General features: G+C 42.4%; 5 protein-coding genes and 2 long non-coding RNA genes across 11 annotated transcripts; 3 read left to right on the top strand and 4 right to left on the bottom strand.

Annotated features, from left to right (window-relative positions):
- Positions 1–2,539: 2,539 nt before the first annotated feature.
- On the bottom strand, positions 2,540–19,805 carry shisa2 (shisa family member 2). The gene is made up of 2 exons (XM_033022786.1): positions 18,636–19,805; positions 2,540–3,571 (listed from the first exon to the last, which is right to left on the bottom strand). Exons 1-2 carry the CDS (start codon positions 18,955–18,957, stop codon positions 3,009–3,011), a joined length of 885 nt encoding a protein of 294 aa, XP_032878677.1. The 5' UTR covers positions 18,958–19,805; the 3' UTR covers positions 2,540–3,008.
- Positions 19,806–25,766: 5,961 nt separating this feature from the next.
- Positions 25,767–29,498, bottom strand: LOC116974390. Its single transcript, XR_004412353.1, has 3 exons — positions 29,385–29,498; positions 26,321–26,406; positions 25,767–26,069 (listed from the first exon to the last, which is right to left on the bottom strand). It is a non-coding gene; the product is annotated as an uncharacterized LOC116974390 (long non-coding RNA).
- A 13,254-nt stretch (positions 29,499–42,752) lies between these two features.
- On the bottom strand, positions 42,753–89,690 carry nup58 (nucleoporin 58). 5 transcript variants are annotated; one of them, XM_033022775.1, is made up of 16 exons: positions 89,345–89,690; positions 84,685–84,836; positions 82,209–82,244; positions 81,721–81,858; positions 80,899–81,033; positions 77,965–78,075; positions 76,742–76,772; positions 71,702–71,767; positions 71,431–71,605; positions 67,035–67,114; positions 62,959–63,077; positions 62,442–62,524; positions 60,160–60,358; positions 56,648–56,746; positions 50,557–50,652; positions 42,753–43,910 (listed from the first exon to the last, which is right to left on the bottom strand). In XM_033022775.1, the coding sequence occupies exons 1-16, from the start codon at positions 89,413–89,415 to the stop codon at positions 43,732–43,734; spliced, it is 1,770 nt and encodes a 589-aa protein (XP_032878666.1). In that variant the 5' UTR covers positions 89,416–89,690; the 3' UTR covers positions 42,753–43,731. The 5 variants fall into 5 exon arrangements, with proteins under 5 accessions (XP_032878666.1, XP_032878667.1, XP_032878669.1 ...); XM_033022776.1 differs by having other exon boundaries at positions 81,721–81,855; XM_033022778.1 differs by lacking the exon at positions 50,557–50,652.
- Positions 89,691–90,854: 1,164 nt separating this feature from the next.
- mtmr6 (myotubularin related protein 6) lies at positions 90,855–125,742 on the top strand. The gene is made up of 14 exons (XM_033022774.1): positions 90,855–91,012; positions 99,955–100,077; positions 101,730–101,892; positions 102,714–102,871; positions 107,080–107,208; positions 109,190–109,324; positions 109,425–109,557; positions 110,746–110,855; positions 113,749–113,874; positions 116,404–116,453; positions 118,912–119,112; positions 120,296–120,430; positions 120,775–120,901; positions 121,432–125,742. The coding sequence occupies exons 1-14, from the start codon at positions 90,989–90,991 to the stop codon at positions 121,690–121,692; spliced, it is 1,875 nt and encodes a 624-aa protein (XP_032878665.1). The 5' UTR covers positions 90,855–90,988; the 3' UTR covers positions 121,693–125,742.
- Positions 125,743–142,654: 16,912 nt separating this feature from the next.
- amer2 (APC membrane recruitment protein 2) lies at positions 142,655–146,988 on the top strand. The gene has a single exon (XM_033022773.1). It carries the CDS (start codon positions 142,723–142,725, stop codon positions 144,682–144,684), a length of 1,962 nt encoding a protein of 653 aa, XP_032878664.1. The 5' UTR covers positions 142,655–142,722; the 3' UTR covers positions 144,685–146,988.
- A 22,352-nt stretch (positions 146,989–169,340) lies between these two features.
- LOC116974386 lies at positions 169,341–174,598 on the bottom strand. The gene is made up of 3 exons (XR_004412352.1): positions 174,387–174,598; positions 170,871–171,187; positions 169,341–169,612 (listed from the first exon to the last, which is right to left on the bottom strand). It is a non-coding gene; the product is annotated as an uncharacterized LOC116974386 (long non-coding RNA).
- On the top strand, positions 174,591–284,784 carry spata13 (spermatogenesis associated 13). Its single transcript, XM_033022771.1, is given in 16 exon segments — positions 174,591–174,674; positions 203,165–203,200; positions 229,057–230,841; positions 241,462–241,833; positions 242,877–243,021; positions 259,545–259,681; positions 262,347–262,526; positions 263,450–263,641; positions 264,958–265,137; positions 273,381–273,462; positions 273,465–273,612; positions 273,989–274,118; positions 278,519–278,744; positions 278,747–278,887; positions 281,307–281,381; positions 282,984–284,784. Coding segments are annotated over 16 exon segments (4,035 nt in total). The 5' UTR covers positions 174,591–174,650; the 3' UTR covers positions 283,166–284,784.
- The last annotated feature ends 3,574 nt before the right edge of the window (positions 284,785–288,358 follow it).

Below are 288,358 nucleotides of genomic sequence, written 5' to 3'. Positions count from 1 at the left end.
TTTACACAGGGGGTGATGGGTGTATGGAATGCATTGCCAGGGATGGTGGTGGAGGCCAATACAATAGTGACATTTAAGACACTTTTAGAAAGGCACATGGATAAGCAGGGCATATTTGGGATATGGATTATGTGCAGGCGGCTAAGAATCAGAGGTACGGTGGCGTAGCGGTAGAGTCCCGGGTTCGATCCTGACTACTGGTGCTGTCTGTACGGAGTTTGTATGTTCTCTCCATGACCATGTAGGTTTTCCCTGGGTGCTTTGGGTTCCTCCCACACTCCAAGGACCTACAGGTTTGCAGGTTAATTGGCTTCGGTAAAGATTGTAAATTGTCCCCAGTGTGTAAGATAGCGCTAGTGTATGGAAAGCACTCGATGGGCCAAAGGGCCTGTTCCTGTGCTGTGCTCTTCTATGTTCTATACATCCTGCTCTATTAAATAACACCGTGGGATCTATCACTTTTCCTCATCGGAAAGACGGCGTCTAGAACAATCTTGCTTCGTGGAGTTTTGATTTGGAATGTGCTCAAGTCTTTGGAGGGATAGTAGAACTTACAGCATTTTGAATCAAAAAGATGAGAGTGCGATGTACTGAGCAACAGTTTATGCAAAGTCAGTACTAAATGGATGATATTTGTATTTTGTGGCAGTCTGGTATAAATGACTGTGTTAAAGTCTGTTTTACTCATTTGGCGTGGTAAACTGTTGTACGATATATTCCTTCATAGAAACTCTACCTTTATAACAAAGTGGAAACACGGTGCAATTTGTATATCATTTTATAACAAAGTTTCAAATTTCTAATTGAATATTTTGTTGAGGATTTTGGATAATGTTTAGGTGACAAAGTGACCGAATTCCTCATCAATAATTATTGGTGAGGAATTTGAAGAATGATGATGGCACTTTCCACTATCCCTGGCTAGATTGCAGTTATTACAATTAGCCATGTAAATACTGCAATGTTGTTCATTGTTGTAACCAAAGACCTTGCAAGCCTTGATGCTAATGACAAACTACCCAGTAAACATTCATGGCCAAGTTTGTGGCATCTGGTGGTTAGGCGAGGGGGCAAAGATTTAATAGGAACCCTAAGTGTAACTTTTTCATACAGAGGGTAGTGGGTGTATGGAACAAGCTGTTGGAGGAGTTAATTGAGGCAGGTACAATCGCAATGTTTAAGAAACATTTGGACAGGTACATGGATAGGACAGGTTTAGAGTGATAATGGGGCAAAAGTAGGCAGGTGGGACTAGTGTAGCTGGGGAATGTTGGTCGGTGTGGGCATGTTGTGCCTGTTTCCACAATGCATGACTATCTCACCATTCATTAAATCTGTTCTGCTTTTATTTTGGAATCATCCATGATTCTGCTCGGCAAATTTGCCGTACCATGAATATATTTTCAATCTCAACGTTCATAGCTTTTCCAATTTTGAGTAGCGGTTTATTGAGGACCGTTTGTGTAGGATATTCCAGATGCTAATTGCATGGTTTGATAAGACACAGCTCTTTACATTGAGTGGTCATAACCAATGAGTGTGGTCCTTTGCCTAATATAGTGGCCAACAGAATAATATTTAATGCACCAGACACAATCCAAAACCTACCCAGTGATCACCAAAGGCTTGGATAGAGAAGATGTTTCTACTAGTGTGTGAGTCTAGGACCAGAGGGCACAGCCTCAGAATAAAAGGGTGTAGCTTTAGAATGGAGATGAAGGAATTTCTTTAGTTCGAAGGTGGTGAATCTGTGGAATTCATTGCCACAGACAGCCATGGAGGCCGTCATTGGGTATTTTTTAAAGCAATCAACAGATTCTTGATTAGTAAGGGCGGTTAAGGTTATGTGGAGAAGGCAGGAGAATGGGGTCGAGAGGGAAAAATAGGTCAGCTATGGTCAGATGGCAGAGCAGGCTCGATGAGCTGAATGGCCTAAATCTGCTTTTATGTCTTGTGATCTTATGAAAGGAGTGACATTGACTACCATGTCTATCAAGGAGGCAATGTTGACAGTGAACATCCACTGTCACTGTTGTTAAACTGGAAAGAATGCAGAAAAGATTCATGAGGATGTTGCCAGGATTTGAGATCCTGAGCTATAGGGAGAGGTTGGGCAGGTCAGGACTGTATTTCTTGGAGAGTAGGAGGATGAGAGGTGATCTTATAGACGTGGATAAGATCATCAGGGGAATAGTTCATAAGTTATGGGAGCAGAATTGAAATCTCCGCCATTCAATCATGACTGATTTATCCTTCCTTGTCAACCCCATTCTCCTGCCTTATCCCCAGAACCCCTGAATAAATATGGTGGATGTACAGAGTCTTTCACCCAAACTAGGGGAATCAAGAACCAGAGGGACATAGTTTAGGGTGAGAGGGGAAAGATTTATTAAGAATCTGAGGGGACAACTTTTTCACACAGTGGGTATACGGTGGGTATACGGCGTGAGCTGCCAGAGGAGGTAGTTGAGACAGATACTATAACAACGTTTAATAGACATTTGGGCAGGTACATGTATAGGAAAGAGGGATAATGGCTAAATGCGGGCAGGTGGGACTAGTGTGGATGGGGCACCTTCGGTGGCATGGACAAGATGGGCCAAAGGGCCTGTTTCCATGCCGTACGACTCCAGTGGTACATAATTCAGTGCCGGACGTTACGTACTTCCAACAATCATGACTGAGCAAGCAACCATCCGTTGCTCCAAGGATCGTTGGATGTGGCCGACCAATGATGGTCTAACGACCGGCTACTCCCAGCAGGATGAAGATGGCTGCCTTAAGCACCCAAACGCAACAAGTGATCGTCAACAGTGGAGAAAATTCTGAAACACTGAATTTCTCACACACACATCTTAAAGGATAAAAATTCCTCTGAGGAAAATTTGATAAACTAATCGCTTACAAAATGTCTCAACCCGTGTTTTGTTTCTCACGATCCAAGTAGATAGCCTCCACGTTGCAGTGATATGTAGAGATATATATTAAAAAAATACATTGGTGTCTTCCTATACAGTTACTGTTGTGTACACCATCTGTTCGGTATTAGCGCTGGCCTGGGGGAAGGAGGTTTGCATTTGCCTGTAACCATTCTGCAGTCCTTCCATGTAAGGAGGAGTGGGCGTCATAGCCAAGGAGTCGTGTTGAACAGCAAACCCCAAGTACTGAGGGTGCAGGAACTGTGCCTGGTGCTGCAGGATTGGCGGAGCCTGCTGGCAACTCACCACGGAGAAACTGGGCGGCACGTTGAGGTAAATGTTGTTCATGGCCCCCTCAGCAGGTAGGCAGCAGTTGCCCTGTGTTCTGACGGGGGGGCCTCGGGCCCCGGAGTTGGCACTGGAGCTGGAGCTGGCCGCAGTGCTGGACTGCCGCGAGGAGGACCCCCGGGGGTTGCCCGAGCTGGAGATCATGGGGATGGACTCCATCAGCCGGCTCGCTGCTGGCGTTCGGTTCTGCTGCTGCTCCTGTTTGGGTTTGAGGCACTTGCAGCAGCAGGCTGCCACAAACGAGCCTATGATGATAAAGGCCACGAAGACGGAGCCCACGATAAGGAAAGGCACATAGATCGGCACTGGGGAGAGAGCAGAAGACACGCATAAACGTTATTACTGAGCGTCTCATGTACCGATTGACACTTTATTATAGAAACATAGAAACAGAAAATAGGTGCAGGAGTAGGCCATTCGGCCCTTCGAGCCTGCACCGCCATTCAATATGATCATGGCTGATCATCCAACTCAGTATCCTGTACCTGCCTTCTCTCCATACCCCCTGATACCTTTAGCCACAAGGGCCACATCTAACTCCCTCTTAAACATAGCCAGTGAACTGGCCTCAACTACCTTCTGTGGCAGAGAATTCCACAGATTCACCACTCTCTATGTAAAAAATGATTTTCTCATCTCGGTCCTAAAAGACTTCCCTCTTATCCTTAAACTGTGACCCCTAGTTCTGGACTTCCCCCTCTCCTCCCTCTGTACCCCCCTCCCCTCCCCTCCCTGTCTACCCCCCCACCCCCCCCCTCTCTAGCCATGCCTGCGCAGTTGGGGGTTATGTGTGATTGGATAGGGCGGGGGATGAGGTAAAAGGAGCAAATGAATAATATTTATATAATATCAAGGGGGGTGGGGGTTATTGTGTGTGGGGGGTGGTTAGTGTGTGTGTGAGACGCCGAAGGCCGCCCCCCCCTCCCCCGCAACCGCGCGTTGAGGGGACGGGACCCAACGGGTCCCCCTTGGTCTAGTGTCTACCTAAACGGCCTCCACTCATCCCTCATCCGCCCTGCTCTCCCACGACTACCTCCTAGCCCACTGCTCTCACCCTCCCTCAGTCCATCACAAGTCCACTCCCCATTCATTCCCCTTCCCCGTGCCTCAATGACGATGAGCTAACAGAGCGCAAAATAGATCAGACCCGCGGGCCCCGGGACTCTCAAACCACAGGGGGTATCTACGATGAAAGACAAGGAATAGACCGGAACGAGGTAGATCGTAACCCCAGTTAGTTTGCGTGCTTATTTATCTATTTATTTACCCGCTTCCGCCGCATCGCCAGCCATGACTACTCAACTACACCTGGCGACCTCAGCCACTCCTTATCACGTGATATGTCACTGAAATTCTTTGTTTTGCAAACCATACATAAGGTATGCAAAGAGTCACAACCTATAGGGTGCTGACAGAGTTACAAAATACTCATTAATGTCCCGATGGTCCCTCTTTTCTCTGGGGCCGTGGAGGGCCATTGAGGAGTGAGGGAGGACACTGAGGAGGGTCGTAGGAGAACTGAAGAGCTTTGTTAACATAGAACAGTACAGCACAAGAACAGGCCCTTCGGCCCACAACGTGCATGCCCAATATGATGCTAAGACCAAAACATCTGCATGCACATGATCTTTCTCCCACCATTAGTGTGGCACGGTGGCAGAGTTGCTGCCTTACTGCTCCAGAAACCCAGGCATGATCCGGACAACGGGCACTGTCTGTACGTAGCTGGTACGTTTTCCGTGACCATGTGTTTTTTTTCTCTGGGTGCTCCAGTCGGTGTCCTCCCACACTCCAAAGAACTACAGGTTTGTAAGTTTATTGGCTTTGATTAAAAACTATGAATTGTCCCTAGTGTGTAGGACTGTGCTAGTGTATAGGGTGATCGCTGATCGTTGCGGACTCTGTGTGCCGAAGGGCCTGTTTCCACACTGTGTCTCTAAACTAAACATTCCATGCATATGCATGTGCCGATCCAAAAGTCTCAAATGCCACTATCAATGTTGAAGGTATAACGCTGAAGCAATAAAATAAATGGTGCAATAAAATGCTCAAATCTCAAAAGTACTTTTATTATATCTAATCTGCAAAAATAATCATAGAACAGTGCAGCACACGAGCTGGCCCTTCAGCCCACAATGTCTGTACTGAACACAATACCAAGACCAACACTTATCTGCCTGCACATAATCCATATCCCTCCATTCTCTGCATATCCATGTGCCTATCCAAAAGTCTCAAACACCACTATTGTATCTACCTCCACATCCACAACCGGACACACATTACACTCTCTGTGGAAAACATTTGCCCGAAACATCTCTTTTAAACATTTCCTCTCTCAACTTATAGCGATGCCCTCTAGTAATTGATTTTTTTATCGTGGGAAAAAGTTCTGACTGTCTGGTCTATCTATTCCGCTCATAATATTATATACTTCAATCAGGTCTCCCTGCAACCTCCAGCGTTCCAGAGAAAACAATCCAAGTCTGTCCAACCTCTCCCTGTAACTTATGCCCCTTAGTCCAGGCAGTTTTCTGGGAAACCATCTCTGCACTCTTTCCAAAGCCTCCTCATTCTTCCTGTAATGGCTTTGCATGCTATCCAATCATACCAGATAATACTACACAGATTAAAATCAAGTCAAACTCAAGTACAATAGGAAGAGCAAAGGGGAAGATACAGAGTGCAGAATATAGTTCTCAGCATCGTAGGTCATCAGTTCCAGAGATAAAGTCCAATGTCTGCAATGGGGGGGGGTCTGTGTGAAGTTTGCACGTTGTCCCTGTGACCGTGTGGGTTTCCACCCACATCCCAAAGTCGTACGGGTTGTAGGTTTCTTCGCCTCTGTAAATTGCCCCTAACGTGTAGGGAGTGGATGAGAAATTGGTATAACATCGAACTAGTGTGAAAGGGAAATTGATGGTTGACATGGACTGTGGGCTAAAGGGCCTTGTGCCATGCTGTATCTTTTTTTAGTTTAGTTTAGAGATACTGAGTGGAAACAGGCCTATTGGCCCACCGAGTGCACCCTGACCAACAATCACCCAAACACTAGCTCTAGCCTACATACTAGGGACAATTTACAGAAGCCAATTAACCTACAAATCTGCATGCCTTTTGGACTAACTTTACTGAACGTTTTTCCTTCCAATATTTAATATGTAAAAGAATATGTGTGTGTTTATGATTGTGCTTATAGTTTGTTTGGTTGTTTGTTTGTCTTTTTGCACAAAGTCCGCGAGCATTGCCACTTTTCATTTCACTGCGCATCTCGTATGTGTATGTGACAAATAAACTTGACTTGACTTGACTTGAATGTGGGAGGAAACTGGAGCACCCGGAGAAAACCCACGTGGTCACAGTGAGAAGGTGCAAACTCCATAAAGACAGCATCCGTAGTCAGGATGGAAGCTGAGTTTCTGGTGCTGTATGGCAACAACTCCAACTCTGCATCACTGTGCTGCCCTTAATGCCTAAACTAAACCGTTCTGGTCTTGAACAATTTCTGTTCAGAGGAGAAGGTTGAACCAAATGAAGACTTGTGCCTCATGAACTGTAATGATCAGTGTGCATTTCATTCCGAGGACAATAATTTCTCTGTACACCCTCCTCTAAGGTGAAACAGAAAACAAGAAACTAAATAGCACAGAGCATTCCCCTTAAAAAGTTAATGTGCACGTTATGTGCCAAATGCACGATAAAAATTAATGGTCTGTAATATTGCAAGGGACATTGCAAAGGCCATTCAGAAGCCTGATGACAGAGGGGAATAAGCTGTTCCTGAGTTTTGAGGTGCGTGCATTTAAACTTCTATATCTACTGCCAAACGGAATCAGGAGAAATACTACACGAGAAGAAACTAAACGCGCATTTTATATTGTGCCTTCAACATAAAATATGTATCATAGTTTAAGGAACCCTCCCAAAAGAAAGTCATAGGAAACAGGCCATTCGGCCCAACCAGTCCAAGCTGACCACGATGTCTGTCAGAGCTAGTCACGTTTGTGCACATTGGCAGATCAAAAATAACCAGACATTGAATTATAAAAGAAAATGAGAGTGTAAATGTCCTAAATCGTTAGAATAGTTTAGTTTAGAGATACAGCGTGGAAACAGGCTCTCTTGCCACTGCTTTATCTTTTCACTGACGAGTTAGCGCTCAATAAAAAGCTTTTCACTGTACCTTGGTACATGTGACAATAATAGATTAACTTAAACTAAGCAATAAAGATTTGATAGAAACCTGAGGGGCAATGTTTTCCACACAGAGTGTGGTGTGTATATGGATCGAACTGCCAGAGGAGGTGGTTAGGCAGGTACAAATAATAACATTTAAAAGACATTTGGACAGGTACATGGATAGGAAATGTTTATAGGGATATGGCTAAATGCGAGCGGGTGGGACTAGTGTAGATGGGGCATCTTGGTCGGTGTGGGAAAGTTAGGCTGAAGGGTCTGGTTCTGTGCTATATGACTCCACAAAACGAACCAAAGAAAGAGCTGGAAATATGGATACAAATGTTTATGAAGATTGTGAAACATCACGATGTGACATCTAGGCACAACGACGCTCTCTACAACAAGTTAGGAAACTGGGTCCATCAACTCAAACACAGAGAGGGCCTGAACTTCAGTCAGTATGAAGAAGGATCCCTACCCGAAACTTCACCTATCCATGTTCTCCAGAGATGCTGCCCAACTTGCCCACACTGATTAACATGTCCCATCTACACTAGTCCCACCTGCCCGAGTTTGGCCCCTATCCCACCAAACCTGTCCTATCTATGCACCTGTCTAATTGTTTCTTAAACATTGCAATAGTCCTTGGCAGCACGTTCCATACACCCACCACCCTTTGTGTGAAAAAGTACCTCTCAGGTTCCTATTAAATCTTTCCTTCCCCTCACCCGCGTCTACCTGATCTATTCCTCTCATGATTGTGTACACTCCAAGGAATAGAGTCCCAGCCTGATCAATCTCCCCCTATAGCTCAGGCCCTCGTGTCCTGGCAACATCCTCGTAAATCTTCTCTGCACCCTTGACAACATCTTTCCTGTAACATAGTGCCCAGGACAGAACACAATACTCTAAATGTGGCCTCACCAACATATTATACAACTGCAACATTATATACTCAGTCAATTTATTGATAATATGGGAGACTTCAGCTATTGAAGTGATTTAAAGTTTTGCCATTTTCAGAATAAGGCCGCGTTCTCTGCAGTAGATCGACACCTGGGCACTGGGCACCTGGGTTGGTAAATAGTTTCAGTGGCACACAACGTGCACTCTCTGTGATGCGATAACTCACATAAACCTTTAGCTCAGGGCTATGTTGGACGGTAGTGTAGCAACAGAGGGTTGCATACGATGCACTAGGCTCCCACATGTAACGCCCGGCATGAAGGGCCGTGCCAGTGCTGTTCTAAGTGTAGGAAGGAACTGCAGATGCTGGTTTATACTGAAGATAGACACAAAATTCTGGAGTAACTCGGCATCTCTGGAGAAAAAGGGCTGAGGAAGTTTCCGACCTGAAGCGGCACCTATTCCTTTTCTCCAGGAATGTTGACTGTACTGTTCTATATTTAGGACTATTCCTTGCAGCGCAGGAGGATGAGGGGTGATCTTATAGAAGTGTGCAAAATCACGAGAGGAATAGATTGGGTAAATGCAGAGTTTTTTACAGCTTTAACATCGGGAGAAGAATGGAAAACAGGGGAGAGACAATGACTCTGCCTTCCATCCCAGTGAGGAGGAGATTCACTGTGATGGATGTTTGTGTTAATTGTGTGTCTTGGTTATTCTTGTTGTTGTATGACTGCAGAAACCAAATTTTGTTTGAACTTCATTTGAGGTTCAAATGACAATAAATGGTATTGTATTGTATTTTGCCCAGTCTGGGGGCAGAGAACCAAAGGACAGGTTTAAGGTAAGGGGGGGGGGGGGGGTGAGATGGATGTATGGACGTGCTGCCGGACGAGATAGTCGAGGCAGGTACTATTGAAATGTTTAAGTAACATTTAGACAGGTACATGGTTAGGACAGGTTTACAGGAATATGGGCCAAATGCAGGCAGGTAGGACCAGTGTAGATGGGGCACGGTGGCCGGCGTGGGCAAGTTGAACCTATTTCCACGCTGTACGACTCTGTGACTCCAAATATGTTGGTTGGTTTGTTGTTGACACGAGTACCAAAATCTCTGTGATGCATGCTATCCAATCAAGTCATACTATACATGAGCACAAACAAGCCATATCAAGTACAAGAGTTAGTACAAAGAGAAAAATAGCTGAGTGCAGAATGTAGTCTTACAGCATCAGAGTTCCAGTGGCAGAGAAAATAAAGTTAAGAAGATAGTGCAAGGGCCGAGATGAGGAAGGTTGGGAGATGGGGATTACGCCCTCGATTTCACCGTTCAGTAGTCCGATAACAGCGGGGAATAAGCTGTTCATGAATCTGGCGGTACCCGCTTTCATATCTTCTGCCCGATAGGAGAGGGGTGAAGAGGGAATGACTGGGATTTTTTTTTTATTTTTTTTATTTTTTTTTTTAAGAGATACAGTGTGGAAACAGACCCTTCGGCCCATCGAGTCCACGCTGACCAACGATCCCCGTACACTAGCACTGTGGACAATTTACAAACTTTACCGAAGCCAATTAACCTACAAACCCGCACGTCTTTGGAGTATGGGAGGAAACAGGAGCACCCATGTGGTCACACGGAGAACGTACAAACTCTGTACAGACAGCATCCTTAGTCAGGATCGAACCCGGGTCTCTGTGCTGTAAGGCAGCAACTCTACTGCTGCGCCTCCATGCCGTACTTGATTACAACAAGGCTGATTGAGAACAAGGCTTGGTTCTCTGCAGAAGTTCTACAGCTGGATACACTGCTGTTGGTGAATAGTTTCGGTGGACAGACAATGCTGGGTATGTGATAAATCACACAAACCCTCAGCTCAGGGCTATGTTAGGCTGCAGTGCGGAGACAAGTGCTTGTATACCATACACTAGGCTGACGCATGTAATGAACCATTGGCGTGGCTAATTGCAGGTTACAGTTTTTAACAAGACAAACTAGCTGCGTGATAAAACTCATGATTGATTATAAATACATAGTCTGGTAGAACTCCCCCTAGCAACAGGGAATGATAGGTTAGAAAGAGGCATGGCCCAACCTTATGAGAAAACATTGTCAAAACCGATCGAATCTATGTCAGCGACTTGGAAGAACATGTTGATGAGTTGGTTAGTAGGTCTGCCTATGACAAAAATTGTTGGAGCTACAAGTAGTGAGGAAAGCTGTCAAAGGATATAGATCTGTTACAGATATGGGCAGAGAAATGGCTGATGGAGTTTAATCCGGGCAAGTGTGAGGTGTTGCAATGTAGCAGGTTGAAGACAGGGGTTAAAGGTATACACTTAAAGGCAAGACTCTTAACAGCATTGATGTACAGAAGGATCTTGGGGGTTCAAGTCTATAGCTCCCTGAAAGTGGCAACACAAGCACATAGAGTTGTAAATATAACATGTGGTATGCTTGCCTTCATCAGAGGACAGCGAGAGGACATAGGTTTAAGGTGAGGGGACGAAGACTTAATAGGAACCCGAGGGGTCACTTTTTTTACACAAAGGGTGGTGGATATATGGAATGAGGTGGAAGTAGTTGAGGCAAGTACCATCACAACGTTTAAGAAACATTTACAGTACATAGATAGGACAGTTTTAGAGGGATATGGGCCAAACACTAGTGTAGATGGGACATGTTGGGTGGCTTTGGCAAGTTGGGCCGAAGAGATTACTTCCACGCTGTATGACTCTATAACTTGAGTGTAAGAGTCAGGAAGTCATGTTGCTGCTTTCAAAGAAATGTTGGTCAGGCTGTCTGGAGTATAGTGTGCAGTTATGGTTGCACTGTCGCAGGATGGAGGCTTTGGAGAGCTTGCAGAAGAGATTTCCCAGCATGCTGCCTGGAATAGTGGGTATTAGCTGAGTGGAGAGGTTGGACATTAGTTTTCTTGGAGCGTTAAGAGGCGGAGGTGGAGTTGAAAGTCAGTGGGTGAAAATGTCAAGCACTAGAGAACATAGCTTTAAGATGGGAGGGGAAAGGTTTAAAGATGATGTGTGCGGCAAGATTTGGGTGCCTGGAACGGTGGTAGAGGCAGATACGATAGTGATGTTTAAGTCTTTTAGACAGGCACATGGATATGCAGGGAATGGAGGGATATGGGCCATGTGCAGGCAGGTTAACTTAGCATCATGTACAGTTCAGTACAGACATTGTTTAGTTTATTTTAGTTTGGGTTATTATTGTCATGTGTACAGTGAAAAGCTTCTTGTTACATGCTATCCAGTCAGTAAAAAGTCTATACATGATCCCAATCAATCCGTCCACAGTGTACAGATACATGATAAAGGGAATAATGTTTAGAAAGGCCTGTTCATGTGCTGTACTGTTCTATGAATTAGATAGTCTTTGGTTAGAATCAATAATTATCAATAGGTTTGACATTACAACGCAAATGCTATCGGACGAGTCTAACGTGCATTTCCCATTGGGGAGAAGAGTAATAGAATAGTTGATTATAATAATTGCCACAGATGTGATTGAGATTACTCAGCATATTCATGCAAACCTATTGCTCTGATAGCAACCAGTTAGGAGAACAAGGACAAAGCAAAAACATTTGCCAGTGCTTCTGCTGTCTTGCCCAGTAATCCATTATCTAGATCTTTACATTAGACTTTAGAGAGACAGTGCAGAAACAGGCCCTACGGCACACCAAGTCCGCGCCAACCACGATCACCCCGTACACCAGCACTATCATACACACTCGGGACAATTTAACCATTTTACCAAAGCCAATTAACCTACAAACCAGTACGTCTTTGGAGAGTGGGAGGAAGCCGGAGCACCCAGAGAAAACCCATTCGGACACAGGGACAATGTACAAACTCCGTACAGACAGCACCCGTAGTCAGGATCGAACAAACCCAGGTCTCTGCAACTCTACCGCTGCGCCACCATGCTGAATTCTGTGATAAAATGTCATTTGTTACCTCCCTGCTGAATAACGTCACAGCTAATATTATGGATAAATAATTGTAAGATGCAACACTCCCAATACTTCACCCTGTACCCACACTGCAGTCTGGTGACACATCTCGGGAAATGTTCACAGACCACAATTATTTGAAGCACAACATGGAGAAGAATATCCAATTACTGCTCTAGATGATAGCAAGGTTGAGTTAGATAGGATTCAAAGAAATACAAGGAGTTCTCACACTAAACAATGAACACTGGGGCAACTTGTCACTGTCATCTGATACTGTATTGATTTTGGAGATACAGGTGAGGTGCCAGAAGACTGGAGGGTGGCTAATGTTTATTTAAGAAGGACTGCAAGGAAAAGTCACAGAGTCTCGAGTAGGAGAATCAAGAACCAGAGGTCATATGTTTAAGGTGAGAGGGGAAGGATTTAATAGGAATGCGAATGGTAACTTTTTCCACACAGAAGTTTGGTGGGTAAATGGAACGAGCTGCCAGAAGAGGTAGTTGAGACAGATACTATCACAAAGTTTAAAAGACATTTGGACAAGTACATGAATAGGAAATGTTTAGTGGGATATTGGCCAAAGGTGGGCAGGTGGGATGAGTGAAGATGGGACATCTTGGTCGGCATGGCCAAGTTGGGCCGAAGGGCTGGTTTCCATGCTGTATGACTCTATAACGTGGCACTGCAGATGCTGGTTTAGAAAAAAAAGACACAAAGTGATGGAGCAACTCAGCGGGTCAGGCGGCATCTCTGGAGAACACGGGTAGGCGATGTTTCGGGTAGGGACCCTTCTTCAGGCCGATTTCAAATTTCTTTTGTTTGCTGGCATGTCCAAAGAGATTCCCCAAGCATTGAATGTAAAGTAACAGTAGGAGTTATGGACCAATGCACACACATCCATAAGATTAGCATGTAACACACAGCAATAACTAGATTAAACTCTGAATGGCCCGTCTTCCTAATCTGTTAGTATGCCGGTAGTACTATTCATGCAAGTTTCCATACAGCCAGCACTAGTTCCAGTGCACACAAGGGTGGGAGTGACCTTAAAGTCCAATCTTCAAAATGCATTGTAAATAACTCTGCATTATACATTTACACTGTCATTGCATTGAAATATTTGGAGCAGCTGATAGCTTGTTCCAGGCACTTCCCACCCTCCTTGCAAAAATGTTCCAGGCACTCCCTCCCTCTGTGTAAAATGTGCTCCATGGACCCATCACCTGTGTAAAATGTGTAAGAAGGAACTTCAGACCTTTCTGTCCTGGGCCTCCTCCACTGACAGAGTGAGGCCACAAACAAATTGGAGGAACAACACCTCACATTTCACTTGGGCAGCTCAACCCAGTGTTGTGAATCTTGATCTTTTTTCTAATTTCAAATAACCCTTGCATTCCCTCTTTCTGTCCCTCCCCCACCCTAGTCATCCTGCAAGTTCCACTGTTCGCATCCATATATCCCTTCATTATCACCATTTCCACAGCCAACAATGGACCATTGTGGGCTCCACCTTCCCTCCTCCTACCTTTCTCTTCACTGTCAGCTCTGATTTGTTCTGAACCTTTTCATACCTTTTGTTTCCCTCCCCCCAACTCTCAGTCTGAAGAAGGGTTTCGACCCGAAACGTCACCTATTTGTTTTCTCCATAGAAGCTGCATGACCCGCTGAGTTACTCCAGCATTTTGTGTCTACCTTTGGTGTAAAATGTGTTCCATGCACTCCCACCCCTTGGTCTTCCTTCCTGTGGTGGTAAAAGAATAGTCCCTTTTCATGGCCCTCTGTTCAGCTTGGAGTTCTTTTCCCAGTCGATATGGAGAGTTGGCACAGGGGCAACATCTTGACCTGAACATGACAAAGCCCTATCTATACCTTTTATACCACAAATACCGTTTCATGCCACCATGGCTGGGCTTGGAAGCAGTCTTCAGAAAGTAAAGTAAGACTGTACAAACATAATTTATCCTTTAACCAGTCCTTTAACCAGCACCTTTATGAAAGTATTCTTAATTTCTTTAAAAGGAATAAACCTTTGAAATAAAAATTTTGGAGATGAAACTCAGTGTATAGATTCTAAAAGTGGACAAACAGACTGCTGGAAGAACTCAGGATTATAAAAGATGTTAGCACGTTCTCCCCTGTGACTGCGTGGGTTTCCTCCGGGCGCTCCAGTTTCCCCCTGCACTCCTAAGGGTTTGTAGGTTAATTGGCTTCTGAAAATTGCCCCACTATGTAGGGAGTGGACGAGAATGAGGGATAACATAGAACTAGTGCCGAGGAAGGAACTGCAGATGCTGGTTTATACCGAACATAGACACAAAATGCTGCAGGAACTCAGTGGGTTAGGCAGCATCTCTGGAGAAAGTAGGTGATGTTTTGGTTCAGAACCCTTCTTCAGAACTAGTGTGAATGGGTGATCGATGGTCGGCGTGGACTCTGTGGGCTGAATAGCCCACTTCCACGCTGTATCTCTAAACTAAATAAAGGACTCTAATCGTTTTATGGCGGTTGACTCCAAAGTTTAAGTGTTATTATTGTTATTAATAAAGTTTGTGATATGATTATTTAATGTCTTCTGGTCTCATTCCCTCATGTCCTCACTGGTAAGAGTGTTCCTAATGTTTTCACAAGACCTCTCTTCTATGACCCCAACAGCTGTTGTAAAAATATTCAGCAATGTTTGAACACCAACATCACTACATTGAAAAGCTCCTCCTTCACTGTAAACCGAGTAAAACGCTAAGGCTTGTGGAGTGTGAGATGGATGGAGCACTTGGCCATGTATTAGGGCAGCACACAGTGGCACAGCTGGCCTCAAGAGGGTCAGAGACCCAAGTTTGATCCTGACATCGGATGCTGTCCGTGTGGAGTTTGTACACTCTCCCTGTGACCGTGTGGGTTTCCTCCCACATCCCAATGACGTGCGGGTTTGTAGGTGTATTGGCCTCAGTAAATTTCCCCTAGTGTGTAGGGAGTGGATGAGAAAGTGGGATGAAATAGATCTAGTGCGTGAATCGATGATTGGCGTGGACGCAGTGGGCCAAAGGACCTGTTTCCATGATGCATCTATCAATCGATCAAAAACCAGATGGGCAACCAACTAGTGATAGGGGGACTTTATCACATGTAGAAATTTCATTGGGCTAGCTATAAAGAATAAACATGTTATTGGGACAAGCCCTTGGTATTAAACTGAACCCAGTTTAAGGCAGGGATTGGAGACACAAAGAACTGCAGATGCTGGAATCTTGAACAGATCACAGTGCTGGGGGTACTCTGTAGGAAGGAACTGCAGATGCTGGTTTAAATCGAAGATAGACACGAAAGGCTGGAGACCCTTCTTGAGACTCTGAGACTTAAGAAGTATGAAGTAGACTTCAGAGTCTGAAGAAGAGTCTTGGCCCGAAACGTTAGCCATTCCTTCTCTCCAGATATGCTGCCTGTCCCGCTGAGTTCCTCCAGCACATAGACACAAAATGCTGGTGTAACTCAGCGGATCAGGCAGTATCTGTGGAGGGAATGAACGTTGCCTGTTCATTCCCTCCACATATGCTGCCTGACCCGCTGTGTTCCTCCAGCACTTAGTGTTAAGGCAGGTGATGCCGTTTATCGTTTTAAGGTGGGAAATAATTCAGAGCAATATCACACAAGTAAACAAATCCCCAGTGAGTTAAACTGACCCAGCTGTTTCGCTGCGCTGGGACTGGAAGCTTCGGGAAAGTTATTTATTTTGCCGGGTTTATTTGTTGTGCTTTTGTCTGGATGTTTTTTTGAGGCCTTGCAAACTTTCACTCACTTGTGTGGTCTTTGAATTTTATTGCAATGCACCATTAAATACTTCTCAAAAACACTAAATTATCTTTGTAATTGCCACTTTTAGCATGAGTGGACAACGCTTATTTTTCGATAATAACAACAATTTCAAACCTAGACCGTGCATTCTATGTGGTGAGGTTTGGAAATAAACAGCCCAAGATTGTGCGCTGGAATCTGTCTCTTCTAAACGCCGTGTTTTGTTTTTTTTAAAAGAGACCAATTAGTTGCAACTAAATGATGGAGAAATAGCTGGGAACTGCCGATCGCCGTAAAAGGCGATACGGTTTGCATTCACATTTTTTTCTGTGCAACGTAACGGACCTCATGTGGTCAGTTCCTGACATGTCCTGCTCCCGCTTTCAACGAGTGAGGGAGGGCTGGCTCCGCACGGTCGTTCCCAATGCACCGCCCCGCCCTGCCCTGCACGCCGCTGCCACGATAGACGGACGGCTCTCCCGGGCTGTTATGTTGCACAAGTGCTCCAGTTAAAGTCTATGTCGACACACTCTGTCTGAAGCTTCTCCAATGCATGGGTCTCCCTGGTCTTAAAGACTAAAGCCCACAAGAGCATACTTTCTGAACGCAAGCAGGGACCCTGTTCTGGGGGAAAAGTCGTCTGGACGAGAAAGTCGTCTGGTTTTATCCTTCCACGTTATAAATTCATCGAGTCAAAGAGTGATACAGTGTGGAAACATTGGGGTTGGACAGGCTAGATGCAGGAAGATTGTTCCCGATGTTGGGGAAGTCCAGGACAAGGGGTCACAGCTTAAGGATAAGGGGAAATCCTTTAGGACCGAGATGAGAAGAAACTTTTTCACACAGAGTGGTGAATCTCTGGAACTCTCTGCCACAGAGGGTAGTTGAGGCCAGTTCATTGGCTATATTTAAGAGGGAGTTAGATGTGGCCCTTGTGGCTAAAGGGATCAGGGGGTATGGAGAGAAGGCAGGTACGGGATACTGAGTTGGATGATCAGCCATGATCATATTGAATGGCGGTGCAGGCTCGAAGGGCCGAATGGCCTACTCCTGCACCTATTTTCTATGTATCTATGTATCTATGAAACAGGCCCTTCGGCCCAACTTGCCCACACCGGCCAACATGTCCCAACTACACTAGTCCCACCTGCCTGATGTGCTGAGTTCTTCCAACATTTATCTTAGTACCAAAGGCACTGTGTTCCCTGGTTCCACCGCCCTCAGCCACACACACACACACAACAGCCACCACTCCCTTAAGGAAGGTAACATGCTGGATCAGATTTTGCCAGAGCGCTAAAGAGGAGGCAGAATTGGAGAGCTGGGACATTTGTCCCACTGACTTTTCGTTCGCTCGTGTGTCAGACAATGTTCTGCCATCGCTTTGCCTCAGCCAGTGCCACATATGTGCCTCTGTGGAGATCGTCCGCAGTGCATGCCTCTCCGCCGCAGGTCAGTCAGTCAGTCAGTCGGTGGGCCATTGTATGTACCTCTCCACAGTCCCACTGACTGGTCAAACGTTTAATTGGCGTTTAGAGAGGTATTTTAGATATGGAGGGATATGGATCATGTGTAGGTTGAGAAGATTAGTTGAACTTGTTATCATGGTGGACACAGACATTGTGGGCCGAAGGACCTGTTCCAGTTCTATGTCCGACATGGATCTTATGAAATGCTGGAGTAATTCGGCAGCAACTCTAGCGAAAATGAACAGTTGACGCTTCGGGTCGAGACATTTTTTCTTCAGACTGAAGGGTCTCGACTGGAAACGTCACCTTATTCATTTTCTCTAGAGATGCTGCCTGATCCGCTGAGTTACTCCAACATTTTATGTCTATCGTGGGTGTAAACCAGCATTTGCAGTTCACTTCATACACATTATAACATGCTTACTTGCTGCAACTTTACAGGCACGTTGATTGACGCAACTATAAATATACAATAATACATTCCTGGTAAGTAATACTAGGTAACTGGGACAATAGCGCAAACCCGAGGTACTGATCTAGCAAGTTGCACACCACGGGAATTCGGTCTAAACTAATCTCCACGCTGCTTGCTGTTCGCGATCACAGGCCACCTGATCAGCTGCTGCCAATATTACCTTCAATTGCTTCTTCCTCTTGTGTTTGCCCTTTTGGTTTTACCTGCATTAGCGATGTGACCCGCTGCTTTCTCGCAAGTAACGTAATACAAAGAGGGCACAGAATGAACTGCAGGTGCTGGAACCTTCAGCAAAACACAAAGTGCTGGAGGAACTCGGCGGGTCAGGCAGCGAGTGGAGGGGGAATTGGGCAGCCTGAAGAATACGCTGTCCATTTAAGTAAACTCAGCGGTCAGGCAGCATCTGAAGATGGGTGGTTTGGCCAGCGGGACAGGTAGCATCGGTGGAGATTGGACAGTCAGAAGACAGATTCGCCTGTCTATTTCCTGCACAGATACTGCCTGACCCGCCGAGTTCCTCCAGCACCGTTATGTGTTGTTTATTGCTAATGCAAACTGGCGAACATTGGCTTCTTACCTGCGGAGGAGTTGCCGCCGTCTCTGCCCTCGCCGCCGCCCGGGCCATCGTTGCTGCCGGCCGGCTGGTCGTTGTCACAGTGGCCTTGGTCTAACCTGGCGTCGGCGCTGGCGCAACAGTAGCGCAGCGAGCAGGAGCCGCAGCAGATGGTAGCCGTGCCCGAGTCAAAGCGCTCAGGACACTGGAAGCCGCCGTGCCAGGTCCCTTGGGTGTCCATCCAACCGTGGCAGTACTCACCGCTGGCAGCGGCGGGGGCCGGGGGTAGAAGCAGAGTCCCGAGCACCAGCAATAAACCTCTCGCCCAAAGCCCGCACCTCCCCATGTTCAGCCCGGACAACACACGGGGCAGCAAATGCAGAAACGCAGACTAGAGGCTCCAAACCCACACAGATATCTGCATCAAAAAGTTCTGAAGTCGGTGGGGAGAGGCGACATCTGAATCAGCAACAAGACTTTGAAATCGCAAGCCCGACAACAGGTAGACAAGAGACACGAGGAACTGCAGATGCTGGGATCTTCAGCAAAACACAAACTGCTGGAGGAAGTCAGTGTGCCAAGCAGCATCGCTGGAGAACGTGGACAGGCGACGTTTAGGGTCGGGGCCCTTCTTCAGATAGATAGATAGACTTCATCCCCATCACCGTGCACTAGGGCAGCGCAGAGTTGGATTTTGCAAAGAAATTCAATAGTTTCTCCTCTTTAGGGGGCAAGAACGTGAATTGTTCCCCCTTGCTAACATTTCCACGGTTCTTCTCTGACCAGTGCAAGAACAAGCAGTAGACTGTGCTACCTATTCAGTGGTCATTCAATCCAGTTCACCGGCGCTGGCTGGCTCCCATTCTCTGACTCAGTCCTCAGTCTTGTAATCCCGTCCGATGTTACCAGTGCATTCCCGCACAGGGTCCGTGAAATGCATCGATGCTGGCGCTGGCTGAGCGTTGTGATTCACAAAGGATTGGCCGGTGCACCGGACTGCAGCAAATCCTTGCTTCTTTCCCGTCCATGTGTCTTGACTGGCGGTTCGCAGCTGCTGGTATCGATGAGGGAGGTTTCAGTTCCTCAACGCCCCCTTTACGCTGCAGCAGCAGTTGTTGTTGTTCCTCATTGTAGCCGGCCCCTTCTCCAGCCCCCTTTACTTGCCTGCTGCTGCAGTGCCACCCCTTGTCCAGCTCCCTTTACTTTGTTGTTGTCTCTCCTCCCCTTCTTCCCTTCACTCGTTCAGTGGCGGTGAGTCCCTGCTGAACCCTCCGCCCTAACCAGTGAGTCCGTTACACCAGAGGCTAGGCAGGGTGGATGGTTTACCCAGCAGGTTTACCCTCATAACACAAAGGAGAAACACGTGCGAAGTTCAACACTCTCAGGTAGGGCCACCAACTTTTTGCTCCGGCTTCGTAACACAGCCCTGCTGGCCGGACATCGTGTTGCAGAGCAGATTTATTTCAGAGATACAGCATACAAGCCCTTCGGCCCAAGTTTGCAAGAATTTGCATTGGTCTAATAATTGTGCGATTCATTCATTTCCAACGTTCATACAAGACACAGGAGCAGAATTAGGCCATTTGGCCCATCGAGTCTACTCCGCCGTTCAAGCATGGCTGATCTATTTTTCCCTCAACCCTATTCTCCTGCCTTCTCCCCATAACCTTTGACACCCTTATTAATCAGAAACCCATCGATCTCCACTTTAAAAATACCCAATAGACAATAGGTGCAGGAGTAGGCCATTTGGCCCTTCGAGCCAGCACCACCATTCAATGTGATCATGGCTGATCATCCCCAATCAATATCCCGTTCCTGCTTTCTCCCCATATCCCCTGACTCCACTATTTTTAAGAGCCCTATCTAGCTCTCTCTTGAAAGCATCCAGGGAACCTGCCTCCACCGCCCTCCGAGGCAGAGAATTCCACAGACTCACAACTCTCTGTGAGGAAAAAGTGCTTCCTCGTCTCCGTTCTAAATGGCTTACCCCTTATTCTTAATTGTATTGCGTTGTATTCAATTTATTGTCATTATCTCATATTGGAGACAACAAAATAAATTTTCCTTACAGTCCAGTATCATAAAAATAAATAATAAATAAATAAAACATATTAAAATAAAAACAATGAAAAAACATTCAACTGTGGTCCCTGGTTCTGGAGTCCCCCAACATCGGGGACATGTTTCCTGCCTCTAGCATGTCCAAACCCTTAATAATCTTGTTTCAATAAGATCCCCACCCATCCTTCTAAACTCCAGAGTGTACAAGCCCAGCCGCTCCATTCTCTCAGCATATGACAGTCCCACACAATTAACCTTGTAAACCTACGCTGCACTCCCTCAATAGCAAGAATGTCCTTCCTCAAATTAGGGGACCAAAACTGCACACAATACTCCAGTTGTGGTCTCACTGGGGCCCTATACAACTGCAGAAGGACCTCTTTGCTCCTATACTCAACTCCTCTTGTTATAAAGGCCAACTTGCCATTTGCATTCTTCACTGCCTGCTGTACCCAGGTGTTTGGCGCTGTGAGGCAGCAGCTCTACACCACGGTGTGCTGCCCGATTTTTCATTGAAGGACCTAAAACAATCCCATCCCCCAAACAGTATGGCCTGAGGGAGCCTAAAGAAGTGTCCCGACTGAAAACATCACCCATTCTTGTCCTCCAGAGATGCTGTCTGACCCGCTGAGTTACTCCAGCACCTTATGTCCTTTTTTTGTTAAACCAGCATCTGCGGTTCCTTGAGTCTCCAAGGTCAGAGGGTCACAGGTTCAACAACATAAACATGCATCTCGTCACAGAGAACAAACAGGCTGGAAAGAATGCAGAGAAGATTTAGAAGGATGGTGCCAAAACCTGAGGGTCTGAGCTGTAGGGGGAGGCTGAGCAGGCGAGGTCTTTTATCTTTTTCAAAAAAAATAAACTTTATTCCAAATAAAAAATACATACAAAGCAAAAACTTTGCAAAATCTCCTCATACATTTTATATACATATTAAATAGTGGCATACTCACTAATATAAACAAAAACCATTGCCATTCATGTGCCCCCCCCCCCTGGGCTGATATCCCTTTGCTTGTTTGAGGGGTGTTCCCACCCGACTCTGCCCCTCAATGTCCAGTGGTAGAAGGACACTAGTTAATACAGGAGCTGAAAGAGCTGGATAGGGGAAGAGGATGGTTAGAGTTTTTTTTTGGGGGGGGGGGGGGCGTTTGCTGTAGGTAGAAACAGATAAGGAGAGTAAAAAGGGCCACAAATGTAGTCGGGGTGGAAGTGGAGATGAGGAGGGTGGAACTAGACACAGATGTTCCGAGGTACAGCGAAAACCTTTTGTTGCGTGCTAACGAGTGTGTGGAAAGACAATACACGATTACAATCGAGCCGTCCACAGTGTACAGATACATGATAAAGGAAATAACGTGAATAGCGTTTAAGATAAGGTCCAGTAAATTCCGATTAAAATATGTAGGTAGAAACTGCAGATGCTGGTTTACACCAGAGATAGACGCAAAAAAACTGGAGTAACTCAGCGGGTCCAGCAGCATCTCTGGAGAAAAGGAATAGGTGATATTTTGTTTTGAGACCCTCCTACAGACTGAGAGTCAGGGAAATGAGAGATATAGGTACATATATAACAAATGAATGAAAGATATACAAAACCAAACAATGATTTAGGGAAGGTGGGGCTTACAATGGCCCATTGTTGGCTGTGGGGTAGGAGATAACGAGTTATACAGACAGTGAAACGCAACGAGGACGACAGCGAAATTGGTACGACAACTAGTGTGAGGGAGGGACGGAGAGAGAGGGGATGCAAGGGTTACAACTTTAGAGAAATCAATATTCATACCACTGGGTTGTATTGCCCAAGTGAAATATGAGGTGCTGTTCCTCCAATTTGCAGACTTCATCTCTGACAGTGGAGGAGGCCCAGGACAGAAAGGTCAGTGGGAATGGGAGTTAAAGTGTTTGGCAACTGGGAGATCGTGTAGGCCTAGGCAGACTGAGGAAAGGTGTTCAGCGAAACAATCGCCTAGCCAATCAAACATAGATGGGATTTACAGCAGTCAGAGGTTATGGGGAGAAGGCAGGAGAATGGGGTTCGGAGGGAGAGATAGATCAGCCATGATTGAATGGCGGAGTGGACTTGATGAGCCAAATGGCCCAATTCTACTCCTATCCCTATGACCTTATAGTCCAAGGGTCTCCATATGTGAGTTTCTAGCTTGAATTTAGCTCCTCTGCATGTTCCAGACACATACTGCAGCTCCCCCTGGATTTACATGCTAATTGCCTAATAAACACAGCAGAAGACCACATAATTATAACAACAAACATAGCTAATTAACATTACAAATTGCCAATTCAGCAGCATCCAATCTTTCATTTAAACCATCTAGTTTCATCGCTGTTTGCAGCAGATATGTTTTTAAAGAGGTCTAACCCTAAATTTAATTTTTTAATTTTTGCAGAAATATTGATTGATGGATACATTGCCTAGGACACAAGGGATAAGTGCCCATCTCCTCTTTGACGGCATCTTTTATATTCACCCAAGAGATTTTGCGGCAGGGTCTCAGTTTAACGAGTCAGTGAAAGGCAGTAGCCTCGTGCAGTCCACGACTCCCTCACTGCAGACCCAGCCTGTGATTACGTGTGCAAGAAGAGAGACACACAATGCTGGAGTAACTCAGCGGTTCAGACAGCATCTCTGGAGAAAGGGAATAGGTGATGTTTCGGGTCGAAACCCTTCATCAGACAGAGTCGGGGAGGGGGAAACTGGGGGTAAGGGAAGGTACAAAACCAAGTGCACAAGATGCGGGAATGGGATTTAAATCTAGAACCCTATAATTTATAAATAAGGGCGCTACTAAAGTGGTTGCAGCTGACATGATAACCTGTGCAATTTAAGCAAGATTACACCTCTGCTATTCTGCTGGCATTTTGAATGAACATATGGAGGAGATTATACGTGCCTATTCCACTGAGATGGTGCAGTGAAAAAAAGACATCACATTCACTCCTGCACCTGTCATTCTAACTAACCTACTGGGAACCGAATCCAGCTGAGCTGAGGTGGGCCAGACAAACTACAAAAAAAGAAATTGATAATTAAAATAATAATACTCGCTGAACAGACAAATGCATTTTTGTTAAGAAAATATACTTTATTCCTAGACCATAAGACATAGGAACAGAATTAGACTATTCGGCCAATCAAGTCCGCTCTGCCATTTGATCATCGTTGATCTATTTTACCCTCTCAACCCCATTCTCCTGCCTTTCCCCCATACCTTTTGACCCTTATTTTTAGTCAGAGGGTGGTGAATCTGTGGAATTCTTTGCCACAGAAGGCAAAGAAGAGACCAAGTCAGTGGATATTTTTAAGGCAGAGATAGATAGATTATTGATTAGTACAGGTGTCAGAGGCTATGGGGAGAAAGCAGGGGAATGGGCTTAAAAGGGAGAGATAGATCAGCCATGATGAAATGGTGGAGTAGACTTGATGGGCCGAATGACCTAATTCTACTTCTATTCCTTATGACCTTATCACCATCTCATATGGGTGATCTAGGAGATCACCCCATAGCCTCTTGAACACCAAATAATTCAGTCCCGACCTGCCCAACCTCTCCCTAGTGCTCAGGTTCTCAAGCCCTGGTAACATCCTCGTAAATCTTCTCTACATTCTTTCCAATTTTAACATCAATAGCAAGTGAGAGTTCTCAGTCACTGTTGCCCATTGCTGACTTCTATCCCACTCAGGTAGGTGTATAGAAAGGAACTCCAGATGCTGGTTTATACTGAAGATAGACACAAAGTGCTAGAGTAACTCAGCAAGTCAAGCAACATCTTTGGAGAAAAAGGAACCCTTCTTCAGACTTCAGATTCAGTGATAGGTGGAATTCATTGTCACAGAAGGCCATGGAGGCCGTCAATGGAGTGATGGATTCTTGATTAGCACGGGTGTCAGATCTACCGTGAAACTGTCACAAAGCCTCTCAGCAAGGACAGATAGATAGATAGATAGATCCTTTATTTGTCATTCAGACCTTTCGGCCTGAACGAAATGTCGTTGCCTGCAGCCATACATATAATAATAAACAACAAAACACACAATAAACATAAATTAACATCCACCACAGTGAGTTCACCAGGCACCTCCTCACTGTGATGGAGGCAAAAATCTTAGGGTTACTGTCTCTTCCCTCCTCATTCTCCCTCTGCGCTGAGGCGATACCCCACCGGGCGATGGTAAGTCAAGTCCCGCGGCTCACCGAGCTCCGCGAACGGGCCGGTTCAAGCTCCGCGGCCCGGGGTGGTCCAGCGGACACAGCTGTTGCCGCGGGAGCTCCGGAAAACAGGCACCAGCCTGTGACCTGCGAGCTCCCGACAGAGAGGTACGTAGGATGAAATTTGCAGCATGTACTCATAATGTCACCAGAACGTGCACCTAAGCTAGCAATGACATGGCAACCTGATGGAAGAAGGAAAAGAGGCCGACCAAAACTCACATGGAGGCAAACATTCCAAAAGGATATGGAAGCCCGGGACACAAGCCTAACGAGGGTGGAAGACGGCGCACATAACCATACAGAATGGCGAAAGCTTGCTGCCCAATGTTGAGTAACAGTGTGGGAGGAACTAAGTCTAGGCAAAGTCAGGTGTGAAGGGGAGAAGGCAGGAGAATGGGGTTGAGAGGGAGAGATAGATCAACCATGATTGAATGGCGGATTAGACTTGATGGGCCGAATGGCCCAATGCTGCTCCTACAACTTATGAATTTCTGAATACAGGTGAGAGAGGCTTGACTGGCAGATGGGTGGGTAAAGGCCAGAGATGAAAAGGAGACAAAAGGTTGTGAGATTAGGAAATAACATGCGTGAATTGTGCAAGTAAAACATAATACTTTTTAATCCAGTAATTCCCACGTTTCGGTCTGTACTTAATTTCAATTCAATCAACTGTTGCCTTCGAACTGATTAACTTATGATTTGCCGTACTTTTTCTTGCACTCCTTTCTTCTAGCTTTCTTTCCCCCCACCCCTGCAATCAGTCTGAAGAAGGGTCCTGACCCGAATCATCACCTATCCATGTCCTCCACAGATGCTGACTGACCCGCTGATTTACTCCAGCATTTTGTGTCTTTCCTTGGTAAACCAGCATCTGCAGTTCCTCGTTTCTAACCTATTTGTTTTGATTATTTTGTTGGATGTTGTAACTAGTTCATTAGCAAATGAACAGCAATTAATCGTTCATTGGATCTTATGCACGCACACCAATTCTTTAATGACCACATAGATAATTCATAGAAGTAAATGATGGAGCACAAAACCCACAGTTTGTTGGAGAAGGCTCTGCCAGCATGGAAAAGGAAAATCCTAACTGAGATTGAGATTGACATGTTAAAGCGGTGATCTGTAGCTGGGGCCTGATGTCAGCTTGTTTTTCCTGAAAAGACAGAGGGAACTTGACATCATAACTGTTGAATTTCAACAAAATGCAAGAACAAATTTCAACAACTACCCCTCACCAACAAGATTTCCTGAATGATTATGGCTTCCACACTCCCTGGACGCTAGCTTCTTGCTTACTTACGGAACGTGTTTGACCTCCACAGTTACTGGGGCACAACCCTTGTTGCTTTTTTGCCTGCATCAATACCTTAAAGATGAGAGCCCATAAGCTGAGAAAACACATACCTTGAGTCATTTGATACCAGCCACAAAGTTTTCCATCCGGTGTTGCCCTGATCACGTTGTGAAAAAAGCTTTTAATGATTGTGAAGCTGTGGCAATCCAACAAATTAAGAAATTAATTAGTCGTAATTAAATATAATAAGAAGCAACTAAATATGCTAGTTTATACCAACGCTAGATGCAAAGTGCTGGAGTAACTCAGCCAGCAACTCTGGAGTAAATAGATAGGTGATGTTATTGGTCAGGACCCTTCTTCAGAGATCCATGTTCTCCAGAGATGCTACCTGACCCACTGAATTACTCCAGCACTTTGTGTCTATCTCTAGTAGCAATTAAACTTTAATTAGTAGATAGGGCTTAATGACCACTAAACCCTATTTGAGGTGGCTACTAAATGACCGTAAATGATATCAGTGAGTAATCAGCGCTGCTAATGAATAATTAGTTTGTGCACTAAGCATTAAAAAAAAGTTCCTTAATAAAGAAATGATTTAATTATATAAACAAAGATTAGTTGGGTTATTGTTGTAGTGATATTCTATATTGCCTTTTAGAGCAGACATTTCAATAACTAGTTCATTCTCCATCTAGTTTAGATTAGTCTAGTTACTTTTCTCTATGTCCTATCAATGGTTTTCACACTTGGTAACCAGAATCATGCACAACAAAGTTTAGTGTGGTCTGATCAATGCTATTACTCTGTGTTTATAGTTATGATTATTGTTTTATATTTCTACTTCCCAGATAGACATCAATATCCTCAAATTAATACCATAATACCACGACATAAGAGCAGAATTAGGCCAATCAGCCCATCGTCTAATCTGCCATTCAATCATTGCTTATTAAATTGCATTCATTTTCTTAATTAATACTTCCAAATAATATACATTTTAGATATTAATAATAAACATTTTCATATTCAAGATCACCATCATTTAAACTCACTACTGGTTTAACTTTCCAGATAAAATTTGTTTCAGCAATTCATTAAATGGTACCTAACCCCGCCCAGTCTGTAATATTAATATTTTAAATTGGTCTATTTAGTGTATGTTTATTTTTTTCCAGAAATTCGTTCATTTTTAAGGTGTTTGATCAATCATGCCTTCAGTATTGCAATCACGGTTTGCTCGCTGATGTTTCACACCCTGTTTTTTTCCCCGTAAAAGAACAATTTTACTTCTTTGGAGCTATTCGTAAGTAATTCAATTAATTGACAGTTGTTGTATTAATGGCTCATTCACATTGAATAATAATCTAAAAGGTGTTAGAGTTCAAAGATCTGAATTCCCTGCTCGTCACCTCCATCTTTATCATCTCCTTCACACCAGACGTTTGACAGACCAACATGTCAGAGATCAATGGCTCATAGATCTCATCTGGAAGAACTCACAAAACTGTCTACCATGCAAGATCTGTTCAGCCATGGACTGATCCCTGCTGAATGAATTACTGACGCCCTGTCTCATTGCCAATGAACTGAAGCCTGTATTCCCACAGCCATTTGATCTTTTCTCCAGTGTCAGCAAATTAACATCATCAACGTGGCTGCTTTAATTAATTGTGCTCTACCAGGAAAACTATTCTGAGGCAGGAGTGCGGAATATAGTGGTAATGATTGAATGCAAAGTAAAATAATCATAAAAGTCAACTTATGCCCTTCCAATCAGCTTTGTGTCTGACCTCCCATCCACCTCATTGGCCCTTAATCAGACTTTTTACAACGACCATGCTATATCATGCACTAAATGCTGTATTTTTATCCTTTATCTGTGTACTGTTTAACAACTTGGGACTTGAATCATGAAAAATTGTGCCTAAACATGGCGACTCTTCTATACTGTCTCTGTGTATTATTCCCATTCACTTGTACTTAACTAAGATTGTGCTGATGTACAATAATACTTTTACTGAACTGTATGCAAAAAGGAATTTCACTGTATCTCAGTACACGTGACATTCAACAAAGTACCATTGAACCTGTAGACAGCTTGATTGTATTCATACATACTCTTTTTATTGACTGGATAGCACACAAACAAAAACTTTTCACTGTACCTTAGACTTCAGAGATACAGTGTGGAAACAGGTCCTTCAGCCAACCATCAATCATCCCGTACACTAGCACTAGCCTACACACTAGGGACAATTTACAATTTACAGAAGTCAATTAGCCTACAAACCTGCACGTCTTTGGAGTGTGGGAGGGTACCCGACCATCTGGACAAAACACACATAGCCACAGGGAGAACATACAAACTCTGTACAGACAGCACCTGTAGTCAGGATCGAACACAGGTCTCTGGCGCTGTAAGACAGCAACTCTACCGCTGCGCCACCATGCCGCTTTCAGTAAACGTGACAATAATAAACTAAGCTAACACGTTTTTGCTTCAGCTAAACCAATTTTGGATGGTGGTAGATTTTGAGAAATCGTGCTGATAAGACGTGAATTTTCTACTGTGTGATAGGAAATCTAAATCCATGCTATACCTGCAACGTGTTTTCCTGTATATCCTAATTCAACTTAACCTACTTCAATGAGGTAAACAATTAAGAGATTGACACTAAACTTAAAATTATTGTTCAAGAATATTTACTATTCCTTTGGTACAGATGCCCAGGTGAGTACAGGCATAAAACACAGAGAGCAGTGACATGTTTCAAAATATTTAGTGTTCTGCACCTGGTAACTTGCTTTGACGAGTTACGGGTGGGAAGGATTAAGGAGTAGATTGCTCGGGTATTCTAAAGGGGCATCACATACATGCACACAGAAAGCTCAAATGTCTGTTTCATTCTGAAAACATCAGGCATTATCTCGATTCTGTAAACTTGGAAAATGTCTTAGTCTTGGAAATGGTGCTTAATTTAAAACATACTAAAATCAGATAGTCAGAGTCACAGAGCAATGCAACACGGCAACAGGCATTTGGGCCCCATCTTGTCCATGGCAACCAAGTTGGCATATTGGCACATTTGCCTGCATTTGGCTTAATAGCCCTCCAACGTTTTCCTCCACCTGGAACATCAAGGAAAAGAAAGATAACGGAAATATGCTTACTTTGATTTGCTGGAGGGATTAACAAAATTTTTTTTTTTAAACTGGAGCTCAAAAGCCGTTGTTTCTCGTGGCAAATTTCTACAGTTGAAAGCACACGACCTTATCTGAAAGAGTAATAATTTGGATAAATTAATTTCACTAGTGAGCTGATTGTTTTAATCATTAATTGAACCCACATAACTACTTGCTATTATTAACACTTTTATTATTTTGGTTCCTGAATACATATTTTTGAGTACCAGTTCTCATAATTTCTGTAATTAACCAGATTCACAAGTGAGCAGATTGTTTTAATAATTGATTGAACCGGCATAACTATTTGACACTATTGATAAATTATTTTGGTTTCTGAACACATATTCTTTTGGGCCTCTTCCGTAATTGAGTACCAGTTTCATCAGTGACCTGATTGTTTTAGTCGTTAATTGAATCTGCATAACTATTTGACATTATTAACCCATTATTTAACTCTGAACGCATATATATATATATATATATATTTGAGTACCAGTTCTCAACATTAGTTTAGCTTAAGGTAGACAAAAATGCTGGAGAAACTCAGTGGGTGAGGCAGCATCTATGGAGCGAAGGAATAGGTGATGTTTCGGGTTGAGACCCTTCTTCAGACTGATGTGGGGGTGGAGGGGGGGGCGGGAAGAAGAAAGGAAGAGGCGGAGACAGTAGGCTGTGGGAGAGCTGGGAAGGGGAGGGGAAGGAGGGAGAAAGCAAGGACTACCTGAAATTAGAGGTCATTGTTCATACCGCTGGGATGTAAACTACCCAAGCAAAATATGAGGTGCTGCTCCTCCAATTTGCGGTGGGACTCACTCTGGCCATGGAGGAGCCCCAGGACAGAAAGGTCGGATTCGGAATGGGAGGGGGAGTTGAAGTGCTGAGCCACAGGGAGATCAGGTTGGTTAAATGCGAACCGTGCGGAGGTATTGGGCGAAGCGATGGCCAAGCCTACGCTTGGTCTCACCGATGTAGTGCAGTTGACACCTAGAGCAGCGGATGCAATAGATAAGGTTGGAGGAGGTGCAGGTGAACCTCTGCCTCACCTGGAAAGACTGCTTGGGTCCTTGGATGGAGTCAAGGGGGGAGGTAAAGCCACAAGTGTAGCATTTCCTGCGGTTGCAAGGGAAAGTACCAGGGGAGGGGTTGGTTTGGGTGGGAAGGGACGAATTGACCAGGTAGTTACGGAGGAGGCGGTCTCTGCGGAAAGCCGAAAGGGAAGGCGATGGTAAGAAGTGGCCAGTGGTGGGATCCCGTTGGAGGTGGCGAAAATGTCGGAGGATTATCTGTTGTATGTGACGGCTGCTAGGGTGGAAGGTGAGGGCAAGGGGGACTCTGTCCTTGTTACGAGTGGGGAGATGGGGAGTGAGAGCAGAGTCACGGGGTATAGAGACCCTCGTGAGAGCCTCATCTATAATCGAAGAGGGGAACCCCTAAAGAATGAGGACATCTCCGATGCCCTGGTTTGGAACACTTCATCCTGAGTGCAGATGCGGCGTAGACGGAGGAATTGGGAGTCAGTGAGTTTGTAGTAGATGTCGGTCAGTAGTCAGTTACCTGCGATGGAGATAGTGAGGTCTAGAAACGGTAGGGAGATGTTGGAAATTGTCCAGGTGTATTTGAGTGCCGGATGGAAGTTAGTGATGAAATGGATGATGTCAGTGAGTTCTGCATGGGCGCAGGAAGTAGCACCGATGCAGTCATCATTGTAGCGGAGGTAAAGTTCGGGGCTAGGGCCACGGTATGCCACGAAGAAGGATTATTCGACGTACCCTACAAAGAGGCAGGCATAGCTGGGGTCTATGCGCGTGCCTATAGCTACTCCTTGGATTTGAAGGAAATGGGAGGAGTCAAAGGAAAAGTTGTTGAGGGTAAGGACCAGCTCTGCTAGGTAGAGGAGAGTATCAGTAGACGGGGATTGGTTGGTTCTGCGGTCAAGGAAGAAACGGAGGGCTTGAAGACCCTCCTGGTGGGGGATGGAGGTGTTGAGTGACTGGACATCCATGGTGAAGATGAGGGAGTGGGGGCCTGGAAAACGGAAGTCATGGAGGAGACGAAGAGCGTGTGAGGTATCTTAGACATAGGTAGGGGTGATAGGATGGAGTCGAGGTATGTGGGAATAAGTTCGGTGAGACAAGAACAAACAGAAACAATGGGTCTGCCAGGACAGTCAGGTTTGTGGATTTTGGAGAGAAGGTAAAATCGGGCCATGCGGAGCTGGGAAACGATGAGGTTGGAGGCTTGGGAGGGCAGGGAGCCGGAAGTGATGAAGCCAGTGATGGTGCTTGAGATAATGGCCTGGTGCTCGTCATGGTCCAAGGATCATGGTCCAAGGATAAGTAGGAGGAGGTGTCTGACCTCAGAGCGATAGAGATCAGCGCGCCAGACTACCACGGCAGGTTTGATCACCCAGTCTGGGTTGTTGCAGAGTGAGTGGAGGGCTGTACGTTCGGGGGGGTTAGAATGAGTAAGGGGAGTGAAGAAGTTGAGGTAGTTGATGTCCCGCCGGCAGTTTAAAATAATGGATGACTCCCATAGCTATCTGGACTACTCTTCTTCCCACCCTGCTTCCTGTAAGGACTCCATCCCCTACTCCTAATTCCTCCGTCTACGCCGCATCTGCACCCAGGATGAGGTGTTCCAAACCAGGGCATCGGAGATGTCCTTATTCTTTAGGGAACGGGGGTTCCCCTCTTCGACTATAGATGAGGTTCTCACCAAGGTCTCTTCTATATCCCGTAACTCTGCTCTCACTCCCCATCCCCCCACTCGTAACAAGGACAGAGTCCCCCTAGTCCTCACCTTCCACCCTACCAGCCGTCACATACAACAGATAATCCTGACATTTTCACCACCTCCAACGGGATCCCACCACTGGCCACATCTTCCTATCTCCTCCCCTTTCGGCTTTCCGCAAAGACCGCTCCCTCCATAATTCCCTGGCCAATTTGTCCCTTCCCATCCAAACCAACCCCTCCCCTGGTAATTTCCCTTGCAACCGCAGGAAATGCTACACTTGTCGTTTTACCTTCCCCCTCGACTCCATCCAAGGACCCAAAGAGTCTTTCCAGGTGAGGCAGAGGTTCACCTGCACCTCCTCCAACCTCATCTATTGCATCCGCTGCTCTAGGTGTCAACTGCTCTACATCGGTGAGACCAAGCGCACGCTTGGCGATCACTTCGCCCAACACCTCCGCACAGTTCGCATTAACTAACCTGATCTCCTGGTGGCTCAGCACTTCAACTCTCCATCCCATTCCGAATCCGACCTTTCTGTCCTGGGGCTCCTCCATGGCCAGAGTGAGTCCCACCGCAAATTGGAGGAGCAGCACCTCATATTTTGCTTGGGTAATTTACACCCCAGCTGTATGAACATTGACTTTTCTAATTTCAGGTAGTCCTTGCTTTCTCCCTCCTTCCCTTCCCCTTCCCAGCTCTCTCACAGCCCACTGTCTCCGCTTTTCCTTTCTTCTTCCCGCCCCCCCCTCCCCCACATCAGTCTGAAGAAGTGTCACGACCCGAAATGACACCTATTCCATCGCTCCATAGATGCTGCCTCACCCACTGAGTTTCTACATATTTTTGTCTACCGTCGATTTTTCCAGCATCTGCACTTCTTTCTTAAACATTAGTTTAGTTTAGAGATACAGCACGGAAACAGGCCCCTAGGCCCACAGAGTCCGCGCTGACCAGCGACTCCCGCACACTAATGCAACCCTATACACACTAGAGACAATTTACACTTAACCAATTAACCAACAAACCAGTACGTCTTTGGATTAGAAATGACAGGAAGTTCAGAACAAGAAATTCAGGGAATGACTTAATAATTGATTAGCCAAATAATGTCAATTTTTAAAGAGAATTCTCCACTTGAAAGATTGAAAATCTTTTATATATATGTGGCCATTTTTCAGGGTTTGATTCAGTTGGTTGTTTTGATTGAATGAGGGACCCAGCCTGTGGGGGGCGCCAAGAGAACAAAGAGGCACCATTGGGGACTACATTGAACACTTGTAACTTTGTTGGTGCCCTATACGTGGCAACTCATTGCATACTTTGTGTATGGTTTGTAAAACAAAGAATTTCATTGTGACATGTCACATGTGAAAAGAAAGTATCATTAATTCATTCTGAGTTTATAAATTGCTAATCTGAGCGAAGGTAGACACAGAGTACCGGAGTGACTCAGCAGGTCAGGCAGCATCTCTGGAGAAAAAGGATGGGTGAGGTTTCGCGTTGGGACCCTTCCTCAGATTGCTATTCTGAGCGATGTGCCAAGATGCCAGCACATGTTGCCGGCTTAGCCGACTACAGTCCCATGGGTTGACTGGATTGTTGGTAAATCTATCCTGTGGATAATGTAATAAACTAGAGGGCCATCTTCCGGGGTCTGTGATTAAAGTGAATCTTTAAAAAACAATCTGATTGAATGTATTGAAGAGAGCTCGCATAGTCATATAGCACGGAAACAGGCCCTTCGGCCCAACTTGCTCAACAAGCCTCATCTATTCCCACATGCTTGTGTTTACCCATATCCCTCTAAATCTTTCCTATCCATGTACCTGCCCAAATGTCTTTTCAATTTTGTTATAGTACCTGCCTTAACTACTTCCTCTGGCAGCTTATTCCATATACCCACCACCATGGGCACTTCGGGCCACTGAGTCCACGACAACCATCAATCACCTGTACTCCAGTTCTATGTCCTACATACTGGGGGCAATTTACAGTACGCAATTAACCTATAAACCTGCACATCTTTGGGACGTGGGGGGAAACCGGAGCACCCGGAGAAAACCCAGTCATAGGGCGGCATGGTGGCGCAGAGGTAGAGTTGCTGCCTTACAGCGCCAGAGACCTGGGTTCGATCCTGACTATGGCTGCTGTGTGTACGGAGTTTGTACGTTCTCCTCGTGCCTGCGTGGGTTTTCACCGAGATCTTCAGTTTCTTCCCACACTCCAAAGACGTACAGGTATGTAGGTTAATTGGCTTGGTGTATGTGTAAAATTGTCCCTAGTGTGTTGGATGGGGATCGCTGGTTAGTGTGGACCCGGTGGGCCGAAGGGCTTGTTTCCGCACTGTATCTCTAAACTAAAACTCTAAACACAGGGAAAAGGTACAAACTCCGCACAGATAGCACCCGAGGTCCAGATAGAACCCAGGTCTCTAGCGCTGTGAGGCTGCAACTCTAGCGCTGTGAGGCTGCAACTCTACCGCTGTGAGGCTGCAACTCTACCGCTGTGTGGCTGCAACTCTAGCGCTGTGAGGCTGCAACTCTAGCGCTGTGAGGCTGCAACTCTAGCGCTGTGAGGCTGCAACTCTACCGCTGTGTGGCTGCAACTCTAGCGCTGTGAGGCTGCAACTCTAGCGCTGTGAGGCTGCAACTCTAGCGCTGTGAGGCTGCAACTCTAGCGCTGTGAGGCTGCAACTCTACCGCTGTGAGGCTGCAACTCTACCGCTGTGAGGCTGCAACTCTACCGCTGTGTGGCTGCAACTCTAGCGCTGTGAGGCTGCAACTCTACCGCTGTGAGGCTGCAACTCTACCGCTGTGAGGCTGCAACTCTACTGCTGTGAGGCTGCAACTCTACCGCTGTGAGGCTGCAACTCTAGCGCTGTGAGGCTGCAACTCTACCGCTGTGAGGCTGCAACTCTACTGCTGAGCAAATGTGCCACCTATTATCTGTGCAGGCTTATCTGCACCTTTGTAAAAGTTGTACTTCTGTTTTCTATTAAATACATTTCTCTCACCTTAAACGTATGTCCTATCATTCGATTCCCCTACTCTGTGTAAAGAACTCTGTTATTCACCCTTTCTATTCCTCTCATGATCTTGTACACCTCAAAAAGATCACCCACAGCTTATTGGGCTCCAAGGAATACAGTCGCAGCCTGCCCAGCATCTCCCAATAGCTCAGGCTGTCAAGTCTTGGCAACATCCTCATAAATCTTCTCTGCACTCTCCCTTTTATTTGGATAACATTCCTCCCTCAGTCTTGATCACCTATAAAAAATAAACATACATCTAATTGCCAGATTTAGTTTGTTTGCTGACATAAGCCAGGGATCATGTTGAAACTTACCAAATACTGAAAGGCCTACATAGAGTGGATGCGGAGAGGACATTTCTAGTAGTGGGAGAGTCTAGGATCTGAGGGCACAGCCTCAGAATTAAAGGACGTACCTTTAGAATGGAGATAAGGAGGAATTTCTTCAGCCAGAGGGTGATAAATCTGCGGAATTGATTGCCACGGACGGTTATGGAGGCCAAGTTATTGGCTATTTTTAAAGTGGAGATTGATACATTTTTGATTAGTAAGGGTGTCAAACGTTATGAGAAGGCAGGAGAGTGTGGTTGAGAGGGAAAGGTAGATCAGCCATGAATGAATGGCGGAGTAGATTCGATGGGCCAATTGGCATAATTCTGCTCCCGTATCTTATGATCTTATGGGTACTATGCAATTTAACTCTACTCCATTACGAACATTGGACTTTGTTCCTGGAACTATTGTGCTACAATGCAGAGAACTATATTCTGCATTCTGTATCTTGCCCTTTTCTCTACCAATTGCACTTAAGTTTGGCTCGTTTTTTAATGTGATCTGTTTGGATAGCATATAAAACAAAACTCTTCACTTCACCTCGGTACACATGACAATAATAAACTTAAAACTAAAAATCCCCAAAATAGGATTTATGAATAATACTTTTAAAAAAATGGAAAGTTGGAGAGAGAAAAATGTTCAACCTGTTTCAGGGAACAATAAAAGCACGCTGGATCAAAAAGCCTGCAGTGTATCACAAAGACTGATGATTTTATCATTCTAGATAATAGGTGGCACAGTGGTAGAGCAGCTGCCTCACAACACTAGAGACCTGGGTTCTATCCTGAACCTGGTTGCAGCCTGAGTGGAGTTTGTACATTCTCCCTGTGACCATGTGGGTTTTCTCTGGACCCTCCGGTTTCCTCCCACATCCCAAAGACATGCGGGTTTATACGTTAATTGGCTTCTGCAAATTGCTCCTGGTATAGTATAGGTTGTCGATGGTTGGTGTTAGCTCGGTGGGCTGAAGGGCCTGTATTCAGTGTATTTCTAAACCAAGCTAGAAGTTGTTTCTTGTTTAGTCATGCAGCATGGAAACAGGCCCTTCAGCCCACTGAGTCCATGCCGACCACTCATCACAATTCTCATCCATTTAATGTTCAGCATCTACAATAGCGTTATATTTCTTAAAGTCCATTTTCAAATAGTGAAACTCACCTTTGTAAAAAGCAACAGATCGAACAGAAATCTGTGGTTCAAGTCCATTTGAGCAGTGCTGAACGTTGTCTCTTTCCATCTTCTCCCAAACATAACAGTCAATAGTAAAACACAGAGGTGCTGGACTAACACAGTAGGTCAGGCACATCTCTGGAGGGGAGGATATAGATAGGTGACGTTTCGGGTCGGGACCCTTCTTCAGTTAATAGGGTGCGGCGCTGACATTTGTTGGATAAACCAAAGTGCCTCATAGTCAATTAATGAGTTTTCAAGTGCCAGCAAAGTTTTAATGTAGGAAAACAGCAGCAAACGTGCGCAAAGCAAGGTCACGCAAATTGTAATAAGGTGAGTGATCAATTAAACTATTTCACTCATGTTGATTGAGATATAAATGCTGGTCAGAGCACCTGGTCTATTCTGAATTGTGCTGTGGGATATTTTACATCAGTCAAGCAGCACAGTAATGCTGCGGTAGAGATGCTGCCCGACAGCGCCAGAGACTCGCCTGACCACGAGTGCTGTTTGTACGAAGTTTGCACGTTCTTGATGTGACCGCGTGGGTTTCCTCCCACATCCCAAAGATGTGCAGGTTTGTAGGTTAATTGGCTTCAGTAAAATTGTACTTAGTGTGTAGGATTGTGCTAGTGTATGAGGTGATCGCTAATCAGCGCAGTATCAATGGGCCGAAGGGCCTGTTTCTACATTGTATCTCTAATGTCTAAAGACACTCACTCCAAGAGAGCTACTACATCAAAATGTTAATTTGTAGATGGCACCTCAATAACACAAGCTTCCTTAGTACCACACTGAAATTCAGCCAAGATTTAATGCCAGAGTCCAGATCTTGGAATTTTGGACGCTTTTACTTCACAACTTCCTAAATTCACAGTATATTTTAGAAGGAAATACATAGAACAGTACAGCACTGGAACAGGCATTTAGGCCCACGTCTTCTTCAGACTGAAGAAGGGTCACAACCCGAAAAGTCACCTATCCTTTTTCTCTGGTGATGCTGCCTGGCCCGCTGAGTTACTTCAACACTTTGTATCTTGCTTTGGCATAATCCAGCATCTGCAGTTCTTTGCTTCTATGTCACCTATCCACGTGGAGTGCTGGTGTAACTCAGTAGGTCAGGCAGCATCGCCAGAGAAAAAGGATAGGTGATCTTTTGGGTCGGGACCCTTTCTCAGTATGAAGTCACCCGACCCGAAACGTTACCGATTCCTTCTTCTCGGGAGATGCTGCATGACATGCTGAGTTACTCCAGCACTTTGTGTTTATTTATGCATAAATGACACTTCAGGTCGGGGCCTTTCTTCAGACTGCATGCTAGGAGTTCTGTAATTGAAATGTTGGCCTCCGCTTGAATAACATTTTATTCTCACCAATTCCAATCAAAAATTGGCCCCAAATTTCAACACCTGTGATCATTTGTAATTATTGCTGTAAGGATGCGAGTCCTCGTAGGAAAGGAGGTGCTAATGCTTTTCCCATCTACTCCAAGCAACACGAGTGCATCTGCAAATGACAAGCTTGCCCTCTAATGGACACTGAGACAAACTAAAGTGGAGTTTGGACATGGATTTTTTTTTAAACTATTGTCCTGCCACTACCATTGCCAAGTAGCCTGGGAGCCACAGGATATTAGTATCCCACAGGTATCATCTTCAATGGTGGAGCATTTATTTTAAAGATACAGCAAGGAAATAGGCTCTTCGGCCCAATGAGTCATTGCCGATCATTGATCAACTAGTTCTATGTAGAACTGAACTAGTTCACACTAGTTCCATGTAGAAACAAGGAACTGCATATGTTGGGCTACAGAAAGAGACACAAAGTGCTGGAGTAATTCAGCAGATCAGGCTGCATCTCTGGAGAACATGGATAGGTGATGTTTTGGGTCGGGACAAAAGAAAGGTCCCGACCCGAAACGTCGCCTCTTCATGTTCTCCTGAGGTGCTGCTTGACCCGCTGAGTTACTCTATCACACTAGTTGTATGTTATCTCACTTTCTCATCCACTCCCAACAAACTGGGGACAATTTACAGAGAGCCAATTAACATACAATCCCGCACATCTTTAGGACGTGAGTGGAAACCAGAGCATCCGGAGGAAACTCACAAGGTCACAAGGAGAGAATGCAAACTCCTAACAGCCAACACCTGAGGTCAGGAGCAAACCCAGGTCTCTGGCGCTGTGAGACAGCAGGTCTACCAGCTGCGCCACCACGTCACCCTGTACTGCCTATAGAATCATTACATCACTAAAAAACCACCAGCTTCCGAGGAGCGATCGAATTAGACCTACTCCCTGCCTAGTTACCCGTAACAATGGATTTTATTTTATCTAATTTATCTAATGTATCTCATTTTGTTTTTTAAACAAGGATTGAGCCAGTGAATTTGAGATTACTCTCTAACTGAAAAAATATTCTGGATTCTGAGACCTGAAAGGCTGATTCTGGATGATCACCCATGATTACATTGAATGGTGGTGCTGGCTCGAAGGGCCGAATGGCCTACTTGTTCCTTGTTCTGTAGTCCCGTCTCCTTAAATCCATGTCTCCAATACTCAACCCTTCTATCAATGGGAAGTTTGCCCCCGAAGTCCTGGCAATATCTTCATAAATCTTCTCTGAACTCTTTCCAGCCTCCCTTCCATTTTCTCATCTGCACTTCATGCTGCTTCAGCAAGGCCACCAGCATAATCAAGGACAAGTCTCACCCTTCGATCCATTAAGTCCATGCTGACCATTGATCACCCATATACTAGTTCTATGTTATCACAGTTCCACACCCTATACACTAGGGGCAATTGACGGAAGCCTATTAAACAAAAAATCTGTACATCTTCAGGAGGTGGGAGGAAGCCAGAGCATCTGGAGAAAACCCACACGGTCACAGGGAGAACGTACAAAGTCCACACAGACAGCACCCGTAGTCGGGATCAGATCTGGGTCTCCGGTGCTGAGGCAGCAGCTTTACCGCTGCACCACTGTGCCTCCCTAGATGAAGAATGCTTTCTCCAACGCAAGTCATCATTGGAATTTTTCACTTCAGAGGGCGATGGATGTTGAGACATTAAAGGTATTTATGGGCTGAGGCAGTTAAGTTGTTGGACTACAGAGTTATGGGGAAGGGGCAGTAAATCGAGTTGAGGGTGAAGATCAGATCAGCGGGAATGTTATTGAATGGTGGGGCAGGCCCAGTGCAGTGTGACCTACCCCTGCTCTTATTTCTTATGTTATTCCAGAGCCACAAATCTAGATAAAACATACACCATTCTATTTAAGAGCAAATAAAGTACTGACCATTATTATCTAATCTTACAGAATGCAGTGATTAGTTTAGTTATACAGCATGGGACACAGGCCCTTTGGCCCACTGAGTCCGTCCCAACCAGTGATCCCCTACACACTAGGGACAGTTTTATCAATTTTACAGGAGCCAATTAACCCACAAACCTGCACGCTTTTTGAATGTGGGAGGAAACCAGAGCACTCAGAGAAAACCCATGCAGGTCACAGGAAGAATGTACAAACTATGTACAGACAGCACCGGTACACAGGATTGAACCCGTGTCCCTGGCACTGTAAGGCAGCAACTCTACCGCTGTGCCACTGTACCGTCCCTAGTGTTAAGTAATGGACGGCTGCAGGTATGGTATTGCTGTTTCAAAAGAGAGAAAAAGATAGATCAGGTAATGCGGGCGAGTTAGTCGAGCAATGAAAACCAATTACTACGAATAAATTCTGAGGAACAACATTATTCTCCAATTAGAAAGGCATTAAAGTTTAATCGGGAAAATTGGGCATAAATTTGTTAAAGGAAGTTCATACCTGTTTAACAATTGATGAGGTAAGAAGTTTGGTGAGATTAGTTCATTTGATATCATCGACATAGATTTTAAAATGAGTCTAACATTGATAAGAAAATAAAAACCATGGAATCAAAGGGATCCAATGATGGTTTAAACAGAAAACAAAGGACAATGGTGCTTCAACAAGAAGGCAGGTGCAAGCAGTTAAATTCTGGGGAATTTAATTACAGGTTTCTGGCTTTTCATGGCATTTGTCCATCAGTTGGACTTGAATGTTAGGGGCAAGGTGAAGTGCAAATTATATCAAATTGGCTGGGCAGATAATGGAGATCTACAAATCAATAAACGGAGCAGTTGGACCAAAAATAAAAGATAATGACAAATAGAGTTCAATCCAGAGAAGTTTGAGGGAATTCATTTAGAAAAGGCAAACAAGAGAATATCATTCATTTGGTCTGTTCCTTTTAATACCTCTAGTTTCCCTCTCCCCTGACTCAGTCTGAAGAAGGGACTTGACCCGAAATGTCACCCATTCCTTCTCGCCAGAGATGCTGCCTGCCCCACTGAGTTACTCCAGCTTTGTGTGTCCATCTCCAGTGTAAACCAGCATCTGCAGTTCCTTGCTACACAATATACCTGGCAGCTATAGGGAAATATAGAGGAACAAAGAGCATATGTCCTTAAGGAGCAGGGCAGGTGGATGAAGTGATTAAGAAGGTTTGGGGAATATTTGCTTGTATTGATTGCACAGATTATAAGAACAGGAAAGGTCATGCCTGATAGTATAAAACACCAGACAATGGATACGTGAGAATTCAGGCCATCACAGTAAGGGGTACGATTAGACGAGAGATACAGCACGGAAACAGGGCCTTCGGCCCATCGAGTCCGTGCTGAGCAACGCTTATGCTGTACACTAACACTATCCTACTTAGAGTTGAGAATTTCAGTACGAGGGATGTTTTTAACTAGGCAGGTTGTTTTCTCTTGGACAAGGGAAGAACACATTTAATTGAGATACAGTGCCCTTCATAATGTTGGGACAAAGACCCATCATCTATTTATTTGCCTCTGTACTCCACAATTTGAGATTTGTAATAGAGAAAAAAAAAAATCACATGTGGTTAAAGTGCACACTGTCAGATTTTATTAAAGGCCATTTTTTATACATTTAGGTTTCACCATTACAGCAGTGTTTATACATAGTCCCCCCATTTCAGGGGACCATCATGTTTGGGACACAGCAATGTCATGTAAATGAAAGTAGTCACGTTTAATATTTTGTTGTGTAGTGTCAAGCGCCATAATTGAAATAATTTTGATGTGTCATATAAGACACATTTTTGTTTCTTCAGGGAAGAAAGATATTTAAATACATTTTTGGTCTCCTAATTTGAGGAAGGACATTCTTGCTATTGAGGGAGTGCAGCGTACGTTCATCAGGTTGATTCCCGGGATGGCGAGACTGGCATCTGATGAAAGAATGGATCGACTGGGCTTATATTCACTGGAATTTAGAAGGATGAGAGGGCATCTTATAGAAACATATAAACTTCTTAAGGGATTGGACAGGCTAGATGCAGGAAAAATTTCCCACATTTTGGAGGAGTCCAGAACTAGGGGTCACACTTTATGGATAGGACTGAGATGAGGAAAAACATTTTCACCCAGAGAGTTGTGAATCTGTGGAATTCTACTGCCTCAGAAGGCAGTGGAGGCCAATTCACTGGATGTTTGCAAGAGAGAGTTAGAGAAAAGCTCTCAGGGCTAATGGAATCAAGGGAAATGGGGAGAAAGCAGGAATGGGGTATTGATTTTGGATGATCAGCCATGATCATATTGAATGGCAGTGCTGGCTCGAAGGGCACACTACTCCTGCACATATTTTCTATGTCTATGTCACAATGGGAATAAATGTCCTGGAGTTTTGATAGACTACATAACCTAGTCACTTTTTTCTTTAAAACTTGTACAAGTTGTGTAGAAAGGAACTGTAGATGCTATTTACAGGAGATTGAGCACCTCAGTGGGTCAGGCAGCATCTCTGGAGAAAAAGGATGGGTGATGTTTCGGGTCGGGACATCTGAAAAAGGGTCCCGACCCAAAACGTCACCATCCTTTTTCTCCAGAGATGCTGCCTGACCCGCAGCATTTTGTGTCGATCTTCTGCACAAGTCCATTGTTATATTAGTTATGAATGTGTGTCTAAGAAACAGAACCAGTGTCGTAAATCATAGATGTAGGTCTCATTAGAAACATACAGAATAACAAAGCTTGTGGAAGTTGCTTTATTTTAACAAAATTAACAATTTTCTCCAAATACAATTGCATTTTCTTCTAATTCAAGACTTCACAACAAAGTTCAAATACATTTGTTATATACGTTTCCATTTCACTTGTTTTGAAACAAACAGACGTAAATAACTTGGTGGTCACGAAGAAAACAATTCAGAAAACAAATCTGGCCTTGAAAAATCATTGTAAGTAAATTCCAAATTAAGCCTGCACACAGCAGCATCTCATGCACAAAAACACGGTGAGATTGAGGACAACAGTGACATTCGCTAACAATCCCATCCAACTCAACATCTCTCACTTCCTCCCTCACCAATAAAGGCATCAGAGCGGAGTTTCCTCCAACCTTACAAAAATAGACATTAACTATATATTAAAGGAAAGTCACCACCACCAAATCTCTCAACCATGATACCTTCACAACGCAAAGGTATGACTGCCTAACTCTCTTACTACAAAGACACGTATTGGGCAGTACCTACTGTATAAAAAGTGCAATGTTTAAAGGCTATGATCGCTGTGAATTTCCATATTTAAAACACGCATGTTACCGACTTAACACAAATAATTTCCATTTCTCAGTGAGGCAGTCGTCTGCAAAGCTCATGGTTCAAATTCACTTACATAGCAGCTGATCTTCAATAGGTATGTGACCAATTACTAACATAGAAAACACCTGATACACTCCTCGTTTAAGCTTTGTATATATGAAATTAGCTAGGTACACAATCCATCTTGTGTTACTTTCAAAAATATAATCTTCACTGTGAAAACTCATTGATATCAGACTCCTTCTGGAAAATGAGGAATTTCTGATTAAAGCTCGCCTGGTCAAATATAAACATTCTATTTGGTGGTAGATTTCTATCTACAACTGTTAAAAAACATATTTGGGACACAGAACCATGAGTCATGCCTAATTTAAGAAATATGTGGCCCTGCCCAAAATAATAATTCTCTATCTTTTGCCCCGCTTGTTGCCGGCTGGTGGTTTCTTCAGTTGTAGGAGCTGTCCCCCTACAAGATTGCTGCTAAGACCTGATGTTGAAGGATTGGACACACCAAAGGTCAGACCAGCAGACGCTGTGATCCCAGGGTTATTGAAGTTAAATCCAGTTGTAGTTGAGCTGCCAAAACCTTGCACATGAAAATAAAAAAAACAAAAACTACACATAAAAAAACTTTCTTGCATCTGTTTTCCCAAACTGCAGGCATATAAGAAGCAAAAATAACACCCCCGTGTTGAATGCACTCTTGTTATAGAACAAACTGGTGAGGCGTTTCAAAAATGAAATAAAAGCAGTCGGATGTGCTTTCTCCCCATATTACACAAAAGAATTTAAGAGTCTAAATGCCCAAAATATTTTTTGAACAGCAATTACAGTTCATAAGTTGTGTCATTTTCAAAACTATCAGTGCCATATTGAACAGTCTTTCGTGCAAGATTTCAAATTAGACAGCACGGCAATTTTCGCACCGAGATTCATTCCAAATATTAAGAGTGCATTTCTAATCATTTACTCGCCTCTTAAGAGTTCAAAATTAATCTGAAGAATAGTAAAATGCATTCATTATTTAATTAACTCAAAATAAACGGTTTGAATACATTTGTTAAAACCAAGAAGGAAGGAACTTTGTGTGATTGTAACCATTAAATTTTGAAAGCAATTCCTATTGACGTAAATTACATTTCCAGCACCCTCAGATTATGCATAACTATCATTAGTGGGTGGCTTTGTTTCAAGAGGATGGTAGAATATTATTTTCAAGTATTTATAAGTACTATAGGTGGGCGATGATAATGCTGGGGAAGGAAGTTAACCAAGAGAAAAGTAATTGTGCACAAAATCATGAGAGGAATAGAACGGGTATACACACAGTCTTTTGCCCAGAGTTGGGGAATCAGGAACCAGAGGTTCAAGGTGATGGGGGAGGGGGAAGATTTAATAGGAACTGGAAGAGTCATTTCTTCACACAAAGAATGGTGGGTGTATGGAACGAGCTGCCGGAAGAGGCAATTAAAGCAGGTACAATCTCAATGTTCAAGAAACATTTAGACAAGTTTAGGACAAGTTTAAGAGGGATATGGGCCAAATGCAGGCAGGTGGGACTAGTGTACATGGGACATGTTGGCAAGTTGGGCCAAATGGCCTGCTTCCATGCTGTAAGACTATGGCTCTAAATCACACACAACTGCAAGAAAATAAACAACAGTTTACATAATCAGAAACACCAAGTCTCTTATGCGCACAATTAATTTCCTTAAATGAAAATAACTGAAATTTAAAAAAACAGGAAAGTAATATTAAAACCAGTAAATAATCATTGTGATATTTGTAAAAGAAAATGGTTCTCACACACATATAGTGGTATCACTAATTAGCCATGACACTCGGGTTAAAGCATTTGACCCATCTGTGTTTTATTCTTACAAAATAAACACAGCTCCATGTGGATTTTCAATTTTCATCACTCAAACTGACTAGATAAACTTCCCCCAAGTAAGACCAATGATAGGCAATAGCAGGTGACCAGAAAACAAAGAAAACTATGACAAAAATCCTAATTAAAAAACAAAACTAATAACATGTTAAAATCACAGCATTAGTTGTAACTGGTTGGCTTTGTATAAGCTCATGTAACTGTTAAGTCCACAAAGATCAAATTGGATAACTTTGAGCGGCACACAGTGGTGCAGCTGCTGTCGACAGAGACCCGGGTTCGATCCTGACCTCACATGATGTCCGTGTGGAGTTTGCACGTGCTCCTTGTGACCTCAAAAATGTGTGGGTTTTTAGGTTGATTGCCCCTGTAAATTGCCCCTAATGTGTGGAGTGGATGTGAAAGTAGGATAACATAGAACTAGTGTGAACAGGTGATGGTCGGCATGGACTCGGTGGGCCAAAGGGCCTGTTTCCATGCTGCATCTCTAAACTAAACATCTTTGCTCTTAACCATAAAGAAAACGACAAATGTTATTTGCATTGCCAGCCATAAAAAGTATTCTTTCAAAACAATAAATGCTATTCATTGAGATACGATTCCTTAACAGTGAAGCTCTAAGATAAATGGATCAGCTAATTTTGCCAAGAACACCGGAATTTCTGTATCAACACTAAATCGTTTGGGTGTCTAAAGAGATATTTCCAATGACAAAAATGATTATGCTGCACATTTAGTATCTTCTGACTAAATTTAAAAGTAAAATCAATATCATTTAACAAAGCTGATTTGACAGCTATTTCTAAAAAATAAAAAAAATGAACTTTTTAGTTTTAAGGTATTTGTGTGTCAGGAGCATAATCCAGATTTAATGCACCGAATAGAGATTAGAGATTCCAGAAAGATGTTATACGAAATCCTAACATATTTGCTCTAGAATAGGTAAAATGCATATTGAAAACTAAAAAAGTTCTGGTAAAATAGGAAGAAATGCATCTTGGTGCATTATACATAATTCTATTCTTCCTGACCTGCTACTGCTTCAAGTGGAGTCAATTAGCTTAGCCATCAGTTACAACTACCACATATATTTATTCTATTAATACACACAATTTAGTTACTTTGTGATGCTTCATTGTTATGCATCATTTATTTACCTCATGATCAACTACAAACAGGTACAAGTGCTGTTTTTAAGCCAAGAGAAACAAAACATTGTTATAAAATATTTCTGGTTTTAGATGGGAGCAGACAGGAAGAAAATAAAAAGGTGAATAATTTTAAAACATGGAATTTAAAGAATCTTTTGTATTTTGATAGAAGTATATAAAATTATCAAATGCATAGAAAGGGTAAACAGTCCCCCAAGATGGAAAACAAATAAATACTAGAGGGTACAGCTTTAAGGAGAGAGGGGCAAAGTTTAAAGGAAATATTCAGTGCAAGTTAAAAAAACAAACAGGCTGGTGCGTGCCTGCAACCCACGTTGTGGTGGATGCAGATACAATGGTGGCATTTTGGATAGGCACATGGATATGCAGGGAATGGATTATGTGCAGATAGATAAGAAATGGTCTTGACATTATGTTCAGTAAAAAACATTGTAGGCTGAAGGAACTGTTCTTGTGAGTATTGTTGCATGTTCTACGATTATTTTTGCAGTTACATTATAGAATGGCAGTAAAGGTACTTTTGAAATTTGAGTTTTATTGCTTCAATAGTTGTCATTTGTTTCAGAGTTGTTGTACGAATTGAAAACTATATAGAAAAACCACCTCAGGGTGGTGATTTCTTTCTGCATAATGCTCTAATGGAAATTAAGTGATTTTTCACCCCAAAAAAAATAAATTAGAGCAACATATGACTTTTGTGTGTGAGGGACTCTTCCTCATAGCTATTTAATATTGAAAAGTCATGGAAGATAGGTTGTTTCCAGAATAGTGCACAACAATTTTGCACAATCTTCTGTGTCCACCAGTCACTCAGTTTCACCAATTGAGCCTTCCAGATTTTCAACCATAAAAAATAACAAGACACATTTTTCTATTAAACTGAGGGTTTCCATTGAAGAACAACTACTAACCTGCTAAGCTTCAACAGGAGCCCAGATACAATATGACAAGTTCAGCTATAAATTAGATGTATCATGAGGGATAACATCTGAGAGCTTCAAATTTTCAACATAATGAGAAGTCCCAGACTATAACACTAGTACGGATGTGGTTAAAATAATGTTCTCATAGATATTCTATCATTACATATCATTTATTCCTATGAATAGCAATGCCTAAATGATTCTTTAAATCTTTCCAATATCACCACGGACCAACAACACCAGACACCTGATTCAATGCTGTTTAGTTTAGTTTGGAGATACAGGGTGGAAACAGAACCTTCGGCCCACCGAGTCCGCACCGACCAGTGATCCCCCCGTACACTAACACCATTCTTCACACACTAGGGATAATTTACAATTTGTCCCCAAAGTCAATTAACCTACAAATCTGTACATCTTTGGAGTGTGGGAGGAAGCTGGAGCACCCAGGGAAAATCCGCACAGGTCACGGGGAGAATGTAAAAACTCCGTACAGACAGCACCTGTAGTCAGGATCGAACCCAGGTCTCTGGAGCTGTAAGGTGGCTACCGCTGTGTCATCGTACTACCCCTAAAAATATTTTCTAATGTTCTGTTTAAAATGCCAACTGAGGAGACGAAGTGGATAATATTCTCCTTAGATTTTCAGAATTTATCAGTCAAGTGTTTGGCTGAAGGGCCCGTTTCTGTGTGCATCACTCTACTAAACTAAATAACTTTGCTCGATGCACCCTTTATGAAAATAGTGAGTGTATGGAATGAGCTGCCAGAGGAGGTAGTTGAGACTGCTACTATCGCAATATCTAAGAAACATTTAGACAGGTACATGGATAGAGGGATATGGGCCAAACGCAGGCAGGTGGGACTAGTATAGATGGGGCATGTTGGGCGGTGTGGGCAAGTTGGGCCGAGGGGCCTGTGTCCACGTTGTATGCCTCTAGCTCTCAACCACAAAGAAAATACCGTGTTATTTGTATTCCTACTCCATAAAGTACTTTTTCAACACAAATATGATTCAGTGAGATAAAGTGAACTATGATTCCTATACCGTGAAGCACAATGGTAAATGGTTCCATTAATTTTGGACGCCCATATGAATTTCATTCTCACTTAAGTGAGAGTAGATAGGAATTGCAACAAAGAAACAGGGTCTTTGGTTAACATTTCCTGTTTCAGCTCGGAATCCTTCTTCAGATTGAAAGATAGAGGTGTGAGGAAACTGGGGGGTGAGAAAGGCCAGAACAAATCAAGGCCAGCAACAGATGACCTCAGGAAGGGTGGAGTACATAATAGCCCATTGATGGCTGGGGAAGATGTGTTGATGAGAGGGATACAAGGATACAAAAAGTGAAACTAGTAGGGTAGGGGTGGGAATGCAGGAGTTACTTGAAATTAGAGAAATCAATGTTCATACCGCTGGATTGTAAACTGGCCAAGTCAAATATGAGGTGCTGTTCTTACAATTTGCACGTGGCCTCACTGACAGTGGAGGAGGTACAGGACAGGAAGGTCAGTATTGGAATGGGAGTTAAAATGTTCGACAACCGGGATATCACGTAGGCCAAGGCAGATGGAGCGCAACTGTTACATATGTACTATATCCTCACTTGTATATGTTAATTTGTAAATTTCTACATATATCATTTACCTAAATCCAGAAATTGAACGTATAGATTGGAAAAAGCCAATGGTTAAGGATTCGAAACCACACCAGAGAACCATGAGATAGTTCAGATAACCAGAACTCCAGCATCTCCACCATTGGCAAGATTATGATTACTAATCCAATATAAATACCCTGCCAAATGGACAAAGCCAAGCATTTTCTAGGAGCCATAAATCTTGCATCCTGCATCTGACAGAATCTCAGATTTTGCATTGGCATCTTTATGATATAAACTGTGCCTAGATCTTTCAGATGATACTATTCTACTGAAGAGAAGATGTGTGTATTTATCATCAATGCAATGCAACATCAATAGCAATCAAAATGCAGAGTACAATTGCAGATGAACAACGTTAAAGGATGATCTTTGGTATGTATTTTTCACTTTTTTCATTAGTACATCTAGAGTACGAGTATATCTTTGCAGTGCACTCTTGATCAGTTGGCCAGGTGGGCTGAGCAATGGTTGATGGAATTTAATACAGAGAAACGCGAGGTTGCATTTTGGGAAGTCCAACATGGGCAGGACCTACACTGTGATATGGTAGGACTCTGGAGAGTGTTGTAGAGCAGAGGGATCTAGGAGTGCAGGTGCATAGTTCTTTGAAAGTAGCTTTACAAATATATAAGGTGGTCAAAAATTATTTCCGCACATTGGCCCTCATCAGTCAGGGTATTGAGTATAGGTCATGTTGCAATTGTATAAGACATTGGTGAGGCCAAATTTAGAGTACTGTGTTCGGTTTTGGGCACCATGTTATAGGAAAGGTGTTGTCAAGCTGGGAAGGGTTAAAAGAAGATTCACGAGGATGTTGCCAAGACTAGAGGGCCTGAGCTATATGCCCCTGTCCCACTTAGGAATCCTGAACAGAAACCTCTGGAGACTTTGTGCCCCACCCAAGGTTTCCGTGCAGTCTCCCTACCTGCTTCCACTACCTGCAACCTCCAGCAACCACCTGCAACCTCCGGGAACCGCACGGAAACCTTGGGTGGGGCGCAAAGTCTCCAGAGGTTTCCGTTCAGGTTTCCTAAGTGGGACAGGGGCAATAGGGAGAGGTTGAGCAGGCTAGGACTCTATTACTTGGAGTGCAAGAGGATGAGAAGTGATCTGATAAAGGTGTACAAGATTATGAGAGGAATAGATTGGGTAAACGCAGAGTCTCATGCCCAGGTAGGGGAATCGAGAACCAGAGGACATAGGTTTAAGGTGAGGGGGGGGGGTAAAGAATTAATTGGAACCCAAAACCTTATTTTACACAAAGGCTGGTAGCTGTATGAAATGAGCTGCTGGAGGTGGTAGTTGAGGCAGGTACCATCGCAAAGTTTAAGAAACATTTAGACAGGTACATGGACGGGACCGGTTTCGAGAGATATGGGCCAAATGCAGGCAGGTGGGATTATTGTAGAAGGGACATGTTGGTCAGTGTGGGCAAGTTGTGCCGAAGGTCCTGTTTCTATGTTGTATGACTATAACTCGATCATGTCTGAATACCCAATGGATTTCTGCTACACTAGCTATGAGCTATCTGAAATCACTTATTTACCATCACGCCACTAACAGAAACAAAATTACAACAAACCTGCACTGAGGCTTCCTGAGGGTTTAGTGGCTGATCCAAATCCAAATGAGGCGTTGCCTGAAGTATTACTTCCAAAGGCAGAAGTATTTCCAAATCCTACAAGAATAAGTACTACACACTTAATATTCAGTGTGCTAGAAACATTATAATCGTACAAGATAAATTTCCAACACGTAACCAAATGGGAATAGATTTTGCTTCAAAATTCCATTAAAAAAAAATTGTAGCCAGAACAAATAATAACAATATCCTTTCATCTTTTCATTCATGGATAGGAAAGGTTTAGAGGGATATTGGCCAAACGGGACTAGATTAAATGGGGTATCTTTATCGGCATGGATGAATTGGGCCAAAGGGCCTGTTTCATGCTGTATGATTCTATCCAGAATATTTCCCAGTAAAAATAAAATTCAGAGAACTTTAATAAGTTTACTTGTAGTCTCCTTGTACGTGACAAAATACACAGCAAATCTGCTGCACCACATACATACTACAGAGTGGGCCAAAACTAACGAGGAACTTAATTGCCTGTGAAGTATTTTTCCCTTTGATAATTGCAGCATACACTGTATTGATACTAACAGAGAAAAGTGTGAATTTGAGAAAACAAAACCAATTCTGAACATGATTTTCTTTTAAAATAAAGTTGAGAACATTACAAAACAGGATTTCAACGTCAAATAAAAGTTTTCTTTTTAAAATTTGCACTAAAATCCATTTTCCGCTCTTAATTTAGTATCGTGTTGGCTGACAACATTAGTAAAGAAATATCTCCCCCTCCCCAAAGTGTATATTTATTTCTTAACACAGATTTGGATGGGCACATCGGGATTCTTTAGTAAAGCAAAGAATACTATTGAATCCTTTTGAACTTCAATGGTATGAAGGCAGTGAACAAGGAGATCAAAAATCACTCGGAAAATACAAATAGCGTTGAAAGATATTTGATGTATATTATGTTAATATTGTGAAAGATTGCTCTCACAATCTTCATAAAAGATTGCTCAAACAATGTTCTCGCTGAGTAATAACTACAATGAAATTTTTGTTTATAATGTCCTGAAATTACCTTGGGAAGGCAAAATAAATTTTCATTGCCAAAAGGGAATAGATTGACATGAACCATGTTACTCGAGGCACAAGAAGTATCAATCCATTAAGCAACAGAAAATAAAATTCTCCCCAAATTAAAAGACACAAAAATCCAGACAGCCACAACTATTAATTAGTCTTATTTTAGTTTTGCATTGAAATAATGTGCAGGTGAACTAGGTTATTATTTGTAAAATAACGTATTTTATCTGGTTAAAAAGTCAAACAGATTCAGAATTGGAAGATTTTCCCTGTTTTGAGGAAGAGTCAACCCAAGTGGATTGTAAAAAACAACTATTATGACCATACAGAAACATTGGACACAAATAGATCATATAATCCATTCCAACTCATCCCACAAGGTAGCATGATTCAGATAATGGTCAAGATTAAAAGTTCAGAATTTAAGGTGCTGGCCGAAGTACTGCTAAGTACTTACAAGAGTAAGAACGCCAAAAAAGATTCCCCGCTAACAATCTAACAAGGATAATTTAGGTTTGTCTTGCTGACACCTCTGTTCGTTTCTGTAGTATCTACAGTCAATTAAGTTTCAATGCCAAAATTAAATTTCAGAGATAATCCTAAGTAAAATAAACTAACTACACAAATTCACAACTATACGTATGCTTTTGAAATTAGAAGATTCCAAATGCAAACTTAAAATAAGTTAGGTTCTACAGCAATAAGTCCATAAGTTACAGGAGCAGAATTAGGCCATTCGGCCCATCAAGTCTACTCCACCATTGAATCATGGCTGATCTATCTTTCCCTCTCAACCCTTCTCCTACATTCTCCCCATAACCCCTGACACCCTTACTAGTCAAGAATCTGTCAAACTCCACATTAAAAACATCATTGACGGCCTCCACACCCTTCTGTGGCAATAAATTCTACAGATTCACCACCCTCTGACAAAATAAATTCCTCCTCATCTCCTTGCTGAAGGCACATCCTTTTATTCAGAGGTATTGTCTCTGGTCATAGACGCTCCCACTAGTGGAAATATCCTATCTACATCTACTCTATCCAGGCCTTTCACTATTCGTAATGTAGCATTACAGCCTGGTGTTAAGTAGCAGTTACTTTCCTATTCATAATTCTTCCCATGAAAAGAAAAAGAAACAAGGATCATCTTGTATCGTCAGAGGTATTTTGTATTGTGGAGTTAATTGACAACATGACGTCAGGCAACGAGTTGGAATGTGTTGCAGGGTCTATGAGTCGCAGCAAGCAGTCGAGCAACAAAGATAATTTTGCCCGAGGAATCTCAAAAGTGTAAATGCTGGAAATCTAAAATTAAAATAACAATCAGAAAATGCTGGATAAGTGGGTCATACAGCTAACAGGCCTAATAAAAGGTCAATGACTTGCAAACATTAAATGTCCTTCCCTTACTATTTCCAGCAAAAATTGTGTTAAAAATTATTTTTTACTTGAATATCCAAGCAAACAAAAACTACAGTAATTTTCCACAATGAGAAATAATTTTTCCAAAACACAACTCTGAGTGAAGTCTAGTTGAATACCTATTGTGGTGTGGACACCGAGTTCGACTAAATTGTCCATTCATCTCCGCTCCTTTTAGAAATAGCATTATCACGCCATGGAGATTTATTGATAACATTGTATTGAGCATGGAATTTGAGATCAAACAGAATATGGAACAATAAGTCTACTGCACAGCAAAGTCAATGTAGGCATAAGGAACTGCAGATGCTAGTTTACCACAAAAAAAAAGACAAAATCCTGGAGTGACTCTGCGGGTCAGGCAACATCTCTGTAATCAATTTATTCAGCTCTGATGAAAGTTCGTTCCACACTTGCTGCCAAACAGCATTCACTGAGAAGGACAGCACAGTGGCACAGCTGGTGGAGCTGCTGTCTCACAGCGCTAGAGACCCAGATTCGATCCTGACCTCGGGTGCTGTCTGTGTGGAGTTTACACGTTCTCCTCCCCAAGACCGCATGAGTTTCCTCCGGGTGTTCCGGTTTCCTCCCATATCCCAAAGACGTGCAGGTTTGTTGGTTGATTGGCCTCTTTACATTGCCTCTAGTGTGTCGGGAATGGATGAGAAAGTGGGATAACATAGGACTATTGTGAACAGGTGATCGATGTCGGCACGGACTTGGTGGGTCAATGGGCCTCTCTAAACTAAACTAAAATTGATAACAAGACTATCACTGTTTGTCATTGTTATAGCAGGGAGCTGAATAAATCTTCTGGGATACAGATATGCATTGTTGATTGCAGAAATGCAGAGGTTGGTGTCAGTGAAAATTGAAATAGAATACAAAATGACTTTTCGGAGAAAAGAGGAAACAGACTACAGCAACCTCTCCCCGGGAAGGCAGGGTTATTTATCCAGGAAAATGAAGTGATTTATACAATACAAGTGATTTATTACATACAAATTACCAATCTGTTATCATTTGCAGTAGTGTATTCAACTAACTAGACTGAGAAGGAATTCTCCTGGCTGTATATAGTATATTTATTGTATGCAGTTTTCAATAAAATGCAATTTACCACCGATATTCGCAACTATTTTACAAATTAAAAATGTAATTGTCTAATGATTTGAATTGAGCAATCTGAAATATAATTTGGAAATTCAAATGATCAAATTTGCATTTAAGGGCTTCTTAATTAAAAGTGGCAATAAAAATGAGCAGTTGGGAACTCGGAAAATTTCCTAAAATCTATTCTTATTCTGACACATTTTACAGTTATCAAACTTAAGGTAAGGAATCTTGAATTAGCAGTTTAATTCTACATTTCCTAGACTAATGCATGACAACAAATGAGGCCCAGTTTAATTAATCTGATATGAGCAATATTTAGTACCAGTTTGCAAATAGTTAAGTGCCTACAGGTAGCTCTCGACATACTCATGGATGAATAATTTGCTGCTGAAATGATAGCAACACTATCAATATTTGCCTTTGTTATAGTATCGAACTGATAAAAAAGTTCTGGGATACAGATACGTAAGGGTGATTGCAGAAATGTAGATATTTGTCACTATAAGAAACTGCTTTGAAACCTTAAGAAACCAGTGTTCTGATGAGAACTTTGGGTATATCTGAATTATTCTGTCGACAAAGTACCCTAAAAATGCTGTGCATTGTTGCATCAATGAAACTGAGCTTTTAAATAACATGCCACTCGCTAATTACTGTGCGGATGCTTAGAAACTTTTCTAGCCCCCAAAGAAATCACCTTATATATGTGCACCTGTCAGCAGTGAACTACAGCAGAATATATTATATTTTAATATTAAAAAAATCTAATTCGCTCTTGTCATAGGAGCAGAATTCAGCCATTCAGCCCATTGAGTCTACACCATTCAATCATGGCTGATCTATTTTTCCCTTTCAACCCTATTCTCCTGTCTTTTCCCCATAACCTTCCCAATCAAGAATCTATCAAGCTATCTATTTAAAAATACCCAATTATTTGGCCTCCACTGCTGTGTGGCGGTGAATTCCACCGGTGAGATTCACCGCCCACTGACTAAAAAAACCCTCCTCATCTCCATTCTGGAGGTATGTCCTTTTAGTTTGTGGCTATGCCCTCTGGTCCTAGACTCTCCTACTACTAGAAAAACCCCTCCACATCCACTCTATCTAGGCCTTTCATTATTTGGTAGGTTTCAATGAGATCCCTTCTCATCCTTCTAAACTCCACCGAGTACAGGCCCAGAGTCGTCAAACGTTTCCCACGTGTTTACCCAATCGTCTCCCGGATGCAAGACTGAGCTTCCAAGATTGTTCCAATGAAATCCGAGGATGAAAACACCTTGGTTTTCCATGTTACAACCTTCTACTTAATGTTGTGTTCAGTAATTTCAGACAATGGTTCAGCTATTTCCATGTACCTTGCTTCCAGATTGATCTCCAATTATTATTTCCCTTTGTCCAATCTCCATCCCTTTTGTTATTTAATCTCCCAACTAATCCTTTTGTTCTTTGTAATATTGTGAAAGTTGTTTTATTCTATATATTTTCCGTTCCTAATCAAAGATCATCAACCTGGAAAATCCACACTGCCTGTCCTGTTCATTTTCCCAGCATTTTCTTTTATTTCTGACTTCCAGCATTCAGTGTTTGGCGATTGTTACATTATGTTTCAACAAAGGTAGAGTGAATGCAAAACGCCAGGGAATTTGGAGGTGCTGGAGCAGCAGATTTTCTGAACAATCAGTTATTGTTCTACTAAGATCCCAACACATATTTATTTCACTTTTTATTTTAAGGTAAATTTAAAGTTAGTGCAGGAACCAGAGTGGTTGGGAACACACAAAAAACATCAACTGGCATGCCAGATGCTGAACTAATGGATTTCTGAATAGTTTGATAGCAAATTATCAAAGTTTCACAGTATCAGATTTTGCTGCAAATAGCATACAACAAAAGGTAGAGTTATACTCTAGATACATAAGCAATCAAAAAGTGTTAATGCGCAAAACAGTTTATTTGTTGTGTTTGAGATGCTGACAGAAATATTGTACATTTCTATTGATTTTAGTGTTTTATGTCAGAGCTGGTAAAAGGATGGGAGAGGTGATGGCAGAAGCTTGAGGAGATAGCGAAAGAGAGGGTTGGTGGTGAAAAGGGCACAAAAAAAAGAATTAATGTCAAATCACCTTAAAACTTGGAAATTGAGTAAAGTAAAAAAACCCTCTAGTTTTTGTAAACTGAGATAACAAAATTAGTGTTCACATATAAAATATTATTAGCTGAAGGCAGCACAGATTCTTATTAATGCATGGAAGTTAAAGAGGAGAAACCAGGTAAATTTGGCAATAACAACAAAAATAATTTGTAAGGTTAATTGTCATAGAACATGCAAGGAAATTTTGATTACGGAATGGGATTGCAATTATTTTTCGACTGATTTTAAAGTCACTTTAACAGACCCAATGCATTTGAAAACTATTTCTAAAGCTGTAAAAAGAAACCTTGGACATTACAAAAACGTTTTTTAATAAAATTGTACCTCCAAGTGTTGTAGAACCTAAGCCAGTTGACTGCAAGCCAGTGCCAATACCTGAGGCGAACGGTACTCCAAAGTTAACTCCCAAAGCTGGCTGTGATCCTGATACAGAAATAATTAAGAAGAAAAAGACAAAAATTTCCATTACACTTAGAAATAGTTTTCAGCATATATTTTATAAAATGACTCTCCAATACGAGAATTTTATTTCAGCCACTCTTACAAATAATGGGCAAAGTCTTCAAATGTATGTGGGTCAAGCTTAAACTGATCCAAAACAAATTAAAATCTAGAACAAATATTGAAAAACAAAAAGAGACTGATCCATATCTATGCTACTTCAAGTTTTAAACACTTTTTTGCCAATTCATCTACTCAGTAGTAGTTGGGAAACAAAATAAATCCAAAGCAAATCATACTTAATCTTCTCCTTAGTTACTTTGGTGGCTTATTTTGTTTTATGCTTTAATTGTGTTCACACTAAAGTCCCTTTATTCAGCATAGTGATATGTCCCAAATGTTATTTTTAAAAGTAAGCAAATCGCCTGCATTCTGCGACATAGCCTCAGTTTTAGATTTAAATAAACTTTACATGCGCATTGCACTCAAGTATGAATCAATTGAGCAATAATTAAAGAACAAAAATACATAAGAAGACAATAAGATCTTTCACATCTCAATTTATTGTTTAGTTTTTGAAACAACTCAATTACATATCAACACAACAATAAATTTTTCATTTTTGTTAATTCATAACTGCCATATTCTTGCTTTTAGTGCACTACAGTTTGATATTAGGCAACTTTTTAAATAAACGGAGGGAATATTCAGGTTCTAAAGGCAGTTACAACCAGAAGTGAATTTCTATGCGTGCGCAGTTTGAAAAAGGCACCACTGAATTTACACTTCATATGTAGGTTTAACACATCCACACTTTCACATTTCAAACACACTACTTATTTTGCCCTGTGCAATGGTAGAACATATTGTTTTTGGTAGTATGATGTTCTAGAAGAGTTAATTGTCAAAGGGGAATGTGGAAGGTGCAGAGAAGCAAAGAATTATAATTATGCCAAAGAAATGCCGGAAAACATCAGAGAAAACTATGGATCAAATCCTGAGACAGTCCAATCTTAGGCACCTACGTAGGTCTCATTTCAAAGCTGTCCACAATTCTTGCACTACAGGCAAACTTAAAAACGAAATATGCTACCAATACAGAAACAAGAAAGGCTAGCATATGTTATTTCAAAATTTGCAAAACTAATTGGAACATTTATGAAAAGATGATTTAAGTAGAAAAATTGATCATTATTCAAAAATTCAGCCCATATATGCCAAGGAATTGACACTGTCTTCCTTTATCATAGATATCAAAGAACAATGAAGAGACAGATACATATATGACTATAACATGAGTTTTACAGATAATGCAGTATTATATAATATATTTTACAAAGACTGATTTCATAACCAAACTAGTGTTGTAACCTAGTGTCTGTAAAGAAGGCAACTGCGGCACTGCGCGTTTGTGTACACTGAAAGACTTCATGTAGGTGTTTGGAATATTACAATACTGGGAAGTAGTAATAATTTTTGGCAATCGATTTCAGTGGAACAATTCAAATGCTGCTCTTTCAGAAAGCAGAAACATTGTTTTATACTCATAAAATACAGCACATGAAATGTGCAGACTTACCTGCACTTTTTTCTAGCAGCCCCGGTTTGTAAATATCTTACAAATTAATTTACTTAAATGTTTACAGTGCTATTAATTTTGGTTAATAATAGCAAATACACTGTTCTTCCTTCTTCAAATTTGTTTACACTCTAATCATATTTTTTAACTTTACACATTGTAACTGGTGTGGGAGAGGAGGGAAGAGGTGAGCCATCAATAAATATTCACTGTACAAAACAGAAATGTTTTGTGGCTGAGATTAGTAAATATAAGACGCGCATTTTAAATGCTGCTTTCGGATATGTTAAATAGAATACTATGGAGTAAGAATAAAGAATTCCAACGTTCTAATACTGACTTCCTACTCCTTTACCACCTATTGTAAACAATTTACTTTGTGTCAAATTCCATTTATTTTTAAATTAATCACATATTGTAGAACTTTCTTAATGTAAACTTTATTGTTACACCTTCATAAAAAATATCAAGGTGTTTTCATTCACTATATTTGCTTATCTCACTAAAACTTCAATTATGATAGAACATTTCTACCCCAGACATCCTATCTTAATTTGGAATAGCAACCATGATGAAAAACTACCATTGTTTATTGAGGGATATTTTATACAACAACATTTTCCCATCAATTTAGTCAACAACTTGCACAATCGAAGATGAGAATATGATCTGTTGTGTATTGTAACAAACTATCAAAGGTGTTAGGGGAGTTGTGAAAGCAGATGACTTGGATTGTTTGAGCTTAGTTTTAGAGTTAAGCACAGGGCCTTTCGACCTACTGAGTCCACTCCGACCATCAATCATCCTTCACACTAGTTCTATGTTTTCCCACTTTCGCATCCACTCCTTACACACTTGGGATGTTTTACCTACAAATCCACATGTCATTGGGATGTGGGAGGAAACCGGAGCACCCAGATGAAAACCACGTGGTCACAGGGAGAAAGTGCAAACTCCACACAGACAGCACCCGAGGTCAGAATTGGTCCTGGCTCTCTGGTACTGCAAGGCAGCAACTCTACATTCTTAAATTATATTCTTGTAGAAAAACTGACCAACTCTCACTGATCAATGATTATCTCAGATTGGGAATGTGCCAAACAGGGACTTTATGCTAAAGCAATTTCTTCCAGCTTGTTTGATTATACCAACGTATTATACAATACTGTTTTCCATGATTAAATGAAGAAATAAAAACCTCATTGTAAAATAGATATGGTATCTGTATCATCCTTCAGTAGTTATTATCATCTGTAGGTTAATCAAAGCAATATCTCACCCAGAACAATTTTAGAGCTACGTGCATCTGTAATTCACCCATGTACGTCATCATCCTTGTTTAAATTTTAACATTTTGTTTTGAACAAAATAACATCAATCTTAACAATTATTTTACATTCTCTGCAAATTATCATCAGAATTTAGTGATTCAACAACATTCAAAGCCTCACAAGGTCACTTCTAACTAAAGTCTTAGTCACCTTTATTATAGTATAAAAAGTCACTTCACATTTTCTAAATTACCAATTTTAAGAAATTAGGTATTTTACAGCTTTAAGATTATTGCTTTGCATATATCCTGTATTACCATAAATTAGTAGTTTTTTTTAAATATGCAGATATCAGTAATTTAGAAAACTTTAAAAAAGTGACAAAATAAGATACAAGAAAGTCTTGGGTGCTTTCTAATACAGCAGTAAGACTACTGAGATGTGTTCAGGAAGACAAAAGAGAAATGTGTATACTAGAAAGTTTATATCATATAACCAGATATTTGTCTCAGCTCTATTCATCTATAACTTGAAGACATTCAGACCTGTAGCAGGCTGTTGCTGCTGTGTTAATGTTGCAGCCATGGCAACTGCTGCTGCATTTGGTATGCTGAAGGGAGTTGGCCCAGTTGTGACACGTGGAGTATTTTGCCACTTCTTAGTTTCAGCGCGCCTCGCTTCAAAGACATCAGTGGCGTCACCATAGTGTGTCTTACGGTAGCCAAGATACTGCTCTCTTAGAATCTGAAATGAAATGTCAAAGTTCATTATGCAGAATGGCAATCAATACTAAGATAAAATAAGTAAAAAGCTTGTTTGAAACAACATTTAGTGCATTATGAAAATTGTTAAATACAGCATTATGAGAATTGTTAAATACATTTAGTGCAATGTTTATGAAAATTGCTCTGTAGCTTTAGAGTGGAAATAGCATTTTGTGCAATGTTTATGAAAATAGTTAAATACATTTAGTGTGAAAACAGCATTTAGTGCACCATTTATGCAAATTGTTAAATACCTTTAATCCATGGGGAAGGCAACTCACTTAATCACCAGTTGTAAGCACACACAGACAAACATTTTCTCCACATCACTTTTGCATCCACGTTGTTCCGTTAGAATTCAACTATTATTTTTAATCTGTGCAAATTTTGTACAAACTTGATACTGTAATCAATGTAACAGTCCAAATCAGTTAGAGGTCCAATGGTGATAAAAGAGTTTGCAGATGCTGGAATCTGAAAACAATACACAATGTGCTGGAGGAACTCAGCAGCTCTTGCAGCATATTGGGGGGGGGGGGGGGGGGAGAAATAGACAAGCAACGACCTTTCTTTTGAATCAGACTGAAGAAGGTCACCTGTCCATTCTCTCCCCAGATGCTGCCTGCCCCATTGAGCTTTGCTCAGTTTGAGGTATGTTGATGTTCTCTTTGTATCAAGTTGAGTTCCACACTTCCTCCACCTATACTGGCAATGGATCATGGTCTAATATATCCTTCTCATCCTACATGGATTAATACACTATCTGTAGATAGTTGAGATAATTTAACAATCAATTGTTTCTAAAATATCCTTATACAGGTCCACCACCAACTTTCCGGCACCCCTGGCTCGAGAGGCTTTCCGGATTATCCGTTTTGCCAGTCCAACAGAGGTCACGACCTCCGAGAGGAGTCAAACGGCACTGGAAAAGTCCTAAGCCACCTCACAAAGTCTGCCTCGGAAGTCGGCTATGGGAACTGATCTATCTGCTGGCTCCAGCCGGGCCAGTTCCAGATCCCCAGCCGCAAGTGGCAAATTCGACCCGACAATTCTGTGACAATTCTGTCACGGAAGTCCCGATGAGGTAGAGGTCGTCCGCCTTACCGTGGCGCTCGGACCTTCATCCAGATTAAAAGGAGGGAGGGGGGTGGGGGGGGCGGACCACCAGTTGCTGGAAAATCGGTGGTGGGCCTGTTTCCAAAACCAATTTCAGAAAATGCTCAGAAAACCCGAGGATTTACTTTTCATCTGTGAGTAGACTCCAAGCCTTTGGAATAATCTTTCCCCACACGACTGTGAATTTAGCATCCAGTGGAGAACAATTTCTGCATCCAATTTATCCATCATAAAACACAAATTATGTTTCACTGGATATCCCACATGAGTGCATGTAGCTAGTCAAGACTACAAATCGAGCAGAGTTTAAAGATGCAGAGAAAAGGAAGCCAAGAGGAAAAATGAGGATAGGAGAGATGGGGACGAGTGTGGAGATTGAAGAGGAAACAGGACCAAAAAACAGAAACCAAAATAAGGGGGCAAGTGAGGTGAAAACTTTAGTACGATACAAATTCAACGCGAAACTGGAAACAGGAGTAAAGCAAGAAGGAAAGAGGAATAAAGGGAGAGGAGCCAAGTCACAGTTGCATTTTCTTCAGCGATTGTATTTGTCATGCAACTTTCAACTGTATCAAATTGGCAACATATTAATTTTTATGGTGTGGCGTCAGCTGATAGTCAGACCACTTACGGTCGAACCCTCGTCAGTGGTTACGTGACGTCATGGGTTAAGGGGAGTGCCTTGCTACATAAGCAGATCTCACCTGGAGATCATCAGTGTACAGGTAGCTGAGCTCAAGGCAACACCCTCGCGCAACAGCAGCAACAGCAATGGCTTAGTATGTTAGAGGACCAAACTTGTATGTACACCAACCATGTAACATCTGAATAAATCAACTGTTTGTTCACCACGTTTGGTACTGCTACAACTATACTGAATATGAAAGACAAGTTTTGATTTATCTACAGAAAGGATTTTTAGATTATAAGCAAATACTAGATGTTACCTTTGCACTTTCATGTATTGATTGAAGTTGAGCAGCCAGAGCTACAAATGTCTGGTATACTTTCTGCATTGCAAGAGACAGATCTGTAGAAATGACAATAATGATCAATAACAAAAATAATGTTCCCAGGGTAGCCTACACAGCGAGGCAGTCATACAGCATGGAAAAATGTCTCACCTGTCTGTAATTGGCCCATATTCCTCTAAACCGGTCCTATCCATGTACCTGTCTAAATGTTTGTTAAAAATTGCAATAGTTCCTGTCTCAACTACCTCCTCCAGCAGCTCACCACCCACCCACCACCCTTTGCATACACCCACCACCCTTTGCGTGCAAAAGTTACCCCTTAGGTTCCTATTACATTTTTCCACCCTCACCTTAAACCTATGTCCTCTGGTTCTCGATTCCTCTACTCTGGGCAAGAGATTGTCCGTCTACCCAATCTATTCCTCTCATGATTTCGATGGAATCATAAAATCAGAAAAATGTATTCAAGCTTTTTCTCGGAGGTACAAACCTTGTGGAGTCATGTGAGAGCTGTTAGCCTGCGTAGCAAGGTGATTTTCCAGTTCCTCTATCTGCTGTCGATACTGCTGTAACTGAACCTCAAATTGTTCCACCAGCTGCCTGAAATAGCTGTCAAATACAAGTTGGAATAGCTGAGAACAATAGTCAAATATTATTTTCATAACAGGTACAGTGGCGCAGTTGGTAGAGCAGCTGCTTCACAGCACCAGAGACCCGGGTTCAATCACAAACTTAGGTCTTGTCTGTCTGGAGTTTGCACATCATATAACCATATAACAATTACAGCACGGAAACAGGCCATCTCGGCCCTTCTAGTCCGTGCCGAACACTTACTCTCACCTAGTCCCATCTACCTGCACTCAGACCATAACCCTCCATTCCTTTCCCGTCCATATACCTATCCAATTTATTTTTAAATGATAAAATCGAACCTGCCTCCACCACTTCCACTGGAAGCTCATTCCACACAGCTACCACTCTCTGAGTAAAGATGTTCCCCCTCATGTTACCCCTAAACTTTTGTCCCTTAATTCTCAAATCATGTCCTCTTGTTTGAATCGTCCCTACTCTCAATGGAAAAAGCTTATCCACGTCAACCCTGTCTATCCCTCTCATAATTTTAAAGACCTCTATCAAGTCCCCCCTTAACCTTCTGCACTCCAAAGAATGAAGATCTAACTTGTTCAACCTTTCTCTGTAATTTAGGTGCTGAAACCCAGGCAACATTCTAGTAAATCTCCCCTGTACTCTCTCTATTTTTTTTGACATCTTTCCTATAATTTGGCGACCAAAATTGTACACCATACTCCAGAATTGGCCTCACCAATGGCTTGTACAATGTTAACATTATATCCCAGCTTCTATACTCAATGCTCTGATTTATAAAGGCCAGCACACCAAAAGCTTTCTTTACCTCCCTATCTACATGAGATTCCACCTTCAGGGAACTATGCACATTTGTTCAACTGCATTCCTCAATTCGCTACCATTTACCATGTACGTCCTATTTTGATTTGTCCTGCCAAGATGTAGCACCTCACACTTATCAGCATTAAACTCCATCTGCCATCTTTCAGCCCATTCTTCCAAATGGCCTAAATCTCTCTGTAGACTTTGAAAATCTACTTCATTATCCACAACACCACCTATCTTAGTATCATCTGCATACTTACTAATCCAATTTACCACACCATCATCCAGATCATTGATGTATATGACAAACAACAGTGGACCCAACACAGATCCCTGAGGCACCCCACTAGTCACCGGCCTCCAACCTGACAAACAGTTATCCACCATTACTCTCTGGTATCTCCCATTCAGCACTGTTGAATCCATCTTGCTACTCCACTATTAATACCCAACAATTGAACCTTCTTAACCAACCTTCCATGTGGAACCTTGTCAAAGGCCTGACTGAAGTCCATATAGACAACATCCATCGCTTTATCCTCATCAATTTCCCTAGTAACCTCTTCAAAAAATCCAAGAAGATTAGTCGAACATGACCTTCCAGGCACAAATCCATGGTGACTGTTCCTCATCAGACCCTGTTTATCCAGATGATTATATATATTATCTCTAAGTATCCTCCCTGGAACCGCGTTGGTTTCCTCCGGGTGCTCTGGTTTCCTTAGTTTGGTTTAGTTTATTATTGTCAAGTGTACCGAGGTACAGTGAAAAAGGTTTGTAGCATGCTATCCAGTCAAAAAGACTATACGTGATTACAATCAAGCTGTCCATATTGTACAGATAGAAACTTAGAAAATGGGTGCAGGAGGAGGCCATTCGGCCCTTCGAGGGCCGAATGGCCCTTCGGCCATTCATTGTGATCATGGCTGATCATCCCGATTCAATAAGCAGAGTGTTGTGCCTGCTTTCTCCCTATATCCCTCGATTCCACTATAATGGATAAATGGTACAACATTCAGATAATCAGACAGAGTCTGATTAAAGATAGTTCAAAGGTCTCCAATAAGGTAAATGGGAGGTCTGGACCGTATTCTAGCTGTTTCCTCCCACACCTCAAGACGTGTGGGTTTTGTAGGGTGATTGACGTACATTTCCATCACAGGTACTGACCTCCCCACCATTGAAAGGATCTATGAGGCGCTTTCTCAAAAAGGCAGCCAGCCTCATCAAGGACCAACACCACCCTGGCCATGCTCTCATTTCACTCCTGCCACCGGGAAGAGTCTGAAAACTGTAACAAACAGCTTCTTCCCAACAACCATCAGGCTGTTGAACACTATGAACACCAAACTACGAATTGCTTGGGATGCACTTGGGACTTTGTTTTGTTTTGGTACTATATTGATTTTTTAATTGAACTTTTCCTTGTTCGTTATATTATCTATTGAGTACTCTATTTACAAACCTGTTAAGTCGCTGCTGCACGTACGAATTTCATTGTTCTGTTTTGAGACATCTGACAATAAAATAGTTTTGACTGTTTATCCCATAATCCTAGTTCTTTGTAAATTTGAACAACTACAAAACGGGGTTATTTTCAGTACACCGTGAGCTCTCACTTTCTGCCACTCTAATGAGGTTAATAATTAGTCTTCAATCCCATGAGTATCAGCTAAAGGTTTCCCATTATGGACCTTTTCAAATGGCTTCTGGAAGTCCATATAATTAACATTCATACACATTTCTCTATCAATGTTACGGTCAATGGTCCTAGATTAGAAAAGTGTACAGAAATAGTCCACTGAGAGCCCATGCATGAGGCGCCAAGCTTTGGTGCCATTTTCAAAGTGCAGTCCATGTTCGAGGTCTTATGAGCGACTCCCGATCTGGGCGAGCCTCAGGCTGCTGCAGGCCTCCAGCCATCGCCTTCCTTGGACGTCTGTATCATCCAGTGAACTGACGTCAGTCTCCTCACCCATCCACCTTTGTGCCTTGGGGACGCCTCTGGCAGCCTCTCTCCTAATGGCCTTGCTCCTCAAGTCTCTTCAGGCTCCCATCTCTCCAATCGCTGGTTTCCAGGGAAGGAGCAGGGGATGGCTCGGCGGGTTCCCTCTAGCACAACAGGTCTTGTGCATCTGGCCACATGGCCCGCCGGGGAGAATATTACAGGGAGAAGGCAGGAGAATGGGTTTGAGAAGGATAAAAAAAAATCAGCCATGAACGAATGGCAGAGTGAATTCAATGGGCTAAATACCCTGATTCTGCTGTAATTACCACTTCAAACAAAAATGATCCATTATATCAGGAATAATGCAGTCAGCTTTTTATCCCAAAAAAGATATTTCCTCCAGGTAATAAAAAAACTGACGGTGCTGTTTTATACCAAAGATAGACACAAAATGCTGGAGTAACTCAACGGGCCAGACAACATCTCTGGAGAAAATGGAAAGTTGACATTTCGGGTCGGGACCCTTCTTCAGACCGATTTCCTCAAGGTGATGGTTTATAGGTGATGGCTGCACAATGTGTCTGGGAGATACTGTACAAATGTAGGGTAAGAAAGCCACGTGGAGTGTCGCTTGGAGGTTCAAAGTTACTTGGAGGCTGAATACCTGCCTCAATGAAGACAAGCAACAATCAGAAAGCCATGTTGGATAATTCCTGCTTCTTAGTCAGCCAACATTATAGATGAAATGGTCAGGCTGTATGCTTATTTTCCACTGACTCTGAAAAATGAGAATGCATTAAAATGCAAAGCTCCAGTCCAATCATCTTACTGGAGAAACAAGGAACTGCAGATACTGGTTTGCCAAGGAAAGACACCAAATGGCGAAGTAACTCAGCGGGTCAGGTGGCATCCCTGCATAACATCGATGGGTGACTTTTCGGGCTGCAACCCTCTTCATTCCTGACCTGAAATGTCACCTGTCAATGTTCTCCAGAGATGCTGCCTGACCAACCGAGTTACTCCAGCATTTCATGTCTTTCCTCAATCATCTTATTCATCTGCAGAGCACCAATTTGGTAATAAAATGTGTCTTTTAATTCAATGTATCAACAGTGTATCACTAAATATCAGTTTGGAAATTTTTGTCATATCTTGAATAAAAGGTTCAGCGAGCATGGTACTTAAAGAGAAATTCACAGACTTACTCTGCTGGTGCGGTGTTTTCATGTTGAAGACCTGGTGGTATCTTTTGTGTTCTTAATGCTATTTCAGCATTCTTAAGCTCCTGTGAGAAAAGCATAGACAGATTTAAGGGAGCCTTTTTCTCCTGCTCCAATTTCTTTGCTAATGTCCATTGTTTATATTTAATTTTTCTTTATTTTTACAGATATTGAATTGAATTGAATTGAATCCTTTATTTGTCATTCAGACCTTTCGGTCTGAACGCAATGTTGTTGCCTGCAGCCATACATGTAATAATAACAACACACAATAAACACAAATTAACATCCACCACAGTGAGTTCACCAAGCACCTCCTCACTGTGATGGAGGCAAAAGTCTTAGTTACTGTCTCTTCCCTCCTCTTCTCCCTCTGCGCTGAGGCGATACCCCACCGGGCGATAGTAAGTCAGTCCCGCGGTTCAAGCTCCGCGGCCCGGGGTGGTCGAAGCTGCCGCCCTCCAGTCCAGCGGACGCAGCTGTTGCAACGGGAGCCTCGGAAAACAGGCACCAGCCTGTGACCTGCGAGCTCCCGACGATGTCGTCCACTGGCCCGCGGCCGAGCCCCAGATTCAGGTCACCGCCGCCTCAGCCACCGGAGCACCGTCTCCGCCCCGCACCGGGCTGCCCCCACGGGAGCGCCTTCCAGCCGGTAGCCGCGCCGCCCACACGGGAGTGTCTCAGCCCCGCCCCGGGCCGCCCTCACCGGAGCGCCGAGTCGTGCCACTGCCCGAACGTCGCCGCAGCTCGAAGACGGCCAGTTGGTGAGTCCTGGCTGGCTCAACCTCCGGATCCTCGAGGTCGGTCGCAGGTTGGAGGCCGCCAGCTCCGCCATTAGGCCTCAGCTCAGGCGGGGGAAGAGAAGGGGGATACGACAAAAAAGTCGCATTCCCCCGAAGGGAGAGACAGAAAGCCCTGTTTCACCCACCCCCCCCCCCACACACACACATAACACAACCTGGTAACCAAAAATTTAACTGAACTAGACAAAAAAAACAACACAAAAAAGTAAAAACAGACAGACTGCAGGCGAGCCGCAGCCGTTTCACAGCGCCGCCACTTCCGGAATTGAAATATATTGTGTAAACAGGCCCCAAGCCCACGCCGACCATCGACCACCATACACTAGTTCTATCTTACACATTAGGGACATTTAACGACAGAAGCCAATTAATCTACAAACCTGTACGTCCTTGGAGTGTGGGAGGAAACCAGAGCACTCGGAGAAAAACTCATACAGTCACGCAGAGCACCCAGAGAAAACATACAAACTCCATACAGACAGTACCCGTACCGTAGTCAGGATCGTACCCGGGTCTCTGGCGTTGTAAAGCAGCAACTCTAACCCTGTGCCACTGGGCTGCCCCTTTTATCCTTTTGGAAACATGGGTCCTATACATACTTCATACTCCAGCATTTTGTGACGACCCAAATCCAATTGAATTCTCCAATTTGAGATAACTAACCAACGAATAATCACTGCTCTTTATCCTCCCTGTTTCCTGTACCCCACCAGTATCTACCTATCACATACAAGGCTTTGTCCCACCCCCAAATCTTTTCCAGCTTTATCTCCCCTACAAAAGGCTGTGAAATGATACTTCAAGGGTTGATGGTGGAGATGCAATGGCAAAGATTTAAAGACCATATGGATGAATTCCAAAAATTGTTCATCCCTGTCTGGTAAAAAAAAAACGGGGAAGGCGGCTCAACGGTGGCTAACGAGGGAAATCAAGGATAGTGTTAATTCCAAGGAAGAGGCATATAAATTGGCCAGAGGAAGCAGCAAACCGGAGGACTAGGAGAAAAATAGAACTAAACAGAGGAGGGAGGAGGACTAAGGGGTTAATTAAAAGGGGGGGGGGGGGGGGAAAGAGCATGAAAGAAAGATTATGGGGTATATAAAAACTGACTCTAAAAGCTTCTTTAGATATGTAAAAAGGAAAAGATTAGCGAAGACAAATGTAAGTTCCTTACAGTCAGAGGCAGGTGAATTCATAATGGGAAACAAAGAAATGGCAGAACAGTCCTTTGGTTCTGTATTCACTAAGGAGGATACAATCTCCCAGAAATACTAGGGGACCGAGGATCTAGTGGGAGGGAGGAACTCAAAGGAATTCACATTAGTCATGAAATGGTGTTAGGTAAACTGTTGGGACTGAAGGCAGATAAATTCCCAGGGCCTGATGGTCTGCATCCCAGAGTACTGAGGGAGGTGGCCCTAGAATTCGTGGATGCATCGGTGATCATTTTCCAATGGTCTCTCGACTGCATCAGTTCCTGTGGACTGGAGGGTAGCCAATGTAACCCCACTTTTTAAGAAAGGAGGGAGAGCCTCAGAGGGCGGTGGAGGCGGGTTCTCTGGATGCTTTCAAGAGAGAGCTAGATAGGGCTCTTAAAAATAACAGAGTCAGGGGATATGGGGAGAAGGCAGGAATGGGGTACTAATTGGGGATGATCAGCCATGATCACATTGAATGGCGTTGCTGGCTCGAAGGGCCAAATGGCCTACTCCTGCAACTATTGTCTATTGAGAGAAAAAACAGGGAATTGTAGACTAGTTAGCCTTACATTGAAAGTGGGAAAAATGCTGGAGTCGATTGTTAAAGACGATATAGCAGCGTATTTGGAAAGCAGTGACAGGATCGATCAAAGTCAGCATGGATTTATGAAGGGGAAATCATGCTTGACTAATCTTCTGGAATTTTTTGAGGATGTAACAAGTAGAATGGTTAAGGAGAGCCGGAAGATGTGGTGTATCTGGTCTTTCAAAAAGCCTTTGACAAGGTCCCACACAAGAGATTAGTGTGCAAAATTAGAGCACATGGTATTGGGGGTTGGGTATTGACATGGATAGAGAACTGGTTGGCAGACAGGAAGCAAAGAGCAGGAATTAATGGGTCCTTTTCAGAATGGCAGGCAGTGACTAGTGGGGTGCCACAAGGCTCGGTGCTGGGACCCCAGCTATTTACAATATATATTAATGATTTAGACGAGGGAATTAAAGGTGACATCTCCAAGTTTGCAGATGACACAAAGCTGGATGGCAATGTGAGCTGTGATGAGGATGTTATGAGGCTGCAGGGTGACTTGGATAGGTTGGGTGAGTGAGCAGATGCATGGCAGATGCAGTATAATGCAGATAAATGTGAGGTTATCCACTTTGATGGCAGGAACAGGAAGGCAGATCATTATCTGAATGGTGTCAGATTAGGAAACGGGGAGGTGCAACAAGACCTGGATGTGCTTGTACATCAGTCACTGAAAGCAAGCATGCAGGTACAGCAGGCAGTGAAGAAAGCTAATGGCATGTTGGCCTTCATTGCGAAAGGATTTGAGTTTAGGAGCAAGGAGGTCCTACTGCAGATGTACAGGGCCCTGGTGAGACCCCACCTGGAGTATTGTGTGCAATTTTGGTCTCCTAATTTGAGGGAGAACATTATTGCTATTGAGGGAGTGCAGCGTAAATTCACCAGGTTAATTCCCGGGGTGGCTGGACTGACTTGTGATGAAAGAATCGGTTGACTGGGCTTGTATTCACTGGATTTAGAATGATGAGAGGATATCCTATAGAAACATAAAATTCTTAAGGATTGGACAGGCTAGATGCAGGAAAAATGTTCCCGATGTTGGGGGAGTCCAGAACCAGGGGTCACAGTTTAAGAATAAGGGGTAGGCCATTTAGGACTAAGATGAGGAAAAACCTCTTCACCCATAGAGTTGTGAATCTGTGGAATTCTCTGCCACAGAAGGCAGTGGCAGCCAATTCACTGGATGTTTTCAAGAGAGAGTTAGATTTAGCTCTTAGGGCTAAAGGAATCAAAGGATATGGGGGAAAAAAGCAGGAACGGGGTACTGATTTTAGATGATCAGCCATGATCATATTGAATGGCAGGTGGTGGCTCAAAGGGCCAAATGGCCTACCCCTGCACCTATATTTCCGTTTCTAAATCAGTATGAAGAGACCCGACCTGAAACGTCACCTATTCATTTCCTCCAGAAATCTGCTTGACCCGTTGTGTTACTCCAGCACTGTTTTTTTTGTAAACCAGCATCTAGAGTCCCATGTACCTACATTTGGACAGGTACATGGATAGAAAAGGTTTGGAGGGAAAGGGGCCAAATGCAGACAGGTAGGAATAGTGTAGGCATGGGCATATTGGGCCGAAGGGCTTGTTTCCATGTTGTAGGACTTCATGGCGCTACAAAATATGTTTATTGTTTTTACATACACAATCTTCTCTGCCAGCGTCCCAATGTTAGAGTGTAAAGTTTCTCTCGTAGTCACAAATATAATATAATTGGTTTGTACTGAAGTAACAGACACAATGGCATCTTACTTATTTCGTTACAATACGAGAAACCAGAGGCATTAATTTACCTGTGCGGATTCTATCTTGAGTTTGTCAATGGCAAGTGAATCCCTCTGTAGTCCACTTGCAACCACTGCCAGCAGTTGTTTCAGTGCCTTGATGTCTTCTTGTACTTTCAGCATGGCTTTAAAAGACATTCGACTGATCTCTTCTTGTACCTGCTTTTGTTCTTTTACAAATTTCCTGCAAACGTGTGAAGAAAATGCACAACTTTACAAGTTCTTGCGCAAGAAAATAACGAGCCAATGATTGCATGCAAGGCCGAAGAAACAAACTCACTGAAAGTTTTCCACATCCTGACAGATAACAGGGGGCAGATTTTCATCCTTCAGCGCTTTGCTTTCACTGATAGACAAAAATAAAAATGTTAACATAGATCGAAGAACTTTGCAATGATTGTAACTTTTTGTATTAATATCTGAATAATTGAAGGATAGTATGGTGCAACACAACTTTGGAATTATACCGATTTACGGACAGGGTGATGGTTGTGGTGAGAAATGAAGCAGGTATATCAACACGTTTTTTGTTTTGTTTTTTAATTATTTTTCGTTTTTGTCTACACTCTTTGGTAGTTTACGGGTTCTATTTTTACACATTCACTCTCCCTTTCACTTTCTTTCTTTCTTGCTCTTTCTCTCTTTTTCTATTTCATTTTTGTTAAAATTAAAATGGAAGATGTACAATAAATGTATTATGTCATATGCCGCGGTTTATACTATTGTACACTGCTTCTAATAAAAATATAGATAACAAATAAATAAATAAATAAAAAATATCTGAATATCTTGGATCAAGGAAGAATTACACCTCTTGAAAATTATTTGCAGAGTTTCAAAGTGTGGAAGAATTAACATGCTAATTATTTGAGGACTTAATCAGGATGCTAGTTTAGTTTACTTTTGTTTAGATTAAAAATGTGGAAACATGCCCTTCGGCCCACTGAGTCTGTGCTGACCAACGATCACCTGTATACTATTAATAATAATAATAATACATTTTATTTATGGGCGCCTTTCAAGAGTCTCAAGGACACCTTACAAAAATTTAGCAGGTAGAGGAAAAACATGTAAGGGGAATGAAATAAATAGTAGAGACATGACTAGTACACAAAGTAAAGACAGAATTCAATTCAAAACACAATATGAGGCAATTAATGCACAGATGAAAAGGGAGGGGGATGTGGGGCTAAGGATAGGCAGAGGTGAAGAGATGGGTCTTGAGGCGGGACTGGAAGATGGTGAGGGACACGGAATTGCGGATCAGTTGGGGGAGGGAGTTCCAGAGCCTGGGAGCTGCCCTGGAGAAGGCTCTGTCCCCAAAACTGCGGAGGTTGGACTTGTGGATGGAGAGGAGACCGGCTGATGTGGATCTGAGGGACCGTGAGGGTTGGTAGGGGGAGAGGAGGTCAGTGAGATAATGGGGGGGCCAGATGGTGGAGGGCTTTGTAGGTGAGGATAAGGATTTTGTAAGTGATCCGGTGGGAGATGGGAAGCCAGTGAAGTTGTTTGAGGACTGGAGTGATGTGATGCCAGGATTTGGTGTGGGTGATGAGTCGGGCGGCTGCGTTCTGGACCAGTTGGAGTCGGTTGATGTAGGTGGAGCTGATGCCAAGGAGAAGTGAGTTGCAATAGTCCAGTGGGGAGGAGATGAAGGCATGGATGAGTCTTTCAGCAGCGGGAGGTGTGAGAGAGGGTCTGAGTTTGGCGATGTTGCGGAGATGAAAGAAGGAGGTTTTAATGACATGGCAGATGTGAGGCTCAAGGGAGAGGGTGGAATCAAAGATCACGCCAAGGTTGCGGGCCTGGGGAGATGGGAAGACAGTGGTGCCGTCGATGGTGAGAGTGGGGTTATTGATTTTGCTATGTGGCTTTGGAGCCTATGAGGAGGAATTCTGTCTTATCGCTGTTGAGTTTGAGGAAGTTATGTTGCATCCAGGTTTTTATAGCTGACAAACAGGAGTTGATATGGGAGAGGGGGGGGGGGGGGGGGGGGGGGTTGGGGGGGGATTTGGTGCCGAGGTAGATCTGGGTGTCATCGGCGTAACAGTGGAAGTCCAGGTTGAAGTGGCGGAGTATCTGACCAAGGGGGAGGATGTAGATGATGAAGAGGAGGGGGCCGAGTACGGAGCCTTGGGGAACGCCTTGAGTGACTGTGGCTGTAGCAGAGGTGTGGTTGTGGAGAGAGATGAAGTGGGATCTGTTGGAAAGGTAGGAACGGAGCCAGCTGAGTGCAGAGCCTTCAATGCCGAGGTCTTTGAGTCTGGTGAGCAGGATGTTATGGTTCACTGTATCGAAGGCTGCGCTCAGGTCGAGGAGGATGAGGATGTTGAGGGAACCAGTGTCAGCAGAGGTGAGGAGGTCGTTGAGGACTTTGAGGAGAGCAGTTTCTGTGCTATGGAGGGGGCGAAAGCCAGATTGGAGGGGTTCAAGTAGGTTATACGCAAGGAGGTGGGAATGAAGTTGCGACGCAACGATACGCTCCAGGGTTTTTGAAAGAAAGGGGAGGTTTGAGATTGGGCGGTAGTTAATGAGAGAGGAGGGATCAAGACCAGGTTTCTTTAAGATTGGTGTGACAGCAGCAGTTTTGAAAGCGGAGGGGACAATTCCTTGGGACAATGAGGAGTTGAAGAGATTAGTGAGGTAGGGGCAGAGAACGGGGAGGCAGGACTTCAGCAGGGGAGTGGGGAGAGGGTCGAGGGAGCAGGTAGTGGGTTTGGAAGAGCTGATGAGTTTGGAGATTTCAGTAGGGGTGACCAGGTCAAACTGGGAGAGGAAGCAGTGTGGAGGAGGGGTAAGGAGGTCAGTGGAGATGTTGAAAGGAGGGGCCCTGGTAGGTGGTGGAGTAGATGCTGGGGAGTCGGGTACAGGGGATAAAGATTGATAGATGGTGCTGATTTTATCAGCGAAAAAATGGAGGAATGAGTTGCAGAGATCCGGAGTAGAGGTAGGGAGAGTGTTGGCTCGAGGCTTGAGGAGGTTGCCCACTGTGGAGAAGAGGGTTCTGTGGTTTAGGCAGGGATCGGTGAATATGGAGGAGAGGTAGGCAGATTTTGCAGCAATGAGGGCATCTTTGTAGTCAGTGAGGTGGAGTTTGTAAGCTTCAAGGTGGACTGTGAGTGATGATTACTTTGTGAGTCGTTCAAGTCGGCGACCAGTCTGTTTCAGTTTACGAAGTGCAGGTGTGTACCAGGGTGAAGATGTGTTGAAAGTTACGGTTCTTGTTTTGAGTGGGGCCATAGTGTTAAGGGAGGTAGACAAGGTGGAGTTGAGATGGTTTGTGAGATCATCAGGTGAGATATGGGTTGAGTCCAGGGGGAGAGTGGTGGAGAGCAGGTCAGAGAGATGGTGGGGATCAACGGATTTTAGATTACGGAAGGTGATTTCTCGGAGGAAGCGGGGGCGAGGTGTCACAGAAGGGATGGTGAACCGTATAAGCTTATGATCAGAGAGGGGGAAGAGGCATGGATGGAGTTCGAGTACCGGTTGATTTGTGGAGCAGACCAGGTCAAGGATGTGACCTTTGTCATGGGTGGGAAAGGTGACGTGCTGAGTGAGAGAGAAGTTGTCAAGTAAAAAGGCGAATTCAGATGCGAGCTTGCAGGTGGGGGAGTCCATGTGAATATTTAAGTCACCAAGTAGCAGCAGAGGGATGAGGCAAGTGTGAGGAGTTCAGTGAAGTCAGATAGGAAGGAGGGGTTTGGTTTAGGTGGCCGGTAAATGAGGATGACTGTCATGGAGGAAAGGGCTTTGAAGGCGAGGAATTCAAATGATGCTACTGGGGGGGAAGGCGAGTTCAGTGATCCGAAAATTCTGGTTGAAAATAACAGCGAGGCCACCTCCATGGCGGGAGGGGCGGGGTTTGGAAATGTAATTAAATCAAGTTGGGGATGCTTGATTGAGGGAGAAGAAGACATTGGGTTGTTGCCAGGTCTCAGTGAGCAGAAGGAAGTCCAGAGTGTTGTCAAGGATTAGTTCATGGGTGGCAAGGGCTTTGTTGTTGAGCGACCTGGTGTTGAGGAGGGCAAAGTTGGCATTATGAGAGGGTGGAGGGATGGGGGCAGGTTGGAGAGATCTGAGGTTGTCCCGGTTGACAGCGACAAATATACTAGTTCTATCCTACACACTATGGACAATTTTCAGAAGCCAATTCTTTTCTACAAGTCTTTCGAATGTGGGAGGAAACCGAAGCACGCTGAGAAAACCCTAGCTCTATTTCAGAAACCATAGCTAGATATCATATCTTCATTTTTGCTAAATTTTACATAACAGGTCAATGCAAGTTCTGTATCATATATCAGCAACAAGTGCGATTCACTTTGCAAAATAAATTACTTGCACAAGAATTCTACATTCCAAAACCAAATACAACAAACCAAGTGCAATGTAGATGAACAAAGACTCTTATTATTCTTTATCTCTCATGGGTGAGGAAGGTGGTTAAAGGATACAGAGGTATATAGATCAGTTACAGATATGGGTGGTGAAATGGCTGATGGAGTTTAATCGAAGCAGGTGCGCAGTGTTACACTCTGGGAGATCGGAGGCAAGGAGAAGGTTTACAGTTAATGGCAAGACCATTAACACCATTGATTTACAGAGGGATCTTGGGATCTAATTTGATAGCTCCAAGAAAGTGCAACACAAGTAGATGGGAAGGAAGACGTATGGTATGCTTGTCTTCATCAATCAGGGCAATGATTGCAAGGATAAAGTCATGTTACAGCTCCATAAAAGTTTGGTTAGGTCGCATTGGAGTATTGTGTGAAGTTCTGGTCACCCCATTAGATGTGAAGGCTTTGGAAAGGGTACACAAGAGATTTGGCAGGATGCTGCCTGATTTAGCTACAAGAAGAGGTTGTTTTCTCTGGAACATTGGAGGCTGAGAGATGACCTTATAGAAGAATATTAAAATTCTGGGAGACATAGATTGGATAGACAATGTAGAACCTTTTTCCTCCACAGGTTGGAAATTTTGAAGAGTAGAAGGCACAGTTTTAAGGTTAAAAAAATGGATGGTTTTAAAAGAGATGTACAGGGCAAGTGTATTTTCTTTTTTTTACCCAGTGTGGTGGGTGCCTGGAACGCGCTGCCAGGGGGTGGTGGTCGAAGCAGATACAATAGTTGTGTTTAAGAGGCTTTTGAAGGCACATGAATATGCAGAGAATGGAGGGATATGGATCACTTGCAGGTAGATTATTTTGAGTTGGCATCATGTGCACCACAGATATTACGAATCAAAAAGGCCTGTTCCTGTGCTGTAATGTTGGAATCGTTCCATATAAACACAAACACATGTGCATACAAACAACTTACTTACTCAGGTCTAACTCCAGTTGAACATTTATCATCTGTGAAGCACAAATATGGAAAAGATTAATGCCTCAATGCTATCTTTCGAATGGACACTGGACATCAATTGGTAAAAGGGCAGGGAGAATAATGCAATCTACTCCCCTACAATGAAAACCAAGCAAGGTGGGTCACAGGAGTGGCCTCAACTACACCAGGAGCTTGACACAAAGTGCTGGAGTAACTCAGCGGGTCAGGCAGCATCTTTGGAGAAAATAAATACGTGACATTTCGGGTCGAGACCCTTATTTAGACTGAGAGTCAGGGGAGAGGGAAACTAGATGTGAAAAGACTCAGAACAAATAGTGAACAAAAGGTTCTGAACCTCACTCTGAAGAAGGTTTTTGATCCAAAATGCCACCTATTCCTTTTCTCCAGCGATACTGCCTGACCCACTGAGTTACTCCAGCACTTTGTTTCTATCGTCGGTGTAAACCAGCATCTGCAGGGTATAGAGGGATATAGATTACGCGCAGGCAGATAAGAGTTGGTCTGGGCATCATGTTTGGCTTGAATATTGTGGGCCTAAGAGCCTGTTTTTTTGATGTAATGTGGTATGTTAATTACAGAATTACAAGTCAGCTCTATAGAAAACTTAACTTCTTTATAATATTCTACTATACTGCACCTCATTTAGTTTGCTAGTATTTACAGCGTTATTGACAGTCTCCTTACAAATGTCCACTTCAGAACAGTAAGTTACCAGTATTATTTGTAACCCAAGTGGAGAAACTGTAATTTAAAGTCGAAGAAACAAACTTTGATTTCTTTCTTAGAACAGGCATTGTTACTTCACATTTATTCATACCTGTTGCTCCACTTCCCCGTCCCATTTCACCTACATTCCTACCTCTGGCTTCACAATTCCCAACTCTTCAATCCTTCTGTAATACACCTTCTGTCTTTTCATCTCTGGCCTTAGTTCAACCTAATTGATCTACCTATCAAAGCAACCCCTCTCAGCTATATCAACCTATTAACTGCAAGGCTTTGTCCTGCCCCTCCACTTTTCCAGCTTTCTCCCCCCCCCACTCCCTCCCCAATCAGTCAGAAGAAGTGTCCCGACCCCAAACGTCGCCTAACCATGTTCTCCAGAGATGCTGCCTGACCCACTGAGTTACTCCAGCACTCTGTCGTTTGTTGTTACTTCAGCAGGAACTTTATACAATGAAGTTCAAAAAGAGTGCTCACTTTTCTTATCAGAAGATCCACTGAAGTCTATTCCACCAAGTCCTTCACTAGCTATAGTGGTTGCAGCAGCTGGAGATACACCAAGATTTAAACCCAGCGATTGTCCAAGTGCTGAAGGAGAGAGAAATCACTGAATTATGTCAAAGTTGAGAAACATTTATTTAATCATTTCAAAAACCGTGAAATGCATAACACACATTTTAATCATGAAATTATCATTTACTTTCCATTGCTCCCAATCATTATGCAGCCACGAGGGAACTCCAAACACAATGAGTAAATGAAGAAATAAATCTTGAATGATACTTGTGTCCTAACTAATGCTACCGTTTTGAATATCTTCGCTCCTATTCATTGAATGCATTATCAGCACGAAAACAGGCCCTTTAGCCCAAATTATCCATCCCAACCAAGATACCCCATCTACTATGGACATTCAGTCACTCTACACCTCCATCCCCCACCAGGAAGGCCTTAAAGCCCTCCGTTTCTTCCTCGACCACAGAACCATTCAATTTTCTTCTACTAACACTCTACTCCACCTAGCGGATTTGGCCCTTGCCCTCAATAACATGTCTTTTGACTCTTCCCACTTCCTCCGTCCAAGGCGTAGCTAAGGGCACACGCAAGGGCCCCAGCTATGCCTGCCTCTTTGTAGGGTACATTGAACAATCCCTGTTCCAGGCGTACACTGGCCATATCCCCGAACTCTATCTCCGTTACATTGATGATTGCATCGGTGCTACCTCCTGCACCCATGCAGAACACATGGACTTCATCAATTTTCATCCTGCACTCAAATTTACGTGAACCATCTCCGACACCTCCCCCTCCCCTTTCTTGATCTCAGTTCCATCACAAGAAATAGACTATTGACTGACGTCCATTTCAAATCCACTGACTCCCACAACTATCTCGACCACACTTCTTCCCACCCTGCTTCTGCAAAGACTCTATCCCCTACTCCCAATTCCTCCGTCTACGCCGCATCTACACCCAAGATGAGGTGTTCCATACTAGAACATCCAAGATGTCCATTCTTTAGGCAACGGGGGTTCTCCACTCCCATCATAGATGAGGCCCTCACTCGTGTCTGCTCGGTACCCTGCAGCTCCGCCCTTGGTTCCCCTCCCCCTAGTCGCAACAGAGACAGTCCCCCTCGTCCTTAACCTCCAGTCCATCAGCCATCACATGCAACACGTAATCCTCCGACATTTCCGCCACCTCCAATGGATCCCACCACTAGACACATTTTCCCATCTCCACCCCTCTCCGCCTCCGCAAAGACTGTTCACTGCGCAGCACCCTAATTAACTCATCCCTTCCCACCCAAACCGCTCCCTCCCCAGGTACCTTCGACTGCAACCACGGAAGATGCAACACCTGTCGCTATACCTCCTCCCTCGACTCTGTCCAGGGACCCAGACAGTCTTTTCAGGTTAGGCAGAGGTTTACTTGCACCTCCTCCAACCTCATCTACTGTATCAGTTGTTCAAGATGTGGACTCTTATACATCGGCGAGACCAAACGCAGACTGGGCAATCGTTTCGCGGAACATCGCTCAGCCCGCGTGAACCAACCTGATCTCCTGGTTGCTGGACACTTTAATTCTCCTTCCCATTCCTATACAGACCTTTCTGTCCTCGGTCTCCTCCATTGTCAGAGTGAGGCTACACACAAATTGGAGGAACAGCATCTCATATTTCACTTGGGCAGCTTACAGCCCAGTGGTATGAATATTGATTTCTCTCACTTCAGGTAGCCCCAGCATTCCCTCTCTCTCTCTCTATCCCTCCCCCACCCAAGTCACATTCATGTTCACCCTTCAAACAGCTTACAATGACCTGTTTCCTTTATCATCGTTACTTTTTTGCATATCTTTCATTAATTGTCCTTTATCTCTCCACATCATCATCTATCTCTCATTTTCCTTATCCATAACCAGTCTGAAGGGTCTCGACCCAAAACGTCACCCATGCCTTCTCTCCAGAGATGCTGAGTTACTCCAGCTTTGTGTCTATCTTCAGTTTAAACCAGCATCTGCAGTCCTTCTTACACTACTCCAGCCCCATTTGCCCTCACTTGGCCCACATCCCTCTAAACCGTTCCTATCCATGTACCTGTCCTACCTGTCTTTTAAATATTGTTCCAGTAACTGCCTCAACTACCTCCTCTGGCAGCTCGTTCTACATAGCCTCCTTACTGTGTCGAAAAGTTGCACCTCAGATTCCTATTAAATCTTGCCCCTCTCACCTTAAACCTGTGTCCAAAGTTTTAAGTTTATTATTGTCATGTGTAATACCATGCTATTTTATACTACAAACTCCAACTAAACTTCAAATTGCCTTAGTTGCACACGAGGGAATTTGGGATTTTTTTTGCAGTATATTGGATTCTTTATTCATTGAAAATGTTTAATATATTGTTGATTGAGTAACCTGTTCTCAAAACTGTTGTAATGCTGCTGCCAATAAAAATTTAATTGTTAAAAAGTATATTTGACAATAAAAAACTCCGGACTCTTCATTCAGCATCAACAACTATCAAAAATTACCTACACACAGACAGACACAAATAAATTAAGCGGCACAGCATTAGAGTTGCTGCCTTACAGCGTCAGGAACCCATGTTCGATACTGACTACGCGTGCCGTCTGTACAGAGTTTGTACGTTCTCCGTGATCGCATGGGTTTTCTCTGGGTGCTTCGGTTTCCTCACACACTCCAAAGACGTACAGGTTTGATTGGCCAGCAATATTGCAAATTGTCGTATGTAGGATAGTGCCAGTGTACGGGGTGATCGCCGGTCAGAGCAGGCTAAGTGGGGCAAGAGGACTGTTTCCACGTTGTATCTCTAAAGCCTAATTAACTGTGTGCACTTCCACACAGACACAAGCAAAACTATAACTCTCTCAGCTAAAAAACATGTACTTACCCAAAGTCGAGGCATTTGTACCCTGAAAGAGGGTGCCACCTAAGCCTGTCAGAGCCCCTCCCAAAGTCAGACCTGTGGGTATGGATGCCGCGGATGCAGGGATTCCACCTAAATTCAATGCAAATCCCGTAGATCCTGCAGGTATAGAAATCAATTATGTAGAAAACCATCTAAATTATTTTTTTTAATTATAAATATATCGATATGATTAAGCTCAGTGAATCCAACTCCAACCCCAGGACGGAGTCAGCCTTCCTGACGAGCTTGTAAATTCTGTTGGCGTCCACGGCCTTCGCCCTGCCATCCCAGCACACGACAGCAAAGAAGTTGGCACTGGCCACCACCAATTGGTAGAACATCTGCAGCATCTTACTGCAAACGTTGAAAGAGTGGAGCCTCCTCAGAAAGTACAGACGGCTCTATCCCATCTTATACAGTGCCTCAGCTTTTCTGGACCAGTCCAGTTCTTTGACCAGGTAAACTCCAAGGAACTTGTACTCCTTGGTAAACTGCACATCTACACCCTTGATGGAGCCAGGGGTGTTCCTCTCCTGCTAAATTCCACCACAAACTCCTTTGTCTTCACGGTGATGAGCTGCAGGTGATTCGGCCCACACCACTCAACAAAGTCGTTGACTACACCTCTGTATTCAGCTTCCCCTCCCCTCACTGATGCAGCTCACAATTGCTTATGTGGCTTATACATGCCCTCCAAAGATGCTGCCTGACAAGGTGAGCTATTCCGACACATTGCACACTTAAAAATAATTGGACTGTAAGCAATTGATGAGGACGTTAAGATCAAGGTCTGCCAACCGTTACCTGCTGTAGATGTTGGGAGTACAGATGGCAGGCACAGTCCCCCTGCTGCAGTAGGTGCCACGGGCATTGTGAAAGGGGTTACAGAGCTCGCTGGTTTAGTGAATCCCAAACCAAAACCAGTTGCAGTTGTGGGTGCTACTGGGAAATAAATTGAATTGAGTTTTAATAGCACAATAATAATCTTAGAAGATAAATTAAGAATGACATTAATGACATTTTACAAACTATATTTTAATGAAATACATTAAGGAACGTTACTTGATAAATTAGCACGTTTACAAAACATTTAAACAGGTATATGGGTAGGAAATGTTTAGAGGGATATGGGCCAAACACAGGCAGGTGGGTCTAGTATAGATGGGGCATCTTGGTTGGTGTGGGCAAGTTGGGCCAAAGCGCCTGTTTCCACATTGGATGACTCTATGAACTATTTCCTTACATCCTCCTGTTTAGCTTATCAAATATTTTTGCCACTTTATCAGACTTACCCAAAGTTAGTCCTGTCGTTGCTGCTGTTGTAACCCCTGTAGGTTAGGAAAGGAAATATGGAAGAGCATAAGTAGAAACACAGAAAATAGGTGCTGGAGTAGGCCATTCAATATGATCATGGCTGATCACCTAAAATCAGTACCATGCTCCTGCTTTTCCCCCCATATCCCTTGATTCCTTTAGCCCTAAGAGCTAAATCTAACTCTCTCTTGAAAACATCCAGTGAATTGGCCTCCACTGCCTTATGCGGCAGAGAAGTAAACAAATACTTGGAGGTTTGTCAGTTAATTGTCCTCTGTAAATTATCCCCTAGTGTGTAGGGAGTGGATGTGAAAGTGGGATAACAGTGTGAACGGCTGATGGATGGTCGGCATAGACACAGTGGGCCGAAGGGCCTGTTTCTATGCTGTATCTCTAAAACTAAAATCTATCGAGGTAATGCCCCATTTTTCTCTCTCTCTCTCTCTCTCTTCTTAATTTGGGCATGTTAATATAGTGCGGCAATGATACAGACAAAAGCAATAATCCATAATGTTGTAGGGAATTGTGTGTTTAATCTGTACCCTGAATCTGGCTTTCACATAGGTTACAATTGACCTCTTGGTTACAGCTTAGATAGGAACAGACAAAAAATATCTCACTAAGCAGTGGTGAGTTTCTCAAACAAGTCGGTTTATTTGAGGCCTTAACCATACGCGCTGGGCACAGCCCGAGAGAAGCCAAAGTGTTTCAGTGACTCACGGCACCCACAATATGGTTACATTCTCACAACACAATATTACATGTGTTTTTAACATTTTTGAGATGATTCATCATTGATCACTGTCTCTCCTAGCCTTTCAACTCCCGGGATGGCGGGACTGTCACATGCTGAGAGAATGGAGCAGCTGGGCTTGTACACTCTGGAGTTTAGGATGAGAGGATATCATTGAAACATATAAGATTGTTAAGGGCTTGGACACGCTAGAGGCAGGAAAGATGTTCCCGATGTTGGGGGAATCCAGAACCCTAGATAGGGCTCTTAAAAATAGCGGAGCCAGGAGATATGGGGAGAAAGCAGGAACGGGGCACTGATTGGGGATGATCAGCCATGATCACATTGAATGGCGGTGCTGGCTCAAAGGGCCAAATGGCCTACTCCTGCACCTATTGTTATCTTTAACCATCTGTTCCGTTATTTAGAAAACCATTCTCCCATTTGTCTAACAAACGGGCACATTAAAATACAGATGCTCCCCGATTTATGATGCTTCGACTTGCGATATTTCGACTTTATGATCGGCAGTCGGCAACGGCAGCGAGCCGCACGTCACTTCCAGTCATGTGATCGCATTGTATTAAATGATAATATGGGAGACTTTAGCTATTGAAGTTTTCAGAATATGGCTGAGTTCTCTGCAATAGATCGACACCTGGGCACATTACTGTTGGTAAATAATTTCGGTGGCACACAATGTGCACTCTCTAGGATGTGATAACTCACATAAACCTTTAGCTCACGGCTATGTTAGACTGTTGTGTAGCGGCAGTTGATTGCATATGATGCACCAGGCTGCCGCAGGTAACGTCCGGCACAGACATTCAAGATTCAAGAGAGTTTATTGTCATGTGTCTCAGATAGGACAATGAAATTCTTGCTTTGCTTCAGCACAACAGAATATGGTAGGCATGAATACAGAACAGATCAGTGTGTCCATATACCATTATATAAATATATACATACATGAATAAATAAACAGATAAAGTGCAAATAAACATATAATGGGCTATTAATGTGTAGAGTTTTGTTTGAGTTGAGTTTAATAGCCTGATGGCTGTGGGGAAGTAGCTATTACTGAACCTGGACATTGCAGTCTTCAGACTCCTGTACCTTCTACCTGAAAGTAGCGGGGAGATGAGTGTGTGGCCAGGATGGTGTGGGTCCTTGATGATGCTGCCAGCCTTTTTGAGGCAGCGACATGTGGACTGAAGGGCCTGTGCCAGTGCTGTACTGTTCTATGTGAAGGAAGGAACTGAACCAAAGATAGTCACAAGATACTGGAATAACTCAGCAGGTAAGGCAGCACCACTGGAGTAAAGGAATAGGTGATGTTTCGGTTTGGAACCCTTCTTCAGACTGCTCAGTAGGGTTTTAACTCGGAACGCCACCTAGTCCTTCGGGCTGTTTTAATGCATTCCATACTTGTGCATGGCAATAATCTTACTGATCTGTAAGGGAAAATCTTTTTCACTGATAATAAAAAACCACTGAATCGAATACAGAATTTGACAGATACAGATGCAAAGCACTTGTTTAATACCTTGCCGACCTCCACTGACTCTTGATTAGTAAGGGTGTCAGGAGTTATGGGGGAGGGGGAGGAGGAGGCAGGAGAATGGGGCTGAGAGGATAGATCAGCCATGATTGAATGGTGTAGACTTGATGGGCCGAATGGCCTAATTCCACTGCTATAACCTATGAACATTTGAAAATACCTGTCGCGGTGGGTCCAAATGAGAATCCAGTGGGTTGTTTCTGTGCAAACAATCCACCACTAAGGCCTCCGAAAGTTGATGCAGTCGTGGTAGCGGTTGGGGCAGTGGTTCCAAGATTGCCAAAGGCAAACCCTCCAGTACCACTAGGGTTGCTGAAACAAAATGGAGGGAAAGCAGTTAGGAATCAGATGGCTAAATCTTTATTTTTTGTCTGGTTCGCACATTGCTCCAAATATCATCATTACTTCCTGCGAATAATCTAACGGAGGCAAGGACTTGCACGGTTGTTTGTCAAAAAAGTGTGTTTTAATGTTCACATAAACCATAAAGCCATAGGAATTCTCTGCCACAGAAGGTATTTGAGGCCAGTTCATTGGCTATATTTGAGAGAGTTAGATGTGGCCCTTGTGGCTAAAGGGAAGAGGGGGTATGGAGAGAAGGCAGGTACAGGATACTGAGTTGGATGATCAGCCTTGATCATATTGAATGGCGGTGCAGGCACGAAGAGCCTTCTCCTGCACCTATTTTCTATGTTTATAGGAGCAGAATTAGGCCATCAGGTCCGCACCGCCATTCGATCTTGGTTGATCTATTTTGCCCTCTCAGCTCCATTCTCCTGCCTCTTCCCCCCCCCCCCCCGTAACCTTTGACACACTTACCAATCAAGAACCTGTCAATCTCCACTTTAAAAATGTCCATTGACAGCTTCCACAGCCGTTTGTGGAAATGAATTCAACAGATTCACCACCCTCTGGGTAAAGAAAGTCCTCCCCATCTCGGTTCTCAAAGTACTTCCTTTTATTCTGAGGCTATGCCCTCTGGTCCGAGACTCTCCCACTAGTGGAAACATCCTCTCCACACCCACTCTATCCAGGCCTTTCATTAATAGTATAATGGGAAGAGCATGCAAAGAGGTGCCGCTCTCTGGCGCCATCTTGTGGAATGGTCTTGTACATGGAGTAAATTGTCAAAATCGACAAGCATTCACGATCATAATGTGAGATTCCCCAATCAGAACAATCAGAACACCCCCCCCGCTGACTGGATAGCACATAACAAAAAGCTTTTTACCGTATCTCAGTACACGTGACAATATACTAAACTAATTCTTCACTTATAGTATATGCATTCGCTCAAAATGGTTGCATCTGAATTGTAGCTAATCTTTTGTTATCACCTGTAAGAGGCACAGAAGAGCTCTCGAAAAATCAGAGGTCATCTTGAAAGATTTGTGACTAATAGGAGAATGAGGCCAGATATCAGATTATATAGGTCTAATCTGTAATCATTCAGCTCATGAAAATAGCAAATCCCTAACAGAACGATTCAGAAAATATTTTCAAACATATTTTTCAAAATCTGATTAAGTTCTCTCCATGCCAATCATATTTTCTTCTGTGAATCTGATAAATATAAACATTTCACAGATAAGCCATTTAATTCCTTTTGAAATGGTATCTGTTCTTGAGGTTTGCGTGATTTTGGCAAAACCATACTGATTCCCGAAAAGGATAGCGGATAACGGCAGCAACTTAGTAAGAATCTGGCATTGTACATAAGACATAGAAGCATAATTAGGCCATTCGGCCCATCAAGTCTGCCCTACCATTTGATCATGGCTGATCTATCTCCCTGTCAACACCATCTCCTATCTTCTCCCGATACTCCGTGACACCCTTACTAATCAAGAGCCTATCAATGTGTAGGAAGGAATTGCAGATCACTGGAGTTAATTGGTGACGATTCGGGTTGGAATCCTTCTTCAGAATTAACCTATTCTCCGCTTTAAAAATACCCAAAGACGGCCTCCACAGCCGTATGTGGCAATGAATTCCACAGATTCACTGCCCTCTGGGTAAAGAAATTCCTCCTCATCTCCATTCGAAAGGTACACCCTTTTATTCTGAGGCTGTGCCCTCTGGTCCAACTCTCTCCCACGTCAGGAAACATCCGCTCAACATTCACTCCACCCAGGCATCATAAAAGCTCTCTATAATCTTCAGAAGTCCATTGGAAAATCTTCTAGCAACAGGTCCAATCAAATACAAGGTCCTGTTGTACGTTCTTCCAAAGAAACATCATGACTCCAAGTACTATTATTTCCAATGAATCAGTTAAAGTATTTTACAACAGTTGATCAGGCCTTTTCCACTACCAATTGGAAATAAAATGATTGGCATTTCCTCCAACGTCCGAAGAGATTATTTGTAGATGATCCTTCAGGTTCCTCCAATAGTGAAGCAGCAGCATAATTGGCCTTTCTCAGGACCTGACCATAATCAATGGAAAGCTCAATGTCACAAGTAAACATTACTCCCACGAGTAGTAGAACATCATCAAAATCAAATAAGAGTCATAGTCATACATCACCCCTCAGCCCTACTTGCCCACGCTGACCAACATGCACCGTCTACACTCGTCCTACCTTCCCGCATTTGGCCCATAACCCTCTAAACCTTTCCTATCCATGTACCTGTCCAAATGTTTTTTAAATGCTTTTATTGTACATGCCTCAACTACCTTCTCTGGCAGCTTGTTCCTTACACATGTGAAAAAGTTGCACGTCAGATTCCTATTAAATCTTTCCCCTCTCACCTTAAACCTATGTCCTCCGGATTCCCATACTCCGGGTAAGACTGTGCATTCCCCTCATATTATACACTTCCATAAGATCACGCCTCAGCCTTATGCACTCCAAGGAATAAATTCCCAGCCTGCACAACCTTCCCATCCTGCTCAATCTTCCCTATAGCTCAGGATCCTCGAGTCCTGGCAATGTTGTTGTCCATCTTCTCTGCAATCTTTGCAGACTAACAACATCTAAATGAACCAATGTACTCACTTTCAACTGGAGCCCAAGGCACAACAGAAAATAAATTAATTGAAGAAAATTAAACAGTTGGGAGACAACCAACTAATTATACCCACCAAACACAAACTTGACAGATGACTAGATTTGACAGCATTGATCAAGGATAATAATCATCACAATCCTGCCTCCAGCCAATGAGATTACTGAAAGCAAAAGCAGTGTGATGTATACTGAACATAGACACAAAGTGCTGGAGTAACTCAGCTGGTCAATCTCTGGGGAACATAGATAGGTGACGTTTCTGGCAGGACCCTTCTTCCACTGACTAACATTATATAAAACCACGACCAACATTTTAAAAAGTCTTTGACCTAGAGTAGGGGAATCAAGACTGGTTCTCCGACCAGTCTGACTGTCCCCGATACTGTTTGTTTCGTACATATAACCATATAACAATTACAGCACGGAAACAGGCCAACTCGGCCCTTCTAGTACGTGCTGAACACTTATTCTCCCCTAGTCCCATCTACCTGCACTCAGACCATAACGCTCCATTCCTTTCCCGTCCATATACCTATCCAATTTATTTTTAAATGATAAAATCGAACCTGCCTCCATCACTTCCACTGGAAGCTCATTCCACACAGCTACCACTCTCTGAGTAAAGAAGTTCCCCCTCATGTTACCCCTAAACTTCTGTCCCTTAATTCTCAAGTAATGTCGTCTTGACTTGAATAGGCAACGTTTCGGGCCGAAACCCAGGGTTTCGGCTCGAAACGTTGCCCATTTCCTTCGCTCCATAGATGCTGCTGCACCCGCTGAGTTTCTCCAGCATTTTTGTGTACCTTTAATTTTCCAGCATCTGCAGTTCCTTCTTAAACACAACTGTTTGTTTCGTAGTCACCTTCTCCTATCTAACAATGGTCAATTCTACATTTTCTTTGATCCCCATCTCTTTTGATGTCTCGTTTTCACACCTTACACTTCCTTAACACTGTGTCTCCCTCTCCCCTAACTCTCAGTCTGAAGAAGGGTCAGCATCTGTAGTTTCGTGTTTCTACACGTTCCATGTTTCTACCTATGGAACTGCAGATGCTGATTGGCCAAAAGAAAAAGTGCTGAAATAACTCAGCAAGTCAGGCAGCATCTCTGGAGGGAATTGATAGATGGTGTTTCGGGTCATGACCATTCTTCAAACTGTCCACTTCCCTCCAAAGATGCTACCTGACCCACTTGAGTTATTTATCCTCCTCTGCCCCCATCTCAACGTGTTCCGGGTTCGCCATGACGTAGAGCTTTTTTTCAGTCCCCTCCAAGCCTTTTTCTATTGGAAGGAGTCCTCACCACCCAGTGATGACCCTTTCCCCTACTATCCTCCTCCTCATGCACTCCCCCAATTGCCTTCTACCCTCTCTAGACCGTTTCATTTCTAACCACAGTATTGAAATGAAAGTTAACGATGTCATTGACCGTCTTTAACTTTTTGAATATTCTTACCTACCCTAACCCTACCCTCTCCATTATGGACTCAAACCTTCCTGAGGTCATATGTTGCCGGCCCAGTTTTGTTCTGGCCTTCTCTTACGAGGGTCTCATCTTCCCTGAAGAAGTGTTCCGACCCGAAACATCATCCATCCATTCTCTCCAGAGATGCTGGAGTTACTCCAGCAATTTGTGTCTTTTATGAGTGTGAAGGGGTGATGGGCTAAAGGGCCCGTTACCCTGCCCCATCCATCAATCCGTGATTTGGGCTCCTGCTTGCAATCGCATATTTTACTTTCTACCGGATGGACCTGGACAGCAAAGGGCCGGGGATACGCGCACCGGGACCACGCGGTGATCGTCTACCTGGTGGCTCCGAGGGCGAAGCCGCCGCCGGGGGCGGCCGCAGCGGTGCCGAAGCCGAAGCCGGTCGTCATGGCCTACCCGCCGGCGCCTCCACCTCTCCCCCGGGCCCGGAGACAGCCGGTCCGGGCCGGGATCAAACCCCGGGCAGGCCCCGTCCGGCCGGGCTCCCTTCAGCGGCCTCGGGAGGACACCGTGTACCCGCCTCGGGCGAGGGGGCGATACCCTCCGAACCACGCCGTTAGATCAGGTCAGGTTAATGCCGGTGCCGCCGCCGCCGCTGCTCTTTATTTAAATGGATCCTGGAATCGGCGGGTTTTCTGCCCGTCCTCTCGGCTTCCCGGAAGTTGCCGGGCTTGCTGGGATACTGGAGGACCAGTCCTGTTTGTATGTTCCCTGCTCAGCAAAGTTTATAGGTTCTTTGCTATTCAGCACAATATTCCCCAAAGATCCCACAGCACACTTGTTCTGATTATTTAAGGTGTCAAGGGTTGTGGGGAGAAGGGGGGGGAGAGGGAAAGATAGATCGATGGTCCGAATGGCCTAATTCTGCTCCTATGTCTAATGCAGATGCTGGTTTACACCGAAGATAGACACAAAATGCTGGAGTAACTCAGCAGGACATACATAATAATAATAATAATATCTTTTATTGTCATTGCACATCAGTGCAACGAGATTTAGTATGCAGCTCCAACCGATGAAAAAGAAAAGTAAAATAAATAAATAAGCTGTGTGTCGTGACCATCCGAGGGAGACAGTCTAGGGGGGGTGGGGGGCACTCAGCAGGGCCGGTTCAGAGCCGCTATAGCTCTGGGAATAAAGCTGTTTCTGAGTCTGGAGGTTCGGGCGTAGAAGGCCTTGTAACGTCTGTCGGAGGGAAGTAGTTCAAACAGACCGTTACAGGGGTGTGATGAGTCTTTATGGATGTTGACGGCCTTCCTGAGGCACCGTGTGTGGTAGATGCCCCCCAAGGCTTGTAGCTCTGTCCCAATGATCCTCTGCGCTCTGTGTACAACGCGCTGAAGAGCTCTCCTCTCCGCCTCCGTGCAGCTGAGATACCACACAGAGATGCCATACGTTAATATGCTCTCTGTGGTGCAGCGGTAAAACGTTGTCAGTAGCTGTTGGGGCAGCTGGTTAACTCATCAATCCCCACCCAAACCCTCACCCTTCGACTAATTTCACAGTCCTGATTAATTTTACTGACTATACCTCCTTGTTATATTTCCCTTAGCTAACAATGAACCATCCCACATTTACATCTCTGGACTCCCTCTCCCCTGCCTCAGTCTGAAGTAAAGTCATGAGCCGAAACGTCACCCATCCCTTCTCTCCAGAGATGCTGCCTGTCCCGCTGAGTTACTCCCTCCAGCACTTTGTGTCTTATCCTCCATGTAAACCAGCATTTGCAGATGCCTCCAACACATGAAGCCACTGCCTGGCCCCACCGGGTTCGCTGGGATGTTGGCGAGTCCTCCAGTGTAGGGGGCGCTGCGGGAGCGCCCGGGGCTGGGGCCGGAAGTGAAGGTTGCCGTGGAGGCGGGCAGGAGGTGGTGGTCGTGCGCTGCTCCGTGGCTAAAAACAACGTGTGAGCCCGTCTGTCTGTCTGTCCGTCCGCCCGCGGACCCCCTCCCTTCAGTTGACATGGAGCACATTAGAACCCCGAAGGTGGGTGATGGCCGTGTTTTTATTTTTTGCGTGGAATTGTTTATTGGGTGGAGATTGGTCTCGGGCCTCAGCTGTTGCCCGATCCCCAGGCTTTGGGACTGAAGGAGAGTCCCAACCCGCAGTATTCCCAGTCCATGTTTCCCAGAGCTGCTTGATTCACTGTTATTCCAGCACTTTATATCTTTTTTTCTGTATTAACCAGTAACTGCAATTCCATGTGATGATGATACTTTATTGTCACATGTACCTAGGTGCAGTGAAATTATTTGTTATGCATAGAAGCCAGTAAAATCATATTATAGACAAGCGCAATTATAGGCAAGTACAAAAGTGCAATGGTTGTAGTGTAATAGTAGACTCCACTGAAACAGTACACAAAGAGTCACCATCTTTCTGGAGCTCACGAAGTTTCAAAGTTCTTAAAAGTATTGGGGTCATTAATTTATTGCATTTTTATTCGTTTATATATTGTCCATGTGTACATTCAACACTATCATTCCCCTTTGCTCTACTTATTGTTCTTAAGTTTGGCTTGATTGTTTATTATCTGATTTGATTGATTAGAATGCAAAACAAAGCTTTCATTGTAGAACTGCAAATTCTGGTTTTATACAGAAGGCCACAAAGTGTTGAGTAATGGCATTCAGGCAGCATCTCTGTAGAACGTAGATAGATTACGTTTCAGGTTGTGCCACTTCTTGAGACTCTCATTGTACTTCGGTACACGTGACTAAACCCATATTCTCTTTACAGCCCTGTAAAGTGCTTACATACCTGTAAAGATGCTGCAAGTAGAAATGTAATTGTTCCCTTAACTTCAGATGTCACAATTAAACACTGTGGACTCCGTCATATAGTCATACGATACAGAAACAGGCCCTTCAGCTCAACTCGTCCTTGCTGATCATATGCCCCATCTTAGCTAGTCCCGTATGTCTGCATTTGGTCCATATCCCTCTAAACCTTTCTTATCCATGTACCTGTCCAAATGTCTTAAATGTTGTCATATTACCTGCTTCAACTACCTCCTCTGACATCTCACTCATATACCCACGACCCTCTGAGTGGAAAGGTTACACCTCAGGTTCCTATAAATCATGCCCCTTTCACCTTGAGCCTATGTCCTCTGGTTCCCTATCTGGATAAAATATTTTGTGCATTCGTCCTCTCAATTACCCTCATGACTTTAAACACCCCTACAAGATCACCCCTTAGCCCCCGCACTCCAAGGAATAAAGTCCTTGCTTGTCCAATATCTCCCCGTAGTCTAGGGCCTCGAGTCCGGGCAACATCCTCGTAAATTTTCTCTGCACTCTTTCCGACTTAATGACATCCTTCCTATAGCAAGGTGTCCAAAACTGAACACATACTCCAAATGCAGCCTTACAATGGCCTGTACAACTGTAACATAATGTCCTAACTTCTATGCTCAATGCCCTGACTGATGAAGGCAACTGTACCAAAACCCTTCTTGACCACATATGTGTCCAGACAAGTGCAACATTTGAGGAAAACATCCCTCAGTGGAAAGTCTTTCATGTAGCCTATTTATTGCAAAGCTTATCAGCTTTTCCAAACATTCAACCATCTTCCTATCATAACCCCCCTCCACCCCAAACCTCACCCGTTACCTGTCAGCCTTTGTCCTGTCCCTCTTCTCTTCTACCTTTCCTTCCTCCTCCCCCCACCTCCATCAGTTAGAAGAAGGGTCCCGACCTAAAACGTCACCCACCCATGTTCTCCGGAGATGCTGCCTGACTCGCTGAGTTACTCCAGCTCTTTATGTCCTTCTTTAGATCTGACCAGTACGTTCTATCTGTCATAAATGTATCATAGGTAAATTGACACTTTCGGTAAAGGTTCCTTTGAACTCCACTCATCTTGATCTTTTGTACAAGGTTGAATTATTTTTGATTTTCTGTTTAACCATTTGCATTACCATAAAATGTTCAATCTGCAGAGCATAAATTGTCAGCAATCTCAGTAATGTATTAACTAGATTTGCTAATTAACATGAATAGCGTCTTGGTTCTTTAGTGAAATGAGCAGAATGCATCGAGGCAATTTGGCCACTGCCTTCCATAAATGTCATAAACCTTTTGCAGGGTGGCACAGTAATTTTGCTGCCTTGTAATGCAAGAGACCTGGTTTTGATCCTGACCACGGGTGCTCTCAGTACGGAGTTTGTAGGTTCTCCCTGTGACCGCGTGGGTTTTCTCCGGGTGCTCTGGTTTCCTCCCACACTCCATACATGTGCAGGTTTGTTGGCTTTGGTAAAATTGTAAACTGTCCCTAAGGTGTCGGATAGTGCTAGTGTGTGGGGTGATCGCTGGTCGACAAGGACCCTGCAGACTGAAGGGCCTGTTTCTGCGCTATATGTTTAAAGTTAAGTCTTAATTTTACATATTTTCCATATATCTGGAGCCATAATGGATGTCAAAAGTCAGAACCACTATTTTTGTTAAAGAAAAGCATGGTGTTTGCTGTTCAAAAAGAATGTTCTTGTTTGTAAGCAATGTTAAATGTATTATTACTGGCACTGAATGAGTGTAACCATCCTTTAGATGGCTATCAGGCAGTAGAATCAATCTATTCAAAAGGGAACTGCAGATGCTGGAATATCGAAGGTACACAAAATTGCTGGGGAAACTCAGCGGGTGCAGCAGCATCTATGGAGCGAAGGAAGGTCTGAAGAAGGGTTTCGGCCCGAAATGTCGCCTATTTCCTTCGCTCCATAGATGCTGCTGCACCCGCTGAGTTTCCCCAGCAATTTTGTGTACCAGTAGAATCAATCTAGCCTGGCTTTAGATTCTGTGCCTACTGATATATGAAGATCATATTTAATCAATGATTTTCAAAAACCAAACAGCTTGAATAGACCATAGGAGAATGGCAGTGGAACTAGCCCTTTTTATGCACGAGCCAAAGGCATCATTCTCATTTTGAGCCCCAATCTCATGTCGACATCCGATTGTCCCAACACTTTATTCAAAATTATGCAAAGGGTTGAACAGTTCTTATTAGTGTTAGGTTACTTATGTTGTGTTTCTTAACATAGTTGAAAATAATGCGTAGAAATCATTGCTGACGTTCTCTTTTGGGAATGTTTAGTTTAGAGATACAGTGTGTAAACAGGCTCTTTGGCCCACCAATTCCACCCCGACCAATGATCACCCGTACGCAAGTTCTATCCTACGCACTCGAGACAATTTATAGAAGCTAATTAACCTATAAACCTGCACGTCTTTGGGATGTGGGAGGAAACCGGAGCACCTGGAGAAAACCCATATGGTCACATGCAGGGGCGGAAAACCCGGGGGGGGGGCAGAGGGGACACGCCCCCCCATGTTTTGAGAGGTGGGGGACATCCCCCCCAAGTTTTTGTGATCCGTATTTTAAAATCTCCGCTTTCCGCGAGACAGTGGGGGTGGGACTGATGATCGAGGGCGTGATGATTGGAGGAGGGAGGAGTGGGGGGGGTGGGACTGAGGATAGAGAGCGGCGATTGGAGGAGGGAGACGTGGCACAGGCCTGCACCTCATCCGCAGGCAGGATCGATCCCGGCCGGCTCTCCGGCGCTGTCCCGAGTGCCCCCCCCCCCCCCCCCGCGGGTGGCCAGAGAGGTCGGCAGTCAGACGGGCGCAGTACCCCCAGGCCCACAACCAGCACAGAGAAACAGCGCTAAACCCAGCTTAACCCTGCCTGTCCCGCCAGGTTAACCTGCCTGGGCTTGCGGGAAATATGGCCAGCGCGGAGAAGCAGCGCTGGTGTCCCATCAGTCCAGACAGGGCTGTAGTTAACCCGGTGTGACAGGCAGAGTTGAGCTGCATTTAGCACTGGATTGAGCCTCTGAAGCCTCGTGCGCGTGTGTGTGTGAGTGTGTGCATGCGCGCGCGGCCGCCAAAAAATTGTGTGTCCCCCGCCCCCTCCATGTTTTGATAGCGAGTTCCGCTCTTGGTCACATGGAGAACGTACAAACTGTACAGACAGTCACCATAGTCAGAATCGAACCCGGGTCTCTGGCGCTGTAAGGTAGCTCTATTGTTGCGCCACTGTGCTCCTTTATCACGTATCCTGCTACTGTAAACAAACAAAAAATGCTTTGCTTTTTCCTTGCATATCACTTTGCATGCATTTGTGTTGCTATTTAGGATTAAAATTACATAGAATATTTTCACATTGACAGTGCTCCCTTTTCTGATAGTGCCTCTTCTATTAATTAAGAAGGGTTTAAATACAGTAGGGGATTCTTAAACAGGACCAGTTAATTACCTATATAAGATGGGCGGTCAGGAGATGTGCCAATACTGCGAGATGTGGGAATTTGTCGACACCATTGATGTAGAAGATCCCTACAGCTGCAGTAAGTGTTTGAGGCTAGAGGAACTCCAGCTCCGCATTGATGAGCTGGAGACCCAACTTCATACGCTGCGGTACATCAGGGAGGGGGAGTATTACCTGGATGTTTTGTGCCAGGGGATGGTCACACCGACCAGTTTAACTAATTCAGTAGGCAGTGAGCAAGGAAAGGAAGGTGTGGCCATAAGCGAGGCAGGTAGGGGGAACCAGGAGGAGATGCGGCAGGAGCCACAGCCCTTGTCCCTGACGAGCATGACCGAGGCTCTTACTCAATGTAAGGACGGGATTAGGGGCTGTGGGAGGGATGAGCAACCTGGCTGCAGCACCGTGGATCAGGAGGCCATTCAAGAGGGGGGAGTTAGAAGAAATGTCGTAGTGATAGGGGATAGTATTATTCGGGGGGTAGATAAGGTTCTCTGCGGCCAGCAGAACATGTCCCGAAGGCTGTGTTGCCTACCCGGTGCTAGGGTTAAGGATATCTCTGCGATGCTGGAGAGAAATTTGCAGAGGGAGGGGGAGGATCCAGTGGTCGTGGTCCATGTGGGGACCAATGACATAGGAAGGACGAGGAAGGAGGATCTGCTGAAGGAGTTTGAGCAATTAGGGAATAAATTAAAAAGCAGAACCTCGAGGGTACTGATCTCCGGATTGCTACCTGAGCCACGGGCCAAATCGGCGAGGGTACGTAAAATTAAAAAGCTAAATGCGTGGCTCAAAGACTGGTGTGGGAATAATGGGTTTGGTTTCGTGGGCCACTGGCACCAGTACTGGGACAGGGGGAATCTGTTCTGTAAGGACGGACTTCACCTGAACGGTGCTGGGACTGGGTCCTGGCAAATCATATAACTAGGGCAGTAGAGAGGTCTTTAAACTAAGTAGCGGGGGGGAGGTATCAAGGGGGGTAATAACGGCAGGGGTAGAGGAAATAGAGCAGGGTATCAGTGGGGAAGCGGAAAGTCAAAATGTGACAGGAGACAGAATGTGTGAAGATAAAGCTCTAGATGTAAAAGGGGCAAAAACGGAAAGGAAGGGTAGTAAAAATCATCTGAAAGTGCTTTATCTAAATGCACGGAGTATTCGTAATAAGATAAATGAATTAACGGTGCAATTAAATATATATAGTTATGATATCGTGGCCATTACGGAGACATGGCTGCAAGGAGATCAGGACTGGGAGTTAAATATAGAGGGGTACTCGACAATTAGGAAAGATAGACAGGAAAGAAAGGGAGGAGGGGTGGCCCTTTTAATAAGGGAGGGAATAACGGCAATAGAGAGGAAGGATATTGCGTTGAAGGATCAGGATAGTGAAACAGCTTGGGTACAGATAGAGAATAATAAGGGGAAAAAAACACTAGTGGGTGTAATTTATAGACCTCCAAATAGCTGTGACGCTGTTAGTCAGAACATAAATCTGCAAATAGTTGACGCATGTAAAAAGGGAACTGCTGTAATCATGGGGGACTTCAATTTTCATATTAATTGGGCAAACCAAACTGGGCAGGGTAGACTAGAGGAAGAGTTTATAGAATGTATTAGAGACGGGTTCCTAGAACAGTATGTCACCGAACCAACAAGGGGGGAGGCAATCTTGGATCTGGTCCTGTGTAATGAAGCAGGATTAATTAAAAGTGTCATAGTTAGGGACTCGTTGGGAACAAGTGACCACAATATGGTCGAATTCCATATTCAAATAGAAGGGGAGCAGGTTGAAACTCAGGCTAGGGTGCTTAGTCTAAATAAGGGGGATTATGAAGGTATGAGGACTGAGCTGATTAAAGTTGACTGGGATAGCAGACTCAAGAATAAGACGGTACATGAGCAGTGGTGTACGTTTAAGGGTATACTGTATAACCTTCAAGAAAAATTTATTCCTATGAAGAAAAAAAGGGGTAAGGGTAAGAACAGTCAGCCATGGCTCAGTAAAACTATAAAGGATAGTATTCGGCTGAAGGCAAGGGCATATAAGGTAGCCAGAGATAGTGGAAGGGTAGAGGATTGGGAAGCATTTAAAGGTCAGCAAAAAATAACTAAGAGATTAATTAAGACGGGGAAAATAGACTATGAAAGGAATTTAGCGAACAACATAAAAACTAATAGTAAGAGTTTTTATAGCTATATAAAAAGAAAAAGGGTGGCTAAGGTGAACGTTGGTCCATTGGAGGGTGAGACTGGAGAGTTGTTGGTGGGGAACATGGAAATGGCAAAGGCATTAAACGAGTATTTTGTATCAGTCTTCACCATAGAAGACACAAAAAATATTCCAACGCTGGATAAACAGGGGGCGGTAGGAATGGAGGAGCTAAATACTATTAAGATCACCAAGGAGGTGGTATTAGGGAAATTAATGAGACTGAAGGAGGATAAATCCCCTGGGCCTGATGGATTACATCCAAGGGTCTTGAGGGAGATAGCAGTGGGGATTGTGGATGCATTGGTGATAATTTTCCAAAACTCCCTGGAGGCAGGAACGGTCCCAGTGGATTGGAAAATGGCCAATGTAACACCTATATTTAAAAAAGGAAGTAAACAGAAGGCGGGTAACTATAGACCGGTTAGTCTAACATCGGTGGTGGGTAAAATGTTAGAGACAATTATTAAAGAAACACTAACGGGGCACTTGGATAAACATGACTTCATCGGACAGAACCAGCATGGTTTTGTGAAGGGGAAGTCCTGTTTAACGAATCTGCTCGAATTCTTTGAGGAAGTAACAACCCGGGTGGATAAAGGGGAACCGGTGGATGTGGTATACTTGGACTTCCAAAAGGCTTTTGACAAGGTGCCACATAAGAGACTATTGCTAAAAATAAAAAATTATGGGATTGGGGGTAATATATTAGCATGGGTAGAGGATTGGCTAACAAATAGGAAGCAGAGAGTGGGGATAAATGGTTCATACTCGGGATGGCAACCGGTAACTAGCGGGGTTCCGCAAGGGTCGGTGCTGGGACCCCAGTTGTTCACAATTTATATAAATGATTTGGAGGAGGGAACCAAGTGTAATATATCAAAATTTGCGGACGATACAAAAATGGGAGGAAAAGTAGGGGATGAGGAGGATAGGAAGAGTCTGCAAAAGGATATAGATAAGCTAGGTGAGTGGGCAACAACTTGGCAGATGAAATTTAATACTAATAAATGTGAAGTCATTCACTTTGGGAAAAAAAATGATAGGGCAAGTTATTTTCTAAATGAGGAGGAGCTGCGTTGTAATGCAACGCAAAGGGATCTAGGGGTATTAGTACATGAATCACTAAAAGTTAGTATGCAGGTGCAGCAAGCAATCAGGAAGGCCAATGGAGTTTTGGCCTTTATTGCTAGGGGGATTGAGTATAAAAACACGGAGGTCTTGCTGCAGCTGTACACAGTATTAGTGAGACCACATTTGGAATACTGTGTACAGTTCTGGGGTCCATACTTAAGAAAGGATGTACTAGCCCTGGAGGCAGTGCAGCGAAGGTTTACAAGATTAATTCCTGCAATGAGGGGATTGACATATGAGGAAAGGTTAAGTAGGCTGGAACTCTACTCTTTGGAGTTTAGAAGAATGAGAGGCGATCTCATTGAAACATATAAGATCGTGAGGGCCCTTGATCGGGTGGATGCACCGAGGATGTTCCCAATGATCGGGGAAACTAGCACTAGGGGACATAGTTGCAGAATAAGGGGGGGCTCTTTTAAAACTGAGATGAGGAAGAACTTCTTCACCCAGAGGGTGGTTAATTTATGGAATTCACTGCCCCAGGGAGCAGTGGAAGCAGAAACTTTAAATATATTTAAGACTAAAATAGATGGTTTTTTAGCTGCCAAGGGGATAAGGGGCTACGGGGAGAGGGCAGGGATATGGACCTAGGTATGGTTAGTATAGTAAGACCTGAGTGATCTCCTGGACAAGTGTCGATCGCCTGGATTGGGGTCGGAGAGGAATTTCCCGGATTTTTTTCCCGAATTGGACCTGGGTTTTTATCCGGTTTTTTGCCTCCCCCAGGAGATCACGAGGTTCTTGGGGTGGAGAGGGGTGATAGCGGTATAAAGGGGAGGGTAGTGTCTTGTGTTTTGTTTCTTGTGTCTACTGTTTGTGGGTAAGTGTGTCTGTTTAGTGTTCAGCCATGAGCGAATGGCGGTGCGGGCTCGACGGACCTGGTGGTCTACTCTCGCACCTACTTTCTATGTTTCTATAAATGAGAAGGATCCACGTCTGTGAAGCCTGTTACCAAGCCTACAGTAAAACATTACAACAGTGGCCAACACATGGCTGTAAAGCACTATCAGTTTAGTTTATTGTCACGTACCGAGGTACTGTGGAAAGACTATACATGATTACAATCGAGCCGTCCACAGTGTACAGATACAGGATAATGGAAAGAGCGTATAGTAGTCGGAAAATCTACAGATCTGAGAGGAGATTAAAAGTATAGTTAAAGTAAGAAATGCTGCAGCTGGAGTAGAGATTTAAAAGAGTAGAGCAATTGGAATGAGTGATTGCAGATCTACTCCTGGAACTATCATGCAGAGAGTTGTCTGGATTGGGCCCATTCTTCCCTTATTTTTCAAAATTTTCTCTCTCATCTTTCCTATAGGTGGAGCAGGTGAAGTTATTGGATCGTTTTGGAAGTAACAAGTCAGTTATTGGAACCTTGTATCTGACTGCAACCCATTTAATTTATAGAGAGGTGACTACAGTCAATCCAAAGGAAATCTGGGTAAGTTTGTTCCCTTGTACAAATAATGCTTGCCATTTTCACTTTTTTTGGTCAGAAAATTTCTAATTTGTTTATAACTTGAGGTGAAATTATAACAGTGGAGTAAAGTTGAAGTACATGTACATGGATAGGATAGGTTTAGAGGGAAATGACGAAACGCAGGCAGGTGAGACTAGTGTAAATGGGGCATGTAGGTTGGCATGGGCAAGTTAAGCTGAAGGGGCTGTTTCCACGCTGCATGACACTATGGCACCCAGTCTCGTTTAAATGAAATGCTACATCTTGGGGAACATGGTGAATGTTTCTGCACCCTACCCTAGTATCTGCCTCTACTGTAGGGTGGTCACCAGAAGTGCACACGCTTCCAACTGTGACCAAACCAATAGTTTATAAAGGTAGGCATACCTTGATCACAGAGAGGGGGCAGTTAGAGAGGAGGTTGTGAAACTGTCTCCGGAGAGAGGAGAACTTCTTCAAGGTAGGCATACCTTGTCTAGTCTAATCCAAGTCTAGTCTAGTCCAAAGTAGTCTGAAGAAGGGTTTCGGCCCGAAACGTTGCCTTTTTCCTTCGCTTCATAGATGCGGCTGCACCCGCTGAGTTTCTCCAGCTTTTTTGTGTACCTTCAATAGTTTATAAAGTTGTACCTTAACCTCTCTGCTCTTATGTGCAACGCCCTAGCTAATGATCCTTGTGAGTGCCTTCGCCGCATTATGCTGCCACGTTCACAGGATCCTTGGATCTTTACACTAACGTCCCTCTGTACCTCAATACTCACAAGTGTATGCACAATGCAAACACGGTTCATTGTGTATGCATTGTGAAAGCACAGGAGCTGAGTACGGAAAAAGGCCCATCAATTAGTGCCATAGAGCAGGAGTCGGTAACCTTGTTCTGCATAGGGGCCAGGACCCATGTCTGTGAGCGGATGGCGGGCCACATCTATCGCCACAGTGTAACACTTAGTGTTTTTCGCATTAGATTTCACGTGTTTTCAATTAGTTTTCTGCAGTTCCCTGGTCGGCTCGCCTGCCCCGGGACTGGCTGTAGTGCCCAGGTCGCCTGCGTGCCCCGGGACTAGCTCCAGTTCCCAGATCAGCTTGCGTGCCCGGGACTGGCTGCAGTTCCCAGGTCGCGAAAACTAATTGAAAAAAAATACGCCTGCGGGCCAGATGATTTTGGGTTACGGGCCGGATCCGGCCTGTGGGCCGTAGGTTGCCGACCGCTGCTTTAGAGTCATACAATGTGGAAACAGACCCTTTGGCCTAACTCGTCCACACTGACCAACATGCCCCATCTACACTAGTTCCACCTGCCTGTGTTTGGCCCATATCCCTTTAAACCTAACATATCCATGTACATATTTAAATCCTTCTTAAACATTGCGATAGTTCCTGCTTCATATGTACTTTTCTGTTATTATAATTATGTGTACTTATTGTCTTTTTCATAAATGTTTCTAACTCACTCCTATTTCATTCCGTCTTAACATCTATTCTTTTCTGTTGTGAACTTTTGAAATAGTTCTTGCCACTTTAATTTATTTTCTCCACTCCTCCACTTCCCCAAATAGTTGAAGACAGAAATTGAATGTCGCACTGTTTGAGCATTTCTGCGTTTAGTAATATTTCTGCTCTATATTTTTATGTTTTAGATAATGCATCATCATATTGCTGTTGTGGAGAAGCTACCCCTGACAACGGTTGGGTGTCCGCTTGCAATTCGGTGCAAGGATTTTCGGGTCATTCACTTCATTATTCCACGAGAAAGGGACTGCCATGATATTTACAACTCTCTCCTCAAGCTCTCATGCCCAGGTATGTACGTTTCTCAAAAGCAACATACTACACAGGCAGCACAGCGGCATTTAGGGGAGGCACATAATATTCAGGCAATATTAGAGGCAGAGAAGATCAGTTTGAGTTGGCATCATGTTTGGCACAGACATATTGTGCCAAAGGGCCTGTTTCTGTGCTGAACTGTTCTAGGTAATGTTTCATGTGTTATATATTTTTGACTCCCGACCAGAAACACCACCTATCCATGTTCTCCAGAGATGCTGCCTGACCTGCAGTGATACTCCAGCACTTTGTGTCTTTAGACCAATAAATTTCTATCTAACTTGCTTGCAAATATTTTACTGTTACTTTGGGTTTAAATATTGGCATTTTTAACAGCCCAGTACGTATCCTACCATCACGTTGTAAGGACACTTTTATTTAGGTTTATTAATGTCACGTGTACCGAGGTACAGTGGAAAACTTTGCTCTGTATGCTATCCAAACAGAATAGATACAGGTTTAGGTTTATTATTGTCATCTGTACCGAGGTACTGTGAAAAGGTTTTGCATGCTATCCAATCAATCAGATAACACCATTCATAAATACAATCAAACAAAACTCCAGTACGATGGAGCAAAGGGGAAGATAAATAGTGCAGAATATAATTCTCAGCATTGTAGCACATTTTAGTGGGCATGTTGGAAAATCCCCTATTCTCTAAATATTAAAAAACATCTTTAACCCTGGATGAAAACTTGTGGTCTGCCAAATTAAGGTTCTCTCATTTCCATTTGTATGTGAGCATTTGCTAATCTTTCAAGCTTGTGAAGCATTTAAATATATTCCTCAATTCCAGTAAAGTACGATGACCTGTATGCATTCGCTTTCCATCCGAAGAAGACTGAATACGAGAGGGAAATGGGCTGGAAGGTCATTAATTTAACCGATGAATATAGTCGTATGGGAATTCCAAACGCTATCTGGCAACTAACGGACGTAAACCGCAGTTACAAGGTAAGGGTGCACTGAAAGTTTAAAAGAACAATTAATATATGTGTTTAGTCAGGTATTCATAAGTATGTTGAATTGGAACCACAGCAAGCCATTTAGTTATTGCCAATCAAATCAGCCAGTCTTGATCTCTACTACTTGTTTCTCGCCACCCAAACATCTTAAATTTGTTTGGTATTTCTTAAATACGTCACATGCTAATACAGTGAGAGATGTTGGCTTCTGTTTCCAACTGCTACTCTGAGGATCTAATAGGCAATTTCCTTATCATTCAAAAGTGATATTTATTTGCATTTTAGAGATACAGCGTGGAAGCAGGCCCTTTGGCCCACTTGGACAGCACCAACCATCCCACATATTTCACCTATCTGTGATAAATGTCAACACTCAGAGGCTAATTTAACTCATACTGTAGTAAATTGTGTAAAAATCAAAAATTTCTGGACGGATATTTTTAGAATAATTTCGGAAGTTGTTAATACCCAATTGGATCCCGACTCAAACCTAATAATATTAGGTATATCAGAACAAAGCCTAAAACTTACAACAAGCCAAAGAAACTACCTTGATTATAGTATAATAACTGGGAAAAAATTAATATTAAAATTTTGGAAAAGTCCAACAACCCCCACAATCAAAATGTGGATTATGGAGATGTTTGAGACCTTACATTTGGAAAGAACTAGACTTGGCTTAATTGACAAACAAGAATTATTTGCTAGAATATGGTCTCCATTTATTGACTTTTTGAAAGGGTAAATTGGTCCGGCACGGAAGTCTGACTGAAGCTTGAACCCAGGATTAGATAAATAGTTATGCTTTATAATCTATGGACCTATCTCCAAAGATGTATTATTGATAATTTATTCTTTTTATCGTAGTTTTTTTCTCTTCTTTCTCACTATATTAAAAAAACCCAAATAGAAGCAGAGTTAATATATAATTGATAAATGAGGATCCCTATTACTCTGGTAGCTGGAATCCCATCTATTAACAATAAGTAATTGATATACTAAATGTGTTTTGATTATGATATGTACATGCTTCTAATAAAAATATTATTTAAAAAAAAGGACAGCACCAACCAGTGATCACCCCTTACACCAGCACTATCCTACACATTAGGGACAATTTACAATTTTACTGAAGCCAAATAACCTACAAACCTGTACAAGTATGGGAGGAAGCTTGATGTTAACAATATCTGTGATATAACAATTGTAACAATATCAATAAGGCTGGTTGGTGTGGACTCAGTAGGCCAAAGAGCCTGTTATCCAATTTGTTTCTCTACACTAAAACTAAGATGCTGCCTGACTTGCTGACTCCTTCCAGCACTTTGTGTTTTTCCCATAAGATTCCCACATCTACAATTTTCTGTCTCCAAAAATAGCAGGTTCTCTGAATTAAGTCTAACATGCAGAGTCAGAGCTTGCATTGGACTTCCTTATAAAAGTGCAGGAAGGTCACAGATTGATAGGGCACAGTGTGATGACGAATTAAAGCGGCCGGCAATGAAAAACTGAGGCTCCCCGCTGTGGTCTGAAGCCATGTGCAGTTACCAGTCACCAGTATGGGTGTTCAAAAGGGAACTGCAGATGCTGGAATATCGAAGGTACACAAAATTGCTGGGGAAACTCAGCGGGTGCAGCAGCATCTATGGAGCGAAGGAAGAAGGTCTGAAGAAGGGTTTCGGCCCGAAACGTCGCCTATTTCCTTCGCTCCATAGATGCTGCTGCACCCGCTGAGTTTCCCCAGCAATTTTGTGTACCCACCAGTATGGGTTATCTGGCAAGGCTGGTGTGACCTGACTATGTAAAATGCACAATCTATATATCTATATTACTAAAAGCCTGTTCTTGACCGGTTTTGGCGATCTGTGCTGCGATTTCCGAGAGAACGCCACCACCTACGGCCGTCATTTTTGGCCACCTCGCTCAGAGCCCCCCTCCGCCGCATGTGTGCCGAGGATTTTTCCTGTCTATGAAAAATGACAGAGATATTAATGTTTTTACAAAATTCCCCATTCTCTCTGCTGCCCCTGCTGGAGGGAGGGGGAGGGACTATAAAACCAGGAAGTGGTGTGCCTCAATCAGTCTCTGCAAGTGGTGTGCCTCAATCAGAGCTCTGAATAACACTGAACAAATGTCTCCACAGCTGTGAGTACCCATAATGTGGTTTGAAAATGAAAATATGGTGAGTTTGAGGAAAAAAGCACTGCCTGCAAATGGTTGTTTGGGTTGAAGTAAAAAGGCACCCTCTCCTCTCCCCCCCCCCCCCCTCTCCTCTCCCCTCTCCTCTCCTCTCCTCTTCCCCCCCCCCCCTTTCCTCCCCTCTCCTCTCCCCCCTTTCCTCCCCTCTCCTCTCCCCCCTTTCCTCCCCTCTCCTCCCTCTCCTTCCCCCCCTCTCCTTCCCCCCCTCTCCTTCCCCCCCTCTCCTTCCCCCCCTCTCCTTCCCCCCCTCTCCTTCCCCCCCTCTCCTTCCCCCCCTCTCCTTCCCCCCTCTCCTTCCCCCCCTCTCCTTCCCCCCCTCTCCTTCCCCCCCTCTCCCTCCCCCCCTCTCCCTCCCCCCCTCTCCCTCCCCCCCCTCTCCTCCCCCCCCTCTCCTCCCCCCCTCTCCTCTCCCCTCCGCCCCCCTCTCTCCCCCCCCCCCGCCCCCCCTCTCTCTCTCCCCCCGCCCCCCCTCTCTCTCTCCCCTCTTTTTCTCCCTCTCCTCCCCTACCGTCCCTCCCCTAAACCCCCCTCCCCTCCACACACCCCTGCCCCCTTCCCTCCCCCTCCCTGCTCCCCACCTCTCCCCCTCCCCTCACCCCCCTCAGCACACCCTCTCTCCCCCCCTCCCCCTCTCCCCTCCTCCCCCTCTCCCCCCCTCCCCCTCTCCCCTCCTCCCCCTCTCCCCTCCTCCCCCTCTCCCCTCCTCCCCCTCTCCCCTCCTCCCCCTCTCCCTCCTCCTCCCCTCCCCTCTCCCCTCCTCCCCTCTCCCCTCCACCCCTCCTCCCCCTCTCCTCTCCTCCCCCTCTCCTCTCCTCCCCCCTCTCGCCTCCCCCCCCCCGCCTCCCCCCTCTCTCCTCTCCCCTCCCTCCTCCCCCCCTCTCTCCTCCCCCCTCTCTCCTCCCCCTCTCTCCTCCCCCTCTCTCCTCCCCCCTCTCTCCTCCCCCCTCTCTCCTCCCCCCTCTCTCCTCCCCCCTCTCTCCTCCCCCCTCTCACCTCCCCTCCTCTCTCCTCCCTCCCTCTCTCTCCTCCCCCTCTCTCCTCCCCCTCTCTCTCCCTCTCCTCCCCCTCTCTCCCTCTCTCCCTCTCTCTCTCCCCTCCATCCCCTCCCCGCTCCCCTAAACCCCCTCCCCTCCACACCACCTACCCTATTCCCCCTTCCCCCCCCCTCCCTGCTCCCCACCTCTCCCCCTCACCCCCCTCTCAGCACCCCCTCTCTCTGCCCCTCACTCTCACCCTCTCTCTCTCCTACCCCACCTTTCCCCCCTCACCCACCCTCCCTCTTCTCCTCCTCTCCGCCCCACTATCCCTCTTGCCTCTCTCTGTGTCTCTGTCTCTGCCCCTTCTCTCTCTGCCCCCCCCCCCCCCTCTCTAGATGTGACTGCAAGTTGGGGGCTATGCGTCAGTAGATAGGGTGGTTATGGGGTAAAAGGAGCAAATTAATAATATTAATATAATATCAAGGGTAATTAACGTGAGTGCGGGGGGGTGGGGGGGATAGTTAGTGTGTGTGACGCTGCATGCCGCCTCCCCCCCACAACCGCACGTTGGGGGAACAGACCCAACAGGTCTGCACTTGGTCTAGTAAATGCTTAGATGTGATAATCTTCTTCCTCCCCCATTCCTTGTCGACATTAATTTCCTTATGTTCCTATATGGGGCAGTTCTTTATCCTTCCCCTCTCCATCATAATGCAGCAAATGTTGTTTTTCTTTTGATAGAGAGTCTTGGGCAGGCAATCCAGCATTGTGGTCTTGTGTTCTCAGCCTTTTGTTATCTGATCACGGATGCATTCTTCTTGCCTTTTCTTGCCTCCAGCTTATTTTAAAATGTATTATTTTCAATTACCTCTAAAATAGCATTCTTTGTTGCTTAAAATTTCAATCTTTAATTTGCTGATCAGATTAATGTTGATATTGTACAGTCAAGCTCGTGATGACAAAGCTGTTTTATAAGTGTATTTTTTAAATTTCATAATTATCCTTGCTTTTCCCTCAATAGATTTGTGATACATACCCGATACACCTGTATGTTCCCAAAAGTGTCAGCAAGCCCATTATAGTTGGAAGTTCCAAGTTCAGGAGCAAAGGGCGATTCCCCACATTGTCCTATTTTTACCAGCAAAAGCAGGTATGATTAATGATGTGTGGTGGGGTGCGTTGGTATTCATTGCAGTGAGGCCACCCGCACATGCATTAAGACGTAATATAAAATGCAGAGGAAAAGAGATAATGAAATGTCATGTAGGAGAGATCAGGTGCCAAACGGCGTAATAATGCAAAGTAAGAGTGAAAACTATTATTGCGACTTTACCTGGAAAGAGGACTGTTATCATTTATCTTTCAATGCTTCTTTATTATCACGGTACCAAGATACAGTGACATTTTTGTTTTGCATACAGATCAGTAAGATTATTGCCATACATATGTACAATCCCTAGTTGAGCACAGAATACATAGAAACCGCCCACTGAGTCTATATGCAAGAGTCGCCAGGTTTTGGCGCCATTTTCAAGTCCCAGCTCCAGCTGGCCACAAAACTCGTTGCAGCCATCACCTCCATCCAGTCATCTCTCAACTGTCATTCCTCTCCTCGCCCTGGGGTGCCTCCCGCAGCCGACCTTAAACGCGAGGAAGGTAAGACCTCCCGGTTCTTCTTACTGGCCCCTTGTCCAGCGTCCGTCGCCAACTCCCTCCACCCTCCTCTCTGGTTCTTAGTCTTCGGGAGCGAGCAGGGACCGCCCTCAACACCTTCCCTATCTCAGTTCCACAGCGGGTGAACCTGACCTGTTGTTGGGGTGTAGCCAAGACCTGTGCACTGCGGACGACTTGATTGTATTCATGTATATTAGAATTATACAGCATGTAAACAGGCCCCTTGGCTCAACTTGCCCACACCGACCAACATGTGCCATCTACACTAGTCCCTCCAGCTTGCATTTGTCCCATATCCCTCCAAACCTGCTCTATCTATATATTATTTTGACTGAAGAGCCTGCAAATAAAATCTTTTCACTCTACCTTGGTACACGTGACGATAATAAAAAAACTAACCAAATGAACTTGGCCCTTGGGCAGTGGCACAGCATGAGAGGGTGCTGTGAGAAGGGAGAGAGTGGTTGTGGAGGCGGATGACTGAACCAGTGTTGCAGAGGCGATGTTCACATGGAATGGTGGTGGCTTTTAATTGATGGCATTTTCGGAGTCAAAGTTGTGTTCAAACCCACAGCAGAATTTGATTATGTTAATCATTAAACCGTATAGGAGGGTGTTATGGGAGATATTTGCTGTCGTATAAATGCATGTTGTTGTTAACCATGTTTAAAAAGCAGTCTTCCGAGATCCAAAGGTACCAGGTGTGGGGAATGGCGGGACGGATTGTCACTGTTTCGGCTGCATCGGGATGGCACAGTGGCGCTGCAGTAGAGTTACTGCCTTACGGCGCCAGTGGCCTGGGTTCCATCCTGACTACCAATGCTGTCTTTATGGCGTTTGTATGTTCGCCCTGTTGGTTTTCTCCTGGTGCTCCAGTTCCCTAACACAGTCCAAAGTTGTGCAGGTTTGTAGGTTAATTGGCTTTGGAAAAATTGCGAATTTTCCCGTGTGTGTGTGTGTGTGTGTGTGTAGGATAGTGATCATGATTCATAGCGGTAAAATAGATTTGTCTTATCCACTGAACCTTTAGATTGTTTGACTGAAAGATACAGCATGGAAGCAGGACCCCTGGCCCATTCAGTCCATGTTGACCATTGATCACCTGATCACACAAGTTCTATGTTGTCTCACTCGCTACACACGAGTAATTTAAAGAGGCCAATTAACCAACAAACCCACACGACTTTGGGACATGGGAGGAATCTGGAGCACCCGGAGGAAACCCACTCGATCACAGGGAGGACGTGCAAACTCGACAAAGACAGCACCCGAGGTCAGGACCGAATGTGGATCTGTGGCGCCGTGAGGCAGTGGCTCTACCAACTTTGTTGCATTGCTTCCCATGTACGTTGATGAGATTGAACCATCACCAAAGCAATGACTGAATTAGCCTTCTCTGTTGATCAATGTTATACTGTTACTACTTCGGTCGTGTGCTTTCTCTCACCTGTTTGCAGGCTGCCATATGTAGGTGCAGTCAGCCGTTGTCTGGCTTCAGTGCTCGGTGTCTAGAGGATGAACACATGCTGCAAGCAATAAGTAAAGCCAATCCTAACAGTCACTTCATGTATGTAATGGATACAAGGCCAAAAGTATGTGTTAATTTTAACATTTAAATTCTCATTCATAGCAAGAACCTATTTACCCTAGATCTACAACAGGTTTTGTGAGTTATCCATTTTTTTTTAATAGCTAAATGCAATGGCAAATCGAGCTGCGGGCAAAGGATATGAAAATGAAGACAATTATTCCAATATTAGGTTCCAGTTTGTTGGTATTGAGAATATCCACGTAATGAGAGGAAGTTTGCAGAAAGTCAGTGAAGGTAACTTTTAGTAACGTCGCATCTCAACTTGATGGAAATGAACCTTGTGAGTGTACTTTCTTTTCCATATTTTCATAAGTTATAGGAGCACAATTAGGCTATTTGACCCATGAGATCTACTCCGCCATTCAATCATGGCTGATCTAACTTTCCCTCTCAACCCCATTCATCTGCCTTCTCCCCGTAACCCCTGACATCCTTACTAATATAGAATCTGTCAATCTCCACCTTAAAAAATATCCATTGTCTTGGCCTCCACAGCGGTCTGTGGCAATGAATTCCACAGATTCACCACCCTCTGAAAACGATCCCATCTGAAAACGATGAGTGATACAGAAATTAATTTCCAAAAGCATAGTTTATTCACTGTTCTTTACGGGTGAATCAAAGCTGTGTGTAAATTGCTTGAGTTTTCCAATAAAGGATGCCATTTTGGGATAAGAGCTTTGGATACTCATTCCCAGGGTCATATAGCATAGAAAATGTCCCTTCAGCCCAACTCGTCCATGCCGACCAAGATGCACCATATAAGCTAGTCTCATTTGCCTGCGTTTATAAATTTGTTCAGTATTTCAAATTTCCTAAACCACCCTGGTTATTCTTGATGGTCAAATGGCCTAATTCTGCTCCTATTTCTTATGATCTTATTAGATGGGCATGATCGGCATAGATGCAATGAGGAACAATGGGCCGAGGGGTCTTATTTATGCTGTACAACTGATTGTAAAAGTTATTGAAAATGATAATTATAATTAAGATGTGGGATCCACATCTGTCGTCTCCTTTGTTCTGAATACAGATGTTACTTGGACTCTTGCCCGTTTCTTGCATCTTCTTGTTTTCACACTTGTAGTGTTTGATTAAAAACATGAATCCACTCCCGCTGCGCTCTGCAAGGAAGCCAAGAGATTTTCAACTAGAAGTGTATTTAGTGTCATCAAAGAGCCAATATTTCTGCAGTGTTTACATTATTATTTAAGCAGAGGGATTAACCGAGTCACGAACACCGATGAATGTTTGAGCATATTCTCAAGTTTTGTATGGAGAAAAATCCTTTTTGTTACTTTTATGAGGGACGAAACAAAAATTATTTGTGGTTGAGAAAGCAAAAAATATGCTGTTCTTGTCATATGCGCAAGCTTTAAAGATATTCTGAATTGTACTAAATATATACTTTCTGGTTTTTAGTGTGCGGAACCAAAGCTTTAACTTCAAATGACTTCTTGAGTGGTTTGGAGAGTTCTGGATGGCTTCGCCACATCAAAGCTGTTTTGGATGCTGCTGCACTTCTTGCTAAAGTACGTACAATTTCATAGCGTCAGACATAGAGTCATACCGCGAGCGAAGAGGTCCTTCAGCCCAACTTGCCCACCCTGACCAACATGCCCCATCTACACTAGTCCCATCTGCCTGCATTTGGACCACATCCCTCTAAACCTATCTTATTCATGTACCAGTCTAAATGTTTCTTAAACATTGCGATAGTACCTACCTCAACTACCTCCTCCGGCAGCTTGTTCCATATACCTATCAACCTTTGTGTAACAACAGTTGCCCCTCGGGTTCCTATTAAATCTTTCCTCACCTTAAACTTATGTCTTCTGGTTCTTGATTCCCCTACTCTGGGTAAAAATTCTGACTTTACCCTATCTATTCCCCCCATCTTATACATCTCTATTACTATTAAAACACAAAGTACGTGGTATAACACCAGGAAAAGCATTCAACCAAGAAAATCAAGACCACGGCCAAAGTGGTATCTAAACTGCTTATACACACTTATTCTAAAGACAATAACTAACTGCAGAAGCAATGATAAGGTATATGTATGTCAACAAGCACATACAAACTGATCATGTAGTTGCAAATGTATCATTGGGGTTATCATGTGGGCACATCCCTTCACTGGTGATGTGCAAGATCAGCCCTTCGTCCTCCTGCGCTCCAAGGAATTAAGTCCTAGCCTGCTCAACCTCTCCCTATAGCTCAGGCTCTCGAGGTCTGTCAACATCAATCTGCACCTTTCCAGCTATATCAACATTTTAAAAACTCATTAAAAAAAAACCATATGTAATGAATGTTAATTCGTTATATATATATATATATCTTTATGAGTTTTTATTTGCAGCTCTACGTTGTGCCATAGTACAACGTCATCTCTTGACAAATAATATTTCTATGAAAGAAACATAGATAATATGGGTTCTATTTGATCAGTTTGCACAGTGCCCTCCATAATGTTTGGGACAAAGACCCGTCATTTAATTATTTGCCTCTGTATAATTTGAGATTTGTAATAGAAAAAAATCACATGTAGTTAAAGTGCACATTGTCAGATTTTATTAAAGGCCATTTTTATACATTTTGGTTTCACCATGTAGAAATTACAGCTGTGTAATATAGTCCCCCATTTCAGGGCACCATAATGTTTGGGACACATGGCTTCACAGGTGTTTGAAATTGCTCAGGTGTGTTTAACTGCCTCCTTAATGCAGGTATAAGAGAGCTCTCAGCACCTAGTCTTTCCTCCAGTCTTTCCATCACCTTTGGAAACTTTTATTGCTGTTAATCAACATGAGGACCAAAGTTGTGCCAATGAAAGTCAAAGAAGCCATTATGAGACTGAGAAAAGAATAAAACTGTTGGAAACCTCAGCCAAACCTTAGGCTTACCGAAATCAACCGTTTGGAACATAATTAAAAATAAAGCTTACTAATCACAAAGGGACTGGCAGGCCAAGGAAGACCCCCACAGCTGATGACAGAAGAATTCTCTCTATGATAAAGAAAAATCCCCAAACACCTGTCCGACAGATCGCAAACACTCTTCAGGAGTCAGGTATGAATTTGTCAATGACCAATGTCCGCAGAAGACTTCATGAACAGAAATGCAGAGGCTACTGCAAGATGCAAACCACTAGTTAGCCGCAACAATAGGATGACCAGGTTACAGTTTGCCAAGAAGTACTAAAAAGAGCAACCACAGTTCGGGAAAAAAGGTCTTGTGGACAGATGAGATGAAGATTAACTTTTCTCAGAGTGATGGCAAGAGCAAAGTATGAAGGAGAGAAGGAACTGCCCAAGATCCAAAGCATACTACCTCATCTGTGAAACACGGTGGGGGTGTTATGGCCTGGGCATGTATGGTTGCTGAAACAGCGTAATGAATTCTAAAATGTATAGACACATCCTATCTGCTTAAGTTCAAACAAATGCCTCAAAACTCATTGGTCGGTGGTTCATTGTACAGCAAGACAATAATCCCAAACATACTGCTAAAGCAACAAAGGAGTTCTTCAAAGCTAAAAAATGGTTAATTCTTGAGTGGCCAAGTTAATCACAAGATTTGAACCCAATTGAGCATGCCTTTTATATGCTGAAGAGAAAACTGAAAGGGACTAACCCCCAAAACAAGCATAAGCTAAAGATGGCTGCAATACTGGCCTGGCAGAGCATCACCAGAGAAGACACCCAGCAACTGGTGATATCCATGAATTGCAGACTTCAAGCAGTCATTGCATGCAAAGGATATGCAACAAAATACTAAATATGACTACTTTCATTTATATGACATTGCTGTGTCCCAAACATTATGGTGCCCTGAAATGGGGGGGACTATGTATAAACTCTGCTGTAATTTCTACATGGTGAAACCAAAATGTATAAAAATTGCCTTTATTAAAATCCGACAATGTGCACTTGAACCACATGTGATTTTTTTTTTTTAATTTACAAATCTCAAATTATGGAGTATAGAGGCAAATAAATAAACGATGAGTCTTTGTCCCAAACATTATGGAGGGCACTGTGATATTATCATTCATTGTAACAATTTTATTAGCCCAACTACGATGGTGAACTCTCAAGTAAGAGGATTAATTCTTTGAAGTAAAAGTTATCTAAATCAGAGTTACACACTTTACTAAAATAGAGGCAAGGAACTGCAGATGGTTTTTAAAAAAAAAGACAAAGTGCTAAGAGTAACTCAGCGGATCAGGCAGCATCTCTGGTGGACGATAGGATAGGATTCTCCTGACTCAATTTGTTACCTTATCTTTGCAAAAATTAACATCAATGACTTGACAAAATGTGAAAATAAAAATTATATATAAACCTTGAGTTTCTGCACGATGGCCTAAAGAAATGTGAGCTTGATGGCTCCATCACTTGCCTTTTTCTTTATTTTGTCCAGGCGGTTGGATATGATGGTGCCAGCGTCTTAGTCCATTGCTCTGATGGTTGGGATCGTACTACACAGGTCTGTTCCTTGGGATCTTTGCTGCTGGATCCATATTACAGAACAATAAAAGGATTTATGGTAAGTAAAGATCATTATCATATTTTTAGCTCTGTGCAGATTGTATTCAATTTGATGAATAACAATTCAGAAATTATTGTACCACATGACAGGGCTTGATAAATGACACTGGTTTTGATTAATCTCACAAACTGTAGACAACCAAATTGTTGAGATTTTTCTCCCCTCCCTCTTTTTTACCCCTTCCTTGTTTCTCTCTTAGCTGTACCCCACCTGGACTAGCACACATTTCTCCCCTTACCCCTAGATTCCCTCCTCTGGCTTCACAAGTCACACATCTTCTATCCTCATTTCACATTGTTTGCTCTTTCATCACTGGCTTTTGTCCAACCATCTGCCAATCAATTCCCTTCCCCCACTCACCTCACTCTCTTCCAGCTTTCTCTTTGTGCCCCTCACCTCCCCCCCCACACACACACACTTTTTCTTTGTAAACCTGCACCTGTATCCCTTGCTGAGATACCTGTTCATTACACTTGTCGTGCCTTGATCTGCTGACTGTAGATGCTGGAATCTGGAACAACAAACGATCTGCTGGAGGAACTCAACAGATTGAGCGGTAACCATGGGTGGGAAGGAATGGTTGACGTTTCGGATCGAATCCATGCATTAGGATGGAGAGGGGAGAGTGGAAGTTGCCAGTGTAAAGAGGAGAGGGGGTGTGGTGAGAGGGGAATGAGAAGTGACTGGTGGGCTAGGAAGAGTTGATGGCTGTCAGGGCATATGGAGCCGGGGAGTAAGTGTGCAGGGGGAGGAGGGGTTGGCGAGGCAGATAGATGATGGATGGAGATTAACAAGAGAGAAAAAAGGAAAGAAAGGTAGATGGAGCTAGTGGAGGGGAGGGTAAAGGTAGAGACAGCTGCTGGAAGGTGATTAGCAGGAGCACAAAGGTTGCCAGTGTTGGAATCTGATAATATGGAACATAGAAACATAGAAATTAGGTGCAGGAGTAGGCCATTCGGCCCTTCGAGCCTGCACCGCCATTCAATATGATCATGGCTGATCATCCAACTCAGTATCCCGTACCTGCCTTCTCTCCATACCCTCTGATCCCCTTAGCCACAAGGGCCACATCTAACTCCCTCTTAAATATAGCCAATGAACTGGCCTCGACTACCCTCTGTGGCAGGGAGTTCCAGAGATTCACCACTCTCTGTGTGAAAAAAGTTCTTCTCATCTCGCTTTTAAAGGATTTCCCCCTTATCCTTAAGCTGTGACCCCTTGTCCTGGACTTCCCCAACATCGGGAGCAATCTTCCTGCATCTAGCCTGTCCAACCCCTTAAGAATTTTGTAAGTTTCTATAAGATCCCCTCTCAATCTCCTAAATTCTAGAGAGTATAAACCAAGTCTATCCAGTCTTTCTTCATAAGACAGTCCTGACATCCCAGGAATCAGTCTGGTGAACCTTCTCTGCACTCCCTCTATGGCAATAATGTCCTTCCTCAGATTTGGAGACCAAAACTGTACGCAATACTCCAGGTGTGGTCTCACCAAGACCCTGTACAACTGCAGTAGAACCTCCCTGCTCCTATACTCAAATCCTTTTGCTATGAAAGCTAACATACCATTCGCTTTCTTCACTGCCTGCTGCACCTGCATGCCCACTTTCAATGACTGGTATACCATGACACCCAGGTCTCGCTGCATCTCCCCTTTTCCTAGTCGGCCACCATTTAGATAATAGTCTGCTTTCCTGTTTTTGCCACCAAAATGGATAACCTCACATTTATCCACATTATACTGCATCTGCCAACCATTTGCCCACTCACCCAGCCTATCCAAGTCACCTTGCAGTCTCCTAGCATCCTCCTCACAGCTAACACTGCCCCCCAGCTTAGTGTCATCCGCAAACTTGGAGATATTGCCTTCAATTCCCTCATCCAGATCATTAATATTACGTTATTGACTGAAGGATACAGCATGGAAACAGGCCCACCGAGTCCACGGCAACCATCGATCACCCGTTCACACTAGTTCTATGAGATCCCACTTTCTCATTCACACCCTATACAATAGGGGCAATTTACAAAGGTCGATTGACCTACAAAGCTTCACTTTTGGTGATATGTGATGAAACCCAAGTGGTCCCAAGGAGAAGATGCAAACTCCACACAGACAGCGCCGGAGGTCAGGATCTCTGAAAGAGCTGTTGCCTCGCAGCGGCAGGGAGCCGGGTTTGTTCCTAACCTCGGATGCTGTCTGTGGAATTTCTAACATTCTCTCCATGACCACATGGGTGATAATTTTAGGGGATGAGTGAGTGACATCTGCAACCAGAACCAGAAGGGGTGGTAGAGCATGGGGGGCAAAATATGTGTGAAGTAGATGGATGGAACGACGAGGGGCTTAGCGACAAAATGGGGGCGGGGGGGGGGGGGAACTGGAGAGTGTATAGAAAGGGGACAAAAAGTGGCAGCAGCAGAAGAACCGGGGGGGGGGGGGGGGGGGGGGGAGTGGAGAAACAAACCAGGGGGAGGAATAAAAACAAAGTATTTCATGCATTGATAACTTATATTTTCTATTGCAAGGTATTGATAGAAAAAGACTGGATTTCATTTGGTCACAAGTTTGCTGACAGGTAATGCAAGTAATACTTGTGTGGAAATTGTTTTTTGACCGTTGAAAAGGGCTTGATGCGAGTTGCTGTTAAATGATTTATTTCTAAATACCGCATGGATGAGGCTTAGTTAATAATTGTTCTGAATGTCTATGTGCTCTAGTTCTCTTCGCAAAATCAATGTCAGATTATCAAAGATTTGAACTATGGTATATTTTTAAAATGAAATAATTATTTTGCTCTAGAGATATAACACGGAACCAGCCCTTCAGCCAACCAAGTCCGCGCTGACCAGCGATCACCCCATACACCAGCACTATCCTACACACTAGAGACAATTTACACTTTTTTAACCGAAGCCAATTAACCTACAAACCTGTACATCTTTGGAGAGTGGGGGGGAAACTAGAGCACCCGGAGAAAACCCACGTGTGGTTAAACTCCGTACAGGCAGCACCAATAGCACCCAGGTTTCTTGCACTGCGCTACCCTAAATTTTGATTTGAAGAAAAATCCATTGCTAGCCAACAGTGGGGAAACAAATACAGTGGCTTGCAAAAGTATTCATACCCCTTGAACTTTTCCACATTTTGTCACGTTACAACCACAAACGTAAATGTACTTTATTGAGATTTTATGTGATAGACCAACACAAAGTGGTGCATAATTGTGAAGTGGAAGGAAAATGATACATGGTTTTCATTTTTATTTACAAATAAAAAACTGAAAAGTGTGGCGTGCAAAAGTATTCAGCCCCCCTGAGTCAATACTTTGTAGAACCACCTTTCGCTGCAATTACAGCTGCAAGTCTTTTGGGGTATGTCTCTACCAGCTTTGCACAACTAGAGACTGAAATTTTTGCCCATTCTTCTTTGCAAAATAGCTCAAGCTCAGTCAGATTGGATGGAGAGGGTCTGTGAACAGCAATTTTCAAGTCTTGCCAGAGATTCTCAATTGGATTTAGGTCTGGACTTTGACTGGGCTGTAGCTCTGGCTGTATGTTTATGGTCGTTGTCCTGCTGGAAGGTGAACCTCCGCCCCAGTTTCAAGTCTTTTGCAGACTAACAGGTTTTCTTCCAAGATTGCCCTGTATTTGGCTCAATCCATCTTCCCATCAACTCTGACCAGCTTCCCTGTCCCTGCTGAAGAAAAGCATCCCCACAGCATGATGCTGCCACCACCATGTTTCACAGTGGGGATGGTGTGTTCAGGGTGATGTGCAGTGTTAGTTTTCCGCCACACATAGCGTTTTGCATTTAGGCCAAAAACTTCAATTTTGGTCTCATCTGACCAGAGCACCTTCCTCCACATGTTTGCTGTGTCCCCCACATGGCTTGTGGCAAACTGCAAACGGGACTTCTTATGGCTTTTTTTCAACAATGGCTTTCTTCTTGCCACTCTTCCATAAAGGCCCGATTTGTGGAGTGCACGACTAATAATTGTCCTGTGGACAGATTCTCCCACCTGAGCTCCCACCTGAGCTGTGGATCTCTGCAGCTCCTCCTCCTTGGCTGCTTCTCTGATCAATGTTCTCCTTGCCCGGCCTGTCAGTTTAGGTGGACGGCCATGTCTTGGTAGGTTTGCAGTTGTGCCATACTCTTTCCATTTTCGGATGATGGATTGAACAGTGCTCCGTGAGATGTTCAAAGCTTGGGATTTTTTTTTATATAACCTAACCCTGCTTTAAACTTCTCCAGAACTTTATCCCTGACCTGTCTGGTGTGTTCCTTGGGCTTCATGATGCTGTTTGTTCACTAATGTTCTCTAACAAACCTCTGAGGCCTTCACAGAACAGCTGTATTTATACTGAGATTAGATTACACACAAGTGGACTCTATTTACTAATTAGGTGACTTCTGAAGGCAATTGGTTGCACTGGATTTTATTTAGGGGTATCAGAGTAAAGGGGGCTGAATACTTTTGCACGCCACTCTTTTCAGTTTTTTATTTGTAAACAAAATTGAAAACCATGTATCATTTTGTTTCCACTTCACAATTATGCACCACTTTGTGTTGGTCTATCACATAAAATCCCAATAAAATACATTTACGTTTGTGGTTGTAACGTGACAAAATGTGGAAACGTTCAAGGGGTATGAATACTTTTGCAAGCCACTGTATCTTTCCTATGCAATTTTACAAGAGGCACAGTTTCAATTACAGTGAAAATCCAATGGCAAAATAGGGAAAAAAATATATTTTTTGCCATTTAGGAGGGTTCTAGATAGGCACATGGAAATTCAGGAAATGGAGGGATATATATCATGTACAGGCAGAGGAGATTAACTTGGCATCAAGTTTGGCACAGACATTGTGGGCCGATGGGACTGATGCCGTGCTGTACTGTTCTACGTTCTATTTCAGTATTGCCGCTTCGTTTGCTTTTAGACCAGAGTAGTATTTTAGTGAGAAAATAAGTTTTTTAAAAGAATGCTTCATTTTAATGTTGTTTTTCCTGCTTCCCCCCTATGTTTTGTAGATGTGGCCAACTTGATGGAGACACCAAAGAAGTATCACCAGTGTTCACCCAGTTTATTGAATGTGTGTGGCACCTCACAGAGCAGTTCCCTCGGGTTTTTGAGTTCAGTGAAGCGTACTTACTTGAGATTCACGGACATGTTAATTCCTGCCAATTCGGGAACTTCGTTGGAAACTGCCAGAAAGAACGAGAAGACATGAAGTAAGTATTGCACGTTGGTCTGGTGGGTTTGGTGAAGTAACAGAGGCACAGTGACTGTGCATGCAAGGGGAGAGCGTAGGGGCGCACGGTGGAGCAGCAGTTGAGATGCTGCCTTACCGCGCCAGAGACCAGGGTTCGATCCTGACTATGTCTGCTGTCTGCATGGAGTTTGTACGTTCTTGCTGTGACTACGTGGGTTTCTCCAGGTGCTCCGGTTTCCTCCCACACTCCAAAGACATGCAGGTTTGTAGGTTAATTGGCTTCTTTAAATAATGTAAATTGTTCCTATTGCGTAGGATAGTGCCAGTGTATGTGGACGGCTGGTCTGTGCGGATTCGATGGGCCGAAGGGCCTGTTTCCGCGCTATATCTCTAAACTAAACTAAATGTGAAAATTAATTAAAAAACGATTGCTTTGCTTTGCAGCAAATTTGAGATTAGAAGTTGTGTTTACATTGTAGACGATTCTTCTTTGCATTGTAACAGGTGGTATAAGTAATTATTATTCATTATGGGACATCGTACTATTAATATTGAGGTGTGTTAAAATGCTACAATGCTGACTTCTCTAGCTCAATCAACGTCTCAAAATATTGTGTATGATATAGATAACTATTATTAAGTTGGGAATATCTGAAATTAAAATGTAACAAAACTGGTTGGAATTAACTCGAATTGTTTTAATGAACAGTTGTGTATCTGAGGAATTGTGAATTCTTGCATATATTCAACTTGCTGTTACATATTGATCAGAATATTAACAGAAGATCTATAACATAGAGATTGCCTTAGGAAATTACGCAGAGAATATTGGGGAAACTAATTGGGGGCGATAGGGCGAGAAACAATAATGTCAAGATGGGCCAGGGGATTAATGCAAAGCGGATTGCTGACAATTCTTCATTTTAGAGGATTCTCCTCGTATACTGTAACAGCAGGATACGAGGAGAATCCTCTAAAATGAGGAATTGTCAGCAATCCGTTATGGATTATTGTCATTAAATTTATGGAGATTGTTACAGAGGTCTGTGATTTAATATTAAAGTGATTAATATTTCCCATTTAAAACTTAATTGAGAATTGATGGCAATTGCTTAAGGACTATTACAATTGAGAATTGACTGTTTTTAAACATTGTAGTTGAAACAGCAATACTTGTAACAATCGATTTTTTTTTTTGGCAGTATTAAAAACAAGACACATTCCTTATGGTCATTTCTTTTGGAAAATCAACATAAATATTTGAACCCACTCTACGATCCTAATCTTCCCTGCGTACATGAGGTGATCGAACCAAACACAGTTGCCTTCAACTTTAAGTAAGTTTGGACTTCTGTTAAAAAATGTGCACCAGGAATGTACAGCTCATGGTGACTCGGGTTCGATCCAAACTATGGGTGCTGTCTGTACGGAATTTGTACGTTTTCCCTATTACCGCATGGGTTTCCCCCGGGTTCTCTGGTTTCCTCCCACACTCCCAGGACGTACAAATTTGTAGATTAATTTGCTTCAGTAAAATTGTCTCTAGTGTGTAGGATCGTGCTAGTGTACGGGGAGATCGCTGGTCAGCACAGACTCGGTGGGCCGAAGGGCTTGTTTCTGCACTGTATCTGTAAACTAAATTAACTTTCTCCTAATTTCCAATTCTTCATTGTGATTACAGGTTTTGGCGCAGTATGTATCATCAGTTTGATAAAACGATCCATCCCCGCCAATCACAACTTGGACTAGTTTTATCTCTCAGTGAACAGAATAAACAACTGGAGATTGAAGCCAAAAAGCTGGAGAAAGTGAGTTGATACAAAATGCGATGTGTACAAAGTGTGGCCCCACTGAGTGTTTGTGATATATTTACATAACATAATCTTGCCTATTTTACTCAATGACTGGAAATAAATTTGAGCTGGTAGAGCTGCTGCCTCACAGCGGCAGAGACCTCGGTTCGATTGTGACCTCGGCTGCTGTCTGTGTGGAGTTTGTGCATCTCTAAAATAAACCCTTTCCTGTAACAGGGTGACAAAAACTGAACACAATACGCCAAATATGGCCTCAGCAATGTCTTCTACAACTGTAACATAACATCCTAACTGAAGAAGGGTCTGGAACCGAAACGTCACCCATTCCTTCTCTCCTGAGATGCTGCCTGTCCCGCTGAGTTACACCAGCTTTTTGTGTCTATCCTAACTTCTATACTCAGTTGTACTGCATATCGTATCTTAAATGTGTGTCTTTTGACCATAGTAATTGTGATGTTTCTTCAACCAAAGACTTTCCAACTAATTGAGGATTTCTTTGTTTTTTTTACTTTGTTCTTTTACAGAAAATAATAAAACTGGGGGAGAAACCACGTACATTTATCAAAAAAGAGTCTTTCCATTTAGTTAGCCGATTGTCACAGACGCTAAAGGCCACTGATAAAATGTGTAAGGAACGGCAAAGCACCCCGGGAACTAACCCGATTCGAACGGTGGAAGGTAGTAACATTCCTGAAGATGGATGCAAAGACCTCAAACCAAGCTTCTCCAAAGCCGAGCCCACGTTAGTTAATTTGGAGCTTGGCATGGCAAAAATGACCTGCTAAATCAGAAAGACATGGTTTTTGCTGGCAGACCTGGAAGAGTGCTTCTGGAAAACATTTGAACCCAGTGTGCAGTAGTCTGGAAGATGTTTGGTGTATCAGCCATTCAGTTTTGTGGTCAATTACGCAATTATGCACTTCACTCATGATTTGACTTTAAAATTTAATATTTCGCAAGTGGTTTTGATAAGTAACAGCTGAATTAACTAATTTGGAAATTCCAGTCTAAGAAACATGTACCCTGCTTCATCTAATTCAGATTGAAATCAGTGAGGTTGCACTGCCATGGATTGTAAATATTGTGTTGTACAGAGACTCGACATTCAACTAAATGTTTTTGTAGAGCGTTTTATCGGATAATAAATACCTGCTTTGGGTGTCGGGTGGTGCAATTGATGTTAATGGTTCCCTGAAAGTAAGTAATTGTGAAGCTTTGACATTGGTGCAGCTTGAGGGGAAATAATAATTATTGGCTTGGAATTCCATGAACATTTTATGATGATTATCACTGTAACTAGGCTGTAATGGTGCAGCTACTGTTCAACTCACAAAGTGTAAAGTCTGCAGTGGGACGACCAGCGTGTTTGGTCCAATGAAACCGATGTCCTTCAGATCACGACCATTGAACCAGCCTCTGAAAATGAGCAGAATTTATTTTATCTTGCTAAAAACTTGGTGATGTCTTGGAAATGCAGATTTAATTTAAAAAGGGAAGTTACCTGCATGTTGTATGCGCGATGATTTCCTTAACATTTATCAAGAATACTCCATGTGCTGCGTTCAGGGAAATGGACAGAGTGTTGGCCACTTGTTTGTTTTTAACTCTGAGTGCAGCGAAGATGTATGTGAGGAATCAGTTAGTATTTGGTGGCACTTGGGCGCTAAAATTGGTTCAATTCAGTTGTTAATGTCTATATAGATCACAATTTGATTACTTAATTGCAATGGAGATTTTTTTATGATAACCTTCAGGCATTAGGTGTTTTTTAAAACTTGCATTGATCTAGCTTTGACAAAGTGTCCTCTAAATATAACCCACTTTTGTTTCTTATATTTGTCATCTGGATTGAATGTATTTTATTTATTTTGTAAGTGTGAACTTTAACCAATCTTGACTGAGCGACTAAAACAGTTACTGTTAATGTTCTCTTCCTCGTAACTAATGTGGGGCTTACGTGTGTTATTGGAGAAATCATTTTGTCTTTAAATAGTTCCCTGGGATCGCAAGAATCTTGGAAACAAATGGTGTGCACATTGCTTCTGGTAGATGTAAATCTAACTGGAGGATTGAAAATATTTTCTCTGCGCTGAGTCTCAGCATGCTCAGCATAAGTAGAAACCCAATGAATTGTTGCGAATACTCAAATGTTCTCAGCTACAGAACTCCATACATTTAGAATCAGTGTGGAATTATTTGACTCTTTTCTGATCATTCACATTAGCTTTATTTATTTATTTCCAATGTGTTGCTTAATTTTGCTTTTAAAATATGGTGTACTTTGGAAATCCTACACTTTCTTACTTGACACCTAAATAATGTAAAAGCCGGTTAGTAGTTCAACATTCTGAAATGTACAGACTGTTGCTAGAAATCATTCCAATATTGAAACCTCTTCATATTCCTCAGGGTTTATGGCTGTTCCTTGCACTAATAATATTTGTCTTGGTCATGTTTACAGAAGTTGAGCACAATCTTTAGAAAGTTTTACTGAGGGAACATGTTTTGAAGAATTATTAAAGTTGTTTTTTTTAATAAATGTAATCACTGTGCAAATACTAAAAATATTGACGACCAACTTTTAAGCATCTTTACTAATTCGACCGAAATATCAGATTTTCACAACGTGAAGTTCGGCTACAGAGGCTGTGTGCCTCAGGAAATATGACCAGTTATCCATTACAGAATATGGAGAGTGTGTAGGAAATTCTGTTGTGCTGTTTGTTGTGTTTATATGGTATTTGCACTTTATCATAGTGGAAGATTTAATTTCACAATTTGGGAAACTTATAATTCTTTGGATGGTCGCGCTGTATTAACTTAATAATAATGGGGCACTTGGATATATTCTTATAGATCTCACAGGAAATTCATATCCACAGGTACCACTACAATTTTCTTGCGTTAATTTTAAATCAAGTTGATAGAGCTTGCAGTTTTCCAATGTGCACACTCTGGAGATATGGCTTCATATTGGAAGTGAACATTCCGAAAACTGGCCTTTTTTTACTGCTTACTGAAGCATGAAAGTTTACTGTTTTGTTGCTGTGCTAAAAGTGCAAAAAGTGCCGTTAATGAGTGGAATAAAATTGAATTTATTTCAAAGAAGGCTTTCCGCTCATCCAAATCGGCCTCCTTTCTATCTGAAAAGAGGGATATTCATGTTGACACTGCCTCACAATCTTTGAGCATGTTTTGATGGAGATACATTTGATTGGCGGAGTTTGGGGGAAATTGCGCAAAATGCCAACCATGTCTGAACTAATCATGGGAAACTAGCTTGATGAAGGTTCACGGGTTGTGAGCAGATCACAGCTATTTCATTTAGATAACATATTAGCTAATTTACAATTTATAGAACTTTTAGTACACCATGGACAGGAATAACTGCTGGCTGGGAAAATGCTTTTTTGTACACAATAAATATTTGCATGTACTCGCAACCTCTCCTGTGCAGTCATTCAGTCTGCCTTTGGGTCTTGGATGTAATCTCTGCGATTGGGCAAGTTTTCCCACGATGGGTGCCTTTTATATCTTTTACTCCACGATGATTTTTAATGGCCTATCATGAGATTTGGTGCTTTATTCGGGCATACTTTGAACATTATGGTTGAAGTATATGAATATTACTTTGCCTCGCGCTTCTCCAAGATGCAGTCTGGCACTTAATGTATTCGATTTGAAGTTGACATTTGCCTTATCTTAACTATGCTCTGTAAAGAGAGAACTCTTTCTGCACATGGCGTAACATTTAAGACATGGGAATGTTTCATTTAAAAATAAGGCTTGAGCTTTTGGCTGTTGAAGCTGCTTCCACAGATCTCTTAAATGACAATGGTGATAATTTATTGATTGGGACATTTCCAGTGTCATAGTTTATAAATGTTACTAAAGCTCAGTTATTTATTAAAGTACAGGTACTGTCATATTTATTTGTTTTAAACACTTTGAAAATTCAAAATTTGTAAGGGATTATGTTGTGCAAAGTATTACACAAAATATGAGGTAAATAAAGTTATCAATAGATGATTAAATAACATCACAATTCTGTTTTCAAGATCAGTGTCATGTGTATTTATAACGGCACAAAAAGTCTTATGAAAAGAACGATGAACTTGCATGGGTGAAGCATATCAAAGTTAAATAATATTCTGACAATAAAATTACACTAGTCTAAAAACTAAACATACTATACATCTGTAAAGAGTCTTTATAATCCAAGTATTAATGCTACCTCTTCTAATTAGGTGTTGTATATCTATTTATGGTTTGCTCTCTGGACCGGTAAATAGAATTGTCTCATTTGTAGCTCTGGAGAAATGCTGTACAATAATGTGTATGTACAAGACCGTGCAGAATTCTGCTGTTGTCCCCTTGCAGAATGTCATGGGAATGAGAAAGTGTGGGGTGGGGCGGGATGGGTGGCTGGTTGGTGCAAATGGGTGGGACTGGAAGGAGGCCCGATGATACTTAATGAAACTATACTAGGAATACTTGAGGCCTTTAAGTTATTTCTTAACTAAGAGATATTATCTTTGCTCTGTTAGTCCCTGGGATTAAGCATTAAGTGTAGTCTTGACGAGAGTTCATACTGTAATTGGGAAGGGTAGAGCCTTTTGTAATTAATGTATTAGTTTGTAATTAATTTGTAGTTTAATGTGAGATGGACTGAATTTTTAGTGTGGCTATAGAAATTCTCGAAAGATCTTTATGTGATCTGGACACTGTTGCCTTAAACTTTTTTTAAATATGCTTTGAATGTTATTTTGTGTAAACTTTCTGTAAACTAAGGCTCAAATATTTGAGCTACTACAATAAATTCTATCATTTCCTTATTTCTTGTATTTTTTTAAACTGAATAAAAGGAGTCTTTTTTTCATGGCACAAAAGGAGGTGTTTCTACTCATTGTAAAAATGAGCTGTGCAATATACTTTGAACCTTTTCCCAAAGAATTGCCAAGGATTCGTGGCACAGAAGCAGGCGTCAATAGGCAGCATCGTCCACACATCAAAATTTATCAGCATTGGGTTCCTGAGCATCCCTTAATGCATATATACTATTGTCTTGGCCACAGTGTGGTCTCAAATTCTGTATTTCCACCATTCGTAGAGTTCATTCAAGTTTTGAATTAGTAGACACAAAATGCTGGAGTAACTCAGCAGGACAAGCAGCATCTCTGGAGAGAAGGAATGGGAGACATTTTGGGTTGAGACCCTGCTTCAGACTGATGTTGGGAGAGGGTGGTACAGAAATAAAATGTAGTCGGATTCAGTATGACTGGTCGGAGAACGAGGGAGGAGATGGAGAGAGAGAGAAAGCAAGGGCTACTTGAAGTTAGAGAAGTCAATGTTCATACCACTGGGGTGGAAGCTACCCAAGCAAAATATGAGTTGCTGTTCCTCCAATTTGCGCTGGGCCTCACTCTGACAATGGAGGAGGCCCAAGACAGAAAGGTCAATGTGGGAATGGGAGGGGGAGTTAAAGTGTTGAACAACTGGGAGATCAGGTAGGTTTAGGCGGACTGAGCGAAGGTGTTCAGCGAAACAATCGCCGAGCCTGCACTTTATACAGGAGCCCACAGCGGATACAGTAGATGAGGTTGGAGGAGGTGCAAGTGAACCTCTGCCTCACCTGAAAAGACTGTTGGGGTCCTTGGACAGAGTAGAGGGGGGGGGGAGGGGGAGGAGGTATAGGGACAGGTGTATCTCCTGAAGTTGCAAGGGAAAGTACCTGGAGAGAGGGTGTTTTGGGTGGGAAGGGATGAGTTGACCAGGGAGTTATGGAGGAAATGGTCGCTGCGGAAAGGGGTGGTGTTGATTAACCCTTATTAATCTATGCCATTTATAACCTCCACTACACTTATATGCAGGCCACCCATTACATGGTATTACTGTACTACACTAATAACGACAGCCAGCTGGCAGAAGCCATGCTGAGCTGGGAGAGCACGGCTGTGCAGTTTAAATGCTCTATTTCTGAATGGAATAAAGACTTATGTTTCACCATGAATGTTGTAGTGGATCATTTACAAACATGGAAAGATGGGAAGATGTGGCCAGTGGGATCCCGTTTGAGGTGGTGAAAATATCGGGATTATGTGCTGTATGCTGCGGCTGATGGGGTGGAAGGTGAGGACAAGGGGGACTGTCCTTGTTACAAATAGGGGGAGGGGGAGCAAGAGGGGCGCTAAGGGATATCGAGGAGACCCTAGTGAGAACCTCATCTACAATGAAAGACGGGAACCCCCGTTCCCTAAAGGATGAGGACATCTCCAATGACCTGGTATGGAACACCTCAATTGGGAGTAGGGGATGGAGTCTTTACAGGAAGAAAGGTGGGGAGAAGTGTAATCTAGATAGCTATGGGAGTCAGTGGGTTTATAATAGACGTCAGTGGGTTTGTAATAGGTATCAACTATCGACTGACATCTATTACAAACCCACTGACTCCCATAGCAATCTAGACTACACTTCCCACCCTATTTCCTGTAGAAACAGGGCTGTACTCTCAGCGGGTGAGGCAGCATTTCTGGAGAACGTGGATAGGTGATGTTTCATGTTGGGATATTTCAAACTGATTGTAGAAGGGGAGAAAGTTGGAAAATAAGTTGTTTTTAATTGGCAGTTGTGTAGACAAAGGCTAGAGATAAAAGAGGCTACATACAAGCTTATGGCTTTACTATGCATTATATCCTAATGAAGTTCTTTTAAGAAGGAATTAATTAGAGGGCATTTTATTATTTGCTTTTATTATTCAAAAAACAGTCTTTATGATACCATTCTGAAAAAATCTACCAAGTTTTTGCAAAATCTACAAATGTTCATGCTTCAAAATATTTTTATTTTTCCCCACCTAATATTTCTAAGGGTATTTTTTGATTTCTGGCTGTACAAGTGCCCTGCATTCCCTAGACTAACTGGGAACTTTTATTGAATGAGGCATCCAAAGTATAATCGGGACACAATTCTTTAACTCGCAAATGTAAACTGTGCTCCTGAAACGCTTTCTGGTCTTATAGTGGTCCCTGCATGTGGTAGACCTTGTGCCCTCGACTTGTTCCACTTAATAGTCAGATTAGCATTTGGTGGCTCATTATGTGAAGAAACACTAGCTTGATTCCCTCTTCTCCAAAACAATGTGACAGCAGGACTTCCCTGCCTGATCAGGCAATGAGAATGTTCGTCTTGGGAAAATAAAATGTGGTTGTCTCTTTCCTGCCTCTTCCCTGACAGTGTGTGTGACACAATGTGTCTCCATGGTAACAAATAACAATGCATGGCATATTTCTGCTTGGGGAAAATCACCCCATTCCCACTCTGATCCGTCAGTCTATGGTTTCCAGCAGTGTTCTGACGCAAGCTTCAGGAACTGCTCCTCATCTTCCATCCGGGCACGTTGCAACATTCTGGACACGGTATCTTATGCAATAAGTTCACTGGGAAGGGTCCCAGGATGGGCTAGGTGGCAGCACCAGGCTCCTGGGAGAGGCCACTGAGCTGAAACCTGCCCAGGAGAGGTTTCTCTGCATCACATTTCCAGAATCAAAGTTTGAAAGAGCTTTGAACAGTTTCAAATTACAGTCAAATACAATTAAAAATGATTAATTAAAGAAGTCTTTGAACTTTTACTCTTGAAAACCTACTGAAGCTTTAAAACATGTGGCAGTGTGAACTGTGAAGAGGATGTTAGGAGGTTGCAGGGTGACTTCGACAGGATAAGTGTGTTGGCAGATGCAGTATCTATATTACTAAACCTCTGATCTTGACCGCTTTTGGCCCACAGTGCTGCGATTTCTGACAGAACGCCGCCACCTATGGTCGTCATTTTTGGCCACCCTGCTCAGAGCCCCTCCCCGCGTTACGGGTGCGGAGGATTATTCCCATCGATGAAAATTCAGAGAGATATTAATGTTTTTTGAAAATTCACCATTCCCTCTGCTGACCCTGCTGGAGGGAGGGGGAGGGACTATAAAACCAGGAAGTGGTGTGCCTCACTTAGTCTCTGCAAGATGGATGAAGCCACAGGTCACGTCTCTCTGAGCTCTGAATAAAACTGAACAAATGTCTACAGAACTGTGAGTACCCTTAATGTGGTTTGAAAATGAAAATATGGTTTGTTTGAAGTAAAAAGGCACTGCCTGCAAATAGTCGTTTGGGTGCTTTGGCTTGAAGTTGAAAGGCACTACTTACTGCAAATGGTGGCATGAAGTTGAAAGGCACTACTTACTGCAAATGGTGGCATGAGGTTGAAAGGCACTACTTACAGCAAATGGTGGCTTGGGTGCTTTGGCTTGAAGTTGAAAGGCACTACTTACTGCAATTGATGGCTTGGGTGCTTTGGCTTGAAGTTGAAAGGCAATACTTACTGCAAATGATGGCTTGGGTGCTTTGGCTTGAAGTTGAAAGGCACTACTTACTGCAAATGGTGGCTTGGGTGCTTTGGCTTGAAGTTGAAATGCACTAACTGCAAATGGTGGCTTGGGTGTTTTGGCTTGAAGTTGAAAGGCACTACTTACTGTAAATGGTGGCTTGGGTGCTTTGTTTGAAATTGAAAGGCACTACTTACTGCAAATGGTGGCTTGGGTGCTTTGTTTGAAATTGAAAGGCACTACTTACTGCAAATGGTGGCTTGGTGCTTTGGCTTGAAGTTGAAAGGCACTTCATAATGCAAATGATGCTTGGGTGCTTTGGCTTGAAGTTGAAATGCACTACTTACTGCAAATGGTGGCTTGGGAGCTTTGGCTTGAAGTTTAAAAAAATCACCATTCTCTCTGCTGCACCTGCTGGAGGGAGGGGGAGGGACTATAAAACCAGGAGGTGGTGTGCCTCACTCAGTCTCTGCAAGATGGATGAAGCCAAGGGTCACGTCTTTCTGAGCTCTGAATAACACTGAACAAATGTCTACACAACTGAGAGTACCCTTAATGTGGTTTGAAAATGAAAATATGGTTTGTTTGAAGTAAAAAGGCACTGCCTGCAAATGGTTGTTTGGGTGCTTTGGCTTGAAGTTGAAAGGCACTACTTACTGCAAATGGTGGCTTGGGAGCTTTGGTTTGAAGTTCAAAGGCACTACTTACTGCACATGGTGGCTTGGGTGCTTTGGCTTGAAGTTGAAAGGCACAAATTACTGCAAATGGTGGCGGGTGATTTGGCTTGAAGTTGAAAGGCACTTCTTACTGCAAATGGTGGCTTGGGTGCTTTGGCTTGAAGTTGAAAGGCACTACTTACTGCAAATGGTGGCATGAAGTTGAAAGGCACTACTTACTGCAAATGGTGGCTTGGGTGTTTTGGCTTGAAGTTGAAAGGCACTACTTACTGCAAATGGTGGCTTGGGTGTTTTGGCTTGAAGTTAAAAGGCACTACTTACTGCAAATGGTGGCTTGGGTGCTTTGGCTTGAGGTTGAAAGGCACTACTTACTGCAAATGGTGGGTTGGGTGCCTTGCTTGAAATTGAAAGGCACTACTTACTACAAATGGTGGCTTGGGTGCTTTAGCTTGCAGTTTAAAGGCACTACTTACTGCAAATGGTGGCTTGGGTGCTTTGGCTTGAAGTTGAAAGGCACTTCTTACTGCAAATGGTGGCTTGGGTGCTTTGGCTTGAAGTTAAAAGGCACTACTGCAAATGCACTACTTACAAATTGCACTGTATATTGATTTAAGATACAATGCTACCACTTATGGCTGTGATTTTTGGCCATCTTACTCAGTCCCCCCTCCGCTGAGCAGGTGCAGAGAATTATTCCCATCAATGAAAAATAAAAGTGTTATTAGTGTTTTAAAAATGTTGAGAATCTCTCTCCTTTCAATCACGCCCTGAAAGCCACACATTTTCCGGTGGGAGGGGGAGGGGTTATAAAACCCAGAAGTGTGGGTGTGGCTCAGTCTCTGCATGATGGGGGAGGGGTAGGTCACGACTCTGTCTGAGCTGTGAATCAACTGAACGCACTGAATGTCTACTGAACTGTGAGTTTGGTGTTTTGTGTGGTTTTATGGTGGTTTCCCCCTGCATGCAATGGTATGAAGCTGCATTTGAATTTGGTGGCCTTCGACCCTGCTTGAAGTGGAATGAAACTGCACTTGAATTTGGAGGCCTTGCATCCTGCTTGAAGTGGTATGAAACTGCACTGAATTTGGTGGCCTTGCACCCTGCTGAAAGTGGTATGAAACTGCACTTGAATTTGGTGGCCATGGATCCAGCTTGAAGTGGTATGAAACTGCACTTGAATTCGGTGGCCTTACACCCTGCTTGAAGTGGTTGGAAACTGCACTTGAATCCGGTGGCCTTGCACCCTGTTCATAGTGGTAAGAAACTGCACTTGAATTTGATGGCCTTGCACCCTGCCTGAAATGGTACGAACATGGATTTGAATTTGGTGGCCTTGCACCCTGCTTGAAATGGAATTTCAAGGAATAGTCATGAGTCAACTGCCAGCCCACCAGCCGTGAGTTAGCTGCCAGCAGATCAGGCTTGAGGGACTGAGCTGCCACCCCAAGAACCCATACCAGCACTCCAGAAAGCCCCCCAATGGCCACCAACATTGGAATTGGTGGAGAGGTGGAATATTGCGTCGGGGGACCAGCCCTCCCGTGTGAACATGGGACCCAACGGGTCCCACTTAGTCTAGTAATATAGATAAATGTGAGGTTATCCATTTTGGCAGCAAAAACAAGGGGGCAAATTATTATCTCAATGGGGTTAGGTTAGGTAAGGGGGAGGTGCAGCGAGACCTGGGTGTCCTTGTACATCAGTCACTGAAAGCTGGCGTGCAGGTGCAGCAGGCAGTGAAGAAAGCTAATAACAAGAGGATTTCAGTATAGGAGTAAAGAGGTTCTTCTGCAGTTGTACAGGGCTCTGATAAGACCACATCTGGAGTATTGTGTACAGTTTTGGTCTCCTAATTTGAGGAAGGACATCCTTGTGATTGAGGCAGTGCAGCGTAGGTTCACGAGATTGATCCCTGGGATGGCGGGACTATCATATGAAGAAAGATTGAAAAGACTAGGCTTGTATTCACTGGAGTTTAGAAGGATGAGGGGTTCTTATAGAAACATATAAAATTATAAAAGGACTAGACAAGCTCGATGCAGGAAAAATGTTCCCAATGTTGGGTGAGTCGAGAACCAGGGGCCACAGTCTTAGAATAAAGGTGAGGCCATTTAAGACTGAGGTGAGAAAAAACTTTTTTCACCCAGAGAGTTGTGAATTTGTGGAATTCCCTGCCACGGAGGGCAGTGGAGGCCAAATCACTGGATGGATTTAAGAGAGAGTTAGATAGAGCTCTATGGGCTAGTGGAATCAAGGGATATGGGGAGATGGCAGGTACGGGTTATTGATTGGGGACGATCAGCCACAATCACAATGAATGGCGGTGCTGGCTCGAAGGGCCGAATGGCCTCCTCTTGCACCTATTTTCTATGTTTCTATGTGACTTGGCTATGAATTACAAGTTATTGAAACACAAGCTTCCAACTAGGAATTTTAAATTAGAAAAACAAATTTGAAATCTAGGTAGACTTGGTGCTGGAGGAACTCAGCAGATCAGGCAGCACCTCTGAACAAAAAGGATGGGTGACATTTCAGGTCAGCACCCTTCTTGTGGGAGTGGACTGAACTGTTAGTAGAACTGAACTCATGCTAATAGGATATCTTCTTGGGGTGTTCAACGATTACGTCAAAGCGATAAACATCCTTTAAGCAGGATTGGCCATTTCCATTTTTTCTAATGCGCTAAATGTGGCTTTTTGAGAATGTGTTGAGAATGTTGCTGAGAACCATGGTTGGAGTATTGTATTCAGTTTTGGTCACCCTGCAATAGGAAAGATGTTGTCAAGATGGAAAGAATGCAGAGAAAATATACGAGAATGTTGGCAGGACTTGAGCTCTAGGATGCTCCTTGGAGTGCAGGAGGATGTGAGGTATAAGATCATGAGGGGAATAAATAGGATGGATGCATGGAGTCTTTTACCCAGAGTAGGGGAATCCAGAACCAGGAGACATATATTTTAGGTGAGGGGGTAAATATTAAATAGGAATCTGAGGGGCAATTTTTTCACACACAGAGTGGTGGGTATATAGACCAAGCTGCCAGAGGTAGTTGAGGCAGGTACAATAACTACATTTAAAAGACATTTGGACAGATACACGGATAGGAAAGGTTCAGAGGGATATGGACAAAATGGTTCTGTCTTCACTGAGTGTAAATAAGCAAACGGTACAGTCTGGAGTTCAAGATCATCTTTAACCAGTGCCCATATTATAGCGGTACAGCAGGTTGTTCGTTGTTAGTTCATCGTTACCGCTTCCAAGACTGACCCGTGTAGGAAGTGGGTGTTAGTATAAATCATACAGTAAGGTGGGGTTAGTGATGCTACTTCTACTATGATTGGTTCACATGCAATAACCAATCTACACTAAGGAAGACACAAACAATCTCCCAGATGTACGAGGGTACAGAGGACCTAGGGTGAAGGAGGAACTGAAGGAAGTTCACATTAGTCAGGAAATGGTGTTGGGTAAACTGATGGGACTGAAGGCTGATAAATCCCCAGGGACTGATGGTCTGCTTCCCAGGGTACTTATGGGGGTGGCTCTAGAAATCGTGGAGGCATGGTGATCTTTTCCCAATGTTTCATAGATTCTGAATCAGATTCTGTGGATTGGAGGGTAGCTAATGTTATCCCACTTTTCAAGAAAGGAGAGAGAGAGAAAGCGGGGAATTATAGACCAGTTAGCCTGACATCGGTGGTGGGGAAGATGCTGGAGTCGATTATCAAAGATGTAATAGCGGCGCATTTGGATAGCAGTAAGAGGATTGGTCCAAGTCAGCATGGATTTACGAAGGGGAAATCATGCTTGACTAATCTTCTGGAATTTTTTGAGGATGTAACAAATAAAATGGACAAGGGAGAACCAGTGGATGTAGTGTACCTGGACTTTCAGAAAACCTTTGATAAGGTCCCACATAGGAGATTAGTGGGCAAAATTAGAGCACATGGTATTTGGGGATAGGGTATTGACATGGATAGAAAATTGGTTGGCAGACAGGAAATAATGAGTAGGGATTAACAGGTCCCTTTCAGAATGGCAGGCAGTGACTAGTGGGGTGACATAAGGCTCGGTGCTGGGACCGCAGCTATTTACAATATACATTAATGATTTAGATGAAGGAATTAAAAGTAATATTAGTAAATTTGCAGATGTCACAAAGTTGGGTGGCAGTGTGAACTGTGAAGAGAATGCAATGAGGATGCAGAGTTACTTGGACAGATTGGATGAGTGGGCAGATGCATGGCAATTGCAGTATAATGTGGATAAATGTGAGATTGTTCACTTAGGAGGCAGATTATTATCTGAATGGTGTCAGGTTAGGAAAAGGGGAAGTTCAATGAGACCTGGGTGTGCTAGTACATCAGTCACTGAAATTAAGCATACAGGTACAACAGGCAGTGAAGAAAAATAATGGCATGTTGGCTTTCATAAAGAGAGGAGTTGAGTATTGGAGCAAAGAGGTCCTTCGGCAGTTGTACAGTGCCCTGGTGAGACTACACCTGGGGTATTGTGTGCAGTTTTGGTCTCCTAATTTGAGGAAGGACATTCTTGCGATTGAGGGAGTGCAATGTAGGTTCACGAGGTTAATTCTCGGGATGCTGTGTCTGTCATATGATGAAAGAATGGGCTTGTATTCACTGGAATTTAGAAGGATGAGAGGCATTTTTATAGAAACATATAAAATTATTAAGTGATTGGATACGCTAGATGCAGGAAACGGTCCAGATGTTGGGGGTGTCCAGAACCAGTGGCCACAGTTTAAGAATAAGGAGTAGGCCTCAGAAGGCAGTGGAGGCCGATTCATTGGATGCATTCAAAAGAGAGTTAGATAGAGCTCTTAGGGCTAGTGAAATCAAGTGATATGGGGAGAAGGCAAGAACGGGGTACTAATTGTGGATGATGAGCCACGGATCACATTGAATGTCGGTGCTGCCTCGAAGGGCCGAATGGCCTACTCCTGCACCTATTGTCTATGTACCTCTGTGTCTAGTGCAGATGGGGCATCTTCATTGGTATGGGAACGTTGGGCCAAAGGACCTGTTTGCATTCTCATTCATTTGAGTTTCTATTTGATTTAAATGTGTTGCATGATTCCTGGTGAGTGTTGGGATTAAAGTGAGATCATGGTTAGCAGCTTTCCGGAATTCCTGAAGAATAAACTCATTTATTGGACTCTACTGTTTCCAAACGATAATATCAAGTAAAATGCAAGCAATAATTTGTCAAAAAATTATTCAAATATAACTGATCTTCAACTAAGTTTAATATTGCTTCTAAAGTCTGAATAATTTATGGAAATAGTCCTCTGTCTTCATATTGCAACTACTGTTATTTATTACCTTTTTGTTTCCATTGTCTTGAAGAGAAGGGATATATTTTTTGGGGGATTTCTTTTATTGTTAGAAACCAATGCCTTGGTTTCCACTTTTACAAATTTCACCAAAAAATCCTAAGAAGTAACACTTTTTCAAAGTTTGAGGAAGAGTCCCGACCCAAAATGTCACCTAGCCATGTTCTCCAGAGAAGTAATAGTTGTTGTTGATTACTGTAGATAGACACAAAATGGTGGAGTAACAACGGGTCAGACAGCATCTCTGGAGAAAAGGAATAGGTGATGTTTTGGGTCTTCTTCAGACTGAGAGTCAGGAGATGAAAGATGCGAAAAGGTACAGAATAAATCAGAGCCGGCACTGATGACCAAGGAAAGGCGGCGCACAAAGATAAACTGTTAATTAGCGTATTTGCACGTTAATTAATTTCCCCTTTAAGTTGACATATACATATTGCACTTTAAAGCAGTTTATCTTAATCCTAAAGTAAGTTTGATTTACATTGCTGAGAAATGCAATCAAACCAGCATTTCAGTTTGCCCCCTGTGGCTGCTTAGTTAGGCCTGTGAATCCACTTTGAACTGATTGATGGCTCTTGAATGTGAACAAAGCTGGGACATTCTGTAATCCAAATTAGCTTTTGCAGACAAAAATGAACTAATGCACTAGAAGTAAATCAAGGGCATATCAGAACTGGGGATTAAATACTTAGAATCATAGAAAATTAAATCAGCTTTGATCATATACTTTAATATCAGTAATCTTTGTTCATATCACTGTAGGTTGTGAATGCAGTAGACCTAATTGATGATTTCAGGAACATCGTATTTGGATATTTTATACCATTGTCATACTCAATGTTGTTTTATTCTCATCTCAAAGCTAGCTTCCTGTTCATGGTTCTTCTATTTAGCATCAGTTAATCCCAATATTTTTTCATCTGCAATCATCATTACCAAAATTTTACATTATAGAAACATAGAAGATAGGTTCAGGGGGAGGTCATTTGGCCTTTCGAGCTTGCACCGCCATTCATTGTGATCATGGCTGATCATCCACAATCAGTAACCCATGCCTGCCTTCTCCCCATATCCCTTGATCCCGCTAGCCCCTAGAGCTCTATCTAACTCGTTAAGAGTATATCATTTTGATATTTTCAAAAGTGTAAGAATAAAAATAATAAAGTAGACTTATATAGTCACTTTAAGAGAGTAAATTGTTCCAAGGCAAGATCATCAAATGGTAGCATAGTGGCAGAGAGGTAGAGTTGCTGCCTTACAGCGCCAGAGGCCGGGTCCGAACCTGACTATGGGTGCTGTCTGTACTGAGTTTGTGCATTCTCCCTGTGGGGTTTCACAGGAGGCTCCCGTTTTCTCCCACATTCCAAATAATGCAGGTTTGTAGGTGAATTGGCTTTTGTAAAATTGTCCCTTGTCTGTAGAGTAGAACCAGTGTGTTGGTGGTCGATGGTGGGTGCAGATTCGGTGGGCCGAATGGGCCTGGATCCCTAAACTAAACAATTGTTGGCAGCAAGCACAAAGGGAAAAATAAACTAAAAAGTATGCATACAAGGAACTGCAGATGGTGGTTTACAAAGCAAAGACACACCAGGTCTAGCGCTATTTCTGGAGAACATCGAAGATGACATTTTGGGTCAGGACCCTTCAATAAAAAGGATGTCGTAGACTTATAGCACCAAAGGATTTATCAGAAATAGCCTGTGTTGCAAATGTCTCTTGCTTGGTGAACCTTGACTGCAGATTGTCATTCAGTAGTGCATCACAAGAAAAATAACTCTTTTGAATGTTCTTTGCAACATTCACATTTGTTATCAGCCAAAAATAGGGGTTGCATTTCCCATTATCTCAATTGTCCACATGCCTTCCAGATAACACATTTCCAGGTTTGGGTAATTATCTAGTTCTTCTTCCAAATGTTCATTATTTCTATTCAATCTAAACATTGGAATGTGCACAGGCTATTGAAGCATGGAGAAGAAGTTGAAGCAGGTACCATAACAACATTTAAAAGACATTTGGGCACATACATGGATAGGAATGGTTAGAGTGATCAGGGGCAAATAAGGCCAGGTGGGAATAGTGTTGATTGGGCAAGTTGGGCCACAGGGCCTGTTTCCATGCTGTGTGACAGCATAGTCAACTGACTCCACCTTTGCTCACGTGTGTGCACCTCCCTTCCTGTGTTACTGGAGAAAAGTCAGGATTGGGAATTTGGCCAATTTATTGCCTCCTCCTTAATTTAAAATTGCTATAATCTAATGAAATTTTCAATCTCTTTCCCACCTGAGTTTAATTGCTGTTGTGTTTGGTCTCTGGACTTTAAATTGTACAAAGCTCAATAGTACAGGAAAGAACTGCAGATGCTGGATTGAATCGAAGGTAGACACAAAGATGCTGGAGTAACTCAGCACGACAGGCAGCATCTCTGGAGAGAAGGAATGGTTCTATCTTCATCCAAAGGTGCAATTCACCCAGAGAGTTGTGAATCTGTGGAATTCTCTTCCTCAGAAGGCAGTGTAGGCCAATTCTCTGAATGCTTTCAAGAGAGAGTTAGATAAAGCTCTTAAAGATAGCGGAGTCGGGATACGGAGAGAAGGCAGGAACGGGGTACTGATTGTGGATAATCAGCCATGATCACGTTGAATGGCGGTGCTGGCTCGAAAGGCCAAATGGCCTACTCCTGTACCTTGACAGACTCCCTCACACTTCCCCCTTCCTCCCCACTTCGCCTTGTCTTTCCTCTGGCCAATGAACATTTGCGGGAGAATGAGATAGAAGACCTGGTGAAGATCAGTCTGAAGAAGGGTCTCAGTGCCGAAAACATCACCTATCCATGTTCTCCAGAGATGCTGCCTGACCCGCTGAGTTACTCCAGCACTCAGTGCCGTCTTTTGTAAACCAGCATTTGCAGAGCCATGTTTCTAATTAAATTCTTGCTTCATTCTAAGGGATATTGACAAATGGCTGATGTCTTTGATATGTAAAATGCCTTGCACCAAATGTCCGATGTTTGTGAGGGAGGAAGTGACGAGAGAGGAAACTAGATTCATCTAAGGGGTATTAACAAATGGCCAATGTCTTTAATATGTAAAATATCTTGTACCATATGACAAAATGCTTTTGATGTGATGCATTCTGTAGAAACCTTTATTTTCCTGTACCTCTGACCATGACTAATGTTTGTGGAATGTTCTAAGGTGACAAAAAAACACTATATAATACGATGTAATTCTGTTGTTCGGAGAAGTGGATGAGGACAGTGAAGTGTCTGTTTTGCTCACTTGACTAGAGTTCTCCCTCCCTTCCATCAGCCAATAATAAGTAAAGTTTTGAACTGGTCTACCAAACGTTTATGAGTTGTCTGTGTATTAAGAAGCGAACCTGTTTAGTTGTTATAAAAGTAACTTTTTCAATGTTGGCTGCCTTTTTGTGGCAGCGACTGCTATAGATCCCTTCGATGGTGGGGAGGTCAGAGCCGATGATGGACTGGGCAGTGGTTATAACTTTCTGCATCCTTTTCCGCTCCTGGACGCTCAGGTTGCCGAGCCAAGCCACGATGCAACCAGTCAGCATGCTCTCTTAAGTGCACCTGTAGAAGTTCGAGAGAGTACTCTTTGACAGACCGACTCTCCGTGGCCTTCTCAGGAAGTAGAGACGCTGATGTGCTTTCTTTATAATTGCATTAGTGTGCTGGGACCAGGAAAGATCTTCGGAACACTAAATCCAGAATTGCCTTCTCCCCGGTAGGCTCCAGTACAAGCTGCTCTAAGATTCCATCTCGGAGGCACTCCACAAACTCCCTTTCTTGGAGTCCAGTACCAACCTGATTTTCCCAGTCTACCTTCATGTTGAAATCTCCCATAACCACCATAGCATTACCTTTACTATATTCCGATTTTAACTCTTGATTCAACTCGCACCCTATATCCAGGCTACTGTTTGGGGGCCAGTCGAATGTATGGGCATGTGTAACAGCACCATCTACACGCCAGACGACCCAACACACTTGAGCATTGCTGTACCACCATCCAGAGCGCCCAATGCCCCACTGGAACTTGCCCACCTGGCTACGCTTCATATAATTTATGTATAGATTATGTATACAATAAACCCTCCCAATAACGGACCATGGGGGGAGGGGATGGTGTCTGTATTGTCGTTTGCTTGCGAGAAACCGAGTGAGGGGGGGTAAAGTTTAACTCCAGACCGGGAGGAGGAAACGTGTCATTGGTGGTGGTGGTGTTAAACAAACGGGAATTTACAGGCCGGGGAGCCGTAGAGCCCTCGGCCCTACACGCGGTGCACCAGGGACGGGTCCGGTACTCATGCCGCCTCCATGTTGCTCGCCCTCTCTGCTCCAGCAACCGGAAGCGGGGCGGGGAGTGCAACGGGAGCCTCGGTCCAGTATAACCAAAATCTACTATATAGAGGTCCGTAGTTGCAAGTGTTTACTGTGACGTATGTTTCATGTGTTGCCTGAATTTATGTGCCTGTGATACTGCTGCAAGCGAGATTTCATTGTACCCTCTCACCAAACTTGTGCATAACGTTTTACAAGAACTCAACTGGACTTGCTAAATAACTTGTGCTAAATATGTAAATTGTAATTTTTTAATAAAGGGTTCCTTTATTTATTATGGAAGTTGTTCATTATTTAGAATAATTTGCCAACTGCAGGAACATGAAAATTAAGGTCCTTAAATAGCTGAATGCTACAGGAGGAATGCTGTCGTACTATGAATCTATAATATCTCTCTCTCTCCATCTATCCATCTATCCATCTATCCATCTATCCATCTAGTTGAATGCTGAGCTACAGGGAGTAGAAAACCTGAAGAAGGTTCCTAATCCAACATTTTGTCTTTCCAAGTCCTCCACAGAGACTCCATGTTGAGTTACTCCAGCATTTTGTGTCTTTTTTTGTAAACCAGTTCCTTTGTTTCTAGATAGCACTTGCTGTTGATCTGTTGTGGCGATAGGCAAACTGAGGTGGATTCAGGTCATTTCTGTGCTTTCTTGATTTAATTGAAAATAATAGTTTGAATATACCTTATATTCTCAACATGATATGAACCTTGGCAAGTTTAACCTCCGAGTTTACCTTTTACCACTAGTAGAAATAGGTTTCCCTATTCTTTTCTGCACCTTTGTGTATGCACATATTATTTTTGATTTGTGTTGGGCTGACCAGTACTAAAGTGGTCAGACTTGATATTCTTCCAGCTACATAACCTAACTTTCCTTTTTTTTAAATTGTTTCATTCTGTAGCACAGAGATGCTGCTGGTAGAGCTGCTGCCTCACAGCAACAGAGACCTGGGTTCAATCCTGACCCCGGGTGCTGTCTGTGTGTAGATTGCACGTTCTCCCTGTGACAATGTGGGTTTCCTCAGGTGCTCCACTTTAATTGGCCTCTGTAAAATTTTCCCTCGTGTGTAGGGAGAGGATATGGAAGTGGGATAACATAGAATTAGTGTGAACGGGTGATCAATGGTCAGCATGGATGGTGGGCCGAAGGGCCCATTTCCATGCTGTATCTCGAAACTAAACTATATTGACCAAATTTAAATTTGAACTGTTTTTCAAAGCTTATATTAATATTACATTAATATAATGGAACAATTGCAAATAATTGTTCCTTTTTTTGTGACTTTAATAATTAGTTCATGCAGAATAGAATGCATTTAATTTTTGTTATCTTAGTTTAGAGATCCATCATGGAAACAGGTCCTTTGGCCCACTGAGTCCACTCATCCGTTCACACTCGTTCTAGGTCACCCCACTTTTCCATCCACTCCCTAGTCAAGTCAACTTTATTTGTCACATACACATACAAGATGTGCAGTGAAATGAAAGTGGCAATGCCTGCGGATTGTGCAAAAACAACAGAACAACAGAATACAACAGAACCAGTATTTACATTTTTTTTTTTAAATTAAAAATGTTTAAAAAGACCCAACACAACATAAATGAGTCCCTGATGAGATAAGAGTTTACAGTCCTGATGGCCTGTGGGAAGAAACTCCGTCCACACACTAGGGGCAATTTACAGAGGCCAATTAACCTACAAACCTGCATGTCTTTCTGATGTTGAAGGGAACCAAAGCACCCGGAGGAAACCCACACGGCAACATGGAGAATGTGCAAACTCCACACGGACAGCAGCTGAGGTCAGGATTGAACCCGAAGCAGCAGGTCTACCCGCTGCGCCACTGTACTGCCCTTTAGTCTTTGTTAGTTTCTTATCCTTTTAAATTGTTATTTTCTGACCACAGGGGAGGGCATGCAATCTGCATCAAAATTCCCACAAGTTCCACCGTCTAATGAATCATTATAAATTGAAGGTATTTGGAAATCACACGCCAGCTTCCTTTCTCTTTTTCTGGAAGGTTTACAATTCAAAATCCTGATAATTTGCCTAATGTACAAACTCACTCCAGAAGATTATCAACCCAAAATATTGTCATGTTGCCCTGTGTAAATCATTGAATGCATCTTGTTTCTATTTAGCTTTTATACTGTTTGATTGTATTTATCATAGGATCATATGACATGGGAGCAGTATTAGACCATCTGGCCCATCATTTGATCAGGGCTGATCCATTTTTCCCTCCATTCCCTCCATTCTCATGCTTTCTCCCCATAACCTTTGACACCCTTGCTAATCAAAAATCTATCAATCTCTACTTTAATAATACCCAATGATGGCCTCCACAGTAGTCTCGGGCTATGAATTCCACACATTCACCCTCTGACTAAGAAATTCCTCCTCATCTAGATTCTAAAGATACGTCCTTTTATTCTGAGTCTGTGGCCTCTGGCCTAGACTCTCCCACTCGTGGAAACATTCTCTCCACATCCACTCTGTCCAGGCCTTTTATTATTTGGTATGCGGTGCAGGCTCGAAGGGCCGAATGGCCTACTCCTGCACCTGTTTTCTATGTTTTTATGTTTCAATGAGGTCCCCCTCAACCTTCTAAATCCAGCAAGTACAGTCCCAGAGCCATCAAACGCTCCTCATACGTTAACCCAATCATCCCGGGATCATTCGGTAAACCGCCTCTGGTTTGGTAAACCTCCTTCCTGAGATATGGAGCCCAAAACACTCACAATATTCCAAATATGGTCTGACATTAATATATTAATACATGTCAATGTGTTTGAATCATCATTTCTGTTGATTGAACAAATGCGATTAAAATAGATTGAATTAAGACAGAAACAATTAATTAAAATAGGAACATTGCTTGAATGAATATATATATAATATATATATATATATACACACACACACACACACACTGAAAAATGTTGTTGTTTACCAGTGCTTTTCAGAAATTCAGGTTAATGTAGCAATGCTGACAGTGGACTGGCTCCAGTCCACATATGACGAAAGCTGCTTATCCTCTTGGTTGCCATGGAGTTAAATTCGAGCAGCACTGAGGCTGCAAGTGGGGAAAACGAGCATCAGGCAGCTGCATCGGTCTACAGGAAAAAAAAAGACAAGAACAAGATCGTGGCAGTCATGGACTTGCATTGTGAATGTAATGAAATTTCGGCTTCTGAACAGCAGTCTGGCAAGATAAGTAGGACGGCGTTTAAATTGTTTGGGAGAAGGAAATCAGGGGGCACAATGCCTAATATTTTCAGTCTGAAAAACAAAGGGGATGGGAAAAGCTCTGTGAAAATGGGGCTTGTCCGGAGCAAAACGCACGATGGAATTGCTGATATGGGATTGGAAGTGAACAAGAAGGAAGACTCTCTCAGCAACTATCAATTGGACAGTGAATCCAGCACAAAAATAGTCAGTGGTATGAGCTTTGCCGCTGCTGGTTGTGGACCCATTGCCAAGTCTCACAGTTTCTTTTCGTCGCTGAGAAGGAATAGTAAATTAGAAAATTGCAAGGGGGAGTCAGTGTGTTCAAACTCTGACCAGATGAAAGAGAGGAGTTGCAGCAGACAAAAGAAAGGACTGAAAGGATTGTTCAGCAGCATGAGATGGCACAGAAAGGACAAAATCAGTCGAGAGGAAAAGGCTGGGCAGCAGGATATAGCTGACTTTTTAACATTGCCCGGGTCTCTGACCGCAAGCTTGGAATGTGTTAAAGAAGAGCCACAAAAATCTATCCCAGAATCTGAAAGTACTGGAATGGACGTTAAGCTCCCCTGTGAAATACAGAGTGATAATGAGAGCGTTTTCACTGAGGATGTTGAACAAGCAGATAGTAGGACATCTCTTCCCGAATTACATCAGTATGTGGAGAATGTTACCATCGATAGCCATTCAATGGACCATCCTTCCAATGACAAAGTGTTGGAACAGTTGGAGGACAAGCGGGATGAAAATACACTTGGTGCGAGGCAGGACGTACAAGAAGAAGGTGCTTCTGAGACCGGTTCTGCTTCTTGCCACCTTGCTGAAAGTGCAAGCGCTGGCCCAACCAATAATGATCCGCCCGCAGAACAATCAATTGATCGGATTTGCATTATGTTTTCAGACGTCACGTCCTTGAAGAGCTTCGACTCACTCACGGGATGCGGGGATATTATCGTTGACCAGGAGGAGGACGGAAACGCATGTGAGAGTGGAGCTGCAGCAGAGAAGGGCAAGGATGGTGGAAGGAAAAGCGCAATTGTACTGAGCTACCAAGGAGGAGGGGAGGAAATGGCGAGTCCTGACGAAGTTGATGATGAATACCTGCAGGAATTCTGGGACCCGCCGCCGCCAGTGACCGAGGCTGGACCGGTCGCAAGTGACCAAACACAATTGTTTGCTTCAGGTACTGCAACCTGCCTTAATGAGGCAGGAGACAGTACGTTACTGAAACAGCTTCATCTGAATGACATTTCGATAAGTAAGAATGATGATGAAAATCCAATCAGTGCAAAATGCGACCAACCAGAAAGCGTTCCAAATAGCGATGAAGGATACTGGGACTCCACAACCCCTGGGCATGAAGATGAAAGTGGGAAAACTCTTGCTACCAGGGCAAGCATTCCAAGAGACAGTTACAGTGGAGATGGCCTGCATGATCTACTTACGGATCCAGAAGAAAGCCTCACAAGTATTGTCTCAGATGAAGAAATATGTTCAGTTGCAGAACCTAAAACACTGTCTCCAAAAGCTGTATCTAGCATTACAACAATCTCCAAGGATAGGAATATATCTGCCATCCCCAGGCACAAGACCACTATTACTGCACGTCAAGGGGACGCGAACCACATTCATTGGCCTCAAACGGTTCAACAGTTACTCGGATGTGAGCCAGTGAGAACCAAAATCCCAATCGCAAAGACCTCAATTCCCAGACCCAACCACAAAGTCATCACTGGGTCAACTGCAAAAGTCTCAACTAACAAGGGAGGCACGAAGAAATAGCCTTAGAAAGACCTCTGTGTCAAAATTAATATCAGCATGTTATGTCAGTCCAGAAGTAAGCACAGTTGGTCGAAATTCTGCTTGCATCCTTAATATTCATATCGTGCAACAGGACTTTGCCATTTGCCAAGAGCAATCTCCTATCTTGTGACAGAATCGTGCCTAGAAAAAGAAAATTATTCCAAGCTTTATGAAGCACAGATGCAACACATCATTTTTATTGCTCCCGCAATCAGGAAAGGGGAAAAAAAATGACTGACCTAAATTTAAACAGATACGAACAGAGAAAGATGCTTGTGAAATATATTTGTGAAATCGTGGCCAAAAGTATTTACAGAATCATATTTTCTTTCATGAGCACTGGGGTCTGTGTTGCAACTTTCTTTCCTGTACTGGAATGTAAAGACAATATTTTTCAAATATTGGCCATTAACTGCTATTTTTACCGTCTATACAGTAATTGGTACAAAAGATATCTATTGTGGGACCAGATTCGATGCAAATATTGGATGCTTGTGATCTGCAGCCAGAGAAGGAAGCAACGGATATGTAAGATGGTTACATAAGTGAAATCAGGGAACGATGACATAATCAGGACCAGCTTGTGTTTTCATCACAATGAAGTCATTCCAAATGATTCTGCAAAAAGATCCCTTTAAAAATATTTTCTGTAAGGTGATGGGAGGGAAGGTATTTCATTGTTTTCATGATGTGTCTTTCGAGTTTATAATCTAACAATTTTTTGGAATAAGTTATTTTCTGCATGTGAATGAGTACAACATTTAGAAAGTAGAGTTAAAATAGCAAAATACAGCACAGTGAATTATTTCACAATAACAGGAGATATGTTTTAAAATATCTTATAAACCTTTTTGTACAGCCACTGCTTTAAATCCACATAGAGAGTGACAGTCACATGATCTACAATTTTTATATTTAAATACTTTGGCGTGGCCTTTATTCGTAACAAAGTGATTGTGCCAGAGAATAGTCTACTTAAAAACAGTGGATAAAATTGGATAATGTGTCGTACAATTTTGTACTATTGCCCCAAGAGAAACTAGTCAAAGGTTCTTACAATTCTTTGCAGGCAATATACTTCACAATTGTTTTACCAATATTTATTCAGTATGACATTTATTCAACTGATAAGCAGATCAAATAAGAATTGGGAATAATCCCCAGTAGTGCTGGAAGTGTGTGGTTTGAGACTCGCCTGATATCGAGCCCCACGTCTCAGCCACGTACTGTTAACACTGCAGATACTCACTGGGCATCTGGGAAGCTCACTAATGGAGAGGATTTTAATTCTGAAAATGCAACACTGGCAGAGATCATCAGTGTATTCTAGGAGGGAAAGCAATTAATTCAGAAAGGGAGGCAATCCAGGAATGGAGAGTGGGAGTGTGGCAATCAAGAGGGAGTGGGGCGATCGAGAGAGGGAGTGTGGAATGGAGAGAGGGAGTGAGGAATGGAGAGTGGAAGTGGGGAATGAAGTGAGGTTATGAAATTGAGGGCATGGTAACTGAGAGATGGAAGCAGTGGAGAGAGAATCTGTTAGTGAAACTGTCGTTTGAAGTTTCGTAATCAAAACTTGTTCTTAAGTCATATTGGATGCACCTCAAAATTGGACACAGTGTCTTTGAAATTCTTGGCCACATTATTTAGAAAATGTACACTTGTACACTAAAAAGTAGGAGAGAAAAATATTCCAAATATAGCAGGAAAATATATTTTGAAGCAGATTAGAAAAATAATGGTTAAAGGTACAGAGTGAGAAAGAAATACTGCCATAAATGGAATAGAAGCATATTGCTGATTATTTTGAAATAAATTAAGATTAATGTATTAAAGATAAATGACAATCTTTCCTACTCAGTTTTTGTTCAGAATTGTAATTTACCTCAGTATTGAGGTGTCTAAAATTGGAAAATAAGTTGTCTACTATTTAAAATAACCATCTATTTAGAAGGGCATCATATACAGCTCTGTATTTAAAAAAAATATGTAATGTTCAATTTTTTTAAATATTTGCTGTAAAATCTTACTGGCTTCTTTATGAAAAATAATGGAAATAAGGTGAGCAGCATATAAGAGTTGGCAACTTGTGAACAAGACATGGAGAGGCAAGGTATCGATCTCCAGTCGATTTCACAGTTTGAGAATAGTGTGTGTGCCAATCCATAAAAATATATCATATATATCCAAATATCTTAGAGTGCAGAGAAGATTTACGAGGATGTTGCCAGGACTTGAGGGCCTGAGCTGTAGGGAGAGGTTCAGCAGGCTAGGACTCTATTCCTTGGAGCACAGGAGGATGAGGGGTGATCTTATAGAGGAGTACAAAATCATGAGAGGAATAGGTCGGGTAGACTCACAGAGTCTCTTGCCCAGAGCAGGGGAATTGAGAACCGGAGGACATGGGTTTAAGGTGGGTGGTAGGGGGGGGGGGGGGAAGATTTAATAGGAACCTGCGGGGTAATGTTTTTACACAAGGGTGATGGGTGAATGGAACGAGCTGCCGGAGGAGGTAGTTGAGGCAGGTACTATCACAATGTTTAAGAAACAGATAGGTACATAGATAGGATAGGTTTAGAGGGATATGGGCAAACGCAGGCAGGTGGGACTAGAGACGGGACATGTGGGTCGGTGTGGGCAAGTAGGCCTGAAGGGCCGGATTCCATGCTATATGACTATCTTAGAGTGATTCAGTAGGTAACCTTTGTCCTATGGAATGGAATGTTCTATATACATTGCCTGCTGAAGTTGTTTGATAGGTTATCCCAATATTAATCATTAATCAAGTAATCATTTCATGTAGAATCAAAATTGAGTTTATTTGATCATAGTGAATTTAATTAGATAATCCTGTAACTACATTTTGAATAACTCAGTTTCTGTTGGTTCCCAGATGATACACTTCATGATTCTCCATCTTCAGATATTAATTGATTGGGCAACCAAAGGTTTTTTTGAGTAACCTTTATTTTACCATCCAGAAGTGGCAAAGTTGGGGAGAGGTTAATATTGCCGCGTCATAACATATGTTTTTAGTGCTTTCAATGCAGAGTTTGCAACACTCTCAGTGATTGTGTAGGTCTCTTTCAGGTCTTGCACTTTCCCCCCACATCCATCGCGGAGGCATAGTGGAGCAGCGGTAGAGTTGCTGCCTTACAGCACCAGAGACCCGGGTTTGATCCCGACTATGGGTGCTGTCGGTATGGAGTGTGTAAGTTCTCCCTGTGACAGTGTGGGTTTTCTTTGGGTGCTCCAGTTTCCTCCCACATTCCAAAAACATGCAGGTTTGTAGGTTAACTGGCCTCTGTATGTTGTCCCTATTGTGTAGGATAGTACTGGTGTACGGGTGATCGCTGGTTGGTGCGGACCCGGTGGGCTGAAGGGCCTGTTTCCACTCTGTATCTCTAAACTAAACTAAATCTCTGCGGCATGCTGGTTGATTAACCATTTAGTGTAGATGAATTGAGTGATTGTATGATTGAAAGATACAGCCAACTGTCGATTTTCTTTTCACGCTAATTCCATATTATCCCACATTCGCATTCACTCGCTACACACCAGGGACAATTTTACAGTGGCCAATTAACCTACAAACCCGTATGTCTTTGGGATGTGGGAGGAAACTGTAGCACCCAGAGAAAATCCACACAGTCCCAGGAAGAGCGTGCAAACTCGTCAGTTTTGAAGCTGGGTCTCAGGCGCTGTGGGGCAGCAACTTTAGTAGTTGCACCACTGCGTCAGAAAAGGAAGTTGACGTGAGAGAGAGAGAGAGAGAGAGAGGGAAAAAGTTCAAAGGACATTAATAACTAAGGAGGGGGGTGGGGGGGGGGGGGAGTGCAATGGAATTGCTCGCTTGGGAGCCACCATAGACCTGATAGGGTGAATGGTCTCTTGTAAGATTTAAGCACTTTTGTTTATTGCATTGTAAGTGGTTGGATTAGGTTGTGACTTCAATGGACACTGATAGGTTTGGGTCAAAAATAAAATTTAATTAATATGCCTATGTTATCATACTATAATGCTTTATTACAACTCTCAGAAATATCTTAATTAATCAGTATTCTTTGATAGGTGGTAACTGTTTTACATTGTATATAGTATGATGCTACTAACAACACTGAACTGGATAATCAGTAATGGCTATTTGTGGTTGTTTTGGTTGCAGAAAGGATGTTTAAGAGGAGGCTGAAAGAAATCCGTATTTTTTCTTTGAATATCATGTTTAATACCTCAATTTAAAATTCAACCTGCAGGACTGAATGAATGACTGAAAGGACGACACAGTGGCGCAGTTGTACAATTGCTGCCTTACAGCACCAGAGAACCAAGTTCTATCCTGACTACAGGTGCTGTCTGTACAGAGTTTGTACGTTCTCTGTGTTGGTTGTCCCTAGCATATAAGATAGTGCTAGTGTATGGAGATCGCTGATGGCATGGACTCGATGGGCCGAAGGGCCTGTTTCCTCACTCATCTCTGTTTAAAGAAACTGTCCTTCCAAAGTCCTTTGGCACTTTGGTACCACATTGGAGCATCAGTCTGTGGGCTCACTTGGAGTGAGGTTTTAATCACCAACCTCTGACATCTGCCTCTCATCTCCACTGAAATACCAGCCTAGAATGACTTTCACGTGCTTTTCCTTTCAAGAGTGAAGGCACAAGCTTTACTTTTTATGAACAAAGCTACTAGGCAACAGATGCATGAGTTGTCCTCAGGTTTCAATTCACAAAGAACGTGATACAACAATCTGTTTACTGTTTTTGTGCCAACTCTGTTGGATTTCCAGATTTCATTTTTGCCCTACCATCAGATACCATTGAGAATATTTGAACACCTTAAATATGCACTTTGTGGGTTCTTTTGCATTGAAAAGGATTTGGAAACACGTCTACCTTTAAAATATAATCTTAATTCAATACCTATTCTTAATTTTCGTATTGGCTGTCTCTCTCCACTTAAGTCCAACCAATCAACTAAACAGATGGGGCCACCAGGAAGCCTCATCCATATTAACAAAACAATGAGATTTAGAAAGGTTAAAAAATGAATTGATTTTAAAATGATTTAAATCACACGTGAATATTAAACCTACCAAAATCTTTTTGTCAGTGATTTAAACAGCAAGTTAATGATTAAAAAATAATAAAAGTTTTGGATTGATTTCAATAATTTTCAGACTGACCCTGTGCTGGTAGGGAGACTAATACCTGCCCCCTTTACATGGCATCTGACTATGAATTATGTGCAACTAGAAGAGGCTGCACTTGTTGTTTGGCTTCTTTCTCATAGTCCAGGTTGCCAAATACTCTTTCTAGACAAAGCAGCAATTTACTTGTATTTTGTATAGTTTAGAGATACAGCATGGAAACAGGCCCTTCGGCCCACTGAGTCCATTCTGACTATTGATCACCTGTTCACACTAGTTCCATGTTATCCCATTGTCTTATCGACTCCCTATACACAAGGGTCTATTTACAGAGGCCAATTAGCCTACAAACCCGCACAACCCGAAGGGTCTCGACTCGAAACATCACCTATTCCTTTTCTCCAGAGATGCTGCCTGACCCGCTGAGTTACTCCAGCTTTTTGTGTCTCTCTTTGGGAAGGGATAAATGTTGGCCAAGAAACTAAGGGGAATTCCTTTGCTCTCCCCTTAAGAAGTGCTTTGCCTAACTTAAAGGATTAATGATATTTCACCTATTCCATTTATTTTCTGAATGAGAGCACTAAAAAATGCAGCTCGTTCCAGTATGATACTGGGGCCTAGATTTAATACGTGTCCCTGGAATGGAACATGAAGCCATAACTCTTTGACAGTCAAGAGTGCCTCTACTGCTCCAGAGGAAGGAAAAGTGGAATCTGAGAATACCAGGGAGTAATTTAAGTAAATGATAAAGATTAAGAAGAAAGGATGCAGAAAAAGAATATAGAATTTCAAAGTTAACAGCAAAAGTTCCATAAACGTAATTGGTTAAAAAAAGAGTGGTAAAGGAGAATATCGCCCCATTAATAATCATTTAAGTGGAACTAAAATTAATAAGAAAGAACTGTTAAACGTATTATTTTCAGAGAGTAGAAAGAAGGCAAGAGACCAAACAATCAAAAGGAGCCAAATATTTAACTGTTTGCCAGTAAATGGCACAGCGGTAGAGAACTGGGTTTGATCCTGACCACGGGTGTTGTCTATGCAGTGTTTTTACATTCTCCTTGTGACTGTTGGTTTTCTCTGTGTGGTCTGCTTTCCTCCCATAGTCCAAAGATGTATTGGTTTGTAGGTTAATTGGCTTTGGTAAAAATTGTAAATTGTCCCAAGTGTGTTGGATAGTGATAGTGTACGACATGATCGCTGGTCCGGCATGGGCTCGGTGGGCCAAAGGGCCTGTTTCTGCACTATCTCTAAAGTCTAAATGATGCAAGCAGATTTAAGATGCATGAACCATGACTTTCCAAGTTCGATAACTTGGAAATTGGTCATTGTGCCTTTCGATTTGAAGACTGGAAGAGTGACTGATATTACAGAGATTTTATTTCAGATTGGAGGGAAGGAGAAACCATAGAACTACCGCCTCTCAATTTGGCATCAATTACGTTTAGTTTATTATGATCTGAAATAGAGAAAGAATGATAAATATGAGCTGATCTTTACTGGACTTTGTCTTGCCCTAAACATTGTTCATGCTATTCCCTTTATCATGTATCTGCACACTGCGGATGGCTCGATTGTAATCATGTGTTGTCTTTCAGCTGACTGGTTAGCACAGTCAGCTTTTCACATGGTACACATGAAATAAACTAAACTTAAACTGATCAATGAGTCAACATTGACCTGTAACAAGCAAGTCGAGTCTAATAAATTTAGCCAAATATGTTAAGGGAGTCACTCGAATGGTGAATTGGGATTGCTCATAATTGGTGTCTATGTGTACATCTGAAAGGTACTTGAAAAAGAGTTCCACACAACAAATTATCAGCAGATCACTATCTTGGAAATGTATGTATGTGAAATCGGAAATGGACACTAAATGAGTTGGGAGATAAGAGTCAAGAGGAAGGCACAGTGGCGCAGAGGTCGAGTTGCTGCCTCACAGCGCCAGAGACCTGGGATCGATCTTGACTGCGGGTGCTGTCTAAGTGGAGTTTATACATTCTCCTTGTGACCTTGTGGCCTTTTCTCTGGGTTCTCTGTTTCCTCCCACACTCCAAAGACATGTAGGTTTGTAGGTTAATTGGCTTCGGTAAAAATTGTAAAATTGCCCCCAGAGTGTAGGATAGTATTAGTGTACGGGGTGATCGCTGGTCAGCGCTGACTCGGTGGGCCGAAGGGCCTGTTACTGCGCTGTATCAATGATATTTTCAAGTCCTCTGCAGGTTATGAATGCTGGATTTATGTTCGGCCTGAATATGGGAACAAGCAATTGGGAGACCGGCACAATGGATTTTCTGGCTGCAACGGGGATGCTGACATCTTCTGCTATGTGGGAACTTAACTTGTGGCAATATCTGAATGGTTGGGTTAAACTATACTTTGCTGTTGTTTGGCCCAAGTTTTTATTTACCTAAAAAAGGACACAAAGTGCTGGAGTAACTCAGCGGGTCAGGCAGCATTCTAGAGAACATGGATAGGTGACGTTTCAGGGTCGGGACCCTACTTCAGATTTATATAAATTGCTGGGCTGGCTGTGAGCAGCTCTCAGGGATGGAACTCTATTATAACCTGGGGAGGACTTGCAAATAAGTCGACAATACCAAATGAAATATCCCGGTAGAAATCATGGAAACAAAACCAAAGGATAACAAAATAAGTTAATTTGAAGTTGAGAAGTTGACCAGTATCCATGGTAATGACACCATTATACATTTATACAGGAATATTATAAGAAAAGAAAAACATTGCATCATGCATAAGATAGACACAAAGTAACTCAGTGGGTCAGGCAGCACCTCAGAGAAAATGGATAAATTGCATTTTGGGTTTCTTCAGACTTTTGCAGTTCCTTTTTTTTTTAATCATATTTGCATAGTTAGAATGAAATTTCACGACACTTAATTTCTTCCATTATATAAAATAAATAGTTACAATAGATTAAAATAGTAGCAGTTAAGTAACATATTGAGTTTCAGTTTTAAAGTTGGTGCAACATGTATGAAAGATAATATATTTTTATGCTTGCAGTTATAATTTCATAGTGTACCACAGTTCATAACGACCAATGGAGTGCTGTTGTACAAAAGGTCGTTAACTAGGGAAGTGTCTTGTTTCCAACCATTTTGGTGATATGGTTGGTAGATTCAAGAAACAACATGGAATATCTGCATGCTACAAATAATTTTCAATAAATAAGTATGACTGAAAATCCAGTTTTATGAATTGTTAACTTGATTAGCTACTCAGCTTTAGAAAATTTAATTGAAAAATCTGTTAGTAATGTTTTCAATGGCTATTCATCACTTGAATTTGCACCATCTGCCATTTCATCAAGTGCCAAAATATATCATAAATAGTCAATGATCACAGCTTCATAAACTGCACTTCTCTTATGTACCATAATCTCCCATTGTTGTGGTGTGAAAAGAACTTGTCAGGTCTGTGTTTAGGATTAAAATGTTAACATGTTTTAATAGAAGAGAATTGCTAATAAAAATGTAATCTGCTTTTTTTTAAATCTACTGTCTTTTTACATATCAAGTAATAACAATACATCAGATTATCTTAACCAATCAGAAGCAACAGTAGTCAAAATAATCAATTAGATTATTCAAGAGTAATCATGAGTGCAACAAATCTTTATTCAGAGTTAAAATACATTTCTGTTTTTAAAAAAAATCATATACTGTATCATATAGATGCTATAATGTCATTTAACATATAAATTGCTACTTCTTATACCAAACAATATTTTTCATTGCTGGCAGAGGTGGAAATTGGAATGGGAAGGAATGGGTGACTTTGATTTTGGCCAATACTGTAAAATGGCAGCCCATTTTAGCATTCTTATGACTTTTATTTCTTTGGGTTTCACTAGAAATAAAAACTGGGATAATGATAAATGTGACTGCTAATTTGGCATGTTCCTTAATATATTATTGGACAAAATCAAAAAGACCCCAGATAATATATCCCAAGCTTAACAATGCCACGATTTCATTTTGTTGGGATGAGAGATGGTTGCATTTCTATTGGCTGCATAACTAAATCTAACATGGATATATTTATTTGAAATGTTTCCATGCAATGTTGGATGTGATCAATAAAATCTATGTTCATTGGGTTAATTTTGTACCAAAATATGTGTGCCTGATAAAACATTGATTTAATATTCTGAGGTAGAATTTTAGAATTTATTTACTTTAAATAAAACATTCCACACCATGAGCAAGAGATCTAGTATGAAATTGTTATTCAACAGAACGTTTGTCTCTCCATTTCAATCTGAGAAAATCTAATAAGGATTATTTCACAAAATACTTTGGTCTGTTCAAATAGGAATGCAGATGACAGGAATAATACATTTAAGGTTCTTAAGCTTGGTCTCAAAATTAATACCCTTCAATCATTCCTCTCCCTCAAATATCTATCACACAGTTGTTTAGGGGCTGCTGTATCAAAAGAGAAAACTTACTTGTCCAGGATGATATTGAGGTCCAGGAGTGTTTATGGAGCTTCATTCATCCAAGTAAATAAGGGCTTTCCAGCACATTCCAAATCATGGCTTTTAGATGATGGAAAGGCTCTGGGAAATCTGGGGGTAAGGCACTTGCAGCAAGATACCCAGCCTCTGATCTGCTTCCACAGCAACAATATTTATGTAGCTGAGATGTTAACTTTTTTTCTCTTTCCAAAAATGTCTCCTGAACAATATCTGTTGAATATATCCAGCATTCTATCTTTATTTCAGATTTCCAGCATCTTCAGCATTTTCCTATTTTCTTTTTCCTCCTGTTTTTATTTGTCTTTTATACATAGAAAGATAGAAACATAGAAAATAGGTTCAGGAGTAGGCCATTCGGCCCTTCGAGCCTGCACCGCCATTCAATATGATCATGGCTGATCATCCAAATCAATATCCCATACCTGCCTTCTTTCCATAACCCCTGATCCCTTTAGCCACAAGGGCCACATCTAACTCCCTCTTAAATCTAGCCAATGAACTGGCCTCAACTACCTTCTGTGGCAGAGAATTCCACAGATTCACCACTCTCTGTGTAAAAAATGATTTTCTCATATCTCCTCTGGAAAGATCACCTATTAAGAAACCATCACCCTCTCTGAGCCAGCACTACCACCATGTTTCTCTTTGACTCCCCCCTATCACAGGCTTTCCTGTTGTAAGACCATAAGACAGGAGAAGAATTAGGTCATTCAGCCCATGGAGTCTGCTCCACCATTCGATCTCAATCCCATACACCTGTCTTCTCATCAAGCCTTTGATTAATTTTATTAATCAAGAAATAATCAATCAACCTCTGCTTTAAAAATGTCCCGTAACTTGGCATTTCATAACCCTTCAAATGCATTATTCCTTAGACGTAATTCTAAGCTAGTGACATTGATTTAAAATGCTTCCCACAAAAGAAAGTATTAAAGATCAACTTTACTGGTTAACATTGCATTGATAATTATCCAATGCAGGCAGAAGGAAAATGGTAGGTACAATAGTTGGTGTAGAGGTGAGTACCCTAAGTTAACTGTTCAGAAGCCTTACAAAAGAGGAAAGAAGCTGTTCCTGAGCCTGGTGGTGCGCACTTTCAAGTTTCTTTACCTTCTGCCAGATGGGAGCAGGCAGAAGAAAGAATAACCGGAGTGGAACAAGCTTCGCCTCATAACCTTCCAATGTTGCACAGATAACGATATGAGTTAATTTATGAGTATGCATTGTTATGTTGGAGAGGGCTTATGTAGGATTTTGTGTGTTATAGAGTGTGTATTTTTTTAATGATCATGTGCATTTGGAAAAAAATTGAATAAGGCAATTGCTGTACTTTGAAAGGGTTTCTGAAATTTTCTTTGGTTCTTCATTTTTCAGATGGGAATCGTTGGTATCAATTGAAAATAACCTTCATAATCCATTCCTTCTCTCCAGAGATGCTGCCTGTCCCGCTGAGTTACTCCAGCACTTTGTGTCTATCTTCATAATTTCTTCTGTGCCTTAAATAGAATTATCAAGAAAATGCCTTGAAATATCATGGAAACTAATTTTTCCTCAATGAAACAACCCACTTGGGGAGTGGGCTCATCTACTGCCGGCAATAAATTCAGTCGGAGCTTAAGGAGTCTTTTATAGTTGTAATGTATTAGACGATATCCTATCAATACACTGCCAATATCCACGCCCAAACCCTTCACGCACCACCGCCCAACTGACTAAACAAATCTACTCCGTTAAACTGGAACTCCACCATTGTTGCATCAAAAATAATCTTTACATTTTCAGCCAAGTATCTTCCAACAGATTTTCTGAAAACAGCTATAATATTAATGGGGAAAAAAACAGATTTCAGGGAAATCTAACTATAAACAGGACACCAGGTAGTGAAATTATTTTGATGTGACTTTGGAAATACTAATGCAATGAAGGAAACTTTTGCTATTTCCACTTCTCAGCTACCTCCCACTTTAATTATGTTTATAAAATATTTAACTTCGTAAATATTTGTTTTAACCTTAATTTATTGCCAGATGACATATTTAGGAAATTATAACCTTTGATATGCATTTCCGTAACATTTTCGTTTCAAACTTATATATGTCTAGACACATTTAAATTCTGCAAACTCTTTCTTTGTAAGTATATGCACAGGAATCACTCTGTTCCCGACCAGTTGCCATGGTAATGAATCTCAGTGACAATTATTCCTGCCAACTGTACAGTGCAATATAGAACAGATCCACGGGTAGCTTGCTAGTGCAACTATTGTACCTATATTTTCCTTCTGCCTGCATTGGATAATTATCAATGCAATGTTAACCAGTAAAGTTGATCTTTAATACTTTCTTTTGTGGGAAGCATTTTAAATCAGTGTCACTAGCTTAGAATTACGTCTAAGGAATAATGCATTTGAAGGGTTATGGACGATTCAGTGTTGACGAATGGGACTTGGTTCCAGATTGTTACCTAACTGCAGCAAACTCGAAATGTTGCCATGACAACATCATGCCAACACAAAATAGCATCAGTAAACAAAGGAAGAAGGCAGATGGATTTTCAGTTGAATATTTCAAGATGACATCGAGAATATTTGAGATGTGCATCGAGCTAAAGGGACAATGTGCAAGTGGATTGCAATCGTTACATTTTTAATTTCCAATGTCTCTTCTTTTTTCTAGTCACATAACCTTCAAAAATCTTTGTGCTCACTCAATTCATGACTTTAGTTGCCCCCGCAATCTGCTTTCAGCTGTCAAGGCGCAAAGATCTGAAATTTTATCCCCAAATCTTGCCGACCCTTAACACTTATTGCATTATTTAAGATAATCACGTTTTTTTTTCTTTTGATCAACTGCAATATTACTTAATTGTGGTTCATTATTAAATCTTATTTTGTTATCTTGCCATGAAGCCTTTGCATCTCTTTTTCACATTAAATATGCTAATTAAATTTAAATCCCTGCTCCATTCTATATTTTGTAATTTTCTTTCAATGTAAAGATAGAATTTATTTGCAGGATGCTCACAATTACAGGTATGTTATGCTGTGTGGCCGCCATCCTTCTGCCAGCCTCACTGATGTAACTGTTCCGTGACCAGGTCGCATATGGCAGAAACTGAAACCATGCCACACACTTCCCAAATGACCTTCTAACAGCTCGTAGAAGGACACAGTGTACTGAAGTAACTCAGCGGGTCAGGCAGCATCTCTGGAGCACAAACATAGGTGACATTTCGGGTTGGGACCCTTCTTCAGACCCTTCTAAAGCTCAGGCGCTGTTGATCAGGTACATTTAGAAACAACTGAAAATATTTCAAGAATTTTAAAATATTAAATGTAAATCCATTTATAACCATGTTCAATTTGTGTCAATTAAAAAATAACTAAAATATTCATGTGAATTAAAATAAAATTGCTAAAACCCAAACTAACAAACCTGCTTGTACAATTTTAGTACAGAAGTTGGGAGATCATGTTGCAGTTATATAAGACATTGGTGAGTTCACATTCGGAGTATTATGTTCAGTTATGGGCACCATGTTTTGGAAATATGTTGTCAAGCTGAAAATGGTGCAGAGAACATTTACAAGGATGTTGCCAGGACTCAAGGGCCTGAGCTGTAGGGAGAAGTTAAGCAGGCTAAGACTCTATTCCTTGGAGTGCAGGAGGATGAGGGGTGATCTCATAGACGTGAAAAAATATCATGCGAGGAATAGATCAGGTAAACGCACAGGGTCTCTTGCCCAGAATAGGGAATCGAGAATCATCATCATCATCATCTTCTTCTCCTTCTCCTTCTCCTTCTCCTTCTCCTTCTCCTTCTCCTAAAGTTGTAGGACTATTTGTTCTATTTGATCTTATTTGATTGTGCACGCCGGGTTGATTGCATTCGTCGATAACATGGCGGACCACGTGAAGGTTGCAATCTTCCACCCCATCGAGAACCTGATGAGGGCATAGGTTTAAAGTGAGAGGGGAAAGCTTCAATAGGAACCTGAGTGTTAACTTTTTTACATAAAGTGTGGAGGGTGTATGGAATGAACTGCTGGAGGAGGTGGTTGAGGCAAGTACAATCGCAATGTTTAAGAAACATTTAGACAGGTACATGGACAGGATAGATTTAGAAGGATATGGGCCAAACGCAGGCAGGTGGAATTAGTGTGGACGGAACGTTGGTTGCTGTGGGCAAGTTGGGCCAAAGGCGTGTTTCCACCCTGTATGACTCTATTACTCTAAATATTGACAACCATATTTAAATGGCCATGCTAGATGTGCCAGTTTGGCTGGTGTAAAACCATCAGACCATCTGACCTGCACTTTAATGCTGCAGTATGTTGGTGCAGATGTCCACAATGTGCTGATGTGCTAGCTGGTGCCTCTCCATGGAACTGCTTGGTATTCATCTGTGCAATGTGGCTTATTGAATAATTGATTTGTGGATGCTTCTTATTTCTGTCTAGCCTGCAAAATTCACACTTAATGAAACGATTGATTGAGCAACATTACAATCTAGTTAGAAAGCAAAAAAAAAACTGCAGATGCTGAAAATTTGAAATAAAATCAAAAAATGCTAGAAATATTTATCAGTTTTGTCAAAAGCTCGCCAACATGAATAGATAACTCAATTTCTCATTCCATGGATGCCACCTAATCTGTTTAAGATTACCAGTGCTTTCTATTTTTATTGCAATCTCGTTTGTAGAAGCATCAACCTTCTTACTATTAAGCAAGAAAAGATAAACTGAAAATAACATGAGGAATGGTCAAAAAGGCTTTTGGCACACTGTCCTTCATCAGTCAGAGTATTGAGTATAGAGGTTGGGAGTCATGTTGCAGTTATGTAAGACGTTGGTGAGACCTCAAGTGGAGTATTAAGTTCGATTCTGGGCACTATTGTATAGGAAGGATGTTGTCGAGCTGGAAATAGTGCAGGTTTATGAGGATGTTGCTCGGACTGTTTGGAGCACAGGAGGTTGAGGGGTGATCTTATAGAGGTGTACCAATTCATGAGAAGAATAGATCGGGGAGACATCTCTTGCTCAGAGAATCAGAGGACATAGGTTTAAGGTGATGGGGGAAAAGATTTAATAGGAACCTGAAGGGTAACATTTTCATACAAAGGGTGGTGGGTGTATGGAGCGAGATGCTGGAGGAGGTAGTTGAGGCAAGGACTATCGCAACGTTTAAGAAACATTTGGACAGGTAAGACAGCAACTCTACCACTGCGCCACTGTGCCACCCTGACATAATGAAACATTTTGAAACAGAAAGATAAATCTATAGCTGTGAAGAGCAGAGCTGATATAAAAGACGTGGTTACCTGAAACTGTTAAATTATCTTTAGTTTCCCGGGTGTTCAAATACCCAAATGGAAATGCTGACATTGTACATTATTAGAGCAATATCGGCTAAAGACAGATGTCAGCATGGAAGCCAGACATCAGATCTCCATGCAAGGCTGTCTTCCAATCTGCCTTTGGGCAACATTGGGGAAATGTAGAAGATGAAAGGCTGAGAGATCAGAGTAGAAATGGGGCAGTTAATTTTATCATAAATTGTAATTCAAGGCTCCAGAAAATAATTAGGTAAACAAAGCATATTGCAGAAGGTTTCGGACCCGAAACATCACTTATTCATGTCTATGAGAGAGATGCTGCCTGACTTGCTGAGTAACTCCAGTACTTTGTGTGTGTGTGTGTGTGTGTTTTTCGAAGAGTATATCATGCTATATTCTTATTAGGTGTATCCAAACAAATTTTGGAGGATTTCCCGAAACAGTATGTGGAAAGTCCAACTACAGGAGGGACCATATTAGACCTCATAATGAACCAGGCCAGGTGACTGGTGTTTCAGTGGGAGAACATTTTGGGTACAGTGATCGCAACTTCATAAGTTTTAAGGAAGTTATGAATAAGGGTAAATCTGGACCTTGGTGGAAAGTTGCAAGAGAGCAAATGACTATATTATTATGCAGGAGTTAGGGAGAGAAAATTGGGAGCAACCGTTATTGGGTAAGTCCACATCGGATATGTGGGAATTGTTTAAAAGCCAGATGATCAGAGTTCAGGACCATCATGTAAGGAGGAGGGACAAGGGTGGAAAGGTAAGGGATCTTTGGATTACGAGAAAGCTTGTGAGCTATGTCAAAAAGAAAGATGTAATCAGACAGAGCCTTTGAGGAATGTAAAGACATCAAGGCTTGAGTCTGAAGAAGGGTCTCGACCCAAAACGTCATCTATTCCTTTTATCCAGAGATGCTGCCTGTCCGCTGAGTTACTCCAGCATTTTTAGTCTATCTTCAGGTTAAACCTGCATCTGCAGTTTCTTCCTACACCTTTAAATTTTTATACATATATATAAAAATGGGATGGTAACTCGGGAGGGGGTAGGAAGCAGATACGTTAATGACGTTTAAGAGGTTTTTAGATGGGCACATGAATATTCATGGAATTGAGGGAAATGGAGCACATGTGGCAGAAGGGATTAAGTTAAGTAGGCATCACGCTCAGTAGATATTGTGGACCTAAAGGGGCTTCCTGCGCTATACTGTTTTACGTTCTATGTTAATCAAATGTTATGCTGGTACATTGAAGGTAGGGATAAAAATAATGTTCTCCAGATGGTACTTGGATCTTGCACGTTTTATTCTCTTAACATACTCATGGAATGTGGTTTAAGAGAATTATCTTTAACGTGAAATGAAATGTTTCTATACAATTAAATCTTTATCATGTACATTTTACCTTTACAAAAATGATACCATTTAGAAACAGATATTTGGTATGCTGCATATCAAATTCATAAGTAAGTTATATTATTAATATAATAGAATATTTCAATATTTCCCAATGAAAAACACTGACATCGCAAATCAATAAATTGTCCTTTTTGTATAAAATACTACTCATAGAATTCTACTCATAGAATGAGCAACAGCTATAAAATCAAAGTGCTATCTGCCCTTGCTTCAATTCTGGACATTGTCATTTTATCCAGAGTCATAAGCAACCCGTGTGAGAATCACAATTATGCAATTACTATATCAATGTTTTAATCTTATGGGTTGAGAGATAGCAAGTACTGTAGTGAAAAGGATGATGAGCGAGTTCCCTTCAAACATACATTGATGTTAGCGAAGCAAATAAGTAGCAATTTAGATGTTATCTGTGTTTATGCAACATTTTCTTCAATTCGCTGATCGGCAATGGTTAAATTCACCATTTTGTTTGAGGAGTAGACGTCAGGCTGAACCTAAAACGGTTGGAATGCTAATTAAGAAAACATAGGAATGATTGGTCGGTATAATCTAAAACCTTTCACACCATTGTAATGAAATAATACCTTTACTACACCCAAGTGACTAGAAATGTTCTTAATTCATTCATTCAGTAGGAAATGGAAAGGAAGAGAGATTAATTGAATCAAATAATTTGGGTGTCTCGTTTTCCAATATAAAAGAGATTCATTTTAATTATAGACATAAGTTGCTGGACCAACTCAGCAGGACTAGCAGCATCTCTGGTGACAACTCTGAATAGTGCGGTGCTGAATTGAAAATAGACTGTGTAGACTAAAGGCAAGCAGAATCATTGAGAGGGAATTAGTTAGCTAGGAATATGCAGTGTCAGAAACCTTGCAGCAACCTTTACTCAGTCAGGAAGGCAGCAAACAGGGGCAAAGAATGTTTAACCTTAAACTTTAGAATTTAGAGATACAGCATAGAAACAGGCGATCCCCGTACACCATAGGGACAATTTTATAATGCTACTGAAGCCAATTAACTTAGAAAACTGTACGTCTGGAATGTGGGGTGAAACTGGAGCACCCGGAGAAAACCTATGTGGTCATAGGGAGAACATACGAACTCTGTACATACAGCGCCCATAGTCAACATTGAACCCGGGTCTCTGGCTCTATAAGGCAGTAACTCTACTGCCCTAGCCCTTGTTCAAGTTGTTTCAGATAAACAACTTGAACAACGAATTTCCAGCCAGTGCCAACGGATTTCCAGCAAGTCCCAGAGATGCTGGCGCTGATGATGACTGCCATGGTGTGCTGCTCCTTGTTGTTTTGTATGTGTTTGTTTGTTTGTGTCGTCTGTGAAAATCCCACAAGGATCACTTTCATGAGAGACGTACTCATTAACATCAGACATATGGTACCTCCAAACATCATTCCGGATTTCTCTCACTTGCGGGATTATTTGGACATACTCGTCGGCGGGGCTGTGGCTGTGTTCAAGGTCTTGAGACGGAGGAGGACCCATGGGAAGAGCTCTGGAGCACTCACTCGACTCCGGCAACGAGGATAACGCACACCGGTCCCGAGTATATTCCTTGCAAATCTACATACTCTCAACAACAAAGTGGACAAACTGCAACTCCTGTGCCAGACAAACAAGGACTTCTCTTGAGTCGCTGTCCTGTGCTTCGCCGAGACCTGGCTGTGTGAGTCGACCCCGGACAATGCCGCTGCAACAGGCTGGCTTTCAACTGCATAGAGTGGACAGCGAAGCAGAGGCAGGGGGAAAATCAAGAGGCGGTGGAATATGCCTCTATCCTAACCAGGACTGGTGCAGCGACATCACGGTACTGTCAAACTTCTGTTCTCCCAATCTAGAATCTTATCCTTATAAACTGCAACCCTTTTATTCTCCGAGGGAATTTACCTCTTTTATTCTCGCTGGAGTTTACATTACCCCACCAAGCCTGCGTACGTGAGGCGCAAACGCTACTCGCTGACCAGGTAATGAGGGCAGAGAATGACTTCCCAGACTCCATGATCATTGTTTTGGGGGAGTTTACCAAGGTTAACCTCAGCCGAGAGCTTCCAAAGGACAGACTTCATGTAACCTGCCCGACCAGAACACTCGATCACTGTTACACTTCAATCAAGAACGGATATCGCTCTGTTCCCAGGGCGGCTCTGGGTCTCTCCAGGGTGCAGTGCTTCCAGAGTTCACCGGACGCTGCTCCGACACCTCTGTAAACAAAAAGCCAAAAAAAAAAACCAAGCGGGAATTTTAACTATCGGGTGTGTGGTCGGGGTAACCTGGTTAAAAGAGTGGGAAGGGGAAGACCCATCACTACTGAGGTTCCCTATAGGAGGGGGGGAGCATTAGGGCCCAGCAGAGTCAGACCATGTGCTATCTGCATCGTGGAGGTTGTGGGCCTGGTGCTGAGCCTGGAACTCTGGTGAGGTGACGACTGGCCCGCTGGTGGCCAGTGGAGAGGCAAGAGTCGGCGGAGTGGCTGGTGGAGGCCCGTGGGAGGCTGGAGTAGAGATACGGGTTGGCGGCAGCAGAACAGGTGGCCCTGGGGAAACAGTGAAGGTCGGCGACAGCGGCGGTGGCCCCAGGGAGGCGGTGAGAGTCGGCAGCCACGGCAGTTTCCATGGTCCGGGCTTGGGTTTGGCCAGGAAGACGGTGAGGGCCGGAGAGGCTGTGGATGTTGTTGCTGCTCCTCGTGGTGGCGATCTCCGCCTCGTGGTAGTCGGGAAGGTGTCGCCGTGGTACAGAGGTGGAGCTCCGGGCCTGCAGGCGGGCGGTCGAGTCAATCAGTGTCGGTGGAGAAACCGGTCTGGAGGCGGGCCAGCTTGTGATCCTTGGTAGAGTCCAGATAGGCGAGGAAGCGTTTGTTGAGGGTATGGATCTGGCGTGGTATTGTGTTCCGTTGCAGGAGTGTGTGGGTGAGAGAGTGTGAGTGCATGAGTGAGTGAGTGAGTGGGTGAGTGAGAGAGTGTGAGTGCGGGGGTGTGTGGGTGAGGGTGAATGTGAGCAGGTGTGACAGTGTGAGGTTGAGTGAGTGGGTGAGTGAGTGATTGAGTGAGTGGGTGAGTGTGAGTGGGTGAGTGTGTGTGTGTGTGTGTGAAGGCCCAGAGCTGCTCGAGAGTCAGGGCGAGTTGGTGCTGAGCCGGCATCTCTGTAAAAATACATGATTACTGTATTTTTCTTTACTTGCTTGATAATTATATTTCATTATAATTAGTGATAATTTGTGAGTGGGTGTGAGTGTGAGTGAGTGAGTGACTGAGTGAGTGAGCGAGTGGGTGAGTGAGCGAGTGGGTGAGTGATTGAGTGTGTGGTTGGATGAGTGTGTGTGGTGTGTGTGTGCGTGTGAGTGGGTGTGAATGTGTAAGTGTGAGTGTGTGAGTGTGAAGACCCAGAGCTGCGGGAGGGTCAGGGCGAGTTAGTGCCGGGCCGGCACCTCTGTAAAAAACACATGATTATCGTCTTTTTCTTTACTTGCTTCATATATTTCATGATAATTAGTGAGTGCAACCGTGCAACATTTGTCATATTATTAAATGAAGTATTATATGTTTTATTGTACTAGTTATACACTGGGATGTAGTCATAAGCCATAATCTTGTTTGACCCTCTTGGAAGACTAGCTTGACCCCCCCCCCCCCCCTCAAACAAAACCTGAACTGAAGCCCCTGTTTGACAGCTCCGGCACCTAAAAAATTAGCATTGCAAAACTGGGTATCTCTGATCATTGTTTAATTCCGACCTACAGGCAGAAACTAAAATCTGCTAAACCTGTGGTCAGAACAATGAAAAGGTGGACAACCGAGGGCATTGAAAACCTACAGTCCTGCTTTAACTGCACTGATTGGAATGTGTTCACGGAAGCAACCACAAGCCTTGACGAATATACAGACACTGTGACATCATATGTCAGCTTTTGTGAGGACAGTTGCATTCCCACTAGGACCTCTGGTTCAACAATGACAAGCCCTGGTTTACAGCAGAACTCAGACAGCTCCGCCTGTCTATAGATGAGACCTACAGGAGCAGAGATGCAGACCTCGACAGGTAGGCCAAGTACAAGCTGAGAAGAGGAATCAGAGCTGCCAAGGAAAGGTATTCTGAGACGTTGAGGAGCATGTTCTCAGTTTGGAAGGGCTTGCAAGAAATCACCAGAAATCACCATTGTAGGAACTCCCCCCCCCCACCTTAGACAATCGTTAACTGTCCAACGACCTGAACAAGTTCTACTGCAGGTTCGACAAATAGAAACTTAACCTTGGTACCCCCTCCCCCCCTCCCCAATCACCACTTCGCACCTACTCACAGCCTGACTCCAGTCTGCAAAGACTGGATCCTTCCCCACCCATTCCTCCCCAATCACCACTTCACACCTAGTTACACCCTGACTCCAGTCTGCAAAGACTGGGCCCATGTTCACTATCCACCCCCTCCTTGCTGCCCATCATCAGTTTGGCCACTTCTCCATCACCAGCAATAGAAATTGAGGAGGTGGAGAGGCTATTCGGAAGACAGATAAGCTGGAAATATCCAGGACCGGACAATGTTTCCCCCTCTGCCCTCAAGCTCTGTGCCGAACACAGACATTTTCAACCAGTCCCTGCAAACCTGTGGTAGACAAAAGTGCTGGAGAAACTCAGCGGGTGCAGCGGCATCTATGGAGCGAAGGAAATAGGCAACGTTTCGGGCCGAAACCCTTCTTCAGACCTGCAAACCTGTACTATCCCTGCCTAATTCAAAGTCTCCACTATTGGCCCTGTACCCAAAAAGACAAGGATTGCTGGTCTAAATGACTACAGGCCTGTCGCACTGACCTTTGTAATCATGAAGACCCTTGAAAGACTTGTGCCGGCCCAGTTGATAAATATCACAAATCCCCTGCTGGACCCTCTGCAGTTTGCATACCGGGCCAATAGATCTGTGGATGACAAAGTCAACCTCGGCCTGGACTTCATCCTCCAGCACCGAGACCGCCAGTGAACCAATGCATGGATTTTGTTTGTGGATTTTAGCTCTGCATTCAACACCATTATGCCAGAGCTACTACACTCCAAACTCTCCTAGTTGACTGTGCCTGAACCCCTCTGTCACCAACTTCCTGACAGACAGGAAGCAGCATGTGAGGCTGGGAAAGCACATCTCTGACCCGCAGACTGTCAGCATAGGAGCACCACAAATGGGTTAATTGTGATATATGTTGCCAAGAGTGATGTTGCGGGGCCGGCCTACCTGCCCATACTGTTCCCTAAAGGATGCGGCGTGCTTAGTTGGTGGAAACGGTTCGTTCTGACAAAATGTGTAGGAAGGAACTTGCGATGCTGGTTTACACCGAAGATAGACACAAAATGCTGGAGTAACTCAGCGGGCCAGACAGATCTCTGGAGAAAAAGAATAGGTGATGTTTCGGGTTGAGACCCTTCTTCAGATTGAAGATATGAAAAGGTACAAAGAATAAATGAATGAAAGGTACAAAAAAAAGAGAAAGTTGGAGAATTTTATGACAGACACAAAGGACTACAGATGCTGGTTTACAAAAAGAGACACAAACTGCTGGAGTAAATCAGTGGGTCAGGCAGCATCTCTGGAAAATATGAATAGGCTTGGCTTGGGACCCTTCAGAAGTCTGAAGAAGGGTCCCGACCAGAAACATTGCCTCTTTTGTTTGTGCACGCCAGGTTGATTGCATTCGTCGAAACAGGGTGGACCACATGAAGGTTGCAATCTCCCACCCCATAGATCAGGTCATCAGCAGCAAAACCAGACACGGATCAAATCAGCAATATTGTTTGATCTACAGAAATGTCACCTATTCCTTTTCTCCGGAGATGCTGCCTGACCTGCTGAGTTGCTCCAGCATTTTGTGTCTATCTCAGTGTAGATTAGAAGATGTGCCCAGGTGGGCAAGGATCGTTGCTGCCCGATAGATCCTGGTTTTTGCACCTTGATCTTCAAACCCAAAATGTGTTCTCTGCAGAGGAAGATGGTGAATTTAGTCTGTATTCTCTGCTTTTACTGAGAGATGGGTCCATAGATGTCGAAGGTAGATGCGGCAGCATCTATGGAGCGAAGGAATAGGCGACGTTCCGGGTCGAGACCCTTCTTCAGACTGATGTGGGGAGGGGGGGTGGGGGGGCAGGAAGAAGAAAGGAAGAGGTGGAGACAGTAGGCTGTGGCAGAACCGGGAAGGGGAGGGGAAGGAGGGAGAAATCAAGGACTACCTGAAATTGGAGAAGTCAATGTTCATACCGCTGGGGTGTAAACTACCCAAGCGAAATATGAGGTGCCGTTGCTCCAAATTGCGGTGGGCCTCACTCTGGCCATGGAGGAGGCCCAGGACTGAATGGTCAGATTTGGAATGGGAGGGGGTGTTGAAGTGCTGAGCACCGGGAGATCAGGTTGGTTATTGCGAACTGAGCGAAGGTGTAGGGCGAAGCGATCACCAAGCCTGCGCTTGGTCTCACCGATGTAGAGCAATTGACATCTGGAACAGCGGATGCAGTAGATGAGGTTGGAGGAGGTGCAGGTGAACCTCTGCCTCACCTGGAAAGACTGCTTGGGTCCTTGGATGTAGTCGAGGGAGGAGGTTAAGCGACAAGTGTAACATTTCCTGTGGTTGCAAGGGAAAGTACCAGGGGAGGTGGTGGTTTGGGTGGGAAGGGACGAATTGACCAGGGAGTTACGGAGGGAATGGTCACTGTGGAAAGCAGAAAGGGGAGGAGATGGGAAGATGTGGCCAGTGGTGGGATCCCATTGGAGGTGGCGAAAATGTCAGAGGACGATATGTTGTATGCGACGGCTGGTAAGGTGGAAGGTGAGGACAAGGGAGACTCTGTCCCTGTTACAAGTAGGGGGATGTGGAGTGAGAGCGGAGCTGTGGGATATAGAGGAGACCCTGGTGAGAGCCTCATCTATAGTAGAAGAGGGGAACCCCTGTTCCCTAAAGAATGAGGGATGTCCTAGTTTGGAACACCTCATCCTGAGTGCAGATGCGGCGTAAACTGAGGAATTGGGAGTAGGGGATAGAGTCCTTACAGGAAGCAGGGTGGGAAGAAGCTTGGCACTAGACTAATGCATGTCTCCAATGGCACAATTTCAATAAATGTACCATAGAAAACATCCTATCGGGATGCATTGAAACTTGGTTTGGCAACTGCAAGAAATTGCAAAGTTGTGGATGCAATCCAGTCCATCATGCAAATCAGCCTTCTCCCCATTAACTCCATCTATTGCAAATAGACACAAAATGCTGGAGTAACTCACAACATGTCGCCTGTATGGTCGTGAGTAGTCGCCCAAAGAGTCGTATCTTTTCCTGGTCGCCGCTGGATTTTCACCATTTTGAAAATTTTCAGCAACCTGCTGCGACTACGACAGGTGCCAGCAAGTCGCCAAAAAAATCGCGTAAGTGGGACAGACCCTTAAAACATGCTTGTGCTGACTTTTATGCTTGTAAAAGTATGGGTGATGCAAGCCTCAGAAATGTCATATTGTCCTCTTGATGGTGTGGCTGCAATTCTGATAATCGGACATGATGCAATGCTGCAATGCATAAAACGTCTGCTGGTGTTTTACACTTCTGCACATCTGTCTTGTGCCTCGTGGCTTCCAATTCCAGTTCCTGACCTCCCAGGTCAGACCCAACCCGGATTACAGGTACCGATTGTCAAACTCATCCACTCCATATGTTTTAAGATTGTTTTCAATAGGGATAGGACTCGATGTTGGGGGAAGGTTCTTAATTGGGGAAATGCAGATTAGAAAATGTCATTAGACAGGTGCTAGGGAGGTAGATTGGGAGCAGTTGTTATTGTATAAATTCACAGCTGACATGTGAGAGTTATTTAAAGGCCAGCTGATCAAAGTACAGGATCATTATGTTCCAGTCGGGAGGAGGGATAAGGACGGCAAGGTAAGGGAACTGTGGACCAAGAGAGAGAAAAAGGAACCATATATGAGGTTTAACAAGGTGGTATCAGATGGGGCTTATGAGGACTATAAAGCGGCAGGAAAGCACTCAAGCGCGTGATTAGGCAGGCTAAAAAAGGCCATGAAATGTCATTGGCAAGTCAGATTAAGGTAAATCGCTATTTTTCCATAATTATTTTATCAAGCAACTGTTCAAGTTGCTGTTGTGAAATTTGTATAGCCTTCCTGGAAAGATGTTGAAACAACATTTTAAGTGGGAGTCTATTAAATGTAATAAAGTACAGCTGTTTCAACTAGTTTACTTCACACATTTTAATATATAACAAAAATAAATATATCCGTTTTTTAATTAATTGCACAAATACTAACAACACAGAATTAAAGAGTCAAGAAATGTGTGATGATTTACAGAAGAATGTTTCATATTGCAGCTCAAACTTCAGAACCGTAAAGTTTACATTGATACAAATCTTGTAAGTAGCTTATAACATCCTGTGAGGAGTTTGTTCAATGATTCATTCCTGTGCTGGTTTCTTGAAATAGCTATTCATCTGGAGACACTCTTGCATCTTTTTGGGAATAAGAAATACAGTCACATCAAAGTTAATTTTCTGCAACCTAGCGTTTTATAATTTAACTGGTTTAAATATACTGTGCTAAACGTGAAGAGAAACATTCATGATCCCCTTAAATCTTAACTCTGAAGTTTAAACTTGAACCGATAAATGATTATTCACACAAATTGCTAAGTTAAGTTAATAAATAAATAGTTTATGAAAGGCAGCATTGTACGCGTTCTTGATCCACATTATCGTTCCCTGCTAAGGCCAAGTTTCATCCCTTCAGGCTCTACTGTATACACACTGAATGCTTTATTTATCAGCAGAACATGGTCAGGAATGCTGTCTCTCCTAATTCGTGCGAACTGATCAATAGAGACTGGAAATGTTACTCCTTGGTGGTGGTGGCGATGACCATAGGGGCGCTGCATTGAAGGCGCCTCTGCCTACAGTCTGTTCGTTTTTTCATATATTTTTTGTATTTTAGTTTGTCCAAACTGTTTGTTTTGGGGATTCTTTCGTTTTTCTATGTGGGGGAGCGGGGAGGGGTAAGGGGGAAACCGTTTCCCAGTCGCTTCCTGATGAGGATGCGACTATTTCTCCGAGTGGCGTCCTCGCCCCCCACCTCGCGGCCTACCAGCTGGATCGGAGCGGCCTTTCCTACCTGAGACCGGACCAAAGCTTAGGCAGCGGCGGCGCGGCGCTGGATTCATCGAGGAACGGGCGATGCCTTCCTGGATCGCCGTTTGGAGCTCCGGAGCGCTGGGCCCGCTGCTCCAACATCGCGGGGCTGTGGTTCGCTGGAGCTCCCAGCGCGGGTGGCGCTGACCGACATCGTGGAGTCCTGGGGCCCTTTGCCGAGGGCCACCAGCGGGAGTCTCCGGCCGGCGCGGCCTGGGGACATCGGGAGCTGCGGACTCCGATGGGAAGCGGCGGCCGTTTTTGAGATCCAAGCCGCTGAGGTTGGCCTACCGTTCCGACGTCAAAGTGCCAACATCCCGGCGAGCGGGCCTGAGCGGCGGGCTGCCCATAGTGGCGACTGCGGAGGGCTCAGGAGGTCCCGACCACGGGGGAACATCAGAGGAAGATTACTGACTTTGGTGCCTTCCCTCACAGTGGGAAACCTTTGATTCTGCTGTGTGGGGATGTTTTATGTTGAACTCTATCGTGTGTTGCGTTCTTTATTTTATTGTATGGCTGTATGGTGATCACAATTCACTGTGCCAACTGGCACATGTGACAAATAATTGTATCTTGTATCTTGTACCATGAATAGAGGAGAAGATCAGTGCCGGTGCGTGGATTGTGGGCTCGTCTCCTGCACTCTCGGAGGCATCCTGGCGATCCAAGGTCGGCTGCGCAGAGGTGCCCCAGTGCATGGAAGTGAAGCGGTAGCTGCGGGAGGCGAGGAGATGGCATGCTCGTGGGTCAAAATGTCGGCTACTGGAGGCCCTGCAGCAGCTGGGGGATCGCATGGATTGGATGCCGCTGGAGATCCCACAGAAGTCGAGCGTGTAGATGTGCAGCCTACAGTGACACGGAGCAGTGGAGGATATCGACAGCATCACTAGGCCAAGTTGACCCCTGCAATACCAACCCATTGTCACTGCCAGGATAATGGCCTTTAAAGCCACGTTAAGACTCAATACTTTTAAGTACTTGAAATTTGAAGGGTTCAAGATGGTGCCAGAAATGTAGCGACACTGTGTACTACCTAGATCAAATCTGTTATTTTTACACTACAACCATTGCACTTTTGTACTTGTTTATGATTGTGCTTGTGTATTGTATAATCTTACTGAACTGTATGTAAAACAAAGAAGTATCTAGGTACATGTGTCAATAAACTACAATTAAACCAGTGCTCTTGCAGGAGAGCCACAAAATAACCTCAATGCTAACAAATTGCAAATATTTTAGCACAAAAAAAATCTGAAATGGAAAAAAAATTCTTACAAAAAAATTATAGGCCTAAGGAATAAAGTTACAGGGTTAGAAAGTTCAGGGCTAGAAAATCTCTTTTAATGGTCAGTTTCTGACACAAGGGGATCCCTGCTTTGCCAAAATCATTCAAAATGGGTGTTTCTGAGAAGGTAAAAAGGACCACGTTCCTGTAAGGTCACCTACCCAATATGTAGTCACTATTCTGCTCCTATTGATGCTAGTAACGGTGGACTAGCACATAAGAGTTGGAAAAGGGCAGAAGTATGGCCACTAAAAAAAACTTTCAAGGAAAGGGTACATATTTTTGAAAGAGTTTGTTCTCCCTCATATCCACCCTTATATTTCCCCCTCCCTTTTGAAAGAGCTAGTGCCTTTTACACATGCAAGGTCAACAACACCTTCTTAAGGCTCAGAATGGTTCCAAGGACTACTCTTAGGTGGTATGGGTGTAAAAGACCCACCAGGACACAAACTGGGTATAATTCCTTCAATCTCTCAAGGCCATGTGTACCAGGACTGGCCTGAACAGCAATCTCCTCACTCCTCACTGGCCAACAAACAACTTTGTCTACAACTCCATGGCGTGAACATTGTATTCTCTGATTTCAGGATAACTGGTCCCCTCTGTCCCTTTTTCTCTCCTGATCTACCCTGGCTCTCTCACACACATCCCTTGCTTTCAAACTCCCCAGCCCAATATCACCCAGTTTCCTGCCCATCCACAGCCACTTCCTCTAGCCATCAACCACACGCTCCTCCCATTTTGTCCCCTCCCCCCGTTGTTCCCATCTGCTCACTATTTAACAATAAATCCAAACATTTATTTTAACAATATAGCTCAAGGGCAGCACAATGACATGGCGGTAGTGTTAGAAACATAGAAAATAGGTGCAGGAGTAGGCCATTCAGCCCTTCGAGCCTGCACCGCCATTCAATATGATCATGGCTGATCATCCAACTCAGTATCCTGTACCTGCCTTCTCTCCATACCCCCTGATCCCTTTAGCCACAAGGGCCACATCTAACTCCCTCTTAAATATAGCCAATGAACTGGCCTCAACTACCTTCTGTGGCAGAGAATTCCAGAGATTCACCACTCTGTGTGAAAAATGTTTTCCTCATCTCGGTCCTAAAAGATTTCCCCCTTATCCTTAAACTGTGACCCCTTGTTCTGGACTTCCCCAACATCGGGAACAATCTTCCTGCATCTAGCCTGTCCAACCCGTTAAGAATTTTGTAAGTTTCTATAAGATCCCCCCTCAATCTTCTAAATTCTAGCGAGTACAAGCCGAGCCTATCCAGTCTTTCTTCATATGAAAGTCCTGACATCCCAGGAATCAGTCTGGTGAACCTTCTCTGTACTCCCTCTATGGCAAGAATGTCTTTCCTCAGATTAGGAGACCAAAACTGTACGCAATACTCCAGGTGTGGTCTCACCAAGACCCTGTACAACTGCAGTAGAACCTCCCTGCTTCTTACTTCCTTTCAGCGCTAGGGACCTGGGTTCAATCCTGACTACAGGTTCTCTCTGTATGGAGTTTGTATGTTCTTCCTGTGACCACGTAATTTTCTCTTGGTGCTCTGGTTTCCTCCCACACTCCAAAGACGTTCAGGTTTGTAGGTTCATTGGCTTCTATAAAGTGTCCCTCGTGTGTAGGATGGTGCTAGAGTACAGGTGATCGTCATGGACTCAGTGAGCCGATGGGCCTGTTTCCACGCTGTATCCCTAAAGTCTAAATTATTCCCCTCATGCCAAGAGAAAACAGATAACAATTCAGAGACATGCACAGATGCTGGAATACCTTTGTGTGGTAACAATTCAGGCCGTTCTTCAGACGAAAAATGACCCCATTCCCGAGGGGAAATCATGCACCACCAGACTCAGGAATAGCTTCTTCCCCTCCATCATCAGGGTTCTGAACAGTCTTTCTATAAGCTAGGGTACAGTACGATTCACCTCTACCCCATTGTGGACATTGAACTTTGCCTCTGGAACTGATGCAATGCAGAGAAATATATTCTGCACTATTTATCTTTCCCTTTGCTCTGCCTATTGTACTTGATTTTGATCTGATTGTATCTATGCATAGGCACAACAGGTTGGTAAATACAGTGTTCAAAGATAATAATAAACATAAAAGTTTAATAAATAGAAACAAAATAATATTGTGTAAAAAAAACAAAGCCCAAAGTCCCCGTACAATCAAGACAGTTCACCAACTGTGGTCCTGATCTACCATCTACCTCATTGGAGACCAGACTATCTTTAATCAGACTTTCCTGGACTTTATCTTGCACTAAACATTCATTATACCCTTTATCATGTACACTGTGAACCGCTTGATTGGAATCATGTACAGACTTTTCGCTGAATGGATAGCACGCAACAAAAAGACTGTTCACTGTACACCTGACAACAATAAACTAGTCTCTAAAGTTGTGTTGGAAGAAACTGCAGATGCTGGTTTAAACCAAACTAGACACAAAATGCTGGAGTAACTCAGCGGGACAGGCAGCGTCTCCCCCCGAGTTACTCCAGCATTTTATGTCTATCTGTCTAACTTCTAAAGTTTGTAATTTGAGTTAGTAGTTTTCAGTAGCCTGATGGTTGTTGGCAAGAAGCTGCTCCTGAAGCTGGACGTTACAGTTTTCGGACTCCTGTTCCTTATTCCTGGTACTGTAGCAGAGACACAAAATGCTGGAGTAACTCAGCGGGTCAGGCAGCAATAGGTGACGTTTCGTGTCGAGACCCTTCTTCAGACTAGAGATGTCTCTTGGAGATGCATTTGACGCAGCAACTATAACAAATAAATCATAAACCTAGAGCAAACTCTCTCACCTGTTGAAGATGTAAATGAGAGCGGCCGAAGCCCCACAGCCCCACTCCCTCCCTCTCTCCCTCTCCCGGGGGGCGAGCGAGCGAGCGAACGCTGAGCCGTTGCTTTTGAGTCGAGGCGCGAGCGCGCGGCTGCCTCGTGGGGGCGGCGGGTCGCTGCCGAGCGTCGAGGGAGAGGGAGGAGGAGGAGGAGGAGGGGGGGAGTAGAGTCCGGCCAGCGGCTGGCTCGGTCGGTTGGTCGGCGGGTGGCTGCGCTCCGTGTCCGATATGCGGAGCACCAAAACCAATTCGGTAAGTTTCGTTGTGTTTATTCTTTGTGTGGAAATGAATGATGAAAGAGAGTGAGAGGGGGGGAGGGGGGAAACAGGTGGTTTGAAGAAACCCGGATGGGAATCGGGGAGGAAAGGGGTGAGTGAGAGAGACAGAGAGAGAGGGGGAGTCAGAGGCCTGGGCAGTAAGTAACCATCGAAAACGCGCTTACACTGGCTCTAACTCCACTTCAACTCAGTTCAATCTCCATTAAACCAAAGATCCTATAGCGGAGCTAGGATCTTTGCATTAAACTGTTGATGCCTGGCCAAGCACCTGGACTGGATACCCCCCTCTCGCCTCAGGTCCTGCGGGCTTAGCACCAACTTATTGCCACCTAACCCTCTCAACCTTGGCACTGAAATTGTAGGCACAGAAATTATACGCTTTGCTCCTCTCGTTACTCGATGGTGAAAGTTTTTGTTTTCGTGCTGTGTTAAAATCGATCTAAAGTTCACCGCAGTCCTGGTTGGTGAGAACATTTAGACTTTAACCGGGGGATCCATGGAAACGGCGCAATAAGTCAAGCGGCAACAATGATAATGTGGAAACATTATCAAACGGCAACAGCGAAAGCTTGCTTTTCACAAAGTTTAAAACTGTGATGTTCCAGCAATCTCCGACAAAGGATGGAGAGAGAGTATTTATTTGTCATTTGAGTTTTGTGTTCAGTATTTGGAGTATCGTGTTTAGTTTTGGTCACTCTGTTATAAGAAAGATGTTTTTAAAAACTGGAAATATTTACTTGGAAGTTGCCAGGACTAGAGGGCGTGAGTGAAAGGGAAAGGTTGAGCAGGCTAGTACTTTATTCCTTGGATCGCAGGAGGATGAGGGGTGATCTTATAAGTGTATAAAATGAGGGGGATTGATAGGATAAATGTACTGTCTTTTACCCAGACTAGGGTAATCCAGAACCAGAGGACATTGGTCTAAATGAGGGGGAGGGGGGTTTAATAGGAACCCGAGGAGCAACTTATTTTGCACAAGGGGTGGTAGGTATATGGAATGAGCAGCCAGTGGAAGTTGTTGAGGCTGGTGCTATCGCAATGTTTAATAACATTTGGATAGGTACATGGAGTAGGATAGATTTAGAAGGGTATGGGCCAAACGGAGGCAGGTGGGACTAGTGTGGATGGGGTGTGTTGATTAGCGTGGGCAAGTTGGGCCGAATGGCCTGTTTCCACGCTCTATGACTCTATGAACCGGAACAATGAAGTTCATCCCTGAAGAAGCCTGAAAACGAATGTCCAGGTTCAGGAGCAGCAATTTGCCAACAACCATCAAGCTATTGAACCCTACAAACTCCAACAACCATGAACTGCCTTGATCGCACTAAGGCTTTTGAGCAACTTTTTAAAACAATTGAACTTTTTGTTGTTTATTATTGTATCTAGTGTACTACCTTCACATACCTGTTGTGCCACCGCAAGTAAGAATTTCAAAGTACCGTTTGGGGACAAATGACAATTAAACACTGTTGACTTTTACAGATACATTTGACGCAACAACAAGTCAACATGCAATAAATTATCAGCTGTTCTAAACTGAGCTAAACCATAATATTGTAGAAACCAGATAGCTGACAACTCAAAAATAGAGCGTAGGAAAATTGCGCCTAGGTGAGGCTTAGAACAGAGTGGTTAAAACAGAGTAGCTAATTTCAGCTAGCTGAATTTTCCTCCACAAACCACTGTTTTAAGCCTCAGCGTCATATACAGTGTGGAAATAGGCCCATTGGCCCAACCTGCCTACACTGACCAACATGCTCCATCTACACTAGTCCCACCTGCCTGCGTTTGACCCATATCCCAATATTGGATATGGGTCAAACGCAGATCAAAACCTATCCTATACATATATCTGTCCCAATATTGCGTTGGCTCCTGCCTCAACCACCTCCTCTGGCAGCTCGTTCCACGTCCCTACCTTCCTTTGTGTAAAAAAAAAAGTTGCCCCTTGGGTTCATATTAAGTCATCACTCTCCCTTCTTACATTAAACTTATGTTCTCTAGTTCTTGATTCCCCTAATGCCTCATTGACTCCCCAAATACCTCAGCAGCATTACCACATATAAAGACTCAATATGCCATAGGAACTCAGCGGGTCAGGACAATTAGTTACCATAAATAGTTAAGTCATTAGAGGTTGGAGTTGGACGAATTGAAAAAGGGTGGAGTATGGGGATATATATTTTTCAGGTTGGGTGAAGTTCATGTGATGTGGGAGGAAGCAAGGAAGGACCGAAACATATAGAAGATAAGGTACTATTTTAAATCCTTGGGAGATCAGAAGATAGTTTTTGTTCTTGAGTGCCCAGTAGATGACTGTTAAGTACACCCATTACTTCATACACGCTGTTTCTAATAATAGCTATATGTTGATGAAGTGAAAAAGCTATTCAGGAGACAGAAAAGCCAGAAATCTCCAGAACCGGACAATATTTACCCTCTACCCTCAAGCTCTGTGCTGAACAACTGCCACCAGTCCACACAGACATTTTCAATCAGTCCCTGCAATCCTGCCCTGTCCCTGCCTGCTTCAAAGTCTCCACTATTGTTCCTGTACCCAAAAAGCCAAGGATTATGACTACAGGCCTGTCGCACTGACCTCTGTAATCATGAAGACCCTTGAAAGACTTGTGCTGGCCCACCTGAAAAATATCACAAACCCCCTACTGGACCCCCTGCAGTTTGCACAATTGATCAGTGGATAACGTAGTCAACCCAGGCCTGCACTTACAATACAATACCGTTTATTGTCATTTGAACCTCAAATGAAATGTAAATGAAATTTGGTTTCTGCAGTCATACAACAAGAAAAGAACCAAGACACAACACAATTTACATAAACATCCATCACAGTGAATCTCTTCCTCACTGTGATGGAAGGCAAAGTCTTATTTCTCCCCTGCACTCCCCATTCTTCTCCCGATGTCAAAGTCAAAGCCCCCGGCAGGCGATGGTAAGTAAGTCCCGTGGCCATTAAGGCCGCGCCGGGCGATGCAAGGCCGCGCTCCGGGTCTTGATGTTGGTGCCCCCGGCGGGCGCTAGCAAATCCCGCGGCTGTTAAAGCCGCGCCGGGCGATGTAAGGCTCCGCTCCAGGTCATTTTCAACCCCGCAACTCGGGAGAAGTTGCCGTTGCGGGAGCTCCGAAAAGCGGTCTCCCACCAGGGACTCGCGAGCTCCCGATGTTACCGTCCACCGAGCCTGCGGCTGGAGCCTCCGAAGCTCTGGGGTCGGGCCGAAGCAGTGCGCCACCACAGCTCCTCCTGTTCCGAACTCGGCCAGCTCCATGATGGTAGGTCCGCAGGCTCTGCGACTGCAACCCCTGGGTTGTTCCGGTTGGAGGCCGCTCCACGGTGCTAGGCCCCAACGACAATGGAGACCCGACAGGGAAAAGGTCGGGTCCCCCGTACAGGGAAGAGATTTTAAAGTTTCCTCGCCCCCCACACATACTCAGTTAAAAACAATTAAAAAAAACACTACAAACTACACTCAATGGGACAAAAAAAAAAGACAGACGGACTGCAGAGGCCGCTGCGATGTCGGTCGCACTGCCCACACAATCCTCCAGCACCTAGACCGCCGGGGACCTATGCAAAGATTTTGTTTGTGGATTTTAGCTCTGCATTCAACACCATTGTGCGAGAGCTACTATACTTCAAACTTTTCCAGTTGACTGTGCCTGAACTCCTCTGTCAGTGGATCACCAATTTCCTGACAAACAGAAAGCAGCATGTGAAGCTGAGAAAGCATATCTCGGACCCGCAGACCCTCAGCATAGGAGCACCGCAAGGCTGCGTACTCTCCCCTCTCCTTTACTCTCTCTACACCAATGACTGCACCTCCACAAACACCTCTGCTTCTCAAGTTTGCAGATGACACAACCCTGATTGGACACAACCCAGGATTGGGAAGAATCTGCCTACAGACAGGAAGTGACACAGCTTGCATCCTGGTGCCATTGCAATGACCTGGAGCACAATGCTCTTGAGATAGTGCAATTGATTGTATGCTTTAGGAGAGCTCCCCCTCCCCTCCCCCCACAAACCATCAGCAACACCACAGTCACATCCTTGGAACCATTGAGATCCAGGGACCTTAAATGGGAGGCCACCATCGACTCCACAGTCAAAAAGGCCCAACTGAGGATGTACTTCCTGCGGCAGCTTAAAACTCACAATCTGCCACAGGCAATGATGGTTCAGTTTTATACTGCCATCATGAAGTCTGTCCTCACCTTCTCCATCATGGTCTGGCTTGGCTCAACCATCAAGCATGACACCCGGAGGCTGCAGCTCTTCGTTCGATCAGCAGAGGAGGTTGTTGGCTCCTCCCCCCCCCCCCCCCCCCCCCCCCCATTGACAAACTGTACACTACAAAGGCCAGGATGCGAGTGGGTAAGATCATCTTTGACCCCTCTCACCCTAGCCACATACTCTTTGAAGCACTTCCCTCTGGAAGGTGACTCCGGACTGGAATTTTTTGAAGATGTAACTAGGAAAATGGACAAGGGAGAGCCAGTGGATGTAGTGTACCTGGACTTTCAGAAAGCAGTTGATAATATCCCACATAGGAGATTAGTGGGCAAAATTAGGGCACATGGTATTGGGGGTAGAGTGCTGACATGGATAGAGAAGTGGTTGGCAGACAGGAAACAAAGAGTAGGGATTAACGGGTACCTTTTGGAATGGCAGGCAGTGACTAATGGGGTACCGCAAGGCTCGGTGCTGGGACCCCAGCTATTTACAATATACATCAATGATTTGGATGAAGAGATTCAAAGTAACATTAGCAAATTTGCAGATGTCACAAAGCTGGGTGGCAGTGTGAACTGTGAGCAGGATGCTATGAGAGTGCAGGGTGACTTGGACAGGTTGGGGGAGTGGGCAGATGCATGGCAGATGAAGTTTAATGCGGATAAATGTGAGGTTTTCTACTTTGGTAGTAAAGACAGGAAGGCAGATTACTATCTAAATGGTGTCAAGTTGGGAAAAGGGGAAGTACAATGGGATCTGGAGGTCCTTTTACATCAGTCTATGAAAGTAAGCATGCAGGTACAGCATGCAGTGAAGAAAGCGAATGGCATGTTGGCCTTTATAACGAGGAATCGAATATAGGAGCAAAGAGGTCCTTCTGCAGTTGTACAGAGCCATAGTGAGACCACACCTGGAGTATTGTGTACAGTTTTGGTCCCCTAATTTAAGGAAGGACATTCTTGCTATTGAGGGAGTGCAGCGTAGGTTTACAAGGTTAATTCCCGGGATGGCGGGACTGTCATATGCTGAGAGAATGGAGCAGCTGGGCTTGCACACTCTGGAGTTTAGAAGGGTGAGAGGGAATCTCATTGAAGCATATAAGATTGTTAAGGGTTTGGACACGCTAGAGGCAGGAAACATGTTCCCGATGTTGGGGGAGTCCAGAACCAGGGGCCACAGTTTAAGAATAAGGAGTAAGCCATTTAGAACGGAGAGGAGGAAACACTTTTTCTCACAGAGAGTGGTGAGTCTGTGGAATTCTCTGCCTCAGAGGGTGGTGGAGGCGGGTTCTCTGGATGCTTTCAAGAGAGAGCTAGATAGGGCTCTTAAAAATAGCAGAGTCAGGGGATATGGGGAGAAGGCAGAAACGGGGTACAGATTGGGGATGATCTCAGCCATGATCACATTGAATGGCGGTGCTGGCTCGAAGGGCCGAATGGCCTACTCCTGCACCTATTGTCTATTGACTGTCAAAGCCGCCACAGCCAGACATAAAAACAGATTTTTTTCCATGAGCAGTAGTTCTACTCAACAGCCAAAAAACAGTAGCCTCCTTTTGCTCTGGTATTTTATTCTTCACATGTTTAAATTATAATGTTTTATTTTTAATTGTCCACAGTATATCGTGTTGTTATCCTTGCGAGCAAAGCACCAAGGCAAATTCCTTGTATGTATACTTACTTGGCTAATAAAACGTATTCAATTCAATTCCATTTTTAATCTAACGTTCCTAAGTAACAAGGGCAAAAAGATTAGATTTTTGTCTGACATGAGGTCTGTTATTACTTATTAACAAATACCATTTAACTTAACTTTAATCTTTTGGGGGGGAAGAGTGTCATTGCTTATATTCAGTCTTCTGTTTGTACATAACTAGTCATAAATTAAAGGAGATCATCTACTTAAAATGTTCAATTATGTTGTTGAGTGACATAACATCAGTCGAACGTTTCTGGCACTAGAACTGTTTTATTGGATTATAGATATGAAACACATTTTGCCAGAAATATGGCAGGCATTCCCATGTGGCCAAATAGCAATTAAATGTATGAGCTCAAGAACCCATCCTACCAAGATCAACTCTAGTAAACACTCGTTATAACAATCCATGGCCGGGAGGGGGGTGGGGAGGAAATTGTGTCAATTATTGCCGATTATCCACTGTAACCTAGTAAGGTATTATCATTGTCTAAGTATTCTCGTCAGTCTTACTGTCTCACAGAGAAGAAAACGGCCTTGAATTGAGCTTGAAGCCGAACACATCCCCAGTATTTTATGTGTAGGAAAGAACTGCAGATGCTGGTTTAAATCGAAGGTAGACAAAAAATGTTGGAGTAACTCAGCGGGGCAGGCAGCGTCCCATTCATTCTCTCCAGAGATGCTGCTTGTCCCGCTGAGTTACACCAGCATTTTGTGTCTACCCAGTATTTTATATCAGACACTGAGAACTGCAGCTGGGGTTGCAGGTGGGGAGATGGCGTCAACCATATATGGTGCGAGCCGCTGGGACTGTAAGCGGCCGGGCAGGCTGCGCATGCTGGGGATGGCGTTGACGGTCTGTCTGCTGTAAGCAATATCTGTTATAAAGAGTTCCATTAAACCGAGGGTTTGTTGTAAAATTCTTTGCTATCACACTGTGATCATGCTGCAATTATGGGATGTGAAATCATTTGAATTGTCAGAATTTTGTTTGAATGGGGCGAAAATGGAGATTACACATTTAATATTAAATTGCATAGGAACAATTTAGTCTTAATTCTTTTTTTGCTTTTCAGTGCATAAAAATGAAGCGATGTCATGAAGTGCTTGAAATTGAATTACTTGCCTTTAATTTAATGAAAACAATGATCTAACTAGAGAATCGGTGAAATCACACAAGCAAATGTTTCTTTACAGTCACCCAATTTTCCACATGTTTTTAATGGGGAGAGGCTCAGTTGGAATGATTGGAATGAAAACAAAATTAAAAAAAAAGATAATGCACCAGAAGGATATGGTATCATAAGGCTTTCTAACTTAATAATTATATATGAAGACTTGCTGGAATTAAATTGTGATCTTGATTATAGCGAGGTGTTAGAAGCATTTTAAAATGTATTTTGGCATCTACTAGCAGAAAATGATTCACTTCCTCCCTTTTTTGTTTTCTCTTTTGCCGTTGACTTGTTTTCCACACTATCTTCCTCCAAGGTACCTTGTTGGTTTCCCTGTTACAAACAATTGACGTTTTGAGAACTGGACTCTTTCAGATCAGGAAAGACATAGAATTATTGTTTTACTCTTGTTGTTCTCTGGTTCCTCTGAAACACTCCCAACGATATATCTTTGGGCCACTCTTCTTCATGGTGGCCCTTTGATCAAATCATCTTCAGAATTGGAGCCTGAATTCTACTGAGGACTTCCCAGTTATTCGTAATAGCATATTGGAACTGTTCAGTTTAGAGAGTAGAGTGCACCTTAGTTTAGCCAGTTTCTCATCCAGAAACTAGCATCTGTTCAACTTAAATAGACTTTATTTAACATTAAAACAAATTATGCTGGGCTTATGGCATTTTTTTACATTTGTCTTGTAATTCACCAGAAGGTAAATAAGTTTACTTTGTAACAGTTTTAAGTTTCCATCTATGAATCAATTGCACAAATGATGCATTGATGGAAACGTAAAACTGTTACAAAGTGTACTTATTTACCTACTGGTAAGTAACAAATGTAAAAAAAAACGCTATTTGCCCAGTATAAAATTTTGCGTTAATTTTAATACTTATTAGTTTGCCCAGAGGGGCTATTCATGTCGAACAGATGCCAGTTTTCGGATGAGGGGCTAATCTAAGTTGCTCTCTACTCTAAATTAAACAGTTTCAATATGCTATTATAAATAACTTGGAAGTCTAGTGGAAACAGGCTCCGATTCTGAAGAAGATTTTGATTTTAGATATATTGAAATCAACATTTTGGGGTGAAGGACATTATTGGTTTTATCATGAGGCTACTGGACACCAACTCATAGCTGTTTTGAAGGCCCATGCAACTGGTGCAGGCAAGAATTTGTGGTGAAGTTCAAACTAAAGTTGATTAGGATTGTTGTTGCCAACAGAACGCAAAGAGATTAATATCAACTAATAATGATTTTACACTTGCATGTTCTGGAATAATACTTTGCAAGTGGTAACAATTAGAACACTTGCCTGTTGCATGTCTGTAGCAGTGCATGTCTGTAGCAGTATTGATTAAAAAAAATATGACCACAGCACAACTTTGGAGCCGAAGGCATGGTTAAGCGGCCTTTTCACGGGGCGACTTGACGCAAGAGTTTACCGGAGTTTAACATCGTGGGAACCTCGTGCGATAACAGTACGGCATTCGTGGACCACCGTGGACCACCGTAGCGCTAACGGCAGGTCATCGTGTAACTTGGTCACTCGGGAGAAAATTCAAGAAAGTTTGAATTTCTCCAAGATTGACTTGTACACTTGTGGTTGAGTATTGCAACATTATATGAACGTAGTGGCCAGTGCGATATCCGTAATAACTCTTGCGGGTACCGTGGGAACTCCTGCGAACGGTGAACCCGGAAGCTGGACAGAGGGGACAGAAGGTGAGTAAAAATTATGTTATGTGGGATTGAATTTAAAAAATAAATAAAAATAAAGATTTGCATCCGCATATGGACATCAACTTATTCATGAGTTATGTTAATGAGATTCAAGAAAATAACTATAATCTTTAAAAGGGATTTTAAAAGGGACTTTACTGAAAGGTTACGCATTTTTATGGTCCGTGAGAAATTTTTCACATGTACTTCTTTGAGAGATACAGGTCGGAGTCCTCGCCGACTAGCGATCGATGCCTTTCCGAAGCAGGGTCCGGAACGCTACCAATCAATGTTGTACAGAGACCCGTGTAAGGAGTGAACTGCACATGCTGGTTTAAACCGAAGACAGACACAAAAAGCTGGAGTAACTCAGCGAGTCAAGCAGCATCTCTGGAGAAAAAAAGCTGATGTTTCGGGACGAGACATTAGGCTGTCTGAAGAAGAGCTCCGATTCGAATCGTCACCTATTCTTTTTCTCCAGAGATGCTGCCTGACCCGCTGACTTACTCCAGCTTTTTATGTTTTTCTTCCCAGATCTGACTTACCTGCTGAGTTACACCAACATTTTGTGTCCTTCTGTGCGTATTAACCAGCATTAACCAGCGTCTGCAGTTCCTTTAGACATTACCTAACTTCAGATTTTAGAGATATAGCGCGCGGGAACTCCTGCGAACGGTAAACCCGGAAGCTGGACAGAGGGGACAGAAGGTGACTAAAACAGGTGGTCTCAATATCGACAAGGGAACATGTGTCCTTCGAGGACGTCCCACCTAATTGTCATTGTTGGATAATCTTTTTAACAGGAACACTTGCAGAGATGGCTCCCAGAAAATCTCAAAGAAAGGGGGTAAAGCGTGTCAGAGATGTTTTTGCCATGTTGCGCTATTCAGTTTCTATATTGTTTCAGTTTCTATATCTATATTGTTGCTCTATTCAGTTTCCCAGGGGGTCGGGACGGGACTGGAGTTGGGGGAGTCGAGGGAGAGGAGGGGGAGACAGACGGGGGTGTCTTCATTTACTGGCGGCGGGTGTCTGTCACTGAAACAGGCAGGTGAGATTTCACATACACCTTGTGTGTTCCTCTCTCTCTCTCTCCCTCCCTCTTACACAGGCTGAGAGACTCTGCCTCTGTGAGTGTACGTCTCTTTCTCCCCCTCTCCCACACACAGTAAGACCGAGGTACTGTGCTCAGTCCATCTGTGTCTCCCACATACACAGCAAAATATGTCTCCAAATGAGCCAATTCAACCAAGGGAGGATATATATAGTGTGTGAAAAAAAAAGTTACATCATTTGTGTCACGTGTAGTTCACGATGTTCATTCAAGATTTAACAGGAAAGCTCGGGAAACGGACAAGTCACTCGCACAAATAACAGAAATGCCGAGTACCGTGGGAACTCTTTATCTACCCCCGTTATATCGTGCGAGACTCGTGCTGGACCACGACCTCTTCACTCTGGTGACATCTTGCGTCAACTCGCCCCGTGAAAAGGCCCCATTATAATGAAGGCATACCTTACTGACTAGTAGGTATATCACTCTGCTAAATATAATTCAAACCAATTTAGCAGTTGAAACTGTGGAAATTATGAGGTGCTCTGAGCTTTCAGCAGCAGACAAAATGCATTCTGTCATTTCCTATAATCTTCTGGCATAACATGTTTCTTACTCTACTATCAACCACAATTCAAGATGTAGGCTCTAGTTCATTTAAATGTAAAAAAATACATTGGGAGCATCATCGGGCATACCTAAAAATAGTCTACTGAGTTTGTGAAGATACAGCAGAAGACTGCATAAAAAACAACATGCAATAGGCAAAGTTAAGTGATCCCTGAGATAGAGATCAGATTAAAGCACTGCAGTCATTCCATTTTTTTTAAACAGTGGTTATAAAACAATAAGAGGAGAGGACTAAAGGAATAAAGTTGAGGCTGAAGTGTTAGGAATCGTCTTATTAAAAAGATTGCAAGCTCAGAGTAGGATGGAGCATGAGTACCAGGCAGCTTGAAGCTCAGGATTACCCTCATGACTCAACAGAAGCGTTTTACAAAATAGTCACCCAGTCTGCGTTTTTTCCAATGTAGTGTAGCCCATCTTATTAAAACCAACTACAATTGACTGAATTGGACGAAGAGCAAGTTAATTGCTACTTTACCAGGAAGACTTCTGGGTCCTTGAATGATGGGAAAGGTTGATTTAAAAGGATGGGCGTTGCATTGGAAGGTATCTGTTGTACAAGGTATCTTGATTTAGGCTTTCTTAAAAATGTACCTTTTTAAAAAAAAAGTTAAACAGGTAGTTTGTTCATCATGAGTGAGCTAGTCCCAATCATTTGGAAGGAGCTATATTTTGTGTCAGTCTTTTCTAATGCTTTTTCCAGTTAAATTAGTTTGCTTCAATTATGATGTTTTGGGGGAGTTACGCCAAAACTTGTCTGCATCGTAATGCAGTTGACCCCATTCACATATCATTATTTTGCTTGCCTTGTATTTTCATTCTTAGCTCAAACCATTCAATGATCTTGTTTCCATATACAGGTGCACAACCTTTTATCCGAAATTCCAAATAGCGAAAAGCTCCGAATAGCGGACATTTTTTCGGTCCTTGAAGAAAGGTCCTTGAAGACGTTCACCGAGGGCGGCCTGCAGAGGTGACAGCGGAACCTCCGGTCGGTCCTCGAAGAAAGGGGAACTTTTTAACTCAGCGGGCAGGCAGCAGCAGATTGTCGCTCCCTTCAGTTTCACCTCACCTACACCCCTCTGCTTCCCGGCCATGTGTGTGACCCCTTTCCTCCCCTCTCCAGCTCCCCGCCCATTGCACCGGCGCGGGGGCTTTGCACTGTCTTCATGTCGGCGATGCCACCAGTGCCAGTCACCGGAGACGTCAGGACCAACGGGACACCGACCCCCAGGCCCACTGCAAGCACGGAGATCCCAGAGACCCACAGCCAGCAGCAGCCCAGCCCCGTTCCAACTCCAGAGGAAAACTGCAAACTGGCCGGAGACGTCAGGACCACCAGAAGCCGCTCCCCGATGGGCCGCTACGGCGACAAGTGGCAGTTCGCCCACAGCCCGAGCTACGCCCCCTCATCGGGACACCGACCCCCAGGCCCACTGCAAGCACGGAGATCCCAGATCAGCAACTCCAGCCCAGCCCCGCTCCAACTCCAGAGGAACACGCTCCCCGTAGGGGCAGAAGCTGATGGTGTGCAAGGTACGTCTTGTTCTTGGGGTGGCGCAGCTCGGGCTGTGGGCGAACTGCCACGTCGCCGTAGCGGCCCATCGGGGAGCGGATTCCTCTGGAGTTGGAGGGGGAGGGGGGTATTGTGCTGTTTGATTGTCCCTGCTATCCCAGGGACAGGGAGACACAGCGGCTTTTGAGAATGGTGGGCAATCACTTCCAAAGTTCTGCCCACACAGTCAGTACACCTCTCCTACACTTGTCTCCCGCACTAAGATCATCTCGCAGAGAATGATCCCAGCCTAACCCTCCCTATTCTCTCCTATTCTGCAAGAAAAAACTACATCGAAGACTCAAACTCGCGATCGAGTAACTGCCGGGATCGAGGCTCAAACTCGCGACCTTGCGGATATGAGCCGAGCACTCTACCACTGAGCCAGCCGTTAAAATCTATGCTAAAAATCTTCCATTCCGAAAGCCGAAAAAGTCCGAATTACGAAAAGTGTCTGGTCCCAAGGCTTTCGGATAAAAGGTTGTGCACCTGTACCTTTAATCGTGTATTTTGCTGCAGTACACTATTCCTGGCCTCTGGCACATCTCTAAAATTCTTTGCTCCGCATTGATTAGGTATTTCTTCAGCTGCCAATGTCTATGTTTAAGAATTTCATCTGCATCTCCTTAGAAGCATAGAAAATAGGTGCAGGAGTAGGCCATTCGGTCCTTCGAGCCATTCAATATGATCATGGCTGATCATCCAAAACCAGTACCCCGTTCCTGCTTTCGCCCCATATCCCTTGATTCCATTAGCCCAAAGAGCTATATCTAACTCTCTTTTGAAAACATCCAGTGAATTGGCCTCCACTGCCTTCTGTGGCGGAGAATTCCACAGATTCACAACTGTCAGGGTGAAAAGGTTTTTCCTCATCTCAGTCCGAAATGGCCTACACCTTATTCTTAAACTGTGACCCCCGGTTCTGGACTCCCCCAACATCGGGAACATTTTTCCTGCATCTAGCCTATCCAATCGCTTAAGAATTTTATTTATTTCTATAAGATACCCTCTCATCCTTCAAAATTTCAGTGAATATAAGCCCAGTCAATCAATTATTATGGAACATGCTTAATATTATTTTGTGAGATATTGACATCCATTCTAACCTCCAAAGCATGTGTTGGATGGTGTGGGCACGGTATGTAGAATTGCGGTGGACCCTGGGGATTTAATAGTCAGGGGGATAGGTGTATGTCCCTACAGTAGCTTATGGATAAAGTACATTAGTGAAAGGATGGAAAACATTTAGAAATTCCAATTGGAAGGAACATTGGAGAAACCCCTACTAAAGAGATTATTCTTGTGGAGTAGAAATATGTTATCAGTACATCAGTTATCAGAGTACTGAATCATCTTCCCATTAGCTCATGTGTAGTCTCAATCTTCCAACCTACCTCATTGTGGACCAATCACTTTTTTATCTGCACTTTATCTAATGGAAAACTAATGCTGTTACACAATATTCTGAAGTCTGGTATTTATCTCGTTGCACTACATATTACACTTGAGTATGGCTTGATTGTACTTGTGGCGTACAATTTCACTTAATGGCATGCAAACAATGGTTTTAACTGTACTTCGAAACACGTGACAGTAATATACCAATAGAGAAACGTTAGTTATGAAGGAGGAAATGCACCCATATGGCCCTTATCTGACAGCCACATTTGCATGTCACTGAATGCAAATGTGCATAAGATCTGGGTATATAAGCACCAAGTGTTGCTCGGTGCTGAGGTCGTATCAGACCCTGGTTTCATGCAATCTGATATTTTACTCTTTGCACTCACTAGTGGAAGTTTGCACCACTTGAGGATGGACATTCTTGTTATTGAGGGAGTGCAACGTAGGTTCACAAGTCAATTCCCGGGATGGTGGGACTGTCATATGCTGAGCAGGGCTCTCACTTAACTTTTTTTCTCTGTTTCCAGCCGGGCAACCTCGGCAGCTATTTAGGTTGACATGCAACAAAATTATAATACAGTATCTCACCTCTTTTTACACATTGCAATGATTGCAATTTCTATTTCCACTGCAATTTCCGCTTCCAAACAAAAATGTGGTTGGATTATTCAGCGTATGGTCAACCTCGGTGAGACCAAGCGCAGGCTTGGCGATCGCTTCGCACAACACCTCCACTCCGTTCGCAATAACCAACCTGATCTCCCGGTGGCTCAGCTCTTCAACTCCCCCTCCCATTCCGAATCCGACCTTTCTGTCCTGGGCCTCCTCCATGGCTAGAGTGCGGCCCACCGCAAATTGGAGGAACAGCACCTCATATTTCGCTTGGGCAGTTTACACCCCAGCGGTATGAACATTGGCTTCTCCAATTTCAGGTACTCCCTGCTTTCTCCTCCTCTTCCCAGCTCTACCTCAGCCCACTGTCTCCGCCTCTTCCTTTCTTCTTCCCGCCCTCCCCATCCTCACATTAGTATGAAGAAGGGTCTCGACCCGAAAAGTCGCCTATTTCCTTCTCCCCATAGATGCTGCCTCACCCGCTGAGTTTCTCCAGCATTTTTGTCTACCCATTCACACAAGTTCTGTTATCCCACTTTTCTCACCCACTCCCTACACATTGGGGGCAATTTTACAGAGACAAGTTGACCTACAAAACCAATGCGTCTTTGGGATGTGGGAGGAAACCCACACGCTTGCAGGGAGAATGTGTAAATTCAACACAGACAGTGCCCAAGGACAGGATCGAACACAGATCTCTGGCGTGTGAGGAAGCAAGTCTACCAGCTGTGCCACTATATTTTGTTTTCCAACACACATAAAATTATACGTTCATAACTTTGGTTACTAAAAAAAAGAAACTATCCATTTTCGTTCTTAAATCTCTAAGTGACGGTATGCTCCCCTTTATGTTTTAATTCAGTTCAAGACTATGCGGCAGTACATTGGCCATAAAGTTGCTGTCTAAAAGTGCCAGAGACCTGGAATTGATCCTGAATATGGGTGCTGTCTGTATGGTTTGCTCCTTTTCCCTTTGATCGCATTGGTTTTCTCCGGGTGCGCTTGTTTCCTTCCACATTTCAATGGTGTGCAGAAACCTATTTCAGACCCAACCCAAATATTATATTTTCCTTTCGTCCCGAGATTCTATCTGACCTGTTGAGTTACTCCAGCTTTTTGTGTCTATCTTCAGTTTAAACCAGCATCTGCAGTTCCTTCCTACACACACGATACTATATGATAGAACTTTATTAATCCCAGAAGGGAAATTGTGTGTGTGTGTGTATATGGATATATATTTCACACACACACACACACACACACACACACACACACACACACACACACACACACACACACACACACACACACACACACACACACACACACACACACACACACACACACTTAATATATAGATGTAAATATACACTGTTTTGTTTTCTCGTTTATAACATTGTTTACAGAGTACTATGTTTATATATTCTGCTGGTGCAAGTAAGGATTTCATTGTTCTAACTGGGACGTGAGAGAATAAAACACTCTTGACCCTTGATTTACGATTTACGTCGCTAATGTGTGGGATAGAACTAGTGCACGGGTGATCGGTGGTCAGCATGGACTCAGTGGCCGAAGGGCCTGTTTCCACGCTACATCTTTAAATTAAAATAAAAACACTAAAACCAGAGGGAGTCTAAAGAAGGGTCTCTACCCGAAACATCACCCAATTTCTTCTATCCAGAGATGCTGGCTGCTCCATGGAGATCCCCCGCACAATTAAAGCATGGAATAGTCTTCACCCTAACATAGTTACCCAACCAGACGCAACTAAATTTAAGGTAGCTCTTTTTTCACCAAGAACCCTGTTTTGCTTAAGTCCAAGTCAAAAGTCAAGAGAGTTTTATTGTCATGTGTCCCAGATAGGACAATGAAATTCTTGCTTGCTGCAGCACAACAGAATATGTAAACATAATTCAGAACAGGAGATAAAAGTTCAGTGTGTTTATATACCATAGACCATATATATATACACACACAATAAATAAACAGATAAAGTGCAATAGGCTGTTATTGGGTAGAGTTTGGAGTTTGGACCCTCCACTACCTCCAGTTTAAATTCCATTTAGAATATTTTTGGAGGACCTGGAAACCAAGAAGCAAGAGTTACTCCAAGGAGTTACTCCAGCTCCAGGGGGTGATTCTGCGTTGGTTTTCAGCAGTCACGGTGAGGCGGCGACTGGACAGCAATGGCGGCCAGATCTCCCACAATGCAAAGGGAGGGAGAAAGTGCCCCGCGCCGTCCAGTTGCCATGGCAGTGCGCATGTGCAGGGCGGCCAATGATGTGCTGGCCGTGGTTGTGCGCATGTGCAGGGGGAGGATGTGCTGGCCGTGGCAGAGCGCATGTGCAAGGCGGCCGGCCGTGCTGACGGATGAGGAGCGACAGAGAGCCGGACACGGATGGCGGGCGGAGATGGAGAGTGACAGAGAGAGACAGATAGAGAGGGGGCCCCGCTCAGAGTTGAACGGCAGGTGTCCTGGGTGCTTGCCATGCCAGGCAAAATGACACAACTTTTAGGTTGTCAGGCGGGACTTTAGGTGGCCATTGGCACCCAGGCAACCGTTAATTTCGAGCCCTGTTGAAAGAATGGAGCAGTTGGGCTTGTATACTCTGCAATTTGGATGAGAGGGGATCTCATTGAAACATATAAGATTATTAAGGGTTTGGACACGCTAGAGGCAGGAAACATGTTCCTGATGTTGGGGGAGTCCAGAACCAGGGGCCACAGTTTAAGAATAAGGGGTAAGGCATTAGAACGGAGATGAGGAAACAATTTTTCACACAGAATGTTGTGAGTCTGTGGAATTCTCTGCCTCTGAGGGCGGTGGAGGCCAGTTCTCTGGATACTTTCTAGAGAGAGCTTGATAGAGCTCTTAAAGATATGGGGAGAAGGCAGGAACGGGGTACTGATTGTGGTGATCAACCATGATCACATTGAATTGCGGTGCTGGCTCAATGGGCCAAATGGCCTACTCCTGCACCTATTGTCTATTGTCAATGTGTCATGACCTATGTCTGTTGTCTACCTTTTGTACTTGTGTATGGCTTGATTATAATCGTGTAGAATATGATTTGACTGGATAGCATGGAAACAAATGTTTTCATTGTATCTTGGTACACGTAATAATAATAAACCAACACTAATCTGTGATATTGGTTTGGCTTTCTTGTTATTAGAATAGATTGATCTGGTTATTTATGCTCATTTGGTTGTTTTAACCCTCTCTAACTGCTGCCATTAACCCATTAATTTTCACTTGTCCTTTCGTAATCTTGGCATCCCTCTAATACAAATATTTTCTATCTCTGTGATCTTCCTGGCAACTTTTCCCTCCTTCCCAGTTTTGAAAAAAACATCTCCTAAAATATTAGCTCTGCTTCTGGCACAGTAATGGAGCTGCTGCTTCAGTGGCAGAGACCCAGTTCAACAATGACCTCTGGTGCAATCTGTATGGAGATTGCATGACCCCAGTGACCATCTGGGTTTCTTCCAAGTGCTGTGGATTTCCGGCAGTCTAAAAGCATGCAGGTTGGTGGGTTAGTTGGGCACTGGTGTGCATGTGAGTGGTAGAATCAGGGGAGTTGGGGAGAATATGAAGTGGGTTAATGGTGGTTGATGATTGGTGTGGGCTGTAGCGCCTGCTCCATTGCTAAGTTTGTGTTATATCTTGTGTGGAGTTTGCAGGTTCTCATTGTGACCTGGTGGGTTTCCTCCCACATCCCAAAGACATGTGGGTTTGTAGGTTAATTGGCCTCTGAAAAATGCCCTTAGTGTGAAAGGAGTGTGTAGAACAAGCATGTGAACGGTTGATTGAAGGTCGGCTTGGACTCGATTTGATTTGATTTTGATTTGATTTAATTTATTGTCATTGTCTTCAATGAAGAGACGGCAAAATTATTTTTCCCTTTACAGTCATACAAAAAACCACACAAAAACACAGAACCCAGTAGTCCACAACACAAACATCCCCACAGCAGCACCAAAGTTCCCCACTGTGAAGGAAGGAACCAAAGTCCAGTCAACCTCCGCGCCGATGTTCCCCAATGTTCACCCGTGGCCGGGACCGCCCAAGCCCCCCATAGTTGCCACTACGGGCGGCCCGATGTTCAGGCCCTCTTGCCGGCCACCGGAGTCCGCGGCTCCCGATGTCCACAGGCCGCGCTGGGCGGAGATTCGCACTGGCGACCCCCGGCAAAGGGTCCCAGGACTCCGCAATGTTAAAGACAATGCCGCCCGCATTGGGAGCTCCGCACCCACAGCTCTGCTATGTTGGAGCAGCGGCCCAGCACTCCGGAGCTCCATGCGGCGATCCCTGGAAGGCCTCGCCCGCTCCGCGATGTTTCCAGCGCCTCGCCACCGCTGCTGAAGCTCTGGTCCGGTCCCGGCAGGAAAGGCCGCGCCAATCCAGCTGGTAGGCCGTGAGGGGGGAAGGGGGGGGGGGGGTGGCGAGGACGCAACTCGGATAATAGCCGCATCCTCGCCAGGAAGCGACTGAAGGACTATTTCCCCCTTACACTACCCGCTTCCCCCCACATAAAATACCGAAAAACCCCCTGAAAAAACGAAAAAATCACACTCTAAACATAAGAAAATAAAAAAAGAGCCAGACCGTGGGCGGAGGCATCTAGCAACAGTGCCACCGGATGTGCTTTTCGATAGACTGAAGGGCCTGTTTCCATGCTCTATCTTTAAACTAAAGTAGCTTATCTCTCTGGGACTCTGAGATGCTGCCTGACCAGATGACATTTTAGGATTTTCTGTTTTGCTCTGTAAAACTCTGATAATATGGCATGCTTGGAACTTTGCTGGAACTTTTCCAGACTGTTAGACAGTATTTTTGTTAAAATCCCAACACGTTTCCACTGAACTTTAAAAAAAAATGTTATATTGTATTAGAATTCTACCAATGAACTAGGTATGTATAGAGGGGAACAGAGACCCTGGTGAGCGGTAGGGGAGCACAGAAACTGGGGACCCGGTGAGTTGACAGTAGACTGCCTTAAAATGAAAGAAATATGATCATTATCGAAGTTGTGAGTGTCAACCTACATGATCCTATGTTGATTGTTAAAGTGGCAGTCTTGCTGTTTATTATGGTCGATGATATCTATTTATAATATCCGTATTCCAAAAACATCTGAATTCTAATATTTATGAAGCAAGTGAGTCAAGTTGAATATTCACAAATCCATTGATTGAATATAATGTAAAAAATGTTACATTTTGAACTCATTTAATGGTTCATATTATGTTTGATATTATGTCAAAGATTGGTGTCCATAATCTAAATATATATTTAACTTTATAGAGGAATGTGGACTAAGGCACACTTCACTAACTTTTTAGTATTATTAATGGCATAAGGAAATGGTCAGTTTGCATATTCTATAATTTGTGTATTCTCATGTCATGTACTATTACTTATAGTGATCTAAAGACTTAACAGTTTTCAAATTGTTTTGCTTGCAAAGTGTTGCTTGTTATTGAGATAATGAAATGCTATGAAACATCACTGCCTTGTTATAGTATCTGTACCATATTCAAGGTCGTATTCAGTTTTGTTTCAGCCAGGTATGAGTTAAATATATTCTGTGCAATAGTCCATTGTTTAAACATGAGCATGACCAAACAAATTAATGCAAATTTATGATATGTGAAGAAGGAACGAGAAATTGAGGCATATTAAATTACTGTTTTAAAGAACTACAGCATGAATGATGATGGGCCAAATGTTCTTCGGTTGCTACCAAAAATTGATATGGATTTGTTTTATGTCTAGACTGTAAGAGAAAATAATTTGATAACTAGCTTATTGTTATATAGAGTAACATGGGATAATATTTTCTTAGCGTTTTTGAAAAATCAGCTGAAATGTTGCATTCAAACCCGATAGCAAACTTGTTAATGAGATCCAAGGTGAACTGGCTCATAGGATACAAAATTGGATTGGAAGCAGTGATGGTAGAAGAATGTTTTTCTGATTGAAATTCTATGACTAATGTTGTCCTACTGGGCTCGGTGCTGGGACCTTTGCTCTTTGTGATATATATTAACCATTGGGATGTGGAACGTAGGTGGAATAAATTGTAAGTTTGTTGATGATGCAAAAATTGGTGGGATTGTGCAAGGCCTCGGAGCTGATGCAGCGGGACTCGGAGCTGAGGCTGTGGTGGGCCGGCTCGGAGAGGAGACGGCGTTCCGGCTTTCGGCAGCAGCGACATCACCACGGAGGTCCGCTGGACTGGAGGGCGGCATCTTCGGCCTGAATCGATCGCCTCAGCGCAGAGGGAGAACAAGGATGGAAGAGACAGAGACTAAGACTTTTGCCTCCATCACAGTGAGGAGGTGCTTGGTGAACTCACTGTGGTGGATGTTAATTTGTGTTTATTGTATGTTTTGTTATTTATTGTTACTGTGTATGACTGCAGGCAACGTAATTTCGTTCAGACCGAAAGGTCTGAATGACAATAAAGGAATCAAATTCAAATTCAAATTCAAAGGCCACAACAAGGTATAGGTCATTTAGAAAGTTGGGTGGAGCATTAGCAGATGGAATTTAATTCAAAACATTGTGAAATATATTTTTGCAAAGTCGTGAATGGGGAGAATATCTATTGCAAAGGATGGGTCACAAAATCAGAGCAGAGAGATCCAGGGGTCCAAGTCCATTGTTTGCTGAAAATGTCAACACAGGTGGATTTGGTGGAAGACCTAAAGCATGCTTCCCTTCGTAGGTTGGTGCATGGAATATAAGAATTGGTGTTTTGTTGCAACTTTACAAAACACTGGTTAGGCCAGAGTATTGTGTGCAGTTCTCATTGTAGTTGCAAAACTTTAGTAACAATATGGAAATAAATAACTGCAGATGCTGGTTTATAAATAAAGGCACAAAGTGCTGGAGTGACCCAGCAGGTCGGGTAGCATTTCAGGAGAACATGGATAGGTGTTTTGGGTCGGGACCTTTCTTCAAAATTATGTGGTTTTGCTGGAGAAAGTGCAGAGGAGATTCAACAGGATGCGGCTTGGATTGGGGAACTTTAGTTATGGGGGATGGAATAGGGTGTATATTTCCTGGACCAAAAGAAGCCAAGGGTGTAATATGGTGGAAGTATATAAAATGATGACAGGTTTAGATAAGGTAGATAACACTACCATATGAAAATAATTTGATTATCAAAAACAAGAGATGTGAGGCAGGAGATTTAAAAGGAATCTTGTAGGTAAGTTTGCACAAAGTCTTCACTTTCACTTGTTCACTTTCTTCATCAGCTAAATCATCAAAAACATTTTAAATCTTTTGTTGAATCAATGTTAGGTTAATCAGTGCATGACACAGATTTTTGGATTCAGACCCTAGTTGTTAATAGCTTATCCATTTCATTTTTAATTAGTATCGTCCATTTCATAGTTGCTATTCCCTTTACATATTCTAGAATTTGTGCCTTGTCTGTTACAATTACCCCAACTGTTGAACAGTTTATTGTTTGCTGGAACGTCTTTGTGGGTGAAGCAGTGATTCACTTGCATTGCTTCAAATCTAGTCATTGAGTTATAGTCAAATACCGCACAGAAACAAGTCTTTCGGCCCAATTTGCCCATGCTGACCAAGATGCCCCATCTAAACGAGTCCCATCTGCTCACGTTGGCCCATATCCCACTAAACCTTTCCTATGCATATACCTGTCCAAATACTTTTTTCAATGTTGTTACAATGTTGTTATATCTGCCTCAACTATGTCATCTGGCAGCTCATTCCATATATCCCCCACCTCAACATGTGTAAAACTAGTGTTTTGGAGTTGGTGTTCACAAAATGATCTCCCCAATATTAGGGAAATCAAATGAACATCGGGGAAAACTTTGCAGATCCCTGTGTACTGCCCACAGGGATGACCCCGATGACACTGAGCTTCCAATTGCTTGTCACTTTAATACTCTTTGATTCGTGGTCACTGCACTGTAATTTTGAGGTCAATGTAAACTTGAGTAATAGCACCTCATCTTCTGCTTGGGCACATTGCAGCCTCCTGCACACGATATCCATTGTAACAATTTAGCATAACTTACTTTTTTGGTTTGTAGCAGAGAACTAGCCAGTATTCTTTTCCCATAGCATTTTTTCCTTTTGCTGAAGTGTAAAATTTGTGGTCAGTACTGGTCAGTCATGCCATAGCTTGTGTCTGCTCACTAATGAGCAGACTGTTGATTACTAGAGCCACATTATTTAAATACATTTTGTTCACTTCATTATTTCCACATGTTTTGAACTGCAGATATAAGTTACTGTCCCTTCCTTTTACTGTGTACACAACCAATGAGGTCAACTGTAGTGCTGTTTCTGTCATAGCTGCCAATTAACTCACCAAGCTGATCATTGAATCTGAAAATTGCATAAAGTGATCATTTCTGAGCTATTATTTACACTTATTTAAAAAAAAAAGTCACATTATACGTGACTGGAAGTCCTCCATTAAGCTAAGCATTGCAAGGCAAGTTTAGTTTGGAAATCCAGCGTGGAAACAGGCCCTTCGACCTCCTTGGTGCCGACCAACAATCACCCGTTCATTAGTTCGATGTTATCCCATTGTTGCATCCTGCACACTAGGGGCAATTTACAGAAGCAAATTAGCCTCCAACCTGTATGTCTTTGAAATGTGGGAAGAAACCAGAGCACCGGAGAAAACCCAAGCGGTCGGTCACAGGGAGAATGTACAAGCTTCATACGGACAGCACCCATAGTTAGGATTGAACCCGGCTCTCTGGCGCTGAGGCAGCATCTCTACCGCTGTGCCACTGTGCTTTTTTGCTATTGTTGGGGGGGGGGGGGGAAGATATTTTTATTTTGCTTATGCTGAATTTGACACCCTTAATATCTTCTTTTATTTTAAATTGATTACTGGAGAATAAAGAAATGTTAATCTTTATTGCACTGGTTATTGAATGTGTAGTTCTACCTTGTTTGAATATCTAGAATTTTGGATGAGCTGGGGAGCATCTGTTCTTCAGTGTGCGCTAGGCTGTCTTTTTGAAAGAACACAAGGATTGGTTTGTGTTTAATGTATATGGTCGGTGTGGAAAAGAGCCAAATTCAACTTGCCCTTAATCAGGTATTTAAAATTGTTACTTAGGTTTGCCAGACCAATTTGGAATGAATTTGAATGAGCTTGTGGCAAGTTGTTTTAAACAGTTCCCTTTTCTTTTTTAAATATGTACATTTCCCCACTAGATCAATATTTAAAAAAAATCTGAGATAAGTATGGGACTTTGGAATGTTTGAAGCCAAGTCAATGTGCACAGAAGACTGTAAAATTTGCTGTTATATTCAGATTAAAAAAACTTCTTGCATTTTTTGGAGTGAATAGATATCTCTATTTAGATAATGTGTAAGTCTGTAGCAAAAATCTATGATTAGCCCATCTAAAAATGCTTCCCTACTCTCTGCTCTCCTGGGCGTATATAATTTTGAAAGTCCACGCAGTCTTTGTGAATAGTGACTCATAATTTTGTAAATATAAAATGTTTTAAATTAGGACTAAAAATAGAGCGTGGATTTTATAGGTGCTGAGCTGAGGAAGTAACATTTCTTAAAAGACTGGGTTATTTATTTGAAGATTGAATGTTGCCCTCTGTCTATGCCATGCCTATAAAACAGAACGTATGCTTATAAAATCATAGTTCTAGCAATTGTTTTTGAATTTGAAGGAGCTTATTTGTTGAGATCTATTTGCTTTTGAGAAAATAGTATATTTGTCTGACCAGCATATTTGACTTATCAGTAGTGACCACCAATTTTACACCTCAGCAAAAGGAAAATAATGAATGAATGAATGACAATTTTATTGTTAGAGTGAAATTCTTTGCTTGCTTACCTTGCCAAGGTATGCAACAGTTGCCCATGAAGGGTGCTTACAAAGTTACAAATCCCCCCACCCCACACCAGTTTCCCTTTGTTCTTCCCCCACCACAATTCTTCACCAGCCCGGAGTAGTGGCGGCCAAGCTTACAGCCAGCGCGGAGAAGAGCTAACTCCACTGCTCTGGGCTGGTGTCCCATCAGTCCAGGGCTGTTGGTTAAGCCGGCGGGACAGACAGAGTTGAGCTGGAGTTAGCTCTTCTTCTCCGTGCTGGCTGTAAGCCTGGCCACCACTGCTCCGGGCCAGTGTCCCGTCGGTCCAGGGTCACCCCGGACATCTCCAGCCACCCCCGGACAGGGATGGGACACTCGGGAGGGGACGGGGACGGTCCAGAAGCAATTCAGCAGCGCTTGCGGCACCGGAGACCCGGGTTCGTTCCAGACTACGGATGAAACGTAGGTTTGTATACATGCAGAAGTACAGTTGCCGAGAATGTTTATCGCGGGTGACCTTAGACAAATCCCATGATTCATTGCGTTTTTCGTAATACCGAACTTGCTTATAGGGTGATTTCACGAAAGGTCACTGGGTCATAGGTCTTCACGCACGGAGCCGCAAAATCCAACTGGGGTACAAACGTCACTTCCAGTACATGTTATTAATGCTAGAAACGAGTACTTTCAAACCTGTTAAAAACCGCGAAAACGGTTAGTTTTTGCGCTATAAATAACTGTGCCAGTCGGGGTGACCGTGAGACACAGCTATCCTACTTTAGAGTTCCAAAGATTAAGAAAAATGAAGGTAAAGAGAAGAGAGAGCTGAAGGGAAAATAACAGCGGAAGTTGTTGGCCGTGCAGATATAAAGATAGAAAATATCGGGAATTATCGCTTGCTCACTGCATTTCATCAAAACTAAGGCATTATTGATGTTTTGATGAAATGCAGTGAGCAAACGTGATAATTCCCGATATTTTCTACCTTTATATCTGCACGGCCAACAACTTCCGCTGTTATTTTCCCTTCAGCTCTCTCTTCTCTTTACCTTAATTTTTCTTAATCTTTGGAACTCTAAAGTAGGATAGCTGTGTCTCACGGTCACCCCGACTGGCACAGTTATTTATAGCGCAAAAACTAACCGTTTTCGCGGTTTTTAACAGGTTTGAAAGTACGCGTTTCTAGCATTAATAACATGTACTGGAAGTGACGTTTGTACCCCAGTTGGATTTTGCGGCTCCGTGCGTGAAGACCTATGACCCAGTGACCTTTCGTGAAATCACCCTATACATCCAGTGAATTGGCCTCCACTGCTTTCTTTGGCAGAGAATTCCACAGATTCACAACTCTCTGGGTGAAAATGTTTTTCTCATCTCAGTGCTAAATGGCCTACCCCTTATTCTTAAACTGATCCCTGGTTCTCAGATATCCAATAAACTACGTACATCTTACGTAATTTGTAACTGAAACTATTTTCTCCTCTGGAATAATTAGATGCCGCATGTTTTGGAAGCTGCAGTACATTCAGATAGTTTCATGTGAAGTTATTGGTGGAGACAAAACATTAAACTGACAACAAAACTGTGTCTATAGGCAATAGTTCAGGCATTCTTATTGTTCATCCAATAGCAAACAATTGCAGCTACTATATCAGATAACGAAACCAGAATTTCCTGTCATATTGTCTCCGAGATCATGACATTTTATTGTACAATATTTCAGCATGTGATATTGGAAGCATTATTAAGGTGGTTGCTACTTAGGTTCAAAGGAATGGTCAATAAAGGAGTACCAATAAACATTTCCTGGTTAGCTGAACCTTGATTATGTGCTCATGGTGGTCATTTAGAAGGATTGATAAAAGACCTTTCTTTTGCGTAATCTTACCTGCCACACGTGATCCTATGGCAAAGGGTGATTCATGGTAACACAACAGAGGTGATTGAAATAAGAAGCTCAAAGAAAATCAAGTGGAAATTGGGTATTATCTGTGATTATGAATAGCATACATTTCTTAAAAAATTGAATATTATTGATAATCAATCTCAGGTTGTTATCATTGATGACATATAAACAATCTTCAATGTAACAAAATTTTGAGATTTTAAAAATCAAGTCTGTAATTTATCCCATCAGATAAAGCATAAAAATAAGTTTAATTTGACACCTAATTCACTTTCATATCTCAAGTATTTAAAAAGTTATGGCCATTTTCATACTGGGAAATGAGCATTTTGTTCCCTATTGATTTTCTATGGACATAACAAAAAAGCTGTGATCGTGAACAGTCAAAAGCCCATAACTTTCTTAAAAATTAAGAGAACTGAATGAAATTTTCAGTTATCATAGATTGAAGCATTCTGAAACAAATATAAAATAATCTTACTTGGATGACCTGAAATTAAAGCATATAATTAGTTAGTTACCTAATTGTAGCTAATTTCAGACTTCCAATTACTAGATCTAAACATCTATCCATTTCTTAATAAATGATTAACATTTTTAAATAGCCTAAATGTCCAAATAATATTCACAAATAATTCACAATAAAACATGATTTTAAAATCTCATTTACATTCATTTATAGGCCAAATTGAAGGAATTTAGTGTTTAATTGCTGTAAATAAATGTCCATTTAAATCAGCTTTCCAGTGGGTCCCTGTGGAACGCGCTGGTTTAGAACGTTCACATTGCGGTAGATTTGTGCCCCAAATGCCCAGAAAAATACTGCGGGATATAATGGGCCCAAAATGAGCTACTCGCAATATTAAACTTTGTATAAAGGGATCTTTAGAAGCCCTTTTTAATGTAGAAATATACAGCCAACCTTCTGTGGTTTGCTTTATGAGACCCTGCGGTTGCTGGCGGTCGCGGGTTTAGAGATTGATTTTTAAACTACTATAACTATTATTCAAGGCCTTTAAACCTAATAATAGCTTTTGCGACGGGGTCTTTCAGCGATTTTTCGTTAATAATTAACTAGGCTGAACATTTTCGATTGGAACAGCTTAGAGAAAATCGCGTTTTAAACCCGCCCCCTCTAAACGGCGCCAAAATCGCGCACACCCGCAACGACAGATTTTCAGCGACGTTTCAGGTAGGCTTTGCAACATACCTATTCAATGTGCCTGAAAATACATGCTAATTATTCAAATAGAAACATGAATGATCTGTGTTTTTATGCTGTTGAAAATGCAATCCAGGTTAGTCCGCCTAACAGAATGTTGCAGATGCTGGTTTACAAGTGGAAAAAAAGAGGGGCAGGACAAAGTCTGGCAGGGAATAGGTTGATACAGGTGATGGTATAGGTGTTTAGTGTACAAGGTATAGGTGTTAGTGTACAAGGATTGCTGATCGGCACAGTTTATTGGGGCTAAAGAGCCGGTTTCTGCGCTGTATCCTTAAACTAAAACTAAGAATGTTGCTCAGCATTTGTTTTGCTGATATCATCATTGGTTTCTGTTCAAACATTGTTGAAACTAACATGGTTTCAACTATTGTGAAAGAAAAATGTTTTGCTGATTTTTGGTATTGATGAACCATGATTTAATGTTTCATTATCTCTTAACTATTTGACAATTTATCCATGTTAATGTCCCCTAAGACTGTTCCAAGAACATTATTAATTTTCCTTAATTCCTTAGCTTCCATGGTCTTATCCAATGCAGACATTGGTCTTTGAAAATATGCCAATTTCCTAGTCTTTTGAGGAAGTAGAAGCATTGGTGTACTTTCTTGGAATTTGCTTCAATAACTTTGGACCGGGACATACTGTTGGTGTTATTTACGCCTAGGAACTTGAAGTTCTCGGCCATCTCAACTATAGCACTATTGATGTAAACTGGAATGGATACTCCATCTTGCTTCCTGAAGTCAAAGACCAGCTCCATTGTTTTTCTGTCGTTGAAAGAAATGGTGTTATCTAGCTACCACGTTATTTAGTTCTCCATTTCCTTCTTGTACTCCTCATCATTGTTCGAGATCCGCCCACTACAGTGGTGTTACCAGTAACCTTTAAATAGAGTTTGAGCAGAATTTGGCTGCACAGTCATGAGTGTTTAGGGAGTATAGTAGGGGGCTGAGTATGCCCCTTCCTATATTTCCAGTGCACTTTGCAGGATTGAGAATTGCAGAGAATGTTTTCTTGCCTATCCTCTGATTGTCGTCGAAGCTGGGTCCCTGGAGCGATGAGGCAGCAATTTGTCTTCCGTGCCACCATGTACCATGCTTTGAAATGAGATGTTGGGGAAATAGCAACAATTACATTTAAGTATAGTGGCACTTTATAATTAAGAAATATTCTTTTGAATGAAAAAATGGGTATGCTGCTCTAGATAAGAAAACATTGGCGTTGGACAATCTCGCACAATCTCGTTATTTAAAATGAAATTTGACTGCAATTTAGTTTTTGTTTTCAGAGGACTACTCGTGCATGACCATTATTTATTTTGTGATTAATGTGCAACTAGATTTAATTCCAATCTTACACTGCATGTTAACAAAGTTCATGTTTTCCTTTTCAGGCATTTATTGTTCGGGCTGTCAGTGCTCCAGATATGGTAAGATGAAGTTTTGAAATAATTAATTTGCTTAAGAAAAAAAGAACCAAACACATATGCTGAAAATCTAACATAAAAATTAAATGCTGGTAATAGCAGGCCTGACTGCATCTGGGAATAGAAACCGAGTTAATGTTTCAAGGCGAAGACCAGTTGTCATGCTTTAGATGCATTTTGCATTAGATCGAGAAATAATGTTTTTCGCCTAGAGATTGCTATGTATTCAAGTTGTATTTATTTGGGACTGTTTTTTAAACCAATATGGAGAAGAACCGACTAGAGGACAGGCCATCCCACACTGGGCATTGTGTAATAGAGTCATAGTCATAGAGTGATACAGTGTGGAAACAGGCCCTTTGGCCCAACTTGCCCACACCGCCAACAATGTCCCAGCTACACTAGTCCCACTTGCCTGCGCTTGGTCCATATCCCTCCAAACCTGTCCTTTCCATGTACCTGTCTAACTGTTTCTTAAACGATGGGACAGTCCTAACCTCAACTGCCTCCTCTGGCAGCTTGTTCCATACACCATTCACCCTTTGTGTGAAAACGTCACCCCTTGGATTCCTATTAAATCTTTTCCACTTCATTGAACCTATGTCCTCTGGTCCTCGATTCCCCGACTCTGGGCAAAAGACGCTGTGCAACTACCCGATCTATTCCTCTCATGATTTTGTATACCTCTATAAGATCTCCCCTCATCCTCCTGCTCTTCAGGGAATAGAGACCCAGCCTGCTCCACCTCTCCGTATAGCTCACACCCTCTAGTCCTAGCAACATCATTGTAAATCCTTTCTGAACCCTTTCAAGCTTGACAATATCTTTCCTATAACATGGTGCCCAGAACTGAACACAATATTCTAAATGCGGTCTCACTAACGTCTTATACAACTGCAACAAGACCTCCCAACTTCTATACTCAGTACTCTGACTGATGAAGGCCAAAGTGCCAAAAGCCTTTTTGACCACCTTATCTACCTGCGACTCGACCTTCAAGGAACCATGCACCTGTACTCCTAGATCCCTCTGTTCTATAACACCACGCAGAGGCCTACCATTTACTGTGTAGGTCCTACCCTTGTTCGATGTCCCAAAATACAACACTTCACTTTTCTGTATTAAATTCCATCAACCATTCCTCCACCCACCTGGCCAATCGATCCAGATCCTGCTGCAATCTTTCACAACCATCTTCACTATGTGCAAAATACTAACTTTTGGGTTCTTTTCAGAATGGCAGGAAGTGACTAGTGGGGTGCCGCAAGGCTCGGTGCTGGGACAATATAAACGATTTAGATGAGGGAATTAAATGCGACATCTCCAAGATTGCAGATGACACAAAGCTGGGAGCAGTGTGAGCTGCGATGAAGATGCTATGAGGCTGCAGGGTGACTTGGATAGGTTAGGTGAGTGGGCAGATGCATGGAGATGCAGTATAATGTCGATAAATGTGAGGTTATCCACTTTGGTGACAAAAATAGGAAGGCAGATTATTATCTGAATGGTGTCAGATTAGGACAAGGGGAGATGCAACAAGATCTGGGGGTGCTTGTACATCAGTCACTGAAAGTAAGCATGCAGGTAGAGCAGGCAGTGAAGAAAGCCTTCATTGGCCTTCATTGCGAGAGGATTTGAGTTTAGGAGCAAGGAGGTCCTACCGCAGTTGTACAGGGCCCTGGTGGGACCGCACCAAGAGTATTGTGTGCAATTTTGGTCTCCTAATTTGAGGAGGGACATTATTGCTATTGAGGGAGTGTAGCGCAGGTTCACCAGGATGGCGGGACTGACATATGATGAAAGAATGGGTCGACTGGGCTTGTATTCACTGGAATTTAGAAGGCTGAGAGGAGATCTTATAGAAACATATAAAATTCTTAAAGGATTGGGCAGGCTAGATGCAGGAAAAATGTTCCTGAAGTTGGGGAGTTCAGAACCCGGGGTCGCAGAATTCTCTGCTACAGAAGGCAGTAGAGGGCAACTCACTGGATGTTTTCAAAAGAGAGTTAGATTTTGCTCTTTGGGCTAAAGGAATCAAGGGATATGGGGAAAAATGCAGAAACTGATTTTAGATGATCAGCCATGAAAGCTCGAAAGGCCGAATGGCCTACTCCTGCACTTTTTCTTTGTTTCTATGTTATAGTTCACCATAAGCAAGGCCCATTTAGTGGCCTAATTTATAGAAAAGTAAGTTTGCTAACATTAGTGAATAATAGCCTTGCTTGGGCAGTAGTTGGAACTGCATAATTGTCCCCGGTATTTTTGAACAGAGAGGGTAAAAATTAGCATTGTCTCAGTTTCTAGTTACTGTTCGGTGACTTTTTTTAACTCTCTTGGAAAAATGGGTTATTTGACAAAACGTAAATGTTGAAGCATTTTGAATGTTGACGGTTGTCAACATTGTGAGGCGGGAGCTGAGGGGAAGAAAAGAGAAAAATCAAAGAGAAGGGAAAAAAATCAGAATCAGTACTTTATTCACCCTTAACAGGGCCAGAAAATTCAGTTTGAGTACAAATCATTATGTTACTACAATTTTGTAACCATTGGCAAAATAAAGAAGGACTGTTCTCTCGATCAGTAGAAGAGTAGGGCGGCACGGGTAGAGTAGGGCATGGGTAGAGTTGCTGCCTTACAGCGCCAGAAACCCACGCTCAAATCCTGACTTCGGGTGCTCTCTGTACGGAGCGTGTTTGTGTGTGTGTGTGTGTTTGTGATAATATTTTACTATTAGCTCAATGATGTTAGTTATTCCATTAATCACTGTGTCATTCTCCATAAGACCTTTTTACATTGATGCCCTGTAGTGTGTTTCATCAATTGCTGCTGTCCAATAACATTTGCTAATTTCATTTAAAAAAATAATAAAATTGGTGATTTATTCAATGCACTGATTGTTTGTAAATTTGCAAAATCATGATAACTTTAGTAGGGCGTTAAAGTGATTTATTTCTACTATATTTTAAGAAAAGGACTATAATGCTGTAATTCCACATGCTGCACTAATTGGTGACATTTCCAAGGTCACTTTTGTTTGTCTTTCTACATGTAGCTGACTAAGGAAAATGTTATTCATGGAGTTAATCAGTAATTTACTTTGTAGAAAGACGGAGGCAAAAGGTCACATGTGCACTGTTGGTCCCACTGAGTTGCTTATTGACTTTAAAAAAATCTGGTGGCTAATTCTTTCTCACATTAAAAGTTTAAATCTGCATTAAGAATTCATTTGAATAAGCGAGTTTGGTATTTCAACTGTGCATGCCCAGGTCATAGGTCATTCGTGATAAACATCCTTGCCAGCTGAGCTGCTGCGTGTATACAGACCTGCGTTTCACCCATATTTTAAAGTTTTGCTTCTTCGAGGTAGGAAAATACGCTTTCAAAACTATTAACTAGGTGTACGTATGGTTCATTTGTGCAAAACTACGATGATTTTGTTGGTTTTATTGCTTTATGCTTCGCTGTTTTATTGCTACATGCTTCGCAGCGTATGACTCTACCGTTTCTGGCACTGTAAGGCAGCAACTCTACCCATGCCCACTCTACCCGTGTCGCCCTACTCTTCTACTGATCGAGAGAACAGTCCTTCTTTATTTTGTCAATGGTCACAGACTGAAGAAGGATCTCGACCCGAAACGTTGCCTATTTCCTTCGCTCCATAGATGCTGCCTCACCCGCTGAGTTACTCCAGCATTTTTGTCTACCTTCGATTTTCCAGCATCTGCAGTTCCTTCTTAGGCAGTAAGTGCAGTGTTCATTCAGGTCACTTTGTGTTTTAATTTTTTAACTCAGCTGAAAATAAACAAACTGTTGAAACAGACTCTTGTTCTCGCTACTGCCGTTGTAGTGCCAACCCTTGTGGGTCCATCATTTACATGCCTCTGGAAATTAAATCTCGCCCCACACTCCTCCACTCTCTCTCTCTCTCACACTCCTCACGAACAGCCACCCGCTACAATAGGCGGAATGGTCCTTTCTTTCGTTAATCCTGCCCGCAGTCTCTGATGGGGCTGGTTTCACAGACTTAACCATGACTGGCCGCGTTTAACCAGGGCTCTTGGAACGGCATCTGATAGGGACGAGGAGGGTTGCAGAGGAAAGGCAGGGACAACTTAGAATCCGGCAGCAGAGTGGCTCTGTTAATGGATTCATTCCACAGTGAGTTCAGTTCGCAAAGAACACACGCCGGTAGTTCTGCGGCCACTGGTTCAGGAGATTGATCCAATTATTGACCAACAGGTGGTGGAATTAGTCTGTGACAGACTCCACAGTGAGACGTATCCACAGAAGCGGGCGTTCACTCTGATCAATAACTCAGGCACGGCAAACTTCACAATGTAAAACCATCCCAGTCAAAACCGTCCCGGAGAGCTGCCTTGCCCGAGCACTGAGACAACTCTGGGCAAGGCCCCACTGAAGGCAAGAACAACATTCTAGTCACATAAAAAATACGCCTGCGGGCCGGTTGATTTTGGTTTACGGGCCGGATCCGGCTGTGGACCATAGGTTCTCCTGCCTTAACGGTACATTCACACCGCCTGTAGGTAAAGCATCAGCCCACATCATAGAAACATAGAAAATAGGTGCAGGAGTAGGCCATTCGGCCCTTCGAGCCTGCACCGCCATTCAATATGATCATGGCTGATCATCCAACTCAGTATCCTGTAGTTGCCTTCTCTTCATACCCCCTGATCCCCTTAGCCACAAGGGCCACATCTAACTCCCTCTTAAATATAGCCAATGAACTGGCCTCAACTACATTCTGTGGCAGAGAATTCCAGAGATTCATCCCTCTCTGTGTAAAAAATGTTTTTCTCATCTCAGTCCTAAAAGATTTCCACTTTATCCTTAAACTGATACAGTCGCTGCCTGCATCAGATTAAATATATTTTTTACACATAAACACATTTTACACATAAATTATGAATAAAGATAAGAAAATGTTTTAAACTCGTAATATTTTCTTATTCCAGTAGCAAACACATTAAGGATTAAATGAAAATAATAAATTCTTTAACTTTTTGAATATCTCATAATTGCAGAATAATGAATTGAACTAGAACTGGGACTGTGTAAGTAGTGTGTGAACAGCAGAACAAGAAAGGAAGCTATTTGAGTTGACAGAATTCTAGATTAATTCATTGGTAGAATAGTTAACAATTTATACACAGTTTATCCAGTGCTGCGTTCACTTTTTTACCCCCCAAATGGCCTTTGACAAATCCCATGATTCCTTGCGTTTATCGGAATACCGAACTCGCTTATTGGTTGCATATATGTAAATAGATGACTCAGTACCTGTTGCAGCCGATCAATTTGTAAACTAGTGAAACAATTTTCCAGCAAAATGCTTAATATAGCCGACAAGGTGCCAAGACAGCAAATTTTCTGGACTGCTGAATGTCATTCCTATTGATAAATTAAATTAAATGCATTAATTAATGTTACTTTTTCTAAGATATTACACATTAGAATAACAAATTTTCCAGTGAAACCATTAAACTTTTTAGCAAAGATGAAATAGAAAAAGAGAGGAAGAGCAAGAAAGAAAGAAAATGAAAGAGAAAGTGAATGTGTAAGAATAGAACCCCTAAACTACCAATGAGTGTAGTCGAAGAGTGAGTAAGTAAAAGAAATAGGAAAAACGTAAAGAAATAAAAATACAAAAACGGAAAAGAAACAAAACTCCCCAAAAAACCCAAAGTGTTGATATACATGCTTCCTTTCTCTCCCCACCCATCACCCAGTCCGTAAATCGGTTTAATTACAAAGTTGTGTTGCACCATACTATCCTTGTAATGAATCAATGAAAGGAATCCATATCTTTGAAAATTGCTCTGATTTTCCTGCTAAGACAAGTCTCATATCTTCAAGATGTAGCGTTTCAGAGGCTAATAGATTATCAAAGTTTCACCGCAATTAGATCGAAAGAGGATTGTTTAAATTACTTTTTACGTACCGTTCTTTCATTTGTTTTTCAATGTTGTGAGGTGGGAGCTGAGGGGAAGAAAAGAGAAAAATCAGACAGAAAAAAATCTGAATCTTTATTCACCCACGACAGGGCCAGAAAATGCAGTTTGGGTAATGCCCCTGTCCCACTTAGGAAACCTGAACGGAAACCTCTGGAGACTTTGCGCCCCACCCAAGGTTTCCTTTCCGTGCGGTTCTCGGAGGTTCAGTCTCCCTACCTGCTTCCAGTACCTGCAACCTCCAGGAACCGCACGGAATCCTTGGGTGGGGCGCAAAGTCTCCAGAGGTTTCCGTTCAGGTTTCCTAAGTGGGACAGGGGCATAAGAATCATTATATTAGTGCAATGTATGTGACCATTGGCAAAACGAAGAAGGTATAGCAGTCTAGTGTTATTCCAAGTTGGTGCTGTCATTTGGGATGAAATTAAGTTGAGAAGTTAAATATGTGAGCTTCAGTTAAAAATAAAAAGATATTCACAGACAGTTTAATGATAAAAGCAGTGACATTTTAAAAAGTGCTTACATTATGCTTCGGGCAAGAAATATTTTAACCACAAAAAATGGCAATATTTTCACTCAAATAATTTGAATGAGTCATTTGATTCATTTCGAGTGCATTGGGGAAATGTTGCAATAAAATAGTAGTATGTTCTGTCAAGATTGCCTGGCTTGTTTAGCGGCAGCTGTTGACCAACTCTGTTGATGAGGTCAGGGTTGTGTTCATCACAGGATTGTACAGAGTTGGTCACGAAAGGCTGGGAAATTAATTTTCTATTGCTTGGACTTGGTAGACTGAACAATGTTCTGTGACTCGGCAATGGACTAAAATGAATACGCTGCAGTTATTATGAACTTCGTAAGGAAATGTATGGAGGACTGTGTACCTATTAAGACCATCTAAGTGTTCCCTAACTCGAAGTATTGGATGAACTAGGAGATCCACAATCCACTGCGGACTAGTCAGGTGATCCAGAGTCATACAAGAATGGCAGTTACGACCTTGAGAGAACCATCGAGAAATGCAGAGACGCTTCCGGATTAAACTAGGAGCTCGGATGGATGTTCAGCATCTGTGGGAGGGCTTGCACACCCATCATTTTATTAAAGGTGAACCCAGGTAGCTCAAGTAACAATTATGCATCATTTTGGGATGAATTCTGTGTTTTCCACGCTCGTTTCGAAATTGAGAAAGGATGTACCTTCATTGTCCTAAGGGCCTCTGATGACCCTGATTATTTAAAATCTATTAAAATATGTTGCTGCTCGGACCATATTTATTGGGCATTCGTTGAAGGCATTGGAAGTCATCTGTGGAATGTTGACTGGAAAGCCAAGTAAACCAGACTCTACAGGGGTGGGCATACTCCCTTTTCTTGAAGGGAATTAGTGATCTAATTGAGTTTCTTAGTAATAGTGGAAAATCCACAGAAATAAGTGTATGCTACATTCATGGATTTTCAAATTACTGCTTTTCTTTGCTGCAACATTTATCAAAGCTATTATAACTTGAGTATCTGGCCTACCTTTTTTTTATTAAGCTTGCAGAATTAAGAACATATCATGAACAGATGGTTTAGCTAAGCAATTGCTCTAAGCTGCCCATGGGAATAAGTTGCCGATGGAAATGCTTCATCATTCTGTTTTTAATTGTGGTTAGTGAATTAAATAATTAACCACTCAGATCCACCGATGTTTATTTCAGGAGTGCTTAATCATAGCTGAAAATTTATTTTGACATTAGTCTAGTGAAAATCCAAAATGTTATATGACTTGAACTTTGGCTTGTGACTAGAGCAAAATGTGTGCACCTTGAATTCTCGCTTTTAGCTACGTTTATCTCCCCGATGTGTGAAAAAGATCTATAAGATTAATTTTTATGTTGATCACAAGATTCATCCAGAATTTTACAGTTCCACATCCCAACTGTGACTTAAATGATCACAGGTTTTTGGTTCTACTACTGGTTCTGGAAGCATTCGAAGTATGATATCCTCTTTAGATGAAGAGATTTTCATGCTTAAATTCGTTTTAAGTTACCCTTCACAAGTTTGAGTCTTAGCCAACCCCATCTCTCTACTTGACATTTAATTTTGGATGAATCATTTTGTATTTACCATTTACTGTAGTATATACTTTTGAGGTTGTCTTTATCATCTAAGTTTCACATAATTTGGTTCTAATGGAAACGGTTTTGTCATTAGGGTTTGAAACACGAGCAAAATGTGACTCAAAATTTGTCAAAGTTGGATCAAATCACTTGTCTTGTATGAATACTGTCTATTGAAACTGACATGAGCTTAATCGTCATGATTATTGTACATCAATTGAAAGATATTCTTGTTGTTCCATGTACAGATTTGTCCTATCACTTAATCTTGAGCCAAGGGGAAGGTGCCTGTATACATTTTTGTCTGTGTGCTTTTTTGCATCTGTGGAAGGAGAAACGTTAACTCTGCTAAAACAATAGATACGGCGAGAGGAACGAGAGAAAGTGGGCAGAACCTCCAAAAGAAACCTTCCTATGTTTGAAGCTGCAGATGTGAAATTGTTACAAAATGTTGTATGATATGTTGAATCAACAAAAATGCTGAAATGATTTTAATTTAAAAGCATTTGTTTGATTCATTTTAAGAGGATTTGTCATTGAGAGAAAGTTGTTCAGTAGTTCCTGTGACAAATTTTGCAAAACTAAATACATTTTACATTGGTAATTAACACTGAGATTTATTTATTATTATTTCCCAGTTTTGAGTGAAGGAAATCATTGTTCCTGAATATCAGTTGAGCTGGCTGTATTAATTTTAATTTGGGTAAGACCAATATTACTTGATTATTTTACATTGTAATTATCTTGGCTGACTCAAGAGATTCAAGAGAGTTTATTGTCATGTGTCCCTGATAGGACAATTAAATTCTTGCTTTGCTTCAGCACAACAGAACATCGTAGGCATTGACTACAAAACAGATCAGTGTGTCCATATACCATTATATACGTATATACACACATGAATAAATAAATTGATGAAGTGCAAATAGCAGATAATGGGCTATTAATGTTCAGAGTTTTGTCTGAGCCAAGTTTAATAGCCTGATGGCTGTGGGGAAGTAGCTATTCCTGAACCTGGTTGTTGCAGTCTTCAGGCTCCTGTACCTTCTACCTGAAGGTAGCAGGGAGATGAGTGTGTGACCAGGATGGTGTGGGTCCTTGATGATACTGCCAGCCTTTTTGAGGCAGCGACCGCGATAGATCCCCTCGATGGAAGGGAGGTCAGAGCCGATGATGGACTGGGCAGTGTTTACTACTTTTTGTAGTCTTCCTCTCCAGGGCGCTCAAGTTGCCGAACCAAGCCACGATGCAACCGGTCAGCATGCCTCTCTACTGTGCACCTGTAGAAGTTAGAGAGAGTCCTCCTTGACAAACCGACTCTCCATAATCTTCTCAGGAAGTAGAGGCGCTGATGTGCTTTCTTAATATTTGCATCAGTGTTCTCGGACCAGGAAAGATCTTCAGAGATGTGCACGCCCAGGAATTTGAAGCTCTTGACCCTTTCAACCATCGACCCGTTAATATAAACGGGACTGTGGGTCCCCATTCTACTCCTTCCAAAGTCCACAATGAGTTCCTTGGTTTTGCTGGTGTTGAGGGCCAGGTTATTGTGCTGGCACCATATGGACAGTCGCTTGATCTCTCTTCTATACTCTGACTCATCCCCATCAGTGATACGTCCCACAACAGTGGTGTCTTCAGCGAACTTGATGATGGAGTTCGCACTATGACCGGCTATGCAGTCATGAGTATAGAGTGAGTACAGCAGGGGGCTGAGCACGCAGCCTTGAGGTGCTCCCGTGCTGATTATTATCGAGTCTGACACCTTTCCACCAATACGAACAGACTGTGGTCTGTGAATGAGGAAGTCGAGGATCCAATTGCAGAGGGATGCGCAGAGACCCAGTTCTGCGAGTTTGGTAACCAGCTTGGAGGGGATGATTGTATTAAATGCCGAGCTGTAATCAATGAATAACAGCCTGACATATGAGTTTTTGTTGTCCAAGTGGTCCAGAGCGGAGCGGAGGGCCAGCGAGATCGCATCCACCGTTGATCTGTTGTGGCGGTAAGCGAACTGCAGTGGGTCCAGGTTTTTGTCGAGGTAGGAGTTGATTTGCACCATGATCAACCTCTCAAAGCACTTCATCACCACAGGCGTTAGTGCCACTGGTCGATAGTCATTGAGGCACGTCACCTTACTCTTCTTGGGCAATGGTATAATTGATGCCCTTTTGAAGCAGGTGGGAACCTCGGACCTCAGAAGTGAGAGGTTGAAAATGTCCGTAAAAACTCCAGCCAGTTGGTCCGCACAGGTTTTTAGAACACGACTAGGTATACCATCAGGTCCAGGTGTTTTTCGAGGGTTTACCCCTCTGAAGGATTTCCTGACGTCGGCCTCTGTGACTGAGACTGAAATACCATAACAGCGAATGGGGGCTCGGGAAGGCACATTGGTGTTCTCCCTATCAAAGCGTGCGTAAAACGCATTGAGCTCATCAGGGAGTGATGTTTCGCCGACATTCGAGCTGCCTCCTGGTTTCGCCTTGTAGGAGATGATTGCATTCAGGCCCTGCCACAGCTGCCGAACATCTGTCTCATCCTCCAGTTTGGAGCAGAAGTCCCTTTTGTCATTTTTGATGGCCTTACCAAGGTCGTATCTGGACTTCTTGTAGGCCACTGTATCATCAGACATGAATGCCCGGTGTCTGGTCTTCAGAAGAGTGCGGATCTCAAAGTTCATCCAAGGTTTCTAATTGGGAAACACTCGGAAGGTTTTTGTGGGGATGCAGTCCTCCACACATTTCTTAATGAAGTCTGTAACGACTGTGGCGTATTAGTTCAAGTCCGTTGCCAAGTCCTTGAACATTACAGACTCCAAACAGTCCTGTAGTTGTTCCTCTGCCTCCCCCGACCAGCTCTGTACTGTCCTCACCTCTGTAGTACCATAACCAATGTGAATTTCATCATTTGCATAAGCAAAAAAAATTAACCTAACCTATTCTCAAAATGGTACTACATTAGAATTCAATTGCAATTCCAGGTATTTACATTTTAATGGCACATATGGTATTATTAACAAGGGTGCTATTTACCTCAATATCATACCATGAGTACTTTTAGTACTTCTAGGTCAATGCAAATGAGCACCCTGTATGTAGGTATTTTATCTTTGACCTTGCAAAATAAATGTCTGAAAAATAATTTAAAGTTACATAGTAGGGGCTTAACGGCATTTTTATCTTGGCACGGTTTGTATCTGCTTTGGGTCAAGTTCATGGTCACAACTCAGAGAAGCAGAGAATGTAAAATATTTATTTTAAAACCTTCGAATAATTTTCAGTCAATTTTAATGAAGCGGTTTTGAACAGTGTTAAAGGCTGAAATGAACTTGTTATGTTTCCTTCAGTGGCTAGTCTTGAAAGTTGAAATTGCCCATTTTGGGTTTGGAGAGATGCGGTAACCACAAACATCAATTACAAGCTCAAGACTCCCATGGCCATAGTTCCTCCTACTCTGCCTCCTACTCAGTCTTCATTCCATTCAGTCAGCTTCATCTCTGTTGTATTTGCATCATTGAAGGAACACTCTATTCTGCTGCGTCTGAAATATTCTCTTCCTTTCAGAACTGCCTTCCCTTGAACCATAGTAGACAGAGCCTCTGATATTCTATTTCCCACACCTCTGCTCTCATTCCCTCACCTGAACATAGCAAGAACAGAGTTCTCCTAGTCCTCATCTTTCACAAGGCTCCTCATTTGGTGGATCATCTTTTGTAATTTCTATCATCTTCAAATAAAAAACCAGAGCACCTGCAAGAAACCCACGCAGTCACAGAGAGAAAGTGCAAACTCAACAAAAGACAGCACCTGAAGTCAGGATAGTTACGTGTGTGAGGCAGCAACTCTACCAGCTGCACCACTCTGCTGCCCTAAATTTTCCTTAAACTTCACCAGTTATTTTGCACAGTTCTGACAAGCAGGAATTTGAAAGCTTAGCTGCGGCAGAAACCCTCGTCGCTTCTTCATTCTTTTTGCAGATTCCAAGTTCTCATAACCTTTCCATCTTTAAACAAGCATGTAGCTCTCTGCAGCTCTGATTTGTTCATTGTATTTCTGCTCAAGATTGTCTGTCATTGACAAATTATGAACACTGTTCTGTAAACCCACGACCTTAAAATAAAAGAACGGTGACTAAACTCATTTCATAGAGTCTCTTTCTGTTGGTTATGATTTGAACTCTGGTTGTATTATTCCAATATGCAATCCATGCAATGTTGTTCTTTATTATAGGGATCCCATGTGTGAGTTATTTCAAATTTTCCAATTATAGGTTTTCATGCATTAGCAATTTACTTATAACATTGTGTTTAAGATTCAAGTAATGATCAACTTTATTTAAAAAAAATACATTGAGATTTTCAATGAAGTAGCTGGAGTAAAATAACTAATAGTTTGTTGACATTTCAAAAGTGTGTTTCACTCTGCCACCTTGCTACAAAATTGCATTCCTTTGAGGCATCTCCTCCACTTCAGGGACTTTGGCCTGACCCTTGTTTCGGCTTATAATAAAAATAGAATGCTTGGAATTCTCAGCAATACTATCAAATGGCTCCAAAACACTTTGCTACAAAGATAACAGTCCCAGCTTTTCTAATTAAAATGCAAAATACACTGAAGATGCTGAAAATCTGAAACAACAAAGAGACATCAACTTGAAATGGTAATAGTTTCTCTCCATAGATACCACCTCACATGTGCTTATTCCCAATATTTTATGCTTTAATTCCACCTTTTCAGGTTTCTCCAGCTGTTTAAAATATCACACGTTGTATCATTTTTGTAATTTAACTCAATATGTGCTCCTATCCTTCTATCCTTAAGAGATCTTCCTGTAGAGAAATTCTAGGTTATGCTGTAGTGTGGTTCTTTCAAAGTTCATTACAACATATTCACTTCCGTGCTCTCTTCTTATACACCCTCCATAATGTTTGGGACAAAGACCCATCGTTTATTTATTTGCCTCTGTACTCCACAATTTAAGATTTGTTATATAAAAAATTACATGTGATTAAAGTGCACATTGTCAGATTTTAATAAAGGCCATTTTTATACACCATGGTTTTTGGTTTCACCATGTAGAAATTACAGCATTTCACCATATTTTGGTTTCACCATGTAGAAATTACAGCAATGTATTTCTATTCATGAAGTTTCTGTGGACAGTGGTCATTGGCAAATCCACACTTAACTCCTGAAGAGTGTTTCTGATCTGTCGGACAGGTGTTTGGGGATTTTTCTTTATTTCTTCTTTATTATAGAGAGAATTCTTCTGTCATCAGCTGTGGAGGTCTTCCTTGGCCTGCTAGTCTCTTTGCGATTAGTAAGCTCACCAGTGCTCTCTTTCTTCTTAACGATGTTCCAAACAGTTGATTTTGGTAAGCCTAAGTTTGGCTGATGTCTCTAACAGTTTTATTCTTGTTTCTCAGTCTCACAATGGCTTCTTTGACTTTCATTGGCACAACTTTGGTCCTCATGTTAATAAACAGCAATAAAAGTTTCCAAAGGTGATGTAGAGACTGGAGGAAAGACTAGGTGCTGAGAGCTCTTATACCTGCATTAAGGAGGCTATTAAACACACCTGAGCAATTACAAACACCTGTGAAGCCATGTGACCCAAACATTATGGTGCCCTGAAATGGGGGGACTATGTGTAAACACAGCTGTAATTTCTACATGGTGAAACCAAAATGTATAAAAATGGTATAAAAACAGAGGCAAATAAATAAATGGCCTCATATATTTATATTCAAAATATCTTTGTCCCAAACATTATGGAGGGCACTGTGAATCTAAAGGAATAATCTGCATGGAACCCAGACAGTATTGCTGTCAAAAGCCAAATGCTGATAATTCCATATGACATTAATTTGGAATTTGATGGGGGTGCTAATCCTCTTAAAAAAAAATATATCACACGAGTCTGTTAAAAGCATGTCTCGTGCAATCGTTATCCATAATTAGAGGGAAATGTATCTTGAAAAGTAAAAGACTTGGTGGATGATTTTTGATGTGTTTTCTTTTATTTTTTTTGTTAGTCAGAGGTATTCCTTTAATGTTTTGCATTACACAGTTAGCTATTAACTAGAATTAGTTTCTAGTAGCCAATCGAGGTATGATAATGTATAAATGATAAAACAAATTGCCTGTTTTGTTTGACTGTTGCATATTCTTTTATATTAACTTTATAGTGCCTGTGATTCAGTTTATACAGAATAAAATTCCTAATATATTCCATGTGATGTTCTTGGGAACCCTCCGTTAGATACAGAAGTACAGAGAACAGTGTAACCAACACCATGGAAAGTTGATGTTTGAATCAAACCTAGGGTGTAGGAGGAAAGAGTAGTGCATGCATGCATGTTGTGTGGTTAATTAGTACATATCTTTGGTTGTACTCCACATATCTGAAGAACAGAAATGAATATTCAGACTAGGTTCAGTGAATTTTACATCCAAGGAAAGAAATCTTGAGTTGCTACTTTCCAGTTATGTAAACCAAAATTAAGTGTCTGGTTTTGTGGCCATTCCTTACTTGAACTGATCTAAAATGCAACTTTGTTTTATCTTGCACATAGCCCAAAGACATTTGGTGCAAGACCTTATTTTGCCCATGTGTTACAGCGCTAAATGATAAGGGTAATGATAATTAATGCTGTTTTATCATTGTCATTGCTCTCTAATTCTCTCATCTCCCATTTTGGTAATGCAATATGAGATGTTTGGTGTTTCTTTTAATCAGTTTAAAAATGAACCTGAACCACATAAGGGATTGATTTTTAACATGAATCAAATGGTGCTTATACTAAATTCCATTCCAGTCATCTGAGGAAAAAACACTTTCATGAGAATATACAGTGCATTCAGAAAGTATTCAGACCCTTCACTTTTTCCACATTTTGTTACGTTACAGCCTTATTCTAAAATGGATTAGATTATTTTTTTTATCATCAATCTACACACAATACCCCATAATAAAAAAGTTAAAACAGGTATTTAGAAATGATTGCAAAGTAATTAAAAAGAAAGAACTGAAATATCACATTGACATAAGTATTCAGACCCTTTACTCAGTACTTTGTTGAGGCACCTTTGGCAGCGATTTCAGCCTCAAGTCTTCTTGGGTATGACGCTACAAGCTTGGCACACCTGTATTTGGTTAATTTCTCCAATTTCTCTCTGCAGATCCTCTCAAGCTCTGTCAGGTTGGATGGGAAGCATCGAAGCACAGCTATTTTCAGGTCCCTTTCAGAGATGTTCGATCAGGTTCAAGTTGGGCTCTGGCTGGGCCACTAAAGGACATACACAGACTTGTCACAAAGCCACTCCTGCGTTGTCTTGGCTGTGTGCTTAAGGTCGATGTCCTGTTGGAAGGTGAACCTCTGCCCCAGTCTGAGGTCCAGAACGCTCAGGAGCAGGTTTTCATCAAGGATCTCTCTGTACTTTGCTCTGTTCATTTCCCCCACTATCCTGACTAGACTCCCAGTTCCTGCTGCAGAAAAACATCCCCACAGCATGATGCTGCCACCATCATGCTTCACCGTAGGTATGGTATTGGCCAGGTGATGAGCGGTGCCTGGTTTCTCCCAGACGTGATGCTTGGCATTCAGGCCAAATCGTACAATCTTGGTTTCATCAGACTAGATAATCTTGCTTCTCATGGTCTGAGAGTCCTTTAGGTGCCTTTTGGCAAACTCCAAATTCTTTTTAATTACTTTGCAAAAATCTCTAAACACCTGTTTTCACTTCTTCGTTCTGGGTGCAGATCGATGATAAAAAAAATAATTTAATCAATTTTAAAATAGGGCTGTAACGTAACAACATGTGGACAAAGTGAAGGGATCTGAAGACTTTTTGAATGCACTGTATATTTAAACCGAACATGCACACACAATCTTGTAGCAAATGAAATGCATTACTTGCTGCCACACTGTTCAATACAGAGATTAAAGAGTTTATGACTTCTGGCAATAAGGTTTTGGATATGATCTTGTCAAAATATACTGGTTTCGGTTTAAACAAATGTTTGAGGTTAAATGATTGGTTACAAACAAATAATTAAACAAATATGTACTTGCTGTAAATGTATTTGATCTTACGCATTACCACCAACTATGAAAATGTGGGTGGAGTCATCGTTTTTTTCCTACTGCTAAGATATCTTATTATCTCTGCTGTGCACCTCGCACATGTATTGCAGTGGATCTGTAAAGGAGATTAAACTCTGAAACAGAAAGTTGCTTAGGCTCATTTAAGCATGCACTGTCATTTGGAATAGGTACCAGTGTACTTTGAAGAGGTTTGTTCTCAAGATTTGGTGAGTTCATATGAAGCAGTTTCACTGATATTAAACTTTACTGTATTTTTCCACCATATTTGATTACCAGATATGGAAATAAATCTGCTGACCTTTAGTATTATCACAGCTTTTTTTAGATTTTAAATAATCCATGGTATAAAACCAAAAATTATTGTTGACTATGCTACTTGTACTTCCAAGGAATAATACCCCATTACTTTTTAAGAACTGATGAGTCGAGTTAATTGAATCTAGCTAGAAGCGGCATACGATAAAAAATTCATTACATTTTGGTTGAAATTTGTTTTTTTTCCTCTGGTTAGTGCTCTGTTTTGTACCTCAATGTGTTTTTTTTTAAGATTAAGAAACTTGAGCCATTTGTCATTGAAAATGCTCCTCCAGTTCATAATATTTAACCATATCATTATGAATATATTTCTAGGATATAATTTCATGAGTAGGGAGGAACTGCAGATGCTGGTTTAAATCGAAGATAGGCGCAAAATGCTGGAGTAACTCAGCGGGACAGGCAGCATCTCTGAAGAGAAGGAATAGGTGACGTTTGGGTCGAGACCCTTCTTCAGACTGATGTCAGGGGAGTGGGCGGTAGAGAGATAAAATGTAATCGGAGACAGTAAGACTGGTCTGAGAAATGGGGAGGGGATGGAGAGAAGAAAAGCAAGGGCTACTTGAAGTTAGAGAAGTCAATGTTCATACCGCTGGGGGTGTAAGCTACCCAAGTGAAATATGAGGTGCTGTTCCTCCAATTTGCGCTGGGCTTCACACTGACAATGGAGGAAGTCCAGGACAGAAAGGTCAGTGTGGGGAATGGGAGGGGGAGTTAAAGTGTTGTGCAAGCAGGAGATCGGGGAGGTTTAGGCAGACTGAGTGGAGGTGTTCAGCGAAACGGTCACCGAGTCTGCACTTGGTCTCGCCGATATACAGGAGTCTATACCTGAAACAGTAGACGAGGTTGGAGGAGGTGCAACTGAACCTCTGCCTCACCTGTAAAGACAGTCACCCTTTTATGGACTTGTCTATCCCGACCATTTTTTTGTCACACGTTGGCAGTTCTTATGAAATGTCATCAATTCTGTTTCTCCCTCGGTTCGCAGATGCTCACAGATTAGTTGTGTATTTCCAGCATTTAGTTATTTGTTAGATTTTGAGCATTTACAATGAACGTTGTGTTAACGAGATTTATACCTAGTCAGGAAGGCACATTTTGTAGGAAAAAAATCTTCAGCAATATCAAGGACGGTAATTGCAATATTCTGGCTTGAGAGTTTTCTGTGAAGTTGAACACGGTTTAAATTGGCACAATAATCTTTATTTTGCATATTAAGAGAAAAAAAGGCAGCGAAATATGTTCTCAATTGAATGATTTAATCTTAAAGAAAGACACAAAATGGCGAAGTAACTCAGCGGGTCAGGCAGCGTCTCTGGAGAACTTGGATAGGTGACGTTTTGGTTCGGGACCCTTCCTCAGACGTCGCACATCTATATATAACTAAAAGTCTCATCTTGTATGTATGTATGTTCCCGAAATACAGTTAAAATGGTACCCGATGGCACAACAATTTTAGGGGGGCCTTTATACTGTGAATGGGACAAGTTTCAACGTGGCAGTCACGCCTGCGCTCCCACTTGCTGGGTCCATTAGCCGCGCCTGCGCAGTTGGGGGAGGGTTGCTGGACCCGGTATCCGCGTGTGCGCAGTTGGGGGAGGTTTGCTGGGCCCGGTATCCCCGTGTGCGCAGTTGGGGGAAAGTGTTGCCGGGCCCGGCGCCATTTTCAAATCATCATTTTGATCTAATACTTCCGTGTGTACTTGACTTGCGTCACAACGTGTCCACAGGTCGTCTAGTCTCCTTTAAATTTTGCCCCTCTCACTTTAAAGCTATGCCCTCTATTTGATTTTTCCATCCTGGGGAAAAAAATTCTAACTGTCTACTCTATCTACGCCTCTTTTATATACTTTTATCAAATCTCACTGCAACCTCCAGCATTCCAGAGAAAACAATCCAAGTCTGTCCAACTTCTCCCTGTGGCTAATACCTTAATCCAGGGATCATTCTGGTAAACCACTGCACCATTTCCTCCGCATGCCTCCTGTAATGGGGTGACCAGAACTACACAAACTTCTCCAAATGCAGCTTAACCAATGTGCTATAAAGCTGCATCGTGACTTCCTGACTCTTGTACTCAATGTCCCAACTAAGCGCAGGTGTGGCCCGTCCCCATTCCCAAAGTGGTTTCGATACAAAAAGAAAGTCTTGATTCAAGGCATCCGTGATTCCACACCAAGAATACTGTGTGCCTGTTCTGTGTACTTAAGGAAAGATGTACTCAGCTTCAAGGGTGTGTAGCTAGGGTTGCCAACTTTCTCACTCCCAAATAAAGGACAAAAGGTCAAATTAAGGGACAAATTCCCGACGGTGACAAAGCCCAGCCGGCGGGCCAGCTGAGGAGTTGTGGTCCGGGCGGCGGACTTTGCGCACGACGTCACGCACAAAGTCCGGCACTCCATCCAACTCATGAACTGATGATCGGCCATGAGAAGGTGGTGTGGGCGGTAAGCGAAGGTCCGAAGGTCGGAAAGATGGCTGGGCTGCCGACCGACTGGGCCATGGGCAAGGCGCTGCTGCTGTACTCCATGGGCTGCACTACGTCGGGATGGGTGAAGCGGGGCCAGACGCGGCGTTCCGACCCGACAGTCCCCTCGACCCGAGTAGTAGCAGTCAAATATGGAACAAGGGTGGTCCCGCATAAGACAAACTAATTTTGCTCAATATACGGGATGTCTTGGCTAATACGGGACAGTTGGCAAGCCTATGTGTTGCATATGTTTACTTATGTTTAATGGCCTTGCAGGTACTAAGGGCCACGTGGCCTATTTCTATTTCCTAAGTTCTCTGGCACATAAGCAAAGAGCTATATTTTGTCAGCATGCACATTGTGTTGAATATATTTAATCAGTTAAAAATTTGCTTCATGCTAATCCTATGCTCATTCCAAACAACAGCAATTTCTAGTTCAATGCTGCTATTTCTAACTTGCTGTTTGTGGTGCTGATTGTCAACCCACAAAAATATCAGAGGAAAATATTACTAATTGATCCTGTGCGCATGCCATTGATTAATTTTCACATTACTGTAAATGCATGTTTATCATGACTAGTAGTGGGGTTTGTACTATTCTTTAGTGCTGGTGTAATTTAGCGGGTCGGGCAACAAATTTGAAGAGCATGGACAGGTGCCGTTTGGGGTTGGGACCCTTCTTCAGATTTTCCTTTCCCTGGGTAAGAAGTATATCTCATTTGATCATCTTTACCCTAGTCTATCTTGGTTTGATTGTATTTTTATTTAATCTGTGAGTACACATGACAACGTGTTTATGTTTATCATCACCAGGGGGGTGCGCTAATGCTTTGCTGGGTCATTTCTTCGATCAATTCACGGAATTATGATAACGGTACATAGGTGGACCAAAATGTCAAAATCAAAATCTTTTCAATAAATAATTTTTGTTTTATTTAAAAAAAACCTTGTTAACTGCAAGCCACTGACTCCTCCGATTCTCACCTCTCCCCCAACCGCCAGCGGGCTGGAGCCGTTGACTCGCCCCCCCCCCCAACTCTTTCCGCTACAACCCAAAACATCACCTATGCATGTTCTCCAGAGATGCTGCCTGACCCACTGTTATTCCAGCATTTTGAGTTTTTTTGTAAACCAGCATTTGCAGTTTCTTGTTTTTACAAAATGATTTAGTTATATTGTTCACGAGAGTTCATGAACTGATTAGCGGAGTTGTTTTAAATGTCTGCGTCAGTATCAAATAATAAATGGAGAATCTCTACATTCTTTGAGGGATTTTTCTTTTGCCTTTTAAAATTATAAGGCGTCTAGTTTATTCACCCACCTTTCCCTGAGCAGATTGCTGATGCAATTCATTTCTCTTTATTTATCCCCCCCTCCAAAATGAAGAGGCTACTTTAACTGTATTTTGCATAGTGGATCAAAAGAGGCAGCTAGTCCCAAGTGTCATGCAGCTGTGAATGCTTTCTCTATTCCTTTATTGTTCTCGAGGGATACGATTTGCCAAACAAATAACCAGCTAGTCATTGAACGCAAAAACAAACTGCTGGAGGAGCTCTTAGTGAGGGGAAAGCATCCGTGAGGGGAAATGGACAGACAACATTTTGGGTCAGGTCCCTTCTTCCAGACTGGGAGTCACTGACAGTCCTTTGTCGAGAGATGCTTTTCTTTTGCTTATTGTAGAATCTCACCATTTTATTCTTGCGGGATTTCTTTCCTTCCTCCAAATAATGCGATTTCTACTTCTGGCTTGGAGACATTGAGCTGTTCCTTTGTATGAGCTGGCCTAACTGGTTTGTGATTTGATATTCTTGTTTCCATAAAATGGCTGCTGTTCAATGGTCTTTAAAAGAGTGAATCTGTATGTTCTACTCGTTCTTTCGAATATCACTGAGGTAAGATTATTTATATGTATGTTGTTGACTAGTTCAGAGATTCTTTAGTGTTAATCTGATTCATACAACATGACGGAAGCCTAGCATTTTTTTCTAAAGTTACTTGGTCATAATTAATATAACAAGTTTCAGTCAATGCTACTCCTTTAAAATTAATGTCAATATATTTGCATGGGTTAGTGTAGGAGGGAACTGCAGATGCTGGTTTAAACTGGAGATGGGCACAAAATGCTGGAGTAACTCAGCAGGACAGGCAGCATCTCTGGAGAGAAGGAGTGGGTGATGTTTCGGGTCGGGATCAGTCTGAAGAAGGGTTTCAACCCAAAACGTCACCCATTGCTCTCTCCAGAGTTGCTGCCGGTCTCGCTGAGTTACTCCAGCATTTTGTGTCTATCTGCATGGGTTAGTGGACTGACCAAAAATAGTAACGTTTGATTCTGCATTACTGTCAGTGTATTTTAAATATTGTGTGCTTGAATGGGATGAGCACCATCTTCCATCTGAGCTGCATAAAATTAAATTTTTATTGTTTTTAAGGGAAAGTTTAGTTTAGAGATACAACGTGGAAACAGGCCCTTTGGCCCACCGAGTCCGTGCCGACCAGTGATCACCCAGTGCACTAGCACTATTCTACGCACTGGGAACAATTTTTACTGAAGCCAATTAACCTGTACGTCTTTGGAGTGTGGGAGGAAACCAAAGCACCCATGGAAAACCCTCGTGGTAACGGGGTGAACGTACAAACTCCGAACAGACAGAACCCACAGTCAGGATCAAACCCGGGTTTCTGGTCTGTAAGGCAGCAACTCTACTGCTGAGCCACTGTGCCGCCCCAGTGGTTTCACTTAAAAATGTTAAGGGAAATTAATTTAAATTATTTAGGAATAGACAAATAAATGTATAAATGTAAGCATTAATTAATTACTGCATCCTTTGTATTCTTAAGGCATTGATAGCTTAAATAGAAGCACTGCATCGTAAAACTTTGACTGGTTTTGTATTAAGGACGTTATATTTGTGGCAGCAGTTCACATCAGTACTAATATTGAGGCCTTTAATTGCAGTGGTGCCTTTCCATTTTTAAATACAGTAAACTAATGGCAAATATTGGCTAAGTAATATTGGACGCATGAAAAGTGAACAATTTTTGGGAACGAGGAAAAATTCCTTGAGCTTTGACCATTTGTGCAATAGCAATTTCTGATGAGTTTTATGAAATTTACAGATCGCAAACTCCATTTTATTTTTCCCTTGCTATGATTTGGAATCCACATCTCAGTTGGAGCATTCCTCTAGGTTCAAGGAATGCTGTTTTTAACAGGCCCATCAGTCTATGCCATCCATTAATTACCCGCTCACTAGTTCTGTGTTAACCCACTTTCCCTTCCACTCCCTACACACTGGGGGAAATTTACAGACGCCAATTAATCTACATACCTTCATACATTTTGTTCAATGTTGTCTTTCAAGCAAGTGTTAAAAGTAGAATGCCCAAACTATGATCAAATGGCCAGAATTAGGCATGGCAACCTTTGGCTTGGCCTGTTGAAAGGAAGGCTTGTATATTTTACCATCTAAAGGGCCTGATGGGGTTTGCACCACAGAAGAGGTGTATCAGCCATGATCAGCCATGATCATATTGAATGGCGGTGCAGGCTCGAAGGGCCGAATGGCCTACTCCTGCACCTAATTTCTATGTTTCTATGTTTCTATGTTTCTATCCTACGCATTCTTTACCATCGCAAGATGTGGAGATCACCAAAAACATTCATTGGGGGAGGTTTACATGTGGGTGGGTGGTGGGGAGGTTCTCATGGAAATGTCAGCATTTTCTATGTTGTAAGAAGGAACTGCAGATGCTGGTTTAAACTGAAGATAGACACAAAATTCTGGAGTAACTCAGCGGCACAGGCAGCATCTCTGGATAAAAGGAATGGTCAAGACCCTTTTTATGTCTACGGGTGCTGTCTGTGCGGAGTTTGTACTTTCTCCCCGTCACCGCTTGGGTTTTATCCCACACTCCAAAGACGTACAGATTTGTTGGTTAATTGGCTTGGTATAAATGTAAATTGTTCCTACTGTGTTTAGGATAATTGTAATGTGCGGGGATTGCTGGTTGGCGTGGACTCGGTGGGGCGAAGGGGCTGTTTATGTGTTGTATCTCTAAAACTAAAACCATCTCTTATCTACTTGCCCTTAATTCATACCCCTCAATTCCCTGCATATCATATGCTAATTCAATTGTCTCTTAAATGCCACTCGACAGGATGGCTGAATGCATAACGGACTACATCAACTTCTGTAGGGATGTTGTTGTGCCAGTAAGAACTGTTTGTTGCTTTCCCAACAACAAACCTTGGATTATAAGCAACATCAAGAGCCTCCTAAACGAGAAAAAGCAGGCTTTCAAGGTTGGTGACCGGGAAAAGTTCTAGAGCCAAAGAGTATGCTGGTGGTGTTGAATTTCATCGATATCTGCCTTTGGCCACTGATATAGGGGAAGTGATCTACATTTTATAGTATCTCACCATAAGCCTTTAATGCTGGCTGTAGGCCGGTGGAGGACTTTTATCTTAAGGATGCTGAATGTAACGCCCATCCTCCACCTGCTTCAGTGAAGCCATTGACAATGGCCTGAAGCTCAGAATTAGAACAACCACTACAAGCTTCAGTCTTCGCTTCCTTCAATTCTGACTTTCTCCACATTCTGATATTGCAAACAATATTGTATATTTATTGTAAATATTACCTAACTTTCAATGAAAGGAGTACTTATCAGGAAATTAGCTAAAGGTTATGCTTAACGTTGGAGAATCCCTGGAACAAATGTATTTATTCATAAACTGAAGTGTGTGTGATTGTAAATAGAAAATAATAGATTCATTGAGTCTGTCAGAACATTGCCTAGATCATTACATATTGAGATAGTGATCAGCTACCTGTCTTCCCCAAGGTGTGGTCATTTGGATTTCTGCATACAATTTTAAAAGACTACAATGACTATTCATAGGTACACAAAATTGCTGGGGAAACTCAGCGGGTGCAGCAGCATCTATGGAGCGAAGGAAATAGGCGACGTTTCGGGCCGAAACCCTTCTTCAGACTATGAATAGTCATTGTAGTCTTTTAAAATTGTATGCAGAAATCCAAATGACCACACCTTGGGGAAGACAGGTAGCTGATCACTATCTCAATATGTAATGATCTAGGCAATGTTCTGACAGACTCAATGAATCTATTATTTTCTATTTACAATCACACACACTTCAGTTTATGAATAAATACATTTGTTCCAGGGATTCTCCAACGTTAAGCATAACAGTATTAAAACTCTGCCATGACTATTCATACTCATGTAGAGAAAGAATGATTGTACTTGAGATGCATTTGGTGTCATCTTGTGTCATGTCTGTGAATTATTAATCATTACTCTGGAAATAATTATCAGAGGCATTATGTGTCACTGGGAGCTGCAGTACCAAGCCGATACTATCTTACAGCTACTCGTATTAAAACTCTGCCTGGCAGTGGTGAATTAAAGCAGAATGTTGTTTGAATAGACTTTTCTTTATTTAACAGTGAGCAAAGATTAAAACATTAATTTTACCTCCATACCTTTTCTTAGTTTCTTCTAGGTGGAATTGGAAAACTTAATTCAATAACTCAGTGTTGCATAAAAACCTCCCTGTTTCCTTTCCCCCTCACCTACGATGTACAGGGTAATTGTTGATGCACCATTTCTTTTATTAAGGAATTTAGTACAGGGTTACATAATGTTCAATTTGACAAAACATTTTGAAGTTAAAATGTGAAGCTGAATTTTTGGGGAGGAAGATTCTATTATTGGAATTAAGAGAATTAATTTGTAATAAAAATTCAGAATGGAGCAAGATTATTTGTCTCCTTGAATCAAAAATGAAATGGTGCCAATGTACAAATAAATGACTTGCTCTGGGAAATGGGTTTGCCTTGGAGAGTGCACAGTTTTGTTCTGTATAACTAGTGTGCTTGATGACTAAACTTAGTATGTCTTCAACACTGTTCCCTACACTTGTGAGATGTGAAAACAGTTTGCTCCAAATACGTAAATGCTGGGAGGTGGTGGTAACCCAGAATAAATGCTATATTCATTAATGCTGTCCACTGAGATGACTCATATAATGTAGCATTGATTCTAGATGTTCAGGTGTGCCAGGGACTGGCAGTGCTGCCAGCACTGTAGAGTTTTATTAATGGAGCCATTATTGCATACTTTAAAACCAAATCTCCATTCTTTACAGAATGTCTGAACATAAATTGAAATAGTAAAGTACTTTTTCTGTGTCTGTTTGGTTGTTTTCCAATCAAAATGACTTCTTTATTTGACAGAATTGAAATAACTGTGCAAAACTCTTAACCATTCTCCTACCCGGTTTTTTAAAATTTCATATTTCTTCGCGACATAAGAGGAAGCTGTTCAGCCCATTGAGTTTATGCTAACTCTCGTAGCATTAGCAATAATCCTACACCCTCACTAATTCCTTGTAGACGATTCTCTCTGATATACCCCTTATTTCCCCCCACTGATTCTATTACTGTCCACCTGCACTGGGGGTCATTTACAGCATCCAATGAGCCTATGCCTTGTCTTTGGGATGTGGGATGAAACCAAAGCACCTGGAGAAAATGTGTGGAAAGGACTTAATGCTGCCTGACCAGCTATGTTACTCCAGCACTTTCTGTCTATCACCCTGAGAAACTGATGGGGTCACTGGAAGAATGTGAAAACTCCACATAGCCAGCATAAGGGGTTGGGGCCGATTGGAACTGTAAGGCGGAAGCACCATCTGCTGTGCCGCTGGTAACTATGTTCTAACAGCAGATAGTTTATATATACATTTTAAAACTTAACGTATTCTCAGTAGTTATGGTTTATTACTTCATCCAGCCAAAATGGTTTGCCATTGTTAATAAATGCAAAAAATATTATTAACTCCTTTCTTTGTATTTTTTCCATACAGACTCTTGAATCCAGTGAGTCACTAATGTCACACCAGATAGATGAAATGAAGGAAAGTGAAACTGAAGTGGGGTCAATTAATGAAAACGTCCATGTCAAGCTGATCAGTGGCCCAACTTCTTCCAGCATTTATCACAATGGCAACGTAAAATCGTGTAATGGATCTACAAATGGGAACATTGATATCTTGTTATCCACAGGTAATTCAGACTCTAGGATGTTCCAAAGTTCATCTCCTCAGAAGATGGATAACTATTATGATCAGAGAAACATCAATGGACAGGAGAGTAGGGATAGCACAAGTCCTTCAAAAAATATGCAAATATTTTCAAGTCCAAGGAAGAAGGTCATTTGGAGCTCTGACAATAGACCCTGTTCTGTGATAATGATGGGAAATTCTCCCACGTGGAATGCCTTATCAACCCTGAGGAAAATGAGTTCCTTAAAAAAATTAAAATCTTCAGTTTTTCATGGAATTCAAGTGAGAGATAACTCTGCAGTCAGAAATGTGGAAAATGTTGAAAATGAGCACAAACATATGCAAAATGGCCATGGCGTACAAATGCAGAATAAATATTCTTGCCCAGAGACTTTACAGGACATATGTAGCTCTGCAGATGACCGTGCCTCAGATGGCTCGGAAACTGAAGACGTCGATGAAGTCTTTTTGCGCCACACCCATCGATCACGGAGCATTAGACGTGCTTACAGGATTGGACGGATAAATTTAATTGACTATGATAAATCTCCAATTCAAGAGAATTCTACCAGCATTGCGCCGCTTGAGGCCCAAGAATCGAACGTTAGTGATTCAATGGTAACCAATTGTAAAAACCACAAAGTTATCTACAGAAGAAGCAAAAGCACTGATAATTTAAGCTTTTTCAAGAAAAGTTCCTTTAAAAGGAAATCGGCCTGCAACTTTACAGAGTTAAAAGTAACCAATGCAAATGTAGATTTAGGAAAAACAGCAAGCACTTCGGAAAACGATGAGGACGCCACAGGCAATACTAAAATACAATCAAAACATTGGAGAAGCCCAGTCAGGACTAAAAGTTTTGACAGAATGCTAAGATTAGTGAGTAATGTTACAGAAGGTGTAAAAAGGCGAGAAAGCCCTTCAAAGGAAAATTCACCATTATATGAACAAGGAATCCGATCTAATAGCAGGCTGCATGATGATTATTCTCGAAGAGTTTCTAGTGGTGCTGACAGTGAAAGACACACATATAAATCCAACTGGAAGAACGATTCTTCTTCTCTGGAACCCTGTAGCCCATCCACCACCATAAGTGTTCCAATTGTTATCATGGACATGGAGAAATCATTGTCTTCACCAGAATTTCAAATCAATAGACCTTCCCAATGCTTCAGCAAAGCTGTAACAAATCCAAGTGATCTAATTACCTGTTCTCCCATTAGTCCCACGACTGATGACGTTTTTTTTAACAATTCAAGTGAATCGTCTCGGCTCATAATTAGAAATGAACAGCCCAAAACACCTGACACAGCAGTGACTTCTAAACCTCAGAGTCTTAGCACTGAAAAAATCAAATACAACACTCCATTCCATTGTTCAAATCAATATAGTAATTTGTCTCTTAGCTCAACGGACAGCGATGGACGAACTGAAGGAAACATTCCAAAAGCTGGAAGATGTCCTGTATCTTTTCAGGATATGGTGCAAACAGTATACTTTGATGGCAATGAGGACAGTGGCATTAGCAGCTATTCGCAGCTCAGTCTGAACACAATGATTTCGGAAATGGACGAAAAGAAAGAAGAGGTAATATTTAATGTCCTCATTAATCTCTCCCAAAGAAGTAATTTTTCTTTTAACATAACAATGTCCAATACACAGTAAATATGACTAATAACTACTTAATCTGCTGTTGTGGTAGGAATCTTGACATGAAAAAAGACTGCTTTTCCTCTGAAGGCTTTGATTATGCCTTGGTATTTTAAATATATATAGACTTTTTACAATGCACTTAAAGTCCAAGTACTCATAATATGCTCATGAAAGAAATTCACACATAGAAAATTGCATATAAATTATTTGCACATTTATTTGCACATAAATTCTTATGCCATTAAGTTGGATGAAGAACTAAGAAATGCTGCAATTGAAGCAATCAGCATTATTTTGGCACTGATGAGATGGGAAAATAGCCTTGATAGTTTGAAGACTTAATTTCTTTAAGTAGTGGGTAAGTGCTACAAAAGCTACTTTTAAATTACTCAGTTATTTTTACTACAGCTGAGTTATGAGGGATTCTAAGTTTGCACATGAATTACATCAATTAGTTTACTTGAACTAGTGTCCTGGATTATTCTTTTAATGCCATTGAATTGAGTGAATCTGTGTTTAACACCATAAGACCATAAGGCATGGCAGCAAAATTGGGCCTTTCGGCCCATCGATTTATATGTAGCAAACATAGTTTATACTGTGTATTATTTGAAGTTTTGTATGTTTATTGCAGGACTTAAAAGTAGGTTGGTGCCTACATTATTGAAGGAGTGCCCAGGTGATGGTCAGTCTCTAAAACCGAGTTAGGCAATTGGATTATGGTACCACCTAATAATCTAATCAAAGTACATAAGAAATAGTAGTATTTCATAAATTCATAGTTATACAGCATGGAAACAGGCCCTTGTGTTAATATAATAAAAATAATCTATTTTGACTTTTAATGTTGGTCGGCTACATAAAAATTCACGACTATCCATGAGATATTAAAATGGGCAGGGAAAAATAAGTTGATGACCCAACCAGAAAACCATCCATAGACATACTAGCAAAACTGGGCAAGACCGTCTAGTTATTAATGGCAACATTATCTAATGTGTTCAGGCAAGAAAATATAAAAATTTAGATTACTTTGTATATTGATCCATAAAAATGTATACATTTTTAATAGTCCAAGATAAGACAGCTCGGGATACCAGTGATAAGAAGGTCTTAAAGCTCATGCTCCTAAGAAAACTCAAAGGAAAGTCATTTTCCAGGAACCATTTGCCCTTAGCATCAGCAATAGACCCAAAGGAGATCTGACAATGCTCCATAATAAGTTTTAAAAGATGGGTACATATGGAATTTTGCTCCTTGCCCAATGACCAGTCATTGTCCTCTATCTGTACAGCAACATCCAACCACGCCTACATTCTCATTGAGCATGGTATCCGAGTCCAGTACTTGGTAAGCTCAACAGATCTATCATTATTAAATAACGCAACAGTTAGTCCTCCTTTGTTTGCGAGACATATAGGGGAAGGAAATGTTGCTCTCTGTGCTTTATCAGTACATTTACTAAAATAATCAAGAAGACAATTGATATTAGCTGGTCTTCAGTGCTAGCAGCAGCACTATTATGCTTGGCTATAATGGCTTCATTGGTCTGTGTGGCATCAGAATTAACAAACACCAACCTTTTAATAAAATCAGTGGTAAGGCGATTTATCCAAAATCATCTTCCATGGCAATCAGCACGATAATATTTCTCTTCCATTTCAACTTGCTCCCAAGCTTCAACATCATCAATATTTCATCATTGGGCCACAATGATATCTTCCTTCCTCTCTTATGTCCCTGATTCCAGTTGCATCCTGATTCACTTGAGCCTTGTCTTTTGTTGTTCTGAGTCACAGGGTGCTTATGTCTCTCAAATAAAATGTAATCAAACTGGAGTACTTACTCTTAGCTTTCCCCCTTCCACAGATTCAGCCTAATCTGCTGAATCTTTAAAGTATTTTATTTAATTTCAAATATGCAACATTTAATTTTATATTCTCCAACTTTATTTTCTTTTGCCCCGTTATGGAGGTTTATCATATTTGCAAACAATTAGTGGTTTGATATGAGTGATACAAAAGATTCAACATTTATAAATTGCAACAGTGTGAACTTAAGCTGCAATGATAATTCATGATAGGAATCTGATTTGGAAAATTCAGAATAAACCTCAAATTATAATTTTATATTCAAATAACCATTCATTATCATTATTTTAGCTGCAGTTTGTGATTCTACTTCCAGTGGAATCTTTATAAATTACTGAAATCCAAATAACAATTTTTGTTAACCATTTTATAAAAAATGTGGTACAAAATGAGTGGAATTTGAATCCAAGTTTAAAAAGCAAAACCAACCTGCCAAGTTTACAGAAGTTAGTATGATTTCCGACATACACAGCCATTCTGACGATCCCTAATCAGTCCGTGCCTATCCAAACGCTGGGAGATACTGTCCCCAAGAATCCCCTCCAACAATTTTCCCACCACTGATGTCAGTCAGGCTCACCAGGCTGTAGTTCCCTGGCTTGTCCGGTGCAAATATCTCTGCATGGGCCCCTGCAATTTCCTCCCTGGCTTACGACAAGGTCTGACGATGCTCTTGGTCCAGCCCTGGAGAATTATTCACTAATTGGGGATGTAAAGAATCGATAATTTGAAAAAAAAAATTTTTAAGTAAATTATGTAGCAATGTTTATAAAATTACTTTCTGTTTTAAATAAAAGGTTATTTGTTAACGTTAAAACATTTGGACCGGTTCATGGATAGGAAAGATTTGGAGAGATATAGGCCAAACGCGGGCAGGTGGGACTAGCGCAGATGGGGCATCTTGGTCAGCATGGGCGAGTTGGGCCAAAGAGCCTGTTTCTATGCTGTACGATTCTATGTCTATGACTCTACTGTCCTTCTGAGATATAAATCTACCACCTTAACTAGTCTGGTCTTTATGTGGTTAATTCTTAACTCCTGAAAAGGCTTAGTAATGTATTAATTTTTATTGAATACCAAGGTGACCAAGGCTAGGAGCTAAACATACAGGGGTATTGAATATTCAGGAAGGAGACAGAAAGGAAGGGGAGGTGGGGTGGCATTGTTGGTTAAAGAGATTAATGCAATAGTAAGGAGAGACATTAGCTTGGATGCTGTGGAATTGGTATGGGTAGAACTGTGAAATAGCCAAGGGAAGAAAACGCTTGTTGGAGTTGTATACAGACCACCAACCGCAGTAGGGAGGTTGGGGATAGCATCAAGCAGGAAATTAGGGATGTGTGTAGCAAAGGTACATCAGTTATCATGGGTGACTTTAATCTACATATATAGAATGGGCAAACCAAATTGGTAGCAGCGCTGAGGAGGAGGATTTCCTGGAATGTATATGGAATGGTTTGTTAAGCTAATATGTAGAGGAACCGACTAGAGGGCAAGCCATTCTGGACTGGATATTGTGTAATGAGAAAGGATTAGTTTGCGATCTTGTTGTGTAAGGCCCCTTGGGCAACAGTGACCATAATATGGTGGAATTCTGCATTAAGATGGAGAGTGACACGGTCAATTCAGTAACTGGGGTCCTGAACTTAAAGAAAAGAGTCTTAGAAGGTATGAGATGGGAATTGGCTAGGATAGACTAGCAATTAATACTTCAAGGGTTCAGGGTAGAGATGCAATGGCAAAGATTTAAAGACCCCATGGATGAACTCCAAAAATTGTTCATCCCTGTCAGGTGAAAAAGTAAAACTGGGAAGACAGCTCAACCGTGGCTAACGAGGGAAGTCAAGGATAGTGTTAAATCTAAGGAAGAGGCATATAAATTGGCTAGAGAACACAGCAAACTGGAAGACTGGGAGAAATTTAGAATTCTACAAAGGGGTTAGACCAGTGGTTCCCAACGTGGGGCGTACGCCCCACAGGGGGGCAATTTGATTTTTAAGGGGGGCATCAGGTAAACATATGTAGTTTATGATTCAGATGTTATTTTGAGTAAATTCCATTTTCTGAGAATTATTTCTTTGTCTGCTCGTGCTAAAATATGGGGGGGGGGCATCAGGATTTTAGAGGTGATTAGGTGGGGCATGGCCAAAAAAAGGTTGGGAACCACTGGGTTAGACAATAGACAATAGGTGCAGGAGTAGGCCATTTGGCCCTTCGAGCCAGCACCGCCATTCAATGTGATCATGGCTGATCATCCCCAATCTGTACCCCGTTCCTGCCTTCTCCCCATATCCCCTGACTCTGCTATTTTTAAGAGCCCTATCTAGCTCTCTCTTGAAAGCATCCAGAGAACCTGCCTCCACCACCCTCTGAGGCAGAGAATTCCACAGAATCAACACCCTCTGCGAGAAAAAGTGTTTCCTCGTCTCCGTTCTAAATGGTTTACTCCTTATTCTTAAACTGTGGCCCCTGGTTCTGGACTTCCCCAACATCGGGAACATGTTTCCTGCCTCTAGTGTGTCCAAGCCCTTAACAATATTATATGTTTCAATGAGACAGTCCCGCCATCCCGGGAATTAACCTTGTAAACCTACGCTGCACTCCCTCAATAGCAAGAATGTCCTTCCTCAAATTGGGGGACCAAAACTGCACACAATACTCCAGGTGTAGTCTCACTCGGGCTCTGTACAACTGTACAAGGACCTCTTTGCTCCTATATTCGATTCCTCTTGGTATAAAGGCCAACATTCCATTTGCTTTCTTCACTGCCTGCTGCACTTGCAATCTCACATTTATCCGCATTATACTTCATCTGCCATGCATCTGCCCACTCCCCCAACCTGTCCAAGTCATCCTGCATTCTCATAGCATCCTCCTCACAGTTCACACTGCCACCCATCTTTGTGTCATCTGCAAATTTGCTAATGTTACTTTGAATCCCTTCATCCAAATCATTGATGTATATTGTAAATAGCTACGGTCCCAGCACCGAGCCTTGCGGTACCCCACTTGTCACTGCCTGCCATTCTGAAAGGGACCCGTTAATCCCTACTCTTTGTTTCCTGTCTGCCAACCACTTCTCTATCTATGTCAGCACTCTACCCCCAATACCATGTGCCCTAATTTTGCCCATTAATCTCCTACGTGGGACCTTATCAAATGCTTTCTGAAAGTCCAGGTACAGAGCATCCACTGGCTCTCCCTTGTCCATTTTCCGAGTTACCTCTTCAAAAAAGATCAGTCAAGCATGATTTCCCCTTTGTAAATCCATGCTAATTTGGACCGATCCTGTTACTGCTATCCAAATGTGCGGCTATCTCATCTTTTATAATTGACTCCAGCATCTTCCCCACCACCGATGTCAGGCTAACTGGTCTATAATTCCCCATTTTCTCTCTCCCGCCTTTCTTAAAAAGTGGGATAACATTAGCTACCCTCCAATCCACAGGAACTGATCCTGAGTCTATAGAACATTGGAAAATTATCACCAATGCATCCACGATTTCTAGAGCCACTTCCTTAAGTACCCTGGGATGCAGGCCATCAGGCCCTGGGGACCATCAGCTGGGTTAATTATGAGGGCGAAAAAAGAACATGAAAGAAAGCTTACGGGGAATATAAAAATTGTGTAAAAGCATCTTTAGATATGTAAAAAGGAAAAGATTAGGGAAGACAAAGTACAGTGCATTCAGAAAGTATTCAGACCCCTTCACTTTTTTCCACATTTTGTTACATTACAGCATTATTTTAAAATGGATTAAATTCTTTTTTTTTATCATCAATCTACACACAATGCCCCAGAATGAAGAAGCGAAAACAGTTGTTTAGAAATTTTTGAAAAGTAATTAAAAATAAATAACTGAAATATCACATTTACATAAGTATTCAGACCCTTTGCACTCAAAATTGAGCTTAGGTTCGTCCTGTTTGCATTGATTATCCTTGAGATGTTTCTACAACTTGATTGGAGTTCACCAGTGGTAAATTAAATTGATTGGACATGATTTGGAAAGGCACACACCTGTCTATATAAAGGTCCTACAATTGACAGTGCATGTCAGAGCAAAAACCAAGCCATGAAGAAGAAGGAATTGTCCGTAGACCTCCGAGACAGGATTGTGTCGAGACATAGATCTGGGGAACGGTATAAAACAATTTGTGCAGCATTGCAGGTCCCGAAGAGCACAGTGGCCTCCGTCATTCTTAAATGGAAGAAATTTGGAACCACCAGGACTCTTCATAGAGCTGGCCGCCCGGCCAAACTGAGGAATCGGGGAAGAAGGACCTTGGTCAGGGAGGTGACCAAGAACCCGATGGTCACTCGGATAGAGCTCCAGAGTTCCTCTGTGGAGATGAGAGAACCTTCCAGAAGGACGACCATATCTGCAGCACTCCACCAATCAGGCCCTTATGGTAGAGTGACCAAACGGAAGCCACTCCACAGTAAAGACACATGACAGCCCGCTTGGAGTTTGCCAAAAGGCAACTAAAGGACTCTCAGACCATGGAAAAACAAGATTCTCTCGTCTGATGAAACCAAGATTGAACTATTTGGCCTGAATGCCAAGCGTCACGTCTGGAGGAAACCAGGCACCGTTCATCACCTGGCCAATACCATACTGCATCATGCTGTGGGGATGTTTTTCAACAGCAGGAACTGGGAGTCTACTCAGGATCGGGGAGAGATGAACGGTGCAAAGTACAGAGAGATTCTTGATGAAAACCTGCTCCAGAGCATTCTGGACAGACTGGGGCAGAGGTTCACCTTCCAAGAGGACAACGACCCTCAGCACACAGCCAAGACAACGCAGGGATGGCTTCGTGACAAGTCTGTGAATATTCTTGAGTGGCCCAGCCAGAGCCCGGACTTGAACCCGATCGAACATCTCTGGAGGGATCTGAAAATAGCTGTGCATCAACGCTCCACATCCAACCTGACAGCTTGAGAGGATCTGCAGAGAAGAATGGGAGAAATTACCCAAATACAGGTGTGTCAAGCTTGTAGCGTCATATCCAAGAAGACTTGAGGCTGTAATCGCTGCCAAAGGTGCCTCAACAATGCACTGAGTAAAGGGTCTGAATACTTATGTAAATGTGATATTTCAGTTATTTCTTTTTTATTACTTTGCAAACATTTCTGAACACCTGTTTTCACTTTTTTAATTATGGGGTATTGTGTGTAGATTGATGATTTAAAAAAAAATGAATTTAATTCATATTAGAATAAGGCTGTAATGTAACAAAATGTGGAAAAGTGAAGGTTTCTGAATACTTTCTGAATGCACTGTTAGTCCCTTACAAGCAGAGACAGGTGAATTTATAATGGGAAACAAGGAAATGGCAGAAGTTAAACAAGCACATTGTTTGGTTCTGGCTTCACTAAGGAAGACGCAATCTCCCAGAAATACTATGGGACAGAGGATCTAGTGGGAGGGAGGAACTGAAGGGAATCCACATTAGTCAGTAAATGTTGTTAGGTAAATTGTTGTGACTGAAGGCAGATAAATCCCCAGGGCCTGATAGTCTGCATTCCAGAGTACTCAGGAGGTGGTCCTAGAAATTGTGGTTGCGTTGGTAATCATTTTCCCATGTTCTATAGATTCCGGCTACCGTCCAATCAAAAGTCAAGGTCAAAGTATCCTTTATTGTCATTCAGACTTTTCAGTCTGAACGAAGTTTCATGCCTTGCAGTCATAACATAGAATAAAATAACAAAACACACAATGAACACAGATTTAACATCCACCCCAGTGAGTCTACCAGGCACCTCCTCACTGTGATGCAAGGCAAAAGTCTTAAAGTATTGGACAGACTAGATGCAGGAAAAATGTTCCCGATGTTGGGGGAGTCAAGAACCAGGCTCACAGTTTAAACATAGAAATATAGAAAAATAGGTGCAGGAGCAGGCCATTCAGCCCTTCGAGCCAGCACGACCATTCAATATGATCATGGCCTATCAGTTCACCATTCCTGCTTTTACCCCATAACCCTTGATTCCTTTAGCCCTATGAGCTAAACCTAACCCTCTCTTGAAAACATCCAATGAATTGGCCTCCATCGCCTTTTGTGGCAGAGAATTCCACAGATTCACAACTCTCTGGGTGAAAACGTTTTTTCTCATCTCAGTCCTAAAGGGCCTACCCCTTATTCTTAAATTGTGACCCCTGCTTCTGGACTCCCCCAACATAGGGAACAATTTTCCTGCATCTAGCCTGTCCAATCCGTTAATTTTATATGTTTCTGTAAGATACCCTCTCATCCATCTAAATTCCAGTGAATATAAGCCCAGTTGATCCTTTCCTTCATCCTATGTCGGTCTCACCATCCTGGGAATGAACCTGGTGAACCTGCGCTGCATTCCCTCAATAGCTTGGATGTGTTCCTGGGGGCTTGCTAAACATTAGATCACATAATCGCCTCTAGCATCTTGTGTAAATATATTAACAATTTTTGAACAGAGTAAAGTTCATCACACACGTCACATTCTCTCTTGCCTCCACATTTCCAAGCACTAGCACTGTTTTAAATAAATGCTCCATTGATTTTTCCATTGTTTTTCACAATTTTTCTTGAAATAATTACAGTACACAAAGATCACCCTGATTTTAGACACAAAATGCTGGAGTAGCTCAGCGGGTCAGGCAGTATCTCTGGAGAAAATGGATAGGTGACATTTCGGGTCGGGACACTTCTTCAGACTGAAGTCTTCTCGAGTCTGAGAAAGGGTCCCAACCCGAAATGTCAACTCTCCATTTTCTCCAGAGATTCTGCCTGATTCGCTGAGTTACTCCAGCATTCTGTGTCTATCTTTGGTATAAACCAGTATAAACCAGCATCTGCAGTTCCTTTTTATCACCCTGATTTTCCTTGTATCATAGTTGTGGCTTGTCAGGATTCCGCTGTGCACAAAAACAGCTAAATAAAACAACATCATTTTTTAAGCCGCTTCAGAAGGTTCAGTATTTAGCAGCTCAAGGAGGATTACATTATTCCCAACCTGGTATAAAGAAATATCACTGCTCTGACAACTGACGTGATGAATGCAATGTGAATGATGGTACCTTACCTCAAACACAAATAAGGTTACATTTCCCTGCAGAAATATCTTTATGACTCCTATCTAAGCAAATAATATCGTGCAAGAGAACAGGCAAAACCCTATTGAATCAAATTCAGACCGAGAGTGCAAATCATCAAATAAAGAGAAAAAATATTTTTCCATTAAATTAGTTTATGTTGTTTTCCATTAAATTAGTTTATGTTGTTTGATGCAAAAAATGAAGTGTTTTTAAACTATGGGACTTGTTTTCTTTTTTCTAATGGCTGAAACTGGAGTAGTTTAAGTGCAAATTTTCTATATGACTTAATTTTGTAAGTACAGGGCACCAAAATTAAAAGAGAAATATATGAGGGGATATATGAGAAATATCATACTCAGAAGATAATTTGTAAATCTGTTCAACAGACTGGGGGGAGTCCGTGTAGGAAGGAACTGCAGATGCTGCTTTACACCGAAGATAGACATAAAATGCTGGAGCAACTCAGCTGGACAGGCAGCATCTCTGGATAGAAGGAATCGGTGATATTTCGGGTCGAGAACTTCCTTTGACTGAAGACTGAAGAATGGTCTTGACCCGAATCGTCACTCCCTTCTATCCAGAGATGCTGCCTGTCCAGCATTTTGTGACTGGAGGGAGTCTATGCATCTTTTATATCTCAACCACAACAATTGCCATTTGTATTTTGTTAGAAACTTTGAGGTTTTAAGTTGTGATGCATGGTGCAAAGTATGCAGTTGATGTTTTATGTTGTCAGTCTGCTGTACATGACTTTGAGATTGTCAGACTGACTGGCATGTTCCAAAACGGGTTAATATCAAAAATAAATGGTTGTCTAAATGGCCACTATCAATAAGAACTGTATATTATATCAGTGCATGTGTTGTGCATCAATATCTGACCGTGGTAGATATTATAATACATTTATTTTGGCTAATTACTTTTAATATCTGCAAGGATTAGTTGCTGACTAACATTTGCCCTTTATAAAACTGCCTGACTTTTAATTTTTGGGTGTATAAAGTATTGCCAACATTATATCTGTACAGACTGGAAACCTAGTCTTGTAATTTAGAATTATCCTTGGTGCTAAAATAATTCCAAATTTACGGGTATCTTTGGCATGCTAGCAAAGGAATCTGTTTTATTTGTACTCTTAAATACTTTAAAATTCATGGTGATGTCAAGATGGATACTCATTGTCGCACATACATCCCTTTCCTGTCCCTAAACCCAAATATCATTCACCACATACCTATCAATTTAAGTGTGTTTATTAGTTCCATTGCTGATACATATGACAATTAAACACTCTTAACTTTTGTATACAGTTGGCTTGGGTAGTTATCTTTTTCCTGCCCATGTTTTCTCGATGTTTAACAATTGCTTGACCTCAGAATGTTGTGAAAATCAACAAAATCTGGATATCGGAGAAGATTTAGGCTAAATATGGTGAACCTGTAATGCATATTTTCTCAGGTTTATAAAGTCAGTCCAGACGTCTATCCTTGTATATATTGGCAGTTGACATTGAGATATTTGTACCAAAGAACTAAGTTTCTAAGAACTAAGAATTAAGAAGCAATACTAAAAAGATGATGATTCTCTGTGTTCATATTTGAAAGGTTTCCTCTGAAGACCTGTGGAGAAAGCCATTATCTTCATTGGAAGAAGACATTCTGAACACACAAAGAGTTGGTCAAAGGAGGTGGAACTGTGGAAAAGGCAGGCAGCGACAACGGCCCGTTTCAGACTATGGCCAGTTTGCGAGCAGGAAGTTTTTTATCCCAAAGAATGATCTTCCTGTTCAACCCCCAAACATGGATTTTACAGATAGTGAGGACACCACTGATGCAACTTGTGTTGATTCCCAGCCACAGCAATATACAATTATTCAGCATCATGAGAACCAAAAGAGAAGGCCCATCTCTGTAATTGGTGGATTCAATGTCTATGAAAATAACTCTGAGCAAATGGAGGACCTTCTTACAGTACAAGTAAGATGACACTTTTGCTACCTCTTCTACACAGAATGAAACTTTTCCATTTTGCTTTACTTAATAAGGGAAGTAGAGAGAAACCAGGGAAACCAGAGAATTCTTCGGGATGGGATTTACTCCCACTGGGAAGAGAATGGGTTAATTAGGCTACATGCACTGCAGGTCATGTCTCACTAACTTGATTGTGAGTTTTATGAGGAAGTGACAAAGATGATCGATGAGGGTAAGGCGGTGGATGTTGTCTCCATGGATTTTAGTAAGGCATTTGATAAAGTCAACCATGGTAGGCTGATCCAGAAGATTAAGATGCACGCGATTAACAGTGACTTTAATCCAGAGTTTAATTCCAACGTGTGGTGTTGCAACTTGGGAGGTCGAATGTTGGAGGAAAATATGCAATTAATGCTAAGACCCTTAACAGCATTGAGGTACAGAGTGATCTTGGGCTCCAAGTCCATAACTCCCTGAAAGTGGCAACACAAGTAGATAGAGTGATTATATTTATACTTTTAAACTGGGAGATTTCAAATATTTTGTACTGCACGCCACTTGTGGGAAACTAGTTTTTTTGCCCCTTTTTCTCTTCCGGCTAAATCCTCTTACATTTGTAAAAATAAAATGTAAATCATAATACTTTGTACTAAAGAAAATTCATTAACATGAAAGAGTGAATTCAAAGCAACTTGAATATTTTTTTAGTTTGAATTGGGAATTCAGTAGAATTTGTGTATGCAAATATCAAAGGGTGATTGCTATGTGGAACGAAGAAGTAGTTGAGGCAGGTACTACATCAAGATTTGAAAGACATTTGGATAGGAACACGGATAGGGAAGGTTTAGAAGGAAAAGGGCCAAATGTGGGCACGTGGGACTGGTGTACGTGGGGCATCTTGGTCGGCAGAGGTGCGTTGACCAAAGGGCCTGTTCCCGTCCTCTATGAATATAAATATAGCATGCTTTTAATATTAATCTTATTCATCTGTCATTTTACTTCTAATAATTAATCATTTCAAATGTTTTGTTCACTTATTCTGTTTCCAGTCAGTTGTTCGACCACCCATCCCTTCACATGAGATACCACCATACAAAGCAGTGTCTGCCAGAATTCGACCGTTAACCTTCTCCCAAAGCACACCCATTGGTTTAGATCGGGTTGGACGGAGAAGACAAATGAGGACATCAAATAGTAAGTGACATTTATCTAAATGAGCATGTATATTATAATCCTGATTGTAAGCATTTTCAATAAAGCGCATTCCCTACCATCATAGATGAAAATCTCAGCCAATTTATTTTGATTTGTTGTGACGTTCAATGAGCCGCACAGAGACCAAAGCTTCAGTCAAAATAAAGACACAAGTTTGTAGATTGTGGAATCTGGACCAACAAAGAATCTGCGAGAGGATCTCAGTGGGTCAAGCAGCATCTGTGGGTGTGAAGGAATGGTCAATGTTTTGGATCAAAACCGGATTCAGGGTTGCTTTCTGATTGCTTTAATGTGCCGGCTCCAGGACAAATCATCAGAGATATGTCCAAGAACTTGAAGTTGTTTTCTCTCTCCACCACTGACCCATCTGATAGTTCTTGAATCCTCGGTCTTTCTCTTCTAAAATCAATAATGTCCATTGGTGGAGAACAAGGTTGTTGTTCTGGCACCATTCAATCAGACAATCTATTCGTAAATCAGAGTCCTCTATTACAGAGCTGTTCGGATGAACTGTGCCAAGGAGCCTTGCATCATTCTCCAGACCCTCCTCACCAATTCACGTTTGGCAAAGAGGTGGGCAGCACTCTCCTCCCTATGTCCCGCGGGCAGCGTGCATCAGTAGTAAGCTTCCAACAGTACAGAAAATACCTCACTGGAAGAGCCCTTCTCACCACCAGCCAAGAGGTGTAGGTGCTTGTTGGTGAGTTCTGGTGAAGTCACCAACAAGTTGGGCAGTGTGCTCAGGATCATGCCACAGGATCTAAGTTCTTATCTCACAGTACCTGTAGGATGATCCGGGCTGACTGTCCGATGGACGTAGTCAAAGATGTTGGTCTGGAAGAACTTTTTCCACAAAGGACAGATGCTGTGGTAATGTCTTGCTGACTGGCACATTGCATGGCAGCAGTGCCAGGCCCATCCTTGGACAGGTAGAACCTCAGCAATTATTAACACTTGGTGTCCACATACTTTGGCTCTATGCATTGCCTAATGTAGCCACACACGATGGTGGCCATCAGGATGAGGGTGACGTTGGGCATGCTTTGGCCCCAGTTGTCTACGGACGTGCATTGTGATTGGTTGGACCATCTCCATCTTTGATCCCCAGATGAAGGAAAATGACCTGGGTCAAGGCAAAGAGTGGGGTACAGCCAAACCGGCACTGGGTACAGCCACACCTGCGCCAAATACAGCAGCCCTGAGAGCACCCCACACCCGATGGCTACATTTTTCCCAGTTATCGAGAGAGAGAGAATGTTGCTTCCACAGACCTATTTTTGTATGACCTAGGCTATCTGCCCCCGCCAATTCTTGTTGCAACACCAGCCCCTCTGAACCAGATCCCCAGCACCTTCAGGTAGTGAGCCCTGATGGTGAAGGGGACAGAAGATTGGTTGGACCAGCTGCCAATGAGCATGGCCTCGCTCTTCCTGCGGTCAACACTGGCTCCCGATGCCGATGTTTTAATTGTCTAAATGATCTAGTGCAGAATGGAGAGCCAGCGAGATCGCACCCTCTATTGATCTATTGTGGCGGTAGGCAAAGTGTAGTAGGTCCCGGTCCGTGCTAAGGTAGGAGTTGATGTGAGTGATGGGCAAATGGAAATCAGCATCTTATGAAGTTGTGGAAGGAATAGAATTCTAGGGTTCAGGTCCTGCCCAATTGTGGGTCTTGGGCCAGAGTCATTCGGGTGGATGAGATCAGTGGTTAGTACTGTGGAAGTTGATGGTGGAGAGCTAAGTGATGAGACTTAAATGAGCTGCACTTTTTGTTTTTTCAGGGCTTTAATTTCCCCTCAATGCTTCAATGGAAGTGCTTGCATGGGGTATGTCATTTGATGCATGTCTGATGTGGAAATCATTTCATCTGTGCAATGGTGAATCTCAAATAAAAGTACCCATTGAAATTTACAGTGGCACAAATTGACGTGGGAATGGTCACTGTTACATTTCATACACTGAGGAAAATAATTATTTTTAGATGGATCGCCCTACAGAACAACAGCACAATGAAATGGGATTTTTATACCTAGAGTTTTGATGCATATTTTAAAAAAGAAGCAACTATTCTCCTTTAACGGCAATTTCTTAATGTTAGCTGGGGCAATTAAAAAAAAAACTGTTGACTAATTTTAGGAGGAATATGTGATGTACACATCAGCTTTTGTTTTAGAATTGCGTGTAAGGCATGCTGGTGAAGCATCATTAATAATGCAGTGCAGCATTTAACTACTCATTTATATTCGGGTACAATTCAGTTTGTAGCAGTCAGATCTTTGTGAAGGGTTTGTAGCGGTGCATTGCAAAGGCTGCATAGAGAAAGAGGGGGTTTCCGAGCATATTGTTGAAATAAATTTGCACTCTGAGTTGAAGCTTGATAGTTTAATCAGGTACCAACATATCAGGCACACTGATCCCTTAAATTTTAAAGTTTGCATGCTTTACCAGTTGGGTGTACAAATCGTTTCATTCAAATGTTTGGTTACTCTCGACGAACATGTCTTCTAAAATTAAAATTAAAAGTTGCACATTTCCTGAGATGTTGCTAGGGAAGAACACTTGTACAAGATATCATTGACGCCACTTACTGTTTTGCTAAAACAACCTCCCTAGAGTCACCCCATGACATCAGAGAGAAAAAAATACTGAGTAGTTGGAAGTATAGTGTACGGTAAGCCACTAGTGTTGCATTGGCGTCTGGCCTGATGAACTCTGCAGCCAGTCGAACCAATGAATGAATCACTGCAGAGTTTCAAACGCACTGGATTTGCTGTATTGGGAAATAACAATAATGTCTTTAACCTAAATCAGCTGCTTTGCTGTTAAACACGGAATTCATTTTCAAGAATGGTTGCAAGGGGGGAAATTAGCAGATTTTGGAGTCTAGAGAGTCTACAGTTTGGTAGGTATTACACAAGTGTTTTGATGATTTGTATATGTCTGTGAAAATGAAAGGTAAAACATTCATACAGGGAAAGTAATTCAGGATAATGGTGAAGCATTACATGAAATGAGAAAACTGGAAAGAAAATATTGTATTCTGGATTTCATCAAATTGTTGGTATGAGGATATAAATTTCTAAAAATGCATTAGTCATGATCTTGGAAACCGGGAGTGTTAATGACTAAGCACATAGAGCAAAGTTGTATTTAAATTAATGAGCATGTTGATTATAATTTAATACTTTAATTATAGTTCTGTTACTCAGAAAAAACAAGACATTAACAATTGGGGAAGTTTATTAACAGTCATTGTTTCAGTAGGAGCATCGCCAACCTTTTAAGATGTGGCTCAAAATGTTTAAATCCAAATGCGTTTCATTACATTGCACTTAATATTTGCCAAATTTTGGAAAACATAATTTTCATGCATGGAATGAAAGGCCTAAAAAGGTCTTTGAATGCATTTTGAGAACATTTGCCATTTTAATAAATCAAAATCTGACACATTTTTTCTAGAAACAGAATTTTATTTTTTACAAGTGTAATATCTTTAAATCTTCTTGTTATGATGATATAAAGTACAAAATTAAGCTTATTGTAATGTGTTAGTACTAAGGAATTGCAGTGTTAACTAAACAAATTGCATATATTGATTCTTTAAAAAACTATGTTACGGGTTTGTTGGATAAGATCATTAATTAATTAGACATGAGTTGAGTTTTTCATTGCTCAGAAATGACAATAACTAGTATAATTCCTCGTATGTTGCAAAACATACTTGCCGACTAAAATCTGATTCTGATTCTGATAACTAGTTGATTGAAAGGCCTTAAGAATTGCAAGAGAAGAAAGGCATTGAAATTCTAAAAGAAAAACTCCTTACACTGATGCTGAGTGTCTATATCGCCTTTATTTTACGTATCAATCAGTTTTTTATGCAGGCTATTATTTCCTCAAACAACAGAGTAAAAATCTGTGGATATTTTAACCATATAGATATTGTTATCTTACTGTATAATTTGAAGACCACGAAGATTCAATGTACAGCATTTGATGAAAAGTCTGTAAAATGCATTGAAATTTTTTAATATCAGTACTATTTACTACAGTAATTCACTGTACAGGCAATGGCAACTATTCTTAGTCTGGTTATTTGAATTGATCTCATAAACCCGGAGCTCCAGTAAGCCTAGCAACAATGCCAGTTTCCACTCTGCTTATCTGGCTTGGCATTTACATTTTCTGGTGCTTGAAAAGTAGGTCATAAGCTTCCTAAACCCATTTCTTCTGTGACATTGTGCAGTGGTGGGAATAATCAAATTGATTTGAAAAAACAATTAAAAGGCAACACTGAATTTTTGAATTTGACACACTTTTTTATTGCAATACACAGTTTTAGTAGTTTTTATCTTGTATACATATTATGTAATGTTAATTCTTATAGAAAAATCCATGAATATATTGATAAAAATATAAAATGCCGGGAAGGCTCAGCACATCGAGCAGTATCTGTGGAAAGAGATAGAGTTAATGTTTCAGATTGAGCTGAGTAGTGCTTCCTGAGGTTTTTTGTTTCATTCACAGCATCTGCAGTATTTTTATTTTAATCAAAATATATTAATTCTCAGTTTGATAGTATTTGTAAAACAGATTTTGCTCTTAAATGATGTGGTCTCTTATTTATTTAATCCATGGGTTTACATTATATCGAAACTGTTTTAATTCAACCGTCTAAATTTAATTAAACTTCTCTTTTTGTACTCAATTAACAATAATTTTACTTCGGAGTCACGTGAGTGACTACGTGAAGAAGCCCGCCAGGACGCATGCGTGTCATATCGCTTTCACGCTTGCGAAACGACAGGCGGGGTGGAACGTTCCCCCGCAGCGGTAAGTTTGAAACCGCGACCTGCAGGTAAGTGATTTACTCTGCGGTAGTTTTTGTCCCCGCACTGTTTTTACACAGGGGGGAAGCTGGACAAAATAGTGTCCACAAGTGCTGCGAGTAAAGCTGGCTGGGGAGGACCGCGAAGTTGCGGGAGCCAGCAGCAGCTGAAGGCACAAGCCCGTAAGGGATCAGCTGGGCCGACTTTTTGTCCCGCGCCGGCCAGAACACCACGGCCGGGCGGGAGACTATTCAGAATGGGGCCGTCGACTTTTGACAAGTTTCGAAAACGGAGGAGGCGGGGTGGAAAGACGTTCCCCCGTAGCGACAATTTAAACCAGGACCTGCAGGTAAGAGCTGTGGTCTTTTTGTGTTTTCCCATGCTGATTACAGGTGGAGAAACCAACGGGCTGCGACAAAGCTGGTGAGGGAGGACCGCGGAGCAGCGGGCAGCCAGCAGCAGCCAGCGGCACTCGGATCACCGATAGTGGGATCAGCTGTGCCCGATGTCGCCTCCGCTCCGGCCAGATCCACGCGGCCGGGCGGTAAGGCTAGACACAAAACAAACGAGGTCGTGGACTCAGAGGAGTCCGACTTTGAACAACCACGGGCGGCCAGCGACCGAGAGCGCTGGAGCCGGATGGAGCGGTGTGTGGAGCATTTGCTCCAACGTGACAGACTCCGGGAGATGGAGTCGGGTCACTGTGGGCCCTATGATAAACCCACAGCAGTACCTCTTGTAGGGCTGCACAGTGCTTCTACCTCATCAGAGGGGAGCACTGCGCGTCAGTTCTGGGCTGACCTGGAAGAGGGGTCCGCAGAAGGAAAGACAAGTGTGCAAGGGGTGCAGGGACTGTGCAAACCTGGGACCACAAAACCACCAATACTATTGTTTGGAGGCAACCTATCGAAGCAAGTCAAGGAGCTCGATGAGGAAGCAAAAACCCTGGGACTAATAAAAGGGACTCCAACAAAAACCCACTACAGCCAAAGACAGCACCCCTACGCACCCACCAGCAGAACTGGTGAAAGCTCGAAGGCCCGGTACTCAAAACATGAGTCTTTTTAGGCCATGGCCCAGGCCGGCCTTCTTGGAAGATGCGGGGACCTCCAACGCCAACCAAACCGAAAATCCAGACACCAGCGCAACAACAGCAGCGAAGAACCTACAAAAAAGAAGTAAACCTGCCACTGGTAACTATGGAGGTAGGTGGGTCTGGTTCCCTACAAAATACAGGGAGCATGGAGGTTGGGGGGGAGATTACACTCTTTTCTGAATGCATGGAGCATGTTAACAACCGATACTTACATCTTAAGCAGTATCCAGGGATATACAATAGAGTTTATACACAAGTACAGCCCTCCAGTTCAACATATACCGAACCGAATGTTCGTGCTTTCTGATAAAGAAAAATCAAAAGCGCAAGCTGAACTGGAGTGGCTTTACGTAAAAGGTGTAATTGAGAAGACTCAACACGAACCATTAGAATTCGTGTCCAATATATTTACCAAAAACAAAAAAGATGGTGGTTGTCGCATCATCATAGATCTGACAAAATTGAATACATTTGTACAATATATTCACTTCAAAATGGAAACCTTTGTTACTGCTAAACAATTAATTTCCAAAGGTTACTTCATGGCCAGCATCGATTTAAAAGATGCTTACTATTCAGTGCCTATACGAGGTGACCACAGATGTTACTTAAAATTCAACTGGATGGGACAACACTGGCAGTATAAAGCACTGCCAAATGGCTTATCAGCAGCCCCCAGGCTGTTCACAAAAATTTTGAAACCAGCCCTAGCGTTTCTACGGAAACGTAAACACATGGTCATGGCATATTTAGATGCCATACTCATTGTGGGCAAAACTTTGGAATTGGCCAAACAAACTGTAACAGCCACAAAACAGTTATTTGAAAAACTGGGATTTATTATCCATCCAGTTAAATCTAAACTAACGCCTTCCACTACTATGGACTATTTGGGGTTCACCATTGACTCAGTTCACTCTGCCTAAGGGAAAGGCTAGAGATTTAATAGAGGCTTGCAATAACCTCATTGACATCAGCAAACCATCCATCAGATTGGTAGCAAAAGTAATTGGCAAAATGGTGGCTACTTTTCCAGCCACACAATTTGGACCTCTACATTACCAAAACTTACAGAGAGCAAAAATACAAGCACTCAAAATTAATGCAGGTCACTTTGACAGACCTATGAAACTACCAATCAAAGCTAAAATGGAACTAAAATGGTGGATAGATCTGTCTTTGTTCCAATCCAATCATTGTCAGTAACCCTTCCATGGTACTACAAACTGATGCCAGTGCACTTGGGTGGGGAGCCACCAATACCATCACCAGCTGTGGAGGTAGATGGACTGCTCAGGAGGCATCATTATTAGTCACACTGGGCATAAACTTACTGGAAATGTTGGTTGCATTCCATGGCCTAAAGTCATATTGTACTGGGTCATATCACCAGCATGTTAGACTACAGATAGACAATACCACCGTGGTAGCATACATTAACCACATGGGTGGGAACAAATCGACATCATGTGACAATCTGGCTAATACAATTTGGCAATGGTGTATCCAGAGAGATATTTGGATATCAGCCACTTACCTACCAGGAAGACTAAATTTAGTGGCAGACACCAGGTCACGCAAATTTAATGAAAACACCGAATGGATGTTGAATAAAAAAGTATTTGCTGATATTACAGCATGATATGGAACACCAGATATCGATCTATTCGCATCCAGACTTAACCACCAGTTATCAAATTATGTTTCATGGGAACCAGACCCTGGGGCAGCGGCGACAGATGCATTTTCGCTGCATTGGGGGGAAATTGTTTATTTACGTATTCCCTCCTTTCTGCCTCATCAATCGGGTATTAAGGAAAATACAACAAGACTCTGCGTCTGGTATTTTGGTAGTACCCGATTGGCCTACTCAACCATGGTTCCCAGTGGTATTAAACATGGTATTAGAACCATGTATCACCATCCCACATAGACCAGATTTATTGCTACATCCCGTAACAAGGGATAGCCACCCATGCCATAAACATTTGAACTTATTAATTTGTAGAGTTTAAAAACACCTCTACTACAATTGGGACTGACGGACCGAACAGTGAACATGATCTCGGCGGCCCAAAGACAGTCAACCAAAAAACAGTATCTGGTCTATATCAGGAAGTGGGAGATGTACTGCCATAAAAACAACATCACCTACAGAGACATGAACATCCCGTCTGTTCTGGAATATCTGGCAGGCCTCCACTATGATGAGGGGCTCAGTTACAGTGCCATCAACTGCGCCAGAAGTGCCCTATCGACTTACCTATGGCAGGGGACAGAGCGTTACTCTGTTGGGACTCACCCACTGGTAACAAAACTTATGAGGGGAATTTTTAATACTAATCCCCCAAGAACCAGGTACTCCCAAATATGGGATGTAAGTATTGTCCTGAAGATGCTCAGGAATTGGTCTCCAGCAACAGCTCTGTCCCTACACAGACTGACATTAAAAACAGTCATGCTAATGGCATTGGTCACGGCACAGAGGGTACAGTCACTGCATAAACTAAGACTGGACAACATGACTTCCTCAACAGAAAATATTACGTTTCATATCTATGAGTTAGTAAAGCAGAACAGACAGGGATCAGCAGGCCTCAATATACAATTTAGGTCATACCCAACAGATGACCGTCTCTGTATAGTAAGACATCTGTCGTTATACATGGAGACAACGGAAATCGTAAGAGGCAATGAGAAGGCACTTTTGGTCAGCCACAAGCAACCACACAAAAGAGTGACGGTCCAGACCATCTCAAGATGGCTGAAACAGGTGCTAACACAGGCTGGGGTGGATACTAATATTTTTAAATCTCATTCCACCAGGGCTGCAGCTACATCGGCAGCGATACAGTTGGATGTACCAATGGACCAAATCCTCAAGGCAGCAGGATGGTCTGGGGAAAAAACATTCCAATTATTTTACAACAAACCAGTAATGAAACCTGGAACGTTTGCAGAAACAATTTTAAGTTCTGTAAATTAATTTAAAAAGGGGTTATAATTTTGTGTTAACAAATTTTATGATTTCAATGTCGAATTCATGTCCAAATTATGTTAACACAATCCCTCCTACAGTCATCAAGGCAGACGTGATGCATGGACTCGTTTCCACGGCATGAAATCACAGAGCTTTAAAATCTTCACGTAGTCACTCACGTGACTCCGAAGTAAAATAGTAAGATTAAACGAGAACTTACCAGTTTGAAGTTTGATCATTATTTTATGAGGAGTTACGATGAGGGATTACGTGCCCTCCGCTCCCACCCTTGATCATATACTTAACTGGTATCTCTTCTCTAATCTTACTATGTTTAGTCATTACAGTTATCTGTGATTTCACACCGCTGCTTTGAAGAATGACACGCATGCGTCCTGGCGGGCTTCTTCACGTAATCCCTCATCGTAACTCCTCATAAAATACAGATCAAACTTCAAACTGGTAAGTTCTCGTTTAATCTTACTATTCTGGCTCTTTCTTTCACTCTCTTACCATTTAATTGGGGTGGGAGATTGCAACCTTCACGTGGTCCACCCTGTTTCGACTAATGCAATCAACCCGACGTGCACAAACAAATCGATCAAATAGAACAAGTTGACCTACAACTTTAGGCTGTGCACGCCATAGGCAAGAAGAAGACCATTTAACGCTTTCTTTTCAATTATGGTAGTTAAGCAACTTGACTGTGGTCCTGTAAGGGTCCCAAAAGCTGATGTGCACTTCTATGTGCTATACCTATGTGCATTTCTAGTTAATCATGACACATTGACAATAGACAATAGGTGCAGGAGTAGGCCATTCAGCCCTTCGAGCCAGCACCGCCATTCAATGTGATTATGGTTGATCATCCCCAATCAGTACCCCGTTCCTGCTTTCTCCCCATATCCCCTGACTCCGCTATTTTTAAGAGCCCTATCTAGCTCTCTCTTGAAAGCATCCAGAGAACCTGCCTCCACCGCCCTCTGAGGCAGAGAATTCCATAGACTCACATCTCTCTGTGTGAAAAAGTGTTTCCTCAATTCCGTTCTAAATGGCTTACCCCTTATTCTTAAACTGTAGCCCCTGGTTCTGGACTCCCCCAACATCAGGAACATGTTTCCTGCCTCTAGTGTGTCCAAACCCTTAACAATCTTATATATTTCAATGATATACCCTCTCATCCTTCTAAACTCCAGAGTGTACAAGCCCAGCTGCTCTCAGCATATGACAGTCCTGCTATCCCGGGAATTAACCTTGTAAACCTACGCTGCACTCCCTCAATAGCAAGAATGTCCTTCCTCAAATTAGGGGACCAAAACTGCACACAATACTCCAGGTGTGGTCTCACTAGGGCTCTGTGCAACTGCAGAAGGACTGCAGAAATTTGCTAATGTTACTTTGAATCCCTTCATCCAAATCATTGATGTATATTGTAAATAGCTGCAGTCCCAGCACCGAGCCTTGCGGTACCCCACTAGTCACTGCCTGCCATTCTGAAAGGGACCCGTTAATCCCTACTCTTTGTTTCCTATCTGGCAACCACTTCTCTATCCATGTCAGCACTCTACCCCCAATACCATGTGCCATAATTTTGCCCACTAATCTCCTGTGGGAACTTATCAAATGCTTTCTGAAAGTCCAGGTACACTACATCCACTGGCTCTCCCTTGTCCATTTTCCTAGTTACATCTTCAAAAAATTCCAGAAGATTAGTCTAGCATGATTTCCCCTTCGTAAATCAATGCTGACTCGGACCGATCCTGTTACTGCTATCCAAATGTTCGGCTATCTCATCTTTTATAATTGACTCAAGCACATCCCCACCACCGATGTCAGGCTAGCTGGTCTATAATTCCCTGTTTTCTCTCTCCCGCCTTTCTTAAAAAGTGGGATAACATTAGCTACCCTCCAATCCACGGAACTGATCCTGACTCTATGGAACATTGGAAAATTATCACCTTCAGTCCTATCAGTCTATCCAACGGCATTTCCTGCCTAATGTGGATTTCCTTCAGTTCCTCTGTCACCCCTGATCCTCTGGCCACTACTATATCAGGAAGATTGTTTGTGTCCTCCTTAGTGAAGATAGATCCAAAGTACCTGTTCAACTTATCTGCCATTTCCTTGTTCCCATAATAAATTCACCTTTTTCGGTCTTCAAGGGTTCAACTTTGGTCTTAACTAATTTTTTCCTCTTCACATACCTAAAGAAGCTTTTACTATCCTGCTTTATATTCTTGGCTATAATTCATAAATAGACTTGTATATCATAATTAACTGTTTCATATACTTTTTATGTACCTCATCTTTTCTCCCTGTATTGTCTTTTTAGTTATCTTCTGTTGTTCTTTAAACATTACCCAATCCTCTTGCTTCCCGCTCATCTTTGCTTCGCTTTAATTTTTTACTGTCCCTGACGGCCCTTGTCAGCCGTGGTCATCCCTTTCTCCCCTTGGAATCTTTCTTCCTCCTAGGAATGAACTGATCCTGCACCTTCTGTATTATCCCTAGAAACACCTGCCATTTTTGTTCCACTGTCATCCCTGCTAGTGTATCTTTCCAGTCAACTTTGGGCAGCTCCTCTCTCATGGCCCCTTAGTCCCCTTTATTGCAACACTGACACCTCCGATTTACCCTTCTCCTTCTCCAATTGTAGATTAAATCTGACCACTGCCTCCTAATGGCTCATTAACCTCGAGGTCCTTTATCAAATCCGGTTCATTACATAACACTAAATCCAGAATTGCCTTCTCCCTGGTAGGCTACAATACAAGCTGTTCTAAGAATCCATCACAAAGGCACTCTACAAAGTCCCTTTCTTGGGATCCAGTACCAACCTGATTTTCCCAGTCTACCTGCATGTTGAAATCTCCCATAACAACCACAGCATTACTTTTGCTACATGCCAATTTTAACTCCTGATTCAACGTGCCCTATGTCCAGGCTACTGTTTGGGGGCCTGTAGATTAGTCCCATTAGGGTCTTTTTACCCTTACAATTCCTCAGTTCTATCCATACTGACTCCACATCTTCTGTTTCAATGTCACCCCTTGCAAGGGACTGAATTTCATTCCTCACCAACAGGGCAACCACCCCCTCTGCCCACCTGTCTTTTCAATAGGAGGTATACTCTTGAATATTCAGTTTCCAGCCCTGGCCCTCTTGCAGCCATGTCTCAGTAATTCCCACAACATCATACTTGCCAGTTTCTAACTGGGCCTCAAGCTCGTCCACTTTATTCCTTATATTTCGCGCAATCATATACAGTACTTTGACCTCCGTACTCACTTCCCCCCTTGCACCGCTCGCAATTGGCCCTGACCTTACTCCGTTGTCCATTCTCGAGCTTTCCTTCCCATTAATTCGAGAATCTTTTGTCATTTTTCCTGTAGTCACTTCCCGTTCAACTCCATCTTTATACTCCCAATTTGTCAATCCCTCCTCCCTACTATTTAGTTTAAACCCACATGTGTAGCACTAGCAAACCTGCCTGCCAGAATGTCGGTCCCCCTCCAATTAAGGTGTAACCCGTCACTTTTGTACAGGTCACCCCTACCCCAGAAGAGATCCCAGTGGTCTATAAATCTAAATCCTTGCTCCCTGCTCCAGCCTCTCAGCCACACATTCAGATCCCCTATCTCCCTGTTCCTGTCCTCACTAGCACGAGGTACTGGAAGCAATCCAGAGATAACCACCCGAGAAGTCTGGCATTTCAGTCTTCTTCCCAACTCTCTGAACTCATGTTGAAGAACCTCCTTCCTCTTTTCCCCCGATGTCGTTTGTGCCTACGTGCACAACTACTGACGGCTGTTCACCTTCTCTCTCTCTCTCTCTAATGTTCTGAATTCGGCTCGTGCTGAATTGAGCTAAAGGTCGATGGAAAACACTAACTGAGGTCACATACACAAGCTGTTCTCTTCGGTGAGATTTAGCCAATTAAGACATGAGTTTGTTTGATCCAGTTTGGGGCCAAACCTTTGATCCTATCATATTTTATAATAGGTAGTGTTGTTATCAATGGCACATTAGTGGATTTTTAAACTCTCACTCAACCAACAAAACATTGTTGTTTCAGAATCTTCTGTTCATGGAGGCAAGCCCTTCTCCAACATGAGTGGATAATATATGTAGACTTCAACCTGAAATTTTTTGAACATAGTAAATAGACTTTATCAATGTATTTGATTTATTTCTGTCACATTAAAACCATGTTCTCCAGAGATGCTGCCTGACCCACTGAGTTCCTCTAGCATTTTGTGTCTTTCTTTGGTATAAACCAGCACCTGCAGGGGTGGAACATTGCAACCTTCTCGTGGTCCGCCCTGTTTCGACAAATGCAATCAACCCGGCGTGCACAATCAAATAAGATCAAATAGAACAAGTTGTCCTACCACTTTAGGATGTGCATGCCTTGCGCAAGAAGAAGCACCTGCAGTTCCTTGTAGTTCCTTTTCTTATTTATTAGCTTACTAGATATAATTTATGCTGCAGGCAAAAATAATTTTCCCAGTGTTTGCATTTACTCTTGTAAAGTTGATGCTAACTTTCCAAAGTTAGAAATGCTTTTGGGGACCTATAATTTCTATAGATGAATTTAGAATACAACTAAATTGACATACACTTCAATGCAAAATGTGTGGATGATGAGGATGCATATGGATGCTTGTTACTTGATAATATATTTTAATTAGCTAGGCAACTGCATGTTCTGTTCACAGACTGTACATTCTATTACTGATTTTAGCGACATAAAATATAAGTTTTATGTTGTAATACTACTTCTACTTGGTCAGCAGTGCTATTTGCTTTGCTTTCAAAACGATGTGAAACAATCAGCACAATGATGCGTTCCACATTGTTACTTTCACGAACAGAAGAAAGTATTGTTGTGGGGAAGGGGGGATTATTGGACTTTTTATTGTTTAATCGTCACAAGTGGATGTGCTCTTGATAAAACAATGAAAAGTGTTTTGTTATCATTGATAATGTCAAGAAATGCAGAAAGAAAACATGTCGGAAGAGCTGAGAATATCATGGGGTAGACCGTTTAATAATTTCCACGCTGATGAAAATTTCAGATTATACAATATTGCGGGTGTTGGAAATCTGACCAAGACAAAATATTCTCGAAATAGATAAGAGTGAATCAGTTAACATTTTAGATGGATGAACTCAATAATGGGATATATCAGTTATACAAATTATGATTGCATACAGTGCCCTCCACAATGTTTGGGACAAAGACCCATCATTTATTTATTTGCCTCTGTACTCCACAAGTTGAGATTTGTAATAGAAAAAATCACATGTGGTTAAAGTGCACATTATCAGATTTTAATAAAGGCCATTTTTATACATTTTGGTTTCACCATGTAGAAATTACAGCAGTGTTTATACATAGTCCCCCCATTTCAGGGCACCATAATGTTTGGGGCACAGCAATGTCATGGAAATAGAAGTAGTCAAGTTTAGTATTTTGTTGCATATCCTTTGCATGCAATGATTGCTTGAAGCCTGAGATTCATGGACATCACCAGTTGCTGGGTGTCTTCTCTGGTGATGCTATGCTAGGCCTGTATTGCAGCCATCTTTAGCTTATGCTTGTTTTGAGGGCTAGTTCCCTTCAGTTTTCTTTCAGCATGTAAAATGCATGCTCAGTTGGGTTCAGATCGGGTGATTAACTTGGCCACTCAAAAACTCCTTTGTTGCTTTAGCAGTATGTTTGGGATCATTGTCTTGCTGTAGAATGAACTGCCATCCAATGAGTTTTGAGGCATTTGTTTGACCTTGAGCAGATAGGATGTGTCTATAAACTTCAGAATGCATTATGCTACTACCATCGGCAATTGTATTATCAATAAAAATAAGTGAGCCAGTACCTTCAGCAGCCGTTCATGCCCAGGCCATACCACCCCCACCACCGTGTTTCACAGATGAGGTGGTATGCTTTGGATCTTGGGCAGTTCCTTCTCTCCACCATACTTTGCTCTTGCCATCACTCTGATATAAGTTAATCTTCATCTCATCTGTCCACAAGACCTTTTTCCAGAACTGTGGTTGCTCTTTTAAGTACTTCTTGGCAAACTGTAACCCGGCCATCCTATTTTTACGGCTAACCAGTGGTTTGCATCTTGCAGTGTAGCCTTTGTATTTCTATTCATGAAGTTTCTGTGGACAGTGGTCATTGGCAAATCGACACTTGACTCCTGAAGAGTGTTTCTGATATGTCGGACAGGTGTTTGGGGATTTTTCTTTATTATAGAGAGAATTCTTCTGTCATCAGCTGTGGAGGTCTTCCTTGGCCTGCTAGTCCCTTTGCGATTAGTAAGCTCACCAATGCTCTCTTTCTTCTTAATGATGTTACAAACAGTCGATTTTGGTAAGCCTAAGTTTGACTGATGTCTCTAACAGTTTTGTTCTTGTTTCTCAGTCTCATAATGGCTTATTTGACTTTCATTGGCACAATTTTGGTCCTCATGTTGATAAACAGCAATAAATGTTTCCAAAGGTGATGGAAAGTGGGTGCAGAGAGCTCTCTTATACCTGCATTAAGGAGGCAATTAAGCACACCTGAGCAATTACAAACGCCAGTGAAGCCATGTGTCACAAACATTATGGTGCCCTGAAATGGAGGGACTATGTATAAACACTGCTGTAATTTCTACATGGTGAAACCAACATGTATAAAAACGGTCTTTAATAAAATCTGACAATGTGCACTTTAACCACATGTGATTTTTTTCTATTACAAATCTCAACTTGTGGAGTACAGAGGCAAATAAATAAATGATGGGTCTTTGCCCCAAACATTATGGAGGGCATTGTATAAATTAAACTGCATTGTGATCCTACAATTGGGAAACATTGCAACGTTACCTAAATTTTTACTTGGCTACTCTGAAACTCTGACAATGTGACATTATACATATAGGCCACATTAAAATAAAAATCAATTGCCTTATTTAATGCCATTCACAAGGCAAGCCAAACTATCTCATAACCGTGAAATGCTATGTGGAATAGTTACTATTAAGTTATTGAAATACTGCAAATGGTGCATGTCAAAATACAATTAATTTCTGGATTTCTTTTCCCTGAAAGTAAATTTATTTTTAGTTTTTGGTGATGTCAACTTGAAATTTCTTCTAACAGAATGCTGAAGATGAGTATTTATTTAGGGACTCTTCACTTTTCTGTAGAATATGGATGATGATAAGTAGTTCCACAGTGGGTCAGTAAATCTTATGTTTAACACCAATCTTCACAATGTTTTTGCAAGGAACTGCTGAAGTTAGAATCTCAGATAAAGCAAAAAGGGCTGAAGTTTCTCGGCAAGACATCTGGAGTTTGAAGAAGGGTCATGACCCGAAATGTCACCTATCCATTCCCTCCAAGGATGCTGCCTGATCCACTTACTCCAGCAGTTTGTGTTTTACTTCACAATCCTGTGATTGCCATTGTCAATGGGACTGGTTCAGACTTAAATTTTCCACAGTCAAAATGTTAACACAACATGGAGTTATTAATTAAGATGCAGCATAGATTTTATGGAACGTTCAGATTGAAAATGTCTTAAACATCGTACTTTTCCCTTTTAGTATCTGCAGATAGAGGCACAGAGATTTCTGCTCTGGTTGATGACAATGGCAGTGAGGAGGATTTGTCATATGGGGAAATAAGTCGAGCAAATCCCAGATACCTTCAACCTGGTGGGGAACAACTTGCTGTAAATGAGGTGAAGTATTATTATGGTATAGCATGTATTTTGCCTGTTAAATGCTTAAATGAATTAGTTTTGATGAAGAGCCATTTATCTGAAGAAGGGGCTAGACTCGAAACGACACCTATTCTTTTTCTCCAAAGATGCTGCTTGAACCACTGAGTTACTCCACCATTTTGTGTCTATCTTTGGTGTAAAGCAGCATCTGCAGTTCCCTCCTACACATTTATCTGAAATGTTAGCTTTGTTTCTCTCACCACAGAGGCTGCCTGACGCTGAGTATTTACAGCACATTTTTTTATTTCAGATTTCCTTCCATCTGCAGTTATTTGCATTTCAATAAGTGAATTACTTTGTTGGAACATAATTCAACCTTTTCTGTAAGATTATTTGCAAAATAATGAAAGTTCATGAAAGTGGATTTCTTTAAACATATCTCGTCACACTAACGTGCATTCCCTGCCTGTGTGCTGTTACTCAAAATGATTCACAGGTTTTATAACATCACTGCCATTTGCATTACTTCATCATTTAGGAGTGTAGGGGATTTAGGAAATTGAAGGAAGAAAGTGACGTGTGGATACAAAGAAAAATTCTCCCAGCGAACATTTGTGCTTTATCATGATGTGCGTGGAATCTAATTATTCCATTGGACTGCAGTCATGAAAGCAGTTAGTCACTAATTGACAGGATATGAATCAAAACGAATTCACTTACAGATTTAACTGAGGAAAAATACATGTCATCTAATAATTGATTGATTAGTAGGACTAGGTGTTACAATCCCTAAGATTTCACTACAATTGACACTCTTGGGTATGACCACGAGGTGAATTTGCTACCAATCAGACACATCTTCAGTTGTGTACCTCAACATCACTGGGTGTCTCGGCCTTTTATCACAAGACACCCTCAGTCGAGGCAGGCCCACCGCAGGTTGATCAGACCTGGGTGTGTGTCTTATTGTTACCCTCTAGATGGTCACGTGGCAGCCCAGACAGCATCTTTCCTCTTCAGCCACAGCCAGTGACTGCTCCGCTCGGCGGCATTGGCAAGTTCTTTTATTGCCCCCCTTTGTGCCTACCCTTTGACTCCTACTTCCCTCAGGAGCCTTGCGGTGGAACTGGCTACAAAGCCCTTGCTCTCCACCCCCACTGGACACACCCTTGCCCTCCAACCTCTCTCCTCTGCCTCTGCTGCAAGGTTTGAATATCAAAGCTAATATTAGGTGCCAATTTTGCCTTGCTAAAGAGAATGATTGAATTCAACCTTTTTTTAATGTGGGTTTTCATACCTTTTGGTAGTTCATGCATAACATTAAGAACTTGGGCTTCTCCATCCCTCATTCCCTCTCGGCTATTTATTAAATACCTATAATCTATATCCGTATAAAATTGTGGCTATTTTGTTTTCAATTCCCTGATGATCATAGAATTCATGGTGTTAGTTTCCGAATTGATTTCTGTACCTCCTCCTAGTTTAGTTTGGAGATACAGCATGGAAACAGGCTCTTCGGCCCACTGAGACCGTGCCAACCAGCGATCCCTGTACACTAGCACTATCCTACACACTAGGGACAATTTACAAGTTTTACCAAAGCCAATTAACCGAAAAACCTTTGTGTCTTTGGAGGGTGGGAGCATCCGGAGAAAAGCCAAGGAGAACGTACAAACTCTGTACAGATATCACCTGTAGTCAGGATCGAACCCGGTTCTCTGGCAGCAACTCTACCACTGCATCCCCATGCCGCCGTAGCCTTTGCACTCTGCAAATTCTTGTGTAATGTGCTTTTTCCTTTTTCTTCCAAAATGGACAATTTAACATTTTCTCACATTACATTTAATTTGCTGGATCTTTGACAACTCATTTAACCCATCTATTTTTCTTAGTAGCCTCCTTATTTCCTCTTCACAACCAGCTTACTTTGTCATCAATCGGTTTACCAACATGCTTTTGATACCTTCCTCCAAGTTGTAAATTGTAAAATCCTGGGGCACCAACACCATTCTTCATGGCACACTGCTCACTTCCAAATTTCCTTTATATGCCCTATCATGTAGCATCATCAAATATATGATGCTCATAACACAAGGTGAAATGTATTTGGATTATTTCAGTATTTTATTGATATAATATTTTTAAACTGAATATCCTCTGATTCACTGATATCTTTTTTTCTTAGGTGACAATGTAGAATGGGCAGTAATGGTTTCATCACCCATCACTGTGTGCTTATATTTTCTCTTATTGTGAAGTTAAGATATTATGATTACAAGTTCGTTCAGATAGGTGTAAATGGCACCTGAATGTTCTTTTGTGAAATACACTTTATTTGGCAATTTTGTTTGTGCTCTCTGCTGTTCTAGAGATACCAAGGATCGTCCAATATTTGGGGCTTGTAGCCATTTTATTTGTGTAAGTCGTGGCAGCGAATATTAGCAGGCTATTTTATGAAGTCAATGAAGCAGAGACATTTCACCCCTTATTAAACCAACTCAATGGGTTCCCCACCCATTAATCATTATTGGCTTCTAATTACTTCTGTACACACTTTGTGATATCAGTTTAGTTTATTGTCATGTGTACCGAGGTACAGTGAAAAGCTTTTGTTGATTGCTAATCAATATTTTACATGCATTCACCAAAGATATTGTAAACTGAAACTTGTTTCTTTCTCTAGTTGATAAGTGATGGCCATGTTGTATGTGCAGAGGCGCTCTGGGATCATGTCACCATGGATGATCAGGAGCTTGGATTCAAAGCTGGAGAAGTCATCCAAGTACTTGATGCCTCCAACAAGGAATGGTGGTGGGGCATGATTGATGATAAAGAAGCCTGGTTTCCGGCCAGCTTTGTTCGAGTATGTTTTTTTCATATGAAATTTGAGAAGTATGATAATAGTTTATCTCATAAGGTTCATAAGGTTCATTTATTGTCACATACACCAATTGGTGTAGTAAAATTCACTGGCCAGGTTAGTCATACAATTTAAAAAAGCAAGAGACTCAAAAACACATTTAACATAAACATCCACCACAGTGACTCCTACACATTCCTCACTGATGGAAGGCGAAAATAAAGTTCAAGTCCTTCCCTTGTTGTTCTTCCTTGGTTGGGGGCCTCGAGCCCCCCGTTGACAGGACGATCTTGAGTCCCGTAGCCGGCGGCGTTCTGGCCCTCCGCATCGAGGCGTTCAGCTCCCGCATCGGGGGGATGTCATCTCCCTCGCGCCGGGCGATCAAACCTCGCGTCTGGGCTGGACGAACCTTCTGCGGCGTTCGAGCTCCCGACTAGCCTCTCCCGAGAATGTGAGCCCTTGATGGTAGGTCCGCGCCCAGCGGTGAGGCTCACGACATTCCGAGGCGGCTTCCCGCTCCAGCGATAGTAGGCTGCAGAGCCCAGAGAATGTGATCCAAAACTTGATCACCTCTCCGGGAAGGTAAGAACCTGAAAAAAAAGTTACCCCCGACCCCCCCCCCCCTGACCCCCATATAAAACAAACAGAAGAACATTAAAACAAACTTTAAAGAAACGCTAAAAATAACAAAAAGGATGAAAAAAACGAACAGACTGCCGGCAGGGCCGCCATCTCCCCCCTCCAACGCACCCTAACACTTCTCATGAATGAGGATTAATTGAGTTTATTTGCTCCATACAGAAATAAAAACTGTTGTGTTTGTAGTTAAAGTTACAGTTACATCTAAATCAGAATCCTACTTAATAGACATGAAAACCTTTCCAACACAAGACAGATTTCTTGGATTTAATTTTATACCTTATTAGCTACGGGTGAACCAGGAGGATGCCAGAGGTGAATACACTGGAAAATCTCCGGATGAACGGTTGGATACTCACTGCAGTAAACATCGCCTTCACAAAAGCGCTGAAAACAAAGAGCAGATGCGAACAAATGTAATCAAGGAGATCATGAATACTGAACGAGTCTACATTAAGCATCTGAAAGACATCTGTGAGGTACTGCAAAGATGCAGGTCTGAAATTGGAGGAAATCGTATTTTATTTCATAATTACATCCTTATAGATTTATGTTCTGAAATATACAATGCAATTTGGCTTAACATGACAAGCAAGTTCATTTTCAAAGCCTTATGATTTTTGAGAACATGTTATCGACTTAATGAATTTCTCCGTAATCTGCTCAATTTATTTTGAAGGCTGAGATCTTTTACCGTTATCTTCATAACAACTTCTGTATCCAGGAGTCTTCCACTAGTTCAGTGGACCAGTTCTTCCATTTTGAGAATTTGTTCCAACATGAGCTGTCTGGTTTCTTGGGCCTGCTCATTGTGATTTGCTATCATAATGTCAGCCAACTTTAATTTTGTCTACTCAACTCATTCACTCTTACCTTCCCTACAAATTTGCAGCATTGCATTCTTTCATATTCAAGCTTAACATAATCGCTGTTTTTTTTATAGGGATACTATTTTTTAATTTTTCCCATCCTGAGAAAAATGGTTCTGACTGTCTCGCATAATATTAAATGCTTCTATCAGATTTCCTGCAACCTCCAGTGTTCCAGAGAAAACAATCCAAGTCTCTCCAACCTTTCCCTGTAGCTAATACCCCCTAATTCAGGAATCATTCTGGTACACCTCCTCTGCACCCTTTTCAAAGTCTCCACATCCTTTCTGTAGTGGAACGATCAGAGTTGTATGCGATACTCCAAATGCGGCTTAACCAAAGTCCTATAAAGCTGCATCATGACTTCCTGATTCTTATAATCAATGCTCAGATCTATGAAAGCAAGCATACCATGTCTATCTGCTTGTGTTGCCACTTTCAAGAAGTTGCGGACTTGAACCACAAGATCCCTTTCTACATCAATACTGTTAAGGGTCATACCATTAATTGTGTATTTTCCCTTTACAGTTGACATCGCAAAGTGCGACATCTCGTACTTGCTTAGAATTAAACTCCATCTGCCATTTCTGTAGCCAATCTATATCCTGTTGTACACTTTGACAGCCTCCCTCACAGTCTGCGACTCAAGCAATCTTGATGTCATCTGCAAACTTACCAACCAACCTGTCTACATTTACATCCAAGTCATTTATATAACAAACAGCAGAGGTACCAGCACAGATTCCTGTGGAACTCCACTGTTCACAGACTTCTGGGCTGAATATTATTATTTCACCACAACCCTCTCTTTTCTATCAGTAAGCTCTTAAACGAACGTGCAAGACCATTTTAAATTACTATTTTCATCTATTTCATCAATACTACATACACTACAATGCTTGACAAATAGCATCTTTGCTTTTCAGGGATATATTCGTCAATGTCGCAAACATACAGGGATGTTTGCTGAAGCACAGTTGAGTACCATTTTTGGGAACATTGAAGAGATTTACAAATTCCAAAGGAAATTTCTGAAGGACTTGGAGAAACAATTCAATAAAAATGAACCTCACCTGAGTGAAATAGGATCCTGTTTCCTTCGACACGTATGTTAAATGCATGACTGCAATTTAATGTTTATATTCAAGGTTTGATTCCATTGTGAATGAAATTTTGTTTTTCAAAGAGGAGTCTCTGGAATCATCATCAGATCGCTTGCATTGTAATATGCCTGAACTAGCTTTGCTTCCTGATTTAAGACAACTTTCTACTTTATGAAAACATAAATCAGTTAGAAAATACAAATCACTCCATCCTCGGAATTCAGATATCAGCTATTCAACTGCTGTCTGGTTACAATTTGATCAGGTGCCCATAATTTAACAACATGGGTGGCACGGTTGCATAGCGGTAGATTGTCGGATAATCCTAGTGTACGGATTGAATGCTGATCAGCGTAGGCTCAGGAGGCGGAAGGGCCTATTTCCGCGCAGTATCTCTAAAGTAAACTAAAAGTGGACACTACTTCAGAAACCCTGAACCGTAACCTCCTTTGGTCTGTTTCAGATTTTGAGGTATGTGTCTATTTTTATTCAAGATACTTCATTGGTTTCAGCACCTGCATCACTCCCCACCCTCTGCTCCTTTCGCAAAAATATTGGACCTAGTATATCCTGTATTTCTGAGTATACCTTTTCTTGTTCAAAAAAAAAATTCAGGATGTGGGGATTTATTGCCCACCCTAATTGCCCATGACCTGAATGTCTCAGGAGGCTATTAGGTTTAGGTTCGGGTTTGTTATTGTCATGTGTACCGAGATACAGTGAAACGTTTTGTTTTGCATGCTATCCACTCACGTCAGATAATACTATACATAAATACTTTCAAGCTAAACTGAAGTACAATAAATAGGGCAAAGGGGAAGATACAATGTGCAGAATATAATTCTCAGCATTGTAGCACATCATTTCCACAAAGTCAATGTCCACAATCGGGTAGAGATTAATCGGATAATACCCTAGCAAGGAAAGGACTGTTCAGAAGGCTGAAAACAGAGGGAAATAAGCTGTTCCTGTGTCTTGTGCTGCGCGCTTTCAAGCTTCTGTACCGGTTGTAGGGTAGGAGCTGTGACGTCTTTGATTATGTAGGCAGCTTTTCCAAGACAGTGTGAAGTGTAGATCTGGTGTGAAGTCTAGTCCGGGCAATGTTTGGCATTGTGTTCCCAAACCGAGCTGTAATGAAACCGACCATATGCCTTCTGTGATGCATCTCTAAAAGTTTGTTAGTTTCATTGGAGACATGCCGATTTCCCTCAGACTCCTAAGAAAGTTGGTGTGGTGTCTTGGCTGTTGCATTCCAAAAGGTATTTAACAGTCAAGCGCATTTATGGGCCTGGAGTCACGGCCTGACTATGAATGGCATTATATGACCTGTGAGGAATCCATATGATCAAGCTGGAGTTTTTACAACAAACTGGTGCTGTTTTTTTTAATTACAGATTATTAACTGAATTTAAATTCTACAGTTGCCAAGGTGAGATTTGAACTCAAGTCCGTGTATTGTTATTTGTGGCCTCAAGATTACATGTCTGGTAGTTTTATTACTTTGCCACTACCATTCCCTCAATAATAATATTCAGGTAAACCTACTGACGTGTGTGATCATTTATAAATTAAATTGGAGATGAGGAGGAATTTCTTTAGCCACAGCGTGATGAATCTGTGGAATTTATTGCCACAGATGGTTTTGGAGGCTGTCATTGGGTATGTTTAAAGCGGAAATTGGTAGGTAAGGGTGTCAAAGGTTACAGGGTAAAGGCAGGAAAATGGGGCTGAGGGAAAATAGATCAGCCAATGGGCCAAATGGCCTAATTCTGCTAATTCTATGTCTTATGATCTGATTTTTTTTTTCTGCCTCAACATCAAAAAGTGAATTATGTAATGTTGAGGTTTAGAACAATTAATGGATTTTTTAAACTAAAATTGTATGTAATATATAGTTTGTCACAGTGATGACACCTCTATTTACAGGTTTACGCTATAATTTCTTATGGTATAAATTGACAGGATAGAAGGTTGTCGTAATTCCTGAAGACAAGCTTGGTTCAGATAAATGAATGTGCAGGCAATCTGGTGATTAAACTGGAGACATCTCTCTGGAGGTGAAAAAAATCTAATTCCTTCAAACTATGTCTCCAAATTCTCTGAAGAAGGGTTTCTTCAGAGAAACGTTGCCTATTTCCTTCGCTCCATAGATGCCTATTTCCTTTGCTCCATAGATGCTGCTGCACCCGCTGAGTTTCTCCAGCATTTTTGTGTACCTTCGATTTTCCAGCATCTGCAGTTCCTTCTTAAACACTCTCCAAATTCTCTGATGGGATTCCAAATTTAGAGCTGCATCCCCTGTGAAGATTTAGTTAATACAAACTGTTTATTCATCAGAATTTATTTATCAGTGGAGATGACTAATTAACCTCTGGAGTTTCCTTTCATTTTCTGCTTCAGTAGCTCTTAAAAATAAGCAGCAGCAATGCCAATTGTTGAGCGAGCACGAAGAACAAACATTTCAGCTGCTAGTTTAATATTTAAAAAATACATAGTCTTGAACCTTGGACGTCAGCCTCCCATGTGAAAGTACAGGCAAAAATATGAGCACAAAACCTTCCCTTTTAGACGATTCTATTTCCCTTCTGTAGTGGGAAGGATAGGTAGGCGATTTGTCACTGATCTCTATCTACCCATGCATATCCTTATGGTACACATCTGTTTATTTGCTCAGTAGAGTGTATGAGTTGAGCCCAAAGCCATACCCATTTCCAAATGACTTGACATAGATAAAACATAAAGCAATGCAGAACAGTAACAAGGTTCTTCAACCCACAATGTCAAGACCAACTTTTATCAGCCTGCACATAATTAATATCCCTCAATTCCCTGCATATCCATGTGCCTTTCCAAAAGTCTCCTAAATGCCACTACCGTATATACCTCCACCACCATCCTTGGCAGCACATCCAGGCACCCACCACACCTGTGTGTAAAAAAACCCCAACAACTTGCACATCTCTTTAAACTGTTTCCCTCTCACTTTAGAGCTATGCTCTAGTATTTGAAGTAGTAGATGGAAGAATTAGAGTCTTGCATCACGGATACAGGCCCTTCGGCCCAACCTGTCCATGCTGACCAAGATGTCCCATCTAAGCTGGTCCCATTTGCCTGCATTTGTGCCATATCGCTCTAAACCATGTACCTGTCTAATTCTTGTATCAGTTTAATTCACAGTGTTCAAATCAAAATCACAGTAATTAATGTTAAATATATCAGCAAGAAATTAAGAATCAAGAAAAAACCTGCAAATGCTGAAAGTCTCAAATAAAAATGGAAAATTCTGGAAATGGACAGGTGCATGGAGGGTATAGTTCAGTGTAATTTAGAGATACAGCATAGAAACAGGCCCTTCAGCCCACCAACTCAACACCAACCATCCCACTTTTTGCATCCTACACACAAGGGGCAATTTATAGAAGCCAATTAACCTACAACCTGTACATCTTTGGAAAATAATCTAAATTGTGGGCAACACAGTGACGCAGCTGGTAGAGCTGTCGAGGATTATTTAGATTATATTTTCTTTTATTTATTTTCCATAGATATACCGAATCTAACCTGATCTAAAAAATCACGAACGCAAAATTAATCTCCCACTCTTATTTTTCCACTTGCCTGCCCTTTATTCTGTAAAATTAAATACAGAATTGCACTTCTTTTAGGACTTGATGAACACTATCTTTTTTCTGATAGAGTTTTCCTGAAAGCAATTTAGTATTTCCACGTCCCCTATACCCTGTTTACTGTCTGTACCCCAGCCAATAAGGTCATTGAAATCCCTCTTTACTAATGTTCTAGTGCTTCTCAGTTGTTAGAAAATTGCCTTCATATCTTCTCTATCTCCCTTTGACTATTTGGAACTCTATGGTATATTTCCAACAATGCGATTGCCCCTAATTCTTTAGTTCAATTCTTTCATCTTTTAACCAGTACTGACACCCTCCCGAATTTAAAAAAAAATCCCGTTCAGTAAAAACACAAACCCCATTAACCAGGAAAGTGGCGGCACTGCCTAAGCAGCTGCGGCTCGTCTGCAGTCGGTCTGTCTTATTTTCTTTTTGTCTTTTTTTTTGTCTTGTTAGGGGTATGTTTTTGGTTTATTTTTAGTTGTGTATATGTGGGGGATGGGGGAAACTATTTTAATCTCTGTCTTGAACGAGGACGCGACCCTTTTTCTTGTCGTGTCTCTGTTTCGCTGGGGCCTAACATCGTGGAGCTGGCGGCCTCCAACTGGAATCGACCTTCAGGGCTCCCGTCGCAGAGCCTGTGGACTTGCCATCACAGAGCTGCCTGACTTCGGAGGCTGCGGTGGCGCTGTGGCTGCAACCCAACTTCGGAGCTTCGGAGGATTCGGCCGCAGGCCCTGTGGACGTTAACATCGGGAGCTCGCAAGTCCCTGGTAGGAGACCGATTTTCGGGAGCTCCCGCAATAGCATCTTCACCCGCCCCGAATCGCGGGGTTTGAATCAGCCCATCACAGGGCTTTTCATCGCCCGGCGTGGATTAATCGGCCGCGGGACTTACCATCGCCCGCCGGGGGCTTTAACATCAAGAGCCTCGATCACCTCGACGCAGCAGTTTGACTGCCTGACGGCGGGAGAAGAACAGGAAAGAGTTAAGACTTCTGCCTTCCATCACAGTGAGGAGGTGTTTGGAGATTCACTGTGATGGATGTTTGTGCGAAACTGTGTTAACTGTGTGAGGTTTTTTTTTTGCTGTTATGACTGCAGGGAACAAAATTTCGTTCAAACCTTTGTTTGTTTGAATGACAACAAAAAGGCATTCTATTCTATGCTATTGGATCAACTGTCCTGCTCCTCCTGTACATTCATCATCTGTAAAAATAATATTAATGATCTGGATGAGGGAATTGAAGGCAATATCTCCAAGTTTGCGGATGACACTAAGCTGGGGGGCAGGGTTAGCTGTGAGGAGGATGCTAGGAGACTGCAAGGTGACTTGGATAGGCTGGGTGAGTGGGCAAATGTTTGGCTGATGCAGTATAATGTGGATAAATGTGAGGTTATCCATTTTGGTGGCAAAAACAGGAAAGCAGACTATTATCTAAATGGTGGCCGACTAGGAAAAGGGGAGATGCAGCGAGACCTGGGTGTCATGGTACACCAGTCATTGAAAGTAGGCATGCAGGTGCAGCAGGCAGTGAAGAAAGCGAATGGTATGTTAGCTTTCATAGCAAAAGGATTTGAGTATAGGAGCAGGTAGGTTCTACTGCAGTTGTACAGGGTCTTGGTGAGACCACACCTGGAGTATTGCATACAGTTTTGGTCTCCAAATCTGAGGAAGGACATTATTGCCATAGAGGGAGTGCAGAGAAGGTTCACCAGACTGATTCCTGGGATGTCAGGACTGTCTTATGAAGAAAGACTGGATAGACTTGGTTTATACTCTCTAGAATTTAGGAGATTGAGAGGGGATCTTATAGAAACTTACAAAATTCTTAAGGGGTTGGACAGGCTAGATGCAGGAAGATTGCTCCTGATGTTGGGGAAGTCCAGGACAAGGGGTCACAGCTTCAGGATAAGGGGGAAATCCTTTAAAACTGAGATGAGAAGAACTTTTTTCACACAGAGAGTGGTGAATCTTTGGAACTCTCTGCCACAGAGGGTAGTCGAGGCCAGTTCATTGGCTATATTTAAGAGGGAGTTAGATGTGGCCCTTGTGGCTAAGGGGATCAGAGGGTATGGAGAGAAGGCAGGTACGGGATACTGAGTTGGATGATCAGCCATGATCATATTGAATGGCGGTGCAGGCTCGAAGGGCCGAATGGCCTACTCCTGCACCTAATTTCTATGTTTCTATGTTCTAAGTTTCTATGTAAAACTGAAATTACATTTTAAAAAATCAGTGTTGTTAAAATGTGGCAACATTTCAATTTCTACTCAAAATAATAATAACTAACCAAAATTTCCTTTATAGACCCGGATATATTTTGGTTCAACATTTTACAACTTCCATATGTAATTTATTTGTTAAACAGAAATCCAAGATTTCCAGTGAAGTGATACATGAATAAAATCATTCCACTAGGGACGCCGCATGATGGCAGCCTCTGCCTACAGTCTGTCTGTTTATCCATCTTTTTTTAATTTTTAGTTTAAAAAGCATGTGTTGGAGTTTCCTTGTATATTTATGTGGGGGAGGTGGGTAGGGTAAGGGGGAAACTGTTTCCCATCTTGGCGAGGATCCGACTATTCTCCGAGTGACATCCTCGCCGCCCCCCCTTGCGGCCTACCAACTGGATTGGCGCGGCCTTTCCTGCCGGAGACCGACCAGAGCTTCAGCAGCGGTACAGCATTGGATTCATCGCGGGGCGGGCGATGCCTTACCGAGGATCGCCGTGTTGAAGCTCCGGAGTGTTGGGCCTGCTGCTTTAACATCGAGGATGACTGAACTTTGGTGCCTTCCCTCACAGTGTGGTTCCGCTGTGTGGGGATGTTTATGTTAAAGACTTTCGTGTTCTGTGTTCTTTTTTTTATTCGTATGGCTGTATGGTGACACCAAATTTCACTGTGCCAATTGGTGCATGTGACAATAAATGTCGCTTGAATCTTGAATCTTGAAGTTTTTTTTAATAGTAGCAAAAATCAAAGTGCTGGAGGAACTCGGCGTGTCAGGTAGCATATGCGGAGACAGAAGGATGGTAAACATTTTGTGTTGAGACTTTGCACCGGGGATTGGGTATAGAGGGGAGATAGCCAGTATAAAGGGTGAGGCAGGGACTGGCACATGACAGGTGGGACCAGGGTGAGGAGAGAGATGATGGAAAGATGGCACCATGGGTAGAGGTTCAAGGTGGATTTGATAGATAATGACTGATATGTTGAGACAGATAAGGAGAGAGGAAACAAAAGAGCCAATATAGCCAAGCTTTTCTTTTGGGGAGAGGAAGGAAAACAAACATATCCCCTCCGCCTAAGCTTCAAAGCTTCCTCTGTAGCCTTGTTGTGTAAACTACAAACTACACCACCTGGTTCCACATTTATCTATTTTTAGTCCAAAAAACCTCCACCAGTAACAATTAATTCCCACACTGTTGCTTTAGTTATTCCCAAGGACCTTCCTCTCTCAGATACATGCTGCCTTTAGCAGCCACAACCAATCTCAGGTTCCATGTATATAACACAGTGCTGGAATAACTCAGCAGGTCAGGTAGCAACCTTGGAGAACATGGACAGGTGACGTTTTGGTTTGAGACTCTTCTTCCGTCATATTATCCAGAGATGCTGCCTGACCCGCTGAGTTACTCCAGCACTTTGTGTCCTTGGGTGCATTAACCAGCATTTACAGTTCTTTGTTTCTACGTTTGTCTATGGATATGATATTGACATCCTCTCACTCACCTATTTTCCCTTAAATTGTCAGGCTGCTTGTCCAACATCCCTTTTAAACACATAAAGCTTCCTCCTGATTGAATGTATGAATGACCAAAGCCATTGGTTTTGGTCTCTGTAATAAAATCCTTTCTATAATTGCCATTCTATCTCTTTCTCTGATAACCGTTCTGAAGTACGTGACTGTTCGTATTGAATTTGAACGTTCAGCTACACATCCTATCTCACAGGGCTGCAAAATTTCACTAGGTTTGCTCACCAGCCTCGTTCTATAACCGTTTGCAATCAGTGATCTGTGTTGTAGCCTCTTGTTCAAACTGTATTTTAAATTGTTCCATTATAAAGCTGCTTATGCTAAGGAAATTCCCTCCCTGAGCCTTGCTACTTTTTATTTCCCTAATCCTTTCCTCTTTTAGAGCACATTTTAAAATCATCTTCCAATGCAGCACCGGATGATAATTCTCCAAATCTGCCCCTTAGCGGGTTTTGCTCTGTAAAAGATAATAAATCAATGCAAATTGTGCTCCTAGCATTTTCTTGGTATTGTGTGATTATGTAGTTGGATATGTTGGTACACGCATGCCAATTGTTTATGAAATAGTTCCACAGTTGCACTATACTTGGGGGAAACTATCTAATGTAAACTCAAAACGCAAATACTGTGTTGTGTGCGCGCGCGCGCATTTACCTGATCAAAATTCAGATCTGCTGCTTCTTTTGCACAAATGAAATGTGTGTGTGAGAGTGATTTTAAAAGTGTTAAAATCAACATTTTTATCTGTGCAAAAGAAGCAGAGCAGCTCTGAAATTTGATCAAGTAATTTTAAGCTGAAACTAACAGAAAATGTAGACATTAATGTTTTGCCCATTCAAATATTTTCTTCTTTACAGCATGCCGAGTTTGGGATATACTCTGAATATTGCAACAATCATTCCAGTGCATGTCTCGAGCTAGTTAAACTAATGAAGCAAAGTAATATCGGCACTTTTTTGAGGCTTGTCGACTGCTTCAACAGATGATTGACATTGCAATTGATGGCTTCCTTCTAACGCCAGTGCAGAAGATTTGTAAATACCCACTCCAGCTTGCTGAATTGCTCAAATACACCACCCCAGATCACAGGTATGAGAATCCAAACTCTAAATATGTTAACCATATTACCTATAAATAACGGTAGAAGGTAATTTATGTTGATACTTCTGTCGGTGACAATACATGCATAAAATGTTTACAATCCGAGCATATTTTTGGAACATATAAATCCTGTTCGTTATTTCTCTTATAACCTGTAATTTTCCAGCAACTTTATTGCCCGATGAAAAGTATCAACCTGAAATGTTGACTTTGCTTCTCTCTCCACAGTGGCCGGCTGAGTATCTCCACCATTCTTTGTTTTTATTATTGAATGTCTTCTTGTTTTACGTTGAGTTTAATTAATTTCACAGAGCTCTGATAAATCTACAGCTGAAGATTAACCCAGCTTTCTCCTCTTTTGCAGTGATTATGAGAGCATCAGTGCTGCCTATGAGGCCATGAAGAACGTGGCACATCTGATTAACGAAAGGAAAAGGCGATTAGAAAGTATAGACAAGATTGCTCAGTGGCAAGTCTCCATTGTAAATTGGGAGGTGGGTTTTACTTTTCTTAGCTGTGTTTTGAACTGCTTTGGTTCATGTAAATTGATCTAATAATTCCGCACTCAATCTTAGAAACATAGGTGCAGGAGTAGGCCATTCGGCCCATCGAGCCAGCACCGCCATTCAATATGGTCATGGCTGATCATCTAAAATCAGTACCCTGTTCCTGCTTTTTATCCATATCCCTTAATTCCTTTCGCCCTAAGAGCTAAATCTAATTCCTTTAGCCCTAAGAGCTAAATCTAAAACATCCAATGAATTGGCCTTCACTGCCTTCTGTGGCAGAGAATTCCACAGATTCACAACTCTCTTGGTGAAGGAGTTTTTCCTCATCTCAGTCCTAAATGGCCTTCCCCTTATTCTTGAACCGTGATCCCTGGTTCTGTACTCCTCTAACATCGGGAACATTTTTCCTGCATCAAGCCTGTCCAATCCTTTAAGAATTTTATATGTTTCTATAAGATCCCTCTCATCCTTCAAAATTCCAGTGAATACAAGCCCAGTCAACCCATTATTTCATTATATGTCAGTCCCGCCATCCTGGGAATTAACCTGGTGAACCTACACTGCACTCCCTCAATAGCAATAATGTCCTTCTTTAGGAGACCAAAGGTACGCACAATAGGTGCACACAATTAGGAGATCAAAATTGCACACAATACTCCAGGTGCGGTCTCACCAAGGCCCTGTACAACAGTAGGACCGCCTTGCTCCTAAACTTAAATCCTCTCGCAATGAAGGCCAACATGCTTTCTTCACTGCCTGCTGTACCTGCATGCTTACATTCAGTGACTGATGTACAAGCATACCCAGGTCTCGTTGCACCTCCCCTTTTCCGAATCTGACACAATTCAGATAATAATCTGCCTTCCTGTTTTTGCAACCAAAGTGGATAACCTCACATTTATCCACATTATACTGCATCTGCTATGCATCTGCCCACACCCAACCTATCACCCTCTGCAGCCTCATAGCATCCTCATTGCAGCTCACACTGCCACCCAGCTTTATGTCATCCTTAGTGAAGACAGAACCAAAGTACTTGTTTAACTGTTCTCCCATTTCCTTGTTTCCCATTATAAATTCACTTGTCTCTGATTGTAAGGGATCTACATTTGTCTTCACTAATCTTTTCCTTTCTGCATATCTAAAGAAGCTTTCAGTCAGTTTTTATATTCCCCGCAAGCTTTCTTTCATGCTCTCCCCCCCCCCTCTTAATTAACCCTTTTGTCCTCCTCTGTTGAATTCTAAATGTTTCCCAGTCTTCCAGTTTGCTGCTTCCTCTGGCCATTTACATCGCATTTCCTTGGATTTAACACTATCCTTGACTTCCCTCGTTAGCCACGGTTGAGCCGCCTTCCCCGTTTTATTTTTTCACCAGACAGGGATGAACAATTTCTGGAGTTCATCCATGCGGTCTTTAAATCTTTGCCATTGAATCTCTACCCTCAACCCTTTAAGTATAATTTGCCAGTCTGTCCTAGCCAATTCCCGTCATACCTTCCAAGTCTCCATTCTTTAAGTTCAGGACCCCAGTCTCTGAATTAAACTGTGTTCCATCCTAATGTAGAATTCCACCATATTCTGGTCAGTGTTGCCCAAGGGGCTTTGCACAACAAGATCGTTAACTAATCCTTCCTCATTACACAATACCCAGTCTAGGATGGCCTGCCCTCTAGTTGGGTCTTCTACATATTGGTTTAAAAAACCACCCCGTTTACATTCCAGGAAATCCTCCTCAGTGCTGCCACCAATTTGGTTGGCCCAATCTATATGTAGATTAAAGTCACCCAGGATAACTGCAGTCACCCATGATGACTGCTTGTTTAAGTAGGAATGGGTTACTTAGATTTATTACTTGTGCACAGCAACGGATCGGATGCAGATATTGGAGGTTACCATTCAATTCTCTTCTTACTTTTCCTGGAGAATCTTATTCTGTTTGCCCTGTTAAATTACTTATCAGTTAGTTTTTTTTTGCACGTGTAAATTAGTAGCGAATTGTAAAAAGAGTGTTTGGCAGGAGAAAGGTTGGATGCAAAAAAACAATTCATTGCGATAGTGGCTGTTAGAGAGGAATTCCAGAACATAAAGTGTTATGGTCAAGAGAGGTCACGCAGACACTAAGTAAATGCTAGAGTTTATATTTATATTGTGCATTGCTGCAGAAATCATCTCACTTTAATATGATTGGCAAGGAAATATAAATGTTCATAGACACAAAAAGGTGGAGTAACTCAGCAGGTCAGGCAGCATCTCCGGAGAAAATGAATAGGTGACTTTTTGCAGAGAAAATGAATAGGTGACTTTATGCATTGAGACCCTTCTTCAGACTGCAGTGCCCGCCAGCTAGATGAACTGACTCAGCCCACCCGTCATTTGAAAATTTCAAATGCATTTTGAAATGCTTTAATATTTTTAATTATAAAACATTAAAGTGAAACGCCTGAGATACCAGCAAATAAGTAAAACATTAAGAAGCAAAATAACGCTTTATTTGCAGAATTGGCAAACACATTTAAATAAACCAGATCATTTCATACACCATGGCTTTCTTCACCTCGCAGCAGGTCAGTCCTCATCCACTAGACTCATTGGTGAATCCCACAAGGGGGCAGATGCATTGGCATTCTATGCTTGCTATGTGTATGAAATGACCAGGTTTGTTTGAACATATTTGCCGATCATGAAAATAATGCGTCTGCTATTTTATCTTTGCAATGTTTTAACTGTTTGCTGGTATCTCAGTTGCTTTATTTATAATTGTTATATTGGAACAATTGGCAGCTGTAATGTCTCTATGGAATCAAAGGCTTTGTGAACTCTGTTGAACCCTCCCAAGAGTGAACCTCATGAGGTCAGTGAAGGCCTCAGGTGATCTACAATGGTTCAGATGAAAAGAAAAGAACAGAAAGTTTGGAAGGTGTCAAGTTCCAATCACATCTTTCAATGCTGATTCAATAAATTGTGAAGGCAGTATACAATTACTGAGGTATTCATTTACATAAAACACATAGCTAAATATAGCTTGATAATTGCAGTGTAAAGAAATGTGGGATTGTCCATTTTGAATCTAGAAGGGGTAGTTTCTAAATAGCAAAATGTAAAAAATCATTGGATGTTCGAAGGGAGTTGAGGCTCTATCTTTTGTAGTTCTTTAAAATGTTATGGACAAGCAAAGGGAATAATTGAAAAAGGATAATGCAATTCTGCCCTTTATCATAGAAACAGAGAAAGCAATTGGACAAAAACGCCTTTCAATATATGTTGTCATATCAGCCTTGAAGGACATACCAATCCCACTATAACTCTCAGATTAAAAAAGACACAAAGTGCTTGCGTAACTCAGCAGGTCAGGTTAGCATCGCTGGGGCACATGGACCCTGAAGAAGGGTCCCAACCCGAAATGTCACCTATACATGTTCTCCATAGTTACTCCAGCAATTTCAGCCCTTTCATGGTAAGATCATATTTGAATAACTGTGCATTGTTCTGGACAGTATAATGTAAGGATTCGCAATGTTTAATAAACCATCAAGTGCTGGAGTAACCCAGTGGGGCAGGCAGCATCCCTGGAGGACACGAATAAGGGACATTTCAGATCTATGCCGGAAGATTCACTTGTTGCCTTATAGTATTGTTTAGTTTAGAGATACAGCGTGGAAACAGGCCCTTCGGACTACTGAGTCTGTGCCGACCAGTAATCACCCATACACAGGTTCTATCCGACATACCTAGGGACAATTTACAGAAGTCTATTAACCCACAAACCTACACCTCTTTGGAATGTGGGAGGAAACCGGAGCACCCGGAGAAAACCCACGCAGTCACAGGGATAACGTACAAACTCACAGGGAGAATGTACAATCTCCGTACAGATAGCATCCATAGTCAGGATCGAACCCACTTCTCTGGCACTGTAAGGCAGCAACTCCACTGCTATGACACTGTGCTGCCTGGATTTATTACTTAGTTACCTTATCACCTTCAGTTAAATTATAAGGAGAGATTATATATATATTTTACATGTACAGGTATGTTTTTTGAAATTCAGAAGACAAAGGAATGATTGTTCAAAGTTTTTAAGCTATTGATGAGAATGGATTGGAAAAAGAGATGGGGAAAATCACGCTTTTAGTTGTTTGAGGATTCGAGCTTTGAAGGACAGAATTTCTTTCATACGTGAAATTCAAAAACATTTTTAGTTTGGAATGCCTTTTCACTTATGCAATTACTTACAGGTTATTTGTTCATTTTAAATCTGCGATCGATAGACTTTTGATCCTGTTAAGATATATGGTGCACAAATATACAAGATCTTTATGAGGCATTAAATGGCCCAATGCATGTTTAGCTATTCTATTTCAAGCCATTTTCCATTGTTTTTTCAGGGACAAGATGCTTTAACTAGAAGTTCAGAATTGATCCATTCTGGAGAGTTGACTAAAATCTCAAACCAAGGAAAGAGCCAACAGAGGACTTTATTTCTTTTTGACCATCAATTGATTCTCTGTAAAAAAGATATGCTGAGACGAGATATGTTGTATTACAATGGCCACATCGACATGGATGAAATAAAAGCAGTGGATGTAGAGGATGGCAAAGACAAAGATTTTAACATTCACATAAAAATGGTTTTAAATTGAAAAGTCCAACAGAGGAAGTCCACCTATTTTGTGCCAAAAAGCCAGAAGACAAACAACGATGGCTGCAGGCATGTATAGACGAAAGGAAAAGAGTAGAAGAGGATAAAGAAATGGGTATGTTTCATTTCTGAACTTTAATTGAGGATAAATAGTATTATAATTGATTACTTTCCACATTTTCTTATTTCCTTATGACACAGCAGGAGGCAATTTCAGCCTTTTGAATCCATGCTGACTCACCGAGCAATCAAATTCCCCTTAATTTTTGAGTAATTGAACCAAACAGTGTGGAAACAAGCCATTAGGCCCTGCTCAACCATGCCGACCAGTGGTCACCTATACCTATTCAACTCTTTTCCCAGCACTTGATCCATAGCCTTCTATACCTAGTTAATTTAAGAGCCCATCTATACACTGCCTAAATGCTGACAGTGATCCAGCTTAGACAGATACTAAATGCTGAAGTAACTCAGTGAGTCAAGCAGCATCTCTGGAGAAAAGGGATGGGTGACGTTTTGGGTTGGGGCCCTTCTTTAGACTCTGTTTACACACTCTCACAAGCAGTGCATTATATGTGATACTGAGTCTGTCTCCTTTGCCCTAGAGAGAACATACCTAGCTTTACTTAAGTGAACTGCTCCATCCCAGGCAACATCCTGGTGAATGTATTCTGCATCCCTTCTGACACTGTCACATCTTTCCTATGGGACGGTAACCAGAACTGCAAGCATTACTCCAGCTGAGGTTGAACAAGGTTTTATAAAATTGGAGCACAATCTCCATTCCTCTGTATTCAATGCCCCGAGTAAAGAAGAGAGTCGCTTATTAAAGATGTTGTAACAGCGCATTTGGAAAGCAGTGACAGGACTGGTCAAAGTCAGCATGGATTTATGATGGGGAAATCATGCTTGACTAATCTTCTGGAATGTTCTGAGGATGTAACAAGTAAAATGGATAAGGAAGAGCCAGTGTTCACACTGATCTTTCTGTCCTAGGCCTCCTCTATTGTCAGAGTGAGGCCAAATGCAAATTGGAGGAACAGCATCTCATATTTCATACTGCAGCTTACAACTTAGTAGTATGAATGTTGATTTTTCTAACTCCAAGTAATCCATGCGTCCCCCCCCTCTCTCTCCATCCTTCCCCCACCCAAGTTGTACCAGCTTCAAAGTCGTCTTGTTGAATCTCATTGTCTGTAACTTGTTCTCACCTCACGCACAGCTAATAATGGCCTGTTTCCTTTATCGTTGCTTTTATGCATACCTTTCATTCATTTGTGTTATATCTTTCAACATCACTGTCTATATCTCTCATTTCTCTTTCCCCCCCACATTCAATCTGAAAAATGGTCTCAACCCGCAACATCACCTCTTAATTTTCTCCAGAGATGCTGTCTGACCCGCTGGGTTATTCCAGCTTTTTGTGTCATGCTTCATCTCCTATTGGTTTGTAGGTTAATTGGCCACTGTAAAATGGCCCCGATTGTGTAGGGAGTGGATGAGAAAGTGGGATAAGATAGAGTTAGTGTGAACGGGTGATCGATGGTCAGCATGGACTCATTGGGCCAAAGGACGTATTTCCATGCTGCATCTCTAATCTAAACTAAACAAAAAATAGTTAGTAGACGAAATGTGTAAGAAGGAACTGCAGATGCTGGTTTAAACAAAAAGCTGGAGTAACTCAGCGGGACAGGCAGCATCTCTGGAGAGAAGGAATGGGCGGCGTATCAGGTCGAGACCCTTCTTCAGACAGGGATAAGGGAAAGGAGAGATATAGACAGTGATATGTAGTTCTGGAGTGCAAGTACAGATGGGTCTGGATCCATAGCATTTCTTGATACTCTGGGAATGAATAAAATTGGCTGAAGACTGGCTTCCGTGATGCTGCAAATATTGGGGATCATCGACTGGGCACTTCTGGATGAATATGGTTGCAAATACTTCAGCCTTGTCTTTAACACTCACCTGCTGGACCCTGCCTTCAATTAGAAGGTGGATGTCCTTGGAGCCATCACCTCCTGTTAGCTATTCGTTTGTCCACTATCAATCAATACTAGATGTGATAAGATAGAGAGTTTGATCCATTGATTATTATTATAAATATTTAGTTTAGAGAATGTTGGAAGGTTATTAGAAATGTCTTCCATGCAACCTGCTGTAACAGTGTGATATTTCGTTGTGGCTCTCTGAGAGGATCAGAAATTCAAATTTCTATTCCTTACATGCTGTGGAATGTATGCAGGGAAGCACCTCCATGCAAGGAGAATTGGAAGGATGATCATTAATCATATTAATTATTTAATAACAGTTATCATTACTTCCACCCGTTTTTGTGCACTGACTGGACATTTACTGTCTTCATGAAGAATGAATGCTGAATAGGATCAGGAGTAAAAGTTGCTGCAGAATGTAATGATGTTGTTACTTATGTTCCTTTCACTACTACACTGAATACTTATTTGTCATCCTGGTGCAACATGATCTATAAAGTACATTTTAATAATTCCTTTGTTTTTGTATTAATTACCTTTCAGGATTTGAAATAGCAGAGAGTCAGAAGAAACAAGCTATGTTAAATGCCAAAAAATCCAGTCATGGGAAAATGAAGGGTAGGTTCAGAGACAAAGGTATTGCGATCTCATTGAACTTCAGAAGTGGTTTATATTAGTAAGATTCTTCTATTTTTAATTTTGCATAAAAATAATGGTATTGAATGTATATACTTTCAAAAACAAAAAAATGTACACAACTGAACCATCCTACCAACAACTAGAGAGCAGTCCTGAGCTACTATCCACCTCAATGGAGACGTTCGGACTATCGTTGATTGGATTTTACTGGACTTTATCTTACACTAAACATTATTCCTGTTATACCCTGTATCATGTATCTGTGCACTGTGGATGGCTTGATTGTAATCATATATTGTCTTTCCGCTGACTGGTTAACACGCACCAAATGATTTTCACTGTACCCTGGTGCACGTGACAATAAACTATAAACTGAAAAACTAAAACTAACCAATGGGCATCTCGTAGACTAGTTATGACTGCCGAAAGGTATAATGAGGAATTCCACATTATATTTCCTCTCATTTTGTTTTGGTCGGGAAGTAATCGTGAAGCAGATTCCATCTGTGTGTGCCAGGCTGTTCAAACAGTGGCTCGTTACATGTAGGTGACTCACTACATCTTGTTGATATGTTGCAACAAAAGTTATTTATATTTTGTGTTGCATAAAACATTCACAAAATATACATTTCTAATGAAAATATGAATTGTTTGTGCTTTGAGTTAAAATGTAATCAAGCACTTTTATTACCATTTTAAAATAAGGAACAAAACTAACCCAAAACCCAATATTTTACGGAGAAGGCCAGTGATAATGAGGTTGAGCTATTGGAAACAACAGAGCCAATAAATCAAATTCTCGATTTTAGAATTTTCTCATGAAAATGAAAGCAAGCATGACATGAAACCATCCTTGTTTCTATAAAATGATCAGGATCTACTGGTATTGTTATTAGTTTATTATTGTTATGTGTAGTGCACGTGAGTGAAAAGCTTTGTTTGCATGCTATCCAGTCAAATAAAATCATACTAGACATGAATACAATCAAGCCATACACTTATAATGGAGCAAAGAGAAAACATACCAGAGTGCAGAATAAAGTCTTGCAGAAAATAGCTTTACAGTTACAGAAAGTGCAGATTAAAAGTCTGCAGTGAGAAAAGTGCTCAGTTTGTTGGAAGATCTGGACTACACCCTAGGTTATGGCAGGACCGTTCAGTACTCTGAGAACAGCAGGGCAGTAGCTGTTCCAGAATCTTGTGGTTGGTGCTTTCAACGTGACGAGAGAGTGGAGAAGAGGGAATGACCAGGGTGAATATTTGAATAGGTTTACTCATGTCAGAAATCCCTATTTGTGTTATGAATAGAATATCTAATATGATCTATGGAAGACTGAACTGAATGTACTCTGGAGCTTTTGACATTTTTGTCACTAGGTTTCTGCAAGCCCTCTACATATTCAGTAGGGTGAATTTGAAACTCCAAAATCTTTTGGATAGTAAAGTTGAATTTTTGGTTAAAAGGGCATTAGCTGTCAGTGTATGCATGAATAATTATAGTAACGTTATTCCTTTTGTTCACTTCATGATTTAAGCATTTTGTTAATAGTGCAATATCATTCTATGTTTTCTCTGCTTTAGGACTGAATTATAGTGGATTTTCTGTTCCTCCTCTCCACCAGTCCCTTCACCCACTCCATCAGCGACACATCACCGTGCCTACCAGTATTCCCCAACAACAAGTTTTTGCACTGGCTGAGCCCAAACGCAAACCATCTCCATTCTGGCACAGCTTTAGCAAATTAACCTCCTTTAAGAAATGAAAAGGAATTTGGTTTTGATGAGGTTAAAAACTAAACCAATCACAAGAGATTGACAGTTGTGGGAAGACAATTCTGAAAATAGTTGAACAAGAAAGCCATCAAGTGCGAATCCAGATTGTGCTTCTACTCTCCGCACTGCTCAATTGAACTATTGAAGTCTTTCTGATAACTAATCAGCCAGGCAATGATCGAAGTCTTTCTGATAACTAATCAGCCTGGCAAGCAGGCAGTCACCAAAAACAACAGTTCTAAATGTACTGCATGATGAATTGATAATATAGTTTAACATATATTGCAGGTTATTTTGCAAATATTTCCTTAATATGAATGACACCATTATTGAGGACAGCTTCACCCTTTCCCATCTTTACATTGGTACAAGATATGTTAGTTAATCATGTGGTACATCACTTGCCTTGATATTTTATAGAAATGAAAATGTCCATATACCAACCGAGGTAAATCACAAGCCCTGGCTCAGTGTCAGGGTTTTTTTCCAGTCTTTTATTGCCGTGTGACATGTTCCCAAAATGTACATAAACATATGTTCGTAAACTTTATGTGTGCTTTAAATAAAGACAGTTGCTGATGGATTCCTTCACAAAAACAGCTAATCTCAAGGGAAATAAAGTATTTTTTGCCTGAATTATATTTTTAACTTATCAAGGCCTTAAGATGTATTGTTTACTTGCATTAAAAGCACAATAGAAATGTTCTTCCTCTTGCTGCATGTAACCCAGCAATCTCAATGGAAAGGAAATATAATTCTCACCATTCCACAAGAAGAATACCAAAACAAGCACACAAGACTCATCGCCTTTGTTTTTATTTTAGTGATCATTGTAATTATGGTATGAACTGTGAAAACCAAAACCAAGCTATTGCCTCCCAATTCTACTCAGTATGTGTCTCGGTGAATGCAATATCAGCTATGGAATTGCTTCATCTTTCTGGAAATGTAATCCAGCCATATATGGTCTGATGATACAGCTAACTTATCAGGATCATGAATTTTTTGCAAGTATTTTATAAAGTCTTGACTTTAAAATGTACTTTAAACAAAGTAGCAATGTTTGTTTTTTTCCACTATTTACTAATTTATTGTGCAAGTGATGCCTTAAAATTGAATGGCATTAAAAAATGTATTTATAACAAAAACATTTTGAAAAGCATCTTTTACGTTGCAGAGGAATGTAGGGGACATGTTATTATCAAGCTACTAGTTTTCTGCACTAAAGTACATTAGCCATAGTATCTAAAAACAATATAATGCTCTCCCCTTCATTTCACAGTGTCTGGTCACTGGATACTTCCAAATTATTTGCAATATATACAAATTGGTCTGTACATACTGAGGGCGTATGTATCCAGTACTAGTTTTCTTTTTGTGACATTTAACTATCATATAATAGTAATGGCTGGGATGTGTTTCTGTGCATTCTTATGACCAATTGATAATGTACAATATTAGTACTTAAAGCATAAATGTACATAGCTGATGTAACTATTTTTAAGCTTGTTTGGTTTTTATTGATGCAGTAAGTAATTTATCTGCAGTTAATGTAATAAAAACAATTGCTAAAATCATTTATTTTGGTGAAATAAATATGATTTTCTCACTTCAAGCAGTAAATATCTTTGCTTCGTTAGTGTGTTAATGCAAGAGTCTGGTTTTACTCAAACAGCAAGTTCCAGTGCATGATTAGAAGAATCGTGACTTTGTTTGAATAGAATTGCCATCCTGTGGAATAGAGGGTCTTTTTCATTTTGTTTTAATAACACAATTGAATGGTGTGAATCTGGATAAGGAATGTGAAGTAGCACATTTTGGTGCTTGTCTGGAGCGGGCACTGCTCGTAAGATCTAGAGCGCTGACTGGACTTTGACAATGGTACCAAAACATGGCACCCCTTGTTTGTGGGTTCAGTGGACTATTTCTGTACACTGCTGATCTTGGGTGTGGTAATACTGTACTGGACAGTATGTAAGAGGATTTTTACTGTGCATTTGCACATGTGACAATAAAAGCACCTTTGATCCCTAGAATTGAAAAAAAAACTGCCATGCATCCCACAAAATTCAGGCATTACTAGGCCCCGTGTGCTTGTCAAATAGCAACATCTCTGACCTGGAGAAAGTGAGTAGATATTGATGGGCAATTTGCTTCAATGTAAGGTGTAGGAAGGAACTGCAGATGCTGGTTTAAACCGAAGATAGACACAAAATGCTGGAGTAACTCAGCGGGACAGGTAGCATCTCTGGAGAGAAGGAATGGTTGACGTTTTGGGTCAATACCCTTCTTCAGACTCCAGAGATGTTGCCTGTCCCGCTGAGTTACTCCAGCATTTTGTGTCCATCTTCGTTCAATGTAAGGCTGAGCTCTGCCAAGAGAAATCTAATTTTCACACGTGAAAAAAATCACAAGGGGTATTCATGGAAGTCTTTACAAGGCACTCTTCAAGTGATGCACTTTGTTCACATTGTAAGAAAAAATTAACAGTGAATAGTTTGGTATAAGTTTACCAATAATGTAGCAAGCATAATGCATTCAAAACACCACAGCAATAGCACTAAACTTACGTGGGGACTAAAAATTAAACTGACACTGAAGCATAATCATGTACAGTAAACCCTTGATATTAATGGACATTGGGGGTGTGGGCGGCGGGGGGGGGGGGGGGGTTGCCTCTTGCCCGATGGGAGAGGGAATAGAGGTAGTGACCGAGGTGTGACTCCTTGATTATGCTGGTGGCCTTGCCGAGGCAACGTGAAGTGTGGATGGAGTTAATGGAAGGGAAGCTAGTTTGTGTGATGGTCTGGGCTATGTCCACAACTCTACAATTTCTTGTCATGGAAGGAGCTGTTCCCAAACCAGGTTGTGATGCATCCCGATAAGATGCGTTTTATGGCGCATCTGCAGAAGTTAGTGAAGGTTGTTGGGGACATGCTGAACTTCCTAAGCCTTCTAAGGAAGTAGAGGCGTTGATGTGCATGGCTGCTCCAGCACAAATTGCTGGTGATATTTATTCCTAGGAACTTGCTGATCCCAGTTACAACCTATAATTGGTACCAAGTCAATTAATAGAGTCACACTACACTAACAGAACATTTGTCCCATCCATCAAGTACCGATCTACACAAATCCAATTTGCCAGCATGTATTCCATGGTCTTTTTTCAATCTGTTCTGAAAGAAGTGAGTGTAGCTCATAAGTGATAGGAGGGGAATTAGGCCATTCAGCCCATCAAGTCGACTGCCATTCAATCACGGCTGATCTATCTCTCCCTCCAAGTCCCATTCTCCTGCCTTCTCCCCATAACCCCTGACACCCGTACTAATCAAGAATATCTATCTCTGCCTTAAAAATATCCATTGCCTTGGCCACCACAGCCTTCTGTGGCAATGAATTCCACAGATTCACCATCCTCTGACTAAATAAATTCTTCCTCATCTCCTTCCTAAAGGAACGTCCTTTAATTCTGAGGCTATGACCTCTAGTCCTAGACTCCCACTAGTGGAAACATCCTCTCCATATCCACTCTATCCAAGCCTTTTGCTATTGAGATCCAATGAAGTCCCCCCTCATTCTTCTAAACGCCAGCGAGTACAGGACCAGTGCTGTCAAACGATCATCATATGCAAATACTTTGTAATATTTTGATAAATTTGGGCCAGTTGAACCTTAAGGCTAAATGAACCAAGAAATGATTTATCCTTTTTCTCGGAATTTTGCCAATATAAATATTAATCATTTGTTAAAATTGGAAATGCTTCTACTTGGGTTACAAGGGATATCTAGGCACTTTGTTGCATCTAGTTTGTCTTTGATGGAATGCATTTCTTAATAACTAATGTGGTTTACTAATTGTACTGGGGGGGGGGGGGGGTTTATGATTTATATTTGGAACCGTTCATTTGAAAATGAGTCCATTCAGAGGTGGCAGCTGAAACAGTAAGTTGGCAGAGCTTTATTTTGTTAATTAAGTAAACTTTGTGTATTGCTATTTATTTTCACCTCTGCAATCAGTCTCATTTAGAACCTATCTTAAACAAATGGAATTTACATCAAGGGAAACCTTTTAAATGCTATATTTATTGGTAGATAGAGTAACATCTGTATTCTAGGAAAGGCACAGTGTGCTACACCCTCTCAGTGACCCAGGTTCGATCCTGGCTTTGGCAGCTGTCCACATGAAGTTTGCATGTTCTCCTTGTGACCAGAAGGGTTTCCCCTAGGTGTAGGAAGGAATTGCAGATGCTGGTTTATACCAAAGAAAGACACAAAGTGCTGGAATAACTCAGAGGGTCAGGCAGCATCTCTGAACAAAAGGAATAAGTGACGTTTGGCTAAAAACCCGTACTTTCAGTCTGAAGAAGGGTTCCGACCTGAACATCACCTATTCCTTTTCTCCAGGGATGCTGCCTGACCCACTGAGTTACTCCAGGACTTTGTGTCTATCTTCTCCTGGGTGATCTGGTTTCCTCCAACATCCTGAAGGGCACGTTGTTAGATTAATTACTGTACTGTAAACCCAGAATGTTGCCTGGGTTTCAGCAACTAAGTTACAGAGAAAGGTTGAACAAGTTAGGGCTTTATTCTTTGGAGCGCAGAAGGTTAAGGGGGGACTTGATAGAGGTTTTTAAAATGATGAGAGGGATAGACAGAGTTGACGTGGAAAAGCTTTTCCCACTGAGAGTAGGGAAGATTCAAACAAGGGGACATGACTTGAGAATTAAGGGACTGAAGTTTAGGGGTAACATGAGGGGGAACTTCTTTACTCAGAGAGTGGTAGCTGTGTGGAATGAGCTTCCAGTGAAGGTGGTGGAGGCAGGTTAGTTTTTATCATTTAAAAATAAATTGGATAGTTATATGGATGGGAAAGGAATGGAGGGTTATGGTCTGAGCGCAGGTATATGGGACTAGGGGAGATTATGTGTTCGGCACGGACTAGAAGGGTCGAGATGGCCTGTTTCCGTGCTGTAATTGTTATATGGTTATACTTACTGTAAACTGTCTAAGAAGGAACTGCAGATGCTGGAAAATCAAAGGTGGACAAAAATGCTAGAAAAACTCAGCGGGTGAGGCAGCATCTATGGAGCGAAGGAAATAGGCAACATTCCGGGTCGAAACCCTTTTTCAGACTTTGTCCCTCATTTAGTGGGGCAGCAGGAGAGTGACAGGGAAGATGAGAG

This window comes from Amblyraja radiata, chromosome 6, assembly GCF_010909765.2.
Source record: "Amblyraja radiata isolate CabotCenter1 chromosome 6, sAmbRad1.1.pri, whole genome shotgun sequence".
In the NCBI taxonomy this organism is placed as follows: Eukaryota; Metazoa; Chordata; class Chondrichthyes; order Rajiformes; family Rajidae; genus Amblyraja; species Amblyraja radiata.
The sequence above is the reverse complement of the archived record's forward strand: the minus strand, read 5'-3'. Positions and strand labels throughout refer to the sequence as shown.

Excerpts from the sequence above, each read along its gene's own strand:
- shisa2 (XM_033022786.1), bottom strand. The coding sequence starts at position 18,957 with ATGGGGAGGTGCGGGCTTTGGGCGAGAGGTTTATTGCTGGTGCTCGGG. Across the intron at positions 3,572-18,635 it reads CGGCGGCAACTCCTCCGCAG|TGCCGATCTATGTGCCTTTC; the intron begins GTAAGAAGCCAA and ends CTCTCTCCCCAG.
- amer2 (XM_033022773.1), top strand. The coding sequence starts at position 142,723 with ATGGAGTTAAATTCGAGCAGCACTGAGGCTGCAAGTGGGGAAAACGAG.
- nup58 (XM_033022775.1), bottom strand. The coding sequence starts at position 89,415 with ATGACGACCGGCTTCGGCTTCGGCACCGCTGCGGCCGCCCCCGGCGGC. Across the intron at positions 62,525-62,958 it reads CTCTCACATGACTCCACAAG|ATCTGTCTCTTGCAATGCAG; the intron begins GTTTGTACCTCC and ends TCATTTCTACAG. Across the intron at positions 56,747-60,159 it reads GCAGCAACAGCCTGCTACAG|GATCACAGCCAGCTTTGGGA; the intron begins GTCTGAATGTCT and ends TTTCTGTATCAG.
- mtmr6 (XM_033022774.1), top strand. The coding sequence starts at position 90,989 with ATGGAGCACATTAGAACCCCGAAG. Across the intron at positions 110,856-113,748 it reads CTGCTGCACTTCTTGCTAAA|GCGGTTGGATATGATGGTGC; the intron begins GTACGTACAATT and ends TATTTTGTCCAG. Across the intron at positions 116,454-118,911 it reads GGTCACAAGTTTGCTGACAG|ATGTGGCCAACTTGATGGAG; the intron begins GTAATGCAAGTA and ends TATGTTTTGTAG.